Raw genomic sequence first — 288,358 nt, 5'->3', positions numbered from 1 at the left:
TCTCCCTCATTTCCAGTTGTGACCACATGGAATATAGGAGCTTGCCTGCCCATGGGGCCTGCTTCCTGTCCACCAGGAGCCAGAGACCCAGGGTCTCATTGCCAGCATCATAGCCTGGAATAGAGGGTCTGCTCAGCTCTCCTTCCTAAGTGCTGGGGCCACATCTGTCAGTGCTGGTGATGAGGTTCATGCGGTACTAGCAGGAGAGCAGCCTGGGTGTGGGCTGGGCAGGGCTGCCATGAAGAGCATCATGGTTTGGGGGCAAGGAGCTGTTTCCAGGTGACTCCACTGGGCAGAGGACAAAACCCATCTTTAATGGTCAGTTCTTGGATGGAGTAAGGTAAGCCTTTTTCTTATTATGATTATTAAAATTTTTTTTATTGTGGTAAAATATGTCACATAAAACTTTCCATTTTAACTATTTTGAAATGTATAATTCAGTGACATTAATTACATTCACAATGTTTTGCAACTATCCTCATGCTGTTTCCAAAACTTTTTTATCACCCCAAACAGAAGCCCTGTCCCCATTAAGCAACAACTCACCATTCTCTCCTACTCCCAGTCCCACAACCACAATTCTACTTTCTGTCTCTATGATTTTGACTACTGTAAGTACCTCATAATACTAGTGGGTATGTGTCCTGTTTTTTCTAATTTATTTATTTTTGGCCGCGTTGGGTCTTCGTTGCTGCACGCGGGCTTTTTCTAGTTGCAGCAAGTGGGGGCTGCTCTTTGTTGTGGTGCGCAGGCTTCTCTTGTTGCAGAGCACAGTCTCTAGGTACGCGGGCTCAGTAGTTGTGGCACAGTTGTGGCTTAGTTGCTCCTTGGCATGTGGGATCCTCCTCCTGGACCAGGGATCAAACCCGTGTCCCCTGCGTTGGCCGGCGGATTCTTAACCACTGTGCCACCAGGGAAGTCCCAGTATTTGTTCTTTCTTGACTAGCTTATTTTACTCGGCATCATGTTTTCAAGTTTCATTCATGTTGTGGCATGTGCCAGAATCTCCCTCCTTTTTAAGTGAGATTATCCCTTCATCTGTTGATGGAGGCAAGTCTTTCCCTTACATTTCTATCCACTGTGCACTTAAAAAAAAAAAAAAAAGAATAACACTTTTGAAAGAATCAAAGAGGGCACCCAGCCCATATGACCCTCTCACAGCACTGGTCTGGCTTGCCCGGCCACCAAAGATACCACTGGTCACCGACACTCTTCAGTAACGCTTCTGAGAACAGCAGCTAACAGTAAGAATAACATACGCGTTTCAGTCAATTACACATAAGCATGGATTTAATATTTTGGTCCTTGGAAGTGATCAGACTGGGCTGTATGTTCCATGAGGGTAAGGTCCACGATTGTTTGATCTCCATTCTGTACCCAGGGCTCACTCTGACCTGCCTAGCATGTAGTACAGTAATACTAAATGAGTATTTTCTGAATATGGAATGAGACAGCTGGTCCACAGGGCTGGAGTGGATTGCTGCCCTGGAGTAATAATACTGCTAGTACTGTTTGTTGAGCACCGACATGTACCTGGTGCTTAACGCTCACTCTTCCTCCCAACAGCCCTGCAAAGGTAAGCATCATCATGCCCGTTTTACAGACAAGGAAGTTGAGGTTAAGTATTTAACCCAAGGGAGTACAGGGCAGAGCCAGGTGCCAGTTGGAATCTGTGTTCCTGGAAGGGTGTGAAGAGGAAGTAAACAGTTCACTAGGTCATCTTTTAAAATCTTTACAACAATACCTATGGAGAGAGGTACTGATACTATTGCCATTTTACAGACAAAAAAACTGAGGCCTGAAAAGCAGCTAGCAAGTGCCAGGGCCAATATTAGAACCTGACCAGTCTGGCCTTACTGCCCACTGCCTCTGCCCCACTGGACTGGCCCTGTTTCTCACTCCGTTCTGCTGGAGTCACTCAACGAGCTGAAATGTCAAGCATTGCTGGGGCTTCGGCTTCCCTCCGAAAGCAACTGGAAGGCTGAAGTGAGTCTGTGGGAATTTTGCCACCTCATCTGGCTAATTAAGTGTGATTTGCGGGCTCCTGGATGATGTGGATGTGAATCATAATAAACACGGGCTCATTCAAACTTAGTAACCCCACTAGTCATGCATCTATGTTTAGAAGGGATTTGGGAGCTGCATGAGTTGGGGCTGGGGCATTCCTGGAGGACCCCGTGTCTGTTTTTTGCTGCCTTCCTCATAGGACAAGCACTTATCAACCAGAAGAGAACAATTTGCGGATCAGTTTAAATAAATAAATTTTATAATAACAAACAAACCATTGTGTACAAGATAAATTTTGCATGAATTTTAAAAAGAAAACATAATATTTTTAAAAATTGCCCCTTGCAAGAGGCAGCATTAGGTAACAACCTCAGCATGCCCAAGGTGGAGGGGCATTCTGTGGCCAGGAGACTTTTGCAGAAGGGTTTGAGAATTAATTCGCTGCATTGTATACCACCATGCCAGTGCGTCTGGCCGCCAGCTCCTGCCTCTCCTCTGTTGGCCTGCTCTGCTCACTGAGCAAGCAGGCTCTAGTCTGATGGTCAGGGTCAGGCACGCCTGGTACCTGCCCTTGGGGTAGAGGTGGTGTGTGTGGTTATCTGCTGTGTTGTTCCCTGTTGTAATCTACCAGGTAGACAGAAAAGGACATGGAACTTCTAACGTGGTGCATGAGGCACCATCACACTTTATGTTGTAGGGTCTATCAACTCAGAGAATCAGAACTCTGATTCTTTCCATGCCCATGAGATGAACATTTCAGGGAAGATCAGAAAGAGTTTCCCCATGGCCTTTATTGCTCATCAAATGCTGTGTGCAAACACTCCTTTCCACACTGCTTCCATCTCTCTGCCTGATGATGGGACTCCTCAGTCATCTTAACCTGGGAGATGGATGGTGTAGAGCAGGCATCTGCAAACTATGGCAAAGGACCGTGAGCCTGTTTTTGTATGACCTGTGAGCTAAGAATAATTTTTACGTTTTTAGTGGTTGAAAAAAATCAAAAGAATAATTCATTTCGTATGGAATTTAAGCAAAATTCAAAATTTGTATAAATGTATACAAAATTCAAATTTCTGTGTCCATATATAAACTTATAAATACATAACTTTATATAACATATATAACTGTAAAATAAATAAATAAATAAATAGCCACACCTATTCATTTACATATTTCTTATGGCTGTCTTTGAGCTACACCAGCAGAGCTGCATGGCCCACAAAGCTGAAAATGGTTACTACTTGGCCCTTTACAGGAAAACTTTGCCAACTTTTGGGTGTCTTTTTTTTTTTTTGGCTGCATTGGGTCTTCGCTGCTGCACACGGGGAGTGGGGGCGCTGCTCTTCATTGCGGTGCACGGGCTTCTCATTGCAGTGGCTTCTCTTGTTGTGGAGCATGGGCTTCAGTAGTTGTGGCTCATGGGCTTAGTCGCTCCGCAGCATCTGGGATCTTCTCCGACCAGGGATCGAACCCTCCCCTGCATTGGCAGGCAGATTCTTAACCACTGCGCCACCAAGGGAGTCCCCTTCTGGGTGTTTTGCTCAGAGCCCACAGGGATCCTGTAGGGGGATAGTCACAATGACCCAGGAGCAATGTCTAGGGCAAGCTGTCTCTCCTCCCTCAGTAGAGTGTGCGTGCTGCTCACAAATTCAGCTACCCATGACATTGGTGGCTTCTCCCCCAGTGGGGAAGGCCGAACATGACCTCACCTTTCCCAAGTCTACAGGTTCTAGGTAGCTAGCTCTCCCGGGACTCTCCTGGATATCTTGCACCCAAACTCAGAGTCTTATATGGTGCATGGAAGAATGGTCTTGTTCCCCATGCAACACATATTTTTTAGTCTGGCACCAAAGATTCTGATTTTAAAAAATAAGACAATTTCCCTAACTGACCACTTAATTTTTAATTTGGAAAAACATGCTAAAAATATACTTCTGGTTATCCTAAGTGAAAATATGCCTGGTTAGGTGTAAATCTTCTAAATATGATTTACATGGGGAAAAAAAAGAAGAGAAAGAAAAAAAGGATGCAGGTGTTGAATGAATTCACAATTGTTTGTTTGTTTGTTTTAAAATAACTTCCAGCAGAGAGTTACTGAACCGAGTAAATCTTAGGGAAGGGGGTGTGGATTCGAAGGAGGGGTGTGGGCTTTGTGACATTCTCCTGTGTCTGAGCCGTGAAAGTTATTCAGCCTCCCAGAGCCTGAGTCTCTCCATAAATATTTAATATAGTGAAAACATAGCCTCCCTTGTAAGATTGCTGTGAGGATTTGGAAGGTCAAGTTCCTGGCATGTAGTAGGTACACAACCCATGTTAATTTCTCCTGTTCCTTGCCTTGTGCAGACCACCTTAGAGTATGATACCGAGTGTTAACTCACAAAGTCAAAGAAGTCATTTTTTTTAATGTGAAAAATTTCTCATTTTTTGTTTGCTTCATTGTCTTGAAAAACCTTTATTCCATGGCTGTGGCCATTTGAATACAGGAAAATAAAAATCATAATTTTATAGACTATTAGACCCACACAAGAAGCCAGTATAGACAGTCTGGTGGTAAAAACCACTCATATCTTAAAACCCCTCTTCTCTAATTTGTACTATACTTTTCCCCTGCAAGTCACCCAGAAAAATGAGTGGGCACAATGGTACAATGGTACAATGAAGAAATGCTTGAGGGGTGTGTCTTTGTAGCTGGTATGGTCTGACTAGCCTGGAAGATGGGGAGGGGAAGCCAGAACACGAAACTGCAGGCCTGGAAGAACCAAGGCCTTGTCTTGTCCAACAACCTTGTTCTGTAGGTGAGGAAACCGAGACCAAACAGCTTATTAATGGCAAGGCCAGAACCCTAAGCAGGTGGCCCAGTGCCCTGTCTTATGTTACTACCAGTCTCCTGGCAGTCTTGGGGATGCTAATACTGTATCTAATGCTGATACTAATACTGTGGGACCTCCCTTATAATGCAAGTACCTGGGATCCAGGGCTTTGAACACAGAGGCAAATGGCAGGGACTTCAGACTTCAGCACGCTAGAACTGGCTGCACCTCAGTTGGCACAAGTGCAGGGCACCCAGAGGCAAGGCCAGCTAGCCAGACATCATCTGAGACAGGCCAAAGTCCTGGAGGTCAGCTGGCGAGTGGGACGGGGAGTTTAAAGTTCACCTGGTGCCTTTCAGCTTCACTCCCCACCTGCCACTACTGGGAACAGGACTCAAGAGCAAGGTGAGGTCTGCAGTGAATCCTGTGGGTGTCCCACCCCAGACCCCCTTTACAGGCCTGCGCACCCATCCCCCAGCTGCTGAGGGTGTGGTTGCTGATATCTCCCAGTTTCCTCTTTCTATGCAGAACTGGGCCAAGCTAAATGGGAGCTGCCACGGAGGTGCTGCAGCCCGTACCCCCAGACTTTGACCAACGACAAAATGGGAGGACAAAAGACCAGCCCTTTGCATCAAGTGGAGAGAGGGTACAACTCTGTGGTGCAATTCCTGCATGAGAGCCCCCATGGGATCAGGCTGAAGCTGACTCCAGCTGAGACTCCAGCTTTGCTCCTTCCCTGCCCCATCCCGATTCCTCCACTCCCTTCCTCCTGAGTGCACCCTTCAATCAATCCCTTGTGTGAATCTTCACATCTCAAGCTCTGCTTCCAGGGACCCCAGTCCTAGACAAGATCCCTCCTAGAAGGCCTTAATACGGTCCATTTATTGTGAGTGGTGCTGAATACATTTTGACCCAGTAATGGTTCTTGTCCTTGGCCGATTCCCCGCACCTCTGGCCCCAGCTCTCTCCTTTCTCTGGGTAGGTTCTGTCTTCAGTCCCTGCTCCCGACAGCAGAGGCATCTGAATGCAGCTGTTACTTGGCCATGTGGAGTTGTGACAGCTTTGGGGGCAGCATTATACAGGAGCAATATCCTTCTTGCTTATTGAATCTCAGAATTCATTTCACACCAAAGGCAACAAACAAACCGACAATACAAGGCAGCTCCATGGTTATGACTGGAGGAGATGAATTGCATTGTTCATCCTCTAAAGTTGTGTTCTGTTCCTTATCAGCCTTATCTGAAACCTCGGGCTCAGAGTAGAGATGTTTCTCCGGCCGGAGTGGAAAGTTTGGTCTGCTTTGTTATGTGTCGGAGATGATAGACTCGGGATGGGAAAGATAGAAGACCTCCCCAGCCCGCTCCCTGCCAACAATCTCCATCAAGCCTTTGGCCCTCAGATAGGTTTCAATATCCTGTGCAGCTGACTTCTGACCCACATCAGGAATCCAGCCTTTATATACCCACTGCCCAGAGAAGCCCTCTATCACCTTCTGCAGAGGGAGGGACCCCCAAAGAGCCCCTGAGTAGAGAAAGCAGAATGGCCTCTGAGAAGCAGGTGCCTGCTGTGGTTAAAATATGTAGAATATATGCATGAACATTTGTCGATAAATATTAGCCACGGTCACTGGGGATGCTGGGGTTGTCGCTGCCATTGATTTCTTTATCTTATGGAGGGTGTTTTCTCAGTTTTCTATGATGTAGCACTTGTATAATAAAGAAAAGTTTTCAAAACAGGTACAGAACAATTCCATTTTTAATATAAATAACTACTCACAGACACATATACATGTGTAAAAATAGACTGGAAGTATATTCACCAAAATGCTGGCAGGGCTTATTTTTGGGTAGTAGGAAGATGAGTTCTCTTTTCCTTCTTTTTTGTGTGTCCTCATTTCTAATACTTCTACAATGGATAGATAGTATCCATGTTCAAGCAAGAATATAAGGATGATGCTCTGCAGCAAATTGTCCTTTCTGAGCAGTGTTAACCCCCACGGGGTCATGGTGACAACCTGGAGCTGGCACTGTGGGATGTGCCTCTCAGGCTGGGTGAGACACAATTTGGAACTCAGTGATTCAAGCCCCTTCCAGGGCCAAAAGAGAAGAGTGTTTCAGGGCAGAGAAGAGAGTTGATTGGGCTGTCCACTCAGGGGTAGCTCTTTATTTTATTTTTTGGCTGCGCCACACAGCTTGTGGGATCTTAGTTCCCTGACCAGGGATTGAACCTGCATCCTTGGCAGTGAAAGTGCAGAGTCCTAACCACTGATTCGCCAGCGAAGTCCCCCAGGGGTTAGCTCTTATAAGAGGGAGACCAGCAGAATCTGTTCCCAACTGTTGTCCCCATGTGCTCCCGCCAGTGCCCATCCCGTTGTAGGTCCCCCAGATGGCCTTCCTATGACCCATTCTTCACCTGCTTCAGGCTATGGCTCCAGGTCAACCACTCCATTTTAATGTCCTTTGTGCCTTTATGTGGGGTCTTTTATTGTGTGTGAGGGAAAGGGGAGGACAGGATGAGGTGGGAGATAATCTTTATGTTCTTAAAGCTGTTTTATTTTTTTAATCTTTTATTAAAGTATAGTTGATTTACAATGTTGTGTTAATTTCTGCTGTACAGCAAAGTGATTCAGTTATACATATATCTATATTCTTTTTTATATTCGTTTCCATTATGGTTTGTCACAGGATACTGAATATAGTTTCCTGTGCTATACAGTAGGACCTTGTTGTTTATCCATTCTATATATACTAATTTGCATCTGCTAACTCCAAACTCCCACTCCATCCCTCCCTCACCCCTTTACCCCTTGGCAACCACAAGTCTGTTCTCTACGTCTGTGAGTCTGTTTCTATTTCGTAGATAAGTTTACTTGTGTCATATTTTAGATTCTACATATAAGTGATATCATATGGTATTTGTCTTTCTCTTTCTGACATTTATTTTTGATGATTTAAAAAATTTTTTATTTTATTTATTTTTTTATACAGCAGGTTCTTATTAGTTATCCATTTAATACATATTAGAGTATATATGTCAATCCCAATCTCCCAATTCATCACACCACCACCACCACCCCCCAACGCTTTCCCCCTTGGTGTCCATACGATTGTTCTCTGCACCTGTGTCTCAATTTCTGCCCTGCAAACCGGTTCAACTGTACCATTTTTCTAGGTTCCACATATATGCTTTAATATACGATATCTGTTTTTCTCTTTCTGACTTACTTCACTCTTTATAACAGTCTCTAGATTCATCCACATCTCTACAAATGACCCAATTTCGTTCCTTTTTACGGCTGAGTGATATTCCATTGTGTATATGTACCACATCTTCTTTATCCATTCATCTGTAGATGGGCATTTAGGTTGCTTCCATAACCTGGCTATTGTAAATATTGCCGCAATGAATGTTGGGGTGCATGTGTCTTTTTGAATTATGGTTTTCTCTGGGATTGCTGGCTCATATGGTAATTCTATTTTTAGGTTTTTAAGGAAACTCCATACTGTTCTCCATAGTGGCTGTATCAATTTACATTCCCACCAGCAGTGCAAAAGGGTTCCCTTTTCTCCACACCCTCTCCTGCATTTGTTGTTTGTAGATTTTCTGATGATGCCCTTTCTAACTGGTGTGAGGTGATACCTCATTGTAGTTTTGATTTGCATTTCCCTAATAATTAGTGATGTTGAGCAGCCTTTCATGTGCTTCCTGGCCATCTGTATGTCTTCTTTGGAGATTTGTCTATTTAGGTCTTCTACCCATTTTTGGATTGGGTTGTTTGTTTTTTCAATATTGAGCTGCATGAGCCATTTATATATTTTTGAGGTTAATCCTTTGTCCGTTGATTCATTTTCAAATATTTTCTCCCATTCTGAGGGTTGTCTTTTCGTCTTGTTTGTAGTTTTCTTTGCTGTGCAAAAACTTTTAAGTTTCATGAGATCTCATTTGTTTATTTTTGTTTTTATTTCCATTACTCTAGGCAGTTGATCAAAAAAGATCTTGCTGTGATTTATGTCAAAGAGTGTTCTTCCTATGTTTTACTCTAAGGGTTTTATAGTGTCCGATCTTACATTTAGGTCTCGAATCCATTTTGAGTTTATTTTTGTGTATCGTGTTCAGGAGTGTTCTAATTTCATTCTTTTACATGTAGTTGTCCAGTTTTTCCAGCACCACTTATTGAAGAGACTGTCTTTTCTCCATTGTATATCTTTGCCTCCTTTGTCATAGATTAGTTGACCATAGGTGCGTGGGTTTATCTCTGGGCTTTCTATCCTGTTCCATTGATGTATATTTCTGTTTTTGTGTCAGTACCATATTGTCTTGATTACTGTAGCTTTGTAGTATAGTCTGAAGTCTGGGACCCTGATTCCTCCAGCTCCGTTTTTTTCCCTCAAGACCACTTTGCTATTCAGGGTCTTTTGTGTCTCCATACAAATTTTAAGATTTTTTGTTCTAGTTCTATAAAAAATGCCTTTGGTAATTTGATAGGGATTGCATTGAATCTGTACATTGCTTTGGGTGGTATAGTCATTTTCACAATATTGATTCTTCCAATCCAAGGACATTGTATATCTCTCCATCTGTTGGTATCATCTTTAATTTCTTTCATCAGTGTCTTATAGTCTTCTGCATACAGGTCTTTTGTCTCCTTAGTTAGGTTATTCCTAGGTATTTTATTCTTTTTGTTGCAATGGTAAATGGGAGTGTTTCCATAATTTCTCTTTCAGAGTTTTCATCATTAGTGTATAGGAATGCAAGAGATTTCTGTGCATTAGTATTGTATCCTGCAACTTTACCAAATTCATTGATTAGCTCTAGTAGTTCTCTGGTGGCATCTTTAGGATTCTCTATGTATAGTATCATGTCATCTGCAAACAGTGACAGTTTTACTTCTTCTTTTCCAGTTTGTATTCCTTTTATTTCTTTTTCTTCTCTGACTGCCATGGCTAGGACTTCCAAAACTATGTTGAATAATAGTGGTGAGAGTGGACAATCCTTGTCTTGTTCCTGATCTTAGAGGAAATGTTTTCAGTTTTTCACCATTGAGAATAATGTTTGCTGTGGGTTTGTCATATATGGCCTTTATTATGTTGAGGTAGGTTCCTGCTATGCCAACTTTATGGAGAATTTTTATCATAAATGGGTGTTGAATTTTGTCAAAAGCTTTTTCTGCATCTATTGTGATGATCATATGATATTTCTTCTTCAGTTTGTTAATATGGTGTATCACATTGATTGATTTGCATATATTGAAGAATCCTTGCATCCCTGGGATAAATCCCACTTGATCATGGTGTATGATCCTTTTAATGTGTTGTTTGATTCTGTTTGCTAGCATTTTGTTGAGAATTTTTGCATCTATATTCATCAGTGACATTGGTCTGTAATTTTCTTTTTTTGTAGTATCTTTGTCTGGTTTTGGTATCAAGGTGATGGTGGCCTCATAGAATCAGTTTGGGAGTGGTCCTTCCTCTGCAATTTTTTGGAAGAGTTTGAGAGGAAGGGTGTTACCTCTTCTCTAAATGTTTGATAGAATTCACCTGTGAAGCCATCTGGTCCTGGACTTTTGTTTCTTGGAAGATTTTTAATCACAGTTTCAATTTCATTACTTGTGATTGGCCTGTTCATATTTTCTATTTCTTCCTGGTTCAGTCTTGGGAGGTTATACCTTTCTAAGAATTTGTCCATTTCTTCCAGGTTGTCCATTTTATTGGCATAGAGTTGCTTGTAGTAATCTCTTAGGATGCTTTGTATTTCTGCGGTGTCTGTTGTAACTTCTCCTTTTCCATTTCTAATGTTAATGATTTGAGTCCTCTCCCTCTTTTTCTTGATGAGTCAGCTAATGGTTTATCAATTTTGTTTATCTTCTCAAAGAACCAGCTTTTAGTTTTATTGATCCTTGCTATTGTTTTCTTTGTTTCTATTTCATTTATTTCTGCTCTGATCTGTATGTTTTCTTTCCTTCTACTAATTTTGGGTTTTGTTTGTTCTTTCTCTAGTTCCTTTAGGTGTAAGGTTAGATTGTTTATTTGAGATGTTTGTTGTTTCTTGAGGCAGGATTTTATTGCTATAAACTTCCCTCTTACAACTGCTTTTGCTGCATCCCATAGGTTTTGGGTTGACATGTTTTCATTGTCATTTGTTTCTAGGTATTTTTTGATTTCCTCTTTGATTTCCTCAGTGATCTCTTGGTTATTTAGTAATATATTGTTTAGCCTCCATGTGTTTGTGTTTTTTACGTTTTTTTCTCTGTAATTCATTTCTAATCTCAGAGCCTTGTGGTCAGAAAAGATGCCTGATATGATTTCAATTTTCTTAAACTTACTGAGGCTTGACTTGTGACCCAAGATGTGATCAATCCTGGAGAATGTTCCATGTGCACTTGGGAAGAAAGTGTAATCCGCTGTTTTTGGATGGAATGTCCTATAAATATCAATTAAATCTATCTGGTCTATTGTGTCATTTAAAGCTTGTGTTTCCTTATTAATTTTCTGTTTGGATGATCTGTCCATTGGTTTAAGTGAGGTGTTAAAGTCCCCCACTATTATTGTGTTACTGTCGATTTCCTCTTTTATAGCTGTTAGCAGTTGCCTTATGTATTGAGATGCTCCCATGTTGGGTGCATATATATTTATAATTGTTATATCTTCTTCTTGGATTGATCCCTTGATCATTCTGTAGTGTCCTTCCTTGTCTCTTGTAACATTCTTTATTTGAAAGTCTATTTTATCTGATATGAGTATTGCTACTCCAGCTTTCTTTTGATTTCCATTTGCATGGAATATCTTTTTCCATCCCCTCACTTTCAGTCTGTATGTGTCCCTAGGTCTGAAGTGGGTCTCTTGTAGACAGCATATATATGGGTCTTGTTTTTGTATCCATTCAGCGAGCCTGTGTCTTTCGGTTGGAGCGTTTAATCCATTCACGTTTAAGGTAATTATCGATATGTATGTTTTCTTAATTGTTTTGGGTTTGTTTTTATAGGTCCTTTTCTTCTCTTGTGTTTCCCACTTAGAGAAGTTCCTTTAGCATTTGTTGTAGAGCTGGTTTGGTGGGGCTGAATTCTCTCAGGTTTTACTTGTCTATAAAGCTTTTGATTTCTCCATTTAATCTGAATGAGGTCCTTGCCAGGTAGAGTAATCTTTGTTGTAGGTTCTTCCCTTTCATGACTTTAAATATGTCATGCCACTCCCTTCTGGCTTGTAGAGTTTCTGCTGAGAAATCAGCTGTTAACCTTTTGGGAGTTCCCTTGTATGTTATTTGTCAGTTTTACCTTGCTGCTTTAAATAATTTTTCTTTGTCTTTGATTATTGCCAATTTGATTACTATGTGTCTTGGCATGTTTCTCCTTGGGTTTATCCTGTATGGGACTCTCGACACTTCCTGGACTTGGGTGGCTATTTCCTTTCCCATGTTAGGGAAGTTTTCGACTATAATCTCTTCAATATTTTCTCGGTTCCTTTCTCTCTATATTCTCCTTCTGGGACCCCTATAATGTGAATGTTGTTGCATTTAATGTTGTCCCAGAGGTCTCTTAGGCTGTCTTCATTTCTTTTCATTCTTTGTTCTTTACTCTGTTCCACAGCAGCGAATTCTACCATCTTGTCTTCCAGGTCACTTATCCGTTTTTCTGCCTCAGTTATTCTGGTATTGATTCCTTCTAGTGTAGTTTTCATTTCAGTTATTGTATTGTTCATCTCTGTTTGTTTGTTCTTTAATTCTTCTAGATCTTTGTTAAACATTTCTTGAATCTTCTCCATCTTTGCCTCCATTCTTTTTCTGAGGTCCTGGATCATCTTCACTATCATTATTCTGAATTCTTTTTCTGGAAGGTTGCCTATCTCCACTTCATTTAGTTTTTTTTCTGGGGTTTTATCTTGTTCCTTCATCTGGTACATAGCCCTCTGCCTTTTCATCTTGTCTATCTTTCTGTGAATGTGGTTTTTTGTTCCACAGGCTGCAGGATTGTAGTTCTTCTTGCTTCTGCTCTCTGCCCTCTGGTGGATTAGGCTATCTCCTGACTTATTGCACTTAGTATGATAATCTCTAGGTCCATACAGATGGCATTATTTCATTCTTTTTTATGACTGAGTAATATTCCATTGTATAAATGTACCACATCTTCTTTATCCATTCCTCTGTTGATGGACATTTAGGTTGTTTCCATGTCTTGGCTAGTGTGAATAGTGCTCCTATGAACATTGGGGGGCATGTATCTTTTCAAATTAGAATTTTCTCTGGATATACGCCCAGGAATGGGATTGCTGGATTATATGGCAACTCTATTTTTAGTTTTTTGAGGCACCTCCATACCATTTTCCCTAGTGGCTGTACCAACTTACATTCCCACCAACAGTGTAAGAGTGCTCCCTCTTCTCCATCCCCTCTCCAGCATTTGTTATTTGTAGACTTTTTAATGATGGCCATTCTGGCCAGTGTGAGGTGGTACCTCACTGTGGTTTTGATTTGCACTTCTCTAATAATTAGCCATGTTGAGCATCTTTTCATGTGCCTGTTGGCCATCTGTATGTCTTCTTTGGAGAAATTTCTATTTAGATATTCTGCCCATTTTTCAATTGGGTTATTTGTGGGGTTTTTTTTTGTTGAGTTGTTTGCATATTTTGGAAATTAAGTCCTGTCGGTCACATCGTTTGCAAATATTTTCTCCCATTCTGTAGGTTGTCTTTTCATTTTGTTTATGGTTTCGTTTGCTGTGCAAAATTAAAGCTAGTCACATCTCCTCTCCTGTTATTGTTTTCCCTTCTACTTCTCCCTCTCTAATTCAAAAGAACAATTAATAACAATAGTACTTTTGATGATGATAATAATAATTATTATTATTATTTCCAGTGTAGTCCTCCTCTAGAGGTTGCAGAATTATCTAGGAACACAGGAGGTGATTTAGGGTATAATGTTAAGAAACTCAGCATCTTTCGTACTAGGAGAACCAAAGAACATGGCATTTAACTCAAAACAGGGTACTCCTATGATCATAAAATATTCTGAAATAAGATTCCAAATTATTACAATGATAAAAATCACAATTCTAGATCATTACACAGTGTGAATCATGATTTAAGTCCAGAGTGGCTAAGTGTACAAGGCCAAGAGCTAGGCTGCAATTCACAAGTATATCCTCTGGGATAGAACAACACGGAGCCTTGGACTGCTGGGAAAACAGCAGGGACTCAGAGACACTGTAGCACAGCCACTGGGAGGGGTTGGGGAGCTCTTCTAGGTTCCGAACAAGGTTCACACCTGCAGTCCAGGGTCAGACCAGGGTGGGGTAGACAGCTATGCGGTCAGCAATCTTTCCCCACCCCCTCCCTGCCTGCTGACCCTCAGGAAGTCTGATAAAACTTCCCAGGAGCCCAGGAAGGATTCTGGTCACAGAGTAAAGTGGGGCCTGCTGGGTACCCTCAAGGTAAGTTATTTTCTCAAGTGCCAAAAAAGCTTTCTAGGAGACAATTTGTATGAAGAGTCAAAATGAGGCCTTAGGATGTTATCAAGATGCCAATTATTTTGACTTTCATCACTGCCCCTGTGAAAGCACAAAAAATAATGGGTCCTCGGAGGCACACTAACTCACCCCGGTACTTTAAGGAGACAGTTCTGGGAATACTCAGGCAGTAAGAACACCAGGAAAATGCTCAGGGTGAGGGGAGGAGAGAGGCCTTTAATTGTCCTGGGTGAGCAGCAGCCATGCTACCAGCCCTCAGAGAACTACAGTAAATCCCCATCATCCTCAAAATATGCTTGGACCCTGGCCTTTCCCAAGGCATGGCAGAAATTACCACGCCTCAGCACCTGTGTGGGGGATGCCAAGGCTGGGCTGCAGACTGTGCGATCCTGGTAGCTGGAGGTGAGGAGGGAGAGATGGCAGCTTCTCAGGAAGAAGGTAGAGGAGAAGCAGAGGGCTGTGAATGGTAAGGGGCCTGCTGGTAGCAGAGACCCTGGCTTTGGAGAGAACAGCAGGAGCTGACCAGTGATGGAGCTGCCAGGTGGGGCATTAGGAAAAATCGCATAAATTTAAGAAATTACTCAGAGCTGATGGGAGGTTGCAGGCCCAGAGAAGAGGGAGGTTCTTGAAGATTTCTGAGAGCTGGAGACTGCTAGGAATGCTTGTCCTTAGGGTAAGACCCAGGGAAGGTGAAGATCTAGAGAACAAGAACCCCAAAGAACTGAGAGTTGGCAAGGAGGAGCTGGGGGACCTCGGGGTCTACTGATGCCTAGTGTGAGCACACTGCACGGCACAGTTTTGCACTAAAACCAAAGACCCAGAAGGGAAGAGCCAGAGAGAGTGGTATCTGGTAAATACCTGAGTTCCGGTTTCCGGTTTGTTCCCAGGCGGTCCCCACGTGCTTAAGTGGTTTGGCACTCCCAGCCCAGAAGGAGCCAAGTGTTGCACTGGGAGAGATGTCCCAGGAGATGCAAAGCAAAGGCATTGTCTGAAGGAGAGACTGCCCTGGTTTGGGGGCTGGGGGAAACAGAAGGTCTACAGCAGGAGACCAGACAGAAGACGGGACGCTGATGACCCGAACAGGTGCTGTGGAGCACCCAGGATGAGGTGAGAGGTGTACAGCATAGCAGCCACACCACAGTGACCTGGGTGGGTCTGGGCCATTGCCCTCTGTCATCTTCATCCTCTCTTAGTGACTTTTTCTCCCAGTGTTCCCAGGGAAAGGCTGAGCCATGCACTCAGTGTCTTTATATTGCTCTTAACTCTCCCAATCCTCGTAGCTTTAAACCTTTTAACCTAGCTGAGAAATGGATGATTCTTCCCCAGTGAAAGTAGAGAATTGGAACAGTGAAGACCAGCCCTCTTCTCGCCCCTGTTGTCAATGAACGAGTCATTTCTGTGCGGTGGGGGAGGGGCTAGGCCAGGTGAGAGGGGACGCCTGCTCTGACCTTCTCTCCATTCCTTTCCATTTTTTTTTGGCACGTGGGCCTCTCACTGTTGTGGCCTCTCCCGTTGTGGAGCACAGGCTCCGGACACGCAGGCTCAGCGGCCGTGGCTCACAGGCCCAGCAGCTCCGCGGCATGTGGGATCTTCCCAGACCTGTGCACAAACCCGTGTCCCCTGCATCAGCAGGCGGACTCTCAATCACTGCGCCACCAGGGAAGCCCTCTTTCTTTCATTTTAACTCCTTCCATCCTTCTCCCTTGATGACTCCTAGATCATGGAGATCCAGAGTGTATTTTTGTCTAAATCTCCCCAGTTGAGTTCTTTTGGGACCCACTCTACCCAAACATTGGAATGGCCACCAGGCTGATGACCTCCATCACTCAGGAGACTTAAAGAATGAACTGTAATCTGGGAATTGCACACGTAGGCGCACACAGGCTACAGTGGCACACTTCCTGTCCCGTCAAAGAAGTACTGATTTAGTACTTTAGTAAACTGCATTTTGGAAGTGTTTCACTACTGAGATGATGCAAATCAAACTGACTAGGAGCACAGACCCTGAAGCTGAGCCTGCCAGCGTCTTACTTCCTTTACCCAGTGGATGGTGCCAACTTAAAGAGACCAACAGGACACAGGCTCCATCCTCACTTTGCAGTCTCCTGCTTAGAGCTCTGGCTCTTAGAAAGCAGCCAAAGTCAGCATAGTGAACTACGGTCATCCAACGTGTGTGTGTGTGTGTGTGTAGCACGATTGATCGATAGATCTAAATACGTTTTAGGTGTGTGTGTGTGTAAAAATACATAGAAAGTTTTATCAAGTGCCTGAGTGTCTCATTTAAAAAATTGATGCTCTCTGGCTCCTTTGCATTTGTGACTACACAGAATCTGACAGTGACAGGGGTGGGTCAACAGAGGATCAGACTCTGAGTGGCTAGCTCCTAATTCACCTAGAAAGGGCAGTTTCTGGTGATGAAAAAATAAGAGTCAGGGAGGCAGAAGACCCAGGTTTGGTTTCAGCTCTGCTTTTTTGTGTAGCTGTGTGATTGTAGGCAAAATGCTGAACCTGAGCCTCAATTTTCATCTTGGAAAAATCAGGGTGACTGTGTGTGTATGTGTGTGTGTTATCCTAGGAATTCTTAATATGCCTTCCAGAATTACAAATGCTATGACTATATTAAAATTGACCAAGTTTAGGAAAGTTATTGATTTTCCCCTGCTAGTTACCACAGGGTTAGAGAAGAGAGCAGTTCACAACCTACCTTGCTTTGGGGTATAAGAAGGTTTACAGTGACGCGTGAGGCTAGCGGATTTGCATTATACTGAACTTCTCCAATGCCTGGATCAGGAGATAGAGGAAGACTGCCACCCTCACGCTTTCCTCTCTAAGAGGCTGGCTTCTGCTAGAGATATCCTGGACCCCTAAGAGACAGGAACAACTGAAGCTACAGGGCAATGACCCAGACTCTCCTCCAGACAGATTCCTGTGAAAAAACGGTCCCATTTCTTTGATATAATAGAGACATCTTGAGATAAAAGGAGGCTACATACTTTGAAGGTTCTCTTCCACTAGTACACAGTGGTTCTCAAATTTGAATCCCATCAGAATTTGTCACAGGGCTTGTTAAAGCAGATTGCTGGGCCCCACCCCAGAGTTTCTGCATCTGTAGGTCCTGGGCAGGGCCCCAGTTCTGCATCTCTAACAAGTTCCCGGGTGTTACTGATGTTGCTGTTCCAGGGACACCACTTTGAGAACTATCAAGAACGATAACTAGTATTCACTAGAACAGTATGCTCTAGAACAGTTATCAAGTATTCACTCAAAAGTGGGGAGGAGATGGAACAAGAGAAAGTAGCTTAAATTTTTTTTAAGGTGTTAATTAGTCTGTAAGAGTTTACCTTGAAAAAATCTTAATGCCGAAATAGCTCAGGCTTTAAAACCAGCTTTTGAAATGTGTTCGTATACTAAAGGTTACACATATGAATAGGAAATCTACATGCCTTTTAAAATGGGTCATTTTCATGAAAGACACCTGGCTCAGAGGAACTACCGATTTCACCATTTTGGCACTTAACTTGGTGTTTTGCAGGGCCTGAGGGAAATGCGTAAAAAGATAAATCACATAAAACCCTGTATGCCGCTGTGACGGGTGTCAGTGAGGCTGAGGGGTGGGGGTGGCCGCGTGGTGAGAGGCAAAAACACTGCCATTAGGGTCAGTAGTATGGTTTCCATCTCCCGCCTCTCCCAGACAGGTAAGGGAGACAGAGTTAGCCCTTCTCTCACTTTCTGAAGATTCCCTTCCTCACGTTTCAGGGAATCATCTTGTAATTCTTGGATTCCTTTTCCGAATCAAATAAAGACCCATACGCATCTCTGGAGGAAAATGTCTGTATTAAAAGCCAAAAAAACACATAAGTACAAGAAGAAACGCCCATCTGGCCACGTCACTGGATAGACCGACTTGGAAAAAGGTTAATAAAGTTCATTTTCAGCGGTAACAATATATCAGTGTTAAATCATTCCCATGCCTCCTCCCCCTTTTAAATAAATTAAAAAACAACAAACTTCAAATACTATGTTCAGATACAAAGAGCTTCCCTTACTACAGCAATAGCAATTTGATTTTTTTTACTAAAACTTTCATTTAAAACAGTTATTAAATATATAAAACAAATACACAGGATTTGGTCATTTTCTGCCATGGGCACGTGGGTGCGGGGAGGAAGGAGGGCAGGGGGACGCAAAGAGGGGAAAGGGCCCCATTTCCCTCCTCTCCGTCTTCCAAGCTGCGGATCTCACCCTACAGGGCAAGGGCTTGCATCTGCTTTTCGGAGCCAGAAGCGCGGCACAAACCTGGCTTTTCCCACACGCTGGGGCCTCTTCCGTGGACCCCTCCCCGGAAGAACTAACGGTCACTACTGCACGAAGCACACCGGCCGAGTCTCCCGGCGGGAAAGGCACCGAGAGCGCGGACATAGGGAGGACAAGGGGAGGAGTGGGGCGGGTCACTTGGTCGCCGCCCCCGAGGTGACGGCCGCGGCTGCGGCAGCGGCTGCGGCGGCGGCGGCGGCGGCGGTGGTGGTCCCAGCGGGTACGGCGGCGGGGGCGGCGGCGGCGGCGGCGGTCCGGCGCTGCTCCATGCCGTTGGGCAGGAAGCCGGCGATGATGGGCACCGGCCAGATGAGGGCGGCCACGCTCCACACGACGATGACCAGGGTCATGAAGCAGGCCACCAGCGTGGACTCGATGGGCTTTCGGTTCAGCCGCCAGCCCGGCTCGCCCTGCAGCTCCTCCAGGCTGAAGTCCAGGCAGCAGAAATGCAGCGGCTCTCCCTGCAGCCACAGCGGCCCGGGGGGCTCGGCTGCGGGGTAGGCGGGCAGCGCGGTGGGCGTCCCGGCGGTGGCGCCGGCGGGCCGGAGGCGGCCGGGGCGGCGGCCGCGCACCCAGCCGCAGCCCACGCAGAGGCGCAGGTCCTGCTGCGCGCCGCCCGCCGCCAGCCCTAGGTGCTCGATAAGTAGCGGCGGCCCGACTCGGTGGAAGGCGGCGGCGAAGAAGGCGCGGCCATGCGCGTTGGTGGAGAAGAGGAGCAGGTCGCACTGGAAGCCCCGCGGGCGGCCCCAACGCACGAGCAGCGAGCTCAGCATCTGTCGCTGCACGCTGATGTTGCACGGCGCCGCCGCCTCCTCCTCCGGGCCGGGGCGCTCGGGGGCCCCGGGCGCAGCCGAGGCCAGCAGCCGCGGGGCGGCAGGCTCGTCCGCAGACGACGCGTTGACCGAGGCGTTGAGGGGCGCCCCGAGGAGGCCCGGCGCGTCCGCGGCCCCGCCGCGGGCGGGCGGCAGCGGGCAGGCGGCGGCCAGCAGCGCGGCGAGCAGGGGCAGCATGGCCTGTGGCGGGCGCCTACGCGCGCAGGGCAGGCGGTGGCTGCATGGCGCGCGGGAGACGAGCCGGCGAGCGGACGGCGGGACCGCGGGGACTGGCGGCGGGCGGAGTGAAGACGCGTCGGGCCCCCCTCAGCCCACGGGGGCGGCGCGGAGGCGGTGGCGGCGGCTCGCTTGGCGCGTTTCCCTCCCGGCCCGTTGGTGTCTGGGGTTCCCCGCCGCCCCCGACGCGGGAGCCCTCGGACGGCCAGGCGCTTCTGCTGGGCCCTGCGCTAGCCGGGAGCAGGATTCCCCGACTCGGCTCCGCCTCCCGCGCGCCTCGCCCCATCCCGCCCCGCCCTCCGCCCGCTAGGCTCGGAGACTCCGGGGAGGGCGGGGTTGCACGCGCCACGGCGGGAGCGGGGGCGTGGTCGGGCGGGCCGGGAGGGGTGTAGGCAGCGTGCGGGGGTGGGACTCCGAGGCCTGCGCGTGGGCCTGGACGGTCGCTTCTGTGGCTGTTTTCCGATAGTTTGGGGTGGGGTGGCTTGGCCCGGCTCGCGAAGCTTGCGGACGCGCCCTGGCGGCCCCGCCACACCGCCGGAGTCCAACTCCAAGCGGCGAAGGCACTTTGAGGGAATGGCGTCCTCGGAGGGAGGCTTTTGTCACGCCTGAGGCGGGCCTGAGATGTCTCACCTTAGTGCTCACCTGGACCTCGCTCCTTTTACAGAAGGTAAAACTGAGGCGGAGATAGGGGGAAAGACTTCCCCAGGCCACCCCAAGAGCCAGAACCAGAACTCCTGGCCACGAGTGACTCTTAGGTCCGGAGAGTTTGGCGGGTTTTTAATGTACCTCCAACACAATAGATCCACTTGGTATTCTCACAGCAAGCAAACCCCAAAATTCCAAGAACTCTATGGAGTTGGGGTTGAGAGGGTCGGGTGGGAATGTGAGCCCCATAACCTTGCAGCTCTGGGGTTTCCTGATAGGGACTTTCACTTCCAGGAAACAGCTCCTCATGTGCAAGGCCCTGTCTGGCAAGTCCAATGAGCACGTATTTATGAAAGATTTGTATGTAGAGTCTGTTCAAGGGAAGATTCATCTCCGTTAGGATATTAAGTGGAGGAAGGCCTGTCGAGAATAACGTGCCAAGATCAGATTTATATTTTAAAAAACACTTTCCTAGCAGTTTGGCCTTTTACACTTGGTAAGAAAAATTCACTGATGCTGCTCCAAGAGAATACCCCTGTGGTTTGAAGCCAGTGTGCTCCGTGAGCACCAGCTATTCCTGAGTCTGAGAGGGAAGGGGTGGAGAGAGCAGACACAGGCCATCACCAAAATGGCACTCCGTCTAAACCAGCTCCGTTTCCTGAACAGAACTACATTGCTAGGCTTGGTGGCTGATTACATTTCTGGCAGAGTTATCCATTGTTTCTAACAGTAAGTCAAACCAGGTTGAGGAAGATGTAAAAACAGCTCCAAAATATAGGTCGCAAACCTAACTGCCTTCTTTCCACTTGGGCAAGTTATTATTCTGACTTGGCCTTGGCTTCCCAATCTGAACAGTGGGGCCAGTGGTACCTGCCTTGCGGGGTTGCTGTGATCAGTGCACTCAACCCAGTGTCTGTCCATCTGTTCACAGAGGTGCTCATGCGTTGGCTGATGAGATGTAGTTCCTATCAGTCTAGCCCGAGCTGGCTGTCTGGAATGACCCTTGGTTTCTACAGAAATGATGAATTTCCTTGAGGGGATGGGACTCCCTTTTGTTTAAGCCTTCGTCACTTTTCTGCTGGGAAGCAAACTACCAGAGAGAACAATGTGAATTTTCGTGCTTTTATTAAAAGTTAGTTTTCCCTTCAGACTTGCATGTCAGGAACAGAATTTATTGTCTGATATGGCAGAGCTGTTTTAATCTGAGCCATGTGGCTGGTGAACAGCCCAAGAACAGGGGCCTCAGGTAATCTTCAGGGCTGAGAGAGGCCCAGTCTTCAAGGGGTGGGTTTTGAGTCCACTGTCTTTGACAGTAAGTGATGCTCTCTAGGGTTTCAGCCAGAGGTGGGAGCTTCCTGGCTTTGAGCAGCAGGGAGGCAGCAGCAAAGGAAGAAGACACAGAGCCACTTGGGGAGCCAAATAGTTCGCTGCAAAGCTGTGCCACCGTTGCCCTGCGTCCTAGGAACCTGAATTCTGCCCACTTTTCCAGCACGTGTAGGACTCCAAAACCTTACCCTCGTTCAGAGGGACAACCACAGTTCTAGATTGATTTGCTGTCTTTAGGGGCAATTGGAATTTGGGAAGATAAGATAAAATTACGTTGTTTTCGGTCTTGTTTACTTCTGTGTTACCAGCAATGGCAGAAGCACTTGAGCACAGGGTCTCGAGAGGCTGTGTTTGTTGATTGGACAAATTTGCCTGTTTGCTAATAGCTCTGACCAGCCACCATTTATTTAGTACTTTCCACATGCCAGGTGTTTTACACACATCATCTCTACTCTTTTCAACAATCCTATGGATGTGATACCTATTTTACAGTGAAAAAACTGAGGCTCAAAGAGCGTGAGTAACCCACCTGAGGCCCCACAGCAACTGGTGGCAAAACCGGAATATCAGTCCAGTCTCCACTGACTCGAAAGTTTTTGTGCCTTTCAAAGAACTAGTTGTGTCTTGTCTTACTGAGGTTGGGTTCCAAAGTCTGTGCATAAGTTAAAAGAATATATGGTGTAATTCTAATTTCATTTTGATACAAACTTTTGGTCGAGTTTCTTTTTAAAGATATATATATAACCAGCATATTATAACAGCATTAGACAAAGATTGGAAAACAGTGGAGGAAACCATTAGAATCCCGGATGCCTGATTCTTTACTTCTCTGCATCTGCATCATTATTCTTTTCTGCAATCTTTGTATTCTCTAAATATGCAACTAATACTTAAAAAAAAAAAAATTGAAGTCCCACTACCTTTTACAGCCATTATCACTTTGTGTTCTTCCCTTCAGCCCAGAGGGGATCTGGGGTCCAGCCAGGAGCATAGGGCACTCAACATGCAGTTGCTGGTTAAGAATTCTGCCCAAGCTACAGGCGGAGACCTGGTTAAGTTGTCTGGCTCCTGGTCCCTTCTCTGATCCATCTCCTACCGCTTTCCCTTTCCCTCACCGGCTCTGTTCCAGGCATACTGCCTTCCTCCTTGCTATTCCTGGAACACAGCAAGCAAATCCAGACGCAGAGCCTTTGCCCATGCTGTTTCCTCTGCCTAGGATGCCATTCTTTCTGATAGCTATCTTGCTTGCTCCCTCCCTTCCCACAGATCTCTGTTAAGATGTCAGCTTCCCCAGAGAGGCCTTTCCGGACCATTCCTGTAAAACAGCACCCATTCCCAGCATCCCCATCCCTCTCCAACCTCTTGTGCATTGTTCCGTGTCTTCCTGGTACTTATCGTCAGCCGTCACACCGTAGGTTTTTCTTCTTTGTTTAATGTCTATCCCTTCTTTGGAATGCTTGCTGCCTCAAAGCAGGGCTTTATCTGTTTTGTTCAATGGAACAGTGCGTGGCATATAGTAGGGGTTCAATAACTAGCTGATGAATGAGTGAGTGAATTTAATAGACTGGGCCAACGCAGCAGGCAGGGTGTCGGGGAGCGGTCAGGGAATTGAGATGGACAGAGCCACGCCAGTTCCACAGCAACAAGACTCACGTAGCCCCTACCAGCCTGCAGGCCGGGAGCCCCTCACCTGGCCCTGCCCTGCCCGGGACTGGTGGAGGAGCCAGGTCCCATGGGGAACCACCTGGCACGACAGAGTTTGGCCTGGAAGACTGAATTGATCTCGCAAACCCTGACACCCAGCAGCACTGAGGGACATGAGTCAGGGCAAGCTGAATGACTAGGAAGAACATCCCAGATGAGCCCAGACTTCCCTTCTATCTAAGGAAGAAAGGCAAACGAGACTCCTTCCATCTCCTCAAGTCCTATCATTTTTATCACATGAATGGAAGACTTGGATAAATCTCTGTTTTGTCTATAAAATACAAATAGCAAGTTCTTCTACATGGACTGTATTGTTAGAAAACAATCATGAGGACTTCAAAGAAAATAATTAGTAATGATACCCAGTTGTTTCATTCTTTTCATTTCCTGTGTCCTTCCCCGGTGTTAGCTAATTTTTCCTTATGCTGCCTACTGAAGTTATAATTAACAGAAAGATCTCCCTGGGTTATTTGAATTCCTTTCATCTAACGACCTCAGAGTGCCACAGGTACAGTAATTTGTTAGATATGATTACCACACGCTGTAGACTGAGAAGTAAGCAAGAACTACAAAAGAATCGTAAAAATAGGACAGAGGAAAGAGGGGCTTAGAAACCAGTGGTTCAGCTATACCAGAGTCACTGGTGAAGGCTGTGGTAGTTGGGTTGGCATGTGTTTTGGTGGGGGGGCACTAGGAAATAGGGGAAGAATTCTTTTCATTCCAGTCCCCCTGCGAAATCCCATTCCTCAGATGGGAAACTTGACTGCAGGAGCTGCTGAAGAGCTGGGCCTTTGTACCAGGCACTGGGGGAGGGCTGGGGGCCCCCAGTGTTCAGGTGATTCGAGCCTGACCAGTCCTGTGCCCTCTGCTTCCAGGCTGCTTCGTGACCTCACCGGGTGGCTCAGCCAGATCTCCAGGGTGTGGATGTTTATTCTTCCTGATCACTGTGGTCAGAAGGGAGATTTCCCTCTGCATACTTCTGGCAACAATTATAGCCCACACAATTCATTTGGCAATTAATCGTGGGCTGCCTTGGGACAAGGCTGCTGTGGCCAGCTCAAGCTGTTACTAAGACAATTCAGCCTGGTGCATTCATTGTTTGCTTATGGATATCCTCTGTGCATGGTGGGCAGGGCCACTGCTGGTATTTCTTTTCTGTCCAGAGACCCAGACATCATGCTGGGCTTCTGGTAAGATCTCAGCGAAGACTTTTTGAGGCAATAAGAAGCTTGTGCTGTTATAGGAAGATGGAGAGTATCTAAGAGAGAATGTGAGGAAGAAAATGGTGCCCAGGTGATAACATATGTGAAATAATTTGAAGGGGAGAGAAATCCTGCCAAGTGAGACCCTCTTTTGGGTTTGGCCTAGCATTGGTACCTTCACCAGATGATAACTGTCCCTTGACAGACACTTACTGTGCTCCAGGCACTGTGTCAACCACTTGAAATGCATCCCCGCCGTAGTCTCCTGAGAAAGAGATTACTGTGACCATTTTACAGATGAGGTAAACGGAGCCTCGAGGGATTAAGTCACTTATGCAGAATCACAGTGGTGGAACCAAAATCCAAACCTCATCTGACAACGGTGTTCTTAATCACAGCCCTGCTAAATGGTCTCTGCCATCACCGACAGCCTTGTGAGTTGGAGGTTATTGTCCTGTTTTAATGATGAGGAAGCAGGTGCAGGATGTCTGGGGCAGTTGGCAAAGGATGGGTCATCTGCATCTCTTTAGCATTCCAATTATATCTAGCCTACACTCAGTCCCAGTTCATAAATTCCACCAATACTGAAATTCTGGAGGATGTTTTCCCAATCTGGTGCATCCTTATGGATGGAGCCCTGGATTCCCCATGCCTGTTGCTCTACCTCCAGGGCCATCAGGGCTCCTGGTACTCAGTAAGTGCTGGTCAGGAACCTGGGATTCAGCAGGGACTGCTCAGCTGCGCAGACATCCAGCCTGGAGCTCCTGAGATACCTGAGAGCTTTCAGGTATGACGTTGATGGATTCTAAGATAATGTATTCACAAGTTACTTGGTGAAATATTCAAGAGGTATTGACTAAACCCCATTGATGGGGATAGCAGAATAGTTTCTGTGAAAAAACCACCATTAAATACTTATTTCCAGGGTGAGCATCTGTCAGGCAAACTGACTGAAATTATCTTTTAAAAACTTTTTTTTTTTTTGGTAATATGGTGATGTGCATTTCTAAAACTTTGGTGCTGCTTAAAGTAATTTCTTTTGGAAAGACAACCCTTAAAGCAAATGATATTTTGTTGTTTTTTTTTTTTTTTTGCGGTACGCGGGCCTCTCACTGTTGTGGCCTCTACAGTTGCGGAGCACAGGCTCCGGACGTGCAGGCTCAGCGGCCATGGCTCACGGGCCCAGCCTCTCCGCGGCATGTGGGATCTTCCCGAACCAGGGCACGAACCCGTGTCCCCTGCATCGGCAGGCAGACTCTCAACCACTGCGCCACCAGGGAAGCCCTATTTTGTTGTTCTTGTATCCACCTTATAAAAAATTAAAATGTCATTTAACATTTATAAGTGTAAATTCTGAGAATTTCAGTATGGCAAATATGGGAGACAGAGCTGGGTCATCAGAGCCAAGGCAGCTGAAATGTTCCCCATCAAGCAGTAACCAGCGTCATAAAAATTTACTTCGTGCTGCTTTAAAACAGCACCAAACACTCCCTTCAAGTGAAATCGTTGGTGTTCCGTTTCCAGAGGTAGGGAGGAGACGGAGGAAGCAAGAGCCCATTTGGAGAGAGCCAGGAACATTGGAACACATTTGTCAAAATCTTTCATGCCTTCTCACTGCGCCCCCTTCCTGCTGGATCTACTGGCCCCACATGCAGGGGGACATCTGCCACTTGCCTGGGCATGTCCTGTCACTCAGGGGTCCTGCCTGGCATTGCCTTCGTGTTGAGTTGGCCTCTTGGTCTACCCATTCTTTCTCTACGAAAGTCCCCAGATTTGGGGATTTGAGAGAGTTGTGACTATGAACATGGCCTTCGGAGCTGGGTAGACCTAGACTGGATGCACTACTTTACTGTGTCTCGGTTTTCTTGTCTGTGAAATGGGCCTAAGAGCTGCTCTCTTCTAAGGGTTAAATGGGATTCTTATTGCAAAACAGCATTCAGTGAGAGTGACTAGCACTTTGGATTCCAGAAACATGGGCACGCAGCTCTTCCTCTCTCCTTACACTGCTGTGGAAATGGATGTATTTGCACCTGCAGGGGTTCATCATTGTATGTGGAAAATAAAGAAAGAGGGATGGCTCCTGGCTTAAAAGAAGCTAGTGTACATTCCTGTCTACCCGGAGCCATCCCTAGTAATCAAGCACACTCGGATTCCTGTGGCCATGAGAGTTGGAAGGGATCGCAGAGGCCACCTAGTCCAAGCTCCTCGTTTTATAAATGGGGAAACCAAGGCCCAGAGATGGCTGCTGGCCTCACCAAAGATCACAGTCTGGTTGGCAGCAAAACCGGGGCTGGAAGCCACAACCCATGGCCAACTGGCCATCAAACATGGCACCTCTCTAAGTACAGTCTGTTGCAGTGCTTTTACAGCTGCACTTTAAAAATGAGGTCCAGTTGCAAAGTGAGAGCAAAGAGCCTTTCTAATTTACTTAGAGAAGAAGAGGAAAATAATGGGCTTTATAATTGCCAGAATCACACTCCTAACTCTATTTACACGATGGAGGATTGATTGCATGGGCTGAAAGTGTCAGCACACTTGGCCAGCTTCCATTCTGATGCAATTAAGCCTTTCTCCTTCCAGCTCTGCTGAGAACCTGGGTCAGGCCCCAGGAGACCCCGATGTGAGTGGAAGCCCAGGCTGAACCAACCCCACCCTTAAGTCCTGAAGGAGTCCATGGGAATAGGCAGGAACTTGGAGCCCACTGTCCCAAGTGAGGCCATCAGGTCATTCTTCTTCCTGGTACCCGGGCTGTTGGCCAAACTCCTGCAGTCCTTTGCATGGTATGAGAATCCCCAGGTGACTGCCTGCTTGAAGCTATGTACCAGGGTCACCCAGAGCTGGCTGTGCCCTGTCCTCACCATCCAGGCTGTCCCCCTCAATGGCAGTCTTCATTTTGATGGTGCCTCAGTTTGCTTTGCCCTGTGCACTTTGGAGATGTGAGCTGTGAGCCCCTCCATGGGAGAACCCAGTGCTACCCTGGAACTGGGCCTGTGGTTCCAGCCCTGTCCACCCTAGCCCAGCAGGTATCGCCCTCTCTGGCTGGCTGCTGACTAAGCAGTGGAGCACACAGGTGGTAGGGATCAGTTTTCTCTTAAAGCCAAAGTCCTGTGGAAATCTAATGAGTGAAGCTCAGAGATTTCCCACGCTGCCCACTTGCGACTCGCTTTTCAGTGACAGTAATGGAAAGGAAACACATTTGGCTTCCCATAGGCAGACAGTCTCACAATGTCCCATGCTCCACCAGGGCCCGACCATCTCACTGTCACAGAGACTGATACCTGCAGTCACCTACAGTCCCCTGAGCAGGCATCTCCCAGAGGGGACCCATTAGGGTTCTGAACTGACCCCTGTGGCTTACACCTTTCTTAAATCCAGTTCACTTTAGTCTCTTGTTCATCAATGATCTGGCATCTTGTTTTAAGCCTCAAAATGGCAGATCACTTTTATCTTGTAGGCTAGCTTGGATTGGCTGGAAGTCATTACCTGAGTGCTGTGTTCAGAAGGATTCTGAGGCTGAATCTTGGCTCAAGGGGGAAATACTGTGATGGACTAACAGTAGCTGCCAGGGTATGAAGGAATACAGATAGTGAATATCTGGTTTTGTCTGCCTGTTTCTTCAGGAAAGGACCTTCCTTTCTCTTGGGTATCTGCTGCTCCCTAAATCCATATGGTCTTGGTGGTGCTACCAGTTAGAGTACCTGGACCCTGGTTTCAGTGATGAACATGTGACCCAGGCCTAACCAATCATAGTGCCCCAGCCACCTAACCCTAATGATTTGCCCCGGGAGCATGTGACCCAAGCCAGCCAATCAGAGACCATCCTTGGGATTTGATACATGAAGCTGGAGGAGAGAAGGCATCTCTTTCCTCTGGCATGTCTGGCTGGGATGAAGGAATACTGGAGTTGTCTGCAGCTCTGCCCACTCCTTCCTCCACCCCCTGCCCATTTCTCCTCTCCCTGCACACAGAAAGCCTGTTTACAGTAGGAAGGAATAACCAATAGCAGTTTCTGAGAGATGCCGGAAGGCTTGTTGTTATCATTTGTGACCCTTGATCTAGCAGGACTTGAAGCCTGCACTGCCCCTGTTCTGACCAGATTGTGAGCTTAAAAGCACAGTTGTGAAACTGGAAGCAGGCTAGAGTTGCGTGTCTGACACATGCAACCAAATACATGCAGCAGCTATCTGTCAGCCCTCTTGTTATCACTCAAAACACCCTCAGCTTTAGCACTGCTTTAATCTTACTGGGAAGCCCCTCTACTCCCTTTTCTCACAGCCCCCAGAATGCCATCTCTACTCTTTGAACCCCTCTAATTCTCTCAAAGAAAGAACACACTTTTTTCTCTCCTTAATCATATTCATAAATGAGCACCACTCCCTCCCCTGCTCAATCTCAGGGGAAATTTCTGTTCTCTATATAATTAGCATTTGAACTGAATCGCTCAGCATTTGTGAATCTGTGTTCCAAGGTCATAATCGTGAATAAAGAGAAAGTTTGTAGCTCCAAGACATTTATCATGTTGTTTATGATGGTGAAAAATTGGAAACCAACAAAATGCCCCCCAGTAAGGGGATGGCTAGGAAATAGAGAAATGTTCTCCTTATGAAAGAGTACGCAGCCGTGACAATTCTCTTTACGAGAGTTTTCTGCTGAGTGTGGCATTGAGACCATCATGCAGACTTTAGCTCCTCTCATGGTGTCCAGAGTGTAGAACCCCCAGAACTTTGGTTATTTGCATAACCTTCACCGATGCTTTGTGCAGTTTAGGGAGAGAGCACATTGCATAAGGCTCGTGATACCACCGACAATGTCTTGAGATACTCCCTGTTATGGGGGTCTCACTCTCTCTTCCTTTTTCCCACATAGCACCCAGCCTCACTGTCTTCACTCTCCTCTCCCCTAGATTTCCTCAGGGGACCTCAGAAGTCCTTCCCTTCTATTGTAAAGAGCAATCCAGTTCTTCCCTGGATCCTACCTCCCAATCTTTCCTGGGACTCCCCTGACCTGAGCCATGCAGGGAACCAGACCCTTCCTTCTTACAAGGCCATTGAGCCCTGGATTTTGCTACTGGAGCATGTTCTGGAGCTTCCCGATTTCCACCAAAATTGGCTTTCCAGACTGTAACTGCTCCTGAATCCCCTGGAGGGCCCACCCTAGTGGTTCTGATGCAGCAATGCAGGGTGGGGCCTGAGAATCTGCATCTCTAACAAGACCCCTGACGATTTCCAGGTGATGCTGAGGCTGCTGGTCTGCGGACACACTTTGAGAACCACTGACTTGGAGCATTTCTTTTGAACACATAGAATACTCTCCCTAAGAGGAATTTTGTGAACAGTGTTTGCTCCATCTTGTCACATATTATTAGAGTACTATTCCTGGAGATAGAAAACGTTACATAAAAATGTTTATGCCAGGGGCATCTGCTTCCCAGTTTTCTCCAGAGAAGCAGAGAAGGGGATCCCAGACTGCCCATCATCTGGATTTGCTTAACTAAAGAGATCCAGATCTTTCCATGGTTTGGAAAGATGATTTCCAGCGACTAACCAGGGCAACTTCCATGGTATCCAGGCCAGAGAAGGTGCCAGGATGGGGAGCAGTGTTGGGAGCAGGACTGGGCCAGCAGAGGTTGGAGTCCGGCCCCAGAAGCCAGGTCAGGGACCAGTCAACTCACTGGCAGCTCTACTCAATCACCACTGTACCAAGCGCATGTCAGAGATGACCAGGGACACAGCTGTCTGCTGGTGGAGGAAGGGGAGCCAGGCCAAGTCAGCACGTGAAAATATGAAGTCACCCCAGACTCATGGTGGGCACTGACGGAAAAGCCACGGGAGGTGGGGAAGCCCCAGGGCACCTGGTTCTAGTCCTGCCCTGGTGTTGGCTGGTGAGCCTTCCATCTTGAGCACATCACGTCACCTTCTTCAGTTCCAGTGTCTCATTGGTAAAACGAGGGGCCTGCACCAGATGATGTCCTTGGCTCCTTAAGATTCCACAGTCAAATGTGTCCTCAGGGCTGGCACTTCTCCTCTTCATTGGGACTGTCTTCCTTTTGTGGGGTAAGGGGGATAAAGGGCCAGCTCGGATGTTGCGAGAACTTGGGCCAGTTAGGACGCCTTGATGCGTGCGGCAGCCTCTTTGGTTATGAGGGGTCGTCAGGCTGTGAGAGATCCAACACGCTGTCTCAGTCCCTGGGGTGCTCCTTTTACTCTGACAAGTGGAAGCGGGATGTTGGGGAGCACAGGTGTGGAGATGGGTTGCATACTGGGCTTCCAGATGTGGGGAGTGCCCAGCACAGCTGGACCACATTTGGTCCCCACTGGCTGCTGGGATCTGAAGGACAGGAGGAAAAGCATCGATAGCTCTTGCAGGGCCTCTCTGGACAGCAGCCCTGATGGCTTAAAATGGATGTGGATTGTGAAGGGAAGGGAGGCACTCCACTGGGGCAGGGGCACCGAGGACAGTATTGTCGTCTGAGTGCAGGAGTGTGGCTCCTCCCTGCAGCCAGCCGTGGGACGTGGCATTGCCCACTAGGGTACTGCTGGGGATTTGCGGGGCATTTATATAGTTTCCCCAGGTTCTATAGTCAGACTGTTCCCAGGACTCGAAGAGCTCTCATCTGCCAACAGGAGCTCCTGGTGGCCTTGCCAGCCTCAGGCAGGGCCCTTCTCTGGCCCGATGGGGCTGCCCCTGTAACTTTGGGACAGACCTAGGCTCAGGGTGTTTCCCCTGCTTTCTCCCTTCCCGTGTCCCTCTTTCCAGGTGCCTGGGGATTCTCTTAGCTGACAGCCAGCTGAGCACTTCACACTTCATTGAAAAGTCACCACAATAATTACCAGATCATTAACAAGGGATTTTGAAAAGGCACTTCAAAGCGTCTCTCCCAGAATTGCAAAGACAGGTGTAACAGTCTATCTGGGCAGAGAAGAATGGTTTAAAGGGATGTTGGGGACTGAGGGTAAAAATAATTAAAGTGGGCTGAGCAGCGGCAGGAGTGGGCAACCTTCTTATCTGAGCATGGTAACAACCCAGGCAGCAGTGAGGAGGCCTCACAGTTTTAGACAAAACACAAAACGTACAGACTTTGTTTCTCCTCTTACACTTTAATAAGGAATTTGACATAAATCCTAGGTCTTCCTTAGAACGCCTGGTACCTGTTTCGACAAGGTTCGTGTACAAGAAACATAAATTTTCCTGCACCACGGGCTTCATTATTAATTTTACTCATTACAGTTAATGAAAAATCAAATGTCCAAATGGCTGGGGACGAGGTGGGCAGATAAGCTCTCCTTATATCAAAAGTCCCACAGGAAGGAAGATAAATGGTTATGTCTCAAATAGGTGGACGATTAGGTATGCCTGCTTAAGCTACCCCCTTTACTGAAACTTTAGATCAAGTTGTTGCCTCCTGACAAATCTGCATACTGTTTGGATGGAGATACAACCCTTCCCTACCTGGGAACCTTGTTTCCAGAGATCCTTGCCCAATTGCAAGTGATACCCAGGTGGCAACAGACTCAAGTACAGATCATCACCTTTCTTTGATGGTCCAAGTCAGTGGGCTTCAGCCCTGGCTGCATATCAAAATCCTAGTAACACAGGTGTTGGGACTCACACAAGACGTGTGGAATCAAAATCCCTGGGGCTGAAAACCTGGCATCCATATTTTTAAACACCTCTCAAGGTGATTCTTGTGTAATTTTTAGAGTACTGGTATTTGGGAACTAACCACAGGAGCTGAAAATACTTTTTGTGAGGTTTTTTTTTTTCTCCTTTTCATATTCAAAGCTACTTTAGAGCACAACTGCTTTAAAATGTCACCTGAGGGTCTTCAGCCTCCTTGAGAGGGCTGATTTGCATGAAGTATTTTCTAGATGCCAGGCAGAAAATGTAAGCTAAGCATAGGAGTGTTTGGGCTCGTGGTGACCATCTTTAGCATCAGGGAAGCATCTGTCTGGCACCTTGCAGGCTGGCGAGGCAAAGTGTGAAGTTCATGGTATTTCTTATTTGGAGAATAGCAAACTCTACCTAGGACATCATGCTATCTGGGTATGACTTGCTAAAATGCAACTGTGTCCGTCTGTGCATGAGATCATGCGTGCTGTGTGGGCCTAAATGTGCAGGTCCAAACTCCATGCCCTGTCCCAGATTCTCTGCCTAACTCTTGGACAGTGATCATGAAGCCTGAGACAACCGTGGTGGGAAAGGGAGGTCCTGGGTGGTCCCAGAGGGAATGAGGGTGATGGAAGATGCTGGGTAGACCTGGGGGGACAAGTAGATGGGAGGGGCTGGCTGTCTCCAGAGGGGATGGATGAGAGTGATGGGTGGGGTGCCATGCTTAGGAGGAAGGTGTCAGCAGCTAGATCGGAATCCACAGTTTGGGAGACCCGCTGTAACTAACAGATCAGTCTGCCCCTCCCCGAATCCTTAAATGTGCAGGCATCAACTTGTCATTTTGGATTTTATTAAGTTTTATTAAAATCACCTTGGAAATCTGCCCTATTTATCATAGACACCCTGATGTCTCTGAAACACCTCTGGGCATTGGGGCATTCACATTTCTCCTGCTCACCTCTGGCCCCGATTCCTGTTGGATTCCCAGTCTCTATTATGTGCTCTTGTTTTCCCCGTAGGATATCACCCCACCTCCCTCAGCCCTGATCTCTTCTTACCCTCAAAGTCCCATCAGCTCAAAGCTTTGGGAGGACCGACTTCCAGGCCCAGATCAGCAGAGTCCAGCCACATCACAAGGATACCCTTGCCCTTAGCCTGGTCGGGACCCTTTACACTCATGCTGCTCCTCGTGTTATAAAAGCAAAGTGTCCCATTCCTGGCCCATTGCCCCTCTCATCTAGCATCTCCTCACCCCTTAGAGACCTCTGACCCCCCACTTACCAGGGCAACGCTGCCAGCTGGGAAGGAAGAGTAGAAAGATAGATTGAGGGAGGCAGAGGGAATGACCCTCCTGTATATCTTAATTTCAGCATTAAAATCAAATAGCCAGAGATCAGATTCTGTAGACAGAAGCCAATTACACACAAATTTTGGCAAATCATATGCAAATAACACATGTGTCTGCCCTGGATTACATCTGCTTAGATGTGTTTTTCAGGAGCAGACAAGGAGAGATCACGGGGAAAGAGTGTTCGGGATGTGGGGGCAAAGAAGCAAGAGAGGGAATGATGGATTCTTAAACCCAACCACATGCCAGGAAATTTTACTTATGTCATTTACTCAGCTAGCCCTTCTTGAGTGGCTGTTGTGCGCTTTGTATATTGGCCACATTTCTCCCTATCATTTAAAAGTGGCTGCCATTGCCCCAAACACCATGTCATCACACAGTGAGGGCCAAAAACAGGAAAAGAAAGGGGAAAGATATCCTCACGCCTTTCTGTCTTTCATTTTTCAGAGAAGACAATTGCTTCTCAAAGCTACCCAATAATCTTCCCAAGGCCACAGAGCTGGGAATATAGTGGAGCAGCAATTTCAGTGTGGACAGTTTGACTCTAGATTGTCCAACAGAAACATAATGCAAGCCACATATGCAGTTTTACTCTTTTAGTAGCTACATTTAAAAAGTAGGTGAAATTAATATATTTTATTTAACCCAATGTATCCAGAAGATTATTTCAACATGTCAACAGAAAAATTACTAATGATATATTTTACATTTTTTATACTAAGTCTTTGAAATCTAATATATCTTTTATACTTAGAGTACATCTCAATTCAGTCACCATATTGGAAATACTTGATCTGTATTTTATATTTCATAAAATTTATATATAGATACACATACTCAAGTTGTTCCAAATAGACTTAAAGTTTCCCAGTTACTGAATCAAGTAGTGGTTTTTGCATTCACATTTAAATAAATTAAAGTTAAATAAAATTTACAATTTGGTTGCTCAGTGTTTCTAGCCACAGTTCAAGTGCTCAGAAGCCACATGTGCGGTGCCTACTGTATCGAATAGCATCGTCTAGAGTCTGCACACTTAAGCTCATTTTGATCAAATTCCCTGTACCTAAGTACATAGTGATGTGTTAGTAAGTGTCCACCTATATTTAAGTGATGCACAAACTCTCCAGCTAGAAGACTGGAGACCTGCCTTGTGTTCTTGCCCTGGTTCCAATCAGCTGTGTGACCTCAGGTGAGTTACTCTATTTCTCTGGCCTTTGTTTACTCATTTGTTAATGAGGTGGTGTGTCTCAAATGTCTCTTCGAGCTCTCAAATTATGTATTTTTTCTCTTTTTTAAAAGAGAAAGGAATGAGGTCATTATTAAAGCCATGGGCACCAGGGTGCACACGTACACACACACACACACACACACACACACACACACACATTCTCCTCAAAGTAATATATTACAATCTGTGTTGCCAGTCTCCAGTATCTGCTGAAATGCTGTGGGCAAGCATGGCTCCCGGGGTGTTCTCTTCCTCCCCTCCAGCACTGAGGGACTTTCTCCAGAATGCCCATGATAAAGAAACATTGAGGCATTGTCTGGCCTCCAAATTCCAGGAAATATTGCTAGTTTGTTCCCTTTTATACACTGCCTTTTAAGGAAGAAAAATCCTATACATGGAAGGAATTCTGCGTTGGTTTCTGCAATGATTTTGAGTCACTGGCTTCCTGGAACAGGCTGTGTTCTTTTTTTTTTTTTTGCAGTACGCGGGCCTCTCACTGTTGTGGCCTCTCCCGTTGCGGAGCACAGGCTCCGGACACGCAGGCTCAGTGGCCATGGCTCACGGGCCTAGCCACTCCGTGGCATGTGGGATCTTCCTAGACTGGGGCACGAACCTGTGTCCCCTGCATCGGCAGGCGGACTCTCAGCCACTGCGCCACCAGGGAAGCCCGGCTGTGTTCTTTTAATATATATAAACGAAAGGGCCTTGGCTCTCCCATACTCCCCTGTGTTACAGTTTGTATTGTGTGCACCTGACTTGTTAGAATGGGCCTTTGGGTTTATTGGTTTTTATAAAAGCTTTTATAAAAGTTTTTTATAAAAGCTCGACTATATTTTAGGTACAGAGCCATGAAAGGATGGTCAGGGGATTCGAGTCAAACCAGAGAGTAACTACTGAGTCTGAAGGCCCAGAAATCCACATAATAATTGGATTTGACCAGAACTTGCCTTCCAAATGGAGGACATGGATGTGCCAGGGGGATAAAAACTTAACGGCCATGTAGGAAGGTTGCAGTTCTGAAAAATAATTGCCCCAGACTGGTGACATTTTACTACTTAGAGTCTCATTTCCTTGGGTCTTGTAAGGTGGGCAAAGTGGAACTAGCCTCCTCACCCCAAAATGAGAGATTGTAGCCTGGGTTTGAATTTGGGAGAAGAGAATAATAAGAAACTGAATGAGAGAAGAGGGCAGGAGGGGGCAGGAGGAACTAAAATGACACTAAAGGAAGATGCTAAAAGTTGTCAGCCATTTTATGTGAAGCTAATGCCATACTGGAATTTATACAGACCAGCAAAGACATAAAAAAATCTGTCACCAGTTTATTCTCTGCTTAAAGAAAGACAGGCTAAAAAGAATCAGGAGTATGGGGTTTAGTTTCTTCATTTCTTTAACCAGCGTAAGAATCAGAAGGAAGGTTATAACTCACTTATTTGCTCATCTTTTCATCCATTCATTGTGGTAGGTAACTTTGAAAGATGGTCACCATCAATTCTTGCCACTCCGTTCATCATGTCCTTCCATCAAGAGCTGAGTTTGTTTTCCCCTCCAGGTGATTCTGGGCTGGCCTGTGACTTGCTCTGACCAGTGGAATGTGCTGGAAGTGTTGCTATGCCCTTGGGAGGCTGCGCTGTGCCGTAAAGGAGCTCAGGCTAGATTACTGGCTGATGAGAGGCCACGCAGAGAGGGAGAGGCCAGGAGGAGGAACCTGAGGTGCCAGAGGTGAATGAAGCCTTCCCACCCAGCCCACCTACTGTTGGAATGCAGGTGAGTGACCTCAGTCAATGCCAGATGGACCGGAAAAACGGCCCAGCTTTGAACACTGCCCAAATTCAGCACCAACAGAGTCATGAAATTGTTGTGGTTTTAAGCCACTATGTTTTGGGATAGTTTGTCATCCAGCCATAGATAACTGAATATATATGTTTTTGGCAGCTGTATTTAAGGAGTTCCTTTTTTTAGTTTTCTAAAATAGATTTTTGATCATAAATATGAGTTGAAATTTGTTAAATGACTTTTTCTGCCTCTATTAAAATGGTCATGTGGTTACTTTTCTCCTTTAGTCCATTAATCTTTAATCTGCTCTGCATTTTTGGTAGTTTTTTTGCAGAGGTATTGCACATCATCTTTCATTAAATTTATCCTAAATATTGTATGTTTTTTGGTGCTATTATAAGTGGTACCTTAAAAATTTTTATATTCTAATTGTTTGTGACAGTATAAAAATAACACTGATTTTTCTATATATTAACATTGTATTCTGTGACTTTGCTAAACTCATCTATTAGTTTTAGTAATTTTTAAAAAGATTCCTTAGGATTTTCTATATACACAATCATATTGTCTACAAATAGAGATGGTTTCACTTCTTCCTGTCCCATATTTCTACTTTTTATTTATTTTTCTTGCTTTATTGAACTTGCTATGACCTCTAGGACTATGGTGAATAGAAATGTTAAGAGTGAACATCCTTGCCTTATTCCTATTCTTAGGGGGAAAGCGCTCACTCTTTCATATTTAAGTATGATGTTATCTTTAGGTTTTATATAGATATCTTTTATCAGGTTGAGAAAGTTGTCTTCTATTAATAATTTGCTGAAAATTTTTATTATGAATGGATGTTGAATTTTGTTAAACACTTTTCTTCGTAAATTAAATGATCACATTTACTGTTCTTTATTCTGATTTTTTAATGGGTTGAACTACAATGTGGTTTGCAGCCCCTAACATGGTCCCCAGTAATCCCCTTCTCCTGGTATTCATGCCTTTTTGTAATTTCCTCTACTTGAGAATGACCTGGACTTAGTGACTCACTTACAATGAATGTAATACAGCAGAAGTAGTGGCTTGTCACTTTTGAGATTAGGTTATAAAAAGACTGTGGCTTCCATCATGGGTGACTTCCCTCACTCACTTGCTCCAAGGAAAGCCAGCTGCCATGTTGTGAGCCACCCTCTGGAGAGAGAGGTCCACATGGCATGGAACAGAGGGAAGCCTCTGGCCATTAGCCAGAGAAGAACTGAGGGCTTCAGTCCCAACAGCCCATAAGGAACTGAATCTTGCCAAGAACCACATGAGTCATCATGAAGCAGATCCTCCCTCAGTCAGGTCTTCAGTTGAGATGACTATCCAGGCTGACCCCTTGACTACAGCCTCATGAGAGACCCTGTACCTGAAAACCCAGTTAAATAGCACCAGGATTCCTCACCCACAGAAACAGTGAGATAATAAATGTTCATTGCTTTAGTATGCTGCATTTTGGGAGTGATTTCTTTATGTAGCAATAGATAACTAATGTATACATTGATTACTTTTTGAAGGTAAAATAAGTCTTGCATTCTTGGAATAAACCTCACTTCGTCATGAAACGTTATCCTCTTAAACATTGTTAAATTTGATTTACTAATTTTATTTTATTTATTTATTTTTTTGCTGTACATGGGCCTCTCACTGTTGTGGCCTCTCCCGTTGCGGAGCACAGGCTCCGGATGCGCAGGCTCAGCGGCCATGGCTCACGGGCCCAGCCGCTCCGCGGCATGTGGGATCCTCCCAGTCCAGGGCACAAACCCGTATCCCCTGCATTGGCAGGCGGACTCTCAACCACTGCGCCACTAGGGAAGCCCGATTTACTAATATTTTGTTAAGGATTTTTGTGTCTAGGTTCATAAGGGATATTGGTTTGTATTTCTTTTGTAATGTGTTTGTCAGGTTTTGATATTAGAGATAAGCTAGCCTCATAAAATGAAATCCCTCCTCCTCTATTTTTTGAAAGAGGTTATATGATGTTCATATTGTTTCTTCCTTAAATTTTTGATAGAATTCACCAGTGAGCCTGGAGTGTTCTTGTAATGAACTTTTTTTTTCTTAATTATAAATTCAGTTGTCTTACAGATAGGACTATTCAGATTTTGTTTCTTCTTAGGTCACATTTTCCCCTTCTCCAGCTTTAAATATTAAAAGAAAAAATATACGGGTTGACTATCAAAAGAAAGGCAATTATGTTGTAATAAGAACTCCTAAGGCTGCTTTGCGTAGCAGGATTGTACAACATAAAAGGAACACGTTGCCTGGAAATGTATTGATGATGGGAAAAGACAGCATGGATGAGAGTTATGTTGGAGCAGAAGAGTGAAAAAGTATTAGGAGTTTTAGGTGTTAGCGAGTAGAGAGCAGGAGACTTTAATGAGTTGCTATGGCCTAAATCAGATTCCCTGATATCTCTGAAAGAAACATGCCTTAAGATTAAAATTCTTGTCTGCACCAAGCTTAAGAGTAACACCCGTTTGGGACAACAATATGGATGCTTGGAACACACAAGAGGAGGGATATTCAAAGCTTTGTAAGCATTACTTTTCCATTGCTCTGATGTCACTGAACTTCATTAAAATAATGTGTACTTTGTTACCATTACTTCATAACAAATTACGCCAAAACTCCGTGGCATACAACAACCAGTTATTATTATGCTCGTGGATTCTTTGGGTCAGGAATTTGAACAAGACATAGTAGGAACAGGAGTTGTCTCTGCTCCGTGCTGTCTTAAAGCCCCAGCTCTCTCCAGCTCTCTTTTTTTCTCTACCCACTATGCCTTCCAGGCCCAGTCATCTGAAAGTCTTTTACTTTCCTTAACACACTCTGCATTTTCTCTTACTGAGGTCCTTCCTGCATACATGCTCTTCCCAGTACAGAATGCTCTTCTCATATCTCCTTGTCCAATTAATTCCCAGTCTTCTTTGGGGACCATTTAGATGCTACCTCCTGTGACCCTCTGCACCTGCTTTAAGTGCCCTTCCTCCAGGCTCCCATAATCCTCAGTACTTCCCCATTGTAAAGCTCATCACACATTATTTATTTCCTGATTCTAATATCCAACTCCTCAACCAGGATGCTAGCTCCATGAAGCCAGAGACAGCCTCTATGCTGTTCAAGTGCTTTCCCTAGCATGCGGCACAAGGTTGGATATTTACTTGTTGACTGCATTAATGGGCAAGGCAGGCATTGTTGTTCCCATTCACAGAAGTGAAAACATGGTGGGGGAGAGTAAGAACCAGGCCCAGTCATGGTCAGTTCATGACATAGCTGAGTCTAAGTGCAGGTCACACCACCACCCAACACTCTCGTGCAGCCTGGAAACAGAAAATTTGCAACAAGCCCCCGCAGCGGTGGTCCTTGGTACTCTACCAGCTGTGTCCACTGTCTTTCCAGCCTGGACATGCCAGGCAGCTGGATCCATGGAGGGAAAAGTCCTGGTTATTAACTTATTTTTATTTATTTGCTTGTGAACCACCCAGTGAGAGATGGTGCTTTTGACTTGTCTTGGTAAGACACAGCCAGAGAGATGCAAGTTCTATTCCCATGATTAAGACTTCTCCACAACTAAAATATTGATCTTAATTAAGAAATAATGCAGGGCTTCCCTGGTGGCCCAGTGGTTAAGAATCCACCTGCTAGTGCAGGGGACACGGGTTCGAGCCCTGCCCGCGAAGATCCCACATGCCGTGGAGCAACTAAGCCCGTGTGCCACAACTACTGAGCCTGCGCTCTAGAGCCCGTGAGCCACAACTAGTGAAGCCCGCATGCCTAGAGCCTGTGCTCCGCAACAAGAGAAGCCACGACAATGAGAAGCCCATGCACCACAATGAAGAGTAGCCCCCACTCACCGCAACTAGAGAAAGCCCGCGTGCAGCAATGAAGACCCAACACAGCCGAAAAAAATAAAAACAAATAAATTAATTTTTAAAAAAGAGAAATAATGCATAAGGAGGATGCTGGGAACAGTGGCCATAGGCTATGGAGACAAGAGGCTTTTGTGAGAAGAGGAGAAAATGGAAGTTCCATCTGCTCTCATTGCCAGCGTTTTTCTTTCCCACTTAGAATAGTGACAAATAGTTTTCTTTTTCTTTTTTCCATTTGGGAGAAAAGTACCCGGAAAGTACTTAACTCAAGGGAAAAACAAGCCCCAAAGCCAGACAACTAGATCACCCTGTCTCTTAACAACTGCTACTAATGGGTGTAGAATCAATACCATCGAACCCCCAGACTTCCCAGAGCAGACACTTCCAAATGCCCAGCTCGGAGGCAGGAGGAACTAAGAGGTGGGGCAGGGCTGGACCAGCCAGAGCTGGGCCCAAGAGATGGTAACCAAACAACAGGCCCACACTCTGAACCAGGGCAACCAAGGGCATGTGGCTGGATGGCAAGCAGAATTCAGGACTGCAGCATCTCAAGGCAGGGTAAGAGAGGTCCCAAGGCAGAGAGCTCAGGAGCTAGATAAACAGGAGGAAAGAGCACCTGGTTACTGGAGGTAAGAAAGCCAGACAGTCATGGGAATTTCTGCATTCTGTGGCAATGACAACAACGAAATAACCTTGATACAGAAGCCAGACCCCAGCCCACAGAGGAGCTTCCCATACACTTCCTTTTAAGGATGAAACCATTTTAATACTCAATAAATAACACACAGGAACACTTAACAAAAGAGCTATACAAGTGTCCGCTAAGCATATGTAAAAGGTCTCCAATGTTTTAGTGATCAGGGAAATAACAACTGAAACCACGGTGAAAAACCATTTCACGCCACTAGGATGGCCAACCTCAGAATGACACCACCTCTTGGTGAGGATGTGGAACAACTGCCTGTAGGAATGCAAAATAGTATAACCACTTCGGAAACTTGACAAGTTCTTGTAAAGTTAAACAAATATACATCTACGCTTTGACTCCGTAGTTTCATTCTTACTCTTCTTACCCAAGAAAATGAAAACACATGTCCTCAAAACGATTTGTATATGAACGTTCGTAAGCAACTTTATTTATAAATAGCCTCAAACTGAAAACAACCCAAATGCCCATCAGATTGAGAATGATGAAAATGATCATTCCAGGATGATGAAAATGTTCCATATCTTGCTTGTGGTGGTGGTTCCAAGGATGTAGGGAGTTGTCAAAACCTATCAAGCTGAACACCTAAGATCATTGCACCTTGCTGTGTGCTAATTATATCTCAGTTTTTAAAAGAAAAGCCATAGGCAAATTGGAATCTTTAGGTCTAGAATGACAAACACAAAGGTCATATGCTATTGCTTCTGATTCTGCTCCCATGGCAGACATGATTAATTGATTTCAGCATTCTGTGCCCTTGAACTTCAGTGGGGCTTCAGAATACATCACAGTGTAGCTCTTCAAGCAGCCAGTGTTAGTCCACCAGTCTGTTAGAGGTCAAAGCTAGTGCAACTTATTCTTGCTACTGTGATCTCAACTTGTTTCTCTAGTTTGGTGAGGCCTGGGGAAATTCAAGTTTTCTATGAAAATAATCCATTTCAGAAAAGTTTTAAAGTGACTCAAAATCCCACTCTCCTATTACCATCACTAATACCATTGAAGTTATTTCCTTGTATTATGTTGTCCTAGGTAGGCTTATTTAACATACAAGTGCAGGTCCTGTTTCTCACTATTCTAAGAATTTTTCTAGGATACTAATAGTTGTCATAACTTCTTTTTATTTTTTAAATGGTGGCATAATTCTCTGAGCAGCTGCACTATCATTTACTGACCCTGCCCCTATGGTGCTCTGTTTTCACTCATTCCAGAAATATAGTTTTGTTGGGTTTATAAATCTAGTTGACAGTTATTTCTGTCAGCACTTTGAAGACTTGATTCCACTATCTTCTGGCTTCTATATTTGAGAAGTCAGATATTGATTTTTATATTTTTGTAGATAATCTATCTTTTCTTTCAGGCTTCTTTTAAGATCTTGTCTTTGTCTTTGGCATTCTGTCTTTTCACTACGATGTCTGGATGTGGCCTTTTTTATTGTTTATCCCATTTAGGATTTTTTGGGAACTTTCTAAATATGAGGATTCACATCTTCACCAAATTCTGCAAAAATTCTCAGCTACTATTTCTTTGACTATTGCCTCTTCCCCCATTCTCTCCGTTATCTGCTTTTCTAACCCTGATTGAATGTATGTTGAAATTTCTCACTCCATCTTGTCATTTTCTTAACCAAAGTTTTCCATATTTCTGCCTCTCTGAGCTGCGTTCTGTGTAATTTCTTCAGATTTATATTTGAGTTCACTGTTTCTTTTTTCAGCTCTTTTTTGCTTTTCAACTCATAGATATTTTAATTCTTATTATAGCCTTCATTTCTAGAAGAAGTCTTTTTGGTTCTTTTGTAGTACATTTGCTGCTCATTTGTATAGTTTTTTCTTTTAAATTCTCTGTTATTTACATAATCATATTAAAATAATATTTTCAATTTGATAATTCTCATACCTAATCTTTGTGAGTAACATTTTTTCCTTGCTGTCTCTTACTCATCACAGTGGCTTGTTTATTGCGGCATTTTCTGGTTTTATATTGTGAGCTCATATATGATGGAACTTTGCCTGCAGGAGTTTTATGAGGCCTGGGTTGAAGGTACATGCTTGCCTCTGTCAGGAGTTTTAGGCACTAAAGACCTGGGTCCCTCTAAATTAAATTCTTACCTTGGGATTTTTTTGGTATATTTCAGTGTATGAATCTATATGAGTGTTGGCCAGTGACCTTGAAATCTCAGGGGAAGCTTTTTTTTCTCCTCCAACAGAATTGGTCCTAAGTCATTGTTTCTTGTAATCAGCCTCTGATAGGCAGTATTTCTTCTACTTCACCCCTTTTCTCAGGGTGTAACCCCCTCTGAGTCCCGGATTGATGCCAGGTTTTGCTGCTCTGTGTCTGTATCACTACTCACATCTAAGGCTTGTTCTCTTTTCCCATCCACCCCTCACCCCAGTTAGCTTCTATGTGAGGAAATTCTAGGTCTCTTTTCTCTAAAGATGACCTCAGGCTGGGAAGTGCTTTTTGATTTTTATTTACCTTCAAAGGCTGGTATTCCTGCTGATTTTCTAAATCACAGATGATTCCCTTACTTTACTTTCTTGCAGACTATTTCATTGCTATAAAGGAGATTGTGTGTGTGTGTATCGTGTTAAGATATTTTGTTGCTAGAAGATCTCAGGATGCTCAAATTATTTGCTACTCTTCTTCAGTCATTCTGTTCTCTTTACATTGACTTATCTTTGTTCATAATACCTATTCTCTTCTTTCTAATTGCATTAATATCTTTCTATTTTTCCTTTGCATTGTCATGATTATAAGTTCTTTTATGATAGCAATTTGATTTTGAGCCTTTTATTTCTTACTGTTTGTAAATTTTAAAAAAAATTATTATTTTATTTTTGGCTGCTTTGGGTCTTCATTGCTATGCACAGGCTTTCTCTAGTTGCGGTGTGCGGGCTTCTCATTGCAGTGGCCTCTCTTGTTGCGGAGCACGGGCTCTAGGTGAGCAGGAGTCAGTAGTTGTGGCACGTGGGCTCAGTAGTTGTTGCTCGTGAACTCTAGAGCACAGCCTCAGTAGTTGTGGCGCACGGGCTTAGTTGCTCTGCAGCATGTGGTATCTTCCCGGACCAGGGCTTAAACCCGTGTTCCCTGCACTGGCAGGCGGATTCTTAACCACTGCGCCACCAGGGAAGTCCCTGTAATATTTTTATTAATTCTTTTATGATATTGTATTTGTCCTCGATTTGTTTTCTTAATTCTGAAAAATCTGGTTTAACTGTGGTCTGTTGATTTTATGAACTCACCTTTCAGTTCTTGTTCTGTTGAATTTGTGAGAAGAAGCACTCATGTTCTGTTTTTTGAGTTGTTTTCTTTTAGAATATGTTCTTCACTTATCTTTGGCAGGCTTTGTCCTTTTCTTTCCTTTTGTTTATTGGGGTATTTTTTCCTAGTTTGAATGTGGACTGCTATATCCACACAGAGTATATTCTGTGAGAAACTTCGCTACAAGTATTTCTTGTTCTGTCTACTTTTCTGTAACATGAGAGCGTGGGGTAGGGGTGAATATTCTCCTAATTCACTGCGGAGTCCTAAAGCCCTTGCTTTCATCTGAGAAAGTACCACCCTTCTCCCCTCAGTGGCTGTTTCCACTACTCTTACTCTCCCACCCAGCCCCCCACCCAAATAGAAGAGGAAAAGAAAATGTCACATTCTCTCCAGAATAGGTCTATAAGTAGAATTCTCAGGATCCTGTTGACTCACCAGAGTTACATGTAGGAGGTAGGCTGCACTCCACCGTATTCTGAGTTATTTTTCTCCCCTTTGTCACTGCTTCTTGAATTCTTATGTCATTAGGTTATGCCTTTGTCTGGCTCCTACTAGTAAAATTTTCTGGTTTGTTTATTTTTGCTTAGTGTTTTTGTCATTTCCTTAGGAGTTAGAGAAGAAAGCCTCTCTGATCCTATTTCACTTTGCCAAATCAGCTCAGGCTCATCTGTTTTCTATCTTCCATAATTCTCTCAAACTTCCTGTTAGCTGTAACAGACATTATTGTCTTCCAGCATTTTTATAGTTTCATTCCTTAAACACACACACAGCCACACATACTCTGCTTGGGGAGCAGCCATGTATAAAGGACGTGTTTTGACTGAGGTGCCTGTTTACTTAGGGCAGCTCACCAGCTTTTGGCTCATGTGGACTTTTCTGTGCCAACTTGAGAAAGGCTTCCTGTGAACTAAGGCAGTACTCTTAAGCAATTACTGCACTTCTGTACCCCACAATTGGCTAATGTCAAGTACACGAGTTAGATTCATCAGGGCTTCTCAAACAGAGAAATGTCAGTTATCGGTGTTGGTGCATGAGGACATTTTTCTGGGGAAAGAGGCCTCAGCTTTCATCAGACAACCTCTCTAAGCCTCTGATTCCTCATCTGTAAAATGGGGATTATAATAAAGGTACCCACTGCAGAGGTTCATTATGAGGATTCCTCGTTATGAGGAATTCTTATTTAATCTTATTTATTTAAGTAAAGCATTCGGCATAAGGCCTAGAATGTAGTGAGTACTATTATTATTCTCAAAGGAGCCCATGTCCCCCAGATTTTAACAACCACTGAAATAGAAGATTTTCCTTCTAGTTTTCCACTGCTATATAACAAAATGCTCTAACATCTGGTGGATTAAACAACAATTTCTTATCACTTGCTATTTTGTGGGTTGACTTGGACTCAGCTGAGCAGTTCCCACTTGGGGTCTCTCAGACAGTTGCCATCAGACGTTGGCTAGAGTCATCAACAGGCTCGACTGGGTTGGCCATCAAGATGGCTCGCCCTCATGGCTGGTAGTTGATTCTGGAGGCTGGCTGAGAGCTCAGCTGTGGCATGCAGAGCGCCTACACATGGCTTCTCCTTGTGACTTGGGGGCTTCACACAGCATGGGAGCTGGGTCCTAAGGGCAAGAATCCCAAAAGTAGACTACCCAAGAGACCCAGTCATGGAAACCTCAAGGCTCCTTATGACCTAAGGGAGTGAATACTGGGAGATGTGAGTCCTGAGAGGCTTGGTTCACTGGTGGAGGGGGAGGGACATTTTGGGGAAACGAGCTACCACAGTTAAAGGTCTCTTCTAGCTCTAATATTCCACAGTTACATTGTCATAAACTGTTCTCTTTTCTCATTTCATGCTTATAAGCAACCTTTTGAACTCCCATTTTAAAGATGAGGAGACACAGACAGGGTAAGTAACTTGGCCAGGGTCCCTTAACTCCAAGTCCAGTACTGTTTGCCCTAGTGGCTGGTAAACACGAACTGGAGTGCTGCCATCTATTGAAACCCTGCCCACATTCCTAGCATGAGGCTGGGTGAGGCTGGGTACCCAGAAGAGGCTGAACTTGTGCTTACTAATGAAGCAAAGGTCTTTTCTTTGAGAACTCACCGAAAGAAGGGGTTGCTCAAGTCTGTTTCCCTGGGGTGGTTCACAGGACTTGAGAAGTGCAAACACATTTTCCTTTACTGACTATATGTAAGACAGGCAAAAATCTCTCCTTGAACAGCCGTCTTCGGGAAGAGAAATGTAAACCAAAGCACGCTGCAGCCACTGCCCAGCCTCTGTCCTTTGCCGCAGACCTGGATGGGCATCCATGCTGTGCTGGGATGTTGTGTATCTGTGACTGTGTGGTCACAGAAGAGGATCTTGACAGCTGAGCAGGCCCAGAATTAATCTTTTCCACCATCAAACTATAGATCAGCTCCAACCCATCCTGTCTGGGCATGTAGCTGCCCACACCAAAACAGGCAGCGTCAATTAAACACCCTTAAAATACCCTTCCCCAGAGGAACTAGTGAGAACAAAGTGACATGGTGGTTGAAGTTATGGCTGAAAAGTGTTTTCCTCTGACATACTTCCTCCCCCAGGGCATCGCGGGAGTTTGCCCAGCCTACCTGCCCAGGAGGGAGAGGAAATACCAGAGGCTCTGAGGGTCCCCTCTTAGTCTCTCCCTAACAACTGCTGTTCTGCCCAGCACTTCACAGTTTATAAATTCTCTCACATGCCTCTTTGCAGAGATCTTGTGAGCTGGGTTTTACAGGAAAGGAAAAGCAGGTGGAAAGAAGGAAGGGAACTGGCTCAAGGAAATGTACAGGCAGACCTCCTTTTATTGTAATTTGCTTTATTGCGTTTCGCAGATACTGTGTTTTTTCACAAATTGAAGATTCGTGGCAACTGTGCATCGAGCAAGCCTGTCGGCGTCATTTTCCCAACGGCATTTGCTAGCTTCATGTTTCTCTGTCTCATTTTGGTAATTGTCACAACATTTCAAACTTTTTCACTGTTATTATATTTGTCATAGTGATCTGTGATCAGTAGTCTTTATGTTACTACTATGGCTTGCTGAAGGCTCAGATGATGGTTAAGGATTTTTAGCAATAAAGTATTCTTTAATTAAGGTATGTACATTGTTCTTTTAGACAGTGCTATTGGACACTTAATAGACTACAGTATAGTGTAAGCATAACTTTCCTGTGCACTGGGAAACCAAACAATTCTTGTGACTGCCTTATTGTGATATTCGTTTTATTGCTGTGGTCTAGAATCCAACCCACAGTATCTCCAGGGTCTGCCTGTAGTCAGTGAAGATCATAGTCAGAACCTGAATGATTGTCTTTGGACACCAAATGCCAGCCCCTTCTGCTCCCCTGCGGCCCCCCCTGTCCCACAATTACAGTGGGAGCGTTACCTGCCCCCCACGCCTCTTGGGGACCACAGTGAGCTACTCAGCCTTCCCCTCCCACCCGCCCTTGGTGTCTGCCGGTCTCCTCCGTGGAGCCACTTTGAGAACAGGACTACCCCAACCAGGTCACTGCAGCTCCTGGTTTTCAGTTCAGTATGTAACACAGCACAAGTTGCAGCCATGAAACTTAATTTTTTTTCTTCCCAACCTTGAGTCTTTCAAAAACAGTCCCAGCTAAATATAATAAGGATGCCCTTTGGCACATCTTGCCAATCTTATGAATGAATCATAGAGCTCACTGAAGATGCCCAGGGACACAGTACCTGCCATATAGTAAAAATACCTGCTGTGCTGGAAGGTGGCACAGATGGTTCTTAATGAGCTCATCCTGCTCCTCCAGAGCCGTGCAGTGGTGTGCACAAGTGAGCCTGGCAGGGGACAGGGTTACGCTGGGCTTCCTCTGGGCCCCCAGTTGGCTTATCAGCCCAGTGGAGTTCCCAGAGTCTTCCCACAAGCACACAGTGCTGGCCAGGCAGAGCTGGCCCCATTCCACGCAGAGTCTGCCTCCTTTGACCACCCCTGAGGCACTGTCTTTGGTTGGGTTCCCCAGAAACAGAGCCTGAGGCAGGGGTTTACTGGGGGACTACTCCCAGGTAAAACCTGTAAGGGAGTGAGGGAATCAGGATAGGGCAAAGAGGAGGCTAGGCAAACGTGTAGGTCAAGCTGAAGTCTAGTCTCAGCCTAATCCCACGGGGAGCTCGGAGGCATGAGTTTTTCCACCTGGAGGTAAGGCCTTTGGCCCTTGGACACGCAGACCGTTCACCGCTGTCTGGCAGCTGCTTCTGCGGGAGGGCAGAACCTCCTAGGCTTTTTCGGGTGAGGATGATTCCCTGGAGAAGGGAATCCATTAGTCACTGACACCCGCAGCAGCTGGGGGCTGGGTGTGCTGGCCAGGAAAAGAGGAGCTCAGTGGGACGCCAACTGTACCTACTCCAGGCACCATTTCTCACCTGTTGGGAAAACCAAAATGATCAAGCATCGGAAGGTAAGTCACTTGCTCATAGCAAAACATTATTTTCTATTTGTCCCAAGGGTGGGAGGAAGCCAAATACAGCATCAATTCATTTATCTTTCATCTTGCATTACATCTGATTTTCCACATGCAGGGCAATCCCTGTGGCTGAGGAAGAAGTAAAAGTATAAACACTACTGAGTCTTTCTTAAACATTCTAACCTCCTATACGACCAGGGAATGCCATAGTTTTCATCTCACTTCCTCAGTTCTTTCACTCTGAAATAAATTCCCTGCTGAGATGCACGTGGTATGGGATACAGCAATGATGGAGTAAAGCATTCAGTAAGTCTACTGATGATGTTGCTGGAAGAAACATGGTGACCATGGAGGGCAAATTCAAATCCAGAGTGGGCCCTTACTACCTGAGGACAGCCCATTGCCCAGTTCAAGATGGAAGGGATTATAAACAACCTGCCACTGGGTACCTGAGGTAGGTACCATATCAGATACCCAGCAATGGTCTTTGCTGCTGGCAAACTGGGGAAACAGGAGTGGCAGTACCAGATCATCTTGGTGAGGGGGAGTCCCTATTGTTTTTAATTTTGGAATGCAAGAGAAGCTCTAGGGACTCCCTCCTTCTTACTATAATTGTCTTTAGTCCAAGGTCAAAGAGTCAGTGTGGGGATTCTTCCTCTTGCTGAACTGGGAAATGAGTCATTATGTGCTAGGATATAAGTGTGTAAGATATCAGGAGGCTGACTGAAGTGGACTAGTACCAGAGTGTAGTCCTGGGTCCCTCAGAGCAGATGTCCAATGCTCCTCAAATGGTCTGATGATTTCCCTGTCCCCAGAACGTAGTTACCCTGGGAAATGGCCACTGGTCCGTTTGGGAGAGTGGTGATGTCATGGAGTAAGGGCAGCCTGGAGAAACTTTGATTTCCCCATGAAAGTAACTTCTTTAGGTGATACCATTACAGGGCTCAAGTAAGGTGGGGAGAGCCTTTTCAAACTGGGGAGGAAGGGACATTTTCTGGCAAGTGGATTAGTGGGACTTCGTACCTCTCTTACTAAGCCATTCAGTGCCACTGGAAGAAGCCAGTTTATCCCAGGTTAGGAATAAGAAGTTATGTACATACTTGTGACATCATCACATTATCCAGAAATTCTGGGTCTTCTAAATAACTCAGATCTGGGAACTGCTCTGGTGGCTCGAGTTAAGCTCCAGTTGGCCAAACTAGAGGTTTGGGGTTATAAGGTCAAGTGGCACCACAGTTAGCTGCCATCCTATTTTAGTCCTAAGGACCCCATGATCACTTGGCTACTCCAAAAAACTCTGTGGTCAGACTATGCGAGTGCTGATTGCAATCTGCTGATTGCCGTGACCCCGAAGCACCTTCTGGAAGCTAGGCCACCTCTTGGCCTCAGCCACCTCTGTATCCCTTCACCCCCTGCTGATATCAGGGAACCCATTTTAATGCAGTCTCTCCCACTAGCACATCCAAACTACAGATAAGAGCTACAATAGTGCCTTTCAAACATTCCCATTCGTTCCTTATTAATGTAATTCTCAATACTTTGGCAAAGAGAGTGTCTTCAGGGCCCTTTCAGGGGACATGTCTAGGGAATGACATGTTCCCTGACATATTATATGAACAGATCTCATATACTTAGTCCAACATTTATGGCTCCCTCCTCTACATCAGGGCTTCATAACCTTGGGTCTACATTTTAATCATCTGAGGAGCTTTGACAAAATACTGGTGCCCAGGCCCCATCCACAGATATATATATATATATATATATATATATTTTTTTTTTTTTTTTTTTTTTTTTTTTTTTTTTTTGGGCTGCTTTGGGTCTTCATTGCTGGGGGCAGGCTTTCTCTAGTTGCGGTGAGCGGGGGCTACTCTTGGTTGCGGTGCGCAGGCTTCTCATTGCGGTGGCTTCTCGTTGTGGAGCACAGGCTCTAGGCGCACGGGCTTCAGTAGTTGCAGCATGCGAGCTCATTAGTTGTGGCTTGTGGGCTGTAGAGTGCAGGCTCAGTAGTTGTGGCACATGGGCTTAGTTGTTCTGTGGCATGTGGGAATCTTCCAGGACCAGGGCTCGAACCCATGTTCCCTGCATTGTCAAGCGGATTCTTAACCACTGCACTACCAGGGAAATCCCCATCCACAGATATTCTGATTTAATTGGTCTTCAGTGCAACCCTAGCATCAGTAGTTTGAAAAGCCCCTCAGATGATTCTAATGTGCAGCCATGCTTGAGAGCTGCCGTTCTACATTAGGCCGTGAAATTTCTGGAACTCTGTTTTATGTTGGCTGCCATTGAATTCAGGGTTAAGTCCACCAATCAATTAGAGAGAGTAATTAGAATAGTAATCACCTGCTCAAGACAGTCCATTAAACATGGACTCTGGTCAGAGCACTCCAGTTGACAAATGCAGGTCTATCTATGTTATGTTCTTGCCTCCCTGGCCCAGCATCTTCAGAATCAATCCCTACACACGCCTCCATGCTTCTTTCTGACACAAATTAGCAGGTTCTTGCACATCTTTGAATACAGATGCCTTTTCTTCCCAAGTTTGACTTTATATTTGGCCTCCTGTGACTGCTGGGTTCTGATCTCCTGATAGGTCTCAGGGCAATGAGTGGTGATGGCCGGGGGTGAGGGGAACTTGGAGGGATTTAGAGTTACCGGGCCAAGTAACTCCTGTGGGTGAGGCATTCCAGGCCCTCAAGCAGGCAGGGAAGTCAGGGGATACTGTTCTAACAAAAGCAGAATGGAGGGGCTTAGTGCTCCTCTTGGTGAGCTGTCCAGTGTACTGGGGGCAGCCAGTTTACCACCCGTCCGGCCCTGAATTTCTCATACTTTTCATACCATTTGATGGCAGCACCATTAGATCACCCTGAGCTTTGCCTTCAATGTGCTCTTCAAGGCAGCCACAGGAAAACACTGTTTTCAGGAGTCATGCCTTGGACTGCCTGGTCCCCTTCCTTATTGCCAGCTGGCCCTTAAGCGCCATCCCTTCCAACTAAGTCAGATAACCAAGCCCACATTCCTTCCCAATGTTTTGTAGCTGGGACTGACTTCTAGTCCCAATTTCTGGATAAGTCAGGTGTCTGATGGCAAGACTGACTCTAAGCAGGAAAGGCATTTATCAAAAACACATTGCCGGGGCTTCCCTGGTGGCGCAGTGGTTGAGAGTCCACCTGCCGATGCAGGGGACACGGGTTCGTGCCCCGGTCCAGGAAGATCCCACATGCCGCAGAGCGGCTGGGCCCGTGAGCCACGGCCGCTGAGCCTGCGCATCTGGAGCCTGTGCTCCTCAACGGGAGAGGCCACAACAGTGAGAGGCCCGCGAACTGCAAAAAACAAAAAACAAAAAAAACCACACATTGCCATAGCTCGTAGAAGTGTTGGGAGGGTGGAGAATCATGCTCACAGGTAAGCTCCCAGAATCCCACTGCAGACCTGACCTGATGAGGACACTGCTGCCTCTGGCACTAGAGGAACACTCCCCCTACCTCCAGCCCACCCCTCTGAGGCTGCTTTTTCCCCAGGAAGTGACTTTGTACCCGCTGCTGACCCTGAAAGCTAGATGCCTCTGCCACCACCCTGCAGCAGGTTCTGAATAGAGCCGCCTTTGTTGAGTTGCTCATTTCTGAAATTGTATCTCACACAGGTGAGAGTTGACATATAGGTCGTGTGCCTGTGTCCCAGCAGCAAAGGAGGTTGGGGAACTGATTTTTCTGGGTTCTGCTCTCCATAAGCAGAATTTGTAAGGCTGGTATATGCGATTTATCCTAAGGAATTGGCTTATGTGATTGTGGGGGTGGGCCTGAAACCCTCAGGGCAGCCCGGAAGGCTGGAAGCTTCCAGGCAGGAGTTGATGCAGCCATCTTGACGCAGGAGTTTTTGTTCCTCAGGGAAACTTCAGTTTTCCTCTTAACACTTTCAACTGATTAGATGAGGCTCTCCAACATTATCTACGATAATCTCCTTTACTTAATGTCAACTGAGCAACACCTAGATGGAGTGTTGGATTGAATAACTGGGCTCTATAGCCTAGTACCCATAAAAAGTTAACACATAAAAATACCCATCACAGATGGTTATTTTTCGGAGTTAGCAACGGTGTTCAAAAGGTCCTGGGAACCCAGAAGACATGGCGGATGTTTACGATGCACCCCAAACTCACCACTAAAGAGGAGATGATGAGGATGATGGTGGTGATGACGACGCCTACAACAATTTGTTGAGCTCCTACCATGCAGCAAATGCCTAGTCTATTACTATCTCATTTAATCCTCACAGTAATTCCATAAAGTGGTGGTAATTATCTCCATGTTATCAATAAAGAATCTGAGGCTCAGAAAGGTTAGTTCATGGGCACAGTGCACGTGGAAGAGAGAGGAGCAAGAGATGCTCTGCTGGATTCCAGATCTCCGCCCACTCCACACACCGCCTCTCCAATTGTCCTAAGAAGGCACTTTGGTAATTTAACTAATTCTCAACATTTGTGCTAAGGAGGGGACAAAGGAAGTCAGTAAAAGCAGTGATTCTCCAACTTTAAGGCACATAAGGATCACCTGGAGAGGTTGTTAAAGCACAGATTTTTTTGTTTGTTTGTTTGCAGTACACCTGCCTCTCACTGTTGTGGCCTCTCCCGTTGCTGAGCACAGGCTCCGGGCGCGCAGGCTCAGCGGCCATGGCTCACGGTCCCAGCCACTCCGCGGCATGTGGGATAGTCCCAGACCGGGGCACGAACCCGTGTCCCCTGCATCGGCAGGCGGACTCTCAACCACTGCGCCACCAGGGAAGCCCTAAAGCACAGATTTTTGGGCCCTATCAGCTGTGATTCTGATCTCGTGGGTCAGAGGTGGAGCCTGAGAGTCTGCATTTTTTAACAAATTCCCAGATGATGCTGATGGTGCTGGTGTGGGATCAGACTTTAGGTAGCATGAGGTAAAGAAATCCACATGTATTACGAGCATCTCTCCCCAGTAAAACCTTAAGAGCGACATCTGTAAATAGCAGACAGCTGATTAGAGTGGGCGCTGTTCTCTCTAGCCTGGGGCTGACAGTGCAATGATCAGAAGTCAACGGGGTGATCATGGAGGAGGAGCAGCAGCAAAGGGCAGCTTGCTAATCTCTTTGTCAAAGAGGAGCCACTGTCAGAGAACTGGGTTTCAGTTTCGTGAGCTCTTCTGCAAGCCTGCAAACACCCCGATCCCGGGCTCTGAGGGAGCCCTGGTAGGAGGATTTGACTCAGCATCATTTTCCCCACTGAGGAAACTCTAGGCAGAAGTTCAGCTCTTGGAAGAGAAGAGAGGATGGGCTTGGCATGGGTCGGGGCCATGGCCAGCTCACTCGTACCGGGTATCCAGCCATTGAAGTTCTACCCAGGCCCACGCTGACTACGTGTGAGGAGACCCCACTGCTGTCTCCTGGCAGCTTACTGGAGTGGGGATTTAGGACACGGTCCTGAGAGGTACCAGGAGAGGAATGAGCATTCAGAAAATGGGAGAAGAGTTCCAGTTCAATCATTTAAGCTATAAAACATCTGAGTCTCAGTTTTGTCACTTGCAAAATGGGAAAATACAAGGATCTACCTTACAGAGAAAGGTTTCAGTGCATGGTTGTAAAATTTTATATGGCTTTGACTCTTTCCCTGCCTCATTTCCTTTTTTATTTTATATCCTTTTTTATTTTATGTGACTGATGCTACAACCGAGCACAAACTGTTCTCAATTTGGAAGGAAGAACAGTCACTTCCAGATTCTTTAAGGGTTTGGATAATCTGGACTTGATCAAATACCTGGGTGAACATGAGACAAGATAATGAGAAGGGTTTCTTAGCTTAGGCCTCTGGAAAGCAGAGCCAGAAGCAAAGACTAAAACATTGACATTAATTGGTTGTTTTGTTTTTTTCTTTTTTAATCAATATTTTTTAATTGAAGTATAGTTGATTTACATTGTTGTGTGAATCTCTGCTGCACGGCAAAGTGATTCAGTTATACATATATCTACATTTTTATATTATTTTCCATTATGGTTTATCATAGGATATTGAATATAGTTCTCTGTGCTATACAGTAGGACCTTGTTTATCCATTCCATATATAAAAGGTTACATCTGCTAACCCCAACCTCCCACTCCATCCCTCCCCCAATCCCCTCCCCCTTGGCAACCACCAGTCTGTTCTGTATGTGATTCTGTTTCATAGATAGGTTCATCTGTGTCATATTTCAGATTCCACATATAAGTAATATCATATGGTATTTGTCTTTCTCTGTTTGACTGACTTCATTTAGTATGATAATCTCTAGTTGCATCCATTTTGCTGCAAATGGCATTATTTTGTTGGGTTTTTTTATGGCTGAGCAGTATTCCGTTGTATCTTCTTTATCCATTCATCTGTCGATGGACATTTAGGTTGTTTCCATGTCTTGGCTATTGTGAATAGTGCTTCTATGAACATAGGGGTGCATGTATCTTTTTGAATTATAGTTTTGTCTGGATATATGCCCAGGAGTGAGATTGCTGGATCATATGGTAATGCTATTTTTAGTTTTCTGAGGAACCTCCATACTGTTTTCCACAGTGGCTGCACTAACTTAGATTTCCACCAACAGAGTAGGAGGGTTCCCTTTTCTCCACACCCTCTCCAGCATTTGTTATTTGTAGACTTTTTAATGATGGCCATTTTGACTGGTGTGAGATGGTACCTCATTGTAGTTTTGGTTTGTATTTTTCTAATAATTAGCGATGTTAAGCATCTTTTCATGTGCCTATTGGCCATCTGTATTTCTTCTTTGGAGAAATGTCTATTTAGGTCTCATGTAAATCAATGAAGCTAGAACACACCCTCTCACCATACACAAAAATAAGCTCAAAATGGCTTAAACGTAAGACATGACACCATAAAACTCCTAGAAGAGAGCATAGGCAAAACATTTTCTGACATAAATCGTACCAATGTTTTCTTAGGTCAGTCTCCCAAGGCAATAGAAATAAAAACAAAAATAAACAAATGGGACCTAATCAAACTTACAAGCTTTTGCACAGCAAAGGGAACCATAAACAAAACAAAAGGACAACCTACAGAATGGGAAAAAAATATTTACAAATGATGCGACTGACAAGGGCTTAATTTCCAAAATATACAAACAGCTCATACAACTCAACAACAAAAAAACAACCCAATCAAAAAATGGACATTAATTGTTTGAGAAGTGTCTAGCCCAGGGTGGTGAGAGTGGGGAAAAAGAGAAGGGGGGCAGGGATAAGGAAAGATGCAAAACAACATGATGCAACGTGTTACCACCCTGGGTACCACTTCACAACAGGCTGAGAAGGAAGAAGCAGGTAACTTAGCAGGTATGTTTATCCAGCACATGGGACTCCTCCACAATAATTGCAAGGGAGAGCTAGTCTTTTATGGTAGTCCATGGAAGAGAGAAAGGAGGGCACACTTTGTGCTGCCATTGATGAATGCCAAAGGGGGAAAGCCTTTGCCTCCCTCCATCTCTTGTTGTGTCTTGCAAGTATGGGCACCTTGAACTTTAGCTGGAAACTAATTGATGTTCTCTGGCCCCTTTCCTAGGGATGATGGTAGATTCTCTGATTCCATTCCAATCTCCCCATCCATGATATCTGTAGCCAATTTCCCCACTAAGTTATCCAAGAAGCAAGCAACTTCACCAAGGCAAGCATTGTCCTTGTTCCCCTCAGAGGTAGGTCCAGCCTCAATATGAGGAAAATGTCTGCCTGCCTTGAGCATGACTATCATACCCCTGGTATAATTGTGGCAAGATGAATTTGACTTTTTCTGTCCCTGCAAGTGTTGCCAAAGTGGCTATAAATGGCCTCCCTCTCAGCCACCTGCAGGGGTGGTACCAGCTCAGATTAAAAGTCTTCTTGATTCCAGTTCACTCTGACACAGTGGCTGATGCATAGGAGATGCACAAGGTGCATATCTGCCCCCTTCAACACTCCTCTTATTTATGATTATGTTGGCATTGATCCTATTAAATAACTATTTTCCCCCATCACCTCTTTCTTTTACATTTTCTCCCTCCCCTCTTCTTTTATTTCTGACCTCATCTTTGTAGTTTAATCTCTTCTTTGTGGTTTTGTATATCCTTTGTAATTATGAAGTGGAAGGGCTCTTTGGTGATAATTTCTTGAGAAATTCGTACCAGAGAAGAACAAGAAATTTAAAGTCTTCTCTCATCTCAACAAAGAGCTGTGGTTCTGTTTACGTCAGTAGAGGTGCAATTCAGAAGTACTAAACAGCCCAGATTAATGCTCCAAACAGCTTCTGTGTGGGTGGGCAAGGCAATTAAAAACTAGACATGTTCAAGTTTTTAGCGCATGTCTAGGTGATCAAAATGCTGTCAACACATCCAAAGAGGAGTCTGCCAGCTTTTGTTGGAACAACACAATTCTCATGTCCACAAAGGAAACTCTCATCTTTTCTTCAAGTTCAGTGTCAAACTGGAGAGGAGTATTAATGGGAGCGGGGGGAATGGGGATGGAGCAGAGACAGCAGGTGGCTTTGTGTTTAAAGGACAGCCAAGGAGACACCCATTAAAATCGGGATAATGCTACAGAACTTTAAAAAACCAATCTCTAAACTTCTAGATGAAAAAAGAGATGAGTTGCTTTAGGATGTCTCTAAAGGTCGCTTTCAAAAAGTTTGAAGGGCCCTTCAGCACACGCTGGGTTTGCAGCTTGGAATGGCTCATTGTCATTGCCCTTAAGTTTTTGTTGATTCTCTTTAGTGTAACAGGAATGTTGCCATGAGCTTCATGTATACCATCTCACTCTTCACAATAATAGGCATTATAATCTCCATTTTGCAGATGACAAGACTGGGTCTCACACAAGTTAAGAAGCAGAGCAAAAGTTACCCAGTTTCCAATAGTGAATAGTTGTTCTATTCACTATTGAAAGTGGGGTAATGAAATTTCCAAGTATGATTGTTGAATGGTCTATTTCTCCCTTCAATTCAGTTAGTTTTTGCTTCAAGTATTTTAGGGTTCTCTTGTTAGGTGCATATATAACTAAAATTGTTATATCTTCCTGATGGAATGACCCTTTTATCATTATAAAAAATTCATATTTAACTCTAGTAACGTTTCTGTTGTAAAGTCTATTTTGTCTGACATTTGCATAGCCACTCCAGCTCTCTTATAGTTGCTGTTTGCATGGTATATCTCTTTCCATTCTTTTACTTTCAATTTACTTACATCTTTGAGTACATAACTCAAAGCCCATTGAGTACTAACTCCAAAGCTTATTGCTCTCTACTCTCTGAGAGGACAGTTCAGATTCAGAGTAGTCCTATTTTAGTCTACTACCACTACATTTTGTAAGTGACTCAAGTTTCATTCTGCTTTGTTCTCTCATTAGAATACATCCGTTATGGTATAGATTAAAATTCTCTTTTATAGAAAGGCTTTCTGAAGAAGTTTTTTAAAATAAAAAAAAGTCACTTGAAAGCCAACAAAAACGTTATTTATTAAACTTATATATCTAAAAGGAGCTTTAATCAATGAAAACTAGGAGTTGGATTAGAAAACATCAAAAGGATGGAAGAAAGACACTGTAATTTCTGTCTGATGTACTCTGGTAATTTTTCATTTTCTCCATACCTAGTTGTTTGACCATCTGGAGATGTATGACTAATAGAAGACATTCCTACTTGCACGACCAACTGGGACCCATCATTAAACTGAACCCACACAGCTCCACTAGTTAACTGTGTAGCCCAACCAACATTTTTCACAAAAACAGACTTGAAAAGTTGTGCTGATTTAGGGAGACAATCTTTTAGACTACTAGGAGAGCTGTTAGTTCCAGAAGCTGCACCTGCAAGGCCAAGTCCTTCATTTGTAACCTTAGAAGGATTGAGTATTGGTGCCTGTTTTGGAGAAGCAGCACTATTTATGATCATTCTATTCAGAGATGGTGTCTCTCTCATTGGGTAGTTTGGATCCACAGAAGGAGGAGGTGTTAAGGCCTTAGGTGAACTAGTACTACTAGGTTTTCTTCCTAAGATTATTGGGGAAAAGGAAGCACTTCCACTTTTCTCTTCCTCTTCTGAAATTATGGATTTAAGAGGTAATAAAGGGTGTTGAGTAAGCCAATACTTCTATGGAAAACAGAGCAGTGTCTGGCACATAGAAGGTGCTCAGTACGTTTTAACTAGAGTTAGCAGAGCTTAGGTGTTAAGGGCCTTAACACCACAGATCCTCAGTTTCCTAACCTGTAAACTGGGGATGACAATACCAATCTCCAAAGGGATATTGTGAGAACCAGTGCAATACCATGAATAATGCAATTAACGGAGGGCCTAGCTGTTCCTGTTTATTATCATCAGGCTCTTTGAGTCAATAGAGGAAAAGAATGAGATGTTCAAATGAGAGGCAAAGCTGACCTGCAGAGTCAGCTGAGTTTGGATGCCCATGTGGTGTCACAGAGGCCTCTAGTAAATGCAATTACCCTTTGGAGCCATGAAGACCAGGACAGTGCTGGTAGCAGCTAGTGTTAATTGACGATCAATGACCAGGCACTTCTCTAAGTGCTTCTGTAAGGTATATGACCTATTATAATATGCCTATTTTATGATGAGTAAACTGAAACAAGCCTAACTGTGTGATGTGTAAGCTGAAATATAGTGATGGGAAGTAGGCTACTAATGTGACACACTAATAGTGGTGGAGCCAGGATTTGAACCCAGGCAGTATGGCTGCAGAGGTTAGGCCCTTAACAACTAAGCTCTGCTAACTCTAGTTAAAACGTATTGAGCACCTTCTATGTGCCAGACACTGTTCTGTTTTCCATAGAATTATTGGCTTACCCAACACCCTTTCCTACCTCTTTCTAAAATATCTTCCTACACTGCAAAGACTGGAAAGCTAGGCATTTTCCAGACCCCCTAAAAGCTTGTCTCCAGTTGTTCTCCTATGAGACTTTGATTTACAACTGAGTTACTTGAGCAGAGAAGCAGGATCCAAGGCTCAATTTTCCTGGCACAGGTTGGTCTAGAGGTGGCATGGTTCTTAAGTCAGCAACTGTAGAGTTCGCTTCCTGATCCTGCAGTTTCCTAATTAAGCAGAGGAACAGTTCTTTTTTTTTTTTTTTTTTTGCGGTACGCGGGCCTCTCACTGTTGTGGCCTCTCCCGTTGCGGAGCACAGGCTCCGGACGCGCAGGCTCAGCGGCCATGGCTCACGGGCCCAGCCTCTCCGCGGCATGTGGGATCTTCCCAGACCGGGGCACGAACCCATGTCCCCTGCATCGGCAGGCGGACTCTCAACCACTGAGCCACCAGGGAAGCCCAGGAACAGTTCTCTTGGTGGCCCAGTTTGGCACTGTGGTTTTGGCAGTTGTTCCTGGAAGCTCAGTCCAGAGCCAGTTTCCTCAGCCCCTATAATGATTCTGTAAGTTTTCTATTCTCCCTTATAAATTTCTTAGCTAGAACAGATACTGTTGCCTGCAACCAAGGGTCCTCATTAACACCCTTGGATTCCCTCACCCTGGGGTTAGTCGATTTCTTCAAGAGCAAATTGAAACTCCAAGAAGTTAAAAGATTTGTCAAAGTCATACAGTAAGCCAGGAACTAAGATTTAGTTCTGTCAGACTCCAAAGCCTGGGATTCAACCACTATATTTCGCTGTTTTGGTTTTTTTGTTTGTTTGTTTTTTTCCATTTTTCTGCTAGGCTCAAATATAATCACAACCTGTCATTTTTGAGATATCCTTATTATCAGAGGCAGCTATGTTCCTTTCTTCCTCTCTCAGTCTTCTTGGAATGTGGTTCTGAATATCTGGCAGTTCCAGCAGCATTACCTTTTTTTTTTTTTTTTTTTTTGCATTACGCGGGCCTCTCACCGCTGTGGCCTCTCCTGCTACGGAGCACAGGCTCCGGACGCGCAGTCCCAGCGGCCACGGCTCACGGGCCCAGCCACTCCGCGGCACGTGGGATCCTCGCGGACCGGGGCACGAACCCGTGTCCCCTGCACCGGCAGGCGGACTCCCAACCACTGCGCCACCAGGGAAGCCCAGCATTACCTTTTAATGACTTATCCCCATTGTCATGTGTTGAGCTGGGCCTCATGCTGGGCATTCCACATCATCCTGCAACAATCCCAGAGATGGATAACATAATCCTCATCTTAAAAAGCAGAGAAGAGATCCTGAGGGCTGTTGATTGAAGATCGTAGCTGGTTAGTTAAGGTCATGCTAGCTGTTGGAACAAACCTAACAATATACAGCGGCTCAAACATGATAGGAATTTATTTTTCATTCACCCAAAGCCTAAAACAAATGTTTCTGATTGCTCCCCTCCAAGTGGTGATTTAGGGACCCAGGCCGTCTCCGTCCTACGGTTTTGTCACTTTCGACGGGTGGCTTCCTCTAAGTCAAGGCAGTAGATGGAGAAAGGGCATGGGTGACCCCATGTGGGAGGGTTTTATGGACCAGGCCTGAAAGTGATGCTTTGTCACTTCTGCTCACTTTCTATTAGCAAAGACTCAACCAAAAGGCCACACGATCTCAGGGGAGGCTGGGAAAAGTCTATGTAAGGAACACTTGGAAATGTAGGCTGGCCACATGCCCATGGAGAAGTGGAAATGGGACTGGTGATCGTTAACCAGCGCCACACAGCAGCCTCAGCGGGGCCAGTGCCAGCCCTACTCTCCTCCCTGCTGCCCAGTCATCTTTGTCAACAGTGGTGGTGCAGAGGGAAGGAGATTGGACTGGAGACGGGAGTCCTAGTGCTCAACTCTGTCGCTGGCTACATGACTCTGGGTAAGTCATGTCATTGTTCTCGACCTCACTGTCCAACTCAGTAAAATGAAGGGGTTGGGCTCGCTATGTCTACCACTCTAGCCAGCGCTAACATTGACTTTGACTATGCTAATTGCTTTAATTATGCTTTTGTCTAGAAAAGATGTTTTTAAAACATCTTTTTAAAACATTTATTCTTTCTTCAAAAGGCAGATCACCTGGAAGCCCAATATAGGACAGATAAAAGGAGAGCTGCTCCTGCTGGAGGCAGGAGAGGGGCTGGGAGCCCTGTGTTCTTGGCTGCCTGCTCCCTCTTTCCTGCAGTGGCCCCTGGAGGGTCTCTGTGGACCTTAAGTCTCCAAGAAGCATAGTCTGGAAACCAGTTGTCGAAACCATAGTGGTCCCTCCACATGTGCATGCTAGGTCTCTGAATAGCACAGGTAACCCCTAGATTCATTCTTTCACTGCTCCATCCAATCTTACTGAGTTCCTATTTTGAGAGGAAGGAGAGTACAGTGGTTAGTCATGTGGTATCCGAACCTGGGTTTCAATTTTGAATCTGCCACTTAATAGCCAAAGGATTAGATTTTGAACAAGTTCCTTAACTTCTCTCCACCTCAGTTTCCTCAGCTACGAGACATGCAAAATATGCATCTCATATGCTTGCTCAACCCTCTTCCTTGTACTATCTTTCACCTTAGCACTTATCACCTTGTACTATGTCAAGTAATTTACTTATTTATCTTGTTTCTTGTCTGTCTTCTCCACTCAAATATCCACTCCTTGAGGTGGTGACTTTTGTCTGTTTTGTTCTCTGATGTATCCTCAGCACCTATGACCAAGCCTAGCTCAATAACCATTGCTCAATAAATATTGTTAAATGTTGTTAATTTCCTTAAAGCACTCAGAACGGGGACAGGTACATTATAAGCATTTAGTAAATGTTGACTGTTAGTATTTTTATTGAGTACTATTGATGAGGATACAGTGTTGAAAAGAATCAGATAGCACTCCAGCCTTCATGAACTTTACAGTTCAGAGGGGAGACATATAAAATAAAGAAGCAAAAATAAATATCTATTATATGTTACACATATTTAAATTTTGACAATTGTTATGAAAGTTTAGGGAGCCATGAAAGGATGTAACAGAAAAATATCATTTGGTTTTGGTTTTTTGGAGGTGGACAGGGGTCCAAGCTGGCTTCTTTGCGATAAACCATTTAAGCTGAGACCTGACAGGTGAACATGAGTGGGCCAGGCACAGGGACAGTGTTCCAGGCACGGGGACAGGTATGTGAGGCCTCAATGCTGTATGGAACTTGGAGTTTCTGGGATCTGAAGGCAGACCAGTGGGGCTGGTGCCCAGTTAGTGAGGGGAACAGGGATAGGAAAGTCCGCTGGAGAGGCAGGGATTGGAGGGGACAGGATATACAGAACCTCGGCATCCCCAGCAGGGTGGCGTCTTGGCTCAACAAACAGTGGGTCCCACAGGCAAGTGATGTATTTAAACAACAGAGGAGGGACATGGTCACGTTCACAAGATCCCTCTGGTTGCTGAGTGGGGAGGGAGCTGCAGGGGGAGGAGGGAAGCGGGACACAGAGGCTACACTTCACCTCTGCACCACATTCCATGGGTCAGCATTCTTTTTCTGCCATTTGTTTTCCCACAAGTTTTGAATTACTTAGGCAAACTCTTTCTTCTGTTTACTGATCAAGTTCTAGTGCTTGATCTTGAAACTGCAGGTCCTTCTAACTGCTGGGGAAAGAATTCTCATTGCACTAAGAAAGAAAGATATTGCCTCCTTTCCTGCAGCTTAGGCAAACCTCCTTTGCCTTAGCAAAGCTGATACTATTCTACATCTTAAAACTGTCTTTGCAAATGCTGTTTCTGACAAGGTCTTCTCTAAGATGCCTGGATTTTGGAGATGGTTGCTCTGCCCTATAAGTACCTTTTTTTTTTTTTTAACATCTTTATTGGAGTATAATTGCTTTACAATGGTGTGTTAGTTTCTGCTTTATAACAAAGTGAATCTGTTATACATATACATATGTTCCCATATCTCTTCCCTCTTGCGTCTCCCTCCCTCTCACCCTCCATATCCCACCCCTCTAGGTGGCCACAAAGCACCAAGCTGATCTCCCTGTGCTATGCGGCTGCTTCCCACTAGCTATCTATTTTACATTTGGTAGTGTATATATGTCCATGCCTTTTAACCTCTAAGATGTCTCTTGTCTTAATTGAGAACTCTGATAATAATATTTAAAATGGCATCTTTATCCTCTAAAAGTGATAAGTACTTGCGAGGTTTCCTTCTCAAGCCTGGAGGAGAACATGAACCCTCCCTTCTTCTTTCTTTATAAAAAAATTACCTTTTTGTATTTCTTTTTTAAACAGAGTTTGCTAGCTTTGGCTCACTGAAATTTACCCTGGAGACTCATAGGGAGCTTTTGCAAAGTCAGGTGACAGATGCTGCAGGTTTGGATTGCGGGGGAGGGCAGTGGGGATGAGAGAGCTGGGAATTGGACAGAATTGAGAAAGATTCTGGAGGGAGAATTGACAGGACTTGGGAAAAGACTGAACTGAGTGTGGGAGGAACTTTGACAGATGACTCCCAGGTTCCTTGCATGAACCACCCGGAGGATTGTCCGTGAAAAGAAATGAGAGGGTAGAATGTCCCTCGGAAATCTGTTTACTCCACAATTAATGATGTCAAGAGGTCCTTTGTGCAAAATTTCCCTCCTCAGAGGCCCCAGAGTGAAAACTTAAAGGTCATTGACTGTGTCTGAACAGTATTAGAGGAAATGGGGGTGGGGTGGGTCACGGGGGTTCTTGGTGACTCAGCAGGTGGATTTTCCTCCATAGACATCTCTGATGATGTACTGGGACGTGAATGGGAGCAGAGCTCCACCCTGAGCCCCCAAAGAGGTGGCATTTCTGCTTGAACTCCTCTCAGCTCTGCCCTCTGGGCACTGAGAGCTTAGGGGGTTGGGGGAAGACATCTCACGAGTCGGGGAAAGTCTGACCCTGGATTGTTCTGTGGGAAGTAAGGACAGGGCTGAATGGCTGAGGAGATGTGCGGGGAATTGAATTCCCTGTGAGTGATTAAATGTACAAATGCAGGCAGCTGGACCACATGTAAAAATAGAACTCTGACCCACAATCTGCTGCCACCAGCTCAGGAAGCCAACCCACAAGGCTCCTAACATTCTGCCCAAAATGACTGGGACATTACAATCAATAACTGCCAGCTTCCCTAATGTGTGTCTTCCTTCCAACTTAGGACCAATCACAGAAGGCCAAATATGCTCCCCTAACCAATCACATAGGACGCCCGGCTTCTAGTTAGCCCACCTCCAGCTCCCTCTGCCCACAGCCTCCAATCAGGACACACCTGAAACCTTCCCTTTCTCCACTACACAGCTTTCCCACTCCCCCGCCTGCCTTTGAGTCTCTGCCAAAGGCAAGTGCTGACTCCCTTGCTATATAGCAAGCTCTGAATAAATAGCCTTTGTTCTCATTTGGGTAGTCTTCACTTATTTCCGCACCTGGCACCTTCCAGGACTTCATCGAAGCTACCTTGCTGGGGACGTGGGGAGGGGGAAAGCAGACACGGACCTTGACATCTCTGTATTTCTCAGTGTTGGGGCAGAAGGCTGCTTCTTCATCAGAGGTGATGTTGGCAACATCTGGCAATTAAATCTGACACCTTACAATGTAGCTGAGGAGTATGACTGAGTAGGAGGAGGGCCGTCTGCTGGGGCAGACCCTCTGAGAAACAGCAGTTTAAAAGGGGTGTGTGTGCAACGTGTGCACATGTTTTCCTGAAATCGTTTAGCTCCTTTACAGGAAGAAAGCCCACAATGGCCACCAGCATAGCCTTAGAGTTTAGAGCTGTACAAGTGGCCCACATGGTGTGTTCTCCTTCCCAAAGAATATGTACAGAGTATGTGCACCTCTGACTGCAACTGGGTCTGAACCCTGGCTTTATCACTCTCCAGCTGTGTGATCTTGGACAAGTTACTTCCCCCTCCCCCCTCCCCAGGGTCTCAACGTCCTCCTGTGTTTATTTCATGGGCGTTTCCATGCTGCCATGCTGGTTTAAGTGTGGTCTACATACCACCTGCATTTGAATCCCCTGGGGTATTTGTTAAGCATACAGGTTTCTGGGCCCCACCGCAGACCTAATGAATCAGAATCTCTGGCAGTGGTCTGGATATCTATCAGAGTAGCCAACTCTTCAAGTGATTTTTCCACTCAGTAAAGTGTGGAAACCTCAGGGTTACTGCATCTTAGGTACTTGTGAGGTTACAATGATGATCAAGAGCTGATGCTCCTCCAAGGCAAAGCACATTGCAATAAACCCAGAAATGGAGGAACCAACAGCTGTGGGAAAAGGGATGGATCCCAATCTGGGAAATTTGAGAAGGCTGCATGAAGGAAGTGGTTTCCAGTCTAAGCCTTGAGGGAGAAGTAGAATTTCATCCTGCGGACATGGAGCCCCACCTGAGGTGCTGGTGGTAGGGAAGAGGAAAACCTTCTCCCTCCAGAGGAGAGAGGCATAGACTCAACACTGCCTGGAGGTCACTTATTACAGTGGCACAGGCCCATTCTAAAGCCCCGTTAGATGCCACCTGCCTATGGGGTAGATAGTACTGTCCCTGTTTTATGCATGGGGGACCAGAGGGCCAGCGAAGACCTGGGACTTACCCAAGGATGTGCGGCTAGGAAGGAGGATGCCAGAGGTTTGCCTATGGAGTTAGAGAATCTGCAGGAAGAAGGGGGTTTCTGTGGAGCATTTGAGGAGCAGGGAGCTCCCGCTGATCGTTTTTTTTGGAAAAAGGTTGTGGTGCTGATTTGTCACTATGGGAAACCTGGCCTCAAGGCAGGGGTAGGCTGGTGTATGTTTAACTGGTCACCAGCTCTGGGGAGAGCAGGGGCCCTGAGTTGTAGCGTTTGCTGTTTGCTGTGGTGTAATCACTCCCACCACGGCCCATTTCAAGCTGTTGACATGATGCCACTGAATAAAGTCGGGAAGAGATGCACCCAATGGGCTCTCGAGCCAGAAGAGTGGCTCCAGCACCCTCTGTCTAGGGCATGAATGAAGGGGAAGTGTGAGCCAGACTCACCCATCGAGAATGAAGTAATGCCGTGGGCTGGTTTGTGGACTGACTGTGGCCTTCGGCTGGTTTAGAATGCCCCTTAGTCTCTTTGATGGGCTGTGCCATCTTTATTGCTTCTTGGGCATGCCTTTGCTGAAACATTTGCAGTTGAGGAACCCTGGCTTTGAGGGAGGCGGGGAGCTGAACGCTGCTCTTCTCTCTCAGAAGGGAATGCATCCAAGATCTTTACAATGTTGCCTTTGAAAAACAACCGGTCTCAACATGGTCGAAGGGGAACTGTGGGCGCATGGAAGAGCCAGAGGAGAAAGAATGAGGGTGTCCTGGCCTTTGGGACACTGGGAGGAGAGGTGCTAGGAAGACAGTGAGAAATGAAGGGGACCTCTCAACCGAGCTGGGCTTCGTGGGGCAGAGACAAAGCGGAGGGAAGGAGGGAAATTTACTTTCAACAGACCTATGCAGAACCATGGCAACCAGATAATTAAGAAGTTATTATAATTTCAGCATACATATAAATATTGTGCTTTATGATTTTTATTTGGAGTTAGGTATACGGAGGAGGCATGACAGATAATAGATGTCTTTTCTTGCCCAGGGCACTAAATGGATTCATCCAGCCCCACCCCACTGCCTCCTGACCCATATCTGCCTCCTCCAGCCCCTCACCCCACTCAAACATAGCCCATGTTGGTAGTGGGAGAGGGAAGGGGTGCCGTTTCTCCCCCTTGGAGAGTAAGCCAAGCTGTCCCTCTCTGAGGGCATCCTCAGTGACAAAGGGGGCCAAGCTGAAGCGGAACACACCTGACAAGGGCCATACCCACAATCTACGCAGAGAGCACCCCACCGGCAAAACCGAGGGAGCCAGAGAGAGGCCTGAGACCTCACCCAATGATGGGAGACCATCCTTGATCCTTGATTCTCTTAGGTCCCCAAGACCTGAGGACCCAGGAGAAGGCATTTGGTATTGTAATTATTATTCTCTGGTGGTATCTTAGGAAACTCAGGGCTGGAACAATGCCTGCTATGTGGCATCCACTCAGGCATCTACTAAGATTGTGGGTAGGTCTTGTAACCCACTCTGCGGAGGACAGATTGGACAAAAGAGGCAAGAAAAGAGGCTAGGAGAATGTGGCAATAAGTAATAAGCAATAAGTAATAAAGGGCAGGGTGTAATGATGAGGATGGGGGCACTTCACCTCTGTACCCTTCCTCCCAGAAACCCATAACCCCATCCAAGCACAAGGAAAAACAAGCCCAAACTGTGATTGAAGAACTATCACACATCAGGGGAACCTAAGGAGAAATGACAGCTAGATGTAATGTGCATCCTGGAGGGGATCCTGGGACAGAAAAAGGACTTTAAGGAAAAACGAATGAAATCTGGACAAAGTGTGAAGTTTAGTTCACAGTTGTGTACCAATGTTGGTTTTTTCGTTTGGCAAATGTACCATGGTAACCTAAGATATTAACATCAGGGGACACTGGGTGAGGAGTATTTAGGAACTCTTGCTGCTATCTTGGAACTTCTTCATAAATCTAAAACTGTTCTTTAATTAGATTATTTAAAAGGGGGTGAGGAGAGGAGGCATGGCTTCCTAGTGGGGCACTTGGGGACAGCTTTGTGGACAAGTTGTCGTCTGAGCTGTTGAAGAGCATGCAGGGATTGGGTGGGACAGGGTTTACAGGGGTGGAGCAGCCTGAGCACAGACCCAGGAAACCAAGGGGGCTCGGTGGTCAACGGGCACTGCCTGTCTTCCAAGCAGAGGTGGACAAACAGCACAATAATGTCAGCTAGTATTATTTGCTTTTGACTTAAGGATTCTCTAAATCAGGAGGCAATTAGACCACCCCAGGCTGAACGAGGGCACGTGTATTTTCGTCTGCGAGGAGTGTGGTCCATGGGGGACTCTAGTGACCAGGAGCTCTGCTACAGTCTCAGATGGGCCCGGGGCAGGGTCGAAGAGGGGTGTTGCAGTGGCTCCCTCTTCCCACTCCGACGAAAGACTAGTATGTTGGGTGTATACCAAAACCTGCATATGGATGTTTATAGCAGTTTTAATCATAATTGCTAAAACTTAGAAGCAACCAAGATGTCCTTCAGTAGGTGCATGGATAAATAAACTTTGGTACATCCAGACAATGGATGTATTGTATTATTCAGCGCTAAAAAGAAATGAGCTATCAAGCTATGAAAAGACACGGAGAAACCTTAAGTGCATGTTACTAAGTGAGAGAAGCCAATATGAAAAGGCCACATGCTGTAGGGTTCCAACTATATCACATTTTGGAAAAGGCAAAATTAAGGCAACAATAAAAAGCTCAGTGGTTCCCAGGAGTTGGAAGGAGGGCAGAGGCTAGCGGGATGAATAGGTGGAGCACAGAGAATTTTTAGAACAGTGAAACTACTCTGTGTGATACTATAATGGTGGATATATGTCATTATACTTTTGTCCAAACCCACAGAAGGCACAACACCAAGAGCAAGCCCTAAGGTAAACTGTGGACTTTGGGTGACTATGATAGGTCATCAGTTGTAACAAATGTACCACTCTGGTGGAGGATGTTGATAATGGGGGAGGCTACGTATAAGCGCGGGCAGAGAGCTTATGGGAAATCTCTGTACCTTCTCCCTTAATTTTGCTGTGAACCTAAAACTCCTCTAAAAAAAAATAGTCTTAAGAAAAGGAAACAGAGCCACAAAACAAAACACAATGAAACAAGTCTGTTGGGAGTGGAATAGGGGTCCAGAGGAGGCCACCCAGCTCCCTTTGAAGGCCCAAGCCCTGGTCTGCCTGGGAGGCTTTGCCTGAACTGAAGTCCATTCCAAGGCCCAGGGGAGTGTGGATCATCAGGGTCCCGGGAGCAGAGCACACATTACTTTAGACTTTTAGAGGAGCAGTTTGTGGGGGAGGAATCATTTGAGCTGGAGTTTCATTGACTTCACCAGGTAGCCTAAGTCCCACCCTGGCCTCTCCATTTTTTCCCAAGTCCTCCCTACATGGGAACATTTTGTTAAAGACACTTCCACACAGGCACCGCTCCTTGTTCATCATGTTTCTGCCACTCAGCTTGTCCCTGGGCCCCCTCCTGCCCTGGACACTGAGGTCAGAGTTCATGTGACGTGAGCATCACAGGGGAGGGCGTGATGGAGTTGACATACTACCGGGCCCCTAGGTGGGCAGTTCTCCTTCCACAAAATCAGAAAGATAAGATCTCGAAGGCCCCTCCCTGCCTTGGAAACCCTGTTCTACCCTTATGACAGCTGCTCTGGAAAAGGGAAAGGGACAGGGTGGGAATTTCTCGTTCTGTTCATTCCACCCTGATTCCCAAATAATTGGCTTGGAGGTACAGATGAGCTCCGGCCTCCAGGGCATCTGCCTTTGGAAAGGAACCAGGCAGCTGCTAAGGAACTGATGCTGCTTCAAAGAGTGGATGACTGTTTGTCCTCCAAAGCCTTGTCTGGATTGTCCCCGGTGCAGATGGCAGCTTCTGGTGTGGGACCCTAATTTGAAGAAGATCCTGTGACCTCTGGACCAATTAAATCATGTCTCAGGAGCTGGGAACAGCTGTGTGAGGAAAGTGCTTGTGATGGCTTTGGGTAACAGGTGAATTTTTTTCTCCCACCAGAAGTCATTTGAGTGAGGTATTGACTGTGGGTGTTGTGTAGTTCAGGAAAATTGGTCTCAGGAGAAGCAAGAAAAGTGACATTAGCAACCTGCCTTTTTCAACAGAGGCTCTAATGAGGCAGAGCTGGTTTTGGGGGAATAACTGCTTCCAATTATCAGGAAAGTTGCCTGGACCAGAAATAGGACAAGGTACCAGAGACATGCTACTTTGAGAGGGGCAGAGAGTTGGGGGGTTTAGGTTTTGAACCTCTACCCCCAATCAGGCCACTGGAACTACATTCAAAAGTGTCCCTTGAGACTATTTTGTGGTGATAGAACTGTTCTGTATCTTGATTGTGGTTGATGGTTACAGGATCATATGCCTCTGTCAAACCTGCCATAAAACTGTAAACTTCAAAGAGTCAATTCTACTCTATGTAGATTTTCCCCTATATTTAAACATACACAGTACACACATACACAGGGTCACTTAGGCTGGCTCTCCTCACCCAAACCCAGGTAGGCCTCTGTTGGTCAGATATTAACTCTAAGTCCTGCCTACAACTCCTGGGATCCTTGTATAATTTTTTAAAGGAGGGGAGAAGGAGGAGAAACGCCAATGCAGGATTATAAAAACTGGGAGGTCTCTGAAGCAGGGGCTTGCCACCTTGGCTGTCCCCAGCACCCCCTGGGAGCTCTGACAGCTCCAGGCCACACCTGACAAATGAAGTCAGAATCTCTGGAAATGGGACCCATCCTCAGGATTTAAAATTCCTTCCCCCCCCAACCCCCACCCCATGATAGTTTTGTGTGAACGGTTTGGGACACTAATGGCTCTAAAATCATGAGGAGTGGCTCGTATATTCCATCCTTCACTTACATCTTTGGAGTCAGTGTCCGAGGCCTACATCTGAGGCTCTGTGCTCTCCTGCCCCGCCCGCCCCCCCCGCCTGCCCTACAGGTTGCTGGATGCCCTTGGATTTCCATCTTGCTGCTATGCTGGGACATCAGTAGACTCCTTCCTCTCCCACTCAAGGATCGATTTGGAACTTTGGCCCTGGGTTCCCAATGCCTCCGGCCCCTGCCCTCCTCCCTCTCTCCCTGGGAATGTACATACATATCGTGTCCTCAGAGGAAGAACTTAGAACTGAACTCTGGTTCCAGCTCCCCATCTTGGGTGAGATTCCTGGAGGGTCCCAGGTTAGGGCAAATCACTCATCCTCTTTGAGCCTCAGGTTTCTCACCAGTAAGATGGGGAAGATGGCTGAGATGATATGAGCACTCACTTTGGAAACCCAAGCATTCAAGCCCTAGTTAACATTTTTACCAATGGCTCCCTGGAGGACAGGACTTTATATCCTACATTTCTTGGTTTCCAACAGGAGTCTCTGCAGTGTTCTCCCAGGGATGCCCGATCATCGTTTGCCAAATTAATTACTGTTAAACCTTGTTTTTCATGGGGAAAAGGACCAAGCTATTTTCAGGCTGGTGGGTTAAGTCAGAACTCCGTGCAGGCTTCCAAAACAGCTGTTGGTTCCTGCTGGGAGGTTTCTGAAGTGGCCCAGATTTCTAAGTGCCCCTGTCCTAAGGGAAAGGCTGTCACCATGCCTGCCCGCCCACTGTGAGGGAAGAGGATGAGCACTGCCCTCCTATGCGTTCTATTCTTTCCTGTACAGCATGGACAGGGAATGAGGCTCTCCCCTCTGGAGGGGAAAGTTGAGGGACACAGTGGGAAGTGGTGTTGTATTTTGAAGCTTTTCCAGAATTGATTGTTTCGAGGACACTTTTTTAAAGGGTCCCTTCTTGAATGCTGGCAAAGTGGCCAGACTGCCAGAAAAAGATATGATATGGACAGTGTCCCTCTGCCCTCATTAGATTTCCCCACCCACTTCAGAGCCCAGGGAGGCTGCACATCCCACCCCAGGGTCCAGGGTTCCCACTCAGGGTGTCAAGTCTGGACTGTGTTCTACGCTTGGCAGACCAGGGTGGTAGGGGTCGGTGGGGGGGTGGGTACTTGAAACAACAGAAATTGATTCTCTCTCAGTTCTGGAGGCTGAAAGTCCAAAATCAAGGTGACCCATCCTCCCTCTGACAGCTCCAGGGAAAAATACTTCCTTGATTCTTCCTAGCTTCTGGTGGCTACTGACAATCCTTGATTCTCTTTGGTTTGTAGCTGCATCACTGCAATCTCTGCCCCATCGCTACATGGCCTTCTTCCTGGTGTGTCTTCAAATGACCCTCTTAGAAAGGTCATTGGATTTAGTTAGTCATTGGATTTAGGGCCCTCTCTAATCCAGTATGACTTCATCTTAACCAATTATAACCTAGACCCTATTTCCAAGGAAGGTTTGAGTAGAGCTGAATTTTAGGGGGACACTGTTTAACCCAGTACAGTATCCCTGGGGCCTACGTAACCTTATATATCTTCTGTGTGAGGGGTTTTGTTTTGGGAAATCTGAGCAGGGTGAGCTCAGCACCACAGTAGTGAAGACAGGCACTGTGGTGTGAAAGAAGGGCCAGGGCTTGGATCTGAAGACTTGGGTCAACTTCCTGTGGACCTGAGCAAGTCACTACCCTCAGAGCATGAGGCTACCTGCAGACCCACAGCTTAATAGGATTAAGTTCTAAGACTGTGTGCATTAAAATTAACCCTCCAACATTCACAGAAAGATAGACAAGATGAAAAGGCAGTGGGCTATGTACCAGATGAAGGAACAAGATAAAACCCCAGAAAAACAACTAAATGAAGTGGAGACCTTTTTCTGGAAGGGGCAACCTTCCAGAAAAAGAATTCAGAATAATGATAGTGAAGATGATCCAGAACCTTGGAAAAAGAATGGAGTCAAAGATCAAGAAGATGCACGAAATGTTTAACAAAGATCTAGAAGAATTAAAGAACAAACAGAGATGAACAATACAATAACTGAAATGAAACCTACACTAGAAGGAATCAATAGCAGAATAACTGAGGCAGAACGGATAAGGGGCATGGAACACAGAATGGTGGAATTCACGGCTGCGGAACAGAGTAAAGAAAAAAGAATGAAAAGAAATGAAGACAGCCTAAGAGACCTCTGGGGCAACATTAAATGCAACAACATTCACATTATAGGGGTCCCAGAAGGAGAAGAGAGAGAGAAAGGACCTGAGAAAATATTTGGAGAGATTATAGTCAAAAACTTCCCTAACATGGGAAAGGAAATAGCCACCCAAGTCCAGGAAGTGCAGAGAGTCCCATACGGGATAAACCTAGGAGAAACACACCAAGACACATAGTAATCAAATTGGCAAAAATTAAAGACAAAGAAAAATTATTGAAAGCAGCAAGGGAAAAACAAAACATAACATACAAAGGAATCCCCATAAGGTTATCAGCTGATTTTTCAGTGGAAACTCTGCAGCCCAGAAAGGAGTGGCAGGATATACTTAAAGTGATGAAAGGGAAGAACCTACAACCAAGATTACTCTACCCAGCAAGGATCTCATTCAGATTCGACAGAGAAATCAAAAGCTTTACAGACAAGCAAAAGCTAAGAGAATTCCACACCACCAAACCAGCTCTAAAACAAATGCTAAAGGAACTTCTCTAAGTGGGAAACACAAGAAAAGAAAAGGACCTACAAAAACAAACCCAGGGCTTCCCTGGTGGTGCAGTGGTTGACAGTCCGCCTGCCGACGCAGCGGACACGGGTTCGTGCCCCGGTCCGGGAGGATCCCACATGCCACGGAGCCGCTGGGACGGTGAGCCATGGCCGCTGAGCCTGTGCGTCCGGAGCCTGTGCTCCGCAGCGGGAGAGGCCACAACAGTGAGAGGCCCGCGTACCGAAAAAAAAAAAAACAGAAAAAACAAAAAAAACAAACCCAAAACAATTAAGAAAATGGAAACAGGAACGTACATATCGATAATTACCTTAAACATCAATGGATTAAATGCTCCAACCAAAAGACACAGCCTTGCTGAATGGATACAAAAACAAGACCTATATATATGCTGTCTACAAGAGACCCACTTCAGACCTAGGGACACATACAGACTGAAAGTGAGGGGATGGAAAAATATATTCCATGCAAATGGAAATCAAAAGAAAACTGGAGTAGCAATACTCAGATAAAATAGACTTTAAAATAAAGAATGTTACAAGAGACAAGGAAGGACACTACATAATGATCGAGGGATCAATCTAAGAAGAAGATATAACAATTATAAATATATATGCACCCAACATGGGAGCACCTCAGTACATAAGGCAACTGCTAACAGCTCTAAAAGAGGAAATCGAAAGTAACGCAATAATAGTGAGGGACTTTAACACCTCACTTACACCAATGGACAGATCATCCAAAGAGAAAAATAATAAGGAAACACAAGCTTTACATGGCACAATAGGCCAGATAGATTTAATTGATGTTTATAGGACATTCCATCCCAAAACAGCAGATTACACTTTCTTCTCAAGTGCACATGGAACATTCTCCAAGATAGATCACATCTTGGGTCACAAATTAAGCCTCAGTAAATTTAAGAAAATTGAAATCATATCAAGCATCTTTTCTGACCACAAGGCTCTGAGATTAGAAATCAACTACAGGGGAAAAAATGTAAAAATCACAAACACATGGAGGCTAAACAGTACGTTACTAAATAACTAAGAGATCACTGAAGAAATCAAAGAGGAAACCAAAAAACACCTAGAGACAAATGATAATGAAAACACGATGATCAAAAACCTATGGGATGCAGCAAAAGCCATTCTAAGAGGGAAGTTTATAGCTATACAAGCCTACCTCAAGAAACAAGAAAAATCTGAAATAAACTATTTAACCTTACACCTAAAGGAACTAGAGAAAGAAGAACAAACAAAACCCAAAGTTAGCAGAAGGAAAGAAATCATAAAGACCAGAGCAGAAATAAATGAAATAGAAACAAAGAGCACAATAGCAAAGATCAATGAAACTAAAAGCTGGTTCTTTGAGAAGATAAACAAAATTGATAAACCATTAGCCAGACTCATCAAGAACAAGAGGGAGAGGACTCAATTCAATAAAATTAGAAATGGAAAAGGAGAAGTTACAACAGACACCACAGAAATCCAAAGCATCCTAAGAGACTACTACAAGCAACTCTATGCCAATAAAATGGACAACCTGGAAGAAATGGACAAATTCTTAGAAAAGTATAAACTCCCAAGACTGAACCAGGAAGAAATAGAAAATATGAAAAGACCAATCACAAGTAATGAAATTGAAACTATGATTAAAAATCTTCCAACAAACAAAAGTCCAGGACCAGATGGCTTCACAGGTGAATTCTATCAAACATGTAGAGAAGAGCTAACACCCTTCCTCTCAAACTCTTCCAAAAATTACAAAGGAAGGACCACTTTCAAGCTGATTCTATGAGGCCACCATCACCCTGCTACCAAAACCAGACAAAGGTACTACAAAAAAAAATAACAGACCAGTATCACTGATGAATATAGATGCAAAAATCCTCAATGAAATACTAGCAAACAGAATCCAACAACACATTAAAAGGATCATACACCATGATCAAGTGGGATTTATCCCAGGGATGCAAGGATTCTTCAATATACGCAAATCAATCAATGTGATACACCATATTAACAAACTGAAGAAGAAAAACCATATGATCATCTCAATAGATGCAGAAAAAGCTTTTGACAAAATTCAACACCCATTTATGATAAAAACTCTCCAGAAAGTGGGCATGGAGGGAACCTACCTCAACATAATAAAGGCCATATACGACAAACCCACAGCAAACATTATTCTCACTAGTGAAAAACTGAAAGCATTTCCTCTAAGATCAGGAATAAGACAAGAATGTCCACTATCACCACTATTTTTCAACATAGTTTTGGAAGTCCTAGCCATGGCAATCAGAGAAGAAAAAGAAATAAAAGGAATACAAATTGGAAAAGAAGAAGTAAAATTGTCACTGTTTGCAGATGACATGATACTATACATAGAGAATCCTAAAGATGCCACCAGAAAACTCCTGGAGCTAATCTATGAATTTGGTAAAGTTGCAGGATACAATATTAATGCACAGAAATCTCTTGCATTCCTATACACTAATGATGAAATATCTGAAAGAGAAATTAAGGAAACACTCCCATTTAACATTGCAACAAAAAGAATAAAATACCTAGGAATAAACCTAGCTGGGGAGAAAAAAGACCTGCGTGCAGAAAACTATAAGACACTGATGAAAGAAATTAAAGATGATACCAACAGATGGAGAGATATACCATGTTCTTGGATTGGAAGAATCAATATTGTGAAAATTACTGTACCACCCAAAGCAATGTACAGATTCAATGCAATCCCTATCTAATTACCAATGGCATTTTTTACAGAACTAGAACAAAAAATCTTAAAATTTATATGGAGACACAAAAGACCCTGAATAGCCAAAGCGGTCTTGAGGGAAAAAAATAGAGGTGGAGGAATCAGGCTCCCAGACTTCAGACTATACTACAAAGCTGCAGTAATCAAGACAATATGGTACTGGCACAAAAACAGAAATTTAATCAATGGAACAGTATAGAAGACCCAGAGATAAACCCACGCACCTATGGTCAACTAATCTATGACTAAGAAGGCGAGGATATACAAAGGAGAAAAGACAGTCTCTTCAATAAGTGGTGCTTGGAAAACTGGACAGCTACATGTAAAAGAATGAAATTAGAACACTCCCGAACACCATACACCAAAATAAACTCAAAATGCATTAGAGACCTAAATGTAAGACCAGACACTGTAAAACTCTTAGAGGAAAACGTAGGAAGAACACTCTTTGACATAAGTCACAGCAAGATCTTTTTTGATCTACCTCCTAGAGTAGTGGAAATAAAAACAAAAATAAACAAATGGGACCTAATGAAACTTAAAAGGTTTTGCACAGCAAAGGAAATCATAAATAAGACGAAAAGACAACCCTCAGAATGGGAGAAAAAATTTGCAAACGAATCAACAGACAAAGGATTAATCTCCAAAATATATAAACAGTTCATGCAGCTCAATATTAAAAAAACAATCAACCCAATCCAAAAATGGGCAGAAGACCTAAGTAGACATTTCTCCAAAGAAGACATACAGATGGCCAAGAAGTACATGAAAAGCTGCTCAACATCATTAATTATTAGAGAAATGCAAATTAAAACTACAATGAGGTATCACCTCACACCAGTTAGAAAGGGCATCATCAGAAAATCTACAAAGAACAAATGCTGGAGAGGGTGTGGAGAAAAAAAAGGAACCCTCTTGCACTGTTGGTGGGAATGTAAATTGGTACAGCCACTATGGAGAACAGTATGGAGGTTCCTTAACAAACTAAAAATAGAATTACCATATGACCCAGTAATCCCACTACTGGACATATACCCAGAGAAAACCATAATTGAAAAAGACACATGCACCCCGATGTTCTTCGCAGCGCTATTTACAATAGCCAGGTCTGGAAGCAACCTAAATTCCCATCGACAGACGAACAGATAAAGAAGATGTGGTACATATATACAACGGAATATTACTCAGCCATAAAAAGGAACAAAATTGGATCCTTTGTAGAGACGTGGATGGATCAAGAGACTGTCATATAGAGTGAAGTAAGTCAGAAAGAGAAAAACAAATATCGTATATTAACGCATATATGTGGAATCTAGAAAAATGGTACAGACGAACCGGTTTGCAGGGCAGAAAGTGAGACAGAGATGTAGCGAACAAACGTATGGACACCAAGGGGGAAAGCATTGGGGTTTGGTGGTGGTGGTGGGATGCATTGGGAGATTGGGATTTACATGTATACACTGATGTGTATAAAATGGGTTACTAATAAGAACCTGCTGTATAAAAAAATAAATTAAATAAAATTCAAAAAAATAAAATAAAATTAGCCCTCTGCTCTCTGCAGAATATTCCTGCCCAGGAAGATGAAGTTACAAATAATTGTTTTATTTGTCCTGTGAACTTACTGAAAATCCATTTATCTGAATTCTTATTTATCACTCAACTAGGCTTCGTCAGGGTAAATAGCCCCTTTCGCCGAACAGTGGATCGCTCAGCTGGTTTTAGCAAATGCCTGTTTACTCTTAAGGTTCATTCAAAAACTTCCTTTCTTTTTCCCAACCCTCAACTCTTGTATCAGGAACTTAGTCCAATTCCAATCAGCTCCCCACAGTTGAAGATCCACCTTAAACCAGACCCTCAAATCCTATAAATAGGGTACCCTTGACCTCCCCACTTGCTGCAGAGCAATAAAATGAGCTTTGCGGCCCCACAGGCTATCCAGGTGGTATTTTGCCTGGAGTTGGCAGCTGGCATATCTCTGAGTATCAATCTCCTATATTTTATATTTATATTGTATATAGCAAATGCATATTCTTATATAGAAATATATTTTTACATTATATATTTTTATATTATAAAATGTCTATAAAATGGGGATAACAATTCCCTACTTTACCCACCACACAGACTTGTGGGTTCCCTGCTCACCCCCACCCCTGCACCAAAGAAGAAAATGGAGACTGGCAAAAATTCTCATCAGCAAGGACGTACTCCAAGACTGAAAGGAACAGTTGCCCCCTTGGGAGCTTTGGAGTCTTTTAAATGTGATGTGTCAGTAAAAGAATTCTGTAAGTCGTAGGCTGCTGTTAGATATTTTTGTCCCTCTACCCACAAACGGAAGCTTTTGAACCAAATAACAGAATCTAGTGAGGTAAAGTTGGCGACTTGTTGTAAAATTGGTCCCTGAATCAAGAGTTTCCTAGCTTTTGTTAATTAGAAGTAGACACACACGCGCGCGCACACATACACACACACACACACCCCACCGGGCTCAGGATTAGCCTGGGGGATGTCAGGCACCCATGTGGAATGAGGGACAGTGCTGGGTGGTCTCCTTCCACCAACCCACCCACAGCATCTTACATGTCCACGCTGGTTGGGAGTCACGGGGGAATTACTGTGCAGTAAGCCAAGATGTTGATACTTAATAAGTGGTACTTACTGAAAGTTTAGTTACCAAAACTGAATTTAAATAGTTTTCTAATAGGCATTTTATGTAAAATGAAGAAAAATGTGCTGTTTTGAAGTTGTGCAGAATTCCCCTTTGTTTGGGAACATACCATAATGGCCTCTCTGAGTGTGTCTATTATGGACTGTGGTTCTAGGGGTGGGGCTTTTGCAGATCAGGTATTTGCCAGCTGGGTGGCACGTCTGTAGTTTAGCCAAGTGAAGATCAAAATGAAGATCCATATTTCACTTTCCCCAATTGTCCCTACAGTGTCATTTGGACCTGACTCTGAGTCAGGACCCAATCAAGATTTGAACGTGGCATTTGGTTGCTATGCCTGTTTAGTTTTCGTTCATCTAGAATGGTTCCCCCAATTGTTTTCCCTTATCATATCAACTTTTGGAGAAGATAATCGGTTTCTTTATAAAAGGTTCCATCTTCTGGATGTTGTCAACTTGTTTCTTCGTGGTGTCATTTCACTTATCTCTCTTTCATGCAAAGTGGGAGTTAAGGCTCATTTGATTAATTTTTAGCAAGAATATGTCACAGATTTTTAAAAATATTTTTTCAAGTAATGAAACCAATTCAAAGTTATTATGGAAAAATTTAAAGAAAAAATAAATAAAGGCAGCCCATAGTCCTGCCTTTCCAAAATAAATATGTTTTGGTGCATTTCTTGCCAGTCTTTTGTTGTCTGCATGTGTATAAAGAGAAACAATGAGAGAAAATATATAAATATCCTTTTTAAGAACAAAATTAAGCTCAGATTCTCTGTGTGGGGAAGTATGTGTGTATGTGTGTGATCAACCCATCATTTGATCAGTTGTCCTGTTGTTGGGCCTTAAGGTCATTTCCAGTTTTTGTCCTTTACATGTATGACAAACATCCTTGCATTCACATCCTTATCTATCTTCTTCTAAAATGGAACTACTAGGCTAGTACTATGTACACCTTGGTACACATTAACAAGGTGCCATAGTTGATTAATTTATACATCTGCCAGCCATTACTCGCCTGCCCATTTTATTACAACTTCACCAAACCAGAATTTTCTTTAAAAATATTTTGATAGATGAAGACATAATGGTATCTAATTTTAGTTTTCATACCATATTATTTAAGGAAGCTGAGCATATTTCCATACACTCATTAGCCCATCGTGGGGTTTTTTTAGTATAATTTTATCCATAATTTCTTGATTGCACAGTCCTTTATATTAAGAATAATCCTTTCTTATATATGTTGCTCTTATCAAGTTGGAAAATGAAAGGCCGCTCATAGCCTCAGATTTCACTCATAGCCACTCTTTCCTTGGGATCACGCTGGAGTCTAGGGCCTGTTGAGAGGGTAGGAGCTTGGTATAGAGAAAGCCCTTGGCACAGGGCCTGGCACACAGTAGGCACTCAGCAAAGGTTGGGAGCATACTGGTGATCCCAATAAGCCCCCGGGACACATCCCCTCCTGTGACCCTGTCGTAAACCACCAGGATGAAGCTCAGAACTCCTCCCAACCTTGCCTCCCCATTCCCACTTCATTCCCTTCTCTCCATCTGCTCCTCGTGAGTCCAGACCTGCTTGGATTTGCCTCTTGATTTTCCCTTTGTTGAACTACAAACCATAATCCCCAGTTGACAAGGGCCTGATTTGCAGAAGCCCCACCCCCAGAATCAGGTTCAGAATACCTGGTTCAGAGGACTGAACCTCTGAAAGCTGCAGAAGGTGAGGGCTGGGGTGGGTGCAGAGGGAGACTGGACAAACCTAGTCCAGGCTGGCCTAAGGCATGAGGACATCCTGGGCAGCCTAATAATTTGGTGCCCCATCACGCCAATATACTTTTTAAATTCTCTAATGGGAAGTAAATAGAAAATAATTTTCTGTTTTAAAAAATAGCGTGCAGAGACAGCTCTCTCCTTCTATGTTCCCAGCACGGCTTCTCTAAACCCTTGCTCTGGTTTCCATTGTGATCACCAGCAACTGTCTATCTCTTCCAACCAGACTGTGAGTGCCTGGAAGGTGGGGACTTTCCCTCTTTGTCTCAGAGTCCCCAGCACCTGGGGCAGTGTCTGGCACATAGAAGGTCCTGGAATGAATTGCTGACTCTCCTTCTGTAAAAGGCTGCAGTAGACACGTGGGCTCAAAGGGAAGAGCAAGAAACCCACACATTGCTGATCTCAGGCCCCTTTGGACACCGGAGCTCAGCCCTTATGACTTGGAGCCCCTATGCCTGGGCCCTGGAGGGAAGCCCAGGATGCCCTCTCCTCCCCTCAGTTCTTCTGGGAACTGCATCCTGAGACACATTTGGCTCTTCTTGTCCTGGATTAACTTTAAAATGCAGCAATTCCTCTTGGAGGAAGAGATGGAGACCGAGAGGGAGAGCAAGCTGGAAGTGATCTGAATGAGGGTGGGGGCTAAGTGGACCACGATGCTGCCCTGGACAGCAAGGGTAGGAAATCAGATCAGAAGCCAAGAAGCTGTTGGCAAAAGGGTTGGGGTTAGCAAAAAGGGTGTCATAAAATACCTGTTCTAAAGAGAAGTCACTGGGGCTGAAAGGCTGTGGCCTCACCACTCTAATCCTGTTCCCAGGTCTCTGCTGCTTCTCCCCTGTGAGAAGCCTGGCCTCACACTTCTATGCTGACCACATCAACCTAGGCAAATAATAATAGTTGCCATTTGTGAACGTCCTTTGTGAACTCTGCTTCACATATGCTTTCTCCTTTAATGTAGACCTCACCGCTTCTCATCTGCTCTTTGATGTATGATGACACCTATCCTCACTTCCTTTTGTAGTTATAATAAAAATCAGTATAACATTAAAAAGCACTAGGGACTTCCCTGGTGGTGCAGTGGTTAATCATCTGCCTGCCAGTTCAGGGGACACGGATTCGAGCCCTGGTCGGGGAAGATCCCACATGCCGCAGAGCAACTAAGCCCGTGTGCCACAGCTACTAAGCCTGTGCTCTAGGGCCCGCGAGCTGCAACTACTGAGCCCGCGTGCTACAACTACTGAAGCCCGCGCGCCTAGAGTCTGTGCTCCACAACAAGAGAAGCCACCTCAATGAGAAGCCCGCACACCACAACAAAAAGTAGCCCCCGCTTGACACAGCTAGAGAAAGCCCGTGCTCAGCAACAAAGACCCAATGCAGCCAAAAATAAATAAATAAGTAAATATATATATAAAAAATAAAATAAGCCTAATTTTTTTTTTTTTTTGCGGCACGCGGGCCTCTCACTGTGTGGCCTCTCCCGTTGCGGAGCACAGGCTCCGGACGCGCAGGCTCAACAGCCATGGCTCACGGGCCCAGCCGCTCCGCGGCATGTGGGATCTTCCCAGACCGGGGCACGAACCCGTGTCCCCTGCATCGGCAGGAGGACTCTCAACCACTGCGCCACCAGGGAAGCCCCAGCACTAAATTTTTATAACGAAAAAAAAACCCCTATAGATATGATGCTAACACCCCCTCTTGGAACAGAGCTTGGCTGCACTAGGTTCCCAGTTATAACTGATAGGTTTGATCTTACAGGATAAATCACTGGGTTCAGGCATCGCATAGATAAGCCATGCCCTGCACCACCACCCCACTCCTATCCTCCAACTGCTCCCTCTCCCCAAGCCTGTCACATCAGAACTCAAAGCTTATGTTTGCATTAATATATCATTTACATAAAGTTCACCCATTTGAAGTGTACACTTTGAAGAGTTTGAGTAACTGTATACAGTCATGTAACTACCATCACAACACAGACCAGAACCATCCCCTAACCCTAAGAAATCCTTCCTGCCCCTGTGCAGTTGCTCCCCGCCCCCCACCAGCCTCATGCAACCACTGGTCTGCTCTCTGTCATTATAGTTTAGCCTTCTCTAGAATTACACATAAATGCTCTCATGTAATATATTGCCTTTTGTGTTTGACTTCTTTCACTTTAGCATAAAGTTTTTGAGATTGATCTGTGTTGTTCCATGTATTGCTATTTTGTTCCTTTTTTTAATATAAATTTATTTACTTTTGCCTGCATTGGGTCTTTCGTTGCTGCGCGCAGGCTTTCTCTAGTTGTGACGAGTGGGGCTACTGTTTGTTGTGGTGCACGGGCTTCTCATTGTGGTGGCTTCTCTTGTTGAAGAGCACGGGCTCTAGGTGCACAAGCTTCAGTAGTTGTGGCACGTGGGCTCAGTAGTTGTGGCTCACAGGCTCTAGAGTGCAGGCTCAGTAGTTGCGGTGCTCGGGCTTAGTTGTTCTGCGGCATGTGGGATCTTCCCTGACCAGGGCTGGAACCCATGTCCCCTGCGTTGGCAGGCGGATTCTTAACCACTGTACCACCAGGGAAGCCCGTATTTTGTTCCTTTTTATTGCTGAGTAGTATGCCACTGTATGCATATTCTACAATTTGTTTATCCGTCCACCATTTGTTGCTTCCAGTTTTGGGTGATTATGACTAAAGCTACTATGAACATTCACACACACATCTTTGTGTGGACGTATGTTTTCATTTGTCATAGGTAAATATCTAGGAGTGGAATGGCAGAATCATATAGTAAGTTTATGTTTAACTTTAAAAGATACTGCCATACTGTTTTCCGGAGTGACTGCACCACGTTGCATTCCTATCCGTAATGTGCAAGAGTTCCAATCGTTCCACATCCTTGTCAGCACTTGGTATTGTCAGTTTTTGTTGTTATTTTGTGTGTTTTAGCCATTCTAGTAGTTGCATTGTGGTGTATTGTTGTGGTTTTACTTTGCATTTCCCTGATGACTAATGATGCTGAGTATCTTTTCATGTGTTTATTGGCCATTTGTGTATCTTCATTGGTGAAATGTCTGTTCACATCTTTTTCCTATATTTGTATTGTGTTGTTTGTCCTTTTATTATTGAATTGTACAATGCCTAATTTTTTAAAAATTTATTTTATTCGAGTATAGTTGATTTACAATGTGTTAATTTCTGCTGCACAGCAAAGTGATTCAGCTATACATATACATACATCTTTTTCATATTCTTTTCCATTATGGTTTATCACAGGATATTGAATATAGTTCCCTGTGCTGTACAGTAGGACCCTGTTGTTTATCCATTCTATACATAATAGTTTGCATCTGCTAACCCCAAACTCCCAATCCATCCCTCCCCCACTCCCCCTTCCTTGGCAACCACAAGTCTGTTCTCTATGTCTGTGAGTCTGTTTTGTAGGTAAGTTCATCTGTGTCATATTTTAGATTCCACATATAAGTGATATCATATGGTATTTGTCCTTCTCTTTCTGACTTCACTTAGTATGATAATCTCTAGGTCCATCCATGTTGCTGCAAATGGCATTATTTCATTTTTTTATGTAAAATGCCAAATTTTTAATAGCTAAATGTTCCCTATGACCCAGTCTGAGGCACGGAAGTCTGATTTCTGTCTCAACTGCTTTATCTCACTTAGAGAGACAGATTTAATAATAGTAAAATACAGAATGTGCCTCCATCCAAGTCATGTTGACCACCGAAAAGTTATTTTAATCCATTGCACCTTTTAAAACTGAACAAGCATTTGTCCTCTGAACCCTAAACATGGTTAATATGACTTTTACTTCCTTTTTTCAGGAACATAAACATGTAACAATGCTTGTGTAAGAAAACACCCACACTTTAGCTGACACCTGCTTTTCTCTTCTTATGTCAACTAAAGTTAAATAATCACCAACAGAACTTGGAGAAATCTATTCCAGAGATACATCCCTTAGCTTCTTGATACTCTGATGGGTCATTGCTCTGAGTAAGAAAATCCTTACATCAGGAAATTTATGCCTTGGCTCAAATTCTTGGAGTTTCTGATTTTTACATAAAGTCCTAACCATGCCAGGGGGAACCCTTACATACAGTTCGTCCATGTGTCTGTGCTTCATTCAATTCTCTCCCATGGTGGGACACAGAATAAATCTAGTAAGTTTGATAATTTAATAATGGTTACCATTGTAGATGGCTTACTGTGTGCCTGGTCCTTGGAACTTGGAGTCCATAATCTCATCTGATACTAAGGTAAACCCTGAGAAATGGTGGCTGTTATTATCCCCACTTATAGGTGTGGAAGCTAAAGGTTACAGAGGAGAAGTAACTAACCTGCCCGAGATCTCATTAGCCAGCAGAAGCTGGGCCAGGTTCAAACATTGGATCCAGTGCTACTAACCACCCTTCTGCACTGCCTCTCATTCTGTGTATCAGGATTACCTCATCTGTTCATCCAGAATACAGCGGTGCTTGCACGGTGGCCCCTGTGCTGGCCACATGGGTGGGCTTTCCCCCTTTATTCGCCCTCACTCTATTTGACCAGTTGGAAGGCTAACACTGCATTTCCTAGACTTCTGGATGTGAATGAGGTTGTGCCAATGAGATGCAAGGTTAGGAAATGTTACAGGTTAAATTGTGTTCCCCCGAAAAGATATGTTAAAGTCCTAACCTCCGGTGCCTGTGAATATGACCTTATTTGGAAATGGAGTCTTTGCAGACATAATCAAGTTAAGATGAGGTCATTAGGGTGTGTCGCTATCCAATATGACTGGTGTCCTTGTAAGAAGAAGAAAATGCCACGTGAAGACAGAGACACACGGAGAACTCCATGCGACGACAGAGGCGGAGATGGGAGTGATGCAGCTTTAAGCCAAGGAACACGGCCACCACCAGGGGCTAGGAAGAGGCAAGGAAGGATTGTACCTAGAGCTTTAGAGGGGGCATGGCCCCGCCCACACCTTGATCTCAGATGTCTAGCCTCCAGAGCTATGAGAGAATAAATTTCTGGTTTTAGGCCACCCAGTTCGTGATACTCTGTTACCAGCCCGAGCTGACTAACACCGGAAGGTAGAGCAAGGCAGAGGCTGCTGGCAGGCAAGCTGGAGGCCGGGGGCATGAGCAGTTTCAGGGGCCAACTCTCCGCCCACTGCCATCACAGCTTGTGGCCAGAGACAGTCACAGCAGGTCCTGGCTCTGGATCTTGGCTTTGAGGCTGGACCTTGAAGGCTGTGCTGCAGTGGTGGTCCCTGGCTCCACTTCTCCAGCCCTTCCAACAACTTTTGTAAGTGCTCAATTCCCTGGATTAAATCCTTTTCTGCTCTATTTCCTGTACTGAACTCTGATTGACACACATTCCTAATGCTGCTAAATATTGGATAGACTTAAAAGTGGAGAAGATTCCCGTGTGGAAATCAGGGCAAGCTATACTAGAAACGCAGCTGCAGGGGGGGTGGGCTTCAAGCCTGCCTTGGTCCGCAGGTCTCTCTCTAATGTCCAGGTGACGCACTTTTCCGTTTTCCAACAGCCTGAATTCCTCTCGCAGAGCTGACATCCTCAGTGGGTTTCACCTCCCTTGGGTTGGCAACCTTTGCTGGATTGTTCTATTGTCAACTTGTTTACACTGGGAACTCTGTTTTCCAAAATTGCCTTCCTGGTGTGGTTCTGAGTTTGATTTGGCCACAGCTGAAGTTCTGCAAGACCCAAGAAGCAGAATTGCTGCAGCAAAACCCTGAAGGTTGTTATTGGTGGGAGGCACTGAAAGAGAGTTTGTCACACCCTCCTTGCTCTGTTTCCCCTTCTGACTGCCAGGTGCCTGACCAGTAATGGCCCAGGGTCACTGTTGGATGCTTCACTGTCACCTCCCAGGGACAGTAGCCACTGCTCTTCGGTTAGCACTTAGGATGGCTAATCCCTTCTTTGAATATCCTGTTTCTCCTTGTCCCAGAGCTAGGGGCACCGTCTGCTCAGAGTTCCTGCATTTTCTCCTTTTTTCAGGCTTTTTCTTTTCTTTTTTGGAATCAGGATGCAATAGGGTAGATTTCCTTCCAAGCCTCCATCTCTCTCCTGTTTGATTCACACGATTCAGGTAGTTTTCTTTGATGCTTGTCCTATTTTGAGGTTGGGTGATGGGGGAGGGAAGGACAAGGAAGGATTTAAGGGTCATTTCTTGTAGCAGGATCCAGTGGGGACTGTTATGGGGCTAACCGATGCGTGTACATCTCAAAATGTCAGAAACCACAGGCAGATTGGAGGGTTGAGAAAACTCTCAGTGAGAACCATCAAGCTGCTCATTCTGTCTGTCTTGATAAATGCCCTTTTTATTAGGGGATGAGGGTGTTATGGTGATGGGAGAGGGCTGAATGGGGAAGGGTTTGGTGTTTTGGTTTTATGTGATTATCTATAGGCAGGGACATAACTTGTATGAACCACTGTAAAAGTTTTCTTCTCTGAGCTGTACTGAAGTCATGTCCTCCTAACACTGTGGACACCATAAGGGAGGAGAATGCCCTTTTCTATGATTCCCAGACCAGATCAGTTCCTACCTTCTTGGCATTGCCCAAAGACCAACAAGGAACCCACAGCTACTAAAGAGGGCAGGGAACAGCCGGGGCAGGTGACCCAGTGGCTGGGAACGGACGTATTTTATTGGTCATCTTTCCATCCATTTCTTTGGGCTCTAGAATTTGCACATGTTGGAGTGAAGTGTGTGGATGCAGTTCTGAACTCGTCATAACGTTCTGATGGGTACAGACTGCTTTCACTTGCAAAAAAGACACAGAGCCTGGCTGGAAAAAATCACGTGTCAGACTTGAGTCATCTGTCCTTAAGGAAATTCTTGGACTGTGGAAATCCTTTTCTGATATTCTGGCCGACCCCACATTTACTCACACATGGGAGAGCCTGGGGAGATCCTCTCAATAGCTATCATAACACTTCTGTCTCCACCTGAAATCTCGGGACCACCCAGACCTTCTCACCTTTGGCTTCCATGGCTCAGGGAAGCAGTCATATTGCCACAAGCTCCGGGGAGACTCAGGCTTGCTTCATGCACACTGCTCTTGACTGCTGGCATTAGCCTTGCAGACAGAGGCCCTAATTATACCAGTCACTCTGCCCGATAGACCTGGAGTATCCCCGTGATTAATGGGAGAGATTCACTCAAAACACAAGATATCTCATTTCCTAGTGGGTGTACAAGCAGAGTACTGCGGAAACGTAGCCTCCACTACTCCAGCTGAAATGTCTCAGCAGATTTCCTTCTATTCCCAAGCAATTGGAAACAGCAGGAGTGTCTCCTTAGAATCCAAAATCATATTCAGGAAGAGGTGGGGGAGGTAGTCATTAGAGGTCCCAGGTGGTTTTTTAACAAAAGTCACTTCATATAAGTTCACTATAGAAAAGTTGGAAATTATAGAAAAATATGTAAAAGAAACCAAAAGTCACGCACAGTCCCACCAGCCACAGATAACTCTGGTTGGCATTTTTGGGTATCTATTTCCATCTGTTTTGATGCATACATAGAGTAGTAGCTCACACAAAATACTCTGTTTTTTAATTTTTTTTCTTTTACTTTAGCATACCATCCAAATTATTAAATACTGCCAGTCAACACATATAGAGCATTAGCTGTGCGCTGGGACCAATTTTCCACACTCCGTACTCTACTGATAATACCTCACTTAATCCTCTCAGGTACTAGAAAGAAAGCTACTTTTATGAAAGCTACTTTTATCTCCACCACTCTACAGATGAGGAAATTGAGGTGAGGAGGTGTTAAAACAACTTGCCCAAGGTCATTAGTTAATACACAGTAGAGTTAGGATTCAAACCCTGGCAGCCTGGCCACAAACCTGTGCTCTTAGCTGCCACCGTGCCGTGCTCTGGTTTCCAGTGCTGGCTCCCCAGCAAATGAGCTGTTGACCTTGGTAGGCCTCTGGTCCTTCTTGTCACAGCTTGTGTAGGCCTGGCACCAAGGCATGCTGTGCAAACGTTTTCTGAGCACCTACCGTGTGTAAGGTGCTGTGGCTGCAAATTTAACAAACACAGGGTCCTGTTCTCAAGAGTGTCAAAAGGTCATAAGGAGACAAACACCGTTTCCTTAAAGCATGGCACAGCCAGGGAATTCATGGAAAGACCTCCAGGGGGTGTCCTTCAGGCAACAGCGAGAGCAGGACCTGCAGTTTGCGGTGACCCTGAAAGTGGCCAGCAGCCCAGCTTTCAGCACCTGAAAGAGGGGGATTGCTCTAAACAGTTGTGGATCCTCGTAGGGTTGACCTGGCCAGGACCGGGGCAGTAATGCTGCTTGGAATCAGGTGGTGAAAGAGCCGTGTGTCCAGGAAGTGCATTTGTTGCCATGGTGTCCAAATAGCAGGAGGGACCAGAGAGAGAGGAGCCTCTGTGCCGTCTGCCCTGTCCCCAGGAAGGTACTTATGGGGGGAGGATGAGCCCAGGAAAGAATTAGGGACCAATTCCAGCCCCAGGAGGACAAGAGGAGGACGACGTTCCTGGCCACGGCCTGGTCTCCTACAGGCTAGACTCTTGGAAGCCTGAGCTTTGAGTGACAAGGATGCTCAGGGCAGCCGACGCCACACTGCCAGCCTTGGCCAGGACCACTCGTCCTCAGAGCTTGCAACCTAGTGACAAGCTGGGCTGCCACTCCTGTGTTCTCCCTCTTTCATCTGTCCTACTGTGTGGATGAGAGGAAATGGGAGATGCTTTGAATAGTGAAAGCAGCAGGCCAGGGTAAGGCGTCTATAGGTGTGCTTATGCCTGCAGAAAACTAGGTCCTTGTCATTAACCCATGTCTCATGAAAATTGAACCTGTCCCCCTCCAGGCTGGTGACTGGGCTGTGCCCCTCTTGTCAAAGAAGTGTCAGTGTCTGGGAAGCATGGACAGGCCGTATTTTCCTGCTAGAGAGTCCTGACTGCAGCCCCCAGGCATGTCCTCCGGGCAGGCACTGAGTCGAGACTTTTCTGTGCACTATCGCACAGAAACCACACAGCATGAGGCAGGTTCTAGGATTTCTCTTGTGTGGACAAGGAAATGAGCCTTGGGGAAGCCAGTGCCACACCGGGGCCACATTGGGGCGATGCTGCTACTGAGTGACAAGAGTTTGGATTCAAACCCAGAGGCATCTAATCACAAACTGCTCGCTTGGTCTTGTGTGACTGCATCCATTTGTGTGACACTTGAAGCTCACTTTGGCCTAGAAATAAACTAACAATTTAAAGCCTTTGGGCTCATTTGGTGTCAGTTTATTTAGGCAAAGTGTTACTGGGTCAGGGAACCAGAGAAGTGGCGGGTAGGTTCTGTCTTTATCCGTCTCAGAGCCCAGGTGTCCAGGTTCCAGTCCACACTCCAACCCCGCCGAGGACTCCAAGGAGAGCTGGGAGGGGCGGCACGGTTGCCTGCTCACTCCTGTATCCACAGCAACTAGACCAGCATCTGCCCCACACCCAGGGCTCCATCCACACGCTGGATGAAGAGGGGGTGAGGCTCAGGACGCCGAGGCTGAAGGCAGACTCCTATCCATCAGGGAAGCTCTTTCTCACCTGTCTCAACCAGCCTCCTTACCTCCCCACACACCCCCTGTTCTGGCGGAGGTCATCTGCACCCCACCCCGTCCCACCTCTCACTTTTGCTTATGACAAAAGTATGCCCTCCTACCAGGCGTACACCACTCCCGTCTCCAAGGCCCAGATCCACCTTCCTCCCTCCTGCACAGAACTCCCCACTAGCCAGTGGCTTCCTCCCTGTCTCAACTCCTGGCACACCTGTCTGAGCTATGAAAGCCTGGGGGCCCCTCCAGAAGGTCCCCCATCCTGCTCTCCTTCCCCTCTGTCTCCCACTTGCCATTTCATCCTCACCATTTGTGTGTGTGCTGGAGTGGGGGGATGCAGTAAGGAACTGTTGCATCACAGCTGTTGTATTGTTACAGGAGGTAGGAAATTATAAAGACATTACGTTTCTAGAATGATGCTTGCAGAATAATGTTTGTAGAATAATATTAGCACTAAGCATATTTCAGTCCCAGCTTCTTCTTTTGTTTTTAAGACGCTGAAATTCCAAGTCTAATTCTTCCGTGCCCATTAAAAAATTGAACCTTCCTGTGGGCTTTTATCACCACCATCCCCCACTTTCATCAGGAGCTTACAGGAGCCGTGTACTCACACTCCCACCACACAGGTAGCAGTCCAAACACACAGCAGGCCCTGATTCTGGACAAAGAGACTTCTGCCAAGGCTGGGGGAAGAAAATCGAATCCCATTCATTCATACTTTCATGTTTGCTGAGTATCCCCTATGTTCCAGGCACTGCCTTGGGGACACAGTAGTGACTAACATTCCAGTGCAGGGAGCCAGGAGTAGGCAGATAGCACTTTCTAGGGAGGGAAGGAGGTGCTATGGAGAAAGTAAAGCAGAAAACTGAACGAGTGGTGGGAGCCCAGCGTGGGCTGCAGGCAGAGGGATCAGCAAGCAAGAGCGAAGGCCCCGGGGTGGGAGCGTGCATGGCAAGCCAGGCCCGCAGGAAGACAGAGGAGTGGACCATGGCAGTGGACCAGGGAGAGAGTCAGGTGCCGAGGTCGGGGCAGGGGTTAGGTCGTAGGACCTTGCAGATGACTTCACATGGCTTTGTGCTGTGCCCAGGTCAGCTGGAGAACCTTTGGAGGATCTTGACTTGTTTTTTTACTTCTGTGTTAAAGAATCACTCTGCCTGCTGAGTGGTGAACAGACTTGGGGGCTGGGGCAAACGTGGATGCAGGAAAACCAGTTTGGAGGCTGATGGGGGTCTAGGGGCTGGATTCTAGGTACACTTTCAAAGACAAGCTGATGGGGTTTCCTGATGTCTTGGATGTGAGTGTTAGGGGAAAAAGAAGTTTGATGAAGTTGACTTTATATGGAAACCATTTTCAAAGTGCTCGTGTGCATATTATTAGGGTCTTTGATGACCCCTGGAAGGTGGGCAGGACTTCTCTTTACAGGTGGAGAGTCTGAGGGCCAGAGACAGAAGGGGCTTGTCCCATGTCACAGGTGTTGTTTCTTAGACCCAGGCCATTGGCTGCTCCTGAGGCATTTAATCTCGTTTCGTGCTTTATGTTCTGAGAGAGCCTGAGCAGGAGGGCTGTGCAGGCCGGGAGAGGGTGAGCTGGGCTCCAAGAGGGGGTCTGCACAGAGGCCAGTGTGAAAGGAGTTGGGGCACCACAGGCGGGGCCTGGGGTTATGGTCGGAGGCTGTCTCTGCACCCTCCACCCTGCAGAGCAAACGTCCTTCACCCTCAGTAGAAAGACTGGGAAGGTGGCACCCTTGGCTCTGCTGGCTCCCCTCTGGCACTAGACTGCAGAGTCGATTCTACTTATTACCACCCCGAGCTTCCACTCCAGCACCTTCCATGGTGGTCACAGCATGATTTGTTGGTGACACAGAGGTCCCACTAGCCTCAGAACAGTTGGGGAAACCCAGACCCTTTGCAGTAATTCAGGGAGGAAATGGGATAAATGGGAGGGTGACCCTGTGCTGCCAAAAGGCTCAAGACATCTTGTCACCCGGTTCCTCAGTGGGGTCCCAGCTGGAACAGAATCTAGCCCTTGAGGTTCAAGAGACTTCAATGCTGGGACTGTTATTACAGAGTTTGGGCAGGTTAAGGAAACCCAGAGACCAGCCGCAATGGGGGCTGTTGTTACCACCGGACCTAAAAAGGAGGAGGAAAGGTATTCCTGGAGGCCCGAGGGCTGGAGCATGAAGGAAGGACTGCCCCGAGGGAGCAGTGGTCATGGGGCCACGGTCAGGGCAGGAGCAGGGCCAACAGGGCAGAACCTCCCCGGCTCTCCTCCCCGAGGAAGGTCTCGCATTGGCCAACCCCGCCAGAATCCAGAAGGCGAGGGAACCCCTGGTGCTGCCGTCCTCAGGATCAGCCTTGGGGTACACAGGGCAGGGCCAAGAACAGAAGAAGGGAGAGGCAGAGGGAGAATAACAAACACACCAGAGATGCCTCAAACCTGGGGGAAATGTGTGCTTAAACACAGCGTTGATCGTTCATTACTGCTTTCCCTGAACCTGTGCTGAAGTTACCACTGGAGAAAATCAAGTTCTCGGGAAAGAATATTCTGGTAGGAATAGTGATTAGGTACTAAAATCCAGAGACTGAAATCTTGACTCCTGGGGACTTTCCAAAACAGACTTAAAAAATCACTGGCTTCAGATGTCAGAGAGCTTTCAGAAGGCAGAGGAATAGACCTAAGCCCCAGGAAGTCATTTCTAGCTCTAGTGTTAACGTATGTGATCCAGTATTTTCCAAAGTGGCCTATATAATTTTGATATAATGGAAACATAAGTCATTTTCCAGGCAGAGTCTATACTAGCAGATAGGCTACTACTATGTAACCCTTTTCAGGGCAGACACATCTGGATAATTGGGATGGTGTAGATGGGTCTTAAAGTCCTCATAAATTCTAGATAATTAGGATGCTTTGGAACCAAAAGGAATTTGTTGTAAACTGGGACTAAACATGTTGCCTTCTTAGTGTGAAAATTTTTTTTAATTAAGACTTTTTTTTATTCCTCTTTTTCCTCAACTAAAATCTAGGTTTCCACAGGCGACCAGCTGACCTTTTGATCTGAGCAGAATTTGCTACTGCTTATAAAGTCAAAGATCAATGCTTATCAAAAATCGTCAGCCTGGAAATCTCTTTAATTTCCTGAGCTGTGTAGGCGGCTTTTCTGATAACATGCACTCATTCTGATGCTACATTTTGGAGGCGGTCTGCATCTGAAAAGCACACTACAATCTGCTTTCCCCCCCAACACCCAGGCACATTGGTTGGCAATTCCCATCAGTCCTTTCTAGCTGCTCCATGGGGCCAAGGCTGGGTCACAAAGCTCTCAATTCACTCCACCTATCCAGAGAGAGGGAGATGGGAGCGCAGACCTGCAGGAGGGCCTCCACACTTCACTGAGATACACCCTCTTTAGGTCCCTGTCTCCTTCGCCTTCTCTCTGTGGCTGCTTCATGGTGTTTCTGTCCATTTTTGCCCTTTTTTTCCCCTTTCTCCTCTGGTAGGGATTTTTGGGAAAGGATCTTAAATTGTAAGGGTTCGCACTCCCACTCCTTTAAATCATCTCTAGATCACTTATAATACCTAATACAATGTAAATGCTATGTAAACAGTTATAAATACAATGTAAATGCTATGTAAATAGTTGCCAGTGCACATCAAATGCAAGTTATGCTCTTTGGAACTTTGTGGAATCTTTTAAAAAATATATTTTCGGGCTTCCCTGGTGGCGCAGTGGTTGGGAGTCCGCCTGCCGATGCAGGGGACATGGGTTCGTGTCCCGGTCCGGGAAGATCCCACATGCCGCGGCAGCGGCTGGGCCCGTGAGCCATGGCCGCTGAGCCTGCGCGTCCGGAGCCTGTGCTCCACAACGGGAGAGGCCACAGCAGTGAGAGGCCCGCGTATCGCAAAAAAAAAAAAAAAAAAAAAAAAAAATATATATTTTCTAGGGGACTTCCCTGGTTGGTCCAGTGGTTGGGACTCCCCTCTTCCGCTGCAGGGGGCAAGGGTTCAATCCCCGGTCAGGGAATTAGGATCCTGCATGCCGTGCAGTGTGGCCAAAATTTTTTAGATAAAATAAAATAAAATAAATCTGCTACCGCTGGTTGGTTGAATCTGCAGGTGTGGAAGGCGGACTGTAATTCTTCTGAAAGAAAGAAGGCAACCTTCACTGACAGTGCATACATTCCTCCAGCTGATAGGGGCACTGCATTCGATTACTGTCAGTACCCTAGAAATTTAAAAGGAAAAATTTGTATTTCTAGATATAATTAAACAGTTGTGATTTCCACTTTATTATCTTTCTTTTCTTTTATCATGCCATTTATTTAGTTCAATATAGCAAGAAAAAAGATGAAAAAGGAACTCCAAGCCTATGTAAAAGCTTGTGCTGATGAATTAAACCAAAGCACCTCATTCATTCGTTCATCCAATCATTCATTCAATGATATTAACAAGGAATACTTTTTGAGTATTTACTCTGTGCCAAACTTTATGCTAAGAACTTTAGATGATTACCTCATTCAATCTATATAATTACTCTATGGGATAACTGCTAATATTATCACTATTTCATAAGTAAGAAATTTTCAAGAAATATGCCAGGTCCTATGCTAAATGGGGAGGAACAGAAAAACTAACATATTTTCTTGGCATCAAGGATTTAGGACCACGGAGGCAGAGACAAATGCATAAACAAAAACATAAAATAAAACATTATAGGAGCCACCATGACCAGCTGTTAGGGTCCAGCTGGGCACGCAGGAGGGAATGGTCCCTTCTCCTTAGTGTTATTCAGCTGGCTGTAAGTCCTGAGGCTTTCCAATGGGTTGGGAAAAAAATGGGCCTAGCACCAGCATCTCAACACACCTTGTTTTTCAGCCAAAGCTCTTGGCCACCTCCCCCTTTTCCCAATCACCTACTGCTTGCAGGTTCCCCTCCACCCTGTTGACTGTGTTATCCCCCAGACCTTGGGTATGCTCACCCCCAGCCCTAGAAAAGAAAAGCCCAATACTTTCTGTGATAACCATGTTGTGATGTAAAAAGTATACTCTGTTAACTGTAGGTACCCTAAGCCCTCTTAGGAAGCCAGCCTGGAAGATACCATGATCAACTTTGAGGGCAAAGCAGGGAGGTTACAAGGTGAAAAGTCAAAAGTAATGCTTAAAGATGAGAGAGTAAGAGGAATTTGCTGTGCTCCTGAGAGGAAGAAGGAAAAAGAAATGAGGCAGAGAGAAGGCCAGAGCTACCCAGAGGTGGGTCCCTAGGGGGTAAGTAAAAGTAGCAGAAACAGGTGGTCCATGCTGGTGGCCCAAGGAAACTTCTAAGAATGAGGACGCCTAGTGGCCAGTGTAGTTGTAATCCCTTTCTTCCCATCCCCACCGCAACACACACACACACACACACACACACACACACACACACACACACCACAAGGTAGAGAGGTCTACCACATTCAGGAATACCTTGACACCTTTGGAGGAAAACAAAGGGCTGAGTCTTGTGTGAGGGTGAATGCACTGTGGCATACAGACAGGGAGCTAGGTGCAGGGGCAGATCCAAAGTTCATGGAATCTGAAGCTCATACAGTTTGGTGAGATTGCCCTTAAAGAAAAATAATATAAAAATATACAACCTTTTGCAAATTTTACCAAAACATATGACCACGTGAACACTTTGCTAGGGCCTCCCACAAGGGAACAGCCCTGGAATTTAAGCTTCATTAGCTTTCTTATAAATCTTTCACTGGAAGACGTGACCACAGGAGAGCCAGACCCCATCTGAAAATCCTCAGAAAATTTTTGAGGAGGCTTTGGGCTCCATAGTCCACACAGTGGGGGAGTTTGAGTCAAGCTGATCTAGATCTCAGGGGGGTTGGCTGGTTATGACTGACAGCTGGGTTATAATCACTTTCCTAGTCTCCAGAACAAACTACAATCTCAGAGGAGGAGAGACCACGGTGAAGGAGGGACTAAAGGCAGCTGCGTCGGAACCTGGAAGGGTAAGTCTGAGAGCTTGCATTTCTGGAGGGGATGGGAGGGAGGATGACCACAGGCCTGCAGAGTGAGGCGAGCCGGCTGTTTAAAAGCTCTTCAAGTCTTATTAGAAAATTGCAATGGAGAGATCCCCTGCCCTCTCCTCCATCCCAGGGTACACAGTAAGGTCTGTCCTCCACTCTGATAACCCTCATTTTGGAGCTTAGAAAGAAGCTAATCAGAAGACACACATTGTACAAGCTACTTCAAGTGCAATTTAGAATTCAGCGTGACGAAGGGAGTCATCGGGTGTGTGATTATAAAGAAACATTCCAACATAATTAAGGCATGAAGGTGCAGGGGTGGGCGGGTGGACAGGGATGGTCAGAAGAAACAGGGCACAGCTCACCACCACTCTCAGTAGTTCCCAGCTCTGCACACCAACCAATGAGGAAACACAGCTTCCCTGTGTTCCTGCATATCCAGTAGCATCGCCAATAATCCTCACAACCCTCTCAGTGGCGTGTATTAGTTTTCTCTTGCTGCCGTAACAAATTACCATAAATTTAATGTCTTAAAATAATACATTTATTTTCTTATAGTTCCATAGGTCAGAAGCCTGAGATGAGTCTCACTGGGCTTAAATCAAGGATTGATGTCAGCGGAGCTGCATTCCTTGCTGGAGGCTCTGGGGAGAAATCATTCTCGTTTCCAGCTTCTAGAAGCTGTCTACACTCCTTGGTCCCCTTCCATCTTCAAAGCCAGCAAGTCTTTCTCACATCTCATTACTGTGACATTGACTCTCCTGCCTCCCTCTTTCACATGTAAGAATCCTTGTGATTACACTGGCCTCACCCAGATAATCCAAAATAATCTCTTTATTTTAAAGTCCAGGTGATTAGCAACCTTACTTCTCTTTTCCCAAATAATGTAACATATTCACAGGTTCCAGGGATTAGGGAATTAGTATATGGACCTCTTTGGGGCCATTATTCTGCTTATCACAATAGGAAATATTATTATCTCCTATTTTCCAGGTGAGGAAAATGAGGCACAGAGAGGTCCTGTGGCTTGCTCAACATCACAGAGCCGGTGAGCAGTAAAGTTGGGATTCACCCAGGCCCATCTGATGCCAGAGCCTGTATTCTTAACCTTTAAACTGTACTCCTTTCATATAGTCATTGTTCAATACTTTATTGAATTTTATTTGACACTTCCATTGATAGAAGCGTTTGAGTAAGGCAAAGGCTCTGGGGGCAGGAACTGCTGGTGGTATGGACATGCAGGTGTGAGAGAGGCATACTGTATACCCCATAACAGTGCCAAGTGGGGGACCATCTGCCTGTGTTAGGTCACAAGAGACCGGGGTTCACATCTCAGCTCTGTCACTTGTATCTATGTGCCTTCCAGCCAATTGCTGGATCTCCTGAGTTTCCTCTGCAAATGATAATAACAGAACAGAACCCACTGTACAGGCTTGTTATAGTAATAGTAACTAGAACAGCATGTATGAAGCTCCCGGCTGTGCCTAGAGCACAGGTGGTGTTCCAGGAATGCTGCTGTTACTACCTCTCTCTCCTTGGCCCCTCTCCCCAAGGAACCTTAACTTCTCACAGGTAGGTACTAACAGAGGAAATGGTGGCTGAGATTTCTGGATTCTGAGGAAGCAGATCTGGGGAAGCTGAATCAGAACAGGTAGGAGGAGGACAAGGAGCTCTGCTTTTATCTGTCTTAGGTAGAGTCCACATTAGATCTAATTAGAGAAAAAGGGCTCTGTGGCTATAACACATTTTAAAAACACTGATGTCTCCCTCCCTCCCTCCCTTCCTTCCTTCTTTGTGTTTTCAGAAAAGTTTGGAAGAAGGAGAGGAGAAATAAAATGTCCATTAGATCGAGAGTTCCTGGTTGCAGGCAACAGAATCTGACTCTGACTAGCTTAGATGAAAGTTGGAATTTAGTGGAAGGGCATGGGGTGACACCAAATTGAAGACAAAGTTGAACATCTGGGTCTCGGGAAGACAGGAGCATGTAGACAGCAGGAAGGAATGGAGAGCCTCTTCAGGGCAGCAGTGCCCTGAGTGGAGCCCTTCCCGCTGGACCCCTGGGCTTGGCACTGGGTCCACTATCCATCTTCCTGGGAAGCAGAGTTACTGGACTAGCCTGGGACGCTTGCTGGCCCCATGTCTCAGTAGGCAGGGAACCTTGACTGCCTGTCCCACCAGAGCATCTCCAGAGGGCAAGATGGGGTTCCCCAAGAAGATACCAGCAAGCAAACAACTGTCACCTTTGACAAAGGTCACCTTTGCAAAGCAACCATCGGTCACCTTTGCTATGTTTGAAAATGTATCTTTCACCCCGACCTGCCTCCAGGACTCTCTTTCATTTCCTCATTCTTTCTATTTAAACTGCAAAATGTCATTTTTGTAGGTACTGCCACCCTCCCCCCCGCCAAAAAAAAAAACAACAAAACAGGAAAAAGAAAAGCTTCGTGCTTCTTGGACTTGGGGAGAAATACTTTGTTTTACCCTCAGTTGACTCAGGGTCAACTGAGTTTGGTTAATACGGGACTCTGAGCATAGTGGCCTTTTGCTGTGTCAGCATCAGTCGAAAAAGGACCACTATGTCACAAAAAACTCACCTGTTAAATCCTCATATTTTACAGTTGAGACACAGGTCGGAGATGCTCAGTGACCTGCTCAAGGTCACAAGGCAGTTTAGAGGCAGGATCTCTGCTGGTTCCTTCCATTAAACAACCTAGGCCTTTGGAGTGGCAGTGCCTCATCAAGAGGGAGCTTCCTCTTATCTGTCAGGCACAACGTTGCCCCATCATGGATGAGGATGTGAGTGGCGCCTCCTGGCATTTGCGGTACGATATGGCGCTGAAACCCAGCACCCAAGGATGGGCTCCTGGGCGATGGAGCACCGCTGGCTGTGTTTGAGGTGTCCAGAGTCAGATGCAGCTCCTTTGTCAGTCCGTGCCCCTGAGGGCTTAAAAAAGGAAAGAAAGAAAAAGAAAAGAGAAACGCTTCCAATCTCTGATTTTACAGAACAAGGCAAATTTCTCGTTTTGACAGAATCAAAACCCAAATCCGCCTTACCAAGAGACCAGAGGAAAAAACAAAGTTCAATAGATTTTTTCTTCTTAAACTGTTGGATCCCATTTGAAAGGAAATGGGTTTCTTTCTTTAAAAGAGAGAGACAAGAGAAATGAGAGTCTCTCCAGGATGGAGAATTCAGAAGTATGGTGTCCCTACGTGCCCGGAAACCAAGGGAGGGTCAGCAGTTTCAGGGTGTCGTTGACAGGTGATTTGACCAGGGGGTGTAGAACTGGAAGAGGGTAAGGTTTCTAGAAGAACTGGGGCGTCTCTTACTGTCCAGTGACTTCCAAATGGCATCCTTCAGTTTCAAGGAGGGCAGGGCAGGGTGAGCTACTCAAATCAAAGTTGGCACTACAGTGAGCCTCCAAGCCCCACCTCCAAATGCTGGGCCTAATTGTCTTGCTCTAAAGTAGATGGAATCTAAACCCAAACACCCCATTCTACCTTTATTGCATTTCTAGGCTGTCATTGCCCCCAGACTTTTCTTCCTGATGGGCCACTTGAGTGAAAAACAAAACAAAATAACCCAAGACCTTGCAGCAAAATGAAGCAAAACCTATCCTGTATTTCATCAGGAATAAAGTATTCTGTTGTTGATTTTTTAATGCAGACACTTTGCCTTAGTATGATTTATACCTCATTTTATCTTTCCGATACATTTAGCCATCAGTGGGTGGGAAGTTTTCAGAGCCCTGCTCAAATGTCATCTTATCCAAGGGATTGGCCATCCTATCCCCAAGAGAATATTCCTTAGTACCTAGAAAAGCCCTGTCATATATTAGGTGTCCAGTAAATATTTGTTGAATGAAAAATTCTTTCACTCAGATGCGCCCAGACCCGGTTGTGCTGATGCCCACAATATTCATCGACTACCCTCCGAGGTAGATACAGTGGGCACAGTATGGGAGGGATAAAGGGAATAGTACCCCAGGCTGCCGCCCTGGAGGACTTGAATGTGTAATTTGGGAGGAAAAAAAAAAAAAAATGTACGTGTTATAGAAGTTAGTGAACTCGTAACAGAAACAGAGCAACAAGGAGGCAAATGGGGCCGTCCATCTGCAAGTGATTTCATTCATCCATCGAATGTCCTGAGTGCTGACTGAGGCTGGCTGCTCAGCTGAGTGCTGGGGCATGATGAATCCTGAGGTCCACCCTGCCCTCCCCGAGCCTTGAGTCTGGTGGGGTGAAGGGAGAGTGAGAAGAACGCCCAGAGACAGGGAAAATTTAGGTCTCAGGCTTTATAAGAAACTTATTTAATATTCTTTAATTACCTTAAAATCAATGTAGAAATTTGACTAAGAATTGAGGATTGAAAAATCTATTTTAAGTTCACGTAATTGATTTTGTGGGATCAACTTTTAGAGCTGGGCAGAGCTTGGAGATCCTCTAGCCCACCCCACCCCCTCATTTATTATCAAATGTGGAAAGCGAGGCTCAGATCAGCCAACGAATAGTTTTCCATATAAGAAAGAGGGTCCACATCCCTAGGGTGACAAAATCACAATCTCTATATGGTCATATATAGTGGAGAAAGCATGCAATATGATAGCGACTTTGTGGTTGTGAAATTTTACTTTTTAAATTTTATACATCATTAAAGCAGGATGTGAGATTTGTGTGTTTATCAAAATGAGAGTGTATGCCTGAGCCAGTCCTCTGCCAAAGTAACATTGTTGTGAAAGATAATGAAAGAGAGAGAAGCTGCCCAGATCAGAGGAAGCCATGGAGACCTAGTGACTGTATGTGCCATGATAAATGACTCATGGTTATGTAAGATGTTAACAACAGAGGGACCTAGGGGAAGAGCACACAGAATTTTCTGTACCATCTTTGCAAATCTTCACAATTATTTGAAAATAAAAAGCAATTTTTAAGAAGGAGAGCATGGTGTGGTAGATCGTATTTTCTAAAAGTGGATGCCACACGGCCTTCCAAAGTTTGCCACCTCCACGTCAAGAGGTAGAATCTATGTTCTCTCCTTTGAAGGGGCGCAGGTTACTTACCTTCTCTGTGCTTCTGCTGCCTCTGTAAAATGGGAAAACAGTGCTAGAATTGTTTTTACTATGAAATGGGAACACACACGTAAAGCACGTAGACAGAGCTTGGAAATGTTGGATGTCATTATTGTGGGGCACAAGTTAGGAACCCAGTTATCAGAGCTGGACTGGCAACCAAAGTAACTTAATACAGAATCCCGGGAATTCCTTAAACTCCTCCTGTTTCGGGGGAGAATCCTTGCCGAGGGTGGAGATGCCAAGTTTGCAGGTGGGCTCTGGGAGAGACGGGATGGAGAAGATAAAGGCAGAGACCAGGGATGGACGATGATGTGTAGTGCATTCACTCGGGGAAGGAGGAAACTTCCATAGTCTGTGTCGATCAGGGGTGGTATCAGAAGTGGGTTAGCTGTAGCTGTACCTTGAAGGCTGGCTCAGGTGCAAACGAGCAGAAAGGCAGGGAAGGGTAGCAGAGGTGGAACCAGGGCCTCAGCAGGGGCCTGCCTGGGCACACTTTTAATGTTATTTGTTACTTGCCTTTAGCTATCCTTCTTTCTCGATTTTTACCAATGTGAAATGGTGGAAAAGAACCTATACATTTCATCATTTTAAGGATAGTAGACTCTAGCCATGAACTCAAAGGTTCCTGCTGGCCTACAAGTACTCGTCAGCTAAGCCCTCTCCCTCCAAGGTCACATGTCCATCAAATGGCACAAATTGGAGCTTATACCCAAGACTGGCCACTTAGGACAGACACCATATCCATGTGCTGATGGTGATTGGACCAGAGGTGGCCCTGGGACACCAGCAGGACCAATCAGTCACCTCTCCTGGGATCATAAGCTCTCTGGGAGAGAGAGGGAACCCTTGTGGTGGTTTTAAGTCATGGCCACAAATTCTGTGATACTCCTGCCTTAGAATTGTAGCCCATGACTTTCCCCTTGAATTTGGGCAGGATCTTAACTGCTTGGAGCACAGAATACGATGTAAGTAACACTAGTTGACATGTGACTTCTGTCTTGTTTGTTGAAACACTTGCTCTTACAGCCTTGAACTACCAGACAGTAGAATAGAGGAGAGGAGAGGAAGGAGGGAAGGGGAGGGGAGGGGAGGGGAGGGGAGGGAATATGAGCCCTTAGTCATTTGAGTCATCCCACCCCTTGTGCTAGACATGGAGTGAAAAAGCACTTAGATGATACCAGCTCCCAGCCATTTGAGTCTCACCAGCTGTTATGGATTGAATGTTATCCCCCCAAATTCATATGTTGAAGCCCTAATCCCTAATGTGATGGTATTTGGAGATGGGGCCTTTGGGAGGTCATTAGTGTCAGATGAGGTCATGAAGGTGGTGGCCTCATGATGGGACTAGTGCCCTCACAAGAAGAGACACCAGAGAGCTGTCGCAAGCACGTGCTAAGAAAAGACCTTCTGATCACATAGAAGGCAGCTGTCTGCAAACCAGGAAGAAACCTGGACCAGAACCTGACTGTGCCAGTACCCTGATTTTGGACTTGCAGCCTCCAGACTGTAGGAAAATAAATTTCTGTTGTTTAAGTTACCCAATCTATGGTATCTTGTTATGGTAATCCAAGCACACTAAGATACCAGCTGAGACCCCAGACATAGTGGAGCAGAGAACAGCCAACCCTGCCATGCCCTGTCTGAATCCTTGGTCCATAGACTCCATAAGCATAAGAAACAGTTGTTTTATACCACTAAGCTTTGGAGTGACTTTTTAATATAGCAATATCTATTAACTGGATGATGGTTCCTATTAACTGGAACATTGTCCTTCCAGAGCCTTGAGCTGGGGACTGTGGAAGCTTTGAGTTGCCAAAGGCAATATCAGCTAACAAAGGGACAGAGAGAAGGAGCTGGCCTGAGAAATAAGCTGGCACAGAGCTGGCAACGAAGAGGAGGAAAGGTCCAGCCCTCCTTGATGATACCACTGAAACCCCTGGATCAAGCTGTGTCAATCTCCTCTTGAACTTTTCAGTTATATGAGCCAATATATATTTTTTAAAGTATTAATCCAGTTTGATTTGGTTTATATTCCCTCCAGTTATAACTGGAATAGAGATTAAAAGGATAAAAAAGGGAATTCCCTGGCAGTCCAGTGGTTAGGAATTCACACTTTCACTGCCATGGCCTGGGTTCAGTTCATTGTCAGGGAACTAAGATCCTGCAACTTGCATGTGGGGCAGCCAAAAAAAAAAGGAATGAAAAGGAAGACAAGAGAAATGGAGGAAGGCAGGAGGGGGTCAGGTGGGAAGGGGACAAGACCAGACCTGTTCTGTTTTCCATTTAAATGTAAGTGGTATCTGCAGCAGACACTGTAGGTTGCCCATTTACCATCCATTCCCCACCTTCCACCTTATTAACAGAACCAATCCAGGTTGTCCAATATTCCTTACCACTGATTGGCTCAGGAGTGGGCATGTGATGAAGTTCCTCCAATGAGATGTGAGGGGAGGTCTCTGGGAGGAGCCTTTGGGAAAGGCTTCCTTCTCTCCAGGAGGCGAGACAGACCCTCTTGCCTTCTCACCGCAGGAGTTGGGAAGTACACCTGGAGGGGCCACAGCTACCTTGCAGAGAAGGAACCTGGGTCTTAGATGGCATTGAGCTGCTGATTGTACCTTGCCTCAGGCGCACTCTCTTCTGCCTTTTGTGTGAAATAACAAATGACAATCCGGTTTGAACTGCGGTTTTCTGCTACTTGCAGCCCTGATATTGCAGAGACTGAGGGAGGCCGACTCACCACCATCTTACTTTACTGAGGAAGGAACCAAGGCCTAGAGGGACATCTGTGTGTCCAGGTGTCAAAACTAACTGATGGCAGTGAGAGACAAGAGCCTCACCTCCCTTCTAACCTAGGCCTCATCCCATGGTAAGACAGGTTCTAGAATCTTCCATGTTGCCTTGCCCCACCCCCCCACCCCCAGCCCTGAGCCTTCTGTAGTCAGCTGTGTATGCAGAAGCTCATCTGATTTGAATCCAGCAGGCTATATTCCACCTAATTAAGCAATTAAGAGCAGGAAGGCTACATCTCCAGAGCCTACCTGCTTTTCATGATGAGCCTTTATAAGCCCTGACTGGTTGTTGTGATGGATGCCAGGGGCCGCGGAGACCTCTGGAAGCCGAGTCTTGCTGGGCTGGCCTGGGGGCTGTGGCCCTGACTTTTTATGGAATCTAAAGTCTGCCTTTGGATAGTTACCTCCGTGTGATTGTGGGATTAATGTCACCTGGGCCAGAGGTCTGCTGTTTTCTGCTTAAGGGAGGAAAAACAAAACCCTTTGGAGAGGCTCAACGACTGCAAACTTGGAAATTGCCCTAAAAATTAGTGAGCCAGTGTGGTGAGGCCAGAGCACAGCCAGCAGCGTGCTGAACAAGTGTGCTCGTGGGTGAGGTAGAGAGGAGCCTCATAGAAAATGTGTTGATCTTCCTGCTTTCCTCACACACAGGCACAAGGGTGTGCAAATTCACTGAGAAGCAGGCAGCGGTGGGCTTCTGATATGACACCCTCTGTCCTGGGCGCCCGCTATCAGGAAAAATTCAAGCCAGAAAATTCAGGAAGAAGATAGCTTGGGAAAAGCCGGGTCCAAATAGAAGCCACCTTCATCTTGGACACCTCAGCCATTGCTCTCATTACTCAAGGGCCTGCCCTGCAGCTCAAATTCATAGGCAGTAATGTTTCAGCACCAAGGCAAACATCCTTCTCTCAGAAGAACCCCCTCAAAGAGACTGATGCTACAGGTAGAGGTGCCATCTGCCACATGTCTGCCACTCAGCCAGACAGTGAGCTGCTGATAAGTGGGTGGGAGGCACCCCCAGCCGATGTTCTAGAACAGCGTTTTCCCTTAAGTCCAGTGTGGTGGGGGGCGGGGGGCGGATGATGTCCTCAGGCAGGTGCTCTGTGGCTGGTCTTGGGGGTTGTGTGTCTTTGTGGCCCCGGGTCCTGTTTCCCTGAGTGGCTCTGTGGGACGAGTGGTGAGTGTTGGGGGTGGGGGCGGCAGAGTGTAAGTTGTCCTGCACAAGCGGGTTGTGTGTGTGTGTGTGTGTGTGTGTGTGTGCGTGCGTTTGCTCGCTTACACAGGGACCTATAGGGATTTGGGTATCCCCGGATATGGGAAATGCCTGGTGCTTTGCAGGCAGAGCTCTAGACCAGGAGTGTAGTCATGTTAATAAAAATAGAATGTGAGTTAGATATTAACTTTCAATTTTCTAGTAGCTACATTAGAAAAAAAGAAAAGAAAATCTATTTCCAAAATATATTTTATTTAACCCAGCATATCCAAAATTATCATTTCAACATACATTCAATATAAAAATATATAAATGGGATATCTTATGGTCTTTTTTCTCTTATGAAGTCTTCAAAATCTGGTGTGTATTTTACACTTACAGCAATATCTCAGTTTGGACCAGCCCCACGTCAAGTGTTCAATAGTCACGTGTGGCTCATGGCTGCTGCCCTGGACAGTGTGGGTCTGGAGACTTGAATCTGAGTCCCTGCTCGGTTTCTTTCTAGCTCTGTGGCCCTGAGAAAATTATTTATGTGTTCTGAGCCGCTATGTAGCCATCTGTGTAATGCCATTGATAGTCCATCTCGTGGCAGTCGTTCAGGTAGCGTGCTATGTGTTGCTGGGTATCTAGGGTCCAAATCAGTGCTGCGGGGCTGGCTTGTACGGTGGTGTGCCAGAGCTGGACCATACATGCTCACAAGAGCCAATGGTTAAATATTCAGGAATTTTGTAAACTGATGGTAAACTACTGGTCTCTTGAAATCAGCCATGGTGGGAGAATGTTTACACCATGGAAATGAGCAAATGCTTACAAATCGATCCCTGCCACTCCAGAGAGCTGGTTGTTAAACATTTACTTGCACGCCATGGACTTGGGTATATTTATATGTGATTGCAGGGGTGAGTGTGGTCTGGGGGCTGCTTCCTTGGCTGTTTTTTCTCGCTGAGGCCTCATCATCTCCCATTAGGTGCTCCTGTCTTGTGGCAGCCCCTTCCAGATTACTCTTTCCCACTATGAGAGGCAGCATTGAGGAGTGGTTAAGCCAGCAGAATCTGGAGCAGACCCTGGATCCTCCATTTACTCATTTTGTAACTGTGGACAGGTTAACTTCTCTGTGCCTTTGTTTCCCTCATCTGTAAAAATAATAGCAGCTGAGAAATAGGGTTAAATACCATCCCCGTAGGGCTTCCCTGGTGGCTCAGTGGTTGAGAGTCGGCCTGCCGATGCAGGGGACACGGGTTCGTGCCCCGGTCCGGGAGGATCCCACATGCCGTGGAGCGGCTGGGCCCGTGAGCCATGGCCGCTGAGCCTGCGTGCCTGGAGCCTGTGCTCCGCAACGGGAGAGGCCGCCGCGGCAGTGAGAGGCCCGCGTACTACAAAAAGAAAAAGAAAAAATAAACCATCCCCGTAAAGTGATAGAACAGTGCCTGGCATACAGTATGTGCTCATGAACGTTGCCTGTTCTATGTTGATGATTCGCAGCTGATGTCTGCAGCTCCTCCTGGCCTGCAGGCTCTAACTGTCGGTCTCTGTGGAACAGTCATGAAGGGGCAGTGTTTATGGCAGGGACATCCAGAGGACGAGCTGGTGTGATGGTGGGGTAGGTAACACCACAGTCAGGTTGGACCTGGGGTTGTCTTTCCTTCCATTTTCCTTTCATCTTCTCTTTCTCGTCCTGTCATGAGAATTGACCGCCTACTGTGTGTGAATTCTGTGGGGAGGGGATGGGCACACAAAACTGAGAAAGCTGATCCCTGCCCTCAACGAGCTTACAAAAGCTCTTTGGGGTCTTCACTAATTTTTAAGAGTATAAATGGGTTCTGAGATGGAAAAGTTTGAGAACTGTTGGACTGCGGGTATAACGAAAAGACTACTAAATGTGGGGGCCAAAGGGGTTGGCAGGTTTGAGCTCTAGCACCTATTACTGTGTTTCTAATCCCTTGACTTCTTCTGGCCTCAGTTTCTTCCTCTGTAAAATGGGAGTGATAATGTGGATCGATATCCCAGCCACCTCCAGGGTGCTGTGAAAGTGCATTTAAAGACTCTAAAGGCCTGGAGGGGGGAGGGGTTGCTGTAGGCACAAGCTGGGTCCTTGGGGACTATGTTCTAAAGCTGACATTTTACTATCTAGGGGATCTGGCTGACCCCCCTGAAGTGACGAGAAGCCCAGAGAGTACCCAACAGGCTATCCCAAGCCCTGTCATCTGGCTTTCTGGAATACCAGGGATTCTCTGGGGTAATTCCCACACCAATGCATAAAAAGCAAAACCAACACATTTAGGTGACTTTGGAAACATTGCTGGAAAATGCAGGCAGGGAGTTCCCTGGTGGCCTAGTGGTTAGGATTCTGGGCTTTCACTGCCTTGGCCCAGGTTTAATCCCCTGTTGGGGATCTGAGATCCAGCGAGCCAAGTGGCATGGCAAAAAAAAAAAAAAAAAAAAAAAAGGGGGAAGGGATTTGGAACTTGAAATTTCCAGATTTCTACCACCCTTCTTTGACTGGAATTGACAGCCTCAACTGTGTCACCTACCAAGACCAGTCTCAAATGGAGGGCTGTTAAGACTCCAGAATAGCCCAAAGGGGACATTGCCCCACCCTACCCTGCTCCAGACCTTCTTCCATCAACCCTGGCTTCCTCCAGGATCCAGTGCTTTTTTCCTCCCCAAAAGATGCTGTCATGATTGTTCCTACCCATAAGAACCCCTAGGTTGTCTCCCACCAGAACCCCTATCTCCTACCTCATTCCCCCAGAGACCCCAGCCCTAACCTTGGCCAATGACTAGGTGGAATGAGGAGACTCCATAAGAGCTGAAGAGCTTTTCCCAAAGAAGAGCTTCAAAGGTTCCTGGGATGTTTAAATATGTCAATATTAATAGAGATGTTTTAAGTAGAAGAAAATGCCAAAATTGCAGCTGGTCAAAATGCTAAAAAACACTCCATGTCAAGCTCAGCAACCAGCAGGGTAGAGAGGACAGGTTCTCCTTAGCATTGCTCTGGCCAATTAACTCCAGTCCCTCTATTCCCCTCACAGAGGAGGAAGCCTTCCCAGCACCTCTTCCTTGCCCCTGCCCGTTAAGGAAGACAATTAGCATCTGAGCAGAGGTCTCCAAATGACATCCTGTCAGTTTTCTGTCTAGTTCAATACCATTTCCAACAGTGACTTTCAAAACAGAAATGATTTTTTTGTCATTTACTTACAATTTTTAATTTTTTTTTTTTTTTTTTTTTGCGGTATGTGGGCCTCTCACTGTTGTGGTCCCATTGCGGAGCACGGGCTCCAGACGCGCAGGCCCAGCAGCCATGGCCCACGGGACCAGCCGCTCCGCGGCACGTGGGACCCTCCCGGACCAGGGCACGAACCCATGTCCCCTGCATCGGCAGGCCGACTCTCAACCACTGCGCCACCAGGGAAGCCCTACAATTTTTAATATTTTAAATCTGTTTTACATAGTTGTGTGATTATATTCTAAAAACAATTTAATATAATAAACACTTTTTTTGGTTTTATTAAACACGTCTTCTTTTTGTTTTTTTTCTTTTCCAAAATGGAAATGTTTTTTTAAGTGTACAAAGGTAATGCATCGTTTAAGAAAAAGTTTAGGGGAATTCCCTGGCTGTCCAGTGGTTAGGACCCAGCGCTTTCGCTGCTGTGGTCCAGGTTCGATCCCTGGCTGGGGAATTAAGATCTGCAAGCCGTGCCACGCGGCCAAAAAAAAAGAAAAAAGAAAAAGTTTAAAATAGGGAAAATAAAAAAAACCACTCATAATCCCCTCCTCCCAACTCTAACACAAGCAATACCATCATATTGGTGCTTTTTCCTTGCAGTCTCTGTCCCTATAAATACATTTTATTTGAACGTTGTGATGCTTGTCTTGGCTTGGTTCCCCAGAAAGCAGAGTCTGAGACAAAGGTTTCTGTGCAAATATTTCACTGAGGAGCATGATTTCAGGGAGGAGGAATGAGAAATGGGGAGCGAAGCTGGCAAGAATGTGTTATGGAACTGGCCACAGCTGAGTGCACCTGGGTGCTGGATCCAAGATCATCTGAGGAGTCATAGGAAGACCTTGCATGGGTGGGGGGAGAAAGAGAGAAGCATTTTCCATTGGCTCCCAACCCCCGTCGGTCAAAGGCTTTCCCCATGGGGTAAGTCACCCACATTTCTGAGGTGCCCTTGCATGGGTGCTGAGTGGGTTTCCCCTAAGTCCCAGGCGATGGCATTGACAGAGAAGCCCCAGGGTGAGCAGCATAAGCATGGGACACATAATGTCAGGTTGCAGCTGTGAGAAGCTGGCCGGAGTTGACCCAGAACTGGTCACCCCAGCGTGGGCAGGACTAAGAGAGAGGCAGGGCCAAGCAGATCTGAAGAGGTGCCCAATACAGTCTTGGCGATGCCCACCTAATTTTATCCTTGCTTTCCCCACTGAACTTTATATATTTTCCATATCGATCAATAGTTCTCAAAAATTTTTAATTGAAATATAGTTGATTTACAATGTTTCAGGTGTACAACAAAGCGATTCAATTATACATACATATATATATATTCTTTTTCAGGTTATTTTCCATTACAGGTTATTACAAGATATTGAGTGTAGTTCCCTATGCTATACAGTAGGTCCTTGTTGTTCATCTATTTTATATATTGTAGTGTGTATCTTTTAATCACAAATTCCTAATTTATCCGTCCCCCACTTCCCCTTTGGCACCTGTAAGTTTGTTTTCTATGTCTGTGAGTCTGTTTGTTTTGTAAGTAAGTTCATTTATATTACATTTTAGATTCTCTATATAAGTGATGTCATATAGTATTTGTCTTTCTCTGTCTGACTTACTTTACTTAGTATGATCATCTCTAGGTCCATCCATGTTGCTGCAAATGGCATTAATTCGTTCTTTTTTTATAGCTGAGCAAGAGTCCATTGTATACATGTACCACATCCTTTTTAACCATTCAATTGTTAATGGACATTTTGGTTGCTTCATGTCTTGGCTATTATAAATAGTGCTGCTCTGAACATTGGGGTGCATTATCTTTTGGAATTAGAGTTTTCATCTTTTCTGGATATTTGTTCAGGAATAGGATTGTTGGATCATATGGTAACTTTATTTTTAGCTTTTTAAGGAACCTCCATACTGTTCTCCATAGTGGCTGCACCAATTTACATTCCCACCAACAGTGTAGGAGGATTCCTTTTTCCCCACATCCTCTCCAGCGTTTATTATTTGTAGACTTTTTGATGATGGCCATCCTGACTGGTGTGAGGTGATACTTCACTGTAGTTTTGATTTGCATTTCTCTAATGATTAGTGATGTTGAGCATCTTTTCATGTGCCTTTTGGCCTTCTGTATGTCTTCTATGGAGAAATATCTATTTAGGTCTTCTGCCCATTTTTTGATTGGGCTGTTTGGTTTTTTTGATATTGAACTATATGAACTGTTTGTATATTTTGGAAATCAATCCCTGTTGGTCACATCATTTGCAAATATTTTCTCCCATTCCATAGGTTATCTTCGTTCTCATAATTTTTAATGGCTGCTTTCCAAGTAGAGGGAAAAGTTTAAATTTTATATATAATCGATTTCTATATATTGTGTTATTTGCAAAACAGTGACAAGCTGGCCCACTGAGGTGACCTAAGAAGGGTCATTTTATACCTTTGTGGCATAGAGGGAGGTGTCATTCCTCAACCCAAGTGAGTGGAGGGAAGGCATTGATCTCCTTACTAAATACTTCTGTTTCTGTTTCAAATTCAAAACTTTTGGAATACATTGATGATTGGAAATCAGGAGAAAAGAACCCTACTGACTTCAGTGTTCTCAATAAAACTCTATCCCTTTTCTTCCTTCCCAGCAGTAATACTTTTAGGACTGCTAGAGAACTCTGGATAAAGATGGGTTTAGGACTCCATTTGTCTCTTGGCACTCATCCATTCGGCAAATACTTATTGAGCACTTGCCATATGTCAGGTATGGCACCAGACACTGGGGACCCAGAGACCATGGACTATCTCTGTCCTCAGGGCATCAGGTGATACAGGCTTGTAAACAGTCAAATGTTATGACAATGCTATGCTAATAAGCACAAGACACAGCAGGGAAAGAATAGGTCTGACATTTCCTTCATTCACTGACTGTATTTCTTATTTATTGCTGGGCAATAAACTGCCCCAATACTTAGCTACCTAAAACAATAATAACTATTATCACACAGTTTTGGTGGGTCAGGAATTTAGGAACAGTTTAGCTGAGTGGTTTTGGCTCAAGGTCTCTCATGATGTTGAAGTCAGGATGCCAGCCAGGGCTGCAGTCATCTGAAAGCTTGACCAGGACTCAGGGATCTGCATCCAATATGGTTCCCTCACATGGCTCTTAGCAAGAGGTTTTAGTTTCTTGCCATGTAAACCTGGACTGCTTGAGTGTCTGTGATGTGGCTGCCCCACAGCAAGTGATCCTACAAAAGGAAGTTGAAGCCACAGTGTCTTTCATGAGCTAGCCTCAGAAATCGCACACCATCACTTCCACTATATTATATTGGTCCCACAGGACGACACTATTCAGTACAGGAGGGGACTACCTAAAGAGTCAACATTAGGAAGTGGGGATTATTGGGGGCCACCTTGGGGGCCACTACCACGTTGGTTCATTGATTCATTTGATTCCCAGTTATTAAGCATCTGCCAGGAGTCTGGCACTATGCTCAGGACTGGGGATGCCAACATGGTTGGCAATAATTGAGTTCAGAGACCAATTCTTTGTTTAATTTTATATCTCCAGTGCCTGGAACACAAAGTCTCGGTAAAGGCTTATTTGTCAAAAGGAAGCAAAATGAAGTGGTTAGGAGCTGGACTTATGGAGCCAGTATGCCTAGGTTCAAATCTGGCCTCCTCCTCCCCACACTGATGGTTTTCCAACAAATCATGTTGGTTTATGTTGCTTACAACCAAGAATGCTAATGATATGCTCATTAGTTTTCCCACCAATCTCCTTTTATAGTTCAGACTCCACACAGGATCCCACATTACATTTAATTGTCATGTCTCCTTTAATCTGGGACAGTTTCTCAGTCTTGCCTTGTCTTTTATGACCTTGCCACTTCTGAAGAGTACTGAGTATGCATTTTGTAGAATGTCCCTCAGTTTGGGTTTGTCTGAGATTTTCTCGTGATTAGATTGAGGTAATGCATTTTGGACAAAAGCACCAGAAGTGATATTATGAATCATATAAGGGATACGTGATATCAACATGTCTTATTACTGGTGCTGTTGACTTTCATCACTTGGTTAAGGTGGTAGGTATCTGCACAGTTTCTATTTTTACCTTTGTAATTAATAATTATCTTGAGCTACTTTGAAACTCTGCAAATATCTTCTTTTTTCGTTCTTTTACCCATTGATTTGGCATCCATTGATAATGCCTTTGGACAACAATTATTCCATGTTGTTTGCCTATTCCTGATTTCCTATCTCTATCATTCATTCTACATTTATTAATCGGAATTTTACTTTAAAGAAGAATTATCCCTTCTCCTTCTTATTTACTTATTCAGGAATTTATTTATAACAGTATGGACTCATGGATTTTTTTCCCTATGGTTTATAATCCATTACTATGGTTATTTATCGCTCAAATTATCTCAGATTTGGCCATTGGGAACCCTCAAGCTGGCTCCTGTGTGTATAGGAGAAATTATTTTTAGTTTTAATTTTTTATTATAAAAGTTATATATGCCTGGGTGGAGGGTACATGAGACCTCTCTGTACTATTTTTGCAATTTCTTGTAAATATATAATTATTTCAAAAAGAAAGTTAGAAAAGTAATGTATGCTCATTATAAAAAATCAGGAAATACAGAAAAGTATAAAAATTATCTCATCTCTTAGACTTAATCACTGTCTGTATTCAGGTATGTTTCTCTCCATTCTTTCATTTTAAATGCTATCATAACACAATTGTGGCAGCTCTGAGCACTGACATTCTAGTTTTATAATGGAGAGAATGCCAGCCAGGGAGACAGGGATTACTAAAACAGTAATACCACCAGCCCAACATCCATGTGTCTGCCACATGCCCCCAGCCCTCCCGGTGCTGGACCACATCTAATCCCTCCCCCGCCAGGATATGAGGTGGGGTGCTGTGTGCAGTACCCATCAGACAGGGTACTGGAGGGTCTCAATGTATTGATTCAGGTAGAAAAGAGTATCAAGTTTAGTTAGTAGAAACAGAAGGAGTTAAAGCTAGTAAATTCTGGAGAATGTACACAGGTCAGGCTGACTTGAGAGAAGAAGAGAGAGATTAAGATGATTAGAGGGAGAGAAAAGAGGAGAAAAGCAGAAAATGTTGAATTTTTACATTCTTGCTTCCAGAAAACAGAGAGCAGCCAAGAACTCAGTGGGTGTTTAACCAAGCAGACTTAAGGTCTTGGTCAAGGATGAACTTCTCGCGTCCACTCTAGGTTGCCCTGACAACCTTCTCCTTCTGGTATTGACATAATGATGAGAAAGAAGGGAAAACAGGCAAATGAAGAAAATAGTCATTAGAGGCAGAACCAGCTGTGGTCTGGCTTGCTTCATCTTGCAGGGAGGTCTGGGGAGGAGTCCAGGAGGGGCAGAGGGCTCTTGGGCTGGTGTTTCAGACAGAGGCATGAGGACTAGAGGGAGAGATGGGGTTTCCTGTACAGGGATGGACTTGAACTCATGTGCTAGAGACACCTGAAGCTCCTCTCAGAAGTTTTAGTGAAGCCATTCAGTTTAAATTAAATCTCACTGGTTGCATATCCTCCTTGCTTCCCTGGCTCTTCAGATTAGTCAAGGTTGCTTAGAAGGAAACTCCAGAACCCAGGTTCAGGGAATGGCAGCCACCCACTCTACCGGCAGGGCTCAGAGTCACCACATTAACCTGGGACTTAGAGCCCTTTCTCCTTTTCCATCACCCAGAAGGGTTGGGACCATCAGAGGAGAGAGAAAGAATGGAAGAGGGTATCAACAGTAGTTATTACTCTCTTCTCTTTTCAGGTAGGGAAACTGAGGCTGAGACAGTAACTCGCCTACGGTCACAAAACTGAGAAATGTCCAGGATTCAAACCCAGGTCAGATCAAGTCAAGGTTTTGCTGGGTAATTACCTCACTCTGTGATACAGGGCAGTGGTTCCCAAACTCTATCGTGTATCAGAATCTCCTGGAGGGCTTGTTAAAACACAGAAGGCTGAGCCCCACCCCAGAGTTTCTGATTTGGTAGATCTGGGACGTGGCTTGGGAATTTGTATTTCTGACAAGTTTCCAGAAGATATTGATGCTGCTGGTCCAGGAACCACACTTTGAGAACTACTGACGTAAAGCAAGCCATTTAAGCCTTGGACCTTGAGTATAGTCTTTGTAAAACAAGGAGTACCTTTTTCAGAGGTGCTTTAGCCATGGGGATACGAAGGTTGAGGGAGTTTTACTTTTAGCAAAGTAGCTCCTTGGATCTCTTTACATATTAGGGTTCCATGTGAGAGGTTATTGGAAAGGAGGTTTCTGCTATTAAACATAAAACCAAGAGTTTAAAACCAACTAGTGACCTAAAAGATGTCAAATACTGTTTGTTCCTGTTATCTCTTGCTATGGCTTAAAACAACAACAATTTTATTACATGATTTTGTGGGTCAGGAATCTGGGCAGATCTATCCCTATGGTGTCCACCACAGTTACTCAGGGCTACTCAAGCTGGTGTCCGGGCTGGTCTGGAGGGTCCAAGATGGCTTCACTCACATGGCTGGAGCCTTGTCAGGGTGGTTGGAAGGCTGTTGACTGGAACCTCTACCATGGCCTCTCCAGCAGGATGGTCTCAGGGTAATTGGATTTCATGGCAGCTCAGGGACCAGAGCAAGTGTTCCAAGAGACAGAAAGCAGAAAGCACCAGTCTTTTAAGGCCCAGGCCTGGAAACCAGCACAGCGTCACTTTGCCATCTGCCATTTGTCAGCATAATCACCAGAGGTCCCTGTCCCCAGATTCAGGGGAGGGCACATACACTGCCTTCTCAGTGGGCGGAATGTTTTGTGGCTGTCTCTTTGAACTCAAGCTTCATCCACACCTGAACCTTATGTCGATGATAAGCTTCTGATCCTCAAGCCAGATGTGGTAAAGGGATGAGACTTGGGGGTGGGGGGGGTTAGTATATTTTGCATGTGGGCTAAATGTAAATAACTTGAGCAGAGGGTGGGTTGTAATAAGACCTAGAACACCTCCATCCTGCTGGAGGAAGCCAAGTCGGCCCCATGGAGAAGCTCATATAGAGAGAAACCTGGCCCTGCACCTTTCTCCCAACAGCCCAGCTGAGCTCCCAGCCCATAGGCAGCGCTAACTTGCCAGCCATGGGAGTGAGCCAGCTGGGAAGGTTTGGTCCTTCAGCTCCAGTCAAGCTTAGCTGATGGTGCATAGAGTGACATGACACTAAATAGGGCTGTGTGATGGTTCATGTTGTGTGTCAGTGCCCGGATGCCCGGATGTTTGGTCAAACATTATTCTGGATGTTTCTCTGAAGGTGTTTTTCAGATGAGAGTAACGTTTAAATCAGTGGACTTCGAATACATTAGATTGCCCTCCGTAATGGGGTGGGCTTCATCCAATCAGTAGAAGGTCTGAATAGAACAAAGACTGACCTCCCCTGAGCAAGAAGGAATTCTTTTTAAGATTTATTATTTATTTATTTAATTTTTGGCTGTGTCGTGTCTTAGTTGCAGCACGCAGGATCCTCGCTGAGGCATGCAGGATCTTTTGTTGCAGCACGTGGGCTCTTCACTGTGGTGTGAGGGCTTCTCTCTAGTTGTGGCGTGAGGGTTTTTTCTCTTCTCTAGTTGTGGCGCACAGGCTCCAGGGCGCGTGGGCTCTGTAATTTGCGGCACGCGGGCTCTAGTTGAGGCGTGCGAGCTCAGTAGTTGTGGCACGTAGGCTTAGTTGCCCCACGGCATGTGGGATCTTAGTTCACTGACCAGAAATTGAACCCGCATCCCCTGCCTTGTAAGGTGGATTCTTTACCACTGGACCACCAGGGAAATCCACGAGAAGGAATTCCGCAGCAGATCTTGAGGTCTTTGACTCTAACTGCAACTCTGCCATCTATGGAATACTAGTTTTTGATGAATGTTAATAAGTCCTCAGCTATTTAAAAAAATGTTTCCATGGTCAATTATGTTTGGGAAAACTATTTATCAAACAATGCTTAAAAGGTCTCTGTGTTGCAGAACTTCTAATTAGGCTGTGGATCAGTTTCTCTATAGCACATGTGGAGCCTTGGAAAGGGCTGATCTGGGGTTATTGCGAGCTTCCTGACAGTGAATCTTTATTCTGTTTTGTAAGTGGGTCACCCTGGTCGGCTTCCACTCTTTTAGAGGGTCTCATTTATAGGAGAAAAGGGGTCTCCTTCTTGGGTAAAAGGAAAGCGATGCATCGCTTTGTTCTCTTCCATCAGAGCCGCACTGTGGGTCCACGAGTGAAGACTTTCCAGCCTGAGAGCTGCTGCTCCATCAGAGCCCTCCCCCAGCTCCTGAGGCTTCCCCTTTCTGCGAGGGAGTTTGGACCACTCTATCAGATATTCTAGAGCAGAACCGATGAATTATTTATGCGCTTTCTGCTGGCAAAGATGCTAATGAGATGCTACTGCATACATTAGTGTAATACCTGGAGATTCTTTTTGCTCAGGACCACTGTCTCTGCCCTCTATTGGCTGTGGTGGTGGGTAGGGTATGGGGTGGCAAAGAAGCCAAGGAACTGAAGACTCGCCAGCCAGCAATTCATGACTAGGGAGGACAGAGGCCTATCCATCTTCCTAGGTCCCATGTTGGGGACTTGAAGAATGAACATCCCGGAGCTGTTTTCCACTCACACAAGCAGGACAGAGCTCAAATCACCTCCTCCAGGATGCCTTTCCTGACTTATCCCTACCCACTGTGCACTCTCCTTCCTCTCCAGGCTGAGAGATGTGTCCCTCCTCCGTGTGCTGCAGTCCCTGTGCTGACCAGCATCATAGATGATGGCAGGGCTCCACTGTCTGTGTCCACCATTACACCCTGAGCTCCTGAGAGCGTGTGTTCAGTGCCTTTTTTCTCTTCCTCTCCAGGACCGAAGGTGGCGCTCAGTACGTACAGGATGTTCAGATGTTGTTTGATGAGTTGAATTGAATTGTTCATATGTGATTAGTTCAATTCAGAAGGAAATATGGTTATTTTGATAGGGATTGGTCTTTGCCTTTGGAGCTGCTGAGCAAATTTAATATGTAAACAAGACTCAGGTGGAGAGATGTTAAACACTCAAAAAAATATCTTTTCCAAGTACTTTGGCAGCTTCCATTTGATGAACAGTTGGTTGATTTCAAATGATTTAGTTGTGTTTATTCAAGTAAGTTCAATAGGACCAATCTCTATTTGGCAAAATTCTGTTAACTCTTACTGTCTTTTACTGTATGGCCTTAGAAGTAATTCATTTTCATTTCATCTCCCTTCCTTCCTTCCTTCCTTCCTTCCTTCCTTCCTTCCTTCCTTCCTTCCTTCCTTCCTTCCTTCCTTCTTTCCTTCCTTCCTTCCCACTCATTCAGATGAGAGTTTGCTCCCCCAATTAAGAGAATAAGTATTAGGAAGTAAATCTGTGGTCATGTATCTTGTCTGTTTTCTGCATTGCTTTCATGTTTCAACTGACACTGTCACACCAAAGCTATTGGTTAGCTCTTTACCGCTTACAGTGCAGTACATGGGCTGGCAGTATCGGCATCTCCTGGGAGCCTGCTAGAAATGCAGAACCTCAGGCACACCCCAGACTTTCTGATCCTTGGGTGATTCATATGCATGTACATGTTTGAGAACAGAGGTTTAACTAACCTGGACAATGTCCCTGTTTCATACCTTGGAGATGATGTGGGGACTGAACCAAAAGAAGAGGATTGAATATATACCTCTTTGCAATTTATCAGCACTAAGTGGCCTACACCTTTATGCGATCTACACACTGGAAAGGTTTCCCTACCTGTCCCACGCACACTTCCTGTAAGAAGCAGCACCGCTGCCCCTAAGGGACTGCCATTAACCACTTTATATGCGTTCTCTCTCTCAATCCTTACAACAAATCTATGAGGTAGGCACCACCTCTGTCTCTTTACAGATGAAGAGCCTAAAGACTAGAGAGGAGAAACAGCTTGCTTGCCACCACCCAGCTTGGCACAGTACCGGGCCTGTAACAAGGGTTCTGTAATTGAAGGCTTTCAGCATCCTTCTCCTCTTTTTGGGGACAGGGTGTCCAGATTTAAATGGCTGCAGAATAGTTCAGTTGACTCATAAACTGCACTGAGGTGTCATCTCCTGTTTTCAACCCTTTGCAGACTCTAGAATGGCATCGCTACCCTGGGCCAAGAGCCAGGGATAGTATCGTATTGCCTGCCCCATCCCAAGGCTCCCACTTCCTCTTCCATGTACTTCTCCTCAATCTCCTCCTCATTCTCTCCTTCCTCCAACTTCTCCTCTTTCTCTTTCTTGTCTTCCTCTTCTTCCTGTTCTCGCTCCTCTTCCTTTCCTTTTTTTTTTAGATTTTTAAAATTGAAGTATAGTTGATTTACAATGTATTAATTTCTGCTGTCCAGCAAAGTGATTCAGTTATACATATATATACATTATTTTTTATATTCTTTTTCATTATGGTTCATCTCAGGATATTGAATATAGTTCCCTGTGCTATACAGTAGGACCTTGTTGTTTATCCATTTTATATGTAATAGTTTACATATGCTAACCCCAAACTCCCACTCCATCCCACCCCCACCCCTCTCCCCCTTGGCAACCACAAGTCTGTTCTCTATGTCTGAGAGTCTGTTTCTGTTTCATAGATAGATGTTTCCCTTTTTTCTCTTCTTTCTCCTCCCGTGGTCAAGTACTTGAACACAGTGCAGCTCCTCTTTCTTCCATCCCCCTCTTTCCCTCCTTTCGCTCTGGGCTCCAGGTAGAGAATTCAGATGATGATGATGATGGTGACAGTGATGACGGTGATGATTTTATCGTTGTTATTGTTTGGCTATGCAGGATTTTCGGTCCCTTTTCCCCCTTTATTCTTTTCATCTTCTACCCTGGTGGGAAGGAGGTCATTCAGCATAAGAACATGAACTGCTATGAAAAACAACCAACATTAGGAAGAGAAAGCCTGGTTTGTCTTAAAGATCTGGAAATTCTGTGGGTGAGGAGGAGGGACGTGATGGGTAATAAGGACCGCAGGGAGTGAGGAGGGAGAGAAAAGAGAAGAGACTAGAAAGAAGGAACTCCAGGGTGCTCCTCAGACAGTCTGGTTGTTCTGCAAGGGGATGAGTAGGAAAAGCACAGACTATTTGGCGCCATCCTCTCTACTTGGGGTGTGTTCGTCACCAGCCACTGGGAAGCCACTGTCAGGTTAAGGGTATGCCGGCAAGTCCTTCCAGCCACTGCAGGACATTACGGGGCAGTTACATCATTGTTACTGCTAATACCAGCCCACCACTTCCTACACTCCCTCTGCATGCCTGGCACTTGTTAAATTCTTTCCATACACGACTCCTACATCTCACAGATTGGGCAGAGTAGGAAACTGAGGCCTGTGCTTTCTCTATTTATCTGCTGTACAGTTTGGACTGTAACACAGTAAACTAGATTGTTGGGACTGACACACAACTTGCTGTCCTCTGTGTACAAAACTATGCTGCTGATCAAGGATCAGAGGAGTGTGATCATTGACTTAATTAATTTATTGTGTACTTGGGAAGAGGAGACATATACACATAAATTCAAGGGCTAATTACCTCTACAAGAATACAAGAGATGCCAGAGATGGTCTGACTAAACACCAAATTAATGGCAGGGATATAGGACCTATAAGATCTTACTAACATTTATTTATTAAAATTGCAGATATCACCAAAAGATGGACAAGATACATTTTATACATTTGCAAATAAATATAAATAACCCATAACCCACTCTTAGACTAAAAATAACAAATTCTGAATATCTTCAGGTCAAATGTCACTCAGTACTGTTTTATACATTCAGTATTTCTTCAAATAGGATTATCTTTTTCTAGAAGTAATCACAAAGCCTAAGGAGATTTGCAGCAGTGGAAAGGATTTTTTTCTCCCCTGTAATGAACAGTTCAAAAGCTTAATCCCAAGGTCTGTCTCTGTGTCCAAGGATAATTGTGGTGTGAGTCACTCCAAGTGGGTTTTTTCCTACACACTCAAGAACCGCAAGGCATGGCAGCAGGGTGGGGGAGACATAAAATTTTAAAAGTCAACAAAAGAGGTCACTTTCAGCAAACTTTGTATCCTGGAAGGGATGCCAAAAATGGGTACTCTTTTATATCAGGCACCTAGGAAAATATGTACTGATTTTGCTCCAGGCCACTCAAGGCCAAGACTGCTCTTCAGAAAGGCATCTACTCCCATTTTCTTGATTCCTGATCTCTTGGACACTGGCTTTGCAAAGATCATTATGAGTCTTTTGACCCACCAGTGCTAGGCTTAACTTTCAGGTCAGCAAGAACTATTAAAGAAAAAATTATCCATGACACTAGTTAAAATAGTGAGGCAGACTTTATTCCGGGAGACTTTTACTATAGGTGTAGGGACTACTGCAATGGGGTTTTGCAGTAGGGGAGAAAGATTAGGCTTAGCTCTGAATATAACAAAGAAAAGTGGGAATTTATAGCCAAGGAGCAGAGTGAGGGTCAGTGGATGGAAAATTACCAATAGGAAACATCAAGGGTAAGGGGAGAGTCTGGCTAAGCCAACCTAACAGGATGCTTGCTGAAGGCAGGCCAGGGTGATCAGACATCACTTGGGGGTTGGTGGAGGAAGAGGAACCCCGGGCAGGGGGAGTCTGGCTAAACTGACTTAGCAGGATTCTTGCTATGATTGGGCCATGCAAAGATAGACACAGAAGTGCAAAAGTTGAGACCTAGTTTGGAAGAGGATTCTGAGACAGCTGGCTTCAGGTCGGGCTTGATCTGGCAGATCCTTCTGTAGCACCAGGACCCAATTCCTCTCTTAGCCTTCTGCCTTCATTCTTAGCAGACTCATCCATCTCGTTCTGGGATGGCTGCTGCAATTACTGAGATTTTTCTTTCCACACAGCAGCAAAAAGAATCTGGGTTCTAGTGTTCCCAGCAGAAGTCCTATGCTTTCAACTAGTTAGTCCAGCTTAGATAATGTGCCTGCCTCAACCGTCTTTGTGGTCAGGGGATGGAATAACTGGACCGGATTAAGCCAGACCTCAGACCTGGGGTATGAAGGGTAGAGTCAAGTTCACAAGACTAAATGGCTCAGAGTTGGGGTGAGGGGTGGCTTTTTAAAGGGAAGTCCAGAAGCATTGATCAGAAAAGGGGGAGGAGTAGGTAAGGGGAAAAATCATAGATGATAAGCCTATCTACACCTTCAGTGGCTTGATTATCACAGCTGGGGCATTTTTATTGAAAAACAGGCCATACAGTAGCAAGAATCTTGGGGTTGGCCTTCATAATGGAAAACTGCAAGTTGTTCCCAGAAGATCTGAATCAATGTCTGAAATGTGACAGCTCAGATAAGAATTTACATGGCTGCCTCAGTACTTATTTTTTTGAAAGGTCGCAAAAGCATGGAAATAAATGTCAAGTTGGAATTATTTATTACTCTTGTACCTCGAGGTCATTTCTAGTGAGTTTGCTTTACCTAGTGAGGTAAGCAGGGAAAAAGCTTGTTTTTACACTAAGGGAAGAAATGAATGAAGAAATGGAGACTCCTATTCCTGGAAATTCCTGACACACAGGCTTTTGTATTAATCAAAGAGAGTGCAGAGCAAGGTGCAAGAGGTAAGGAAAATGAACAAAGGGTAGAGAAGTAAAGTTTCAGTGATTCAAATAAAACTCAAAGCTGTTAAGGGAGTCTGCAAAGAACTCAGGAAATTGGTCATTACAATTTTTTAAATAGTACTTGAATGAATCCAGAATGTCTAAACCTTGGTAGGGTCCAACAGAGTAGGTGGGGCAAGGCGAGGTGGGAAGGGGGTGAGGACGTGGCGTGGGAGGGACCAGAAAGAGACCAACTGATAAGGTGGTTGGGAAGAGAAGAAACAGTGAGAGAGGGAGGGGTTAGGGGGGGAGAAGAGGAAGCAGCAGGGAGAGGCGGAGGTGGACGAAGAAGGATAAGGAGAAGAAGAAGAAGAAGAAGAAGAAGAGAAACTTGGAGGATCAGACACCATAATATGAAAGGCACACAGGTGGGAGGAAAGGCAGGGGCACCCAGGCAGAGAGAACTAGAGAAGCAATTTGAAGATGAGAGTCTCCCTGAGGTCAGAGAAGCGTGTTTTCTTCATCCTTGTCCACCCATTTCCTGATGCAGGGCCTGGCTCTTATGCTCTTATAGTGAAAACCAAGGCAGAAGAAGCACGCAGAGAAGGATGCCGGGAAGCTGGAGGGGGAGACACAGGGATGGGAGGTATGCAGTAGTTCAGGCTAAAGATCGAATGCCGGCTCTTAAAGGAGTAAACATGAGTAAATACGTTGGAAGGAAAGTAAAATTTTCAAGTCTCCACGCTATAGAAGCCTCTTACAATATGGGGGGAAAAGGTAGTATAATTTCTGAAACAAGATTGAGCCTAGAGTTTAAAAAAACAAGTATTTTTCATTTTTTAATCACAAAAGTAATACATGTCTGTTGTTAAAAACTTCAGTGTTTTAATACAGAGAGTAAAATGTGAAAGTCCACCTCTGGGAGCTGGGCATCCTGCCCCCTCTCACTTTTTCAGGCTTCCCTCTTTCAGTTATTCCTTCTATGTCCGACACTGATTCCTCCTTTGACTTTACCATCTCCACTCCCTTACAAACATGTTCATGCATTTCCTATTCCTTTAAAAAAAATGCACCAAGAAGGGCTCTGCCTTCAATTCTGTGGCATGTCTGCCCCATATACAAATCATGAATTAAATCAGGAGGGACATTCTACAAAATACCTGACTGGAACTCTTCAGAAGTGTCAAGGTCATGCAAATAAAGATGGAGGAGCTGTCCCAGATTGGAGGAGACAAAGAAGAATTGTATCTCAATACAGGGTATACCCTGGACTGGATCCTAGACTGGGTATTAGAAGGAAGCTCTCCTGATGTGATAAAGAGTGCGTTAGTTGTCTGTTGCTGAGAAAAATTATCCCAAAGCATAGCAGCTTAAACCTACAAACATGTTCTATCTCATGCAGCTTCTGAGAGTGACTTAACTGGGATTCCTCCTCAGGGTCTCTCCTGCTGTTTCAGTGAAGTTGTTGCCTGGGGCAGCAGTCTTAGAGCTGACCGGACTGGAGGAACTGTTTCCAAGCCCACTGACCTGGCTGCTGGCAGATGACCTCAGTTCCTCACCATGTAGCTCTCTGTTTTTATTTTGGCCGTGCCACTCCACACAGCATGCTGGATCTTAGTTCCCCGACCAGAGATCGAACCCATGCCCCCTACAGTGGAAGCATGGAGTCTTAACCACCGGACCGCCACGGAAGTCCCTAGCTCTCTTTATAGCCTTGCTCATGACATACTCCCTCGTACCCCATCACCTGAGTGAGTGATGCAACAAACACACACACCAAGATGGGAGCTGCAGTGTCTTTTACAACCTAATGTGGAAAGTTTAGGTACATAGAGTTGTTTCTGCTGTATTCTATTGGTCACACTAACCCAGTCCAGTATAACATGGGAGGGGATACACATTGGTGTGAAGACCAGGAGGTGGGGTTATCAGTGGTACTGGTGGTATCTTGGAGGTGGGATACCACAAAGAGTATTTACCAAAAACTTAAAGCAAGCATCATACGTTAAGGTAGAGCATTAGAAGCAACCCCAATCCAAGTGAGGGACCAATGGAGTAAGACAAGGATGTCCACTATCACGGCTATTCGCAGTGCTTACTCAAGTGTGAAAGAAGGCTCTCCTTCTCTTTAAGGATTATTTGTGGTATCTGGCATGTTTGACCCTGACCTGTTCTTCAAGTTGAGTCCTGGCCAAAGGAGACAAATAATGTTTGGGTGAGACTCTGGAGAGCTAGGCTCCTTTGATGAGACGGTGCCATGTAAAGAAACTTTCTGAAGAATTAGAATGTTAATAACATACAATGCCCTATAAAGATGAAATCAAACAAATGGTGATGGACATCACTCTATTTAATAAAAAGTCTTCTTAATCTTTTCTGTATACAAAGTCATAGAAGCTGAATAGTATACAAATTACCACACACTCGGTGGCTTAAAACAATACACACTTATTTCCTTATAGTTCTGGATGTCAGAAATCCAAAATCAGTTTTACTGGGCCAAAATCAAGGTGTCAATAGAAGTCCACTCCCTTCTGGGAGGTTCTAGGAAAGGATCTGTTTTCTTTCCTTTTTTTTAATCGTGGTAAAGTAATCATAAAATTTACCGTCTCGGGACTTCCCTGGTGGCGCGGTGGATAAGAATCTGCCTGCCAATGCAGGGGACATGGGTTCGATCCCTGGTCAGGGAAGATCCCACATGCCGCGGAGCAGCAAAGCCCGTGCACCACAACAACTGAGCCTGTGCTCTAGAGCCTGCGAGCCACAACTACTGAGCCCATGTGCCACAACTACTGAAGCCCGCATGCTTAGAGCCCACGCTCCACAACAAGAGAAGCCAGCGCAAGGAGAAGCCCGTGCACCGCAACCAAGAGTAGCCCCCACTCGCCACAACTAGAGAAAGCCTGTGCACAGCAACAAAAACCCAACACAGCCAAAAATAAATAAATTAAAAAAATTTAAAATTACCATCTCAACCATTTTTAAATGTACAGCTCAGTGGCATTACGTACATCCACATGGCTGTGCATTCACCATCATTCATCTCTGGACCTTTTCATCTTCCCAGACTGAAACTTTGTACTTGTTAAACAATGACTCCCCATTCCCCCTCCTCCTAGCCCCTGAGCAACCACAATTCTACTTTCTGTCTCTATGACTTTGGCTACTCTAGGTACCTCATACAAGAGGAATCATATAATACTTGTCCTTTTGTGACTGTTTCACTTAGCATGTCTTCAAGGTTTGTCCATGTTGTAGCATGTGTCAGAGTTTCCTTCCTTTTAAGGCTGAATAATATTCCACTGTATTTATGTACCATGTTTTGTTTATCCAGTCATCCCTTGATGGACACTTGGGTTGCTTCCACCTTTTGATTATTGTGAACAATGCCTCTATGACATGGGTGTGCAAGTATCTCTTTAAGATCCTGTTTTCAGTTTTTTTGGGTATCTACCCAGAAGTGGAATTGCTGGATCATATGGGGAAATCTATATTCTTGTCTTTTTCATCTTCTAGAGCTGCATTCCTTGCTTTCCTTTGCTCGTGGTCCTCCCTTCATCTTCTAAACCATCAGCACAGCATCTTGTTCAGTGGTCACATTGCCTCTTCTTCTGTCTCAAATTTCCCTCTGCCTCTCTCTGTCATTGCATTTAGGACCTACCAGGATAACCCAGGATAATCTCATCTCAAGATTTTTAATTTAATCACGTTGCAAAGTATCTTTTGCCATATAAAATAATATTCACAGGTTCCAGGGATTAGGACCTAGATATCTTTGGGGACCATTATTCAGCCTACCACACAAGCTAATAGAAAAAGCAAAAGTAACATAGAAAACTATCATGAAGAGAAAGAAAGCCCCATAGAACCCCACTGTCCCTAGAGATCATCACAGGAAATAAATAGTATGAGACATATTTTTCTAGATTTCTTTCCATGCATATACTAACACATGTACCTCATTTATTTCCTTTCTCTTTTAAAAAATCAAAAATGGGTAACATTTTACACAGCCCAGCAACTTGTCTCTTTCATTTAATAATGTATCTCTGTAGCAAGCTCTTTAAGAGTGAAAGAAATTTACTTTCATGTTATGTCTTCTTTGATGTAAAAATAGCAACTTTCCAGTAAAGCAAGTGAACTTTTAGAAAAATTCTATTTGAAATAATCTCCTAGAAATGTAAATGTTAACTTTAATTCATAAGAGGAAAGAGGTATTTTTAACCAAAATAAGGGTAGAGGCTACTTCGAATTTAGTGTTTTGGGTAAATTAGAGAAAGGGCACCCTAGTTATATGTGCATACAGCATGAAGTCCTTGAAGATTGAATTACTTTGTGTGGTATGTTGATATGAGAGTCAGTGCTTCCATGGTGTCAATTTAAATTAAGCATCTGGTTTCAGGGGTGGAGAGATCAGGAGACCTGGATGGGAATCCTGACTCTGCCATCAACTAGCTGTGTGACCTCAGGCAAGCTGTAGCCAATCTCTGGGCCTCAGTGTCCTCGTCTTCGAAATGAGAGAATTGGCCTGGAAGTTGTCTCAACTAATGGTCTTTCATTCTGCACTTTGGGAAGGGCACTGTTTTAGCAGGTTAGAGACCCAGTTTTGAATACCAAATATTTACAGTCAGCCCTCTGTATCCGTGGGTTCTACATCAGTGGATTCAATCAACCACAGATGGGAAATATTCCCCCCCCCCAAATTCTAGAAAGTTCCAAAAAGCAAAACTTGAATTTCCTGTACACTGGCAACTATTTACATAGCATTTACATTGTAATAGGTATTATAACCTAGAGATGGTTTAAAGTGTACAAGAGGATATGCATAGGTTATATGCAAATATTACACCATTTTAAGAAGGGACTTGAACATCCTTGGATTTTGATATCCTCGAGGGGTCCTGGACCCAGGACCAGGATCTGGGATCCTGGTATCCCCCTGGGATACCTTGGGATGACTGTACTAATTTGCTGTGATCTTGAGCTAGACAGCTCTATTGGGCCTCAGTTTATTCATCTGAAAAATGAGCCGGCTGGACTAGAGTATTCTCAAGATCCTTTCTAACTCTCACATTCTAAGACAGTGAGTCTCAAACTTCAGTGTGCCTAAGAATGCCCTAGAGGTTTGTTAAAATGCAGAGTCCAATTCAGCACGACTGGGGTGGGGCCTGAGATTCTATATTTCTAGTAAATTCCCAAGTGAGGCTGATGCTGGTCTGAAGTGTACACTGAATAACAAAGTATTTGGATTTCGAACTGTCAGGAAACTTTGTTAAAGACTTGGAAATTGGTGAGAGATTAGTGTGTGGGTGGAGTACTGGTCTGGGGATTATCTGGTGCTGTGGGGTATGCACATTTGCTTGTCTTCTATTGTCCAGCTCTGTAAAAGCTAAGATATAAACTATAGATGTAGAATACAGAATAATGGGATGAACTTTGTTTGATAGAGGTACAAGTGATTTCAGCCCTGTAGAAAAAGATAGCTCTCAAACATTACTTTTTCTAGTCCTACATGATATCAACCAGTTTTGCACAAGTAGCAAATTTCTTTCAGTATTCCTGATTGCCCATATATATGTGTTCTTCTAAATCTCCTTTAAACAGGTTTTACATTTTTTAAAATTATACTTTAACACCACTGTTCCTTTGCAATTCATTCATTGATTCATTCATTTATTTATTTATAGCAAGAAATACTTGCCAGGGATGGGGAGGTTACAGGGTGGAATACATAAACTCTTATAGGAAAGTGGGTGGTCAGGCATCATGCTTTCCTGACTCCCAGCCCAAGTATCAGGTGAGGAAAGCACACTTTACCTCCAACTTTGGCCAGGTAATTCCCCTCCCACAGCTAGACCACGGATATGGTGGAAGATGGCTTAACCATCATGTGGTCCATTAAGGATCAAGAGGTTGAGAGAGGAGGAGGAGGCTGTAACTACGATGTACTTCGAACCGTGGCCTCGGGGTTCCTCCAGTGGTCTTTACACCACGTGCCGCCTAGGGACACTAAACTGATAGCTTTCACACCCCTGCTACAACTGTGAGGAATTTTATCCTTGGGTGTCCAGAGTTTTGCAGCCGCTAGACGCAGGGTGGAGGTCTGGGCCCAAGGGCGGGGCTTGGGGCCAGGGGGCGGTGCCAGTGACCGAAGAGCGGAACCCGCGACAGCCGCCCAGCGGCCCCGGCCTCAAGGAATGCCGGGAGTCGGGACCAGGCCGCGCTCTTACTCTTTCGGCTCCGCCCCCGCCTGTCTGTGTCTGCAGTGGCCGCCATCGATAAAGTTGTTGTTCTGCCAACATGGCGGCGCCCGTGGTGACTGGCCGGGCCGTGTTCGCCTAAGGTGGGAACCGAGGCGTAAGGAGCCGCAGGCCAGAGCCTGTGAGCAGGTAAACCCCTGACCCGGGCTCATAGGGGCAAGATACGAGGCCTGATCTCCCCTTTACCCGGATTGGTAGATTTCGACTTGCCGGGAGCCGGAAGGGAAAGTGCGGGCTGTGTTTGGTGGTCTCGGAGCTGTGCAGTTTCCCAACTGGAAAAGTTTCTGAGATTAAGATCTTCAGATTCTTTGAGCCACCGACTCTGTTGATAGCTCTGGACCCTTTCCCAGAAAAACGCATATGTACGTATAGTTTTGTACTCAATTCCCTCTCTCCACCGCTCCACTACCCCGGCTGGTCCCTGGATCTTTGCTCCCGGGGCTGAGGCTTTAGACTCGAAGGATATCCATTGGCCCACGTCCTCTCTGTGACCCACAGATCGTTGTCACAGCATGTTAGGGCTCTAAGGTCATCAGAGAGCATCTGGATTTACCCCTTTATCTTAAGGAGAAGCTGATTTTCCAGGTAGGAAGTAATTTCCCTGAGGTCACATAGAGAATTAGTTGGGGTTTTTTTTGTTTGTTTTTGCACATAGCTCCTTTAAGATTAATTTCCCAGGTACATTCTCGGACACTTTCTTTTGGACGCACACTAATGCCCTCGTGTGCTTCTCTGTGTTCTGTTTCTTTGCCCGTTTTTTCCTACTCTGCTAGGTTTCTCTGTCTGTATATGATTGTCATTTGGGGTCCAGTTCTCAGGCCCCTCCCTCTATGGTCACAGGCCGCTACCCCCACCATTCTCAAAAAACTTAAGCTTAAGCCCTAAGTGAGGTTGAGATCAGGGCTGACTCTTAAAGAGGAGTGGAGTAATGGGGATTGATACTTTGGAAGGATGTGGAAGAAGAGACAAGATTCCAAACATCTAGGCAAGGAGCTGGCTGTGACAGAGCTAAGGAAGAAAAGGGCCAAGTTGATCATAGCACGAGATATGAATCACACCTTTCACATTCATGGTAGGGGCATGGTCCTCTAATAAAATGGCTGCTCCTTATCAGGAAGAGGCAGTGTCCATCAGGGCTTTGGTGGTGGAGTGTCCCAGAGCAGGGCCTGGGATGTAAAGAAAGGGAACTGGACTGAGCTCCAGGGCTGCAGTAAATCATAGCCCTGAGTGCACTTATGGCTGAGTTCCCCTAACATAAAGGGTGTGGACTTTTCTTAAAGGGTCTTGACACATATATTACCAGATTGCTCCCCAGGGAGTTGGAATCAGTTTGCATTTCACCAGGAGTGTATAAAAGTGCACATTTCTTTTTATAACAGGTTTTTACCAATCTGATAAGCAAAATATTTCCTTGTTTTAATTTGCATTTCTTTGATTAGTTGTAAAGTCATTCTTTTTCAGGTATTTGCTAGCCAATTTGTATTTCCTCTTTTCTCCGTCCCCAATTTTTAAAATTAGGTTGTTACTCTTTCTCTTCTCATATGTGAACTCTTTATAGAGAAGGGTAATCTTTTGTTGTAGTTTTGGCAGTTTTCTCTCAGCTTGTTTGCTTTCTGATTTTGTTCGTGGTGGTTTTGATATGCAGGTATTTTACATTTTTTAGAGAGTTTTGTTAATATTTTCCTTTATGAAATCTTCCATTGCTTTTATGCTTAGGACAGAACATCCTGCACCTTTTACAGAATTAGTACATACTCATCTATGTTTTTTCTTGTTTTATGGTATTTTTTAAAATTCTTTAATCTATGTGGGATTTACTCTGCTTTTTGGTTTGAGGTGGGGCTCTAATTTGAATCGGCCCCCCATTCACTGAATAGTCTATCACTTTCTAATCTATTTGTGCTTTTTGCTTTATGAACTTTAAGTTCTTTAAAATACCCAGATCCATTTCAGAATTCTCTACTCTATACCATTGGTTTATGTACAGGAAAGGTTATTAGCGAGCCAGGTATTATGTAAACATTTTTAGAAAGCTTACTGTTATGTAGACAGGGAATGTTGTTATACTTTTTTTATAATTTGGTGCATAGTATAAGTAAGTTATAGAGACAGGATTAGAATTTTAAGTGAAATTAAGATTCCTTCCTTCATATTGTTCATATTGGTGATCTGTCTGCACTCTTTGGTATTTCTTTTTTCACAATGGCTAACCAGCATCGAAACAAAAATTTTGAGAGGATCAAGAATTAATGCCAGCTTAGAAGTAGAGACACAGATGTAGAGAACAAACGTATGGACACCAAGGGGGGAAAGCAGGGGGTGGGGGGAGGTGATGAACTGGGAGATTGGGATTGACATATATACACTAATATGTATAAAACAGATAACTAATAAGAACCTGCGGTATAAAAAATAATAATAAAATAAAATTCAAATCAAAACAAAACAAAAAATTAATGCCAGCTCAGAGTGCCAGTTTCTTCCTTCATTTCTCTCTGGTTTTGAAAGGTCTGTTTTTGTCTGTTTCTGCACTATAGCTAATGCTGTTATGCAGGAAGGCAGAAATTTTAGGCTATTTAGTCATAAATCTTAAATATTTGATGAACTGTCACCTTAGGCTTTAACACAGTGATAAAACATGAAACTTCTATGAGGTCATTTCTGGAATTCACTTTGGAGGAAACCAATGAAACATTAAAGTTGAATTTTGATTCGCAGCTAGATGTCTTAGTGGGCCCCAACCTGTGGGTTGTATTCCAGAAAACCATAACACTCATCACTGTTCCACATGTTATATACATATTTGTTTGTTTCTTATCTGCTTTTCTCTACTAGTATATAAGTGCCATGAAAGAAGGGACTTTGTTTTTGTTCACTGCTCTATCCCCAGTGCCTAGAATAGTGTGTGGACCTAGTGACACTCAATAAATATTTAGTAGGTGAATGAAGAACTAAATGAATGAGCAGTCTTCTAAATAATGGTTATTTCCTGGCTCAGCCTACTGAGTATACTTAGCTTGTAGTATGTATGAAGAACGCTAATCTTAGCTCAGAGTCTCCGATCTTCCTGGGAGACCTGTGTTCAGATCTCTTCTGATACTTGAGCCTAAGGCCAAGCCCAGATGTGCTTAGAGCTCTTCTGAAGCCTGGACAATGGGAATTAAAGCCTCCTGTACAGACCCTAGGCTGGCCTAAAGGCGAGGGCCGGAGGTGGCTCTGCTGCTTCCCAAGCAAGCAAGCTGTGAGGTTGCAGCAGGAGCTGGCCCAGGTGGTGGTCTCCTTTTGTTCCTATGGGGCTTTTGTATCTTGCTGTTTGGGAGCATCGAACACGTTTAATATTTTCCAATTAAGAAGTTTGTGTTTAGCTCAATTGTACTTCTGAAGTATTCTTTTCAGGGGAAGAAGTCATCAGAATAAGAGGAAAGCATGTGGACAGGCGGGGAGCGCTGGCTGTGCTGAACGGAAGGATGAGCTCGGGGAGGTTCCGGGCGGCTCACACGTGTGCTTTCTGCCCTCTCTTTCAGGGCCTTCCCTCCTTTTGAAGAATGGCTCCTTCTTGGCAGAGGCTGGGTTTATATGCCTCTCTTCTGAAAAGGCAGCTAAATGATGGTCCAGATGTCATCAAATGGGGAAGGAGAGTGATTCCAGGATGTTCCAGAGGTATTTACAGTGCCACGGGAAAGTGGACCAAAGAGTATACGCTGCAGACAAGAAAGGATGTGGAGAAATGGTGGCATCAACGAATAAAAGAACAGGCCTCCAAAATTTCAGAAGCTGATGTGAGTATTCTTTTATATATATATATATATATATATATATATATATATATCTTTTTTTTTTTTTTGGTTGCACCAGGTCTTAGTTGCAGCAGGTAGGCTCCTTAGTTGTGGCATGCGAGCTCTTAGTTGCTGCATGTATGTGGGATCTAGTTCCCTGAACAGGGATCGAACCCGGGCCCCCTGCACTGGGAACTTGAAGTCTTATCCACTGCGCCACCAAGGAAGTCCCATGAGTATTCTAAGAGACGCTGAAAGTGTAGAGAAGAGGGACTAAGAGCTTGGACTGGGGTGAGACTGCCTGAATTCAAATAAGTTATTGAGTATGTGACATTGAGCCAAATTTCTGAATCTCTCTGGGCTTCAACTTTTTTTATCTAAAATGGGCATTGTTAATAGTAGTGCTCACCTGCTTCCCAGGATGCTTGTGAGGGGTACCTGGGATGAGACCGACTTGGTGCTTGGAGGAGTTTCAGTGTGGTGCACATACAAATAAGGTGCATGCAAATGGTGCCACACTGGGCATTCTGGAGCAGCATTTACTGGGGAAGCTCATCAAGACAGGAGCCACAGCAGATGTCAGGTCCTCTGTGGTCCACTGCATGGTGGGGCAGCACACAGGGATCCAGCAGGGTCAGATAGGAGACGCTAGGAGAGGCACCTGGGCCCCTCGGCTGTGGAACTTTTAAGCTCCTGCATATTCTGAGAAGTACCTCCCTCTCCCCTCCCATGACGCTGGCCTCCAGCCCTATTCTGCCATCATGGCTTGGGAGGTACCAGCCCTTCCCAGATGTGATCTGGGACTGGGGTCCAACCTCATGGTTGCAGCTATATAAGTTAGGGGACCCTTGGCTTTTGGTCTGTCTGCACCAGCTCAGCGCTCTACCTGAATTAATTGTCTTAAGCACTTGGCTGTAGCCACTTTCCATGGAGTTCTCTGCTGGAGGCCAGCTCCTTCTCTGGGAGGCCAACCTGCTGGGGATCAGTCTTGCATGCATTAACCCTTACCTCTCGATATTGGTCAAAATGACAAATGGAAGATGTGATTTGTTGAATGAAATGTTGAATCTGATCAGAGCACAGTACTATAAAATAGAGTTTTACTCTTAAATTCTGACCATCCTTTCATAATAGTTACCAGTAAAATAATGCTGACCCTTTATGTTTAATTAAAGAGATTAGGCCAAAGGCAAGCAGTTGAGTAGATATATATCTGCACAAGATGACACTGCTTGAATCGCCTTTCCTGATTCTCCACTCTTATCAGACTCATTCTTTCTATGAGATTGATCATTATGAACAATGAGGGTGGGTAGCTATTTGTATTAAACTGAAGGATGGTTTTCGGCATTAGTTACAAAGAAAATCTGGTATTTAAAGAGATGTAGTGTGTAACACGTGAAATGATAAAAAGCAAGGTTTAAATATATTGCATAATTATACAATAACAGCTTGACTTTTACCTCATTAGGAAGTGAAAATTCTTTGTGGCAACATGACCTGACTAATGTAACTAAATGTATTTTGGAAGCAGACCTTAGGGAGCAGTTTAATTCTCAATGAGGAGCATAAAATTAGCTTTTTTTCTTTTGGTTTAAATTTAGTCACTTCCAGACATTTTGAAGTTGTAGCTTTTTCTTCTTGTGACGTTGCATCCTTAAGCGTATGGTTGTGTAAAAACTTAAATGGATCAAAATAAACTGTGTTTCACTAGTTGGGTAAATAGCTTGAGGGACATTTTGGGTGATCCCCTGGTGGCATTCTATGAGGGTTTGAATCAGGGAACGGCAAAGTGGAGAGAGCACTGGATCGGGAGCCTGAGCAGTAATACTGGCTCTGCCCCCAAATCAGTGCGATCTCATCAGCATCGTTTAACCTCTTTGATCCTCAGATTCTTTGCATTGTTTATCTCACAGGATTGCTTTGAAAATCAAATGAGAAAATATGACTGAACCCATTTTATAAACTGAAAGAGGATAAAAGTGTGTGGTGTGTCTTTGTCAGGAATGAGAATATGACTAGATGCTGGTGGATTTTGAAGAATCTATAATCAACCTCCCTCTGGTATTAGCTACATTTGAAATCCACCTGAATGAGCTTCTAGATGCTGAATATTTTGCCATCATCATCATAATCATTGTTATAAAAAGAACTTCCATTTAATGAGCATTTTACTATGTCAGCCACCATCTTTCCATTGATTATCTCATTTAAATCCTGAATCAACCCTGGGGGTGAGTAATATTATCCTCATTTTGGGGGTAAGAAAACAGGCTCAGAGGGAGGTTTGGTAACTTGTTGAGATGCACAACTCACTTGTGGCAGAGCCCAGGACTCAAACCCAGACACGTTTGATTTCTAAACTCATGCTTTCACCAGGAACCTTCTTTTGCCTTGCCTTTGATTTACAGATTGTAAACTGAGGCCAGAAAGACAAAGGAATTTGCCTAAGGTCTCACAGCTAGTGTCAAAGCTCGACCAGATCCCAGGCTGCAGGCTCCTATTGAGTGGTCCTTCCCCCTCCATCCTCTAGACTCAGCGACAGCTTCAGAGCATGATCTATAAAGAGGCAGAAGTTATCTTTCTCCTGATGTTAGAAGCTGACAAAAATAATAGGACCCACTTATAAATACCGTCCTTTTTCTATCGCTTCCAATCTTAATTTCTTTTAAAGGCTTAAATTCTTACACTTTTATATAATTATGAAAATTTCCCTTTCAATCAGATTCCTACTCAATTATACTATAAACTCCCATAATTCCTTCTTTCCACTCCCAGAGATAGAACTCATTTCATTGTCACAGAGGAAAATGACTTAATTCACACAGAAAAGCAAAAGGCAGGGGCAGGCAATAAGCTGAATACCTTTTCTGCAATAAATAAAAATATTCGTGAATAGTAAAGAGTTTTGCTAGCAATACTTTTCTTTTAAAAAAAATTTATTTATTTATTTATTTTTGGCTGTGTTGGGTCTTCATTGCTGCATGCGGACTTTCTCTAGTTGCTTCGAGCAGGGGCTACTCTTCGTTGGGGTGCGCGGGCCGCTTATCGAGGTGGCTTCTCTTGTTGCGGAGGTGGGCTTTAGGCGCGTGGGCTTCAGTAGTTGTGGTGCACGGGCTCAGTAGTTGTGGCTCACGGGCTCTAGAGCGCAAGCTTAGTAGTTGTGGCGCGTGGGCTTAGTTGTTCTGTGGCATGTGGGATCTTCCCGGACCAGGGCTCTAACCTGTGTCCCCTGCATTGGCAGGTGGATTCTTAACCACTGTGCTACCAGGGAAGCCCAATACTTTTCTATATATATTCTGTAAACTCAGTTTTGTAGTTCTGCTTAGCTAGTATGTAATGAATCCCTTGATTTTGCTATAAATTTAATCTTTGTTGGATAGACATACAAAATGGATATGTTAATGAAGAAGCTATATGTGGAAAATGTTTGGGGCAACATTGTTAAATAAACATTTTAAAATATATGTCACTATAATAAAAACAAAATGATTATAATAAAAAATAGGTTTAATGTAAAAACTTTAAAATGAAAACTAGAAATAGTTTATATCAAGGGATTTTATTGTTTTTTTCAGGTCCCAAAGAACTCTGTAACAGCTGTTTTCCCATGTCCCTAAAAATTCCCAAAGGAAAGGCCAGTAGGCCAAATCCATTGCAATGAGTAATGTTTGAATCGAGGTGGGTAGTCTGCTTATTTCCGATTCTGCACCAAGTATCAGAACGAGGTCTTGTACTTCCTTTGAGGGATTTGTTTACAAGCTGAGAGGATTGTCTGTCACTTGCCTTCTTAAAGAAGGAAAGTCCTGAGTCCTCACTAACTCCTGAATCTCAAGTCCTCTCTCATGCTCCTGAGGTTTTCCTAAGAGTTATGGATCCACATTAAAGTGCATGATCAACGTGGGGCTTTCCATCCGTTTCTAGAAATCAACAGCAGCTGTCACTTCAGTATTCCAGATTTCCAAGTTTATGTATTATCCAAACTTCTTATTTATTCACTTTTCCCTTCTCTTCCTTCAGGCACCTTTACTTACCACTCAGTTGGTAAGTTCCAGAAGATGGGCAGTACAGAGAAAAGTGCCACTCTGGTCTGTTTTGCCACCCTTTAGTGGCCCTGCTAAAGATTTGTTTAACTTCTTTGCTGAAGGAAGTGTAAAGCAAGGGGTCGAATGAGATTTGGAAAGAATCTGATTTCTGGTTTCTTCTGTTCCCCTGATTACAGTTGGCTGTCAATTATCAGTCATGCAAATACTTACCAAAAAATACCTCCCCAGTCCACACACATACCCAAAAGAGTGGTTATGAATATTCTGTCTTGCATTTGTTTTCATTCATTTTGAAGAAGCAAAGCCTTAAAGAACTCTAGTAGAGCTCACGGAAGGGAGTAAGGACAGAAAGAGAAAAATAGAAGGTGGCACAAAAGTAATGATAACATCAGACAGTCCAGACCCTTAGTGACTAAACAGAAGCAGTTACCTGTTCTCTTGCTTTCTTCAGAGGCACCCCTTCTCCCCCATGGGAGGATTTAAGGTTGGAGAGGGGGAACATTCCTGTCACCTGGACAGGATTGGTGAAGTGTGCTGGGAAAAGTGCCCTTCAGTAATAAGTGCTCTGCAGAGGCCTGTTACCAGGCTTCAGAGCACAAAGGCCGACAAACATTTATCCAACATTTATTAAACTGGGAGGTGGGCGGCCAGGAAGGTGGGGTTGGGGGGGAGGGATGATTAAAACATGGTCCTTGCCCTTGAACAATAGGTCCCCAGTAAGGAATCAATTAAATGATACCACCTTTCCTGTGGAGCCTTGTCCCCTCATGTGCACAAACTCGTGACAGCATTCACCATTTTACTGTGGAAGAACTAAGGTGCCAAAAGTCAGTGTTCCAGTGAGGACCTCCTGCCCTGTGTTCATTCTGTTCCAACGCATTTACCTTTTTTCTGTTTCTCGTGATGAAGCTGCGTCTTTGGAAGTTGGAGAGTTATGTAACCCTGGCCTGAGGCTGCCTGTAGATCACCGCCTGGGAAATAGCTAAAATTTTCTCATTACCTTACCATTTCAACTTTTTCTGTTGAAAGATAAGCTCACAATACAGCAGAGAAACCCGGGACCTGAACCGGTGCCTGAGGACCCTGCTCGTACTGTTCAATCCAAGTCTGCATGCAGCTACAGGGAATTTAGGGAGGGGCTCCATTTTTAGACATGTCACATCTCTGTGATTCACTATTGTTTCCTTGAATTATATGGACATATGTGTCAGAGCTTCATTTGGAAAAACATATAGTTCTTTAAGACCTAGATAGCTGTCCTAAAAGAGAAGCTTTTAAAAGAGAAAAAGACAGATTTAAAAATACATATGGGTAATAGGACTTTGAGGTTGTTTGGCATTATTTTGGACATTCTTTAGGTTAAGCCAGGGCTTTGAAGTTTGGTATTAGGCATTTTTGTCAGTTTACCTTATGGGAACAGTTTTTTAAAAAGAAAACTTTTAAAAATGTTAAATTATTACCTTGAGTAAAATGCCAAAATATTATGTGCATGCAGGTTTCCCCGTGAATGCTTAATAAATACTCATTGTCATTTTTTTGTCATTCTTTCCTAGAAATCAAAGCCCAAGTTTTACGTGCTTTCCATGTTCCCTTATCCTTCCGGCAAGCTGCACATGGGCCACGTGCGTGTATACACCATCAGCGACACCATTGCACGCTTCCAGAAGATGAGAGGGATGCAGGTAAGGCAAGATGCCTGCTGGAATAGCACTTTCCTGCCTGACTCAGGACAATAAGAATGTAGGACAAAGGAAGAAAACCAATCTTAGTTAAGATTAGGACAGCTTTGAAGATAAACGTGAAAAGCTCAGGGTTTCCTCTCATGAATTGGAGGACATAATAAAGCATCCAGATTAATTGAGGGGCAGCCGTGTGTTGGATGTTGTGCTAGGGAGGGAGGTGGGGTGTGGATGCAGTGGAAGGAGGTTACAGATGTGGGTACCACATGATATCTCCTCAGGAGGAGTTCACAGTACAGTGGGGCTGACACGCATAAATAGACAAACATTGAACAGGGGAATGAATCCAATAGTAGAAATGAGGAACAGGGTTCCCTCTGTTCCTCAGTTTCAGTTGCTCTCTTTAAGATGATAAGCTATCTTGGAGGGGGGCGGGTATCCTCCAGGCTCTCTTGAACTTAATTTCTTGTTAATTTTCATAGCCCATATTTAAGTCAGATCATCCCCAAAATAACTGCCAAATATGGTGAAAACTTGTCCAGCCATTTCTAAGTGGTAATGGCAAAAAAGAAGCAAATCTCTGTAATGGTCAACAGTGTGAAAGCCTGTGAGTAGGAAGTGGGACCACAAGAGATTTTTCTCCTTGTATTTGATATTTTCTGTATTCTCTAATGAGCATGTATTTATTTTATGATGGAAAAAGTAAAATTTTCCTAACAAAAAAATATGTGGGGAGTAACAGCTCTGCGGGAGTTGGGGAAGGCTCCGCTAAAGAGGGAGCATCTGTCCTTGAAGGACAAGGCGAAATTTCTTGGGAGAGGAGGAGACGAACCCTTGCACGTCTGATGTTGGTAGACGCCTTCACCCCACTGCCAATTACCCCAGAGCCTGCGCTGTACTCTTTACCAACACGTCATCTGTAAGATGAGGTGGCAATGATCATAGCAGCTTCTTTAACACCTTACAGAGAGAGGCAGGATCAAAGAGGGGCTGAGAGCATGGACCATTGAACCAGATGGCCAGCATTTGAATGCTAGCCCTTAACACTTAGTAGCTGTTCGACTTTTGACTAATTACTAAATTAACGTCTCTAATACCTAGTTTTCTCTCATCTGTAAAATGGGGATAAAATAGTACCTGCCCATTGGACTGTTACAGGGATTGAAAGAGGATGACTATGAAGCACTTAGCACATAGCTGGCACATAAGTACGTAACCAGTAAATATTAGCATCGCCAGTGGAGGGCTGGAGCCTGCTTGTCCCAGTTCCTGAGAGCTGTGGGCATGTCTGCCCAACTTCATGTTAATTATTTGTCACCTTAGTAGCATGAACTCCACCATGGTGGGAGTATTTACATCATGGAAATTAGCAAAGCCTACAAATCAGGGCTTTTTCTGCCAGAGAGTTGATTGTTAAACATTTACTGGCACTGCCACTGGCTGTTGCTATTATTAACCTCTCAGGGTCTATATAAAGGGTATCTGCCCCCTCCCAGTCCTTTATCAAGATTTTCTTTTAGAAAGGTACATGAATCCATTGTCATAATTGGTTTGAAAATTTGTGCTGAACTGACATTGGCAGCAAGAAGTATTCCTAAAAAGGAAGTCAGGGTACAGTGTCTCTTTGTCACTTGTAGAGTTAATGACTTTTACTGTCAGATTCAGAGATTTGCCTTCTACAAGGGATGTCTCCCTGGGCTATGCGAGGTATTATTTTTCCCAGATACTGCTTTCCATCACTTCTGCAATGTTTATTAGAAAGAGGTGGTGCAGAATAAATTGACTCTTGTCATGAAGTATAATATCTGTGTTTCTTCAACTAGATTTATCTTTTTTTTTTTTTTTTTTTTACTTAGGCCAACTTATTTTGGAAAATTAGTGAGTACAGGCCAGTTGCTGAAGATTAAACTTTTACAGCAAAACTGTACATTTATGGTACATTAGCGGATAAGTGGTTGAGGTGGTGTAGGTGGGACTCTAATTCCCTTGGGTGGATGAGACGTTACAGAGAAGGGTCAAGGCAGAACCCCAGGCCCAGAGATAGTGGGACCCTTGTAGGCAGCTTAGGCCCAAAAGACAAAATGGAGTCCCTTACAGTAACTGAAGCCCAAGGTCACGCTGGACCCAGGGACTGAGCAACCCAGGTTTGAACCCCATTGTACCACTTTCTCACTGAGTGACCCTGCACAAGTCATTTAATGTCTGTGAATCCCACTCTCCTTGTCTTTAAAATAGGGATAATAATATAATAATAATTATTTTCCCCTCCTGGGTCATTGTGTGGGTTAAACGAGATAGTACATGTGTCTGGCACATAATGGTCCCTTAATAAGTGGTAGCCCTGATTATTATTTATACTGATCTGACTTACTCTGGGAAGTCATTTAATAAATGAAATGAAATCTAATTCATTTAATAAATGAATCTGCTCTCTTCTGCTTGGGGCCTGCTGCATGGAGTTGCCTTCTGAGAAGCAACTAGACTGCAAATCATACCCTGCTATTTGTATTATCTATCCTGTGACTCGGTTGGTTCCTGAAACCACTCTTTGTTTTTTGGTTTATGGTATCTTAGTCATTGTGACCAGCAGGCACCTAGGGTTCCCTCTGTTCCTCAGTTTCAGTTGCTCTCTTTAAGATGATAAGCTATCTTGGAGGGGGGCGGGTATCCTCCAGGCTCTCTTGAACTTAATTTCTTGTTAATTTTCATAGCCCATATTTAAGTCAGATCATCCCCCAAATAACTGTCAAATATGGTGAAAACTTGTCCAGCCATTTCTAAGTGGTAATGGCAAAAAAGAAGCAAATCTCTGTAATGGTCAACAGTGTGAAAGCCTGTTGAGCTTCCTGTTGTTTTAAAATCCTTCTTTCGCAATGTCAGGACTAGTCCCAGGGATTGGGATTCAGGTCAGGTTCAGTGATCCTTACTCTAAGGAGGGAAGGAATATCTGCTCTGCAATAGCAAGGTCTGACATGTGTATTGATTAATTCATTCGGTACATAGTCCTTGGGCACCAGCTTTTCCAAACACCGGCCTTTCTACTGTATTATATAGTAGTATTGGAGTCTTAGGTTCAAAATCAGTCAGTAGGCCTAGGAAAAATTCAGTAAGCTTGCCCTTTTCTATAATGTGTTAATTTGTTGGTAGATTTGCTTAATTCTTTTTTTTTTTAAGATTTATTTATTTATTTGGTTGTGCTGGGTCTTAGTTGCAGCAGGTGAGCTCCTTAGTTGTGGCAGCTAGTCTCCTTAGTTGTGGCTCACCGGCTCTTTAGTTGTAGCACGTGGTCTCCTTAGTTGTGGCAGGTGGGCTTCTTAGTTGCAGCTCGCCAGCTCCTTAGTTGCAGCACGTGGGCTCCTTAGTTGTGGCATGCGAACTCTTAGTTGCAGCATGCATGTGGGATCTAGTTCCCTGACCAGGGACTGAACCCAGGTCCCCTGTATTGGGAGCACGGAGTCTTATCCACTACACCACCTGGGAAGTCCCTGATTTGCTTAATTCTTTTTTTATTATTACTATTATTTTAAAAAATTAATTTATTTATTTTTGGCTGCACTGGGACTTTGTTGTTGCACGCGGGCTTTCTCTAGTTGCAGAGAGTGGGGTCTACTCTTTGTTGCGGTGCACGGGCTTCTCATTGCGGTGGTTTCTCTTGTTGCAGAGCACAGCCTCCAGGCATGCGGGCTTCAGTAGTTGTGGTTCGCGGGCTCTAGAGCACAGACTCAGTAGTTGTGGTACATGGGCTTTGTTGTTCCACGGCATGTGGGATCTTCCCAGACTGGGGATCGAACCCGTGTCCCCTGCATTGGCAGGAGGATTCTTAACCACTGCGCCACCAGGGAAGCCCCCTGATTTGCTTAATTCTTGAATGGAGATATGGAAGTCATTCTAAGGCACATAAGAACAGTAGATGAGAAGTAAAAAGTGGAGTGACCTTTGCACCAAGTCTGCTCTCTTCAAGGCCACCAGTGACCTCCCTGGATGTGTCTCTGTCATCCTGTCTCATCTCAGTGGCCTGTAATACAGTAGACCATTTCCCACTCTGTGAAAGACTGTGCTCTTGGCATGAGACCCACTCTCCAGGTTTTTTTGCTGCAACTTGGTTTCTTCCTCCCAGTTTACTCCACAAGGTTTTCCTGCTCCGCTCCATCTTTGCATACTCTTATCAGGTTGGAAAGTTCTGCTTTAAAGGCAGACCTCAGAGATTGTGTGGGCTTTGTTCCAGACCACTGCAATAAAGTGGATATCGCAATAAAGTGAGTCACAGGAATTTTTTGGTCCCAGTGCATATAAAAGTAATGTTTACATTATATTGTGGTTTGTTGTGTGCGATAGCATTATGTCTTTAAAAAAATGTACACACCTTATTAAAAAATAATGCTGTTGGAAAAATGGTGCCAATAGACTTGCTCAACGAAGGGTTGCCACAAACCTTCAATTTGTAAAAAGCACAGTATCTATGAAGTACAGTAAAGCAGAGTGCAGTGCAGTAAGGTTATTCCTGTATTCCTAGTTTGCTCAGAATTTTTATCATGAATGGGTATTGAGTTTTGTTATATGCCTTTTCTGCATCTATTGAGACAATACATGGTTTTTCTCCTTTAATCTGTTAATGTGATGTATTATGTTGATTGATTTTTTAAAAATATTAAACCAACGTTGTGTTCCTAGGACAAATTTCATTTGGTCATGATGTACTTTTTAGAATGTATATATTGCTGTATTCATTTGTCAATATCCCTATGTGCCTGAAAGACACTGACCTGTAATTTACTTTTCTTGTAATATCTTTGTATTTAATATCAGGCTTATGCTAGCCTCATAAAACAAGCTAGGAAGTGTTCCCTTCTTCCCACTTTCTGAATGTGTTGTGTATTATTAGTGTTATTTCTTTCTTTATTGTTCAGTAACATTCACCAGTGATGGTATCTTGACCTAGAGCTTTCTTTGTGGGAAGTTTTTAAATTACAGTTCTATTTCTTTAATGGATATAAGGCTATTCAGATCTTCTGATTTTTTTTTTTTTCTGTGTCAGTTTTAATTTGTGTTTTTCGAGGGATTTGTCTACCCTACCTCAGATTCTGTTCTAGACTGCCTTCTCTTTTTTTTCTCTATCCACTTTCCCTAGGTAGGCTCTATCCTCTTTAGTTTAAATATGATACTTTAAAAAATTATAAACATTTCCAACACAGGAGTACAGAGAACATTATTCTAAATACTCAGACCCGCCATCCTGATATAATAGATATTACCATTTAATCTTGTTAATCTCAGCTTTTTTTCTTCTATGTTGCAGATACAGTTGAGCCTCTCCACAATCAGATTCCAGTCCTTCAGTTAAAAAAAAAACTAGTGTCTATCCTTTGCCTTCATGTTTTCATGCTTTTATTCTATGTATTGTTTATGGATACATACACACTTGTGTATAGTATTGTGTATTTTGAGTCAGTTCAAAATACACAATAGTTTATAGTTCATCCATTATAAGTGCTTATAGTTCATCCATTAAGTGCTGTATCATTATGACAATATTTAATTATCTATTTTCACATTGATAGAGTTTTAGGTTGTTTTAGATTTTTGTTCCAATGAACATCCTTGCACCTGACTGTTAGCCTGTGGGAGAAGTGGCATTGCTGGGTCATAGAGTGTACACTCCTCAGCATAAATATGTCTTGCCAAATTGCTTTCCAAAATGTTGGTGCCAATGTATATTCCTACCAGAAATAAATGGCATTTCGTATAGCCCTACATCCCTGACAATACTTACTAATGTTAGGCTTTTAAATCTTTGTTAATTTGATATATGGGAAATGGCATCTAATTGTGTTTTCAGTTTACATTTTCCTGAGTTCTGTCCTAGTGAAGCTATTTTTTATCTATTTAAGTTTCCTCTTCTCTGATTGGCTTGCTCACATTATTTGCCAAGTTCCTCTTGGGTTGTTTGTCTTTTTCATATTGTTCTTACCGTTCATATAGTTCTTTTTTTTTTTGGGAGGGGGGTCTCAGTTGCTGTTCTCAGGCTTTCTCTAGTTGAGGTGAGCAGGGGCTACTCTTCATTGCTGTGTGCGGGCTTCTCATTGTGGTGGCTTCTCTTGCTGCAGAGCACGGGCTCTAGGCTCACAGGCTTCAGTGGTTGCAGCACGTGGGCTTCAGTAGTTGTGGCGCACGGGCTGTAGGGCGTACAGGCTCTAGGGCACGTGGGCTTCAGTAGTTGTGGCTCGTGGGCTTAGTTGCTCTGCGGCGTGTGGGATCTTCCCGGACCAGGGATCGATCCCGTGTCCCCTGCATTGGCAGGTGGATTCTTAACCACTGCGCCACCAGGTAAGTCCCTCATATAGTTCTTTATATGGTCTGGATTATTGATTCTTTGTTAGTTAAATACAGTGCAAATGTCTTCTCCCAGCCTGTGGTTTGTCCTTGTATTTTGTGAGCCCGCCAGACCACAGATTGTAATTTGGGTTTGAGAATGGACAAGAATGATGATTTGGAAAGTTCAAGGTTGCTTTTACTTTGGTTTCCTCCTGTAGCAGCAAAGGAGAGAAATAAGACAAGAGTGTAAGCAGATCATTGGGGTCCCCCATGTTCTTGTTGTAGTCAGTGGAGATGTGCCTGAGGCCATGATCATCACAGTTCTCTTGGGGAAACCTAAAGTCACAAAGCTGGCCAGGCCTTGGGCATACAAGTAAATTACATGTGGACTTGGCAAGTGGAGAGGGAGGTGGTTTGGGGGTGATGAGTTGATCAGGAATCTGTGACTTTAGTCAGTGGCAGTGGCCTCCCACCCGCCTCCTACCTCACAGATTTGTTGCAGGGTTCATGTGCAATGATCAATGAGAAAACTCTAAAAACCATAATGCAATTTTCCAGTGTAACCCAATTAATAATAGCAGTAATACGGTAGTCCTGAGGTTTGGATGTTTAAGCGGGGACCACTTGAAGCCAGAGATAAATTATTCTCTTTCAGGAGTCAGAAAAGACCACAGTGCCATTTGGTTTCTTAAACCCATACAATGTCTGATGACATATTTAAAGTTTAGCACCATATGGTGATTTTGTTGTGTTTTCATATGTTGTGTGCGCAGATGGTTAGAAAATAAAATTACCCACTTCCCACCTCAGCTGGTCTCCTCAGCACCTTCTGGGCCAGAAGCGGGGCAATTAAAGCATCAAGCTGCCAAGTCCCCCTCACAGAGTTGGACCTTGAGTAATTTGTCTCAGGCAAAACACCGCAGGGCACTGCCCAAGTAGTGTTTTCCGCTTGGGCCTTTTTGCTATTTCCTGTGGAGGAGGAAGGAAATTGAGGCTATGTGTCTGGCAGCTGCATGATCATAATGCAGTTACCCACAAATATCAGGAAGTGAGGGGAGTTCTTAGCAAGTGAACCATAATATACGTTTCATCAGCTTTCAGTTGGCCAGTCAGTCAACAAATGTTTATGAAGTGCCCAGAGAATGCATCGCATGGCATTTAGTTTTCAGATTTTCTAATCTCTGGAGCATCTGAAAGTAGAGAGTAGATTTCCAGGGCTTATCCTCTCAGATGTAATTTGAAAGGGACATTGAGTTGCTAGTCCAGTATTTTGATTGGAAACTGCCTGATTTATCTGCCTCACATTCCCAGAGGTCTTCTGTTTTGGGTCTAGTTGCTGTCATTTAGATTCTTTACCCTGAAGTATTTGCTTCATTTTGATCCCCAACCTGTAATAATAGTGAGTTATTAAACTTGCTAAACAAAATTAAATGTTGTGTTTCTCATTTCTTGGAAATAAAGTGTTGAATCTACTCCACAGAAACCACAGCACTCTCTGAAAATAGCAATTTTTTTCAGAAGCAGTAACCATGGTTGCTCTTAATTAGAAGCTGAATTGGTTTCAAATATAAAGTTTTGTTTTATGATGAAAGGGAGAGAAAGCTGGTCATTCCTGGGGAATTGGTACTTCTCTCTCATTGGGAGGGCAGACAATCAGCTGCCCCAGCTTCCTTCCCTTCTTAACCTCCAAAGTCTTCTTAACTCTCCTTCATCTTCCTTCCCATGCTGGAGGAAGAACTGTACTTTTGCCTGTTCATTTCTTCCTTCTTAAAAAAAGTATTTTTAAATTGTACGTAAAATTCCATATTCTCCCCTTTAAAAAGGAGAGATACAACATAGATAAGGCTACAGTCCCCTTTGACTACCCACTCCCCCCAGGCCCTTCTAGACAGTGATCCCTATCATTTTCCAGGGTATATCCCTCCAGAGCCTCATCTGTACATTGTCACCTGTAACTGTGTTCTCCTGTATCCCTTCTAGTCTGCTTGCCATCCATCCTGCCTGCCAACCCTGAGATGCCCATAGCTTTGCCCAGATGGAGGCAAGAGGTCCTGTTGGGTAAGCCATGGTCATGTGACTGGGTCCACACCGGAGGCTGTCCTAGCTTGAGCTTCTAGGTCTCGCTTCCTGGCCAGCTCTGTCTAACTTGACAGGGCTCTGATCCCTGTGTTTGCCCCTCATCAGTAGCTGGCCCTCACTCCCCTTTGATATCTCGAGTCATGGTAAATTTTGCAGTCCTGTAGTGTTCCTGTGCTGGTCTTTGACTAGTTTGCTGTCAGATGGATCTCCTGCTTTGCTTGGTATGGTGGAAGGGCAGAACTCTGCAGGCCACATTTCCCAAGCTCTGGTGTCAGCTGGCCTCTGGCTGGTTTTGGACAGGAAGAATTCTGGCAAGATTGTAGGGGAGGAGGAAGGAAGAAGCCAAGGAATTTCTCTCTCTCTGACCTGGTTAGTATCTCCTTCATTATTCCAGTTCCGTTTGGCCAGACCTGCCTCTTTCAGCTTCTGCAACTGATCTCAGCCTTTGGGTTCAGTTATCTCTGCTTCCTCCCTTTGTTCCTTCAGTCTAGAAGTGGGGGCAGTGTCCCACTCGTCCTAATTTCTGGGTTGTTTCCCTGTCCTCTTGGCTTCTCACTCAATTTAAAATACTTAGAGCATTTGTTAGAAGAACAGCTGGAAATGATGGTTTTTTACACCCTGGGAGTTTATTTTATGATTTCCAAGTTATACCTGCCAGGACTTCTTGATTCCCTTTCTGCTGAAAGCACTCATCCAAGAAGAGGTTAACACCTAGGGGATTGAGAGGGCTCAGGTGGCCCTAAAATATAAATCCAGATGTTGGTGGGCGGGTTGTTGTTGTTGTTGTTTTTAGGATAAATTGTCTAGTTGGCATATGTGAACTGTAGGTTTAGTTACTTGTGGAACTATGGAAGGATTAAACCAAGTTATGGTGATAGAAAAGAATAGAAATTTTAGAAGCCAAAAGGAGAGTTTAGAGTTCCTCCAGTGAATGTTTTTGATACTCTTGCCCATAGAGAAATCACAGACAAGAAAGTGGGCATTATATATCCAGAATGGGGGTATTTGATCTGGATGATGTAGAGCAGCGGTCCCCAACCTTTTTGGCACCAGGGACCGGTTTTGTGGAAGACAGTTTTTCCACGGACCACGGGTTGGGGGGGATAGTTTCGGGATGATTCAAGCACATTACTTTATTGTGCACTTTATTTCAATTATTATTACATTGTAATATAGAATGAAATAATTATACAACTCACCATAATGCAGAATCAGTGGGAGCCCTGAGCTTGTTTTCACTTGCCACTCACTGATAGGGTTTTGATATGAGTCTGCAAGTAATTGATTTATTATGGTCCCTGTGCAGTCAAACCTCTCTGCTAATAATCTGTATTTGCACCCACTCCCCAGTGCTAGCATCACTGCCTCATCTCCACCTCAGATCATCAGGCATTAATTTCTCATAAGGAGAGTGCAACCTAGATCCCTCGCATGCACAGTTCACAGTAGGGTTCGCGCTCCTATGAGAATCTAATGCTGCCACTGATCTGACAGGAGGCGGAGCTCAGGCAGTAATGCGAGTGAAGGGGAGCTGCTGTACATACAGATGAAGCTTCGCTCGCTCGCCCGCCTGCCCGCCGCTCACCTCCTGTTGTCCGGCCCAGTTCCTAGCAGGCCATGGACCTGTACCAGTCCATGGCCCAGGGGTTGGGGGCCCCTGATGTAGAAGAGACCAAGAGGTGAACGAGGTGGGCAAAGACAGCACTGACACGGTGTCTTTTAAATAAATAGGCTATAACAATTTGACCAGCAACTAGAATCTGCTGCCCAGGGGAAAGGGACAGGCTTTGGTATTTTGTAATCTTGTTATAGGTCTTTATTTTGTTCCTCCTGGACAGTAGTGAGTCATCTTATGGCACAAGAGTGAGTTCTGCCCTTGGTCACTGGATGTCTGGGAAACCCAAGGTGTAGAATTGATTAGACCCTTTCCTGTTTCGTAGAAACTTGGTTCACAGGGACATTGAATCCAGTGGTCCAGCCCATGGTGGAAAGAACTGTCCTGACTCCCCACAGTCTGTATTCCAGGTCAGACATTTGTTTTTTGTTAATTTTAGGTAAGACTGTGAAATATTAAGAAGCTTTAAGATTTTTCTAACTTTCTTTTCTTAATAGATCTTTATTGGAGTATAATTGCTTCACAATACTGTGTTAGTTTCTGTTGCACAACAGAGGGACTCAGCCATATGCATACACATGTCCCTGTATGCCCTCCCTCTTGAGCCTCCCTCCCATCCTCCCTATCCTACCCCTCTAGGTCATCGCAAAGCACCGAGCCAGTCTCCCTGTGCTACGCTGCTGTTTCCCACCAGCCAACTGTTTTACATTCAGTAGTGTATATGTCCAGTCACTGCTACTCTCACTTTGCCCCAGCTTTGCCCTCCCACCCCATGTTCTCAAGTCCATTTTCTATGTCTATTTCTTTATTCCTGCCCTGCAGCTAGGTTCATCAGTACTATTTTTTTTTTAAGATTCCATATATATGTGTTAGCATATGGTATTTGTTTTTCTCTTTCTGACTTATTTCACTCTGTATGACAGTCTCTAGGTCCATCCACCTCACTACAAATAATTCAATTTCATTTCTTTTCATGGCTGAGTAATATTCCATTGTATATATGTGCCACATCTTCTTTATCCATTCATCTGTCGATGGACATTTAGGTTGCTTCCATGTTCTGGCTATTGTAAATAGTGCTGCAGTGAACATTGTGGTACATGCCTCTTTTTGAATTATGGTTTTCTCAGAGTATATGCCCAGTAGTGGGATTGTGAGTCATATGGTAGTGCTATTTTTAGTTTTTTAAGGAACCTTCATACTGTTTTCCATAGTGGTTATATCAATTTACATTCTCACCAACAGTGCAGGAGGGTTCCCTTTTCATCACACCTTTTTCAGCATTTATTGTTTCTAACTTTTTTGATAATGGTCATTCTGACCACCGTGAGGTGATAACCTCATTGTAGTTTTGATTTGCATTTCTCTAATGATTAGTGATATTGAGCAGCTTTTCATGTGCCTCTTGACCATCTGTATATCTTCCTTGGTGATGTCTACTTAGGTCTTCTGCCCATTTTTTAACTGGATTGTTTGTTTTTTCTGATATTGAGCTCCATGAGCTCTTTGTATATTTTGGAGATTAATCCTTTATCTGTTGTTTCATTTGCAAATATTTTCTCCCATTTTGAGGGTTGTCTTTTTGTCTTGTTTATGGTTTCCTTTGCTGTGCAAAAGCTTTTAAGTTTAATTAAGTCCAATTTGTTTATTTTTGTTTTTATTTCCATTACTCTAGGGGGTGGGTCCAAGAAGATCTTGGTGTGGTTTATGTCAAAAAGTGTTTTTCCTATGTTTTCCTCTAAGAGTTTTATAGTGTCTGGCCTTACATTTAAGTCTTTAATCTATTTGGAATTTATTTTTGTGTATGGTGTTAGGTAGTGTTCTAATTTCATTCTTTGACATGTAGCTGTCCAGTTTTCCCAGCACTACTCATTGAAGAGGCCGTCTTTTCTCCATTGTATGTCCTTGCCTCCTTTGTCATAGATTAGTTGACCATAGGTGCGTGGGTTTATCTCTGGGCTTTCTATCTTGGTCCATTGATCAACGTTTCTGTTTTTGTGCCAGTACCATATTGTCTTAATTACTGTAGCTTTTTAGTATAGTCAGAAGTCAGGGAGTCTGATTCCTCCAGCTCTGTTTTTTTCCCTCAAGACTGCTTTGGCTATTCGGGGTCTTTTGTGTCTCCATACAAATTTTAAGATATTTTGTTCTACTTCTGTAAAAAATGCCATTGGTAATTTGATAGATTGAATCTGTAGATTGCTTTGGGTAGTATAGTCATTTTCACAATGTTGATTCTTCCAATCCAAGAACATGGTATATCTCTCCATTTGTTGGTATCATCTTTAATTTCTTTCATCAGTGTCTTTTAGTTTTCTGCATACAGGTCTTTTGTCTCTCTAGGTAGGTTTATTCCTAGTTATTTTGTTCTTTTTGTTGCAGTGGTAAATGGGAGTGTTTCCTTAATTTCTCTTTCCGATTTTTCATCATTAGTGTATAGGAAGGCAAGAGATTTCTGTGCATTAATTTTGTATCCTGCAACTTTACTAAATTCATAGAGTAGCTCTAGTAGTTCTCTGGTGGCATCTTTAGGATTCTTTATGTATAGTACCATGTCACCTGCAAGCAGTGACAGTTTTACTTCTTTTCCAATTTGTATTCCTTGACTTCTAAAACTATGTTGAATAACAGTGGTGAGAGTGGATATCCTTGTCTTGTTCCTGATCTTAGAGGAAATGCTTTCCGTTTTTCACCATTGAGAATGATGTGTGCTGTGGGTTTGTCGTATATGGCCTTTATTATGTTGAGGTAGGTTCCCTCCATGCCCACTTTCTGGAGAGTTTTTATCACAAATGGGTGTTGAATTTTGTCAAAAGCTTTTTCTGCATCTGTTGAGGTGATCATATGGGGTTTTTTTCTTCAGTTTCTTAATATGGTGTATCACATTGCTTGATTTGCGTATATTGAAGAATCCTTGCATCCCTGGGATAAATCCCACTTGATCATGGTGTATGATCCTTTTAATGTGTTGTTGGATTCTGTTTGCTAGTATTTTGTTGAGGATTTTTGCATCTATATTCATCAGTGATATTGGTCTGTAATTTTCATTTTTTGTAGTATCTTTGTCTGGTTTTGGTATCAGGGTAATGGTGGCCTCATAGAATGAGTGTGGGAGTATTCCTTCCTCTGCAGTTTTTTGGAAGAGTTTGAGAAGGATGGTTGTTAGTCCTTCTCTAAATGTTTGATAGCATTCACCTGTGAAGCCATCTGGTCCTGGATTTTTGTTTGCTAGAAGATTGTTAATCACAGTTTCAGTTTCATTACTTGTGATTGGTCTGTTCATATTTTCTATTTCTTCCTGGTTCAGTCCTGGGAGGTTATACCTTTCTAAGAATTTGTCCATTTCTTCCAGGTTGTCCATTTTATTGGCATAGAGTTGCTTGTAGTAGCCTCTTAGGATGCTTTATATTTCTGTGGTGTCTGTTGTAACTTCTCCTTTTCCACTTCTAATTTTATTGATTTGAGTCCTCTCCCTCTTTTTCTTGATGAGTCTGGCTAATGGTTTATCAATTTTGATTATCTTCTCAAAGAACCAGCTTTTAGTTTTATTGATCTTTGCTATTGTGTTCTTTGTTTCTATTTCATTTATTTCTGCTCTGATCTTTACGATTTCTTTCCTTCTGCTATCTTTGGGTTTTGTTTGTTCTTCTTTCTCTAGTTCCTTTAGGTGTAAGGTTAGATTGTTTATTTGAGATTCTTCTTGTTTCTTGAGGCAGGCTTGTATAGCTATAAACTTCCCTCTTAGAACTGCTTTTGCTGCATCCCACAGGTTTTGGATCATCGTGTTTTCATTGTCATTTGTCCCTAGGTATTTTTTGATTTCCTCTTTGATCTTTTTTTTTTGTTTTTGCGGTACGCGGGCCTCTCACTGTTGTGGCCTCTCCCGTTGCGGAGCACAGGCTCCGGACGCGCAGGCTCAGCGGCCATGGCTCACGGGCCCAGCCGCTCTGCGGCATGTGGGATCTTCCCGGACCGGGCCACGATACCGTGTCCCCTGCATCGGCAGGCGGACTCTCAACCACTGCGCCACCAGGGAAGCCCCTCCTCTTTGATTTGTTCAGTGATCTCTTGGTTATTTAGCAACTTATTGTTTAGCCTCCATGTGTTTGTGGTTTTTACATTTTTTCCCCTGTAATTCATTTCTAATCTCAGAGCCTTGTGGTCAGTAAAGATGCTTGATATGATTTCAGTTTTCTTAAAAATTTACTGAGGCTTGATTTGTGACCCTAGATGTGATCTGTCCTGTAGAATGTTCCATGTGCACTTGAGAAGAAAGTGTAATCTGCTGTTTTTGCATGGAATGTCCTATAAATATCAGTTAAATCTATCTGGTCTATTGTGTCATTTAAAGCTTCTGTTTCCTTATTAATTTTCTGTTTGGATGATCTGTCCATTGGTGTAAGTGAGGTGTTAAAGTCCCCCACTATTATTGTGTTACTGTCAATTTCCTCTTTTATAGCTGTTAGCAGTTGCCTTATGTATTGTGGTGCCCTTATGTGGGTGCATATATATTTATAATTGTTATATCTTCTTCTTAGATTGATCCCTTGATCATTATGTAGTGTCCTTCCTTGTGTCTTGTAACATTCTTTATTTTAAAGCCTATTTTATCTGATATGAGTATTGCTACTTCAGCTTTCTTTTGATTTCCATTTGCATGGAATATCTTTTTCCATCCCCTCACTTTCAGTCTGTATGTGTCCCTAGGTCTGAAGTGGGTCTCTTGTAGACAGCATATATATGGGTCTTGTTTTTGTATCCATTCAGCCAGTCTATGTCTTTTGGTTGGAGCATTTAATCTATTCACGTTTAAGGTAATTATCGATGTGTATGTTCCTATGACCATTTTCTTAATTGTTCTGGGTTTGTTTTTATAGGTCCTTTTCTTCTCTTGTGTTTCCTGCTTAGAGTAGTTTCTTTAGCATTTGTTGTAGAGCTGGTTTGGTGGTGCTGAATTCTCTTAGCTTTTGCTTGTCTGAAAAGCTTTTGATTTCTCCATCAAATCTGAATGAGATCCTTGCTGGGTAGAGTAATCTTGGTTGTAGGTTTTTCTCTTCCATCAGTTTAAGTATATCCTGCCACTCCCTTATGGCCAGCAGAGCTTCCGCTGAAAATCAGCTGATAACCTTATGGGGATTACTTTGTAACGTTGTTTTTTGTTTTTCCCTTGCTGCTTTTTTTTTTTTTTGCGGTACGCGGGCCTACTCACTGTTGTGGCCTCTCCCATTGCAAAGCACAGGCTCCGGACGCGCAGGCTCAGCGGCCATGGCTCATGGGCCCAGCCGCTCTGCGGCATGTGGGCTCTTCCTGGACCAGGGCACGAACCCGTGTCCTCTGCATTGGCAGGCAGACTCCCAACCACTGCGCCACCAGGGAAGCCCTCCCTTGCTGCTTTTAATATTTTATCTTTGAATTTAATTTTTGTTAGTTTGATTAATATGTGTCTTGGTGTGTTTTTCCTAGGGTTTATCCTGTATGGGAGACTCTGTGCTTTCTGGACTTGGGTGACTATTTCCTTTCCCATGTTAGGGAAGTTTTCAACTATAATCTCTTCAAATATTTTCTCAGACCATTTCTTTTTCTCTTCTTCTTCTGGGACCCCTATAATTCGAATGTTGGTGTTTTTAGTGTTGTCCCAGAGGTCTCTGAGTTTGTCTTCAATTCTTTTCATTCTTTTTTCTTTATTCTGATCTTATTTTCACCATTTTGTCCTCCAGCTCACTTATTTGTTCTGTTTCAGTTATTGTGTTTTTGATTCCTTCTAGTGTATTTTCCATTTCTGTTATTGTGTTGTTCATCTTTGTTTGTTTGTTCCTTAGTTCTTCTAGATCTTTGTTAAACATTTCTTGTATTTTCTCCATCAGTGCCTCCATTCTATTTCTGAGATTCTGGATCATCTTTACTATCATTACTCTGAATTCTTTTTCAGGTAGATTGCCTATTTCCTCTTCATTTATTTGGTCTTGTAGGTTTTTACCTTGCTCCTTCATCTGTGACATATTTTTTTGCCATCTCATTTTTTTTTTTTTTTTTTTTTTTTTTTTTTTTTTATGAGTGGGATTGTGTTCCTGTCTTACTGCTTGTTTGGCCTGAGGCTTCCAGCCCTGGAGTTTGTAGGCTATTGGGTAGAGCTGGGTCTTGGTGCTGAGATGAGGAACTCCGTGAGACCTCACTTGGATGAATATTCCATGGTTTCTGAGGTTCTCTGTTAGTCCAGTGGTTCAGACTCAGACCTCCCACCACAGGATCTTTGGCCTGACCCCAGGCTCGTGAACTAAGTTCCCACAAGCCGCCTGGGGTGGCAAAAACAAATAAATAAAATGAAAAAAAAGAACAATAACAAAGTAAAAAATAAAATAGCCTAGGAAACTAACAGATATGTTAGGAAAAATATAAAAATAAAATTATAGATGCATCAACAACTTGAAGGTACATCAGTACCACAATAGTAAAAAAAGTGGAGGAGGGAAAAGAAAAAAAAAGTGGAGGCGGGGAAGGCCTTTGCTGTGGAGGGCGGGGCCTAAGCAAAGGCAAGGTTTGGGTAGTGGGTGGGGCCGATGCTCAGGACCCGTGGGGCTGGGAAAGGCCCTGGGGGCTGTGGGGGGGTGCAACTTAGGCTCAAGGAACAGAAGGGGCCCAGGTGTGCCCCCCACCTCTGGTCTCAGATGGTAGGGGACCTCACCTGGGAGCCCAGCAGGCTTCCTGGGCTCGAGTGGGTGGGGCAAACGCCCTCTTCTCCTCTCCTCTGGTCTGGGAGGGCCCCTCCTGCCTGCTTCTACTGATCTCCCTAGCCTCCCTCCTATGCCCCCAAGGACCGACGCAGCCTGGAGCGGGGTTTGGAGGACAGGTACCGGCTTGGGAGCTCAGCAGGCTCCCCTGCCCAAGTGGGCCAGGCGATCCCGCTCTGCTCCTCTCCCACGCTTCCCAGAGAGTCCCTCCTGCCTGCCTCTCCTGATCTCACCAGCCTCAGGGGCGTCAATCCTGTCTGACCTCCACTTCTTCTCTGCCCTCAGCCCCCCTACGTCCTACCGGTTCACTTTGGGGTTCCTCCTGTCTCCTTGGGCATCAGAGTCCCCCACCAGCAGCAGGCAGGTGCCCTAGTTATGGGGAGGCGCTAACTCTGCGTCTTCCCACACCACCCTCTTGACTCTTCCTTCCCTAACTATATTTTCATAGACAGCTTGGGGTAACATGTGAACTAAGAATATCTTTTCATGTTAATTTCATCTGAAAACAAAAATAGAAATGAATAAGTATATTACATAAATCCAGACTGATTTTTTGACTGTCTCTGTATTGACTTTATTTAAAAACATGGATGGTAACCTAACAATGTTAATAGGCAGAAACATTGAACTGGTGCCATTTTGGCAGTTCCAATGAAGAAACCAAGTGATAATTAAGTTTTCCTCTTTCTTGTGGAACATGGTTATACAACAGTTACATTATTCTGCCAGCGAAGTAGCCCTAGGAGAATTAAAGCATCGCTGGAAGCTGTACTCTAGTGTTATCCATGGAAGTATTTCAGAACTTTCTACTAATCAAGCACAAATCCCCAACATGGGATTATTATTATTTTTAGCTCTTGAAAATTAAAAAGAAAAATCTGTGAAGGAAATGTTTTTCATCTATGGGTTAAGCAGTACTCAAGAGAAAGCTATATTCTAAAGGGTGAGTGTTTTAGTCAGGATTCTTGGCTACCAGGGACTGAAACCCAACTCAGACCAGTTTAAGCAAAAAAGGAGGTTTTGTGTGTTTTTATAAATCCTGGTGTAACTCACAGAACCAAAGGAAATGTTGTAGGAATGGGGCCCACTAGGAATTGGGCCCGTGTCCTGGGAGCACATCAGTATCCCTAGTCTCTGCCTCCCATTTCTGCATCTGTCCACATGCCAGCAGTATTTTCTTAGACATCTCCACCAGGTGCTCCCTCTGTGGCCAGAGGGGTGGGTTTTGTGATTTGCCGTCTGCAGCAGGACCGTATGAAGTAGGAGGAGGAGCATTTTGCCAGAAGGGGAGGGTGCTGTTTGGAAAGATGAAACGCTTTGGGTAGGACACATTTAGCAAGAGGAAAAGAGACCTCAGGTCTGAAAGATCAACTGGATTGGGTTATGTTTTGACAACTTCCTAAAACTACATAGACTAGATATTCCTAGGGAATGTTAGAATATTTTTAAAAGACATGTATACACACACACACGTACTTAACATATTTTGTACAGATGTCCATGATACGTTAAATGAAAAAAAAGGTCATAAAATAGTGTATGACAGGTTCTATTTCCATAAAAACAAACCATCCAGCTCCTATATATATATATATATATATATATGTGTGTGTGTGTGTGTGTGTGTGTGTGTGTGTGTGTATCTTTGTTTGAGTGAAGAGAAAGTTGTGGAAGGATACAAAGGCTGACATTGTTGGTTACATCAAGGAGTTGAGAATAGGAGTTGGGGCTGGGGGAGATGATCAGCTTTGCCTTTATATATCATGTATTGTGTCATTTCACTTGTTAAAATAAGCTTGTGTTATGCTCGTAATTTGAGAAACATCCAATGAAGGAAAAAGAAGAGGAGCCTATTCCGACTGACCTCAGGAGCGTGGATGCAGGGATTGAATGTGATAGCTTGGGAGTCATGTCATTTTTTTTTGTGGCTGTGCCGCATGGCTTGCGGGATCTTAGTTCCCTGACCATGGATTGAATCCGGGCTCTTGGCAGTGAGAGCGCGGAGTCCTAACCGCTGGACTGTGAGGGAGTTCCGCGGGAGTCATGTTATCTTAGGCTGGCAGGCCAGGGCATTCCACTCTTCCCAGATTTCCAGGACTGGGAAGCACGGCAGAGGATGTTGCAAACCAGACTGGAGCAGCAGCAAACTGGAGAGATCCACAGCACTGTTATTCACCAAGTCTGTATCCCGTACAGAAAGCAGACCTGAGTGGATCAGACCTACCACCACCCCTGATATAGCAAAATCTACTGGGCAGGGCCCTTCCTACCCAGCACACAGATGGCTGCTTCTGCTCATGGACTGCCCCTGCTCCAGTCAGCCATGGCAAGAACAGCTGGGCTACTTTCAAATGAAGCACCTGATCTGAGCCACTAATTATGCGCGAAAGAACTGATGCGCCCCTTTCATGGAAAAGAAGGCCAAACGTCTGGCCCTTTGAGCCTCATGGTCTGTTCGGCTTGGTTAAGAACTTCCAATGCCTGGCACCAACCTGCTACAGAGGCTCTTATCATAAGTAACACACCCTTAGGATTGTACATGGTTGAGGATGTGTGTGAGGTCAAGGGGTCTCCCTGTCTGTTGTCACAGAACCACCATAATGAATGTGGCCAAAGAGACATGGGCGGAGGTCCTGACGAGGGAATCGGTGATGTGCGATGTTGTGAGGTGCTGAAGATCAAACAGACAACGGCAGCTGCCACTGCAGCCAGCCCTGCCATTTACTGGGTGCCTGTACTGTGCTGGGTGCACCACATACATCTTAGTGTGTAATTATCAACGATTTGGGTGGCTGCTTTCAGTCACAGTTGATAGTTGGGACTCAGGGTAAGTGATGTGCCTCAGGTCCCACTGCCAGTAAATGGCAGGTTTGGGTTAGGACATTTCCCCCCAAACCACACAGCCTCCCGAGGAGCGAGCCTTTATTGCATTTCCCACTCACTAGCCAAAGGAGTTAGAGCAGCTCTGATTTTAGATGCATGGTCTTCATTCTTGAGATGGAATTGTTCCATCAGAGCTAAAACCTAATTAAAAAATAATAATGTGCAGAATGGAAGGACGATGTAAGGCAAGTGGCTTCTGCCACTGGGAGGGCCATGCCTGTTCTCTTACTGCCACCTGCTAAGAGGGACTAGGGAGAGAACGGATCTGGGCACTGGGATTGGAGTGTGAATCCAGTTCGGGAAACTAAATTGTAGGTGCTTATGGACCTGAGGCAGAGGTGGCCATGGGTGATACTCATTTGCATCTCAGAGAGTCTTTGAATAAGACAGAAAGATGGAAGAAAACTCTAGGTGCACAATGAAAAAAAAACAACACACAGAAATAATATGATCCCAATTGTTAAAAATTGGATATAGGGCTTCCCTGGTGGCGCAGTGGTTGAGAGTCCGCCTGCCGATGCAGGGGACACGGGTTCGTGCCCCGGTCTGGGAGGATCCCACATGCCGCGGAGCGGCTGGGCCCGTGAGCCATGGCCGCTGAGCCTGCGCGTCCGGAGCCTGTCCTCCGCAACGGGAGAGGCCACAACAGTGAGAGGCCCGCGTAACGCATAAAAAAAAAAAAAAAAAAAAAAAAAAAAAAAAAAAAAAAAAAAAAAAAAAAAAAAAATTGGATATAAATTTACCAAATGACAGTTATGTATGGCTATATGGTAGAATTAAGGGGATTTTATTTTCTTCTGAATATTTTTCTCTATGTATCAAGACTATTTGTAGTGAACATACATTATTTCAATAATCAGGGGAAAAAGTTATTTATAAAAGAAAATGCGACCTGTTTCTTTAGTGGAAAATGTTCCATCATGATATGGGCGGGTGATAAGGTAGTGCCAGTAAGTGTGTCTGAGTGTCCATCACTATCCAAGATGTATGTGAACAGAAGCTCAGGTTCTCTGCATGATTACAAACTAACAAACACAAACAAACAAACAAACTCAGCTTGTGGCAGTTGACAGATCAGGAGCTTGATAGGAAGTAAGAAGGCCAGCTGTAAAGGGCTGTTTTCTGGAAATACTGGAGCCTCCTCAGGCCATCCTCAGCCACAGGCAAGCTTCAGAAATATGGCTCTGGGAGAAGCTGTGGTTATGGCTTTGTGGCTGAAAATCAGCATTAGAGAAGGGTAGGAGTCTGAGTTTTCAAAGCAGGTGTCCTTCCTGGCAGTGGGTGGAGAGCCCAGCCTTCTGAGTCTGTCCCTTGATGCCACAGCTTGTGTTTCAAGCCATTGTTCCCATTCATGGCATGTAAGTTAGGTTGAGAGAACTTCCTATTGAAGCTGCCAGCTGAGCTGTGACTGGTCATCCATTTGCAGAAATGAGTGCCTATCCTGGTCTGAAGTAATTGCTTCTGGTGTGACCTAGCTGGGCTGCTTACTCTTGTTGGTCCATCGTTGCTTGGACTGTCAAATAAAGGAGTGGGGATGGAGGATATATTTCAAAAGCTTCTTCGAGCTCTGAGATCTTAGGATCCCCTGTTCTTTGGAAAATGGAAATATCTTATAGGAGGTGATTCAGAGTGGCTTATTGTACACTTCAAAAGTGGCTAGTGTGACTGAGGAACTAAATTTTAATTAATTTTAACTAATTTAAGTTCAAATTTATATAACCACATGTGGCTAGGGGCTACCCTATTGGACAGCACAACTCCTTAACTGGAAAATCTAACACGAGGTGAGCATTTTAAATGTCTATATATATTTTTATATATACCTCTTTTTGAAATTAAAAGAAACTTTTTATAATTTCAGAAAACCGCTTTGGGTTCATTACACACAATACAGACAAGAAGAAGAAGAAAGTAAAAAATAGTCACGAAAATACCTACTCAGAGATAACTGCTATTGGCACCTTGGTGTATAACCTTCTAAATTCTCTTCTGTGCTTACGTCTTAGATAGCCAGCTGGCTTTCAAAAGCATAGTTTGAAATCATCCAGGAAAGGGATAAGACGTGTTAGAAAGAGAGAATGCCTGCTCATTGCCCAGAAGAGAATGCTGATAAAGATTTTAGCAATCTGCCACGGCTGATGTTTCTTTTCTGGGTGCTAGGTTATCAATCCCATGGGATGGGATGCATTTGGATTGCCTGCCGAAAATGCTGCGATCGAGAGGAATCTACATCCAGAAAGTTGGACACAGAGGTATGTGTTTACAGGCATATTCAAGCACTTGTATACAGAACCCTTAAACAATTTTTTTAACCTGTGCACAAGAAATAGAAAGTAAAGCAAACAAAACATTGCAGCCTGCCAAGCAATAAACAGGATTGTCTGTATTTGGTGTTTGCCTTTTTGCACACTGTATTCTTATCTAGGAAATAACAAAGAGGGTTTGGATGTCATTCATGTGTTCATTTTGATGCTTTATTTAGTTATTCTTCCTTTGAGTATTTGCGTTTGGAAGGAAAAAGGAGAAGGAAAGGGTGACATTTGTTAAATTTCTACAGTGCTCTTCATCTTCGTGACTGTAGTTTGAGCCATATACAAATTCCACATTATAATTTTCTCTGCAAATTCTGTTAATTTTTTGCCTTCACCATTCTGAAGGAAGAGGAACTTAGATATTCAACGAGGAAATATATGGCCAATTTATTCTGGGTGTGGCTTTCTCCAAGGAGGACATACTCTCAGTACCCACTGTGCCTCAGGCTTCCATGTACTTGTGGGCCAGCAGTGCCCATCCCTCTCCCTCCTGATAAAGCCTTGAGGGCCTTATACCAGAACCCAGCAGAATGTTCTGGGCTCACTCCAGCCCCTTTCACAAAGCCTTTCCTCACCCTACCCGGTTCAAAGTCTATCCTCATTGTCTTTCACCTCCCTTTGCTTTATCTTGCCCAAGGCTACATTGTAAAAAGAAATATCTTCTGCACCATCTATTTGTCTTTTTTCTTCCTAATCCCTAGTTTCCACTTTTCCAATTATGGTTAATTCTAGAGTAACAGGAATGATGAAAAAAGGAGGAAATAATGATTTAAATAAAATGGGTCAAATATGGTATAAATTTGATGTAAGCTAGGCTAGGGATTGGCAAATTCCATAGGCCAAATTTGGCCCTGCCTGATTTTGTAAATAAAGTTTTATTGGAACACAAGCCACACCCATTTGTTTATATATTGGTCATGGCTGCTTTCATGATACAATGGCAGAACTGAGTAGTTGTGACAGAGACCATATGGCTCACAGAGCTGAAAACATTTACCATCTGGTCCTTTACAGAAAGTTTGCCAACTCCTCCAAGGAGGAGTAGTATGCTCCTCCAACTAGAGCATAGCAGTAAAGAAGATGGCCCCTGAATCAGGCCACATAGGTACAAATCCTGCCTTTCCTTCTTCCTAGCCATTCACCGTGAGCAAATTACTTAACCTCTCTCCGCCTCAGTTTATTTATCTGTAAAGGAGGGATAGTCATAGTTCCTACCTCTTATGAATGGATAAAGATTAAGCACTGTCTTAGTCAGCTGCTATAACAAAAATACCATAGTCTGGGTGGCTTATAAACAACAGAAATGTATTTCTCTCAGTTCTATAGGCTGGGAAGTCCGAGATCAAGGCACTTGCAGATTTGGTGTCTGGTGAGGACCTGCTTCTTGGTTCATAGACAGCTGTCTTCTCTCTGTGTCTTGACATGGTAGAAGGGGCAAGGTTGCTCTCTGGAGTCTCTTTTATAAAGGCACTAATCTGGTTACCTCTCATAGTACCTTTGGTTTACCTCAAAATACCATTACGTTGGAGATTAGGTTTTAACATAACAATTTGAGGGAGACACAAACATTCAGTCTGTTGCAAGCAGTTTTCTGCAAAATGCTTAACACGAGGCTTGGAATTAAAATAAGCTATTGTTAGCTAATCAGAGATCTAGAGAACTAGAGATCTAGAGAACCTAGAGAACTTCTTCATGGTTTTCCATATTTTCAGTCTGTTTGTACTGAAAGGGGACACAGTAGAAATTAATTAGTCCTTTTTCTTTAAAAAGAAAAAAGAGGACCTAGAGATCATCATATTAACTGAAGTCAGACAGAGGAAGACAAGTATCTTATGATATCACTTACGTGGAGAATCTAAAAAAATGATACAAATGAACTTACTTACAAAACAGAAATAGACTCACAGACATAGTAAACAAATTTATGGTTACCAAAGGGGATAGTGGGGAGGGGCAGGGGGGAATAAATTAGGAGTTTGGGATTAACATATACATATTACTGTATAGAAAACAGGCAAACAACAAGGACCTATTGTACAGCACAGGGAACTATACTCTGTCTTGTAATAACCTATAATGGAAAATAATCTGAAAAATATATTTATATGTATATATGTATAACTGAATCACTTTACTATATATCTGAAACTAACACAGCACTGTAAATTAACTATATTTCAATAAAAAAGGTTAAAATTTTTTTAATTTAAAAAATTTAAATAGAAAAAATTAAATATTTCATATTATATTAAAGTTGATTAATTTACTTCTCTCCTCTTTTCCAATTGTTGGAGAGTTTTCGGTTTTAGGTTTTGATTGACAAAGCACTGTATGGCTCCTCTTGGATTCCCGCAATTTGTATGTTAAGATTTTTCTTTTCAGTCGCTTTTAAATTTGTAAATGCTTGGCTTAAATTTGTGCAGAATACAGGCATATGGATGGGCCAGGAGTGCACAAATCAGAAGGGTTGCCTTCCTGAATGGCCTGGGAAAGGGTTAGTCCCTAGGACCAAAGACTATCATGGTTTTTAGTGGATTTTGCAAGGGTCTAAAGAATAGATGTCTTCTACTAGGCAGATATTTTCACGGATTCTTTTTTTTTTTTTTTTTTTTTTTTTTTTTTTTTTTTTTTTGCGGTACGCGGCCCTCTCACTGTTTTGGCCTCTCCCGTTGCGGAGCACAGGCTCCGGATGTGCAGGCTCTGTGGCCATGGCTCACGGGCCAAGCCGCCCCGCGGCATGTGGGATCTTCCCGGACCGGGGCACGAACCCGTGTCCCCTGCATCGGCAGGCAGACTCTCAACCACTGCGCCACCAGGGAAGCCCTTCACGGATTCTTAGTAGTTAATTTCTTCGCCAGGGCGAAACAACACTTAAAGCCCTTTGGAATAATCTAGACTTTTCCAGTTTCCTTTTCACATTCTCAAAGTGTAGTTTGTTTATGGCTTTTCCTGTTTCTAAAATCCAAACTCTTTTCCCTTTGTTTCACAGTAATATTAGACACATGAGGAAACAACTTGATCGACTGGGCCTGTGTTTCAGCTGGGATAGAGTAAGTCACCTTTTTCCTGGAAGGTCTTTATTTTAACCAAGGTCCTGATTGAATGGGGGATTGTGCACATTTACTTTATCTTCCTTCTCTTCAGGTTGGGAGGAAGGAGGAAAAGAAGGGTGGCAGAAAGCAGGAGGGAAGGATTAGCACTCCACAAATAAAAAAGTATCCCCAGTGGATAATTTGCCTGCAAACAAGTAATTTTCTGTGGGATTAAGCTAAGAGAGTTAACTTCTTATTTAACTTCACAGTTGGCTATTATTTATGTGTGGCAAAATCTTTGCACAAGGATTTCTCGTGTTCTCAGCAATAGTTTAAAAAGACTATTGGAATCTATGTAAAAGTGATTAAATATCAACCCATGGGGTCCCTTTAGGTGATTAGGTGTAGGTTGATGGATCATTTATCTCTTTTGTCCCATGTTTGGAATTGAGGCTTATAACAAAAAGCCTTTTGGTATAAAATGTTTTCAAACTGTGTATTAAACCACTGGAGAATTCCAGACCTGGGTGGAGTTCAGTGAAGACCACCTGGGTGTTAGGAACACCCACACTAAATACGGCTGAGCCCTTTAAAGCTCTGGCCAAAGACCACCCCATAGACATTGATGAGTGGTCTGTTAGGTAAGATGAACTCTTGCTTGTCCTCTCCACGAATCAATGTCGTGATCTCTCTTAGCATCCCACTAACTCCACAAAATGCTTTTCATCGCTGGGTCTGTCAAGTTCAAGTTCATATCCTTTTACTCATGCGAAGCACCTGGAACAAACCTAAATGCAATCACCTTCTCCTCCTCCCCCATAATTTCTTAAATGATTGCAATTTGATGAGTACAGTAAAAAAGTGAAAATCAAACACGTTTATAAACAGTCCCTGCTTTTTTCTTTTTTTCTATTTTTTCTTTTTTAGCTTCTTTAGATAAGGTCATGGGTTGAATCAAGTTCTTATTGTAGCACTGATGCCATTTTTATCACTAACTTGCAAGGTCACCGGGGTTTCATTTGGTAGAGGTGTGAAAAAGTCCTGGTGCCTGAGTCAAGTTGTCCTAAGGAGCCAGTGGGGAAGTGCTGATGAAGAATGAACTGCATTCTAATGTGGAGAGAACTGAGTAATGCCCTCAGCTCTCCAGAGATGCGTTGGTAAATTCCTTGAGAGTAGAGATGGGCTTGTTAACCCTCTAGGATGAGAACTAGCCTAGTCCTACGCAGGAACAGCAACCATAAATAGTTCAAAAATTAATGGATTGTTTTCCTGATTATCATAGAAGATTAGAAAATGCAGAAAAGTATAAGGAAGAACATAATGTGGTTAATTTAACGTCCTTGTATGGTTCCTTGTAGTCTTTTATTCTGGAATATTATATAATTTACTTTTGCAAAATAGAATTCATAATTTGTGTTTTTTATTTTGCTTTTTTTTACCTGCTATTCATGAACATTTTCCCAGTTTATTAAATATTCTTTGGAAAAAGTGACTTTTTATAGCTGTGTAGTTTGCCATCTTATGAATGTATCATAATTTATGTAACCTACCCCTTATTATCATGTGTTTAGATAGATTCTAATGTTCCTCTGTTATAAATATAGGTTCTCAATCACTCTTGTAAAAATCTGAAGTCCAGAAAGCTGTAAAAACGAAAAGTTTTTCCATAACTCATTTGACTGCAAAATCTGACCTGAACTGATGTTTATCTCACTTAGAATGAATATTCATATATTTTACTCTAGGAATAGTGATGTAATTGATTACTAGGTGCTCTCCCAGACCTAGTTAGGTAAATATACTGTTACCTTTTCATATCCAAAAAGGTCTTAGTTCTGAAGCACCACAGTCGGACCACAAGCATTTCAGATAAGGGATTTTGAACCTGTTAGTGCAGGATTGTAGATAAATATCACCACCCCTTCTATCAGTGTCTAATAGTTACTGAACAATTCCCATGGGCCAGGCACCCATAATTCTCTCTTCAGATCTCTAGAAAGCTCTAAAATGTGGGTGATTTTATTGACATCGTTTTATTGCTGGTCACCCAAGTGGCAGGGCTGGGCTAATCCACTGGCCACTTTATGACTGCTGTGCTCACCCCCCGCACTTGGAGCAGATACTTTAGTACACATATTTTATTTCCTTAATATGACTTCTCAAAAAACCATGAGCAAGTTTAAAGCTTACAGTACTTGAATTTAAAGATACTTAAAGGTATAATTTGCTTATGTTACTTTGCTATTGCCAAATTATCCTCCATAAAGGTTATACATATTTACACTCCCAAGTTATTATATAGTTGTTTTCACCTGTACTTCTTTTGTTATTAGTGATGAGTTTTTCCGTGCTTTTAATGAATGTTTGAATTTGGGGAGGGAGTGTGTGTGAATAATTTAATCATGTCTTTTGCCCATATAGTTAGAGGGTGTTTGTCCTTTTCTTAATGATTTTCATTTTGTTACAAATATTCTCCCTCAATTTATCATTTGCCTTGCATTTTGTTTGTAGTGGGATTATTGTTAGCACACAAATATGTATTTGGAAAGGCCTTTCAGATAAATACATTTTTATTCTCAATCTTTTGTTTAAGTTTTGCATTTAACTCAACTGGAATTATTTTAGTATATGATATAAGATAAGGAATTCCTCCTTTTTCTGTATAACCAATTGTTTTTGTCTTTGATTTTCAAACATTCTTTTCCTCATTGATTTAAAAGGCTAACTTTATTATAACCATCTTCTTTTACACTGTTATTATACACTAAGTTCTGTTTCTGTTCATTTGATCCATTTATTACTATGTCATTGCTAAGCTATTTTTAGTTACAGTTGCTTTATAATTGGCTCTAATATCAGGTAACAGAAGTTTCTTCTTACTGTCTGATACTGACAGTGCCATCCCTACTATCTTGTGTTTCTGTTTCCTTGATATATTTTGCCCATTTGAAAAAAATTTTATCCTTTATTTGTTGAATTCTTTTGGTGCATCACTTGGTGGATACAATTAATTTAAAAAAATTAAAAGATGGACAAAGCATATGGGGGAAACCTTTTAGCTAATCTAAAGTCTTTTTCTGTAACAGGGAAGTGTAAGCTATTTGTATTTATTTTTATAACTAGTATAGCAATTCTTTATTGTGCTAAAAGATAGCTGTAAGGGTCTTAAACCACGTGTTTAGTATCAACATAAAAAATAAAACAGAACATATATTTTTGCCTCCCAGGTGTCAATAAGATAAGGAGATTAGCTGGCAGCATTGGGTCTTCATTGCTGCACGCAGGCTTTCTCTGTTGCAGCGAGCAGGGGCTACTCTTTGTTGCGGTGAGTGGGCTTCTCATTGTGGTGGTTTCTCTTGTTGCGGAGAATGGGCTCTAGGTGCATGGGCTTCAGTAGTTGCAGCACGTGGGCTCAGTAGTTGTGGCTCGTGGGCTGTAGAGCGCAGGCTCGATAGTTGTGGCACGTGGACTTAGTTGCTCCGCGGCATGTGGGATATTCCTGGACCAGGGACCGAACCCATGTCCCTTGCATTGGCAGGTGGATTCTTAACCACTCTGCTACCAGGGAAGTCCCACACTTTCCACTTTCTAAATCTATTTTCCAGAGGTTTTTTTGGGTATGTTCTGAGATTTTAGGCCTAATTTCTTCTTCTTCTTTTTTTTTAATTAATTAACTTATTTTTTTATTTCTGGCTGTGTTGGGTCTTCATTTCTGTGCGAGGGCTTTCTCTAGTTGCGGCAAGCGGGGGCCACTCTTCATCGCGGTGCACGGGCCTCTCACTATCGCAGCCTCTCTTGTTGCGGAGCACAGGCTCCAAACGCGCAGGCTCAGTAGTTGTGGTGCACGGGCCTAGTTGCTCCGCAGCATGTGGGATCTTCCCAGACCGGGGCACGAACCCGTGTCCCCTGCATTGGCAGGCAGATTCTCAACTACTGTGCCCCCAGGGAAGCCCCCTAATTTCTTCCTATTGAAATTTTTCTTATCATGTGTCATTCCTTAAACATAGATCTTTGCTTTTGGTTTTAGAATCATTTTCATAGCAAATTACTTAAACTGAATGCTTCTTAACTAGTTTCAGTGCTCATCATAGACCTTATAGAGCATGACCTTATAGAGCGTGATTGCCCATTTTCACAATTTAGATTCATGAAAGAAAATGTTTAGATATTTTAGCTCTTGCTTTGAATCTTCCAATATTACATGTTATTTTCATAATGGAGAATGACTTTTCATTGCTTTCACCTATGACCAGCAACTTACTGGGATATGGAATTCTTTTTTCTTTCAAATCTCTTTAGTAGACCTTGATCCTTGATTTACTGTCTTAAAAAAAATACAAATTATAGACTTACAGGAAGTTGCCAAGATAGTATAGACAGATCCTACGGACCCTTCACCCAGCTTCTTCCAATGATAACATTTTATACAACTACAATATAATATCAAAACCAGGAAATTAACATTGGCACACTACTATTAACTAGAGTACAAATTTTATTCGGATTTCACCAGTTTTTATATGTACACACTGTGTGTGTGTGTGTGTGTGTGTGTGTGTGTGTGTGTGTAGGAGTAGTAGTAGTAGCTCTGTACAATTTAATCACATGTGTAGATTTATGGAATGACCACCATCTGGCCCATTGGCCTCTGATGGAGAAGTCTGAGGCCAGCCCAGATCATCTCTTTGTAATACAGTGATCTTTCTACCCTCGTTTTGTTGCTTGTCAGACTCCTGTTTCTGCCTTTTCCATTTAAAATTTTCATCAAAGTGTAGCTCAGTGTCCATCCTTTCATTTTAATTTTGCCTGGTGCTTGGTGACCACTTTTGATCTGCAGTGTAGGTATTTCCTCCTGTTGGTTTTCTACACTCTCTTTCTCAAGAACACTGACTTTGAGTGTTTGCTCTATTCACTGTCCTCCATTGTTTTCACCATCTTTCTCATGATTTTGGTCCCTTTGTTCTTCTCTACCTTTTGGGAGAACTCATGTTTGCTTTCCACGTCACTGATTCAGTTTCTATTGAGCCAGAGCTGCTTTATATGGTTTCTAATGCAGATAGTGATGCTGTTGTATTTTTAGATTGATTCTTAGTGTTCCTCATCTCATTCAGTTCCCATTTTCTTCCTTAAGCCTCTTGGCCAACTGCTTTTTTTCTTCTTATTTTGCTATCTTATCTCATTTCATAGACTGTGTATGTTCAAAAATTTTCTTGAGAATACAAGGTGATGCTCTTGAAAAATTATTTTTGCTTCTTGTAATAAATCTTTTTACAAGTTTGAAATGCTGTGCTCTCCTTGTTTGTTTCAGAAGCTTTTCATAGACACCTTGTGGATTTTTCCCCCATTTCCTGAGTGAAGTGGACTAGTGTATCAGTTTAGTGATCCATCAGCATGAGGGGAGCAGAGTGGAAGCTCTGTTATACTCTCTGCCTCATTCATTTCTGTCTGGGTTCGGGGAACCCATAGCTCCTGGGGCATCTTTCTCTTTGCTCTGATCTTTACCCGGGTGTGAGTTGTGGTATCACAGATGCCCCTGTGACACCCTGACTGCTTCAAATGCTTCTGAGGCACCACAGACAGGCGTGTCCAGTTGGTGGGCTTTTTACCTGCTCTGTAGCCCACTCTCCCCTCTGGATTTGCCGTTTCAAGTAAGGGGTGCCAGAGCCCTGCTTCTCAAGAACCCAGTCTGTCCTTAAGAGGGGGAGATGTTATTTGGCTTACGGTATTTTTCTTCAACCTAGTCCCATCTGCCAAAATTCCTTGTCATTTCTGGCATGTCAGTGGCACCTCTGTTATTTCCTGTATTGGTGCAGTCCCCTCGGCCCCCATCTTTATATTCTCTTGGTCATTTTTTTTTTTTTTTTTTTTTTGCTGTACGCGGGCCTCTCACTGTTGTGGCCTCTCCCACCGCGGAGCAACAAGGCTCCGGACGCGCAGGCTCAGCGGCCATGGCTCACGGGCGCAGCCGCTCCGCGGCATGTGGGATCTTCCCGGACCCGGGCACGAACCCACAACCCTGCATTGGCAGGCGGACTCTCAACCACTGCGCCACCAGGGAAGCCCTCTCTTGGTCATTTTAATGGGAGTAATGGAAACAAGTTTAGATAATGTGTTCTTGACGCCATTTTTCCCAGAAATCCACCAGTGTTTTTTAATGAAACCTTTACAATCTGATTGGTCATATAGAGCAGCAGAGTGAGGAGGTACAGGAATAGTTTATTTAATTGACAAGGCAGATCTGTACCCTTTGCAAATAACAATCCTAAAGTCCCATAAAAACTGGATAATTAAGCAGATGGGTATCTGACAGTTAACAGAATATTTAAAAAATACGATGGCTCAGAAATGTTATCTTCCTCCCCGAGGTGGAGAAAGCTAACTTGGAAACGTGGGTCATGGACTCATTCTTCCTGTCTTTGCCTGGATGGGAATCCCTGTAGGAATGGTCCAGCTCGGGAGCTGCATTCTCATCTTTCTTACAGAAAATGCTTAATTCTCTGAATTAAAAGGAAAAAAGTATACATTTCTTGAATTAATGGTGAGCCAGAATGATAATCAAATGATGTCTTTTAGCTCAGCACTGTGTTTCACTTTTTCAGATATTATTCCGCAAATAGCTTGTATCATCTCGATTTGGAAAGTAAGAAACTGAAAGCTGAATTTTAATAGTTGAACATCTACTAAGGGAAGAGTGAAGAGGAGATAAAATTCCAAACTGTGCGGTGAGAGAGATCAGACATGTTTTTCTGTGGAGCACTTACTTTGTGGAATAATTGGCAGCCTTTCTGGAGAGGGTGTGACCCTGCGTTCTGCTCTCATGGGTTCAGATTATGGCCTTGGTGATCATGCACTGGTCCTAGGAGATGGCCCCGTGAGTTCCTTGTGACAGTGACATAGTTAGCTTCTAAGTTGTGTGGTATGGCTCACTGAGGCAAGTGTGTCTGTGACTTTGATCTCTACCATCTCACCAGTGCTCTGGTGCCTGAGCTGGTTCTGGCCAGGCCTTGGCTGTGTTTTGATTGGCATAGACTCTGGGGCTTGATTTTTATCAGGAGTCATCTGGATAATTATGTGGGGAGCAGTTCCCTAGGAGTTCCCTTCAAAACCAGACAAGCATACGAAAGGAAAAAAACATCCAAACCAGATAGGATTCAAAGTAATGCCTGTGGAATCTGCGAGAGCAGGGCTTTATTAGCTGTTTATGGTGCTTGCTGAGCAATCCCCAAACACTCATACTCCAATGTAAAATCAAAACAAAACAGGAACATAGGACTGGGCATAAATGATGTTTGGATTAACTTTTCTTGTCTCCTTTACTAGAGTAATCAAGAGTTGACTCTGCTGAGTTTCTTTACTATGGAGATCTTATGAAATTTTATTTGCACTCATTTTCACTGGATTTTAAATTCCTGTGTTTGATTTCCTTCCTGTGTTTCTCCATTCTGCCTTCTCTACATGTTGGTGCCCGGTAATAAGACTGATGGCTTTGCCCATCGGTCCCCTTGGGTCCAGGCAAACACAGGAATTACTGCCCCCAAGACAGTCATCCATTGAAACGAACTCAGTGCGCCCCCCACCATGTTCCCCAAAGGCTGAGTGGGCTAACGTGGATGTGTAGTGTGGTTATCCTGGAGCAGTGGAAGAGGCACATTGGAACTGGGCTCCATCAGAATTTTTACTGGGACAGGCTTTTATGATGTCGAGCTTTTTCAAGTTTTATCCATCAATGCTGCACAGCCTACATAAATTAAGGGGGCTGCTGAGGCATTTGTGGCATCTCCACCATGTGCAGATGGTGCTTTGCTTCTATTTGCATCTCTTTGCTTCTATTTCTCTCTCTTTCTCCCCGTCTTTCTTCCCTTTCACTGTCCTCTTTCCATTCCCTTATTCTCATCCATTTTCCTTGACTCACCTTCCTTCCTTCCCTCCTTCCTTCCCTCCTTCCTTCCTTCTTCACAATTCCATTATCACACCTAAAACAATTAATGATAATACCATAAAATCCTGGAATACCAGTCCTTTTGCAGATTTCACTGGTTGTCTTATCAGTATTTCTTATTCCGTGGGTTTGTTTGCCTGTACTTCTGCTGGTCTTTGTTTAGCCTTTTCTTCCCCACCCTCATGTCATAATCATGGTTTGGAACCAGTACTCTCTTTTCATCCAAAACACACGCCCTTTGGACCATACCTGCATGAGTTCATTTTCAAAGACAGCATAATTTGTATGATTACAAAATGAAAATTATTATTGCTTCAAGACCCTTACTACCTCTGAATTTTATTTACATAGAAGACTAGACATTCGAAAGGAAAGATTAAACTCCAAGAAATAATGAGGGTTCCAGGATAATAGAAAGATATATTTTTAACGGTTTTTATTTTAAAAGAATTTAAAGAATAGCCTAAAACAAAAAGAATTTAGGGCAAGTGATTGCCTGAAAACCTGGTTGGGAAGATTCCCATTGTGAGAGCTCGGGGTTGTGGTTGCCTTGACAACGTGTAACGGGCCCTCGAAGTGTTTGACTCTCTGAGTCCTCTTTCAAGTCCTTACAGAGGTGAAGCAGTTGGTCTGGTAGATCTCTGACTCTAGATTACTTTCTGTCTCTCAGAATCAGAAAACTAACCTTTTTCCAGAGGTTTTTCTTTTGGTTGGGAGGGAAGAGGTAATACCTTTGTTTTAACTGAAATGAATTGGCAGCATATCTCTAGTGCTTTCATTTCAGGGAAGGTTGGTGCTGGTGCATAAGGGTTAGTGTTCAGAATTATCATCGTCTCGAGGCTGAGAACTGTGTCTCATCATGAATACCTAGCACACAGGCAGCTGACCTCATGCACAGCTGTGACAGCTCAGTCCTTACCAGCCTAAAACATGGAGGGAAGGTTTTCATTGCCTCAGACAGGATAGTGTTCTTGGACTCCTCAGCCCTAACTAAAGAAGGAGGTCTCCTGGGGCCGCTCAGCAAATGTGGCTATGCAAGGAAGTAGTTTGTTTTATCCTCATCCATCCACCTCACTCATGTGGTGGTCATGAGTCCTATCAAGGATGTACACTCTGGCTAATGGGAATAGAATTTACCAATTTAATACTTGTTAAATGCTTCTAGGAGATTGGATCTTGGATGCTCATTCCAGAGGCTTGAGTTTTAGTGATGGGCTTTGCCATTCACACATGGTGGGCATGATCTATTGCTCCCTCTTTCCCCATGGCTGAATCAGGTCTCCAGGTCAGTTTTGCACAATAGCCAGTACAACCTTTGACAGAACAGGTGCTTGTAGGTGTACGATGCAAGGTGCTCTAAGCATGTGGTTCAAGTTCAGAAGGTCTTGAAGATGAAGTTGTTACTCCGTGAAAATAACAAGGATCATTTATTTATTTATTTTATTTATTAATTTTTTTTTGCGGTACGTGGGCCTCTCACTGTTGTGGCCTGTCCCGTTGGGGAGCACAGGCCTCGGACGCGCAGGCTTAGCAACCGTGGCTCACAGGCCCAGCCGCTCCGCGGCATGTGGGATCTTCCCAGACCGGGGTACGAACCCGTGTCCCCTGCATCGGCAGGCGGCCTCTCAACCACTGCGCCACCAGGGAAGCCCACAAGGATAATTTATGTGTGTGCTTATACCAGTGGTTCTCAAACATTGGCGAGCATCAGAATCACCAAGAGGGCCTATTAAACCACAGATTTCTGGGCCCCACCCCAAGAGTTTCTGATGCAGTAGGTCTGTGGTTTTGTTTTTCTATTCAGAAAAAAAGGATCTTAGGAATGATCGTGCTCCCAAACCTTATTAGGTAGGAATCATAAGAAGACCTACCATCAATTTTTTCTGACATGTGGTAGCGCATAAATGAATAATAAAAGCAAAATTTTAAGAAATAGTCAATGTTTTTGCAAATACAAGATTATTTTTATAACTTCTTTCACTGTGAAATATTAAACATGGATAGAGTAGAGCAAAAGCATGTATGTAAAGCTTAACGCATTATTGGAATGTACAGCTACCACCTAGGTTAAGAAATAGAACTTTGCAGCACCCAGCAGTTCTCTGTGTGCCCTTTTCCAATCACAACTCCATCTCTCCCCACTACCACTATCATAGGGAACCTCTGTTCTGGCATTTATGATAATCACTGCCTTGTTTTCAGTTTTACCACCTGCATATGGTTTTCATAGTTACATAAATGAACTCAGATAGTATGTGTTCTTTTGCATCTAGCTTCTTTAACTCAACATTACGATCAGAGAATATTCTCTGTATGATTTTCTGGAGGAAAAACATTCCTGTGTGTCTCCTGTACTCTCAGTACTCTACTACTGCACCTTTACTTCTGACACCAGATGTGTGTTCTACAACTTAACTCAATTCTGATACTATCTACATGGAGATGGTGTCAGATCCCACAAGTTAAAGGCTTAGCCCTACAGGACTTTCCCCGTCCCCCACTTCTTATGCTAATTACAAGTCCAGGTTGTTACCTATGCTTCTGACCAACTGGCTGTAAGTCAGAGGTTCCCACAACCCTTCCTTGATTAATTTGCTAGCAAGAATTCATGAACTTCACAGAATTCAGGAAAGCGGTCTACTTACTAGATTAATGATTTATTACAAAGGACATCAAAGGATACAGATGAACAGCCAGATGAAGAAGTATATAGGATGAGGTCCAGGAGGGTCTCAAGCACAGAATCTTCTGTCCCAGTGGAACTGGGATGGGCCACCCTTCCTGCACGTTATCATCCAGAGGCCCATCAAATCTTACTGTTCAGGAGTTTTCATAGAGCAGGAATGGACTCCCTGACTCTCCGTTTGAACTCCTCTGACACTGTCCCATCAGGGATAGGGAGGGGCACCTCATTACTGCTGGTTGGGGTAGAAGTCAAGACCCCACCCCTGTGGTCTCCACTGACACCACCAAGGGTTTTTTTTTCCTATGTTAACTTGCATTTTATTTTATTTTTATTGAAGTATAGTGGATTTATAATGTTGTGTTAGTTTCTGCTGTACAGCAAAGTGACTCAATTATACATATTTACATTATTTTTTTATATATATTCTTTTCCATTACAGTTTATCATAGGGTATTCAGTATAGTTCTTTGTGCTCTACAGTAGGACCTTGTTGTTTATCCATTCTGTATATAAAAGCTTAGCGGCCAGTACGGGTAGGAGAGTCCCGGTTTTCCACTCAACCTCCTGTGATGCCACAGTGACACAGAGAGAGATTGGGCTGCCTTGTTATTGCCTCCCAAGGTTGTAAGTCTAGACTCTCCACTGAGCCCTTGCTGGCGAGGGTAGGACTGTCATTTTTTTTCTGTGGTGTTGACTAAGGTAGATCAATTATTGTCTAAATTTTCTCTCTTGCTCGGCTGTCCCTTTCCTGGTACTCTGGCTAAAGAGAGCAGGCTGTTCTTATTTTTTCTTCTTCTTTTTAATTTTTTGTCTGTACTCCTTGGCATTTCTGGATTACTGGCTTCATTAACTCCAATTTGGGGACTTATGAGAAAATCCGTGGAACTCACCACTGTGTCACTCCTCAGGTGCTGAGGTCTCTAATTAGTCTACCTTCTCTTTTCAATTTATTGGAGTCTATGTTTGTTTTATACATATATATAATATTCGAGGTTTTTGGTTGTACTTAGTGGAAAGAACAAGGAAAAGTACATATATTCCATCTTCCCAGAAGAAGACGGCATATATAGTTTCAAATCCCTCCTTCTTCTTGTGAGATTCTGACCTGTACTTCCCTGCCCGTAATCTTTCCCTTAAACATCATTGGACTAAAAGATCTTCAAAATAATTTTCTATACTATTTTCTAAGTTTATAGTTTTATTTCTTAGTCTGTGTCACATAGGAAATCTTTTAAGCTGTGATGGGTTTCTACTACTCGTTGCTTATGGCGCTTGCAGGCAGCAGAACAGCTCACTTTGGGCACTGCTGTCACTTTTGCATCCTGGGAATTGATGAATTGATATTTCCTCTTCCTCTGGATCCATGTCCGTGTCTAACAAATAGCCTTCACATTATTCAGGAAACCTAGAGAACTCACATCTCAAAAATATCTTTCAGATGACTCTGCCCTGTTGATCCTGAAACTTTCAAGTATGTTGCAGATAAAATTAATGTTCTTTTCCTTCCAGAAAAATGGAACAGTTGTAGAGAGCTGGTTTGGCACGGGTAGTTGAAATACTGGCATCTGCCTAAATAGACCGATAACAAACTGCAACTCAAACCCATTCCTCTCATCTGTAGTTTAATGGAGGGTTTTCTGGACAGTTTAATGGACAGTTCCCAACTGTCTAGTTAGAAAAGCTGTCTGTATTGTTTGACTGCCTTGATGAAATTCTTGTCAGCTGGCAAAGAACAGTTACCAGGAAATTAGGCAAATTGTTGCTTCTTGTCCGATTATGGATAGTTTACAGAATCTTGTGCAGTTTGTAGCAGGAGGCAGCTTTCAGGTTACCATAAAAATGACAATGCTAAAAAAATAATGGCCAAGGGACTTGCCTGGTGGTACCGTGGTAAAGAATCCGCCTTCCAATGCAGGGACACGGGTTCAATCCCTGGTTGGGGAACTAAGATCCCACATGCCTCGGGGCAATTAAGCCCGCATACCACAACTACTGAGCTTGCACGCTTCAACTAGAGAGCACACGTGCTGCAACTGTAGAGCCCACACGCTCTGGAGCCTGCATGCCACAACTAGAGAGAAGCCCATGTGCTGCAAACGAAAGACCCCTCATGCCTCAACAAAGATCCTGCCTGCTGCAACTGAGACCCAATGACGCCAAAAATAATAAAGAAATAAATTAAATTAAATTAAAAAAAAACAGTGGTCAAGAAAATAGCAAAAGAGGAGCTTACTGATGAGTCTGATTTCAGTTCAGAAAGTGTGAGTTGTCTTCAGAACTGCAAAGACCATGATTTCCCTTCACTTAATATTCATTCTCTAAATTGGCTTCAAGAACACGTAGAACATGAACCTTTCAAATTACTTGAAAATTTAGCTGTAGCCCTAGATTTGAAAAACAAGACCTTTAAGAATAAAATACATGCTCTATAAAAGCAGAGTGTCTAGCATTTGTCATTTTCAATTTTCATTAAATGCTCATTTTCAGTCTAAAGTTAGTCCTGAGATGAAGAAACATAATTATGTAAAAATGAGTTCTTAGACAAATGCTTAGGTTCATGATTAATTAATTACCCTGATATTAACACCTGTTCCCTCAGTTCTGCAGAAAGGAGGAGAACAGGGAAGGTAAACGAGGCCAGAGGGAGAAACTCAGCCAAGATGGAATTAAACAGATAGTTGAAGGAAGAGGGATGAGAAGATAAAGCCAAGATGAAGCGGACAGTGAGGCTGAAGAAGCCTGGGCAGTGGCAGTCAGGGGGGGTAACAAATAGTTTAGGAGGGAGGAAGCAGTGGCCGTGTAGTCTAGAACAGGGACCCCTGGCTAGGACTGTAGATGACAAAGAGTTGTTGGGAAAGATGCAAATGCAATGGAATAAAGCAGAACTGGAGAGGTGGGAGGGATGGGTCTAGGGCCTGGAATGCCTATGGGAGGTAAGGTGGGTGATGGATTGCCTCTCTTTTCTGTCAGAGACAAATGGGTGTGAATGGGATAGGAATGGGGCTGACAGTTCAGAGAAACTGCTTAAGGGAGGAGAGACTGTGAAAAGGCTTAATGTATAGGTAGGTGGCCTGAATCTTCGTGCCCCCTGACCTAATGCCCATATGTTGTTGGTACTCAATAAATCTCTGTGGAATAATTCAGTGAGTAAATGAGGAAACAGAGCCCTGAGTTGGATGGAAATTCCCTTCTTTTTATTCTCTGTACTTCCATTTTCTATCATGATAGCCAATTATTGAGTCTCTCAGGATAAGGACTCGGTAAGGTAGACTCTTGGTGAGTGTTTTCTCATTGGTGGATTAAATGGGGAGAAACACAGAATTCTGAACCAGTGTTATACTGGGGAGCTGAGAAACTGATCTCAAGTATGTCTCCTTTTGAAAAGCCATTTGTTTTTGATGTTATAGAAGTTGCTAATGGAGGTAAACGTGGTTCTTCGTTTGCCTTTAGAGTTTCAAAGGTTTTGCAGACAGGTTTCTTAGAACACTGGGTTCACTGTGAATTGGAGTGACATTTCTCATGTGAACCCCTACTTGACAACATTTAATGTGAATAAGCCAGACTAGTTCCAAGAACAAAGGCCTTCTATTGATACTTTTTTAGAAAACCTGTTATATTTAAGAAAACTTGCAAGGGCTCTGTCTCAAAGCTTTAATTTGTTTTTTAAATATAGTGACACTTGACATCCTGAATTTTGTTGTATTTGTTGCTTTAATGAAGATTTATTGAGCAGCTGCTATGCATAAATACTGGGCCAGACAGTGTTGGAAAGGCAGGCTGACCCTCTCCAGATTCCTTGATCCTCACAACAGTGTCGCAGTTTCCAGATGAGGAAAGTGAGGCCCAGAGAGATGAGTCATTTGTCCAGGGTTACCAGTGAGTCCACAGCAGACCCACAGACTGAGTCCAGTGCTCAGACCCTGGTCTTCAGCCTGCCTGCCCTTCACTCCTTCCATCCACTGACCTTCACCTGCCTCCAGGAGCTGACAGCCTGTTTAGAAAGGTGAACAAAATTTGGGGACTTAAATAAAAGGGTCAAAAAGTTTGGGTCCTAAAAGATGGAGATGTACTTGGCATTTAAGACTCAGCCAGGCAGGAGATTGTGACCAAGATGGCAGAGTAGGACGTGCTCTCACTCCCTCTTGTGAGAACACCAAAATCACAACTAGCTGCTGGACAGTCATCGACAGGAAGACACTGTAACTCACCAAAAAAGATACCCCACATCCAAAGACAAAGGAGAAGCCACAATGAATCGGTGGGAGGGGCACAATCACACTAAAATCAAATCCCATAACTGCTGGGTGGGTGACTCACAGACTGGAGAACACTTATACCACAGAAGTCAACCCACTGGAGTGAAGATCCTGAGCCCCACGTCAGGCTTCCCAACCTGGGAGTCTGGTAACGGGAGGAGGAATTCCTAGAGAATCAGACTTTGAAGGCTAGTGGGATTTGATTGCAAGACTTCGACAGGACTAGGGGAAAGAGACTCAACTCTTGAAGGGCACACAGAAAGTAGTGTGCGCATCGGGACTCAGGGGAAGGAGCAGTGACCCAGGGGAGAACCAGACCTACCTGCTAGGGTTGGAGGGTCTCCTGAAGAGGCGGGGCGTGGCTATGGCTCACCGTGGAGACAAGGACACAAGCAGCAGAAGTTCTGGGAAGTACTCCTTGGTGTGAGCCCTCCCAGAGTCTGCCATTAGCCCCACCAAAGAGACCAGGTAAGCTCCAGTGTTGGGTCGCCTCAGGCCAAACAAGCAACAGGGAGGGAACCCAGTCCCACCCATCAGCAGACAAGTGAATTAAAGTTTTACTGAGCTCAGCCCACGAAAGCAACAGCCAGCTCTACCCACCACCAGTCCCTCCCATCAGGAAACTTGCACAAGCCTCTTAGATAGCCGCATCCACCAGAGGGTGGACAGCAGAAGCAAGAAGAACTACAGTCCTGCAGCCTGTGGAACAAAATGCACATTCACAGAAAGATAGACAAGATGAAAAGGCAGAGGGCTATGTACCAGATGAAGGACCAAGATCAAACCCCAGGTAAACACTCCTTGGTGTGAGCCCTCCCAGAATAAACCTACCTAGAAATAGAAAATATGAAAAGACCAATCACAAGTAATGAAATTGAAACTATGATTAAAAATCTTCCAACAAACAAAAGTCCAGGACCAGATGGCTTCACAGGTGAATGCTATCAAACATTTAGAGAAGGACTAACAACCATCCTTCTCAAACTCTTCCAAAAAACTGCAGAGGAAGGAACACTCCCACACTCATTCTATGAGGCCACCATCACCCTGATACCAAAACCAGACAAAGATACTACAAAAAATGAAAATTACAGACCAATATCACTGATGAATATAGATGCAAAAATCCTCAACAAAATACTAGCAAACAGAATCCAACAGCACATTAAGAGGATCATACACCATGATCAAGTGGGATTTATCCCAGGGATGCAAGGATTCTTCAGTATACGCAAACCAGTCACTGTGATACACCATATTAACAAACTGAAGAATAAAAACCATATGATCATCTCAATAGATGCAGAAAAAGCTTTTGACAAAATTCAACACCCATTTATGATAAAAACTCTCCAGAAAGTGGGCATGGACAACATAATAAAGGCCATATACGACAAACCCACAGCACACATCATTCTCAGTTGTGAAAAACGGAAAGCATTTCCTCTAAGATCAGGAACAAGACAAGGATATCCACTCTCACCACTGTTATTCAACATAGTTTTGGAAGTCCTAGCCATGGCAATCAGAGAAGAAAAAGAAATAAAAGGAATACAAATTGGAAAAGAAGTAAAACTGTCACTGTTTGCAGATGACATGATACTATACATAGAGAATAGTAAAGATGCCACCAGAAAACTGCTACAGCTAATCAGTGAATTTGGTAAAGTTGCAGGATACAAAATTAATGCACAGAAATCTCTTGCATTCCTATACACTAATGATGAAAAATCTGAAAGAGAAATTAAGGGAATACTCCCATTTACCATTGCAACAAAAAGAATAAAATACCTAGGAGTAAACCTACCTAGGGAGACAAAAGACCTGTATGCAGAAAACTATAAGACACTGATGAAAGAAATTAAAGATGATACCAACAGATGGAGAGATATACCATGTTCTTGGATTGGAGGAATCAATATTGTAAAAATGACTGTACTACCCAAAGCAATCTACAGATTCCATGCAATCCCTATCAAATTACCAATGGCATTTTTTACGGAACTAGAACAAAAACTCTTAAAATTTCTCTGGAGACACAAAAGACCCTGAATAGCCAAAGCAGTCTTGGGGGAAAAAAAGGGAGCTGGAGGAATCAGGCTCCCTGACTTCAGACTATACTAAAAAGCTACAGTAATCAAGACAATATGGTACTGGCACAAAAACAGAAGCATAGATCAATGGAACAAGATAGAAAGCGCAGAGATAAACCCACACACCTGTGGTCAACTAATCTATGACAAAGGAGGCAAGGATATACAATGGAGAAAAGACAGTCTCTTCAATAAGTGGTGCTGGGAAAACTGGACAGCTACATGTAAAAGAATGAAATTAGAACACTCCCGACCACCATACACCAAAATAAACTCAAAATGGATTAGAGACCTAATGTAAGACCGGACACTATAAAACTCTTAGAGGAAAACATAGGAAGAACACTCTTTGACATAAATCACAGCAAGATCTTTTTTGATCCACCTCCTACAGTAATGGAAATAAAAACGAAAATAAACAAATGTGACCTAATGAAACTTCAAAGCTTTTGCACAGCAAAGGAAACCATAAGCAAGAGGAAAAGACAACCCTCAGAATGGGAGAAAATATTTGCAAACGAATCAACGGACAAACGATTAATCTCCAAAATATAGAAACAGCTCATTCAGCTCAATATTAAAAAAACAAACAACCGAATCCAAAAATGAGCAGAAGACCTAAATAGCCATTTCTCCAAAGAAGACATACAGATGGCCAAGAAGCACATGAAAAGCTGCTCAGCATCACTAATTATTAGAGAAATGCAAATGAAAACTACAATGAGGTATCACCTCGCACCAGTTAGAATGGGCATCATCAGAAAATCTACAAACAGCAAATGCTGGAGAGGGTGTGGAGAAAAGGGAACCCTCTTGCACTGTCGGTGGGAATGTAAATTGATACAGCCACTATGGAGAACAGTACGGAGGTTCCTTAAAAAACTAAAAATTGAATTACTATATGATCCAGGAATCCCACTACTGGGCATATAACCAGAGAAAACCATAATTCAAAAAGATTCATGAGGGGCTTCCCTGGTGATGCAGTGGTTGAGAGTCCGCCTGCTGATGTAGGGGACACGGGTTCGTGCCCCGGTCCGGGAAGATCCCACATGCCGCGGAGTGGCTGGGCCCGTGAGCCATGGCTGCTGAGCCTGCGTGTCCAGAGCCTGTGCTCTGCAACGGGAGAGCCCACAACAGTGAGAGGCCCACGTACCGCAAAGAAAAAAAAAAAAGACACATGCACCCCAGTGTTCACTGCAGCACTATTTACAATAGCCAGGTCATGGAAGCAACCTACATGCCCATCGACAGACGAATGGATAAAGAAGATGTGGTACGTATACACAATGGAATATTACTCAGCCATAAAAAGGAACGAAATTGCGTCATTTGTTGAGACGTGGATGGATCTAGAGACTGTCATACAGAGTGAACTAAATCAGAGGAAAACAAATATCGTATATTAACGCATATATATGGAACCTAGAAAAATGGTGCAGATGGACCAGTTTGCAGGACAGGGATTGAGGCACAGATGTAGAGGACAAATGTATGGACACCAAGGCGGAAAAGTGGTGGGGGGGTGGGGGTTTTGGTGGGATGAATTGGGAGATTGGGATTGACATGTATACACTGATGTGTATAAAATTGATGACTAATAAGAACCTGCTGTATAAGAAAAAGTAAAATTAAATTTAAAAATTAGAAAAAAAAAAAAAAAAGAAGACTCAGCCAGGCAAGAGCATGGAGCACTAGGCCTCCCTTTCATTCCGTGGTGGCCTGGACAGCAGACTGATTCCACCCCACCATGGTGGGGAAGGGAGTGGGTGATCCTTAGATACCCCTGGGGCCCCTGGCATCACCATTCTCCTCTCATTTATGTGCTAAGCCTTTGCCAAGTACATTACCGACATTTTCTCATTTAATCTTTGTGTCTATCCCAGGATTTGGTCCAATTATTGGCTCCTTTTACAAATGTATTAGTTATTTATTTGCTGCATAACAAATTGCCCCAGAACTTAGTAGCCTAAAACAATAAGTATATATTATTTCATCATTTCTGTGGGATAGGAATCCAGGCATGGCTTAGTTGTGTCCTCTGGCACGGGGTCCCTCATAAGGCTGCCATCAAGGCCAAGGCTGAGGTCTCATTTGAAGGCTCGCCTTTGGTGGGATCTGCTTCCAAGCTCACTCATGTGGTTTTTAGCTGCTGGACTGAGGGCTGGTTCCTTGCATTTGCTGGCAGAAGCCTACCTTAGTTCCTTGCCACATGAGCCTCCATAGGGCAGCTCACAGCATGGCAGTTGGCTTTTTTCAGAGCAAGAGAGAGTGAGAAAGAGACAGAGAACAACGGCCAAGACAGATCCACAGTCCCTTTGTAACCCAATCTTGGAAGTGACATCCCATTACTTGCTATATTCTATTTGTTAGAAGCAAGTGTCTAGGGCTCAGCCCACACTCAAAGGAAGGGGATAACATAAGGGTGAGAATACCAGGAGGCAGGGATCATTGAGGTCCCTCTTAGAGGCCACTTGCCACAACTTATGGGGAAAATGAGGTACAGATATGGACAAGTCACTTGCTTTGTATCACATGGCCCCTAGGTGGGATCTGAGCCCTAACCTCCTGATTCCAGGACACTGCATGCCCTGCCCCCACCCCACTCTTGCTCATTACTCGCAGGCAAAGGTGTCTCCCTGGCCCTTTACACCCTTATAATAGCAACTTAGAAGGTGGGTAGGCCATCCTAGGCCTCTTACCCAGAGACTGTGGACAGTGAGCCCTCCTCCCCTGTTATATTTCCCCCGTGGTTCTGCATTTAGGCCAGATCCTTCCCTTTGGAGCCTGGGTTGTTGGAATTGGTTATATGGATACATACTAAGGTTGTCTGGGGGCCTTAGAGGTGGCCATGTGGATGCCCCTTTATGACCCCAGGACATTTGTCTGTAGATGGACCATCTCTAGTTCCTTTAAACTCTTCTGTGTGAGTCTCGGGGTGTGTATTCCAAGTATGGTGGAAAGCTCCTCACCAGGGCAAGGGTCGCATTGCTGTAGACCTAGCTCTTTGGTTTTCTTCTTCCTTTGAATCTAAAGGTTTTCTAGGACTGTAAAACCATCGATGAATTCCCAGAGTAATACACAATCACTATACAGCATCAGTGAAGTTCAGAAAACTTTATAATTTTAAGAAAATCACCCACAATCATCAGTGTCATCCTGAGGCAACCCAATGTTTGTTTATATGTTGGCATTTTTTCTAGTATTCTTATCATTTTTCCCTTATATAATTGAAACCATAAAACATACTCCATTTTGTATCAACTGTCATGTTCCCATGTCATTAAAAATTATATATAGTTTTTATGTAAATCAAGGATATAACATTTTAAATATTTCATTTATTCTAGCTTTAGTGCAAGTTGTACAAATATTCAATAGAAAGACAGCGATGTGAACATTTATAACACAAGTTTAACTACATGTAGTATGTGTTTGGTTCATGTGGCTTTCCGTGTTTGAAAAGATCTAACGTGAAAGTCTTACAAAAGTGGGGCTGACATTGAGGGGAAGAAATCATTCGGGGTCGTACGTCATCAAGTCACTCAGACACATGTTTGGATCCTAATTTTGCCGCCTACTGGCTATGTGATCTTAAACAAGTTACTTAGAGACTCAGTTTTCTGAAAGGTAAAATGATTTATTCATTCAGCAGCCGTTTTATTAAACATCCATTGTACCAGGTACTGTTCTAAGCTCTTGGAATATATCAGTGGGAGGAAAAAAGACAAAATTTTTTTTGCCCTCACTGCGCAGCTTCTGGGATCTTAGTTCCCAGGCCAGGGATTGAACCTGGGCCATGGCAGTGAAAGTGCCAAGTCCTAACCACTGGACCGCCAGAAAACTGCCCAACAAAAATTCTATCTTTAATGAAGGAAGCTTACAATTGACTGGGGGTGGGAGGAGGGGAGACAAAGATAGGCAATAAACATAATAAATAAATAAATAATATAGTATGTTAGGAGGTCATAAACGCTACAGAAATTAAAAAGTGGAACAAGGTAAGGGGTGGGGGACAGGATGGCCAGGGGTTAATTGCAATTTTAAGCAGGGATGTCAAGTCCACACTTGATAACCGTAATAACTGACTGCTTGCATCATAATAAGAACTAAGGGAGATGTTTCTAAACTGCCAAAATGGGACCCAGTACTAGGCAGTGCCTGGTAAATGTTTGCTATTATTACTGCTGTTGTTATTCCTAAAAGAAGATTCACTGCAGTATTCCTTTATCTAAGAGTGCTCCAACCTGTTCCTCCTGCTTGATTTACCCAGACCTCCTTGGAGCACGCATTTGAGTCAGTCTGGGCACAGCCTGGCTGTACTTTCCAAGGTTCTGTTTCACTGCCTGGTGCCTCTCTGAGCCCAGAGACCTGGGTTCCTGTCTTGATTCCGTCACCCAAAAGCTGGGCAGTGTTAGGCAGGCCACCCCCTCCTCACCGAGGTGCCGTTTCCTCGTATGTAAAGCAGCATTCATGGCACCGCTTTGCAGCGCCACCGTGGGACGCGGGACGGGAGAGGAGAGGAGGGGAGAGCTGGAGGAGAAGTTTGGGAGCGCAGAGCCGTGTACAGATGTGTCCTGTTATTTGCTAATCAAGACTCAAAGCCAGGGCTGTGCTGAGCAGTCTGCCTCCACTCTCTATGCCCCCTCCTGCCTGAGGATCCTGTAGGAGCCTCTAAGTGAGGAATTAGTCATCTTCCCCCCACCTCTTCCTGTGAAGCCCCAAGGGAAGGCCACGCCACTCTTGTTGGTTTTCTGCAGCTTCTCTTCTAGAACCAAGTCTCCTCTGGGAAGAGGGATGAGCTGTCAGACAGTCTTGTATTTTTAAACAGCTGATCATTGAGCACAGTAGTTACCTAATCAAGTTTCTGTGTCTGTTGGATGGAGGTGGTTATTTCTTGTTGTTTTCTTATGTTTATTTTGTGAAGACAGACAGTGACGATTGACTGTAAGGGCAAAGAGAATCTGTGTTGGGGCAGGCCTGAGGCGCACAGGAAGGATTTGAATCCAGGACAGTCTCCTGGAGAGACCCTTCTTAGCACGGTGCACTGGGGGCCCTTGTTAGAAATCTCATATGGAGTAAATTGTGCCCTTAGCTCCTGTCGAAGCCCAGTTCATTAAGTTCCATGAAGACCCAAGGGCAGGACAGGGGACCCTGTCACTTAATGCAGTATTTGGGAGGGAGATGTATTGGGAAGAACCTCTCTGCAATGGTTCTCAACCCTGGCAGCACATGAAATTTCTGGGGGTGAGGTGAGAACCAGGCACCAGTAACCTTTAAAGCTCCATTTCAAGGTGCAACCAAGTTTGAGAGCCAGTGCTAAGTTTAGAGGACTTCGTGCGGGGGTGGCCATACATGTCCTATTCCGGCAGATGTTTCTGGTGAGCCTCCCTCTCCCTTCTTCCAACACAGCAGGTGCGCAGAGCTGTGGACTGGAACCTTGAACCATCACCAGTGAGGAACATCTGATGCAGGATATATATTTACTCCTAAGCTCTGCAGTATGAATCCTGAGGCAGGTTTCTCCAGCCTTTAAGCTGTGCTATGCTTTCAGAACCCCTCCCCTTCAGAATTAGAGAACCTAGGAAGGAATGAAAGGCAAGGCTATTACCATACATTTCCTTTTGATCCGTTGCAGTAAAGAGCAGGTGATAGAAATGCACAGAAAAGGTATGTGAGTACCCCCCTCTCTCCTCTGTTTACAAGATTGGTTGTTTTGGAGGCAGAAGGCTCTGTTGAGACTGAGGAGAGGGGAGACAATGCTGGAAACTGTGATGCATGGTGGTGGCTCACCTTTCTTACTGTGTTTATTTTCCCCATGTACATGGCCACCGAATGACTGACTTGATAAAATGTTGCCTCAGGTTTTGGTTTGTTTCATTTTCTTCAATCCTGATAGCTGACCTAAACATTGTGAGGTTGCAATGCAAATTACATGCACGATGGCTTTGAGTGGTTCTGTGGTCTGGGACCAATCACTGTCAAAAGTGCAGTGGGACCAAGAAACAAAAACCCAACTAAATCCTGCCAGAGCAGAAAGGTGGGGATAGGAAGCGACCTTGCTGGCTCTCCCTGCAGTGGGCATTGCCACCAGAGGTGACTGGGAGCAACCTGATGTGGATTTCTCGGTCTGGGTCATGTGTTTTGGTCTTCGCCTCATAAGCACTATCTCTTTTTAGTCAGAAAGCCAACATTTGGTAAGGGATGGTGATGGCAAGCTCTTCTGACCCCAGTCCATTCCTCTGCCTTTTGCCCTGTCCCAGTAGCCCAAGGAGGGCATCAGCCACCTCTGAGAGGGGTGTGGTGGTGGAGCCAGCCTCACTCCTCTCGTCACACACTCTGAGTCAAGCAAGGGAAGTGGCACCATCGATCCTTCATATGTGCCCAGCGTGTGCTTTACACACATCATCACATTTGTCCTTACAGCCCCTCTGACAGACCTCATCACCCCTCTCTTCTAGACAGGGAAACTCAGCTGTGGCTACAAGGCTAATGATGATGCAAGGACTTGAACCCAGTCAGATGGCTGCAAAGTGGCTTTTCCTTCCCTTGGATCTCTCTCTCTTTTCCTGGAGCAAGGAGTGTCAGCCTGAGGAGACCTCAGTGAGGTACACTGCAGTCAGTCACCTTCACAGATCAAATGCTGTTTTCTCTCAGGGACAATCTGGTGGACGTCTGCACCTCGGCCTTCTTGTGGCCATTGCCGAGCACTGTGTGCAGGCAGTCCTGGCAAGGCTGGCTTGGTTATTAATCCGTACAGTCACTGAGGTGTGGGTAGCAGGCCTCAAAGGTTCACGTTTTGATCCTTACTTGTGTTCTGGGATGTGTCACCTTCTCTGTTGGGCCCTGGGTTTGGCTGTGAATGTGCAAAATATTTCTAATGCTAAAACATTTCTAATGCTAAAAGTGTGGAGGAATGAGTCTAGTTGAGATTCCAGATGCATAAATTTGGTCTCTTGGCAGCTAGATTGCACTTTCTAGAGCTCAGGGGGTTATAAAAGTTGACATCTTTATGTAGATCTATGTGCAGCGTGGCCGAATTGCAGTTGCTTTTGGAGCTATAACTTTGAATTACCTGACTTTTTGTTTTAAAAAGAAGGATGCATTCACGTAGGTGTTGGCTTATTTGGAAAGCAGGGCAAGGAAGGCACAGGAATGAAAAGGGATTTTGGAAAACAGAGAACAGCCCTCGTTTGACTCCTCTGGTGGTCTCACTGAGAAGTCTTACCAAGATGGTGCCGTCCCACAGCTTGAGGACAAGAATCCCCAGCCCGCAGAAGTAGGGCTCCCCTTTGGAGGACAGGCAGGGCTGGGCCTAGACATTTGGGTACTGTGGGCTGGATTCCAAAGGATGATCTTTAAACATTTTGTTCAACAACTCTTTCATGGGCGGGGATAAACTGATGTTGTGTCAAGAAAAACTGTATGCCTCTCTAACTTCAAAATAGGAAATTTATTACATGAATTTATTACAGGAGATTTTCCAGGTCAGACAGCTACTCGGAGGTATATTGAATGATTTAAAATTTAGTTCATAAAGTCAGTCACTCCTTCTCAGTGAGTAGCATTATGTGTGCCTAACAGTTTCAGACCTGTGTCTCCTGGCACCCAACTTGCCAGATCTCCCCTCTGGTTGGTCTCAGCGTTGGTGGAAGGGCCGGTGGCTGCATCGTGCAGCATTCCCACCTGCGTTGCATGATGTGCTCAGCGGAGATGGGGTCACACCAGCTGGAGAGGGAAACCTAAGTTAATTTACTCCCGTTTCCACTCTTCCCAAGGGCGTTTTATCGCTTTTATGGACTGCCCTCCAGAGTTGCTTGGCTCATTCCCCTTAATCTATGGTTACAGATTCAGACTAAAAAAGATTGAAATCCTTCGAGTAGGGTTTCTTCCTTTGGCATTATTGGCATTTGGGGCTGGAAAATTTTTTGTTCTAGGGGCTGTCTTGTGCATTGTAGGGTTTTAGCAGCATCCCTGACTTCCACCCACTAGGTGCGATTGACAGCTGCCCCCACCCTCGCCCCCATCACAGTTGTCACAGACAGCAATGTTTCCAGTCATACCTGGGGAGCAAAAGTTTCCCCATTGAGAATCCCTGCTTTAGGAAAAGGAAGGAAGGGGTCTTAACATCTTTGTGGGTGCTGAAACCCCAGAAGACCTTTGTCTACAGGGCTGGGTTTTAAATTAGTTCCCAAAGCGTGAAAAGGGAGTCTCAATTTCTAGCCAGTTGACTACAGTGAAGCTTTTAAGCAGTTTAATTTCAGAAAGATATGTTTGATGCTTTTTACTAAGATGAGGCATTAGAAGACTAGAAAAATAGCTGTTTGGGGTTTTTTTTGTTTTTTTTTAATCAGCAAATCAAGGGAGGTTCCAGAAAGGCTCTTTGACTTTTTCAGGAAATACTTTTCCGAGCAGGGTCTCTGACCTACCATGCTTATGGTTCTTGTGAGACTGGACTCCTGCTCTGGCATTTCTTCATGGAGTGCGCAGTACTGAGGGTCGTGGCTGGGCCTTGTGTGCAGCAGATGGGAATAAATGGGCAGGAGCGAGGTTCCTGTCCCCAGGACGTCACCTCCAACAGGAGCCTCCAACACTTCAGCAGGAGGGACGGTGCAAGTGAGGTAAACATGAGTTGAAACAGTTCTGTTGGGTTTGGAATGACGGTTCTGGAGCCGTGGTTTTCGAGGTGTACTCTTTTAGCAGCTGATGTTACTTTTTCTTCAAATGACATGTGCAAAAACACAATATAAATAAAAAATGTCAGACCCAAGTTTGAAGGCAGAGTGAAAGAGGGGACCTGTACCCCACACACCTCGTCTCACCTTGGAGCTGACACTTCCAAAGACAATGCACTTTGCATCACCCGTCTGACTGAAAGTGGGCTAATGTGTGGTTGGATAATCTTGTTTTTTTTCTCCCCCTGACTGGATCTATCATCCTTTTTCTATTTTAGATAAAAGTAGTTTTCAAAACTACAAACCTAAGTGAAGATTATCATGCTGTTCCATTGCTGTGTAAATTTACTCTCAATCTATGGAAGCAGATTCAGGGCTGAGAAAATATATATGTATGTACATACATACATATACATATTCATTAGGAGTATTTTGATATTTTGTTTTGAAAAACTTAAATATATAGAAAAATAGAGAAAAGAGCCCAACCCCTAGATTTAACAGTTGTCATTATTTTGTCATATTTGCTTCACCTATTTCTTTAAACCTCTACTGGATAAGAATTTTAAAGAACATACCTACCTTAACAAGGTCTGGGAATATTTCCACCACATTCCCCTTACCCCCACCCCATTCCCTATTCCAGTTCATCTTGCAGACCTGTGTAATTTTTTTTTTTTTTTTTTTGTGGTACACGGGCCTCTCACCGTTGTGGCCTCTCCCATTGTGGAGCACAGGCTCCGGACGCGCAGGCTCAGCGACCATGGCTCACGGGCCTAGCCGCTCCGCGGCATGTGGGATCTTCCCGGACCGGGGCACGAACCCGTGTCCCCTGCATCGGCAGGCGGACTCCCAACGACTGCGCCACCAGGGAAGCCCTGATAATGCTTTTTAATGGGCCTTCCTAAGTAGACTACAGCATGATTCACATAATGGGATAAATGGAATATAATGAGTCTAAAAGAGCTACCAGTCCCCAGTTATATATAGAAGCACAGGTTTGTTTTCCAGTGAGGATCATACCAAAGCAGGCAAATATTCTTCTTGAATTTTGTGATTGCTTCTAAAATGAACTACGTTTATGAATTAGCTTCTTGGCCCCCCAAATATGTTTATGCTGACAAAAATGGGAGTACCCAATTTTGTACAATGTAATTCAGCTATTACTTGCATACGTGGTGGGTGGTGCTGTGCAAAAGACTTATGTCGAGTTTCTCATCATTAAACATGCCCTGGGAAAGGTGAGGGTGGGTTTCGATAACATCTCTCTTCCCAGAATAAATTGCTTCTTCCCTTACTTTGTAAATTGGTAAAAATATTATAGGTTGATAAATATTTCTGCAGTGTGATTGCTTTTCAAAATTGAATTGCAAAGCTGATGCATACGTTGGGAGAGGGGATATTTACAATGGGCCTATACCTGATTTTCCCCTCTTTGGCAGGAAATAACCACGTGTTACCAGATTACTACAAATGGACTCAGTATCTCTTTATTAAACTCTATGAAGCTGGACTGGCCTATCAGAAAGAGGTAAGTTAAAGTTAGCTCTGCTTTTAAGATTCTGTAAACCTTCTCCATCTTCTTAGAAGACATCATTGTTAAATAAGGAATAAAATAAACCCTGTTTGCACAGTAGCAGTGAAATGAACACAACCTCACATTCATGAAATCAATCACAGCGGGCCCAGAGAGTAACTACTGTCTGGCTTAGTTTGGTGCCTCCAGGACAGGGCTTGAGCTTCTTTCACCCTTGAATTCCCAGCACATAACAATGTCTGTAATGAAGTCAAGGAGGAGGCTTAGGAGGAACACGTTTCTCAAATCCTAGCTACCTCTCGTAGATGTGTGCCGGCAGGTGACAACCTTTAGGAATCATGGTTTCTCATCTGCTGATGGGTGATAATATCTTCCTTGCCGGGTCTTGGGGAGAGAAAGGTAATATTTAAAGAACAGCAAGCACAGTGCCCACACCTAGTGGCCTCCAAGAAATGGAATGCTTCTTAAACAGGAGGTCAGTAATAGTAGATAAGCCTTAGATGGCGGGAGTTTGAGAGAAAGAGTATCATCACATGGCCTAGAACTGCACCGTCCAGTATGATGATAGCCATTAGCAGCATGTGGGTTGTTGAAATTTAAATTTAAAGTAATTAAGATTAAATAATATTAAAAATTCAGGTCCTCAGTCATACTAGCCACATTCACGTGCTGGTAGCTAGTGTTGGACAGCAAAGATATAAAACATTCCCATCATAACAGAATATGCTTCCACATAAGAAAAGTACCACATAGCACTGGTCTAGAAAATTCAGAAGTAACCAAGTAGAAAACTCATTGTACCATTATACTTTAGGTGTTTTCCTTTGACCAGAGGGATTTAATGACATAGAATTATATTTACTTTTCTGTGGGTCACATCACATTGCTTCGTCTTGCAAAGAATAGTACTTATAATATCATTATTTTTTAAATGTAAAACATTTTACAATCAGTATAGAGACTCATATAGAAGGCTCAGTTTAGAATATGAGAATAACACAAAATGTCTTAAACCTTGACAACATAAAAAATAACATAGCTAACAAAAATCAGGAGGTGAGGTCTTCCCTGGTGGCGCAGTGGTTGAGAATCTGCCTGCTAATGCAGGGGACACGGGTTCGAGCCCTGGTCTGGGAGGATCCCACATGCCGCGGAGCAACTGGGCCCGTGAGCCACAACTACTGAGCCTGCGCGTCTGGAGCCTGTGCTCCGCAACAAGAGAGGCCGCGACAGTGAGAGGCCCGCGTGCTGCAATGAAGAGTGGCGCCCGCTTGCCACAACTAGAGAAAGCCCTCGCACAGAACACGAAGACCCAACACAGTGAAATATATAAAATAAATTAATAAACTCCTACCCCCAACATCTAAAAAAAAAAAAAATTAGGTGAAATTGGGGAAGAGAAGTAGAAGCAAGTGTGAGATGATCCCTACATCTTTCATAACAAGGAGTCATAGATGGAGAATTAGAGATTTATGTCTATATTTTTTTTTAAGTTGAAAGGTAGCTATTAAAGCTAAGGTTAACAAAGGTAGCAAAAACTAGAATAGGGGTCGGGTGGGAGGAAGGCTGTATGACTGTGCTGAATATCTCATATTATATGGTAGAGGGTCAGCAGAACTGTCGAAAGATAGTATATCAGGGACTTCCCTGGTGGTGCAGTGGTTAAGAATCCGCCTGCCAATGCAGGGGACATGGGTTTGATCCCTGGTCCAGGAAGATCCCACATGCCGTGGAGCAACTAAACCCATGTGCCACAACTACTGAGCCTGCACTCTATAGCCCACATGCCACAACTGTTGAGCTTGTGTGCCGCAACTACTAAAGCCCATGTGCCTAGAGCCTGTGCTCCACAACAAGAGAAGCCACCACAAGGAGAAGCCCGCACACCGCAACAGAGAGTAGCCCCCGCTCACCACAACTAGAGAAGCCTGCACGCAGCAACGAAGACCTAATGCAGCCAAAAAAAATAAACAAAATTAAATCTTATTTAAAAAAAAAAAAAAAAAGAATATGCCTGCCAATGCAGGGGACATGGGTTTGATCCCTGGTCTGGGAAGATCCCACATGCAGTGGAGCAGCTAAGCCTCTGTGCCACAATTACTGAGCCTGTGCTCTAGAGCCCATGAGCCACAACTACTGAGCCTATGTGCCACAACTACTGAAGCCCGTGTGCCTAGAGCCCATGCTCTGTAACGAGAGAAGCCGCCACAGGTAGAAAAAGCCCGCACTCAACAATGAAGACCCAACGCAGCCAAAAATAATAATTATAATAAAAAAATAAAGATAGTATATCATACTTGAGGTAGTACAATTTTATTACTTAAAGGTATAATAGTAAATACCGGAAGAACTAATTAACAGAATCTGCTAAAAGTGGAGAAGTATTTTAATAACCATTGCAGATAATTATGAATATTCTCCTTTGATACTACACCAAAACTCAACAAGTGGTGGGTTCTTAAAAGTCAGTTGCAATGTTGAATCTAAATATCAATGAACTTTTTGTACTCTATTAAAATGTGTTGGCCTATTTTACACTTTGAATGAACGTTGTACCCATGCATTATTATTATAATGAAAATAGTTTTGACCTGCAGACCCCTTGCAGGGGTCTCAGGGACCCCAGAGGTTTATGGACCACACTGTGAGAACCACTGTACAGCATATACAATCCCTAACCCACTCTCATCTTTAAATTAAGGATATTAAAATATTGGTTGTTTAAAATATTATGTTGTTATGTTTGTTTTTTTTAAAGAGACTGTTCCGTCCCCATTAACATCTGGGATAAATTGAGAGTGAGAACTTTGTGGAACTGAGTCATACTGTAGAGCCTCCTGGGTCAATTTAATTTCTTAACACACCATAGCTGTTCCTATGCTCAGAGCCCCGTTAGGTGAGGAGTGGTGAGAGACGAGTACCTGTACAAAGTGCTGACTGCAACAGACCTTTTGTGTTGTTAAAGCATTATTTTCAGAAGTTAAAAATATGACTCCCATACAAATATAAAATGAACATGTGTCAAGGATTTTATTCAACTCATTAATTAGTGAGAGAACCATTTGTATGTTAAGACTGGTTCAAATGAGATTTCAAGGAAGGGTGGTTTATAGGGTCACAGGTGTGCTGAAATGAATTTACTAATAGAATCAAAACTGCTTAATGTCTGTCCTACAAGGCATAAACCTAATTCTGGGGACAATCTTTTCTGTGAGACAGAAATCATTGGCATTGTCTTTGCATGGGAGCCCTTTGCATCGCTCTCAGACATAAAGCGTTTGCGTAGCTCTGAGTTTTCTGCAAGTTAACCTCTTCTTTTCACCTAGCAGGGCTCTAAAATAACTTAAACAATAGTGAATAGGGAGTCAAACAAAGGTACACATCCCTAGAAAATCAGATAATCCCTGGGGGATGTGGGTCTGCTAGCCAATCCCAGCCTACACTGAAGGAGCAATCCCTTTTGCCTGTTTCTAAGTTTTGGATAATTTTTCTTAGCAGCATTATTCAATATCCAAAAGCAAAAGGGTAGGAAGAGAATTGGTGGGAAAATCATCAGATTTCCACTCTGATCAACAGGTTCGGTGCTGATCTAGCAGCCTGGCAGACACCTTCCCAGAAGAGCCTCCCTTGCTCAGGTGGATTATAATTATACCCAAAGGGGGTTTCTACACTGGAATCACCCATGGGTCCAGGCAGAGGGAGTAAGAGATCATGAGCTACATTGTGTATTCCAAGTGATAGCAGGAAGGACAAACAAAAATTGAAGTTATAAGACATGAAAAAGCCACAGCAAAGCAAAGGGCGTCCTGCAGGTAAAACACAGGAAAGAGTGAACAGTTCTTTGAAGAGTGTAAGCAGTCGTACACAGCATCAATTAGATTAGCCAGTGTTACCTATCCTCAGTTGCATAGTTACTATTTATAGGCATGGGGTATGAAATGATGTGACATGTTAATGTAATAGTGTAAACATTTCTTGCATGGAGCCCTTGGTTGTGTAATATCCCTTTACAAGACACTTGATTTTTTTGTATCTATTTATTGTATAGTTAAGCTGACTTCTTGAATATATTGAATGTTTATTATAACATTTCTTCATAGGACACTTGCTTCTCTGTCTCCACACCCCGGGTTTGTTCATGCTGCTTCAGTTCTAAGCACATCAAACCCAAGTAGGAAGCTTAATCTCATCACTATTGGGTTGGATCCAAAGCCAGTCACAGACAGCATCTTCGGAACTGAGTAACTTTTCTGATGATGGAAGGGGTTTCTGGGGCCCCCCATTGCACAAGGATGACCATGCTACTGGCTCCAGATGTCTCTCTTCTCCCCAGTTGTTTCCAAGTCAGTGTGACACTCTGCCCCCCAGCCTCACAATCTGCATACCCCTGGGGAATTTGGTCCAGTTTTCCCTCTGACTACTTCTCTCATGGGAACAGACTGTATTCCTTTCCTGTTGCTGCTGCCGTAACAAATTACCACCAACTGGGTCGCTTAAAACAGCACAGATTCATTGTCTTACATGTCCATGAAATAGGTCTCACTGGGATAAAAATCAAGATGTTGGCAGAGCTGCCTTCACTCTGAAGGCGCTAGAGGAGAATCTCTTTCCCTGCCTTGTCCAGCTTCTGGAGGCTGCTTCTGTCATTGACTTTGGACTGCTCTCCAACTTCAAAGCCAGAGCGTAGCATCTTGAAATCTCTCTGACCTGTGCTTCCATCATCACCTCTCCTTCTCAGACTCTGAATCTTCTGCCTTCCTCTTTCTTTTTTTTTTGCCTTCCTCTTTCTCTTATAAGAGCTTTTGTCATTACTTTGGGCCCATCTGGTTAATCCAGGTTAATCTCCCCATCTCGAAATCCTTCATTAATCATATCTTCAAAGACCCTTTTGCCACGTAGGTAACATATTCACTGGTTGCAAGTGACATGGGCATCTGGATTCTGGATGACATAGGATGTGGACATCTTTGGGGTGCAATTGTTCTGCCCACCACCCTCTTTTCCCAACTTCATAGGGTGTTACAAGGGTAAAACAGATGAATGCTTGTGGAGAGCCTGGGATGGTGCCTGGCACAGAGTATGTGCTTAATAAGTGCCTGTCTGTGCGTGCCTGCAGGTACCTGGAGTCATTATGATATTTATTTATTTATTTATTTATTAAAGAAGGTGTGGGGGTAGGAGTTTATTAATTTATTTATTTTTGCTGTGTGGGGTCTTCGTTTCTGTGCGAGGACTTTCTCTAGTTATGGCAAGCGGGAGCCACTCTTCATCGTGATGCGCGGGCCTCTCACTATCACGGCCTCTCTCGTTGCGGAGCACAGGCTCCAGATGCGCAGGCTCAGCAGTTGTGGCTCACGGACCTAGTTGCTCCGCAGCATGTGGGATCTTCCCAGACCAGGGCTCGAACCCATGTCCCCTGCATCAGCAGGCAGATTCTCAACCACTGCGCCACCAGGGAAGCCCCATTATGATATTTAAATTGGAAAAATAGAAAGTTAAAAAAAATCCTGAAGGGACTTCCCTGGTGGTGCAGTGGTTAAGAATCCACCCGTGAGCCACAACTACTGAGCCCGTGTGCCACAACTACTGAAGCCTGCGTGCCTAGAGCCCATGCTCCACAACAAGAGAAGCCACCGCAGTGAGAAGCCCGCGCACTGCAATGAAGAGTAGCCCCTGCTCACCACAACTAGAGAAAGCCCGCATGCAGCAGTGAAGACCCAATGCAGACAAAAAAAAAAAAAAAAAAATCCTGAAGCTTCCTGGCTAATTCTAAGGCAGGCTGCCCATGGGAAGGTATCACAGAAAAACAATGTAGATTATTTCACGGATTTTCATTTAGAAAGATAATGTTCTTATTGCTAACTAAAACTTGCTAACATTGACTTAAATGTTTTTGGTGTATTAATGTTTAAAAGTCACTATTAAATGACATGATCTTAAGAAAAAAATCATAAATAGAATGCAAACATGCACAATTGGTACATTGTTTGAAGATCAGAGTTAGCTCTAATCCAAAGTATTTTTTCCAGGTAGATCTCCTTTTATTGGATAGCCATTTTCAAATTGGCTTTAGAACGTAAAACATATTGGGACTTCCCTGGTGGCCCAGTGGTTAAGAATCCACTTTCCAATGCAGGGGACGCAGGTTTGATCCCTGGTCTGGGAACTAAGATCCCACACGCCATGGGGCAATTAAGCCCTGCGCGCCACAACTAGAGAGCTTGTGCACCACAACGAAGAGCCTGCGCGCTCCAACGAAAGATCCCGCGTGCGGCAACTAAGACCCAACACAGCCAAAAATTAATTAATTAATTAATTAACAATTTTTTAAATTAATAAAAATAAAAACATATCGATATCAGTTAACATTCTATTCCTGGGGTTTATTTCAAAATATAAACTTGAAATTAACATTAGAAAGTTAATTTACTTTAGAAAGACTGCATATAGCATACTTTGTAAAGCATATTTGGCAAAAAATAACTCACATATTAATACTTTTCCTCTAATGGCATTGTCATAACTTACTTTTTTAGAAAGAAGATAGCCTTACTTCTTAAATTCAGTTCTGCTACAAGCTGTATAAATGGACATTTAGGGAAAGTATTTTAGCAGAGCATTACAAAACAGAACCAGAGTCTTTAAATCTTGTTCTTAACAAGCACTGTCCATCAGAATGTTTATTTTCCGTGCAAAAGGGAATCTCTTCTTGCTCTCACAGAACAAAATATTTTCAGCCAAAAATATGAATATAGAGACCTCTTCTTGGGAGAACATTAATTTCACCTCTTTGGTTTAAAAATAAATTATTCTGTGGATGTAGCTAGTAGAAAAAATGATGCTGTGTTCTACTTGGACATCCTAGAGACCTGTGGAGTGCCACCTAATTTGTGAGTTTGTCTTTGGTTGTCTTTATGATTTCAGTGGCAGCTGCTTATAGTGCTAATTCGCCTACCTAAGCTACTTAAAGAAACATGGTGGACAGACAGGCAGCCTTTCTCAGCCTGCCCCCTGGTGGCTTTGGAAGGTGGTGGCAGGTAACAAATAAACTGGCCTTGGGAACCTGCCACCCCCCATTCTGGACTGAGTCCAAATTCAGGCCCATTCTAGATGGAATGGAGCAAAATCAATTTTGAGAATTAGATCCTTTAATAAGATCTATATGGCGTTCCTTAATTAAATAAGCTTTTGTCGAGAAAAAAAGCTAATAGACCCTGAGGAAATCAATACCCTAAAACATATATTTTACCAGCCTTCTGGAACGTGAAGCTACATGACAGCATACTCAAAAAACATCTTCATTAATATAAAAGAAGAGCTTGAGGAGAAAGAAGCAAGGGAAATGATGGAGAGCAGCCAAAGGCCTGAAGAGTGATGCCTTGGCCAGTAGACAAAAGCATACTAATGGAGGATGTGCTCTAGTTGGGACTGGCACCCTGTGAAATGGGTGAGGGCCAGGGACGCAAGGGGAAGGAGGATCCAGGGGAAGAGGAGGATGAGATGAGAAAGGATGAGGTTTGGAATAGGAAGCCTGCTGGGCAACAGGCACCACAGCTGCTGTGTTGCGGAGAGGAGAGCTGATAAACTCAGGATGAAATTGCCTTGAGAATCCCCAATGGACCCTGTAGTCACCCACACCTCCAAGAGCATAACAGCCAAGAAGGGGAGGGGGAGGAGGCAAAAATGATGCAGCACCCACAGTCACTGTACAAAACTGACCCTGTGAACATGGCTGATTCTTGTTTAGAATCGTGTTGTTTAGAATTGTGATGTGCATTTATTAAATGCTTTCTGAAAGCTTCCCACAAATCACTCAAACAAACAGACAAAAAATGTTAATCTTAGTGTTTAACCCTTGATCAACCGGGGAAGTTCTCTTATTTGGGATGGCTCATTCTGTGATGTTGCCAGATAACTTGTGTGAGGGAAGCAGTGGGCAAAATCGACTAGAGTCCAGTGTTTTTGCAAGTGTTTTAATGATTTCAGTATTGATTTAAAGTTGATTTCAAAGTACAGAGATAGGCTGTATTTTACTAAGATGACTAGTTCACTCTAAGGAGCATGGAGTTGGCTTCAGGAGGTGATAGAGACCAGCACCAACCAGCGCAGTGACTACAGTCAGTGAAGTTGTCCAGAAACTATATTCTATGTAGCAAGACTGTGCTTGCTTAAAAATCAGGGCATCTATCAAAGTAAGTGTTCAAAATGTGAAAACCCAAGAATGCCAGATGAGAGAAGACAGACTGTGGCTTGAGGGGAAGCTGTAGGATAGAGACCATTACATAAGAGAGGAGACCTGGAGAAAGGTATTTGGGAAGCAACTCCAGGGCTTCAAGAGGCCACAGGTGCTGTGTACCCTGGACCCCACAGGCCCTACATTTTGACCACCCATGGTTTTACCGCCAGCAGAAAGGCTGAGTCTGAACCCTGAAACTCTGTGCTTGAGGTAGATTGCAGTCCTGAGAAGAAAAGAGAGTGGGTTCTTACAAGGATGCATCTTTGATTCAATACTTTATTTCCTTTTGTGTTTTTCCTCTTCTCCACCCCCAAGACTTTCATTGCGGGAAAAATTGCTTTTGTGTTTTGCTTTTATTTGTCTTTCGTTCATTACCAGGGTTTTATTGCTTTTTGTGACCTGGAGTCTGAGAGATGCCAGGCCATGTGGGAATGTTGATAGGAAAATAAAGTCCTATTTGTTTTTGCAATCTGCAGTGCTGAGTGTTTGCTTCTTCCGTGTCACCTGCAGGGGGCAGGAGACAGAGGTGAAGGCATATAGGGCTTTTTTCCCTCCCTTTCGTACTTTATACCATTTTAGTTGTACATGGGGTATTTGGCGGGGGGGGGGGGGGGGGGGGGGGGGGGGTCGGGGAGCTTTGAAGGAGCTGTCCTTGTTACCAAACAATACTTGGCTCTTTCTTTTTATCTTTTATTTTAAGTGGTGTCCTTCCCCCTAACCCCTAATATGGGCAATGATAATAGATAAGTCAGTCACCCTTGGTTTATTCACCTCAGGTTTTTAGGTCTAAGGTAATTTGTCCTATATTTTGTCTATATTTATGGATTCAAGGATTTGGGGGGCCCTTAGAATCAGGGGAGAAAATCATTCAATGCATGTCTTTCCCACTCCGACTCTAGGCTTCACAGGCTTAAGTTTTTCAGTGGATGTACTACTTTTTAGTTGTAAAATCACAACCCATAGATGGGTTAGCCCCTCCTGCACTCCTACTTTTTATATAATTTTTAGATATGTCTGAATCAGTCAGGGTCCCAGCAGGAAAAAGAGGGCCTACCCGAAAGCAGTCACTGAAGAAAATGTGATGAAAATACTGTCTCTGGGACTTCCCTGGAGGTCCAGTGGTTAAGACTTCGCCTTCCAAAGCAGGGAGTGCAGGTTCGATCCCTGGTCAGGGAGCTAAGATCCCACATGGCTCGCGGCCAAAAAACCAGAACATAAAACAGAAGCAATATTGTAACAAATTCAATAAAGACTTTAAAATAAAATGGTCCACATCAAAAACAAAAAAGAAAAAGACTGTTTCTGTGCAGAGTTCAGGGAAACCCACAAGGGATGGTCAAGCACCTGGCACTGGGAACAGAAGGAAGCTTTTGCCCACCCCAGGCAGCAGGGGCGACATCGGGAGCCATTACTGGAACTGGGAGAGCAGTAGCTGGAGCAGTAGGAGAGGCCTGCCCCAACGGGGGCGGTGGCCCAACTGGAAGAAGCCAGGGTGCCTCTCATTGGTTGAACCCAGCCAGAGGGCAAGGGTCCTGGTTAATGTAGGCACAGGGGACAGCTTCCTGGGGTACAGAACAGGGTAGAAAGAGGATTTGGACGGGCAAATTGACAACATTCAGCACAATCTCTTATTAAAATTGCTTATTAAAAAACAATGTGTACTTTACTGCCTAAACATGTCTCTGTACTCATTGCCTTCTTTGTACTCAGTTGTACCTAAATGTCATAAAGGAGTGAATGTAGATGGCGGAGGTATTTTAAATGAAAATAGAAACGAATTAGAACTCTATGGAGAGAAACTTCATCATGGTTAAGACTACAGGTTCTATCAGCCAAAGAAATCTATGGAGATAGGTCTCAGAATATTGTTACCTTTTGTGGGGGGGGGGCAGATGTTGATTGGGAGAAGGCATGACAGAATTTTCTGGGTTGCTGGGAATGTTCTATGTCTTGGTATGAGTGATGGTAGAAATTGATTGAGCTGTACACTTAAGATTTATCCACATTACTCTATGTATGTTATACCTTAATTTAAACAGAAGTTTTAAAAAATTGCAAAAATGTTTACAGTTCCTAGAGACCTGAGTTCCTACCTTGCTATCTCTGCCACTTACTGACTGTGTGACCTTAGGCAAGTTATTTAATCTCTCTGTTCCTTAAGTTCCTCCTCTGCAATATGGGGAGAATAATATTCTTACTTCAAAATGTTGTCGTGAGGATTAGAAGAGCCAACCTTAGGAAAGCACTTAGCACAGCATCTGGTACATGGTAATCTCTCGGTAAGTGTTAGCTATTTACATTAAAATAAATACATTTTTTCCCCTAAAATAACCCAATTTTACTAAGTTCTACGTACCATTTTTTCTTCTTTTCCTCTGTTTACTAAAATTTCCAATCTGCAAGTCCATCCTTTCATACAAGCAGATTCCAAACTTGAGTTAGACACATGCTTAGAGCCTCCCTTCCCAAACCTATTCTAATAAAATGAAAGCACAGAGGCAGTCCACATTCTTTTTTTACAGCTTGCTAGTGGCTTCCTTGCCAATTGATGCTCCAAGGAGGTGCCCTCAAGTCTCAGAGCAGAGATACTGCCTTTGCAGACCCTCTCACATGTAAGGAACCTCAATATGATCCTATTCAGTATACTTACCAGATTGCATCATTTTGTTTCATGAATTATAACAGGCCTTGGTTAACTGGGACCCAGTGGATCAAACAGTGCTTGCCAATGAGCAGGTGGATGAACATGGCTGTTCGTGGCGTTCTGGAGCAAAGGTGGAACAGAAGTACCTCAGCCAGTGGTTTATTAAGACAACTGCTTATGCAAAGGTGAGTGTCAGCCTGGAGGCTCCCCAGTAATGCGTACATGTTGGTAGGCAACACCAAGGTCTTCTCGGTATTGGAGAGCCTCACTGTTGGGGGTGAACTCTAGTTAGAGCTGTTAGAGCCATTGGTGTGCAGACAGGAAGCACATGAACCTCAGGGTCACTCACGTAGAGGTTGATGGATTTGGGTCTTTCAGTTGGAAATCAAGAATAGCACCCGGGGGTCATTGTAGGCCATTGTTTGCTGACCTTTCAACATATCATTGTACTGCCATAGAGGCCAGAAAACATTCATCTTCATCTGCAATTATATCAACAATAAAGCTAGAAAGGAAGAAAGTATCTTCACCTGTGCAGTTCTAGTAAGACCTCCGGAAAGACAGAAGGACATTTCAGAGGGTCCAGAGAAGACCATCTAAAAGGAGTGAAGAGATGGCCAGTCTCCATGAGGGAAGGCCAGGGTGAAAGTGAACTAAGCCAGGAACCAAAGCTTTGGACTTTAACTCTTGTTGTGTCTCTGATTAATAGTGTAAACTGATGCAAGTCCCTGCACCTCAGTTTCCTCATCAGTAAAAGGAGAGGGTGCGACCAAGTGGTCTTTAAGGTGCCTCTGGCTTTTTATGTTTTCAGGAATCAAGGCAAACCCAACCATTGAAAGGGGGAGCTTGCTTACTAAATCACCAATAGCCTTGGCAAAATAACTTGTTCTGGGTATGCCAGAACCATTCTGTGCAAGGTATTCTTTGAGCCTACCATGTTTCGGGATATGGAATTGAGTGATCACTCCCTGAAACTCCAGAGAAAAGTGGTTAGAGCAAATCAGGGGCATTTCCCATGGCAATTTGATAATCTCTATATTAGCATAAGACAGGAAGTAAGCAGGATCTGAAAAGGTAAAGGTATCATGAAGGGCTACTGATGGTATGTCATGGTAGTTCTTACCCTGGGGTAGTCACCATACAAAGGATAGTTGTACCTTTCCATAGTAGCCCGTGGGTTGCTCCATCACAGAGAGGGTACTGGACTGAAATGGACTTTGGGTCAGATCCAATACTGCACTTCTTATATGCAAAGAAAGCACAAGTTATAAATAACCTCTGATCACTACAAAACTTTGCCGAATTAGAACTGTAGTACACCAGCTCACCATACCAATGCCATATGGTTATATGACCTCTAGTTCTCTCATTCAAAAGACATGTCTTAAAAATGAGACTGCTTTCCCTTTTTAATTTATTCAGAATGTAGCATATGGATTTGGAAAACTACTAATTAGAACTTGTTAACATAATGCCTTACTCCTTTTAAGCACACTAGTAGTATTGAGAGGCTGAATAATAATAAGGAAGCTGAGGGCATTGCTCTCTATAACGTCCCAGGCAGTGAGAGCCCCTACTTGCTGACAGTTGGGGTCGACTGCATTACTGGGAGGCATGCCAGGTCACCTCGCGGACCTGTCAGATGACTCTGTAATAGGCACTGGTGGAAAGGCCACCTAATTGTCCTCTGCCTCTAATTGGGAATGTAATAATCTGAGTGGCATTATTCTTTAAACTGTCAGCTGTGAATTTTCAGCTCTTCAGCAGAAATGGTTAGTTACCATGGTGACTTGCATGGTTCTTGCTGAACTCCAGTGAAGAATTATTGAAAAAGCTGAGTTTGGAGGTCAACACTTGGTTTGCCCTGAAAATCAGGAGAAGAGGGGGTGGCATGGGAGGTAGGGGTGGGCAGAAATCCATGTTCACTGCAGGTCCTTGGCTGAGGGCTGCACGTGCACAAAGCAAGACTTCATAAGGCCTAATAGAAAATGATTACTATGAGATTGAGAGGAGAACAGAGATACCAGGGGGCTGCACAGTGCTCTGAAACCTTGGAGTTATGGCTCAGCCAAAAGTACGCAGTTGAGACCTCAGAAAGGCTATATATTACAAGTGTGGATGACACCCTAGGACCAAGGACAAAATTAAAATAGACTCATCTTAATTAAAAATAAAAGTAAGCCTGACAGTTTCAAAAGGCACTTTCAGAACAAAACTCAACACCTTTAAAAGGAAACAACATAATCCAGACTTTCTGCAAGGTTGGTTTCATCTGCAATGTCTAACATATAATAAAAAAAAATTACTAGACTTGCAAAGAATTAGGAATTGTGACTCATAATAAAGGGGAGGAAAATGGAGTCAGCCCAATAGAAATAGATCCTGAGATAATGGAACTTAAAGGAAAAGATGAGTGGACAAGGGAATTTCTGAAGAGAAATGGAAACTATTTTTTTTTTTAAAAACTGGAAATCTAGAACAGAAAAGTGCAACTTCTAAAATGGAAAATTTATTGTTTGAGCTGCAGAGGGATGAGTAAGGGTTAAGTAGGCCATAAAGCTATAGGGAAACCCCCATCCCACCACATAGAGAACATAACAAGTGGTAGCCCTAAAACAGAAACGGATATAAGTTTTGAAGCTGAAATAATGACAGTATACCTGAAACTAAGAGAGCCAAGAGGAGAAACTCAAGATAGGGCTGGAGAATCTGAATAGGTGGTTAGGGGCCAGATCAGGCAATGCCTTTTAGGTCTTAAGAAATATGTACTTTATCATGGGGTCCCTGAGAAGCCATTAAAGGATTCTAAAGAAGGGAATGACATGGTCAGATTTGTGCTTTTATAAATTCACTGTGGAAAGGGCAAGTGTGGGTGCAGAGAGACTAGTTAGGAGGTTATTGCAATGGTCCAGGCATGCATAGCTTAGACTTAGATGGTAGTGGAAAGAGATGGGTAGGTTAGAAAAATATTCAGATGGTGAAATCTGTAGAACTTGGTGATAATGAATGAGAGTGTGTAGGAGATGATGTCATCAAGAAAGACCCTGACTTGGACACAAAGTGAATGATTAAGCTACTCACTGGGATAGGGAGTCCTGGAAGAGACATAGTCCTGACCCTTTTGAGTTTGCAGTGGCCATGAGTCATTTGAGTAGAGATGTAGAAATAAATGATGCTTGGATAAATGGGTCCAAAACTTCAAAGAAGATCAAATGAGATAGGACATCTACTTTAAAACCTGGTATAACAGTAATGGTGTTGAGTTAGTGATGAGGTCCTATTTAGATAAGGATGAGATATTGAGTCAACAATGCTTTTAGCTGCAAGTAAATAAAAACTCAAGCAGTAGCTTAACAGATGGGAGGTTACTTCCCACACAAGAAGTCCCAGTTGCTGGGACCAAATTGGGAGAGGACTCTGAGTTGGCATTTCTGTGATTCTCATGACCTTTCCTTCCTACCTATTACTCATGGTTGCAAGATGGCTGCTGCAGATCAGACATCACACTTCCATTCAAGACAGAAAGAAGCAAAAGAGGCAGTGTGAGTGACTAGAATGCAAGAACTTTCCCACAAACCCAAAGCCAATTTCCACTGATGTTCTGTTAGCCCCGGTTGTGTCATGTGACTACACCCAGCTTCAAGGAAAACTAGGAAAGCAGGCTCAGGCTTTTTAGCTTCTATAGTCAAGATGGTTGGGGGAAGGGGATGGGGAATGGGTGCTGGGATGGCCGGTGAGCTGTGCCTGCCACAGTTATCTTTAGAGCTCTGTAGTTACATCTAGTTTTGCAGCTCTGAGGGCTGCCTCTGTGATGTACAGCTGGTGGTCTGCTTGGAAGCATGGCTGTGAAGGAGCCCTCCTTTCATTCACTTAACTTCCAAATTATAAAGACGATGCCTGATGTAAAAATTACAGGGAACCCTGAAATATAAAAATCCTTTATTAAGGCTGTTCTGTGACGTATTTGATTTTCCTCCCTTTACCCCCCCCACCAAGTCTTCCTAGGATTGTTTGCTTTATGAAACGTTAAAAGTGATTTCAGCCACTCGTTCTGTGAAAAAGAAAACTGGCAGTAGGAGTATCTGAAGAAAATGAATTAGTCTTGGCAGAGATGTGTGGGAGGATTCTTGTGGGCAGCACCACGAGGTGAGAGGAAGGGGAGGAGGGCGGATTGGAGACTCACATACAGAAAGCAAGAGGGATTCAAAGCCGGATGGAACGAACACTTCAGTTCCTGACAACAGGGTGACAATTGGAAGGCGAGACAAATAGACAGCTTCCCGTTTGAACTTTTCTGATAGATTTGTGGTTTGGGTTTCTGTGCAGCTTCCTTCAGCCCCCAGAGGCTGACTTCTCGCAGGCCCTCAGCTGCCGGGACACTATATGTGGACTCCTCTTTGGCCTTAAGATGGACATAATCGTGCCCTGATGGTGCTTAGTCAGTGCCCACACCAAATTGGTGCTTATGTTTTCTAAGTTTCCAGGAGTTACCTGGCAACTGCTAGAATGTGAACCAAGCCTGTGATCACCTCCCACTTCCGATCTGCTTGCCCCTGATCTGATCAGTTCTCAGCCTTCCACTTACACCATCTTATTGAACCTTCACGTTATTCTTTGGAGGGTAGATACACCTGTTATCCCTGTTTTACTGATGAGGAAACTAAGGCTCACACTGGTCATAAGTAACAGCACTGGGATTCAAATCCAGGTGCTTGAGCTCTTCACTGGCAGTATGTGCCACTTCTCAGGTAGCCTGAATTCATTCTTTCTCTCCCCAGCTGTATTCTTGACTAGGTGCTAAGAATACAGGTGAGAAAAGCTGAGGTCCCTGCTCTTTGGGAGCTTGGAGGCTAGTGCAGGAGACAGTCGCAGACATGAGAGGTCACAGCTGTTGGGATCAACATCACATTGCAGGAGAGTGCAGGGGAGGAGAGGAAGAGCCCCAGCTCTACCGAGTGGTCTGAGGAGGTATCACAAGATGGTGATGAAAGATGGGAAGTGCAGAATATCTGTAAGGGAGCGTTTTGTTGCCTCCCAGACATGCAGGAAACTTCACGCTTCACAAGTATTTCCAAGTAGAATTTCTGCTGGCAAGAAGCAGATGGGCAACAGTGAGCCCTTATGAAATCAGGGAGGATGGGAGGTAATAAACCACCCATTTCCCTGCCCCCTCTGCGCCTCTCATCTTGGTTTCATGTTGCACTTGTGGGTAAAGTAGAGATGCCTTTACCAGAACGCACTGGTCTTGTTGGACACTGCAAAGAGTGGAACTCTGGAGTTGGAGAGCCAAGGAGGTGAGGGAAGGGAATGAGGCTCATGACAGGAGCTCCTTGGGGAGGTGGAGGAGGAGGCTGGAGCAGGACAGCCCCGGAGGAGCAGCGGTACAAAGGTATAGTCCCCTGGGTGCCCCTGGCTGCTTAAGAGTCCCCTGCACTCTGAAATGGGGACCCTTGGGCACCCTTGTTCTAATCCCGAGGCCTTGAGTTCCCTGTGAAAGCATTTGGCTGTCTGCTGGAAAGTGGGCTGTCGCCTGGCTTTCTGCTTCTACCCTCAGGTCCTCTCCCAGCCCCAGAACAGAGAGAGTGCCAGGAAGCACCTCCTCGTAACAGCATGCAAGTCCTCCTGTGCTCTCAGAAAACTTTGCAAAGGGATTGATCAGTGAGGTTTGACGACTTGACCCCACCTTGTCCCCCGAAAAAGACCCTTGGCCCTAGTGTCGCCTGCTGTGTGTTCAGCCTGGCCCTTCGCACGGTGGGCATGTGCACAGATTAGATGTTGGCCAAGGAAGCAAAGTTTCTGAGAACCAAGAGGAGCAAGTGAGAAACGTTTAACGAACTGTCAGCTTCTCTGCAGGGCGGTTGGGATAAAAAGCCGTGAGGATCCAGACCAGGGCCAGATTTAACAGCGCTAATGCTGAGGTGTATCCACTGTGAGGGTTAGGGTTAAGCCCAGTGGCTTTAACACTGTTACTGCGTTCACCCGCACTGTGCCCCTCTGTGGCCAGTCAGGGCTGAGCGTGGCCTTATTCCTCCCTCCTTGTAAAAAGCAGTTTATCAGCTCCTGCGTGGTAGCGGGGGCAGAGCGCATACAGCTCTGGACCCCGGGACTCAGACCAGTGCTCAGACGCATTCTCGGAGCCAGCTTCCTGCCCGAGTTCTCCCCCAGGCCCTGGCTGTCTCTTCTTTTGGAAGCAGCAGACTCTGCTCCCATCCCCAGGATCTGGTTTTGACTCCCTGTCTCACAGAGCTAATTAATTGTTAAATTCTGTTCCTTCTTACATAATACTTCCTTCTGTTCTCTGTGTAACCTGCCTCTCCAGGATCTTTTCTCTCCTAAACCATGAGCCGAACTCTACTCTTCACCTTCCGTCCTGTCCTCTCAGTCCTCCTCAGGGTGATCGTTGTCTGGTGCTAAGGGGCGCAGTGAAGTCCTTCTGGGGGCGCGGGTGGGAGGGGGACAGAGGCAAAAGGAAAGTAGGTGATTTGAGGCTGACAGTCCCCGGCACTTTGCAGGCGAGCAAGATACTGCCTGGGGTGTATCAGGAGACTTGTACGCCAGCCTCCCTTCTGGCCCGCAGCCCCGGCCAAGGGGACAGGCTCTTTAATGTCAGCTGGGGCTGAAGGTGAGCCTGTTGGGAGAAGGCCGCCGGCTGGCTCTGAGCAGGCCTTAGGGATAACTTCTGCCTGGAAGAGCTCACCAGAGTTGGTGCAGGGCTGGGTTCCAGCTCTGGATTTGGAAACCATGGTATTTCATGACAGAACAGGCAATGAGATTTCCTGTCCCCTAAATGCAGTGCCTTCCTGCCTGTCTTGGGAATGTCCCCCACCAATGCCTAATCACATCTGTATGTGGCCTCTATTAGGTCAGGTCTCTAGGGCCACCTTATTTCCTCACCCCAGAGTTCTTGCCCACACCCTGTCCCTCCCATCAGGGAACTGAAGACAGCCCTGCTTGCACACCCACTCCAGAGTGTGTGAGAATGAACGAGAACTTCTGAAGGAAGGAGACACACAGTCTCCAGCTTGGCACACATACTCTGCAAGCCGGAAGGTTTCCTTTTTTGTTTGTTTGTTTCAAGATGGAATGATTGCAAGGGGAAAATGGGAGAAATACATTAATAATATATTTCTTATTGTGTATTGACAATGAAATAAATTATAAATTTGATTAGGAAAAAAAATGAACAAAGTAAACATTATGTCTTGCTCTTAAACCCTTAGTAGCCTTTCTGAGCTCCCAGCCAGGTCCTTTAGGAGCGTAAAGGCCACCTTCTTTCTCAAGGTGTTAGCCTGGACTCCGTGGGAGGTAAAAGATTGATTAGCACCTTGTTGGGGGCAGTCCCTGGTTGTGCTCAGGAGCGCTAGTGAGTGTCACCAACGAACTCCTTTAACTTAGGGAGTCATCTGAATTTTAACACTAGAAGAAACCTGAGAGAACATTGTGCAGGCTCCCCGACATTAGGCTCAGTCTCCTGTGCTTTCTAATCCCTGTCCTGATCTGAAAAACATAAAAGCCGACAAAAAAAAAACCCTCATGGGGCTTCCCTGGTGGCACAGTGGTTGAGAGTCCGCCTGCTGATGCAGGGGACATGGGTTCGTGCCCCGGTCCGGGAAGATCCCACATGCCGCGGAGCGGCTGGGCCCGTGAGCCATGGCCGCTGAGCCTGTGCATCCTGAGCCTGTGCTCCGCAACGGGAGAGGCCACAACAGAGAGAGGCCCACGTACTGCCAAAAAAAAAAAAAAAAAAACCCTCGTGCCTGCCTTTACTGCTGCCGGAAATTACAAAGTCAATATGGTGTCTAAAAACGAAGGGGTAAGTTGTTGCTTTATTTTAAGTAGGCCACATCCTGCCCTCCTCCTGCTCCCCAGGGGGGCCGATGGCCAGCTTGAGATGTCCCTGAAAATTACCGCCTGATCCCATTCCTCATTTTATAACTCAGGCCCCCAAGGCTAGGAAAGCCAGGACCCAACCTGAGTCTCCCAAGCCCTAGGCCTGTGTTTCGTCCACCTGCTCTTGAGCACTAGTTCCCAAGCAACCAAGTATTTCGGACAACCACATGCAGAGGGCAGACAGTCGGAGGGTGAGTGTTGCAGGAAGCCAGCTAATGCAAGTTAGGAAATGTTATAGGTACAGGGAGAGGGCACAAATGGCCAGATAACGGAAAGTACAGTGATTAGAGGTTTTCTAGTTTGTTCTTGATGGAGTTGGCTTGTTGACCTCAGAGCTGGAGCAGTGTCATGTTTTATGTCATTATTCTCTAATCCAGTGCCCTTTCCTTACCCCAGGGCATTCTAAACCCAGCTGCCTGGAGAACAGTGAGACTGATCCAGTGGCTTCCACTGCTATTAAGGAAGCGAACAGACATTAGCAGATACATACATATCCATATTATATTGTTCCGCTTTGTTTTTCAAAATGTATTTTCTTATAGAAAGCGACAATTTTCCACAGTATCTTTCCATTTCTCTATTTATTTTGCTTACTATTCCAGGGTGGCTGATTCTGAGTGTCAGAATTGCTTAAAAAAGAGATTTAATCCTTTCTAGAGCTGTAGTAAGTTGTGAACTCTGGTAAAATGCAAACTCTAGTCATTTAAAAACAGTATATTAGCAGCATAATTTTAACTGTGTAAAAGCATATGCACAAGTACACACACTCATACTATGTTTTATCAGTTCTAACACACGATTGGTTTTAAATTTTATGCTCCACTGAGAATGAAAAATGCTCAATCAAAGACACCATTGATTGTAAGACGTGTCTCAATTTCAGAATTTGTGGGGAAAATATGCATCTCAGTATCACTGGAAGATGGGATATAAATAGGATGGAAGGATATAGAACAAATATTAGTAGTGATCTCCCTGGATGCTTAAGTTGATTTTGGGTAACTGTAATTTTTTTCCCCATCCTTTTCTGTCTTTTCCAGATTTTCCATAATGATTATTGTTATTTTGATAATCATAAAACAAAACAGCCTGATAGCAGGGTTATGTCAGCATTTATTTACACATCTTCTTTAGACCTGAGTGTCTTGGAAAGGGATGGTCTTATGTTCTTGCAAGTTTTAAATTTATAAGCAAGCTTCCAAATCGAAGGCATTTGAGCAGAATGTCCCCTGGGACTGCTGTCCCCATTTTGTTTTTCTTAATTAGACCAATAAAAGCTCTTGGTGTTGCTCCCAAAACTCCCCCTTCTCGGAACAAAAGCACCTTTTCAGGCAAGCGTAGCCTAGTGCCACAGATTGGGCTGAGTACCATGTTCTGTCTGCAGGATAGTGATTTAATTTCTCCCTCCCCCTAAGGGGTACAGTTACAGCCTCTCTCTTGTACTGTGGAGACAGGGGCAGTGAGGTGATGTGGGTGGCCTCTGGGAATCAGAAGCTGTCTCATCAGACAGGTGGCTCTGTCACTGAGAGAGTTTGTCCTCTGTCATCTGCACTCTTAGGTTTTGGTGGTGACATTTCAGAACCTATAGTCACCATCTCTTAGAAGTTAGTGGAATTTAAATCATTTTGCTGCTGAAAAAGTGGGTTACCTAAGACAGAGGGAAAAAACAAAAAGGCTGGTGTGTGGCCTGAGTTGATACATGAGTAAGTTGATATATGAGTTGATACATGGCTGCCACTGTAGCTTCCTGGTTTCCTTCACCACATCCTTTCCCACAGAGCATGCACACCAGGACATCCATGCTGGTCATACCCAGAAAGCACTTCCTTCTTTCCAGGTATTTGGAAGCTATTTAATAGCATTTGGTTTGTTCCTCCTTTTCACATGGCTCTGAGATACACCCTTGATGTAAGCATGGGCTGCTTGGTGCCTCTTTTCCTTTTTCCTCTGCAGTCCCATGACCCATACATTGTTGGCAAGTCATACATCATTTGCAGGGTGCCTTGCTTAGAACTGATTATTTCCCTTCTGGGTTAATAGCACCTTCACTGGAATTGAGACCCTTGGATAGCACAACTGAATTTGTAAATAAATGTTTTACATTGAGATGTCACAACAAATGGATTTTGCTAGAAATGCATATTATTTTGCAGAAGAGAGATTAAAGTAGAACCATCAGAGAGAGAGAGGTAAGCAAGGTAAACATCATGCCAGAGCTTTTTAATGTGTTTATAATCTTCATGCACAACTTCATGCCAGAGCCAAAGCAGAAGAGGGAGACTAGAACGTGAGAGAGTTTATTCCTCTAGAATATTCCAGAGGGGACATCTAGATTTTTTAAACATCTTACTGCCTCCAGAATTGACTTTCCTTTATTACAACTCAAATATATACTGTGTCTTTGGAGTAATTGCACTGAAATGATTCCAGAAACAAAAAGAATAAAGAAATCTTGGCAACAATAATAAGTTTTAGAAAAAATACAGACAAATTATCGTTCAAAAATAATTGCTGGGCTTCCCTGGTGGCGCAGTGGTTGAGAGTCCACCTGCCGACGCAGGGGACACGGGTCCGTGCCCCGGTCCGGGAAGATCCCACATGCTGCGGAGCGGCTGCGCCTGCGAGCCATGGCCGCTGAGCCTGCACGTCCGGAGCCTGTGCTCCACAACAGGAGAGGCCACAACAGTGAGAGGACCGCGTACCGCAAAAAAAAAAAAAAATTGCTAATCAAATCATACTGATTCAGAAGAAGGCTAAGTGTTAAGCTTTTTAAAAATTGTCCATTTTAATTAAATCTCATTAAATCCTGTCTCAAATCTGTAACCAGCTCTCAAGGTTGCAGTTTCTCGACTTTCCCCTTAGTAGCTAATAAATCCACTTGTTTTAAAAGGTCTATATTTCTCAGTTTGCCTAAACTTTTTTTTTTTTTTTTTTAACCAAGGTCTTTAAAATGTGTCATGTTTTTAAAACCACGTCTTCTAGAATTCTTATTTACGGTCCTGTTGCACCTTGTTCTTCATGCTTTAGCTCACATCCTGTCTTCTCTTGGGAAGTATGGATTTATTCCTGGCATTATTTCTGCTTCTTTGAAGAAACAGTCAGATTAGCCATGTTATATCTAATCCTCTTTTTATCCCCAGCTTTGTAGTTTTCATCTTCCTCTTTCTTATTCCTGATTCTATTTTTTTTTTTTTTTTTTTTTTTTTTTTTTCTTTTTTGCAGTACGCGGGCCTCTCACTGTTGTGGCCTCTCCCGTTGCGGAGCACAGGCTCCAGATGCGAGGGCTCAGTGGCCATGGCTCACGGGCCCAGCCACTCCGCGGCATGTGGGATCTTCCCGGACCGGGGCACGAACCCGTGTCCCCTGCATCGGCAGGCAGACTCTCAACCACTGCGCCACCAGGGAAGCCCTCCTGATTCTATTTTGTATTACTAAAGCCTTTTCAGTTGGATGTTTGCTTCAGCCCATCTCCTGGTGGTACATGCTCTTAAACACAGGCTCACACTGAGACTCATTCCTGTACAGTGTTGTTTCAACTTCTGAAGGCATCTTCATTCACGTGCTGTACCTATGGACCAACAGTGGCCGTCTTTTCAGACTTATCCTAGTGAAATGATTATAATAGGTCCCCCCAATCCTAACCATAGTACTTCTATATATGCTAAATAATAACTACAGGGAAACTTTACAATTTGACTTCAGTTGAGTATTAAATACAATAATTATTTGTAAAAGTTGAATGAGGAGCCCATTCACGTTGTTCATTTCTAGGTTTTGCATATGGAAGAAGTTGTGTCTTTTTTTAATTTACAGAAAGATGCCTGAAAACTGAGCATGATGGCCCCAGAAAAATCAGATCTGGTGAATTCATTATTTGGGGTCTGCTGTTGACTTGGTCGAGTGAGCCATTTTTTCATTAATTAAGTGGAAGGAGTTGAATAATTAATGGTTTCCAAGTTGTGCCCAAGCCTTGGGAGTTGATGTAGAGGGGTTAGAGGAGAGAGCAGGGCATCTCCTAGAATAGTTCAGCTTTCAACTCTTAGATATTGGGTTCCCTCAGATTTTATTTGAAAAGGGATTTCATAGCACTTTAATAAAGAGTCTCAAAACCTGGTACTTCCCCAAGTTTTTGGATTCTATGAGCCAGTAAGATTTCTATAAATTGAGGTTGGCCAGAGTGGGTAAGGGAGGCACTGCCAACTGGCAAACGTAAGGACTTGAGATGAATACCATCTACTGTCACTGTAATTGCAAAACACCACAAAAAGTATATAATCTCAACAAAAACCCCAAACAAACAAACAAACAAATGAAAACAGTTCTTTGCATTGAACAACTGTAGCACTGTAAATGCTCACCAGGCTCTTCTTGTTCTGGTGGAGACTTGGTGGGGCTGGCCCTGGGCTTAGCGGGGCTTGTTGGAAGCTGTTGGGCAGGTGCTTTCTGGAGCCCTGTTCTTCAAAATTCAGTCGTGAATAATGAGTTTATTTTATAGTGGGGACTAAAAAGGGCTTGCTGGGTTATTCTCAAGAGTTTGGTTTCATTTTTTCTTTTTCATTTCTTTTGATTTTTAAAAAATATTCATAGATTTGGTAAGGTTTTAAGCAGGTGGACTTATTTCCCTGCCACAATTAGCATATCAAAACATTCACATTTCATTCTATTTGAATCTTTTGTCCTCATCGAGATCTGAATATTTTAAGCAAAGCACCTCCATAGGAAGTATTCCAGCTTTGACAGTTCAATCTAGAAGCAAAACACAATGAGAGGGTTTGTAAACTGTGGCTTAGTAATGCAGGGGAAGGGGAGGGGCGTAAAGTGTGTCAGAAATGGACCCCATCAGCTCCGAATTTTCTGTGGCAGGAAAGGATGGAGTGGGAGTTGGGGCTAACCTTCAGATCATATAACGTGGGTTTTATCTGATGGAAAGACATCAGATCCCGTGATACCACTCATAGGTTTGCTTGGAAGTTAAATGGAATCTCACTAATCCTTGGAGAGGAAAAGCCGAGGGTCATTCTGAGTTCATAATGCCCTAGTTACGTGCTTGTTGGCATTTAAGACCCCTTAAATCGCTGCATAAATTGAAAAGCTTTCTACAATATATAATTGTATCAGAAGATTGAGTAATAGTTTATTAGCATTATGTTTTATTTTTCTAATATTAATTAATATATTCAAGATTTTACACTTTTGCTACAATGATATCAGACAGTATAGTTTCAGCTAATATAGATACACATCAGGATGTTGAATCTTTTTTTTTTTTTTTTGTGGTACGCGGGCCTCTCGCTGTTGTGGCCTCTCCCATTGCAGAGCACAGGCTCCGGACGCGCAGGCTCAGCGGCCATGGCTCACGGGCCTAGCCGCTCCGCGGCATGTGGGATCCTCCCAGACTGGGGCACGGACCCACGTCCCCTGCATCGGCAGGCAGACTCCCAACCACTGCGCCACCAGGGAAGCCCAGGATGTTGAAACTTTTTAAATCCATTATTAGTTAGGAAACTTGGTTGAAACAACCTAAAGTTACTCTCGTTAACTTAAGCCAAAAAGGAATTGGTCAGGAGAGGATCAGGTTCCTCACAGTTGGATGGGAAGGCAGGAGACCCAGGCCTAGGCAGGAATCGGGGAGAACAAGGGCACAGCTGAAATCTTGTCCTAGGAATGGTCTGGTTAAGTCATTGCTGCCATTGGTACCAGCATCTCCAGCCTCTCAGTTCTGGTGTGGCATTTAAACCAGTTGACCCTGTGCATCTAGGTCCCCCCTCAATGTTCCAATTGTACTGAGCCTATGATTGGTTACACTATTTGTTTAGCTTCCACAGAGGAGGAGATTGGGATGGGAAAAGCACCCTCTTTCTAGCTTCCATAGTTGGTGGTGGGGCCCTGCCACTCACTCCATCTTGCAATTCCCCTCCCTACCCCTGCCCCCAAGAAAGAAGAGACTTCAGGTGCTGGGCAGCTTAAACAATAGAAGTTCACTATGCAACTGGGGAGAAAGGTTCTGAAGAAGATGCATTGTAGTTAAATGAGGCCTGAGGAATGAGTTTTTAGCTTCACTCCAATTAGCTAAGTGATGTTGGGCATCTTGCTAAGCCTCTGGGAGCCTTTGTGTCCTTATCTGAAGAAAGGGAATTTTGATCACAACCCAAGCCCTATGACTCTATAACCAGAGTCTTCTTTCCAGGAAAAAAAATATATATATAAGTAGGATAATAGAAGCAGGCAGATCTCTAATAAGTGTCTCTTTTAACTTAGAGAATGATAAGCCAAAACTATCTGAAATATGGATGTGGGAAAGCAGGATTTAAGGACCTCTGCTGGAGAGTAGTCATTGCATAGTAGAGTATAGGAATGCATATGAACTTAGGAGTCAGCTACACCTTGCTGCCAGTGCTTTTTCACTGTTCCACCCCATACTTTTGGAGTGACTTAGAGGAAATTTCTGAGACTTGTTTTCTCATCTGTGAGGTGGAGATAATACTTCTTGACTTGTCCTGTTGTGAAGATTAAATGAGGCAACATACATAAAAGTGCCTGCTACACAGGAAGTATTCTACAAAGGTTACTACTCCCCTCCCTAGATGCCTGGGGATCTGGTTTTGTAGTACTGCTTGCTCTCTGAGACTCTCCCTTGAGTGGAGGGAATTAAATGGGAATTTGATGAGCATTTGCCCAGTTCAAGACATAGTCCTAGGCTCTAGGTCAGGCCCCTTGTGGGGTTTAAAGAAAAACAAGATAGTTTGCACTTGAATCATAGAGATCACAGGCCAACATTTCTCTATGCCATACTCTGGGAACAATGTGGGATAAGAGTTGTGACCTATGTAATACCAAACTTAGTAAGGTTTTGTTTTGACATTTTTATTATAAAATGAAATGCAGATAACCATATAACAAATATATAGCTTTTGAATTATTTTAAAGCAGCCGCCCTTGTAGGTCAAGATAGTGGATCTTGCCAGAGCACTCCAGAAGCCCTCTACATGCCTCATCTCAACATAAGTGCCTCCCTGGCCCCAAAGTAGCTACTATCCTCACTTTTAGATAGTAGTCACGTCCTCACATCTCTCTATAGTTTTAGCACCTAAATGTGCCTCCCTAGAGAGTATAGTTTATTCCTACCTTCACTTTTTAAATTTGATGTCTTTCAAGTACTTTAATCTACAGGTTTCCATCCTTATCCCTTTCTTTTTCTTACAATTTATCAGTTGAAGGACCTGGGCTGTTTGGCCCATAGTTTCCTGGGTTTTGCTGATTGAACACTCATGGGGCAGTTCAACATGTCCCTGTGTTCTCTGGATTTCCTGGCACCTTTTATTACACGAAACACAATGTCTTCTACAAGGGAGCTCAGTGGCCATATTATAATTGAAGTGGATAGGAGCATGGAAACTTTGGTACATGATTCATTCATAATTGAGATACCACATGCCATCTTCTAATGTCCATAGCAGCTGGTTTCTTTTGAAAGAATTTCTAGGAAAGCCTTATTTTAGATGAAGTTTACATTGCAGTTCTTACCAACTGACTCATTTTTATCTCTCATGCATCTTTAGGATAGTATATCAAAGATCGAATCCCGGAAATCCCATTAACCTCTGGGTTATGCTAAAATTAGTTGTTCGACTTTTCAAGTCTGTGCTGTCAGTAACAGAAACTCTATGTTTCTAATATTTGTTTTGTAACATTCTTAAAATGTTACATGTATGTGTAGCTCTGCAATTTCATGTTCCATTTATGTCGGCCAGGAAGGGAAAATATGGAGAAACTATGGTTTATCTGAAAGATTTTGGGAATAAGCTCTTTCAATCAAGTAAATATTCTCCTTAGCTGAGTGTGTTTATAGGTACCTTTACGTATATAGTTAGTTTCCAAGGAATTCGTATCCAACTAAATATATATAAACTACATATGGAATATAATTCAGCTTTTCTTCAGTGAATCATGATCTTATGCTGCCTTACGGCCACCCCTATGAGTGATATTTTTTAAAATATTTATTTATTTGGCTGCACCGGGTCTTGGTTGCAGCACCTGGGATCTTCATTGCAGCATGTGGGATCTTTTAGTTGCAGCATGCTGGATCTGGTTCCCTGACCAGGGATCGAACCCAGGCCCCCTGCATTGGGGGCACAGAGTCTTAACTGCTGAAGCACCAAGGAAGTCCTTATGAGTGATTTTTAAACACCCCAAAAGTCACATTTAGAAATAAACCTGTATCAAATAAATAAATAAATCTGTATCAATTTTTTTTTTTGGACTTTTGTAACTTTCTCTTAAAGCACAGAGTTTGCAGGCTTAAAATCATGGAATTGAGGTCCCTGAGGGAGGGAAAGAGAGGGACACCAATGAAACTGAAAGGCCACCAAGGGGCCCACTGAAGAGCCAGGTTCCTGTTGGCTGTGCCGCAGGAGGACAAGGCCACCTGTCCATGGTCAGCAGTGTGTCCCCTGGGACAGGTCTATTGAAACCAGAGCCTTGGCTGACCCAGGTTATTAGAGGTAGGCCTCCTCGTCATTATCAGGGAAAAGAGAAGGGGAAAGGGTTGGTTTCTACATTAACCTTGGCAGGAGGCCCATTTCTCTTTTTTTTTTTTCACTTATTCAAAATACCTATTATATATCAGAAACTATAGGTGCTGAGTTTACACTGGTGAACAGAACTCTCAGGGAGCTTATAATGCAGAGAAGGAGCCAGACCGTCAACAAGCAGTCAAACAGACTAGAGAAGAGATGGACCATTAGGGATGTGGGAAGAGCAAGGAGAATGATAGGGGCACCTCTTTAGATGGGGAGACTCAGCAGCCACTGTATAGAGGGTGAGGAAATGGTGTTTCAAGGCAAGAACATAGCATGTGCCAAGACCATGAGGCAGGCTTGGTATTTTTGAGAAACTGAAAGAAGGCCACTTTTTTTTTTTAACTTTACAATAAATTTTATTGACATTTTTATTCTTTATACAAAAGGAACTACTTATACACTGTGTGATTGTTGCTTTAATTTTTTATTGAATTTTATTTTATTTATTTTCTTATACAGCAGGTTCCTATTAGTTATCCATTTTATACACATTAGTGTATACACGTCAATCCCAATCTCTCAATTCATCACACCACCACCACCACCCACCACCACTGCTTTCCCCCCCTTGTCCATACGTTTGTTCTCTACATCTGTGTCTCAGTTTCTGCCCTGCAAACTGATTCATCCGTAAATAGTGCTGCAGTGAACATTGGGGTGCATGTGTCTTCAAATTTGAATTATGGTTTTCTCTGGGTATATGCCCAGTAGTGGGATTACTGGGTCATAAGGCAATTCTATTTTTAGTTTTTTAAGGAACCTCCATACTGTTCTCCGTAGTGGCTGTACCAATTTACATTCCCACCAACAGTGCAAGAGGGTTCCCTTTTCTCCACACCCTCTCCAGCATTTGTTCTTTGTAGATTTTCTGATGAGGCCCATTCTAACCGGTGTGAGGTGATACCTCATTGTAGTTTGGATTTGCACTTCTTTAATAATTAGCGATGTTGAGCAGCTTTTCATGCGCTTCCTGGCCATCTGTATGTCTTCTTTGCAGAAATGTCTATTTAGGTCTTCTGCCCATTTTTGGATTGGGTTGTTTGATTTTTTTAATATTGAGCTGCATGAGCTGTTTATATATTTTGGAGATTAATCCTTTGTCCGTTAATCTGTTTGCAAATATTTTCTCCCATTTTGAGGGTTGTCTTTTCGTCTTGTTTATGGTTTGCTTTGCTGTGCAAAAGCTTCTAAGTTTCATTAGGTCCCATTTGTTTAATTTTGTTTTTATTTCCATTACTGTAGGAGGTGGATCAAAAAAGACCTTGCTGTGATTTATGTCAAACACTGTTCTTCCTATGTTTTCCTCTAAGAGTTGTATAGTGCCTGGTCTTACATTTAGGTCTCTAATCCATTTTGAGTTTATTTTTGTGTGTGGTGTTAGGGAGTATTCTAATTTCATTCTTTTACATCTAGCTGTCCAGTTTTCCCACACCACTTATTGAAGAGACTGTCTTTTCTCCATTGTATATCCTTGCCTCCTTTGTCATAGATTAGTTGACCATAGGTGTGTGGGTTTATCTCTGGGCTTTCTATCCTGTTCCATTGATCTATATTTCTGTTTTTGTGCCAGTACCATATTGTCTTGATTACTGCAGCTTTGTAGTATAGCCTGAAGTCAGGGAGTCTGATTCCTCCAGCTACGTTTTTTTCCCTTAAGACTGCTTTGGCTATTCGGGGTCTTTTGTGTCTCCGTACAAATTTTAAGATTTTTTGTTCTAGTTCTGTAAAAAATGCCATTGGTAATTTGATAAGGATTGCATTGAATCTGTAGATTGCTTTGGGTAGTATAGTCATTTTCACAATATTGATTCTTCCAATCCAAGGACATGGTATATCTCTCCATCTGTTGGTATCATCTTTAATTTCTTTCAACAGTATCTTATAGTTTTCTGCATACAGGTCTTTTGTCTCCCTAGGTAGGTTTTTTCCTAGGTATTTTATTCTTTTTGTTGTAGTGGTAAATGGGAGTGTTTCCTTAATTTCTCTTTCAGATTTTTCATCTTTAGTGTATAGGAATGCAAGAGATTTCTGTGCATTAATTTTGTATCCTGCAACTTTACCAAATTCATTGATTAGCTCTAGTAGTTTTCTGGTGGCATCTTTAGAATTCTCTACGTATAGTATCATGTCATCTGCAAACAGTGACAGTTTTACTTCTTCTTTTCCAATTTGTATTCCTTTTCTTCTCTGATTGCCGTGGCTAGGACTTCCAAAACTATGCTCAATTATAGTGGCAAGAGTGGACGTCCTTGTCTTGTTCCTGATCTTAGAGGAAATGCTTTCAGTTTTTCACCATTGAGAATGATGTTTACTGTGGGCTTGTCGTATATGGCCTTTATTATGTTGAGGTAGGTTCCCTCTATGCCTACTTTCTGGAGAGGTTTTATCCTAAATGGGTGTTGAATTTTGTCAAAAGCTTTTTCTGCATCTATTGAGATGATCGTATGGTTTTGGGGGTTTTTTGTTGTTGTTGTTGTTTTTTGCGGTACATGGGCCTCTCACCACTGTGGCCTCTCCCGTTGAGGAGCACAGGTTCCGGATGCGCAGGCTTAGTGGCCATGGCTCACAGGCCTAGCCGCTCCGCGGCATGTGGGATCTTCCCGGACCGGGGCACGAACCCGTGTCCCCTGCATCAGCAGGCAGACTCTCAACCACTGCGCCACCAGGGATGCACAATCATATGGTTTTTATTCTTCAATTTCTTAATTTGGTGTATCACATTGATTGATTTGCGTATATTGAAGAATCCTTGCATCCCTGGGATAAATCCCACTTGATCATGGTGTATGATCCTTTTAATGTGTTGTTGGATTCTGTTTGCTAGTATTTTGCTGAGGATTTTTGCATCTATATTCATCAGTGACATTGGTCTGTAATTTTCTTTCTTTGTAGTATCTTTGTCTGGTTTTGGTATCAGGGTGATGGTGGCCTCATAGAATCAGTTTGGGAGTGGTCCTTCCTCTGCAATTTTTTGGAAGAGTTTGAGAGGATGGGTGTTAGCTCTTCTCTAAATGTTTGATACGATTCACCTGTGAAGCCATCTGGTCCTGGACTTTTGTTTGTTGGAAGATTTTTAATCACAGTTTCAATTTCGTTACTTGTGATTGGTCTGTTCGTATTTTCTGTTTCTTCCTGGTTCAGTCTTAGAAGGTTATACCTTTCTAAAAATTTGTCCATTTCTTCCAGGTTGTCCATTTTATTGGCATAGGGTTGCTTGTAGTAGTCTCTTCAGATGTTTTGTATTTCTGCGGTGTCTGTTGTAACTTCTCCTTTTTCATTTCTAATTTTATTGATTTCAGTCCTCTCTCTCTTGTTGAGTCTGGCTAATGGTTTATCAATTTTGATTATCTTCTCAAAGAACCAGCTTTTAGTTTTATTGATCTTTGCTATTGTGTTCTTTGTTTCTATTTCATTTATTTCTGCTCTGATCATTATGATTTCTTTCCTTCTGCTACCTTTGGGTTTTGTTTGTTCTTCTTTCTCTAGTTCCTTTAGGTGTAAGGTTAGATTGTTTATTTGAGATTTTTCTTGTTTCTTGAGGTAGGCTTGTATATAGCTATAAACTTCCCTCTTAGAACTGCTTTTGCTGTATCCCATAGGTTTTGGATTGTTGTGTTTTCATTGTCATTTGTCTCTAGGTGTTTTTTGATTTCCTCTTTGATTTGTTCAGTGATCTCTTGGTTATTTAGTAATGTACTGTTTAGCCTCCATGTGTTTATGTTTTTACATTTTTTCCCCCTGTAATTGATTTCTAATCTCATAGCGTTGTGTTCAGAAAAGATGCTTGATATGATTTCAATTTTCTTAAATTTACTGAGGCTTGATTTGTGACCCAAGATGTGATCTATCCTGGAGAATGTTCCGTGTACACTTGAGAAGAAAGTGTAAACTGCTGTTTTTGGATGGAATGTCCTATAAATATCAATTAAATCTATCTGGTCTATTGTGTCATTAAAGCTTGTGTTTCCTTATTAATTTTCTGTTTGGATGATCTGTCCATTGGTGTAAGTGAGGTGTTAAAGTCCCCCACTATTATTGTGTTACTGTCAATTTCCTCTTTTATAGCTGTTAGCAGTTGGCTTATGTATTAAGGTACTCCTATGTTGGGTGCATATGTACTTATAATTGTTATATCTCCTTCTTGGATTGATCCCTTGATCATTATGTAATGTCCTTCCTTGTCTCTTGTAACATTCTTTATTTTATCTGATATGAGTATTGCTACTCCAGCTTTCTTTTGATTTCCATTTGCATGGAGTATCTATTTCCATCCCCTCACTTTCAGTCTGAATGTTTCCCTTGGTCTGAAGTGGGTCTCTTGTAGACAGCATATATATGGGTCTTGTTTTTGTATCCATTCAGCAAGCCTGTGTCTTTTGGTTCGAGCATTTAATCCATTCACGTTTAAGGTAATTATCGATATGTATTTTCATATTTCCATTTTCTTAATTGTTTTGGGTTTGTTTTTATAGGTTCTTTTCTTCTCTTGTGTTTTCCACTTAAAGAAGTTCCTTTAGCATTTGTTGTAGAGCTGGTTTGGTGGTGTGGAATTCTCTTAGCTTTTGCTTGTCTGTAAAGCTTTTGATTTCTCTGTCTAATCTGAATGAGACCCTTGCTGGGTAGAGTAATCTTGGTTATAGTTTCTTCCCTTTCATCACTTTAAGTATATCCTGCCACTCCTTTCTGGGCTGCAGCGTTTCCACTGAAAAATCAGCTGATAACCTTATGGGGATTCCTTTGTATGTTATGTTTTGTTTTTCCCTTGCTGCTTTCAATAATTTTTCTTTGTCTTTAATTTTTGCCAGTTTGATTACTATGTGTCTCGGCGTGTTTCTCCTTGGGTTTATCCTGTATGGGACTCTCTGCACTTCCTGGACTTAGATGGCTATTTCCTTTCCCATGTTAGGGAAGGTTTCGACTATAATCTCTTCACATATTTTCTCTGGTCCTTTCTCTCTCTATTCTCCTTTTGGGACCTCCATAATGTGAATGTTGTTATGTTAAATGTTGTCCCAGAGGTCTCTTAGGCTGTCTTCATTTCTTTTGATCCTTTTTTCTTTATTCTGTTCCACAGCAGTGAATTCCACCATTCTGTGTTCCATGTCCCTTATCCGTTCTTCTGCCTCAGTTATTCTGCTATCAATTCCTTCTAGTGTATTTTTCATTTCAGTTATTGTGTTGTTCATCTCTATTTGTTTGTTCTTTAATTCTTCCAGATCTTTGTTAAACTTTTCTTGCATCTTCTCAATCTTTGCCTCCATTTTTTTTGCGAGGTCCTGGATCATGTTCACTATCATTATTGTGAATTCTTTTTCTGGAAGGTTTCCTATCTCCACTTCATTTAGTTGTTTTTCTGGGGTTTTATCTTGTTCCTTCATCTGGTACATAACCCTCTGCCTTTTCATCTTGTCTGTCTTTCTGTGAATGTGGTTTTTGTTCCACAGGCTGCAGGATTTTAGTTCTTCTTGCTTCTGCTCTCTGCCCTCTGGTGGATGAGGCTATCTAAGAGGCTTGTGCAAGTTTCCTGATGGGAGGGACTGGTGGTGGGTAGAGCTGGCTGTTGCTTTGGTGGGCTGAGCTCCGTAAAACTTAAATTCACTTGTCTGCTGATGGATGGGGCTGGGTTCCCTCCCTGTTGGTTGTTTAGCCTGAGGCGACCCAACACTGAAGCCTACCCGGTCTCTTTGGTGGGGCTAATGGCAGACCCTGGGAGGGCTCATGCCAACGAGTACTTCCCAGAACTTCTGCTGCCAGTGTCTCCACGGTGAGCCACAGTCATCCCCTGCCTGTGAGACCCTCCAACACTAGCAGGTAGGTCTGGTTCAGTCTTTTATGGGGTCACTGCTCCTTCCGCTTGGTCCCAATGAGCACAGTACTTTGTGTGTTCCCTCCAAGAGTGGAGTCTCTTTTTCCCTCAGTCCTGTCAAAGTCCTGCAATCGAATCCCACTAGCATTCAAAGTCTGATTCTCTAGGAATTCTCCTTCCGTTGCCAGACCCACAGATTGGGAAGCCTGACATGGGGCTCAGAACCTTCACTCCAGTGGGTGGACTTCTGTGGTATAAGTGTTCTCTGTTTGTGAGTCACCCACCCAGCAGTTATGGAATTTGATTTTATTGTGATTGTGCCCCTCCTACCATCTCACTGTGGCTTCTCCTTTGTGTTTGGATGTGGGGTATCATTTTTGGTGAGTTCCAGTGTCTTCCCATCGATGATTTTTCAGCAGTTCGTTGTAATTCTGGTGTTCTTGCAGGAGGGAGTGAGAGCACGTCCTTCTACTCCACCATCTTGAACCAATCTCGTTGCTCTGACTTTTTTTTTTTGAGGTATAGTTGATTTACAATATTATGTTAGTTTCAGGTATATAATGTAGTGACTGAAAATGTTTATAGATTATACTCCATTCATAGTTATTATAAGATACTGGCTATATTCCTTGGGCAGTACAATATATCCTTGTAGCTTATTTATTTTATACATAATAGTTTGTACCAAAAGAAAGCCACTTTTTTTTTTTTTTTTTTTTAAGAAAGCCACTTTAATTGAAGTAATGAACAGTCAGGAACCTGAAGCAGGACTTTTACCACCTTCTCAAAAGTCAGTTTTCACTCAGGCAAATACTGAAACATAATGGTCCTTTTGGGCAACTTTACTTGACCCATAAAGCATTTTGTATATCCTATGGAAAGCCATCTCACAGGCACAGATGTTGGAATATATGTATGGCATTGACACATGTTGATCTGCTTGTTGTACTTAAAACTAGCAACTCTGGTTTTCCTTGATCCTGCCCTGGGAGATTGGGCAGTACGGTTTCATCAACATCATGAATTGGCTTAAGCATAGGTCATGCTGAATTATGAAGTTTCAAAACTTACCTAAAATATTTCTGAATCTTTGTCATCAGCTATTTGGTTTTTGTAGATCTCCTTTCCAAATGACCAGGTAGACTATAAAATACCCACGGTTTCTAATTAATGACATTTCCTCATAAAAAACGTTTTTATCTTTCGTGATTAATGGTCCGGAAATGGGAGAACCCTAGAATCATTTTGTTGCAGATGACCTATAAACATGAGCTGGGTAGTTGGGTCTCTGCATGAGGATTATGCCAAGTGTCACACAGCTAGGTTCCTATTGGTAGCAAAAAGGAAGGGGACCTGCCTTTACTGAGCCTTAGTGTGACGTTGCGTTAAAAGGACAGCTTGAGCTCTTCACTGAGGCTTTCCAGTGCTCTCCTTTTCCAATTTTGCACACATGTCTGGTTTCTATTTTAATATTAGTGTAACTCTTTTCCCTCTTTCCTTTGCTTTTCTCTCAAGATTGACAGCCCCATGGCAGGAAGGCTCACCCTGTTATTGACTGGTCACTGCACCCTACTGTGGGCTGGGCAGGCACTCTTTAGTTGCTTCTTTTCCCTTCCTTTCTTTTCTTTTTGGAGCTTTTCTTTCCTCACCCACCCACTTCCTGTGACTTTCCTTCTCCTCTGTGGTTCACCCCCCAAATTTTTTATATCTCTCCCTACTTTTCACTCTGTTACTTTTCTTCCCTACCCTCCCACTATTTTTCTTTTCCCTTGATTCATTTCCACGACCCGTGTCCCATCTTCTCTGATGCTAATAGCATTTGGCATTGCAGGTTTGATCAGTTACCCAACGAATAGCTGCAGGCTCCATGTGTGTATTATTTAAACTTCATTTTAGGGACTCTGGCACATCCTGCTTTGTGTATGCCCAAGTCTCCAATGCCTAGATGATGTCCTTGTGTTTAGTGTTAATACATTCCTGGGAATAAACAAATGAATGAACACATTGCTGGTCAACTTGATGGTGTCCATAATCCACAATTTCTGCCTCAGAAGAAATTTCTGGATCTTGAAACTTGCAGGCTCTCCCGAATAAATGAGAATGGATGGATAGATAGATGACAAGTGTAGAAAATGCTCTGTGTTGTTTTATCACACGATAGAGTAAGTCTCTGACCTGTAGGCAAAAGAATGCAGTTAGTAAGGTCTGGGTTTTAGTCCTGGCTTGTCCTTTCCTGCAGGCTTGCATGAGAAAGCTATACGCTTTTTCAGTGTGGGTTCATTACTCTGAAAGTGAGCTACCTTACCCAGAGTGTGTGAGAAGAGATGTGTGTAAAAGCACTTTATGAATTACAAAACACTACACGAATAAAGCATTGTTATGTTGCCTGTATTTGTCATAATACAATTAGGAATTTAAAATTGGACTCTTATTATAAATATATGATTTACTTTTAAACTTATTTGTTGAAAGAATGTATCTCATCTTCAAATAAAGGGATGGCATGAGCTTGAGACCATAGAGAATAGTTTATTGAAAAGCCTCCCTTTTGTAGGATTTTAGGATTAAAATTAGACGATGAAAATAAATGTGTGCTTTTAATAGTAAATGTTACACAAATCAATGTGGCAAGCGGGGGCCACTCTTCATCGCGGTGCGCGGGCCTCTCACTGTCGCGGGCCTCACAGGCTCCAGACGCGCAGAGCTCAGTATTTGTAGCTCACGGGCCCAGCTGCTCCGTGGCACGTGGGATCTTCCCAGACCAGGGCTTGAACCCGTGTCCCCTGCATTGGCAGGCAGACTCTCAACCACTGCGCCACCAGGGAAGCCCTAATTTTTATTTTTTAAATAAACTTTTAATGTTCTATATATGATACAGTTGAGTTGTAGAATAGCCATACCTGTGAATGACTTATCTTAGGGTTTAAAAATTCATAAACTTGAACTTCTTTTGTTTCGGTCCCAGACTGTGGAGGAGAATGCACTAACCACATCCATCAAAGATGTTAATCATGGTCTCTCCTTGTTAATTTTCTTCTCTCTCTGAAACCTTGGCCCACTCAAAATAGAGAAGTGAGTGAAACCCATCTCACTAAATTGAGTCATGATGAGTGCATCTGTATGACCTTTGCTGGGCCTCTCTGATTGACAAGTGAAGAAGAAAAGGGCTAAATCCTGAACCTCCTTCAGTGTCCCCAGTTCTCCCACCTTAGCGATCCCCAGATCACTTGTTTTGTCTTAAGTAAGCTGTGTGCTTCTACCTCTCCGTTCTCCTTTCATTCCTACAGCCCATGCAGGACGCGCTGGCAGACCTTCCGGAATGGTACGGAATAAAAGGCATGCAGGCCCACTGGATCGGGGACTGTGTGGGCTGCCATTTGGACTTCACATTAAAGGTGATCGAGCAAGAGCATCTCCAGCAATTAATGCTCAGAAACCCCCTTCTGCATTTTTAGAACTCTTTGAAGAGACCAGCAACTTGAGACTGCAACAGTGCTATCCAGTAGAAAGATACTGAGAGTCACATATGTAATTTCAAATTTTCTAGTAGCCACATTTTTTAAAGTACAAAGAAACAGGTGAAATTAATTTTAATAATATTTTATTTAACTCATTACATCCAGAATTTTCATTTCAAGATGTGATCACATTGTAGGCCTTTGCTTCTTCACCAGGGTGAGGGATGCGGGTCTCTGAGCCACCTGGCTACTGTATGTGGAATGTCTTCTGTATTCTCTCCCTTGCCCAATATTTTATCGTGAAAGTGTTTCCACCTCCATTCCTGGACCTACCTGAAAATGAGACATCTCCGGAGAGAACACTCTCAGTCCTGCAGGTACAGGGCCATGTGGCTGTGCCTCTGAGGCCCCACGCCTGGCTCCATAGGTGACATCTAATTGGCACTCAGTCCATAGTGTGGACTTTTAGTTCTGGGCCCCAAGCGCTTCGCACATCATTGGCACTTTGTGAGCATATTTGAATGTGTGAACAAAGGGGGATCTGGCCTCTCTGTGTCCTCTGTGTCTGTCACATAGTTGGCATTCAGTTGGTGCCTAATGTTTGACTCTTCCTTGAAAGGCATTTAACCAGCCCTAGGAGCACTCATTCTTGAGCTCAGCTCAGGGTGTCCTTTCTTTCCTGTTCAAAATGGAATTAGCCTCAGTGTCTTTTTCTGGTTAGAAATGTTGATGCCTTTATTTGTAACTTAAATCCTGGAGGAAAGTGTAGCTCCTTTCTCAGGACGAATAACATTGACGGTTATTATTGATTTGTGAACAAAGGAGCCGAGAACCGGGGAAGGCATCCTTCTGAGCATGCTTTGACCCCCTTTGATTTGGAGCCCCCAAGTACGCCTGGTTGTGGGCACTGGGGAGGCCTCCTGAAAGAGGAGCTGTGACCCTCTTCTCTCTTGCCCTTTCTGCCCCTGCCAGGGACCACCTCAGGTCCCCACATCCCTGTGGCTGTGGTCAGAAGCTGTCACCATATCTGGGATTGGGGAGGGGTGGGAGGAAGGGATATGGCTGGGGAGCACAGCAGCCCAGAGGGAGGACTGAGGAAATGACTCTGCTTCCCCCCCTGCCAGGTTGATGGGCAAGTCACAGGAGAAAAGCTGAGCGCCTACACGGCCACCCCCGAGGCCGTTTACGGCACTGCCCACGTGGCCATCTCTCCCAGCCACAGACTCTTACATGGGCACAGCTCTCTGAAGGAAGCCTTTCGGAAGGCTCTCATCCCTGGCAAAGGTGAGTTGGCAAGTTAAGGTTAAGACGGGGGCATTATGCCTTATGTTTCACAGAGTTCACGGTCCTTTCACATATGTCATCTTGTGTGATCTGTTATTCTCCTTGGCCTAACTTTTCATGTTTTGATTTTAAAACATGAGGATCAAAAAGAACTTTGAAAATGTTAAGTTACTTTGAGTTACTAGTTTGTCCGCTTCTTAAGTTTTTGTTTGAAAGCTCAACTCTTTCCCTTTAAATATAATCTAGATTTAAAGCTCTTTTCTGATAGGAATAGAATCTGGTACTTAACTTATAATTTTATCATCAAATAAAACTATACTGACAGGGACAGGAAGGAAGCCAATGACAATTAAAGGAAACATTTCAATAACTTAATTTTAGTATCTTTAAGAATTCACACAGTGATCTGAGCAGACAAGCCGAGTCCTGCTCAATACAGGTCTTAAATGAGTGGATCAAGCTGACCTAGAATTGGCATAGCAGGTGTTGGTCAGTGAGGATTGGGAAGTGCCTATGCGTTAGTCAGTATTCCAGGGTTGCAAGCAACAGAATCCATCTCTGGCTAACCCAGGGGAGGAGGGGAACATACTAGAAAGCTGTGGGGAAGAACCAGTCTGGAAGAGGACTTGGACCAGACAGCCATGGGGGTTTGGGCAGTAGGAGCTAATAGTCTCTTGCGTACCACTGACTGAGTGAATCTGCTCTCACCTCGCCCTCAGTGCTTGGGGCACTTGGTTTGAGATTCCTGTTGCAGAGAAGGGTGTTCACTTGGTATAACTGAGGACCTGGCCTTTTTGTTGGCCAAGGGAAGGCCAGGCACCTTCCTTGATAGACCAACAAGACTGTCATCAGTGAGGAAGGGGTAGCTTTCTGAAACTCAGAGGCTCTTCCCAGAGGAAGGGGATATGATCCTGGGCAGGCGAAAAGAAATCACCTGTCATTTAGAAGTAAGTCTCCAGAGAAATGTAAAGTTTCTGTAAAAATCTCAGCCTCCTTCACTTTTCATAGACTATAAACTTCAACCCAAAAGCACAACATCTGAATTATTGGAGGTCTATTTAAGTTATTTGATTAATAAAATTTTTTGAATGGTGGCATAAAGTTTTTTTTTTTAATTGCTATTCTTAAAATAGTCAGAATGAAAGATTTCCTGATCACATTGGAAAGAGAAACAATGTCATCCCAGCTTATCTCTGCTTAGGACTTCTAATTGTTTACTTAACAGCATCAATATTCAGATCAGTTAATACTTACTGAGAGCCTGCTACATACTGAGCACTTGGGGATGCATAGATGGCCGTTCACAGTCCTGTCTTTGGGGGGCGGAGGCGGGGTCATAGCAGAGGAGACCCAGATGCATATGTAATTCACTGGCACAGGACAGATACCACTTGGTTTCATCTCTTTTGTTGTTGTATATTGAAATGGAGAAAAGACTCTTAAGATTTCAGTGTGTGCTTATAAAGTCCAGTAGCTATCTCTCTCAGTTTTATTTTCCACGTATTCAAAGGAAAGATTGGATTGTTTTCGACTGTTTAGTTTAAAGGGAAAACTTGTTGTTTTTACTTTCATGAGCATTTTGAGATTCCTTGAGGGCTATGTTGGTTGAATAATATCTAAAATTGAAAAACTGAAAAATATAAACATCTGGCCTTAGATTTTTTTCCCATGGTTAATTTGGGGACACAAATTAAAATGAAGTAATAGCAATAGAGGATTAACTAGCCAATAAGTTACAAAAGATGGAGTTCCTGACATGAAAGACACTACATAAATCCAAAACATTTTCATATGTAAGAAATTAAGAAATAATTTTAGCATATGCAGAGAGCAGTGTTTTCATGATCATTTGGATATCAGCAGATCTGACTTGGCCTGGTTATTTCCTTTTGGTGCTGAATGGCTCGTTCACTTTGTTCTCCCCTCTTTTTAGTAATCTCTGAAATAATTACAAATGGAACACTACACTTGGCTCTAAATTTTCTGATTCTAATTTTCAGAATGGAAATATTCTTTTTGCAGATGTCAATTTATTCAAAGTCTCTAGATTAATTTGCATGTCAAGTCTCTGGATGTTGACATGTAGAATCAGTTATTTACGGCCAGTACAGTGCTAGAGTGTAATGCAGTTTTCCCAATGAATTAAAATTACCATATGAATATGGATTTATACCTCCTTTGGCCTTTGAGGTCACATTTTAAACCTGAACATCTTATCACTAGTGTCATTTACCATTGCCATGTGGCTCAAATCAGGCACGCAGCTTGGTTTTCCCTCAAATGTCCAGTTTTGAGGATAGCTAATGTTAGAGCAGTAACTGCTGCAAGTCATGGCAGCCCACAGTTGTGACTGAATATATCACTTGCACAAGTTTAAATTCTCAAACATGAGTTCCTGCAGTTGCTAAGTTGATTTCTGCATATTGTCTCCTGAGTTGGCACAAGATGATCAAGGTTCTGATCCCAGATCCATCCTATGACTTAAGGATGGTCATTTCACCTTTGTAAGTTGAGTTTTCTCTGCAGCGCAGGTGATGAGGCTATCGGGCAAGGTGGGGTGGAGCACTTGGTGGGAACAGAAGGAGCCCTGAGGGGTCTGAGGAGGAGGGTGATACATGTGGACAGGGTGATGCTTGAGTCGCAGAGTAGAGGCAGGAGAGCTGGCTTACCCCATTAGTTAGGGTGAGAGATGGTGAAGACCCTAGAACAGTGGCCATCAGAATGGAGGGGCGAGAACAGCTCTGAGAAGTATTTGGAAGGCTCCTGGGACAACTCCCTCATTTCTGGCCTGGCCGACTGGGTTGCTGATGTTACTGACTAAATGTACGGTTTTTGCTCAGCATACTATAATTGGCACAGATTCCTTTAAGAGAGCAAAAATTAAGGTCCTTCTCTATACAGTTCTTGAAATTGAGTGTATTTCCATAATCATTGGCATTGCCTCCTTTTCTCAGCTGACCGCCTCTGATTTAAGTCATGTTATGTAAGCTGTGACTTGATAGGAACTAGAAACCATAAAAAGCATCAATAGGGAAATATCATCAGAGTTCTAGAAGCAGTTCTGACATTTCCTGGAGTCTTTTCTTACATTCCTACTATTAAAATATGCAAACCCTGGGGCTTTGGAACCACACATTTCAGCTGTGAGTCACCAGTGGTCTACACAATGTATTTTTTGCCAAAAGGGTAAATGAGGTCTCCCTACTGGGTGACGTAGAAACCCTGTTGTTATTGACACATTAGAGAGAAGCCTCAGAGCACTGAATAATTTATTGCTCCCTATTGTCTTGCCATTGATTCAGCATGGGGGTGGGACAAAGGGTAAGGAACAGAATCCTGTGGCTAATAGTTTATTCTCAATCAAACTGCTCCTACTAGCATCCTTTCAGCACATGTTAATAGATACTGTGTGGAGGAAAGCTTCCATGCTCAGGTAACCTGGAATAAAGCAAAAATCAATAGGTTTCTTTGCTTCTGGACTTTTTAGTGCCTTCGCTGTGCTAACGTGCACTGTGACTGTCTACGAGGGGACGTCATGCAGCTCTCCTCACGCTTACTTGACCAGAGGACCCTGTTTCCACAGAGCATCCCTGGGACCTAGCTGCAAGCAGCACTGCTTTGCTGAGTTATGAACAGAGACTTTGGTCTGTTTTTCCGTGGGGCGTGAAAGACCTGCCTTTTTTGCAGTGGGGGCCCTGAGAGCAGAGGGCAGCTTCTTGACTGGAATGTTTCCTTTGTAATTACTAACTATTAAGTTAGTAATCCTTTGTATCTTCTAAAGCATTTAGCTATGACTTAACCCCTGTATGAACTGCTTCAGTTACTTGGGATTTCTCCTTGGCTTCCTGCTTCATGTCACCAGCACATGACTAATGAGAAATGTGGAGAATGCTAGGCCTGGCCAAGAACTTTTTTCTAATTGAAAAACTGTCATAATAGACCTTTTATGTGGGCAAATGGAGAAAAATTCAGCCCTTTAATGCAAGTACTCTACTTTTTTTTCATATTTTTCTTGTAATGACTTTATTGAGATATAATTCACATATCATAAAATTCACCCATTTAAAATGTGCAATTCAATGGTTTTTAGTATATCTACAGAGTTTTACAACCATCACCCCTGTCAATTTTAGGACATTTTTATCATCCCCCAAAGAAATCCCATACCCTCTAGCAGTCACCCCCATTCCTCCTATTTCCCCCAGCCCCAGGCAGCCACTAATCTACTTCCTTTCTACATAAACTTTCCTGTTCTGGACATTTCATATAAATGGACTCATATGATATTTGTTCTTTTGTGACTGGCTTCTTTCGTATAGTATAATGTTTTCAAGGTTCATCCATGTTGTAGTCAGTACTTCATTCCTTTTTATTTCAGAATATTCCATTGTATATACCAGATTTTATTTATCCATTCATCAGTTGATGGACATTTTGTTTCTTTCCACTTTCCAGCTAGCTGCTATGAACATTCGTTCAGATTTGGGCCAACCCAATATCTAGGAGTAGAGTTGTTGGGTCTTATGGTAACTCTATTTTTAACTGGTTGAGGAACAATCAGACTTTTTTAAAACAGCTGCTCTATTTTACATTCCCAGCAGCAGTACATGGGGGTTCCAGTTTCTCCACATCTTTGTCTACACTTGTTATTGTCTGTCTTTTTTATTATGGCCATGCTGGTGAGTGTGAAGCATTATCTCATTGTGGTTTTGATTTGCATTTACCTGATGGCTAATGGTATTGAGCATCTTTTCACATGCTTATTGGCCATTTACATATCTTCTTTAGAGAAACATCTGCCCATTTTTTAATTTAGTTGTCTTTATTATTAAATTGTAATAATTTTTTATGCTAGATACAAGTTTCTTATCAGATATATGATTTACAAAAATGTTCTCCAGTTCTGTGGGTTTTCTTTTCACTTCCTTGATGGTGTCCTTTGAAACACAGAAGTTTTAAATTTTGTTAAAGTCCAATTTATCTACTTTTTCTTTTGTTTTTGATTTTGGTATCATATCTAAGAAACCATTGCCTAATCAAAGATCACAAAGATTTATACCTATGTTTCTTCTAAGAGTTTTATGGTTTTAGATCTTATATTTAGGTCTTTAATTCATTTTTAAATTAAGTATAATTTTTATATATAGCAAAGATAGGAGTTCAACTTTGTTCTTTTTTATGTGTCATAAATCTTTTAAATTCGTGTTCCCGCACACACTTATCTTAAAAATCAGACTGCTTCTATCTTTATTTTTTGGTTTTTACTTAATGTGATATCAGAAAATATTTCTTTGTTTTTAGGCAGGCTTCCCAATTGTTTTTTTAATCCATACATAATATTCTGTCAACTCAAGTGTATCATAATATCCTAAATCTTCCCTATCATGTTGAACATTTGGCCTTTTTCATGTTTGGGCTATTATGGAGACAGCTCTTTGCCTCTGCAGAATTACTTCCTTAGGAAACATCCCCAGGAGTGTGATTTTTTTGGGTCAAAGTTTATGAACCCTTTTCTAGTTCTGTTTACAAGTTGCTTTAATTGGTTTCTGAAAGGGCTATATCAGTTTAGAGTGCTGTATTCAATGATACGTGAATTTCAGTGCAACTTCACAAACAGTGATGGTACCCTTCTAAAAGTTTTTCTTATCAGGTGAAAAATAATAATACTTCAAAATTACTTTAATTTCCATCTCTCTTTATAAAAATTAATTTGTGTTTTTAAAAATCTAGGTGATATATGTATATTATGTGAAATTTCAGAGGGTACTAACAACAGCAATGACAGTAGCCTCCTTACCCAACCACTTTTAATTTGGGGGGGAATTTGTTACTTAGGGTATAAGTTTGATGGCTGTGACAGAGTCCTAGAAAAACAGTGACTAAAAGGACAGAAGTTTATTTCTTGCCCACGTGACATGTAGAGTGGGTATAACAAGTCTGCTTTGTGGGGTGGTTGGGGCCAAGGCTCTTTCTGCCTTCCTGCTCTGCCCCTCTAGGACGTTGCCCTTATCTGTGTGTTCCAGATTGTTCTACACTTCATCTGCGTCGCAGTAAGAAGGTGGTGGGGGAAGAAGGGCAGCTCCTTCCCTTTGAGAGCTTGACCTGCAAGTTTGCTTCTACACTTAACCCCATGGCCATACCCAGTGCAAGTGAAGCTGAGCAGTGCTGCCATTAGCTACGCAGTCATGTGTCCAACTAAACATTCTATTGCTGAATCAGAAGGAGAGACAGATATGGTGTCAACTGGCAGTCTGTTCCACCGCCGTTTCTCTGGTATAGACCGCCACATGTCTGTATGATATGCCTACACTGCTGTCTCTCCATTCACCAGTTCTAGACATTACCTAGTGACTTTTATTCTCACTCCACCACGCCTCACTGTCCATCCTCCTAATAACATACCATAATTGCAGAATTTGCAAATGTATACCTGTTCTTTGAGAAGGGACCATATGGAATCAGAAATCTGGCTGTCCACTTTGAGGGTGTCAGCACTTCAGCAGCTCCAGCAGCAGGTGCCTTCCAGTCATGGTACCAGGGTGCTGGTTGAACCTCATCCCTGGAGACCCATTTGCATTGCATTTTCACTCTGTCCCCACCATAACCCTGTCCTGTGCTTCCTGACACCCAAGGTGAAGGAAGATCAGAGCTGGCTTAGATGTTTACAGAGCCTATCTTTACCTCTCTGAAAAATAAATCCTAATTCCTAGGCTTTTTTTTTTTTAAGGTTTTTCTGATGTGGACCATTTTTAAAGTCTTTATTGAATTTGTTACAATATTGCTTCTGTTTTATGTTTTGGTTTTTTGGCTGTGAGGCATGTGAGATCTTAGCTCCCCATCCAGGGATTGAACCCACACCCCCTGTGTTGGAAGGCGAAGTCTTAACCACTGGACCACCAGAGAAGTCCCCTAGGCTTATTTTAACTTTGGGGTTTGTAGAACATATTTTAGATAAATCTATATAAAGTCTTAAAACATAGCGGGTATAAATAGTAATAGTTCATAAATTATAACTGTAGTTAATTGCTTATGTTGCAAAAGTACAAATGAACTCACTAATTGTTTACCACCTCTCATCCCTTCTTCCTTTGGGACTTTATTGGGGTCTTCATGCTTCCAGTCCTACATATATTCAGTGAAGATTCATGTATGTATGGTTTATCTCACTGCTGCAGTAGTTGTAATAAGCTTCATTTAAGATGACACACTGTTTGGATAATTCCAAATTAAGTGTTTTATTATGACCACATAAATATTGGTCACCTGAGCCAAATATACTATGATTACATTTTCCTTTTTATATAACTTTCTGTTTTTCCTGAAGTTCATGGTGTCCTCATTTTTTTAATTTGCTTTGTGTTCTTTGAATTTCTGACTGTCTTCCCACATCCTCCCAGAAGCTCTTTAAAACTCCTCTCAAGTTTTCTACATATTCCAGCCTGTCAGATAATCTATCCATCCCCTTTTTTTCCTGAAGATGCTTCCTGGGGCTCTCTGTCCTGCTTAAATCTGACCTGGTCATCCTCCAGGCTTCTGCATATCTGTCATCCTGGGACTTCTCTCTGTCTCTGCTCTGCAAATGTCCCTACCCTCTTTTCTTTGTTGGATCCTCTGTTTCCTAGATCCCATGTCTGTCTCTTTCTTGATTTACCCCTTCCTTTTGCTGGACCACAACCTCTGGTATCTCCTTAGAAATGGTACATGGGAAGGAACTGTTTTGTCCTTGTGTGTGTGGAAATCTCCTCTCTGTTCAGTCATTTTCTCCTTTTCTATCCACTTCCATCTTCAAGTGTTATAGTTTAAAATTTCAGGTATCTTTTAGTTTCACCATAGATAGATTGTTGTGCTTCTCATTCTTCTGTATACTTGAGGTACTTTTCAAAAGGAAAAGTGGGTGGTGGGAACATCTTTACTCCACCATCTGGAAAGTAGAACTGCCATTTTCATGTCTTTGGTTAGGAGTGCGAATGAATATTTTCATTTTTTTGTTTAATCTTTTGATTCTCCACTAGTGTGAACTATCTGTTAATACCTTCAAAGAACAAATTCTATAATAATTAGCACAAAAACACAGAAATTCTAAGGCTTATTTTTCTCACTTGTCTCCTCTGAGATTCAGATGGTGTTAGAGTCCCAGCAGACTGGCGTCCACAGTTGTTTGCTCTCATTTTCAGATTGCCTCACGCCCGTGACAGCTGTGAACATGCTCACCCAGCAGGAAGTCCCTGTTGTCATCTTGGCCAAAGCTGACTTTGAGGGCTCTCTGGATGCAAAAATAGGTAAGTAGCCATTAAAATGTAATCAGGATAATGTACTTAGCAGGTTTAAGATCAAAATCCTAGCCTGGAAGAGCTGACTATATATTCCATGATCTGTTTTGCCTCTTTGTAAAAATGAATGTCCCTTCATTTCATCATCTCTTATTTAAGCATCATATTTGGAAAACATATCAAGTATATTGCATCTTGCTAGTTGCTGCTGAGAATAATGAAAAATGTCTGGCCCATGGATTTTGCCAGTAGAGCTAGTTGGTGAGACTTGCCTATGCAATGTGGGGAACCATACCACTCAGATGAAAATCCAATTTCAGAATTCATAGAACCAACAGCAACTGCTGAGATGGGCGTTCAAAGCACACATGATCGATGTGGGCTGGGTTTTTGGTGAAGGCTTTGTGGAGGAGGTGAACTTCAGCTATGCAAGAAAGGGATCGTGAAATAGCAGTAAAATCGAAGTCATATTTAGAGCTGTAAATTGGATTTCCTTGGCGGCCTTACTCATTCCTAAGAGTTCTAACCTATCATCACCGAACAGGAAGTCTGGGATTGAACCAAGGTGTGAGACCTAATCATATACCCCATCCAAGACCTGCCCTCAGGGTAGACCCGAGCAATCGCTACAGCTTTCCTACTGTAGATTCCAGCCAGTCTCCAATGTGCCAGAACCTGCGGAGGAAGTTATTTCCACACTCTGTATCTCCTAGCACACAGAAGAAATAGCATTGCTTATTGAAATCATGGTTTTGCTCACAATTCTCAGATCCTTTTATGGCAAACTGATTTGAAGAAACATCAACACAGAAAACAGATATTAAGCCACTCAAGTCATTCTCCTCTGACAATTTAAACCTAGAAAGTATGTTCCTTAAAGGAAATAATTCCTATTACTTTAATGCATTTTATAATTAGTAAAAGTCATTAATACAACCAGCGAAGATAAACAATAAAGGAAGCTCTTGTTGATGTGGCTTTTTTCCCTTTTTTTGTTGTTGTTGTTGTTTTAAAATATGTATTTATTTATTTTGGCTGCGCTGGGTCTTAGTTGCGGCACGAGGGATCTTTTAATTGCGTCATGCAGACTTCTTAGTTGCCGCATGCAGACTCTTAGTTGTGGCATGCAAACTCTTAGTTTCATCATGCATGCAGGGCCTAGTTCCCCACCAGGGATCGAACCTGGGCCCCCTGCACTGGAATCGCAGAGTCCTACCCACTGGACCACCAGGGAAGTCTCCCCTTTTGGTATTTTGAGTCAAAGTACTAGCAGAATATTGAGAGTTCTGAAGGGTAAGGGAAAAGAAAAGGAAAATCTGATTTTCTTGGGTATGCATGGAAAATCATTTTTCCTGTTGTCTTGATATCCCACACTTCTGTAATTAATGTTTTGTGAATTATTGGCTCTTGGCCTTCCAGGAAGAACAGAAACAAAAGTAAACAAGAGTTAAAGTGGTGTTTTCACCATCTCACCTGCATGTTACAAATAGTTCACATTCTACTGAGCCCCACATGACCAACACAGTGGTCCAGAGTGGTCTTTATGTGATCAAATAAATTCTGTGGTTACAATGTCTCCATTCGAAGATTGCTCCTAGTTACTACAGACCACAAACTTTTGGAATGCAGTAAATGACTTTTTTCCCTTCTTGACCATGAACACTTTTCAGCAACTTTTATTGCTTGCCATTTGTCCTCACCCTTCAGTATCCTTCAAGTCCACTCTGAGAGTTTGTTTGCTTCATTAGATGCTTTTGGTCCATAATCTCAGCTGGAACACTGCAGAACTTTCCATCATACCATGGAGTTTTCCATCTTACCAAGGAGCTTTAGAATGTGTGTCCCAAACATTAAATCACCCTTTTAGGGCAGCATTCCAGAGAGGTTGTTCATGGACATCTGACGTAAGCATTTTGTATATTACCCTTAGTTTTATCTCTCTCAGTTGCTGCGTGATGTGTAGTGTCCACAAGGATGTCAGCAGTCTTGACAGTTGACCCTACAGCAGTTCTCAACCAGGGGTGATTTGCAGCAGGCAACATTTGGCAATTTTAGAAACATTTCTACTGGTAGAGACCAGGGATGCTCTTCAACATCCTACAGCACACAGAACAGGCCCCCCAGCAAAGTTCAGAATGTCAGTAGGACCCAGGTTGAGAAACCCTGGCCTACAGAACCAACAACTAAAAAGCCTGTTTGTATTAATAGCTGAAGCTGAAACAGCATGCCTTGGCCCTCTGGATGAGTGATTTACTTACATTCAACTCCATCTCCTCAAGGGCATATGTGGGTTGAAGAAGAAATGTCTGTTCAGAACGTACTGTTGCCTCTGGGAACAAAGCATAGTTTGAAGAAACACATTGGCTAGCTTTCCACTTACTGACCAAGCGGATTTTTCTGGGGCGCTAAGAGCTGCTGGAGGAGTCAGCCCTGCTTCTCAAGAGAACTCACTGCCCTGTGTCACTCAAAAGAGACACTTCCCCAGATGCTTGTGATTTACTATTTAAGTGACAGAAGCACCCAAAATTGTATATTTTAGAATTACAACTATTTTTTAAAAGAAACTAAGCAATGGAAAAAGACTTACAGGAAGTAGTGTCAATATGGTAAACTATTGTGTTAGGGTAGTGAGTTTCTCCAAGACTGTTCTCCATTTTCCCAATGAATATGAGGTGGTTTTATAATTTCTGTGACTAAAATCTTTTAGAGTCTCCCTTCAGAAGCTAACGCTGAGTGTCAGTGCTGTCAATTATTTTGTGACTTGGCCATTTGCAAAGGAGACGTTCTGTGTTTCTTCCCCTAAACAGGAATTCCCAGCACCAGCTTAGAGGACACTGTCTTAGCCCAAACCCTGGGCCTGTCGTACTCTGAAGTCATTGAAACCATGCCAGATGGCACGGAGAGACTGAGCAGCTCTGCGGAGGTCGGTGCTCGTGGAGGTGGCCGAAGAACTTACTTATAAACTCAGGGCCTTGACAAGAGCTTGATGACACATTTTCCTTTGGGTGCAAGTTACGACCTATCATTTCATTCATACCCACACTAACAGTCTTGCAGCCTCGTTTCTTAATCTATGAAAACAAAATAATATTCTTTTTCAAGATCTAAAAGCTTATCAGCTCCAAGTTGAACCTGATCCTAGGATAGTGTGGTTATCGAAGCAACTAAACTTTATTTTGTGAATCTTCTGCTTAAGAAAAATGACCTCTTCCAGGGAAACTGATTCCTTGGGACAGGTGACCAAAATTGGCTGTTCCTTTTAGAGATCTCTGTTCTCCCCAGATTACTGACTTATTCCCACCTAAAGTTTGACTCATTTTTAGAAATCAGCAGAGAAGTTCTGAGTCATGTTTATTTGGTCAAGGTTGTCTCTTGCTAGGTGGTAAGTCTGGCAGGATTTGAGCTCAGCCTTGATACCGAACTAGGCCAGAAATTATGATGGGAGAAGTAGGGTGAGGTGGGGCAGGGGGAAGTGGGAAATGGCTTAGACAGTGATTCTCAAACTTGAGCACACACCAGTATCACCTGGTGGCCTTGTTAGAACACAGATTCCCTGGCCCCCATCTGGAGATTCTGCTTCACAGTCCCTGATGCAACTGAAGAATTTGCATTTCTAACAAGTTTCCAGGTGATGCCACTACTGCTGCTGATCCAGGGACCACATTTTGAGAATCCCTGGGTTAGAACTTTGCCACCCAAAGTCTGGTCCCAGGACCAGCAGCGTTGGCATCACTTGTTAGAAGTGTAGACTCTCAGACCCCACCTGGTCTAGTGAGAACCCCATGTGATTTGTGTGCACATTCAAGTTTGAGAGTTCTGGTTTAGAGCACTCTTTCTTAAACTTGGCTGCCCTTTGAGAACACCTGGAACGTTTTGAAAAGTACTGATGCTTGAGTCCCACCCCAGATATTCTGATTTAATGGTTGAGGGAGTGGAGAGGACATGGATCGGACATCAGGAGAATTCAGTGCTCCCCGGGTGATTCTAATGTGCAGTAGAGCCTGGGAACTCCTGGCTTAACACAGTGATTGCAACCCGGCCATGTCTCAGAATCACCTGGGAGATGCTTACTGGCCCCACCTGGGTGATCCTGATTCCATTAGACCTGAAGATCCAGGTTTTTCAGGTTTGGGACTACCTGGTTATAGGATATCATGTATATAAAAAATAAGGGAATAGCCAGGTTTTTTTTCCTGTGTAAGGAGTGGCAATGTTTTCTGACCTCATGTTTGTGCCTTCACTTCATAAATTATATCCCCAGACATGAGTCATGTTTTAAGATACTGAACCTTAAACCCTTCTTAAGATTGTGTGAGCAGGCTTCTTAGATGTAGAGCAGAGCCAAGCCAAGGTGCCAGAAAGGAGACCCGGATAACCCTCTGCAGGGTGAGAAAGAGGACAGTCATGGCCAAAATTAGTGTTATGAATTAGCCAGAAAAATGCCCCCTCCTTAGTATAGGACTGAGCATTAATTATGCTCCCTGGCTTCTTTCAGATAGCTTCAGGTGGTCTGTTGAATCTTCTGGTGGCCCTAGACTGAATATCTAGACTGGAGGAATTCTTTCAATGGATGGAAGGAGAATGGATGGTGAAAGCTTCCATGAGCTTCTGGGATGTGAAAACAGTAATGCATTGAGAAGATAGACTTTCAAGAGAGCTTGTGATCACCTGCACCATAATTACATGATAGTGGGAGCGTAGGACAAAGAAAGTGCTCTCCCAGAGTATAAGTGGTTCCTTGGTAGAGAGCTCGGTCTTCAGGACACTTCAGACGCTTAATGGAAAAGGCTGCTTTTGATAAACATAGCTGTACTTTCCTATTCTTTATGCCCCGTGGCTGTAAGCTCATTAAGGATAGGGGCAGATCAGATTTATCTTTGTGCTCCCAACGCCTAGCACAAGCCTGGCACCTAGTAGGTTTGCGGTACACCTGCACTGAACCAATTCCAAGGTTCCCACGATCCCCTCGTTGGCAAGCCATGCTGGCCTGATTCTTATCATTAGTTCGGTTCTCTCAAAAGTGTCCGGTGAACAGAGAATTCCTCTTTTCTGCTATGAGTGTCCTGCCCTGCTGTCTCTCACATGGGAGCATTTAAATACAAAAGGGGTGGTCCTTCAAGCTGAGGCCTCAGTTTGTTCCCCTGCTTGCCCGAATTCCTTCGGCTCTAGGATAATATGGAACTTTTCTTTTCTGGCAACCCCTGTCTCAAGAGGGGATTAGTCATTAAAATAAATGTGCAGTTTTTTACTGGCAGCTGAATGCTGATATTTGCCTCTCTCTGTAGGTGCCACAGGGCTCTGGTGATAAAGAGAGCCCCAAACCAGAGCCCACAGTACTCTCAGGGGCCCCCCCAAAACTGTTAATTTCTTTAACATCAGAAGAAAAAAGTGAACTCTTAAGGTCAAAAATTATATTCATCTTTATTCACCACTGTCATAAAATATAAGTTTTAATACTGTAAGGAGGAAGGTGCCCACAAAGGCAACAGAGAGTCACAATGTGGCCCTGCACAGACCACACAAAAAATGGCAATCCAGGGTGGTGGCATCAGGGTGGCAGCTCATTCTTACCAAGGGAGGAACGCGATCTCTCTCCTTCCCCTCTCAGTTCACAGGTATGAACCGGCCGGATGCATTTCTAGCCCTGACTCACAAAGCCCGGAGGAAGAGAGTGGGCGGAGAGGTGACAAGTGATAAACTGAAGGACTGGCTGATCTCTCGGCAGCGGTACTGGGGCACGCCCATCCCCATGGTCCACTGCCCGGCCTGTGGTCCTGTGCCCGTGCCTCTGGAGGACTTGCCTGTGACCTTGCCCAGCATCACCTCTTTCACTGGCAAGGGAGGCTCCCCACTGGCCTCGGCTTCGGAGTGGGTGAATTGCTCCTGCCCTAGGTAAGAAACCCCATTCCCCAGCTGTGACCATGTCTGGTCCCAGACTTCCACTTGGCTGGAAAGAATAACATAGGTCTTAGGTCTTTTGCTGTCTTTGAGAGAAGGGGCTGGAATCTGGGGCCCAGCCCCTGTGATGAGCACCCCGTCCTCTCTTCGGAGCCGGTAGAAGCAGCAATGTCAATTCATATCTTTCCCAGAAACAGCTGATCCAACTGATGGAAAAGCTACACATTTTCATGATAGCTTTGGAAGAGACCACTTTCCTCCATTTTATATTCCAAAGAGCTTCTCATAGATGAGAGAAAATGCCTTACCGTTTTCCCACATAGTGACTGTGATAACAGTGGGGATTTTATCACAAGTAGCAGAGTAGTAGTAGCTACGAGGACAAGTATGCTCAGGGGGTCTCATTCTTTAATATACTGAAACATACCATATCTCATTTCTTCTCATTTTGACAGTAGGATTATGTTTTCCTGTTAATTCACTGGCATGTCTCACATGTGATTTTTATGATACCATTCCAGCTGATTAAACAAATAACAGATACCAAGCTGTAATATTTCCCTTCTTCCTTCTACGGAAAAGCCATTTTTCTCTGCCTTATAGATCATGATGGGGTTGTTTTAAAATAACGTAGTCCTCTTCTTAGCATCTCTAGGTCAGTAATTAGGTAACCATGTAGTGCAAGTGCATGGCTCAGAGTGGGGAGTCAGACAGTAATGGCTTCAAGTTCTGGCCCTGCCTCTTCCCTAGCTCTGTGGTCTTGGGAAAGTCACTTAACCTCTCTGAGCTGTGATTCCCTTATCGGGAGCTAAAATAACCCCCTTGAAGGGATTTCAGAAGATGAGAATTAATGCATGTAACACTGCAGAGTGACACCTAGCAGACACTCTGTAACTGGAAATGTTAGTGCCATCCTGCCCGGGCCTGTCAACAGTCCGCCCAGGTCCTCACCCATGCGGTTCTGAGGTTTGAGATGGGGCTTGCAGTCAGGAGCATAGGAAGCTCTGGGCCATTTTAGGGTATCACCCTCTTTGTTGATAAGCAGTGACAAAGGGTTTCCCTGCTGGAGACATCAGCAGCCTTCAGCCCGCCAGTTGTGGCAGCCCAGGGCCTTGATGGTGGGGATAAGTTTTCCTACCTTGGCTGCAGATTCCTGAAGGGCAGAGCCCAGGGCTTGGGCTTGGTCACGTCTCCCTGATGACTCTAATGAGCACGCAGGGCTGAGAGCCACTGAGCCCATGTGGCCAAGCGGGACAGCATGGTGGTAAGGACCACAGGCATGAGTCCAGCAAAGGTGGATTCCTTACCCTTGAGCTCTAAGACCTTGAGCAGATTTCTTAACCTCGCGGAACTCTAGTTACTCAACTTCAAAATGGGGACATGAGTAGTGTCTACCTCATAATCCCCAGGGTTACTAGGGATTAAATGAGATAATGCCCATGAAGCATTTGGCTTAGTGTCTGCCACCCAGTGTTAGTATTATTACTATTGGAGCTAATAATGGTAATAACGTTGTTACCATCACCATCATCTGTCCATCCCACTTACCAAGTAGCCTCTTCCATGTAATCCAGCTTTTAGTGTCAGCAGGAAAACATGTTGGTTGTCTTCAAGTCCAACATAACCTTTAAAAAGAAAATCAGCATGGCAAGTTTTAGTCAGATATTAGTCCTATTATCAGTTGAATCCTGCATTTTCTTCCTAACTTGTATGGGTGCCCTAATGGTGAGGAAGAAGAAGTAACAGTTACCTTCTAATTATTTCCCAAAATAGTATGTGTTCTGGTTGATTGCCTTCCAAATAAAAAGACCTGGATTTTATTTATTTAATTTTTAAATTATTTTATTATTTTTTGCGGGCGGTGCGTTGGGTCTTTGTTGTTGCATGCGGGCTTTCTCTAGTTGCAGTGCATGGAGGCTACTCTGTGTTGTGGTGCACAGGCTTCTCATTGCGGTGGCTTCTCCTGTTGCGGAGTATGGGCTCCAGGCGTGTGGGCTTCAGTAGTTGTGGCTCACAGGCTCTAGAGCTCAGGCTCAGTAGTTGCGGCGCACGGGCTTAGTTCCTCCCCGGCATGTGGGATACTCCTGGACCAGGGCTCAAACCCATGTTCCCTGCTTTGGCAGGCAGATTCTTAAGCACTGCACCACCAGGGAAGTCCCCTGGCTTTCATTTAGAGATGCACTGTAGGAAACAGGATTAGGGTTCCCTTGGGGCTATCTCCGATAAGCTCCTACCCCAGGGACCACCTCGCTTCCCAGTGGGAGGCCCCCTGACTGAAATGAGGAGGCCCCTGGGAGCCCAGAGCCCTGCCAGATCTGGGCTCCTGTGCTCTCTGCTGAGCCACTTCTATTTAATAAGCAGAAGATGGGGAGTGGCTGTTTCCTCCAATATTATTCGGAAAGCCAGTATGAACTGCATCACAGATGCAACATATAAAGGCAACCCTTCTTTTATTTTTAAATTAAAAACAGTCTCAAGCCCTTGCATGCTAAATTAGCAGAGGTTTCATCAGTTCCTCTTGGGGTTCCTCATCCCCCTCCTCAAATTCTCCAAGAACTCCCGAGGACCCATGCTGCCAAAAGGGCAGCATTTGGAGAGGTGGTTGGTCCCACTTCCATGCCTCAGAAGGGAGAGCCTGGAGTCTGAGCCCTGTTCTCCTGCTGTGGCTTCTCACGGCCACAAAGGGTCCCTGCTAATAGCTGTCGGTAGCTGGCTCACCCCATCCACTGCTGTTCCAGGCCTCTGGGGGGTCTTCAAGGAAGCCAAGCACCCTCCTTGGCCAGGCTTGGCTCAGGGTACTCTCTCTTGGCTTCCCAGAAATTGTGGCTTTTGGCTTCAGTCCCACAGGGCCATCACCCTACCAACATGTTTCAAAATTGGTTCAGCAGTTGGGTGCTTGTGGAACCTTAGTCCTCCCCAGGCATCTGCATGCCTAGGATGAGGATTGCTTTTTCTTTTCAACCCTTTACACACCAAGCATCTCACTTCATTCACTTTCTTGAACAGTGGGGCTATCTTCACCCTTCTATAAGGAAGCTTCCTTTAGGCAGTGGTGTGTTGGTAAGTGTGTACTAAATAGCTCTCTGGAGGGGAGCTTCTGATTTGTAGTGTTAGCCCATTTCTGTGGTATAGGTACTTTCACCAAGGGCTAATTTCAGACTACCAACTTGGCATCATTTGTCCCAGAGTTGGGAAGTGATCCCAACAGTTAGTCCTCACAAGCTGGTATGAGGTGGCTCCAGCATACCTCTGCCTTTGGGCTCCCAAGGTGATTTATCTTCCTAAGGTCACCTCTTGTGGATTTCTGCTCCCCTTACCCAAGAGACAGAGATAGAAAAAAACCCCAAGTTCATTTTTCAGCACAGTATCTCACTATATTTGGTTTTCAGGTTTTCTTCATAAACTGATTTGCCTCATAAGCATCATAGAGGAGGCATTGGCTGAAGGCAGTCTTGATATGCCTAAAAGAGACAAGATTCCTGTTAGATATTCTACCATGTTAAATTCAGAGAAGTACAGAATAGGGCTTTTAATTGTTGAAGATTTAAATGTTTATTTTGTAAGTTTCTTTAAAACATCATGTACTCTGCAGTACAAAGAGAGTCCACACTGTGAATTATCTTTTCATGATGGAGCATTGTTCTTATGACATTTTAAATTCATAATGATTGTCATAGCTTTCTCAAAAGCTGGTGGAAAATGCATTAATATTTAAAAAGAAACCAATCGATGAACTTCATTTATTTCTTAGGTGCAAGGGAGCAGCCACGAGAGAGACAGATACGATGGATACCTTTGTTGATTCTGCTTGGTACTACTTCAGATATACCGACCCTCAGAATACTCAGAGGTAAAGAAAGCCCTGCTGAATTCTTGAGCATGTGTCGGTCTGGGTCTTCCAAGAAGCAAACACCAAGATGGAATTCGATGGGCAAGTGATTTATGGGGGCAAGTGCCTCTAGGGAATAAGGAGGTGAGGGGGCAAGTGATTTATGGGGGCAAGTGCCTCTAGGGAATAAGGAGGTGAGGGGGCAAGTGATTTATGGGGGCAAGTGCCTCTAGGGAATAAGGAGGTGAGGGAGCAGGAGTTGGCAGGGCGAGCCCTTGACCGTGATGCTGGTCTGACACCTGTGAAAGGAGAGGGCGGAGGTAGGAGGATGGCGTAGGAAGAGCCTCAGACCGCAGTGCAGCTTGAGAAAGTCTCGAGCAGGCTGACGGGAAGCCTCAAGCAAAGCTTGTCCATTAGAGAGTCTCAAGTCAGGAGGAAACGCCTGCTGTGGTCCGCTCCCTATAGGAGGGCATGGATTGTGTGAACACCCAGTGGCTCCAAAGACAGAAGAGCTAGAAGCTGTTGATCAATTGTGCTCTTTGAAACAGGCTCTTGTAGGGACTGTGTTTGATTATTAAATTAGATTCTTCACAGCCAAGTAAGTCCCAGGTACAAGAAAAATGAAAAGCAGAAAAAGGAAGGAAGTGCTAATACCCTCGTTGGCCCTGTGGTGAACTGCATTTATGCAGTTGTAAAGGTGTAATGTTACTTACTTAACTGAAAATAATGATGTAACTATTCAGGGAGGATAGGAGGGTAGGGAGTGTGAGAGAGCTGAGAAGCATGACTTCTTAGCACATATAGTCGCTAGATAATTTCCAAAATTGACAAACGAACAAAGAGCATAAACATTTTTTAATAATTGCCAGAAAAAACATCTGAAAGAATTAAAAGTGGCTAAGTGACAGGTGAGGGGTGGGAGGGAGGTTAGTGAAGGAATGGGGCTGGAGACCACTGTTTTAATTATAAACCTTTTGGTACTATTTGATTTTTTTCAGCTATGTGCATGTGCTTCTTTGACAAAAATAAATAAATAAGGGAAAGAGAGCAGTAGGTAGATAGGTAAAGAAGGAAATGAGAACAAAAGAAAACTGGTACAAAGCGCAGGAAAACCACAGACACAAGCTGGCTTCAAAGACCTTGCCAGCTTGCTCTTGTCCGTGGGAGAACAATTATACTGAAACCCCATAGTCCACGTATGAAAATGCCCCCATTTTCTTCGTTGGTTGTAAGATAATGTATTTCCAGGGAGACAGGCCCTCCTGCCTGCCCTGCAGTCCTGCGGATCTGTGATTTGAGTTGAGGCTGTGCAGAATGAGCAGGATCCGGAGTAAATAGCAGCCGACAGAGGCAAGAAAGGATACAGGGCGACTGCTGTGGCTGGGAACCACCGGGGCAGCCCCGGCTAACCCACAGAGGGGCCCCTCTTCTGGGTCTTCCTTCTAGAAGGGACTTTTGGTGACTTCCAGTTAGGAAGAGCTGCCTTAGAATGCAAGGGAAATCAGGCTCTCCACCTCTCAGAATGCTTCAAGGGAAAACCTTCTTACAGATGGGACTTCAATTTAATGATGGGACCCTTAACTGGTGAGAGGTATGTCCTGAGACCTTCACAGCCCCCAGTTTGGGAATGCCACGTATCACATCATTTCCTTTGTAAAATGCTGCTGTTTATTTCCATGCTGGCTTGCATTCTCACTAGGTGGTTTCCAGGAAAGATCATAGATCCCAGCTATAGCTACCTTCAACATCTCACTGCTCAATTTATTTCAAACTTACTTTCAGGCCGAGTACCATTCTTGACTTCCCTTGCTTTTCTGTCACCTGCATGAGCAGTTAGATTTCTCTGGGGAAGCATTTTTCACAAAGAAACATTATTTAAAATTTTATCAGAATTCTGGCATAGTAACTGGAGGAGAGAAAAACAAGCTGCCTTAAGATGCAAACACATGGTGTTTGGCCAGGCCCACCTGCTGAGTTCCAGGGAAAAAAGTACCTTGAGGTGTGGGGAAGAGAATTCACATATATGTGAAACCATGGAGTGTATACACACACACATACACAGAGTGTACACACACACAGAGTGTACACACACACGGAGTGTATACACACACACACACACACACACACACACACACAGAAAATAAAGTGAGTGGCATTTCTTTTCCTCCCTAGCATCCATTAGGACTAGGGAATGATGCCTCCACTGAGGAAGCCTTTCTTTTAGGACCTCTCTTGACTAAAAAGTATCTATTAGGTGACAGAATTAGGGTGTTCCATGTTAATTACTCCAAGTATGCTCAGTGCATTTAGGAAGCATATGCAGGCTCTTGCTGACTATCTGCATTTTGAGGCTGCTTTAAAAATAAGATTGAATTTCTGTTTTATTTATTTATTTTTTGGTTTATAAAATGTAATTTTATGTTACTCTGCTGTTACATAGGGCATAACATTTTCACAAGGCATTTTTGGGACTACAGTCGATGATTATTAGCAACATACAATAGTGGTCCAACTCTCTAACAATCACCAGACAAACTGGACACCCTCTCACATGTGCACAAATCTGCATGGGAAAGTACTAATTTTAGACTTGGACTTGTGTACTTTATTTCCCCTTTCTAGTGTATTAAGAAATGACATGCGTGTCATTTCTTAATGCACTAGAAAGGCAAATGAATTTCTGTCTTCAAATGAACTTTTAGTGTCTGCATGAGAGTCTCCATTGTACATGCCATATTGCCCTCTATTGGTAAGAACTCAAAAATCTTGATTGTCTATGGTAATAAAAATTAAAATAAATCCAGATAGTCAAATATGCATTGTACAGAAATACCCTTTTTGCTGGTATGTTTTCCTTTTGTCCTCATTATATATGAAAATCACATTTGTTAAAATATGTCAATAATGGCTTCTGAAACAGTTTTTATAAATTTCATAAATTAACACTGCTCTGACATTTTTCTCCTTTGTTATATAAGCTTCTCTCATTATATTTTAATAAGAAAATCACTGTTTTTCTCTGACATAATTTATTTCAGGGAATATGCAAATTATGATTGGTCTAATTTATGCAATTGTGACAAAGCAGGGTTTTTTTATAAATGACCATCTCTCTTCCTCCCAGCCCTTTCAGCACAGCGTTGGCAGATTACTGGATGCCTGTGGATTTGTACATTGGAGGGAAAGAACATGCTGTCATGCACTTGTTCTATGCAAGATTCTTTAGTCATTTTTGCCATGATCAAAAAATGGTCAAGCACAGGTGAGCATTTTTACTGCTTTGCAAAAGAATTCAGTTCCTTGAACAGCAACTGAAGGCAGGTGTTGGTTCTTCTGAAGCAAGGTAAGTATATGTGGCAGAAGAACTCTGTTTTTCAAGCATACTTTAGAGGTCATTGTCAGCCTTAACCACTGGAAGTCCATTTATGTTGCTTAGTCAGTTCTAGGCCGTGGTGTTTGCCTGCTTGCATAGGATCTTCCCTTCAGCTTTTCTCTGTTGAACTGAGTTAAGTAGTTGAGATTTTCGCTTGTGAGGCAGAGAAGAGCGGTTCATAATGTCACACAGCTTTTTATAGCTTCTCATGTGAGGTCATGTTTATCATATGGTCCCTTGGTGTAAGCTATGTTTCCAAGCTTGACTGAATCCTGTCTCAATATGTCATTCTGATAAAATGGATTAAAAGCTAGGGATCACATTGTAAATCCATTGATAAATTCTTTTCTTGTTGGTCTATAATATATTCCCCATCATGTTCAGAAAGATGTGTGTGTGTGCTTTTTTCCCATGAAATGTATCATATATATGTATATATAATATATATATATTATATAATATGTATTTAATGTATTATACAATTTAAAAAATAAAATTAACATCCATGCACCCCCTCCTTAGATTAGGATATAGAGTATTACAGGTCCTTAGATTACCCAGGGTGCCCTCACTAATCAGATCATCCCCCTTCCTACACCACCCACCCCTCCCCCATACAATCCCTATCCTGAATCTTGAATTATTCATTTTCTTGCTTTTCTTAAATGTATTACTTCTTTATATATATATATATATTTTTTTTTAAATTATTTATTTATTTATTTTTGGCTGTGTTGGGTCTTCGTTTCTGTGCGAGGGCTTTCTCTAGTTGCGGCGAGCGGGGGCCACTCTTCATCGCGGTGCGCAGGCCTCTCACTGTCGTGGCCTCTCTTGTTGCGGAGCACAGCCTCCAGATGCGCAGGCTCAGTAGTTGTGGCTCACGGGTCTAGTTGCTCCGCGGCATGTGGGATCTTCCCAGACCAGGGCTCAAACCCATGTCCCCTGCATTAGCAGGCAGATTCTCAACCACTGCGCCACCAGGGAAGCCCATACTTCTTTATATATTTTTAAGCAGTATGTGTTGTTTAGTTTTCTGTGTTTGAACTTTGTATAAGTAGAATCATATTTCATGTATTCTCTCTTGCTTCTCTTGCTCAGCATTTTTGGGGATTCATCCATGTTCCTGCATGGAGTTATGTTTCATTCGTGATTCACTGCTATCTGGTATTCCATTACATGGAATGGAATTTCTAATACAGAGCTCAGTTTATGTCTATACCACCATTAATGGTCCTTGGGCTGTTTTGTGTAATTAAGAACAAAACTGCCGTAAGCATCCCGGTACGTTTCCTGACATACGCGTGTTAGCAGTTCTCTAGGATGTGTACCTGGAGTAGGATTAGGGTAACCACATGTTCAGCTTCACTAAGAAATGCCAGACCGTTTCCCAAGTTGGTTATATAAACCTATACTGGCACCAACAGAGGTGAGGGTCCTATCACTCAAGATCTTCATCATTACAACATATAGTACAGCCATCGCTGTGTATCTGCAGGGGATGGGTTCCAGGACCCACCACAGATACCAAAATCTGTAGATGCACAATTCTCATAGTAGGCCCTCCTTATCCATGGGTTCCACATCCTTGGATTCAACCAACCTTGGACCATAATCACAGAGGGCTAACTGTATTATCTAACTTAAAATTTTGTCAAACTGGTGGTTATATAATGGATCACTTTGTGAGTTAAACTTGAATTTAAAGACACTGCTTACTTAATGAAGTTTAGCATATTTTTATTATGTTTATGGACTTCTTTGTTTCCTCTTCTGTTAAATCCCTATTTGTGTCCTTTGCCCTTATTTCTTCTGGGTTGTCTTTTATCAATTGTAGGAGTTCTATACATATTCTGGATGCTAATCCTTTATCAGCTATATGTATTGCAATATTCTTTCCCAGTTTTTGGCTTGTCTTATTTTTATGGTGTCTTTTGATGAACAGAAACTCTTTTTTTTTTCTTTAATGATTGTTGTGCTCTTTATTTTTTTTTTATGTCACACATGGATTTCATATATCTTTTTATATCTTTATTGGAGTATAACTGCTTTACAATGTTGTTAGTTTCTTCTGTACAACAAAGTGAATCAGCTATATGTATACATATATCCCCGTATGCCCTCCCTCTTGAGCCTCCCTTCCACCCTCCCTCTCCTACCCCTCTAGGTCGTCACAGAGCATCGAGCTGATTTCCCTGTGCTATGCAGCAGTTTCCCACTAGCCATGCGTTTTACATTTGGTAGTGTATATATGACAGTGCTACTCTCTCACTTCATCCCAGCTCCCACCCCGCCCCCCACCCCGTGGTCCTCAAGTCCGTTCTCTACATCTGTGTCTTTATTCCTGCCCTGCCACTAATGATGAATAGAAACTCTTAATTTAATGTAGTACATTTTAATAATCTTTTCCTTTATGGCTATTGCTTTTAGTGTCTCAGTACCTTTAATGGAACAGTCCATCCATTTCCCCACTGATCTGCAGTGCCCTCTCCATTACAAATCCAGTTTTCATATATATGCAAGGGCCTATTTATAGGGTCTTTATTTTGTCCATTAGTCTATTTGTTTTTTGACTATAATTGGACCTTTGTTCTTCCATATAAATTTCAGATTTAGCTTGTCAAATTCCATAGAGATTATCTATTGGGAGTTCAACAGTAATTGCATTGGATCAACATGCTTACTAATATCTTTTCTCACTCTTCCTACTTGCATCTCTGACTTTAACATCTGAAATCATTTCCCTTTTATCTGAAATACATACTTTCCCTTATATTGAAATATATCTCATGTTTTTTAGTGAAGGTCCATCTATTATTATTTATCTAAAAATACATTTATTTCAACCTCATTTCTTAGAGTTTGCCAGCTCAATAACACAGTTAAAACATTTTATACACGTTTTATATCTTATCTGACTTTTTCACTTGTTTTTCATCAGGACAATGATTCAGGCTCTCTTGTCTTCCATACTGCCTGGAGCATAGTTCCTGGGATTTTTTTTCAGTTTTTGCTGTGTTTTGTTTTTTTAATACAACAACCTTTAGAATATTTTTTAGTTGCAGAGAAGAAAAGGGGGGAAAAATCTGGTTATTTCCTTGTCCAGATAACTTCATGTTAACAATTTAAAAATTAAGTAATGAAAAAGTAATACGTCTAAGGTTAAAATTTAAAAATTTAACAGCACAGAAAGTGAACATTGAAATCTCCCTCCCTGCATCCCACCCTACCCATCTCCTCAACCTGTTAAATTTCTTTTGATTTCTTCCACAAAAATATTTTGCATATCTCCATATTTCTATTGATATACTCATTTTTAAATGTTACATATATATATATATGCCATTTATATTTTTTATATAATATATCTCAGTGGTCGTTCTACATCAGCATTTACAATTTATGCATAGTATTCTGTCATATGGATATACCATAATTTATTTAAGCAGTCACCTAATTTTCTAATTGCTATTAAAAAAAAAAAAAAGTCCAAAGATGCTCTTTATCTATATGCTTAGCAGGCATTTGGGATCATATCTGTAGGTTCAAGTCCTGACACTGGAGAATGCTGGGTCAAAGAATATGTATTTTTAAATTTTTGATCCTTAAAAAATATATTACTTTTAGAACCTCTGTAATGCAGACTAAAATCCAGTTTCATTAAAATGAAGTACCTTGAAAGCTCCCTCCCTTTTCACCCCATGCTCAGACCTGCTCCCTCATTCTGTGCATGCATACATGGATTAAAAGTCTACAGAAAGCTAATTTAGGATATAAATTAAATGCTTAAAATAATTTCTTCTCATTAGTCCCAGAGACCTTCATGTGTAAAAATTAACCCATCTGCATCAGAAGGACACTAAACACATGAACAGTGTTCACCTTCAGAGAAATAAGTGACAGTCATCCCTTGGTATCCATAGGGGATTAGTCCCAGGACCCCCGAAGATACCAGAATCTGAGGATGCTCAAATCCTTCATACCAAACGGTGTAGTATTTGCATATAACTTACACTCATTCTCCTGAATGTTTTAAGTCATTTCTAGATAACTTATAATACCTAATACAGTGTAAATGCTATGTAAATAGTTGCCTGGGTGCACCAAATTCAAGTTTTGCTTTTGGGAACTTTCTGGAATTTTTCCTTTTTTTGAATATTTTTGATCTACGGTTTGTTGAATCCACGAGTGTGGAACCCACAGATAAAGAGGGCTGACTGTCGTTAAAATGTTTGTAACTTGGATTATAGAATTTACCATTCTGCCTTGCATTTTCTCTACGGAAACTTCATTACCTCACTAGATAAAGATTACCCTGGAGGATGGAAACTGTGTTCTGTTACTATCACAGTCTCATGGACATTATATATTCTCAGTGAATATCTGTTTAAATAAGTTGAGGTTAACCCCTTGATATAAACAGATAAAAGTTTATGTTGTTCAAAGGAAATGTTCTTCTTGGGATAAGGAGAGTTGGATAGAGAGAGGTTTAGTTCAAAGGCCAAATACAACATAAGAAATATTTCCTTCTCATGTAGGTCTAGAAACAAAGACCATAAATGGCTTCTGGCTCCTTAACAGTAGGGCACATTTCTCAGCTTTGGAACAATTATTTGTAGAAGTAATGAATGAGTAAATAAATTATTCAAAGGCTCACTAATTTAAGGTGTAGGACAGGCCCTGGCTACTTTTCTGACTTCTTTACAGTGTTTTAAAACAATAGTCAAGGAGGAAAAATGTTTGTAGCATTCCGACATAATTTAAAATACAGTTTTGGATGTGACTTGTTTCTGTTCAGATAAATTTCTAATTTGCAAAGCCTCAAGGGACACCTGGTATGTGCCTTACCATCAACTTTAAGCGACAGCTGTATGGTATAAATGGAAATATACCTAGGCAATATATTTTTTTAATTCTTCACAAGATGGTATGTTCTATTCCATGCCCTCCCACCCCCCAAAAAGAGGGAGATTTATTTTAAGTACTTAGAAGGCTGACTTTTTTGAGGAAGGTGCAGAAAGTCATCTTATTTCTGTTTCTCAGCACAGTTGTCAGAATTACTCCTGTTACATTACATCAGGGCAACAATAGCCTCTGAAAACTATTTCTGAGTGTTACCTGTTTATCAGAGGTGTTTTGGTAAACCACTTGGCCTCAGATGAAATGAAAATCATCTACTTTCTGTGATGAGTAATTCAGAACTCTTTGATTAAACATGTTTTAAAGCCTCCAAACAATTTTATCAAGCTGGCCTAAGAGGAAATTTTGAAACCTGTCAACCTTATGTGTGTATTTCTCTCTGTTTATTAGCTATTTTTCCTGAAATGTGTATAAATTGGAATTTCATGTCCATTTCTGTATTCTTTTTTTTTTTTTTCAGTACGCGGGCCTCTCACGGTTGTGGCCTCTCCCGTTGCGGAGCACAAGCTCCGGACGCGCAGGCTCAGCGGCCATGGCCCACTGGCCCAGCCGCTCTGTGGCATGTGGGATCTTCCCAGACCGGGGCACGAACCCGCATCCCCTGCATCGGCAGGCAGACTCTCAACCACTGCCCCACCTGGGAAGCCCCATTTCTGTATTCTTTTTGATTAGCGTTGTCATTTCAGAAGGGATTTGAGATTACAGCTGTTCCACTTTTGTTTTCATTTCTCAGCCACGTGGCCACTGTCTCAGGTAGTAGCTCTGGACTGGGAGTCCAAAAAAACCTCTGTCCCATGATCACATGGGCCTGTAATTAGTGGTGTGGACAAGAGACCTAACCCCTTTGGTTCTCAGTGGCCTCATAGGTTAGGGATTCAGTCACCTCTGAGCCCTCTTTTCACTCTATGATTCTGGTTAAATGTCTTCAAATATCAATATAAAAGTAAAGGTTTATGTAGATTTAATAATCTTCCTAGTTCCCAAAAGAGCCCTGGCCCTTTCTTTCATCACTGATACATTTAGGTCTGCAGTTTGAACTTTCAGAAGGTCTCTTTACCCTTTATAAGAAACTGGCCTCTGGGTTGGGTATGCCATCACATGGGACACCAAGTGCCTTTATTTTGTGTCTGAAACACCAGGTTGATGATTAAGCTGGAATTGATGTCAACAGGAAATTTGCAAAAGGAGAAATACAAGTGACCAATAAACATACTATAAAATGTTTATCTCTCTAGCAGCAAAAGGAATACAAAATAAACAGTAGTGAGGTACTGTTTTCCGTATAGCATCCCAATGAGAACAGCTCTCATATACTGCAAGGCAATTGCGAACAGGCTTCATAAAAAGCATTTTGGCAGTATATAGTGCGAGCTTTAAAAATAGTCACACTTTTGGACACTATTTGCACTTCTAGAAATCTATCCTAAAGAAATAATCAGAAATGCAAACTTATACAGCAAAGTGTTCCTGTAAGTATTACTTCAAGTAGCTAAATACCCTGAACCTAACTGCCCCGAAATGCTGAGAAAGGGCAAAGTATACCCCATCTTAGGGAGGATTCTTGTACAAAGAATGTTGAATAACATGGAGAAATACATCTTAGTAATGAGAAGTGAAAAAAGCAAGACAGAAAATTGTAGATAGTTTGATTATCTCTGTCTTTATATGTACACACATACCAATACACATACACAAAGCAAGAGAAAAGGCTAGAAAAAATTATGTCAGCATGCTAACGCTATTTTTCTCTGGATGATGAGCTTATTGATGATTTTATTATTTTTTAATGGATTTTTTTCCAGATGTTATACAATGATTACGTAACTTTATAACAGAAAATAAAGCAAAGTCGTTTACAGTTTATATTCTGAAGCAGGGAAGTGCACTGGGCCTGCCAGTGTGAGTATGAGGTTGGCACCAGCCTTGGCTGCTGTCACCAGGATGCTGGAAGGCACAGAGGGGTACGCTCGGTGGGGGGTACGTGTCTCTGCTCATCTCCACTGAACTGGGGTCAGGAAGCCTTTTCTCCCCCTTTGTGAGAGACAGCTGTAACACGGAATCTTGTCAGTTTTTGTTCTTGCTCTTTCATACAACTCAGACACTAAATTCCCTGAATCGACTTTCTCCCTGCGGTTCGCAAACAACAAAGCGGGGGGTGGCGGGGGGGGGGGGGTTGTCGGAAGCTGCTGCTCCCGTGCTAACAGCCACCTGCTGACCATTGAGAGCTCAGCAGGCCCCCATCCATGGTCCGGGGAACTTTTTCTGATCACACCAGAAATGGGGCTATTGGGAAAAGGCAAAGGAAGAGAAGAAAAGCCTTACTTGAGTCTCGCCGTAATGCTAAGGCTTCCTTCCATGCCCCTGGCTAGCTGCTAGGAAATGGAAACTGTGATATTTTAAGATGAGCCATGTCTTGATACTTAGAAACGGGCTAATTATGTGAACATGATGGTCCTAGACTCAGGGCAGGGATGAAGAGCAAGGTGAACTTAGTCTGAAAAATCCCAGTTAGAAACTATTTTCAGAGATCCATGGCTTTCTGTTTTCTTCTTTTCAGATCTATAGTAGCCGCCTGACCAGGCAAGAGAGTGGGTAGCAGGCTCTCCAGGTCTTCTTAAGTAGGGAAATGTCATCTGCGGTGACTAGTTAGGGCTCTGATGGATCCTGAGATTCTTTTAGCCCATCTTGGTTAATGCATTCCTTTATGCAGTGAGTTTTACAAGGGTGCTTAAAATAGCCTATGTTCTGAAATTCCTTGTTAATCCTAAGAATTAGTGACCTTCCTCCCACCCTCCCTTCCTCACACCCACCCTCCCTTCCTTCCTTCTTTCCTTCCTTGAACAAAGGTGCCTTTCAATGACCAGCAGGTATTCATTGTAATTTCTGAATTAGTGCAGTCCAAACTATCAAGGAAACTGAAGATTCCATCCCTTTTCATCATTCTGATTGCATATAGCTGTGCTGTGGTACAAAAAAAGGTAATCCATCTCTAGGGGTGGTATTGAAGGAGTGAGAAGAAAGCTGGCTCAGCAAAGAGCACAAATTTGTATTCATGCAAGTGAAACCATCTAGGCCTTCCTCAAGGCAGATGCCCTGCAGAACGCCTCTACCTTTAATGGCTTCAGAGTCAGAAGGGGTTTGTTGGTGGTTTACAGTTGCAGACTTTTCACTTTCTTTTTCTTGTTTTTAATTTAATTTATTTTAAAAATCACAGAAGTCATGAATATGCATGTACCCTTAGCTTAAAACTTCCCAATTTTGCTGTTCAGGGAGACGCTGCTTTGGGAAAGATCCCTGGTGTTCTCCTTACTTGCTGCCAGTAATGATAAATCCTTCCTTCTCTTGAAAAATAACTAGCTAACTAGCTAAATAAATAAGTAAATAAATATCATAGAAGGACAAATGCATGTTTAAAAAAATTCAAACAAGATGAAAGTGCATTAATACTGTCCACCCCCCTGTTCCCCGGTTTGTGTATTTGTTGTCCAGTTTTCCCTTCAGAGGGAAGCTTGGAGGAGGGCTGTTGAGAAAGGCCCAGGAGCTAGAGTGGGTGGGAGCAGTGACCAGGGAGATGGTGGGCGGGTCCCTGGGACATAGCTTGGCTGGACAGGTGTCCCCGGGCTCCTTCAGAGGGGTCTGGGACCCAGGTACATGGCCTGGTCATGTTGGTCCCTTGCGGGCACCAGCAGCATGACCCACCCAAAGTGGAGGAGGGTGCCACCTACAAGAGAAAGTGCCGTTTGCACTCCTGACCTTGCTGGAAACGCCTCCTTTTACCTTCAAATGGAGGAAAGTAGAAGCTTGGGTGCCCAGGCGTGGCCATCATCTTAACCCAGTGGAGAAGTTGTTCCCAGACTTTAGAAACATTCACTCTTCACTTTCTTATAAAGCTCCCTGCTATACACAGTAATTATGATGCGTGAATAACTTGTTTGCTTATACAAGTTTGTTCCCAGGTACCATTTGTTGAATGAATGAATGGACAAATGGAAAATACATTAGTTACATTGTTATGAATCTGAGTAATGAACCTGGCAATGTGGTGTCATCTCTGCTCCAGCAGGACTAGGCTCCAAGTCTAGCAGGGCCCTTGATGTCCCCTTGTCCCCCATTCCCATGTACTGTGCTTCTCTATATCACACTTCATGCCTCCTCCTTGTGGTGGTGGCGATTTATGAGCATGTCTTGGGCCGCGCATTTTACTGTAAGCTCTTTGATTAATTTCAGAGGGCTCTGTACCCAGTTGTCGCTCAAATACAAATGTGACTCCTCTTTCTGGGCTAAACTACACCTGAGGATGGATGGAATAAGAACCAGCTTCCCAGAGCCCTTTGGCCCTGGAAGAGTGGAGGGAGAATCACTGGGGGGTGAGCAGGATTCCAGGACCTGGGAAGCGCCCCTCCCCACTGTGGAATTTCTCTCTCTCTCTCACTCTCATTCCCTGCTGATCTTCCCAAGGGCTTGAAATAGAAAGAGTTTGAAATCTTTGAGTGTGCCTCTGTCTGCAAAAAGGTTCTGGCCCCACCTGGAAGCCATAGCGTCGAGTGCTCACTCTTCATCCCCTTTCTTCCTTCATCTCTTGTCCCCTCCACATTGTCCCCCACTCTGCTGCTGGCAGATTTATTTATTCATTCATTTCAAACCAGTTTCATTAATTGAGCATCTACTATGAACTGGGTGCGGGGAGGGGTCTTCACGGCTCCTCCTCTTCCTCCTCCTCCCTCTCAGGAGGAAGACAGGCAGCAATGCAACTCACCTGAATACACAGTGACATGTAGTATCTGCCCGATGCCGTCACAGGCACAACACTGGACACACCGAGGAAAGAGCAACTAATTCTGACCAGGAGGGCCTGAGATGCCTTCACAGTGGAGGTGGCATTTGAGTCAAGCCTGGAAGGGGGAGTAGAGTTTTGACAAATGGGCAGTTTTGATAGCACTTCAGGGAACAGTGTGTGAGTGAGGACATGGAAACGCATATGGGCAACATGTAGAAAGAGCAAAGGAAGCGAAAAGGAAGGGATAGAAGTCCGATGGCCAAGCCGGCAGTTTGGACTTGATGTGGCAGGAGTTGATCTTCAGATCTGACTGGACTCTGTTCCTCCCCAGCTCTGAGTGGTCAGGCATTGGTTTGGTTCAGTGATAGCAGACAGGCTGGCTCCCTGAGGGCAGTAATTGATTTGCCCACCATGACATCCCTAATGCCTGGCTCAGTGATGGAATCATAGTCAGCACTCAATAAATACCTGCCGAATAAATAAATGATAGATTTCACGGGGTAACTCTGCTTTCTGAGGACGTGATACCAAGAATTCTGAGCCTCGACCTGAGTCCACCAGGAAGTGCTGCCATGGATCAGTGATGGGGCGGGAGGGGCACTGGGGCAGTCTTGCCATCCCTGCACTAGATGACACTTCCAGCCAGCCCTGCAGTGCTTCAGCCCTGGAAGAAGAAGGTAGCCCAGATGAGCCTCAGCTATCAAGTTGTGTTGTTGCTAACTTTTGGAAATTAAGATTTATTTGTGTAACTGGCAGGCCTTGTTTTGGGTGTGCTGCTGTTTGAGAAGGGTACGCCTGCCATTCTGGAGAAGGCCTCCAGTGTGGACGCTCCCCTGAGATCCCTCATTCTGAAAGGCTTAGAAGTGGTTTTGAAACAGGCAGAACTGATCTATGGTGTTAGCAGCCAGGCTGGTGGTGCCCATGGTGGGGAGATGTTGCCTAGAAGTGGGAGGAGGGGGCCTTCAGAAAGTAGGTCACATTCTGATCTTTGACCTGGGTACTGGTTACACAGGTGTGTTTATGTTGTGAAAATTCCTCAAGTTTCACCCGTAGGAATTATATGCTTTTCAGTATGTGTGCTTTACCTCATTTAAAAGTTTACTTTTGGGCTTCCCTGGTGGCGCAGTGGTTGAGAGTCCGCCTGCCGATGCAGGGGACACGGGTTCGTGCCCCGGTCCGGGAAGATCCCACATGCCACGGAGCGGCTGGACCCGTGAGCCATGGTCGCTGAGTCTGTGCGTCCAGAGCCTGTGCTCCGCAACGGGAGAGGCCACAACAGCGAGAGGCCCGCGTACTGCAAAAAAAAAAAAAAAAAAGTTTACTTTTAAAAAAGAGAGAGTTGTGGGCTTCCCTGGTGGCGCAGTGGTTGAGAGTCCGCCTGCCGATGCAGGGGACACGGGTTCGTGCCCCGGTCCGGGAAGATCCCACATGCTGCAGAGCAGCTGGGCCCGTGAGCCATGGCTGTTGAGCCTGTGCGTCCGGAGCCTGTGCTCCACAACGGGAAAGGTCGCAACAGTGAGAGGCCCACATACCGCAAAGAAAAACAAAAACAAAAACAAAAAAACAAAAGAAGAGAGAGTTGTAAAAGATGAGGTCTGAGGAGTGCAGCCTTAGGCGGAAAGGCTGGAGTTAGGGTCAAGATTCCAGCAGGTTGCAATTCTGTCCATTCCCAGAAGGGGGCAGCATTGTGCCACTTGATAACCTGCAAGACTGGAGAACAAGCTCCTTGTTTCTGACCCCGCCCCTTCTGGAGGCTTAATGCTACTGATTTTGATCATCCTACTGATCTTTTATCTTTGGGATCCAGATTATTCCCTCCCTCCTAACATCCCAAAGACATCTTTTTTCTTTCTCTTGCGAGTGACCAAAGCCATGTACTCAAAGTGAGAAAAGAGAGGAAAAACCTCAAAAACTGGTACAGGGACACTAGAGCCTAAGACAGTAACAGCAAATTCATCCTCCTGCCACTGAGCACAGCAGGGACAAGGTTGCAGTCTGTCTCTTTTGTGTTAGGCAGCAGCATGTAAAATTATTTGAGGGAGATTCTTGAAAGATAAGCTAGTGCTCAAAAACGTGCATCCTGGGCGTGTGAGAAATCAGTCCCGTCGAGCCACTGATGGCCACTGCGGGTTGGGGAGGCATCCCTTCTGTGTAGAACACTTGTGCAGTTTGCTTTGTAATCAGTCTCTTCATCTGCCCAATGAAACGTAGCCATACAATTTTCTCCTTCTGTTTTAAAACTGTGTTGTATTGTTTCTGTAATGAGGTTAAAATCCAGGTGCCACCTCAGACTGGATAGAAGGCAAAGATGGCTTCAGGAGCTGGCAGCCCCAAACATCCCATGTCTTCCTCCTCCCATCCCGCCATCTGTCTGTTCATTCGCATTTGTTCATCCATCCATCCATGTTTTGAACATGTTTAAAGAGCATGTTGTCTGTTGAGTACAGTGCTAAGCGCTGGGGATAGAGGGAAGGACAAGAGAATGCTCCTTGCCACGGTGGGGGTAGGGCGGGGGGCGGAGGGGTATTTATGTTGTAATCACAGGACAACCTGGTTATGCTCTTCCCGGCAGGGTGTGCTGGACGTGGCAGGGCACAAAGGAGGGTTCAGAGCTGCGTGAAGGGGACTGTGTGCAGGGTACAGGGACAGCCACCAGAGAAGGGGATGCCTGAGCTCAGTGGTAAAGGTTGGGTCCAGGTTTCCCCAGGAACCCAGGCTGAGGTGGGCATTCCTGCTGAATCCTAGGAAGCACGGCACATTCTGGGAATGGTCGAGTGTCCTTGTGACCTCTGTGAGGAGCAGGGGCATTTAGATGTGAGAGGAGAGGCCAGGAAGGTAGATGGGGCTGATGGTAAAGAGAACTGCATGCTTGGTCTGTGGGTACAATTCCCTGAGCTTCCTGAGGAAAATGCAGATCTGGGTCCTCGGGCATCAAAACCCCAGCCTACCCTGGATACGGCTCATGTGGCCCGAGGACACAAGGTTCCCGTGGAGTCTGTGCCAGTGTTCCTGAGAAACAGGGACCCCAGATACCATTGCTCCCCCTTCAAGGTGCTTCTGTATTAAAATGCATCATGAGATCCAAGTGCATTGTATTTTTAAATCATTTTTCATATCTTTCCATCACTCACATTTTCTGGGAATCTTGCTGGGATGTGGCACAAAAGGATGTCATTCTGCCAATGGTGACATTGCTGGTGGAATTTCTTGGAGGTGGAAGGAAGGCAGTTTTATGACTCAAAAGAGCTTATTATTAAGATAGATCTTAGAGCCGGAACAATGGGGTGACTATTTTTATGCGTATGCACATGTGAAATTTCTTCCAAATTAACACAGTACCATGCTGGATGGGCCCTGTGACACTGAATAATTTGAGGCTTCAAAAATACGTGTTACATTTCCATTTGATGTCAAATATATGGGTCTTTTCCATGTTGGAAAATACCCCCCCCACACACACATACCACCAAACTCACACATGCACACATGCATACATACCCACGCTCATAACAAGATTTTAAAATACGAAGGGCAGGAGTCCTTTTTTTCTAGCTGACCTTCATCTTTTTCCCAGTAAGCATCTTTGTTCCCCTCTGTCCCTCTGAATCCACTAGAAAGTTTCCTTTAAACTGCCTCTGTCCACACAGCTGCTGTGACAGGGGCTGCACAGTGTACAAATCAGAGGCCTGTCCAGAGGCCTTACCCTGTATCAGGGTTCGTCTACATGAGCCTCGAGTGTGAAATAAGATCCTGTTAAATTAACAAAGACAGCGCCCTCTACCTCCATCACTAGAGCTGGGTTTGTGGTCGGCTTGGCCTCTTTGAGGTTATTGGGTTTTTGAGCCTCTAAATAAAAGCCATTCCATGTAAGTGAGCTTGAAGCACCCGAGGGTTTGTACATCGATAGGCTCGTCATGCTGGGGGTGATATTGGTGGAAAACATCAATCTGTCCCCTCATTCAGTCGTTCCTACCTTCTGCTTTGTAAGAGTGAAATACGGCACATGCTCTCAGCAGAGGTTTCCACAAATACTTTGAGTTTGGGATAGCTCTTGCTCACATGCTTCAAAACTGAGTAACAATTTCAAATCTGAGACAAAGTAATTTCAGTAGGAGGGTCAACCCCTTCTTGTCCTCTTAAGAGAAAACATCTATAGTTCATTATTCAGCCAGTAAGGGTGTGACTAAAACAGCTTTTTTTTTTTTTTTGCGGTATGCTGGCCTCTCACTGCTGCGGCCCCTCCCATTGTGGAGCACAGGCTCAGCGGCCATGGCTCACAGGCCCAGCTGCTCCTTGGCATGTGGGATCTTCCCAGACCGGGGCACAAACCCGTGTCCCCTGCATCGGCAGGCAGACTCTCAACCACTGCGCCACCAGGGAAGCCCTAAAACAGCTTTTTAAAAAAAAAATAGGCACTATAAATAAATTGTAAGCCACCCATATGTAAAATGCTCGATAGATGTTTAAAAATGAAATAGATCTGGGGAATTCCGTGGCCGTCCACTGGTTAGGTCTCTGTGCTTTCACTGCTGGGGCCCCGGGTTCAATTCCTGGTTGCGGAAATAAGATCCTGAAAGCCTCTTGGAGCAGCCAAAAAAAAAAGGAAATAGATCTGTATGGACTGATAGTAACTGCCTCATCAGAGGGGAATAGGCCTGGGAAGGCGGGGGCAGGGGTGTTTGAATTCGAAGAGAAAGGGCATATTCATATATAATTTGTATGATTTTAAAAAGAATGTAAGCAGGCACTGTATAAAAGTTAAGGAAAGAGTAATCTTAACGAGCAAAACCCCAACCTGTCTACATCCTCCTGAGCCCTTCATTACTCCAGGCTCAGCGTAACTGACATTTGTACAGACCTTTAAAATTTACAAGTATCTTCATGCAGTCATTTCATTTAGTTCTCCCAACAGCCCTTTGAGGCAGGTTTTTTAAATCCCCATTTTACAGAGGAGCAGACTGATCTCAGAGTAAGTGACTTGTCTGGGCTCATAAAAGTCTTTGAGAAGCAGAACAGAGATTCAGATCCAGGCCTTCCAGATGTGAGGCCTGATGTTCTTTCCACTTTGCCACATTGGAAAGTAGTTAACTTCTTCTGATTTGACTTAATTTCCTTATCACTTATTTGTAAGGAGTCATTTGTTCAAGTTGGATTTACAAGTGGCATTGGTCAGCCAGTTTTCATGCAGGGCAGTTATGTCTGCTCATCAGCTGGTAAGGTTTGTACTGCTGTTTTCTGATTGCTTTGAATTCCTGCCCCACCAGTTTTCTTTTTTTGTTATCTGTCCTCAGAGAGCCTTTTCATAAACTGCTGGCCCAAGGCCTTGTCAAGGGGCAGACGTTCCGCCTACCATCTGGACAGTATCTACAGCGAGAGGAAGTCGATCTCACAGGTAAGAATGGCCCATCTAGTCCCATCCAGGTGCTCACAGAAAACCAAGCTGGCGAACGCTGCCAGGCCCTGGCTGGGCAGGAATCCAGGCAAGTGACCCTTTAGCCTCATGGTCTCAAAGCCTCAGCTGGCTCTGGGCTGGCGCCCTCTGAGGCTGAGGCTGGCTCCCCTCAGCCCCATCCCATCCAGCTCAAGTGTCAGTTCAGTTTCCGGAAGTGTTTTCTTTTGTATATAACATGGAGTCAACTCTGGCATCACCTCCTGTCCTAGCCTGTGTTTGACAGCCCATCTCAGGGACAGAGGCCCCAGACCCAAGAGACATTCTTGTAAGACTGGGGCATTCTCAGCACATCTCCCCACGTGGTCTAGAGGGGCATTTCAGAACGTCAGGGGCCACCAGTCTACTTGGGCCCCCTGGTGGAATTCCTCTCCCTGACCCCCTGGACTTCCCCTTCTCCCAGCTTTCCCGAGCCTTTTCCTACCACCCTGTGTTTTCACTCATCCTCAAAGATCTCTAGGTGGCATGATGAGGGTGTATCACGTGCACTCAGCATACAAATAAATGACGTGTCAGAAAATTGGGAGGTGGCTGTGAGAAACTCTGGCAGTTAAATTTAGATTAACTCATGCTTAATGGATGAAATTAGGTAAACCCAACAACCCCTTAAAAGGTAGTCAGGTTCCCAAGCCAAACACTAGAGAGAAGGTTTAGGTGGAAGCAGGCAATGGGATTACCTAGTTAAAGCAGTAATTCCTCAGGGTTTGGAAGGGTCACCATGGTCCTTGGGAGAAAAAGAAGCTGGAGAAGCAGAAATTGGCAGTGTTTCTCCAACACTTGCCAGAGGGAAAGGAGCTAAATCCAGGGGACACATAACTTTTAGCTGTTGGTGAAGGGCTCTCTGTGTCATGGGCAGGGCTGCTAAGTATGACTGTACAGTCTGTGCAGTGTACAAAGGCAACCGCCTGAGGGGTGAGCAGGGCCCGAGATCCAGCCACTCACCCAACTATACACCTCAGGGCCACATCTGCCAAGAGAGGGCACCTTTTTCTAACTTCTCAACTTCTCTGCCCAGAAAGATGCCTTTTTCCTAATTTTCACAACAGTGTTATAAAGGCTTGCTGCAGCCTGGACGGGGGTGTGGGGTAGAGGGGGCAGTGGTTCCCTGATCCTCACCACAGCTTAGATAAAACATCTTCCAGGACTTCAGTCTCCCTTTGCTCTGATGTCACGGGGTCAAGCATTGTTGTGAACATCTTTTTCCTTCCCACGCAGACTTGCCCCCAGGGGGAGAATATGGACGTGGATCAGCAAGGGCAGGCATCTGTCTACTTAGTGGGTGTGCCTCTCATGATATATGGAGTTGGCTTGTAGGTATATACGCTGGTCCCTTGGGGAGCGAGTTTGGTTGCTGTTAGAGGGAGTATTTAGCTGGAAGGAACAGAAATCCATGCAAAGGCAGGTTTCGCACAGGGATGTAGGGACATCGCCCAAACCCAGCTAAAGGAAGTACAACATGTAGGAAGCCGCCAGGCCACTCCTCTGTCCTCTTTCTTGAGCCTCCAGTTCCTCTCCCTGCCCCTCTCTGTTCTTCTGCCATGTTCTCCTTCCTCCCCCAGGCTTGGATTCTGCTCTCCCTAATTTCAGTTTCCAGAGTGACCTTTGGTAGCCGCAGAGCCACGTCTTGGCCCAGCTCCTTAGGACCTTCTGGTTCCAGTGCCCAACAGCATTGAGACAGAGTTTCTGTCTCTTAGTTCCAATTCCCGAGAAGGAAGCTTAGCCTTCTCAGATGTCCTTCCTGGTCCCAGCCACTGGAGCTTGGCAGCAAGGTCACCTCCTCCAAACATGGCCATGGAAGGCCTCCTCCATCAGCACCGTCTGGACCGATGATGTGTGGGTGGAAAGGAGACAAAGAACAGGGCTGCACAATGGGACACCGCGTTTACTGTGAGCCCAGCAAGCTAACTGCACGCATGGGCCTCGATGCTGCGAGATCATGTTCTGGTGACTTCAACACGGACGGGGGACCTAGCCCCCAGGTGAAGTGACCTCTCAGGTGCTTTGCTGCTCGGAGACCCTGACTGGTCATCTGCCCGTTTCCAAAGGAGACCCTGAATCCATAAAGAGAAGAGCAATATGCGAGTCTTCCTTATCCTTTTTCACTTTCCTTTTTGCATATAAGTAATTTACTTTTTTAAAAAAAGGGAAATTGGGCTTCCCTGGTGGCGCAGTGGTTGAGGGTCCGCCTGCCGATGCGGGGGACGTGGGTTCGTGCCCTGGTCTGGGAGGATCCCACGTGCCGTGGAGCGGCTGGGCCTGTGAGCCGTGGCCGCTGAGCCTGTGCATCCGGAGCCTATGCTCCGCAGCGGGAGAGGCCACAGCAGTGAGAGGCCCGCGTACCGCAAAAAAAAAAAAGGGAACTTACTTTGTGTTGTTTTGTGATTGAGAAAAAGGAAGGTTTGTTATGGGAGGTGGGCCTACTCATTTGAAAACAAAAACATTTTTATGACGTCTAGAGGGAGAGAACAAGTCATGTTAAATGAATTAGTGGAATTCTTTAAATTAACACTTGTAATTGCTCACCCAGTATTTTTTTACTGAATATACTGTCACAGAACCAATTCGGCATCACACATCCCCTACCGATGCAATTTTCTGGTGCCTAGGTTCTGTTCCTGTTCATGCAAACACGAGGGAGAAGTTAGAGGTGACTTGGGAGAAGATGAGCAAATCCAAGCACAATGGCGTGGACCCCAAGGCCGTTGTGGAGCAGTACGGCATTGACACCATCCGGCTCTACATCCTTTTCGCCGCCCCTCCTGAGAAGGATATCTTGTGGGATGTAAAAAGTAAGTCACCTTCCTCTTCCCAGCCTGCCTCCTCTGTGATCCGCCTCGGTGCCACAGGAATTCAAGGAAGGAAATGTCTTTGCTGAGTCAATAGTAGGGTTCTAGGAATCAGCTCTGTGAGGCAAGTAGCAGTTTGCCCAACATCCTGTGCCATTCCTAGGCCAGTTTTCTCAGATGTAATGAAATGAGCGTCCAGCCTTTGGGGGAGCTCGCTGTGACTACAGACTCCCAGTCCTCACCACAGCCCTGCTGACCCAGCCCCCAGGCCAGGGCCCCGGAGCCTGCCTTCAGTGAGTCTGTGGCGTTCTCATGCAGGTTCTACGAGGATCCCACTTTGAAAACGTTTCCTTGAGCCAGACTGGCGTTTGTGGTACTCCTGGGCCCACTGTGGTCCACAGAAGCCGGTTCCCTTTTGGTCTAACCTGAAAGGTTTTTTCTAGAATGGTGTCATTGCCTGTCACCAGTCCAGAAAACCCCGCATGGGGCCTGGTCCTGATGTTACCTGTGACCTCTTCAGTCACCCACAGTAGCCTTTAGAGGCCCCCGCAGGGGAGATTCGTCCCTCCAAAGTTGTTTAGACCTAAAACGGTGTGAGGTAGAATAATCTCAGGTATCTGGATATCCTAGAATAAGCTGTCCAACAGTAATCAGTAATTCAGTTTTCCTTCATGTGGTCTTATCCAAGTGTTATGGGGAAAAGAAATCAGATGCCTGGAATCACCGTTCAGTTCAACACACCATTTCTAGTGAGAAGTGTGGTCTGGAGCAGTGGTCACAGATGCCAGTCCTGGAACTAGAATCCCTGGGGACACTCAGGCCCAGGTTCTGGCTCCCCAGCCCTCCTTGTGAGACCAGCTCCAGGAATCTGTCTCTAACAAGCCTTCCAGAAGATCCTGCTGTGCATCCAGGCTCGAGAATGTCTAGTCCAGTGGCTAAAGTGTAAAAGACCTGAACTGGCCCTAATTTGGTTAGCCGTGTGACCCAGGGCCACCAGGTGAAGCTGTTCAACTTCTCCAGATCAGATGAACGGCTGATTTGATGAACACATCTGAAATATGTGATACACACGGATCTGGCGAGGACAGGGGTTGTGTTAAAACACCTCAGGCTATGTAGCACTGCAGCTCAGAGTGCGGTCTGTGGACCACTGCCGCCTCTGCATGTTACCTGTCCACGTGAGATGGGGCACCTGCACCAGTGTAAGTCAACCCTGTCTCCAAGCACACTGTTAGTTCCGAGGACACTTTTGTCACAGCAAGATTTCTTAACCAAGGAGGCAGTGCCCTGATGCACATCCTGGCCCAAGCTTCTAAGCTCGTTGTGGGCCAGTGACAGTTGGTGGAAACCCTTTGTGTAGCCCTGCCGTCCTGTACTCTGAATATTTGGAGATCTAAGAAATGATAGAGTCAGTCCTGGTCTGAGTTCCCAGACACTGGAAGCCAGGAAGGACCCTTCTCCGTGCCCTTGGAGAGATCCACCGGGCACAGTGAAGTGTCTCTTCATTCACAGGTGCTTTGTCACTTAGGTATAACCAAACCAATCATTCTCACATGTCTCTCTTTCTCTCCCTCATTCACTGACATTACACTCAGCTGACGCTCTCCCTGGGGTGCTGAGATGGCAGCAGCGTCTCTGGTCCTTGGCAACTCGATTTATCGAGGCCAGGGTTTCTGGGAAGGTTCCCAGGCCTCAGCTGTTGAGTAACGAGGAGAAAGCCGAGGGAAGGAAGCTGTGGGAGTACAAGAACTCCGTCATCTCTCAGGTCAGAAACCTTCCAGGGGACACTGGTTGATTCTGTAACTGAGCCCTCGTGATCTGTGTGGCTCACCCTGCCTTGGGGTGGGCACTCTGGGTCTTCCTCCTTTCTTATTATGGTGGCCGACTTGCCTTGATTAATTGATCTTACTGCTTTGGGTATTTCACCAAGGTGGAGCAACAGTGCAAACGTTGTCATGAACAGAGATGCTCTCAGGAAATGGCTCCCACTAATGGTGCCTCCCATTTATCCATCCCGGATCTCAAGAAGCTGCCCACTTTCCATGTTTCCATATTTAACACATCCAGGTAGAGAACCAAATTTAATATCATACTGATGACACACTGTATATGTTATAAAAACAGAAACAGAATTTTAGAGTTGAAAGGGGCTGGAAAAGACTCTCTTCTTTAGCCTCCTCATCATCCCATCTGTGGGCAGAGCTGAGACACAGAGAGGCTAAATGTCTTATGAAAGTCACACAACCAGTGAGGAACAGAGCAGAGTTCCCTGACACTCAGAATAGCGAGTACTTTCCCACTCAGGTACTTTGTTACACAATGTTCACGTGAGTTATTGTGGGTTAAATTTTACAGGTAAAATAATTGTTCACTTTATCTTCTTAGAGAATAGTATATTATTGTCTAAATCATTTTAAAAGATTCTTCATTGATAGAATCCCTTTAAATTGTTCAACTAGAGGTCTGCTATAATACCATGACATTCACCTTTTTTAAGAACTTTGTGAAAAAATGTCATATATCTTTGAAAGAAGGCCCCTAGGAAATCTGAAGCCATTTTTTAATGGGTACCAGATACCCCAAATTCTCCTTAGGCTGAATTTGTTTTTTTAAGTTGTGCAGATTCAAGCTTAGAAAGTTAGCCAAGGTCACTTCGCTGGACTCTGGCAACTGATTACATTGAAGGAGCAGGGCTTTTCCTCTGGTTTGTATAACCTGCAGTGGCCCTGGGTCCAGCATGGTCTCATTTATTGACACTTCTTCAGCTTTGTTTTCTCCTCTCTACTATAGTGCAGAGAAACAGAGCTCACGGAATTGAATTTAGTGATCAGAGTGATGCCTGAATGATCGTTTTCATACCCCATATTTTCTCTTTGGATTTGGCAAATTCTTCTCTTCTGTCAGATAATGGAATTGGGTTATTTCAACAAGTTGGAAACTCTGGACATCTTAAGGACGTGTTATTTTTCTATATCTTTGCCCATGGTCAAAATTGAAAAGCACACCAACAGGAAAAAGTTGACAAATCGTATTTGTGTTCTTGTGTTGACTCCGTGTTTGAAAATGTAAAACTAACCTTATCTCATATACCAATAATCTTCACTGTGAATTGAAGTCATGTAACCACAGAGAGGTGGCATCCTTTACCCCATCTCCTGTTTACTATCGTTTTGATGTTTGCTCATCAAATGGGTCCTGCCTCCTTTTCAGGTAATGATCAGTGTTTTCTTAGGCATCTACTATGGGAACCAACACTGTCCCAAATATGGGGGAAGAGTAACAGTCTTGAGTGGTGGAAACAACATTGACTTTGATTTTAAAAATCTTTGTGCTGAGGTTCCCTGGTGGCGCAGTGGTTGAGAGTCCACCTGCTGATGCAGGGGACACGGGTTTGTGCCCCGGTCCGGGAAGATCCCACATGCCACGGAGCGGCTGGGCCCGTGAGCCATGGCCGCTGAGCCTGTGCGTCTGGAGCCTGTTGCTCCATAGCGGGAGAGGCCACAACAGTGAGAGGCCCGCGTACAGCAAAAAAAAAAAAATCTTTGTGCTGACGAAACATTAAAGTGACTATTTAAGATAGTGAATACATTTATAAATATCTTTTATTGCATGCATTTAGTTTCACATTTTTTGGATAATTTAGTTTTTTTATGGAAAGCTTAAAGGAAATTTGAACAAAATGAATCATTCAACTTTTTACCAATAGGTGACTGCCCATTTCACAGAGGACTTCTCACTGAATTCTGCGATTTCTCAACTGATGGGACTCAGCAGTGCCCTCTTGGTAGGTGGCCCGTCTGTGCTCATTTGCTGGTAACCGATGAGGGAGCGTGGCTTCCAGTCACATGGTGAGGTGGCCTGCAGCTCCTTGAGGGCAGAGACTATGCCTTTCTGGACATTTTATCTCTGAAGTCTGGTGTATAGTAGGTGCCCCATAAAGTGAATGGGTGTGACTGAGTTAACTGATTAGCCACACCTCAGGAAGACGCTGAGTGTTTGCAGGAACTGTCGAAGAATGGGGAACCCTGAGCTCCCTGAGGGCCACAAGAGGACCCCTGTCCTGGAGGTTCCACATTGCAGAACCTTTGAGCTAGTCTCTATTTCCCACTGGTTCTGTGCACATAGGAAACATAGCTGAGTGGTTAAGAATTAGGACCGACCTGGATTCTAATCTGGTCTCCATCTCTTGGTTAACCGTGTACGCAGGGACAGATGACTCTCCCACTCTAACCCTTAGCTGCTTTATCTGTCAAATGGGGTAACAATACTGCCCTCAAAGGGTAGTAAAAACCAAATGCGTTAGCATCAGACCGCGGGCGTGGTTAAATGCTCAGTCAACAGTATATCTGCTCAGGAATTCCCTGGCGGTCCAGTGGTTAGGGCTCTGAGCTTCCATTGCAGGGGGCACGGGTTCGATCCCTGGTCCAGGAAACTAAAATCCTGCAAGCCGTGCAGCACGGCCAAAAAGACAAATAGTAATATATCTGCTGTTGCTGCTCCAGCTATTTTTAATACTATGATTAAATGGGGAAAGTTCTTTGCCCAGAGCAAAAATGATGTTGAAGAGGGTTTCTTCCTGCCTGTTTGTGTCTCTGGATTTCACATACATTCATGGCCTTTCTTACCCAGGCTTATCTTGTACACCTCAGTGTTCTTACATTGCTGTTCTTTTCTGTTCCTCAGCAAGCTTCTCAGAGAGTTGTTCTCCACAGCCCTGAGTTTGAGGATGCTCTCTGCGCCCTGATGGTGATGGCTGCTCCCATGGCCCCTCACATAACCTCGGAGCTCTGGGCAGGTAGGTCGAGACCTTGCTTGACCAGTTACTACTGAGCAGCATGTGCTCCAGCCTCTTGTTGAGCATTATTCAGCCGTGGGGTCCAGCGTTTGGCATCTGCACTTGGGACCTCTCTGTGGAAATGGGAATGAAGTGAGAAGGTGCTGTGCAGGAGGACTTGATGGTTATTCTGGGCCCCGTTCTCCAGACCTTGTGTTCAGAGGTCTCCTGTGACTTCTGTGGATGTTTCAAAGGAGCTTGCAGAAGCCAGGCAGCCTAGGGATGCTGTGTTTACATCATGCTTTTATCTGGGGGCCTCTGAGAAGTAGCATTCATTTCTTTTTCATAATTATTTTAGCTCTTCTCACCTGTTTATTCTTCTCAGTAGAACTCTGGCATAGTTCTGTTAAGTTCTCCCAAAATCTCCTTGAGATTGAGATTGGGTTAAACCTAGAATTAACTTGGGAAAGTTTCACATTTATACCGCATCTAGGCTTCCATTCCAAAACATGATCTGTCTCTCCATTCATTCAAGACTTCCCTCGTGCCTGGGCAAGTTTTGTAATTTTCTTCATGTAGGTCCCACACATTTCTTAAGATTATTCTCAAGTAATCTTGCCACATTTCATTTTATTTTTGTTATTGTGACTGGAATCTTTTTTCTTTAATAATTTTTGACTGGTAATATCTGGCATATAATTTTTAATATTAATGTACTTCCTTATTTTCTAACCAGATTCCCTACCAATCTCTCCTCCTTCACTTAATGGGTAGAATCCTCTTGGATTTTCCAGGAGTCTATGATCAGCAAATAAGGTTAAGTTTTCTCCTTTCTGATAGTAATGCCCTTGTGTCTGTTTACTTTCTTTAATATACTGCTTAGAAAACCGTATGTAATGTTAAAGAATACTGGCAACAGCCAATCTTGATTCATTTCCAGATTTAAATGGAACACTTCCCTGTTAGGTATGGTGTTGGCTGTTGGTTTAGAGTAGATATTCCCTGTCATGTTAAGGAAGCGGCCTTCTAACCTTGTTTACCAGAACTCATCTTAGGAATTGGGAGGTAGATTTTACGTAACATCCATTCTTCAATTGTTATGGTGTTGTATCCTTTGCTTTTAATTTTCCCCTTTGCCCTGTTGTCATGACCTACGTCCAATTAATTGATTGCCTAATAGCCTATTGCGGGATAAATTTACCTTAACCATGGGGTAGTAAACCTTTAACATACTGTTAAATTCTATTTGCTAGTGTTTTATTTAGAATTTTGCAATTATACGCCTAAGAGACCCCAGTTTTTTCTCAGTAGGCATTGTCAGGTTTGGGAATAAGGGTTTTGCTGACTTCACCAAGTGAATTGAGTTGCTTCTGTGCTTTAGAACAGACTATACAGGACAAGACGTTCACCCATTCTTTGCTGAATAGCCAGAATGCCCTAAAGGGTGGGTGTTATTAGGCCCTGCCAGGCTACTGCCATATCATATTAGATTATGTAGCCTTTCATTATCTCCTTAGGCAGGAAACATGCCTCTTTCATTTAGCATTGGTGATCACATTAAGTCTTTTAAATGGCACACTGTTAATTCTTTCCTAGTCTTCCCTTCTTTTAAAGCAAAACTTATCTAATTTATAATAAAAGTGTTTACTCTGACCCTAGAATATACAGATCTCTCCCTTTTATCATCTTTTTTTGTCCCACATTATCTGTCTGCCTCCTTCATTTCATTTCTCCCAGGAGGGACTGATGTAAATGGGGTTTTCAGAAACTCCCGCCTTGCATTGCCCCTCCAGTCTCTGTGTTTTAGGGCCAGGATTTGGGGGGGTGGCAGAGAGGGTCTGCTGTCTCCAGGGTCCTGTCCCTGCCCAGCAGGTCTTACCAGACAGGTGTACACTGTGGTGTTACCCTGTTAGTCTGTCCTTCAATTGTGTGACAACATCTCCAGCAGGACATACACTAAAGCAGTATGGTAGAAACTGGCCCATTTCAAACTTTGCTCCATGTTTTTTTCCACACACAATACCAGTGGGCTTTTGTGAGCTGTGTTATAATAAGGAGTGGGTCTAGACTGAGTCTTAGTTTTGCTAGCATGTCTCATTCAGCCATTCAGTAAACATTCATTGAGAATGTATTTTGTGCCTGGCTCTGTTCTAGGCATTGGTGGGAAAGCTGGGGAGGGCATTCTGAGCAGCGGGCATTGCAGTCTGTCTGTGTTCATTCACTTGAGAAGATCTTCCCTCAAGCTTTACAAATTCATGGCAACTAATTTTCTTTTTTTTAATTCAAAGAAACAAGGGGAAGCCTTTGTCTCCTGGCTCTGCACATGTGTATGTGTGTGGCTTCTCTGAATGAGCATCGGGGGCTGTAGCACAGTCAAGTGAGGAATCCTACACACCAGGCATATCACCCTGGTCATTAACTCACAGACAGGTCTCTGTCAGGTGCCTTCTGGAGAGAATGGGGCCACGACCCCTTCCTGCCTCTCCCAGCAGCGGATAAGGGCCAGTGTCACAAGGTGTTGAAAGTCCTTTGCAAACAGAAGTGCTGTGTTGTGACGGTCATTATTGTCATCCCACACTGTCAGTCACTCTTGTCTCAAGCGTTTGGGACAGTTTTTACACACATTTGGTTTATTCTGAAAAACATAGCTTTCATATAACTTCTGGTTTCATTCCTGCATCTTCGAAAGATAACCTCACAATGATTATAATGGAAATGTGGTCAGTGAGGGTGGGTTGTTCAGAAGTTACCATTTCTCAGAATTCTCCAGAGAAGCAGGTTTTCATAAAAGAGATCCTCCCCCAAGGGCAGCAGAATTGAGATCTGTCTTCTGGGGGGCAATTTGGGGTCTATGGGCAAAATGGCCATCGTGGCTCTGGATAAAAGGAAACCTTTAGAGAAGCCCAAAGTGCTTCTCTACCGATCACTTTAAGAATCAGTGGAGACCCGAGAAACAGAACCAGTGTCTTGGCAGTGTGCACACTTCAACAGGATGAGGAAATCTTCTTTTCCTTCCTGAAACTTTGGATCTGAGAAGGTCAATAGACCACACCTGAATTTACAAACTTATCTTTTGTTTACCACCATAGAATACTGTCCTATCTATGAGGGTGTTAGGGAAATTTTGCATATTTGGAGTTACTGATGCTGTTTCCACACAAAGGACACAAGGTTTCCTTTGTTGGTGGATAGTAAAAAAGCCAAAAATCACCAAACGGGGAGCTCCTTGGTGGTACTCTGGTTAAAGGTATCATTTTATCATCATCAAAAATGACCTTTCTAAGAATATACCAGCAATACAAATGAGCTGGTTTTATCTTATATGCAGAATAAGGGCAACTGCCTCAGGTCCCCCTCTTGGGCAGTTGGTGGGGGGAACTACAGCAGCTACGCAGGTATAAAGCAGGGGAGGAGCCTGACAGCAGCTAAAATACTCTAACATGCACTCTCTCACCAAAGCTCCATCAGGAGGCTTGTTGTCCATCTGTAAGATCCGCCCTCCCCCAAGTTGCTCTCCAGTCTACTGGCTACCACCACCAACTGGGTTCAGATAATACAGACTATCCCTTGGTAAATGCTTTTGGCAGTTTTAGGCATGGGTAAGTGTGCCTCCTCAGGATGACCCTCCTCCTCCCCTCTCCACAAGGAAATCATTCTAATGCACAGTGCCCAAGTTTCATTTCCATAGTCTTTTTCTTCATCCTTAGAGGGCACATTTTTTTTGGAAAATAATAGATCAGGGTTTGGCTGGGCATCTAGTCCAGTATTTAGCTCAAAATGCTATCCCCACAGTATTCAGGTTCACATAAATTCATCTCAATTCAGTTCAGACTCAAATCCACTGTTGGTATTAGTCATCATATTACTAATCACAGTCTTTTACTGAGCCTTGCTCAGGGTTTGTTAGGAAGCACCTGTCTATGCCTTTTTCCAGAGGCTCAATTCTGCACCTTCCTTGGAAGAGTCACATCCTTGCCAAAACTCCATCGTGGGTGGTGGAACAATTTAGCTTGTGCATGCCCCCCCAAGAAATACGTAGCTAATGATAAGAATGTATGGTGTCAAACTGGAGAGGGACAAAATGGTTCTAGTGACAAAATTATCTCTATCAGAGAGAAAAACTCTTCAGTGGGATTTTTTTCACAGCCTCCCATTCAGTGCTCTGAGGAGCTGCCTCGCAAATGTCCATTATTACTCTGCTCAGTCACACCCTAGGACAGCTCTAGCCCTCATTACTCATTTGTAATAATAATAATACCTTGCATTTAATGTACTGCTTATCATATGTATGATATGTCCTATAACATTTATGATATATTTATTTACATTTAATTATAATTTAATGTATGTATTTTATAATGTACTGCTTTATCATATATATATAGTACATTAAATTCACAATAATTTGATTCCTATCTGTGAAGTAAATAATTAACCGAGCAGCCTTGAGTTACTCAAATCTTGTACATTCTCAGAAGGGCCTACTTGTATGACTAGCCTTTGGCTGGCTCCTAGGAACTGAGGTCTTAGAATGTTCCCTATGCTACTAACTGATTAGGGCACTGTGCATGCTTGAGGTCTTGAACCACATTATACCAGCTTGTGTGGATAGTTCGTGTAAAAAATGTGATTTATGGTGAACACCTGCTTTCCTTCTGGAGGGTCTGAAGTTTCAGTAACTGCAGTTACCACTGCAATTACCCCAATAAAAACCCTGGACTCTTAGGCTCAAGCAGACTCCCCTGGAAGAAAACATTTTGCATGTGTTTCTGCAGTTCATTGCTGGGGGATTTAGTATGTCCTGTGTGACTCCACTGGGAGAGGACTCTTGGAAGCTTATACCTGGTATCCTCCAGCTTCTGCCTGATGTACCTTTTTCCTTTATTGATCCTGCTTTTTATCCCTTTGCTGTAATAAACTATAGCCTGACTATTAAAAAAAAAATGACCTTTCTAACAGGCAGCAGCTTGGATGGATCTCAAGGGCATTATGGTAAGTGAAAAAAAAGCCAATCTCGGGCTTCCCTGGTGGCGCGGTGGTTGAGAGTCCACCTGCCGATGCAGGGGACACGGATTCGTGCCCCGGTCCGGGAGGATCCCGTGTGCCGCAGAGCGGCTGGGCCCGTGAGCCGTGGCTGCTGGGCCTGCGCGTCCGGAGCCTGTGCTCCGCAACGGGAGAGGCCACAACAGTGAGAGGCCTGCGTACCGCAAAAAAAAAAAAAAAAAAAAAAAAAAAGCCAATCTCAAAAGGCTATATATTCTATGATCCCATTTATCACATTCTTGAAAAAAACAAAACTACAGAGATGAAGAACACATTAGTGGTTGCCCAGGGTAGGGTTAGGGACTGGGCAGAAGGGATGGTGGCCATAAAAGGGGAAAGGGAGCCTTGTGGTGATGGAACAGTTCTGTCTCTTGAGTGCAGTGGTGGTTATATGAAGCCACACGCACACACGTTAGTGCTTATAAAACTGGTGAAATCTTGGGCTTCCCTGGTGGCGCAGTGGTTGAGAGTACACCTGCCGATGCAGGGGACACAGGTTCATGGTCAGGTCCGGGAAAATCCCACATGCCGCGGAGCGGCTGGGCCCATGAGCCATGGCTGCTGAGTCTGTGCGTCCGGAGCCTGTGCTCCACAACGGGAGAGGCCACAAGAGTGAGAGGCCTGTGTACCACACAAAAAAAACAAAAACAAAAACAAACAAACAAAAACTGGTGAAATCTGAATGAGATCTGTGGATTGTACCAATGTCCATTTCCTGGTTTTGACATTGTGCTGTAGTTATGCCAGATGTTACCACTGGGGGAGGCTGGGGGAGGGGTCATAGGACCTCCTGTACATTTCTTTGCAACCTCCTATGAATCTATAATTATTTCAATTTCTTTTTGTTTGTTTGTTTTAAATTACCTTTCTAAACCCACAAGTCCTGAGTGTTGAGATTCTGGTTCTGGAATGTCATAGACGAGAGAGGAAGGAAGGGAAGAAGCAATTTATTTCTTGTTGTGGAAGGTTTTAATAGACACACACACACACACAACTGACCAGATGCAGCCATTCATCCCACTAGTGTGTGAGGCTCCCGTGTCTCCTGCATCGCTCTGCAGAGCAGCGTGAAGAAGCTCGTGGTGATGGGATGGGTCTGCCCTAAGTGCCCAAGGAGCGCTGCTCCTCGAGGGTGATCTCACAGCTACACAAGCCCCGCTTCCGAAGAAAAGTACATAGAGCCAGCTGCAGAAAATAGCTTCACCCTCCAGTGTACCTCTCTGGGCTTCTTAAAGCAAAAGCAGAATCTAGATTTTTCATTGAAAAGTACATCTATATGCATATTGTAAAACCTTCAGTTCTTACAAAGGGTGTGTCCTAAGTTCCCTCCCATCCTCACCCCTATGCTCAGTTGCTCTCCCCAAGCACCTCCACTGCCAGTTGGATAGTTGATTTGACAGAACTCCATGTATGTATGTGAAATGTTTCTCTCTTACCATATGGAGTGTATAGAATCGTTCTATATCAACACTTACAGGCTGACCCTGTTCTTTTTTTTTTTTTTTTTTTTTTTTTGTGGTACGCGGGCCTTTCACTGTTGTGGCCTCTCCCATTGTGGAGCACAGGCTCCGGACGCGCAGGCTCAGCGGCCATGGCTCACAGGCCCAGCTGCTCCGCAGCATGTGGGATCTTCCCGGACCGGGGCACGAACCTGCGTCCCCTGCATCGACGGGCGGACTCTCAACCACTGCGCCACCAGGGAAGCCCTGCCCTGTTCTTTTTTAACAGCTATATGGTGTCCTACCCAGTGAATATTCCATAGGTTATTAAACAGTCATCCACTGATGGGCATTTGAGTGATTTCTCCTCTTTTTCTGTTTTTTTGTGCTGCTTTGAGATGAGCCTCTTGTCCAAAATACAAGTTATTTAAAATGTGGTGATAAGATCTCCATTTCTATTTCTCTGGCCATTTTTACAGTTTCAACAGTGATTTATCTATCTTGGTTTTTGCCTCCGGCTTTTACCTCTTGTCATCTCCAAGTCTTCCATCAGTACTTTAATTGTGAGGGTCACAACAAGGTGACCCTTTGCCTCTCTTAAGTTTCTGAAGTAACTCTAATCTTGAAGTATAGTCTACCACCATAAACCCATTTTTCTTAGTAAAAATGGTGGTAAAATATTGTAGCTATATTGTTTTGCTGTACATATATGCTGTATTCATTAATTTCAACAAAACTGTAAATCTTGGGAATTCCCTGGCGGACCAGCAGTTAGGATTCCACGCTTTCCCTGCCAAGGGTGCAGGTTCAGTCCCTGGTTGGGGAAGTAAGATCACACAAGCCACGCAGTACAGCCAAGGAACAACAACAACAGCAACGACAACTGCAAATCTACAAATAATCTGGAAGTGTGGGAACACTTCTTGTAAGGGACGCTAAGATACTTGTAAGGGACAGTAAGACATCTGCTGATGTTCGGATGGTTTTATACATGAATGTGTATGCTGTGTCAGTGTTGTTATTTCAAAATAATGTCAACAGAACCCTTTCTGTGGGTAAAGGCTAATGTGAAGTAGCATCACTTCCTGTCCACTTCCTTGGAAGTGCCAGGGCTGGACGAGGCATGATGGGGATGAGACACCACAGAGTCCCCAGGTCCTCCTCTGTGTGTATATGAGGATGGGGGCGGGCTGGAGACAGGCCTGCCATCCACGGGCACCATGACCACCCAGCACTCACTCCGGGTGCCATGGTGGCATGGCAACCTCACCAGCTCTCAGAGCGGGAGAGGAGGCTTGTTTCAGTTATTTCACGGGAAGGTCAGCAACAACAGCTCTCCAGAGGAGGGGCAGGAAGGGGGTGGGCTGACAGTGACAGCTGGCCCTGCGTGGTGGCCTTGTGTGCCAGGGCCTTGCCACTTCCCAGCCTGTGTTCAGACTTTCTCCACAGGCTTCCCAAAGGCCAGCTCTTGACCTGACCTGTGTCATGTAAAGAAACCATTGTATTTGCCATGCAAATATTAGGTATTTTTACTACCCTAAAAAGAGCAGGAAGGCAAAAACACTACGTAGAACTGGGGGTGGTAAGTTTCTTTTCCTCCCTGCTGAGCAGGATGGCCCCACTCCCATCTATATGGAATTGCTGGCAGGGGCCCAGGCCGCTATAAATAAGCATCCTAATTGCTCCAGGAAGGCTGGACTTCCTCATTTTTTTTAAAGTGGAATTTGTAACAGCTTCTGCCCAGAACATTTGTGTCCAATGTCCTTTCATCTCCCAGGCATCCTGTACAACTGCCATGCGGAGATTTTGGAATGCTTCCCACTGCAGCTGGGTCACAGGACAAGGCATGCTGGCCCAGCCAGCTAAAATGAAGAAGTAATTATCTTCCTTCTGTGACCTCTGTCTTGCGATATGAGTCTTAATAGGATCCCTTCTGAGGAACAAGCAGGAAGCTCCTTTCTGCTTCTGCCAAAAGGCACATCTGTTAGAAATGGAGTAGGTTCATTAGAAGCATGGGAATCCCAGGACACAGGGGCCAGATGGGCCCCAGGAATACATCTTTTATGCTACTTGATTCTCAGACTTCCCTCAGGTTGACTAGCAGCACAGGGTTACAATAGGAGTGACAGACAGTAAAACATGTGAAGCTACAACAAATCTGTGATGCCTGCACAAGAACCAAGACAGAGGTCAACAGAACAAAATGGACCAGTGCTATTCAGAGTGGTCCGTAGACCTGAGGCTGGTCTAGGAACTGTCTGTAGGCCAAGATAAGGAGCTCAGTAGGTACATCACCTGTGTCACTAAGCACATATTCGTGTAAGACTGACCATTTTTTTGGTAGCAAGAATTTCTCAATGAAGGAAGCAGTGTGTTAATTCATATTCTGGCCCGTTCTTCAGCTCATCACAGACAGGCATTTTGAGTATCTTTGTAGTGAATAGTTCTGATACCATCCCTAATATAATATATTGTAAAAGAAAAATCACAAACCAATAGGGAAGAGAAGGTTTATTCAACAGATTGGATTTGGAGAATTGACCAAGTTTTTTTTGTTTGTTTGTTTGTTTTGCGGTACGCGGGCCTCCCACTGTTGTGGCCTCCCCTGTTGCGGAGCACAGTCTCCGGACGTGCAGGCTCATGGGCCCATGGCTCACGGGCCCAGCCGCTCCGCGGCATGTGGGATCTTCCCAGACCAGGGCACGAACCCGTGCCCCCTGCATCGGCAGGTGGACTCTCAACCACTGCGCCCCCAGGGAAGCCCTGACCAAGTTCTTTTTAAGAATGTTTTTTCACATGATATGCAAAATAAATTATGGATAAATGGGCAAGAAAATGAAACCTAAAAAAAAAAAACAGAAGAAAAATCTTGAACTGATGTTATAGCATGGAAAACTGTTTTTAAATATCTTTTCTAATTACAGAAGTAATAAGTATTCCTTGTAGAAAATCTATAAATTTTTTTTGAAGTTTATGTTTATTCTTATAGTTCTAGTTATTCCATTTCACTCTGTATAATATTCTGTTGAATAAATAGCTCAATTTATTTATCTAGTCGCCTACTAATGGTCATATGGGCTGTTTGAAGTTTTAATTATTTTTACTATTAAAATAACGTCAACAATGCTTCAGTGAATGCTCTGGTAGCTTTCTTCTTCCTAATACTACTAAAGGCCTAGATAGAGGCAGTACATGAGAATTCCATTGTTTCACTTCCTCACCAGCATTGGTATTGTTTCAGTGGTATTTTTTCATCATCATCAATAAATCTGTTTTTAATAGAAAGATCACCTATACTTCTGCCTCCCAGGGTTAATGCTTGCTGCTTTTCTGATGTATTTCCTTCTAAATTTTTATCTGTTTATTTAAATATTTACTAAAACTGTGGCCATACTGTATATACTATAGTGTGTCATCCTTTTCCATGAAATTGATTATTAGTTTAAAATGTAGGAAAAAAGAGAATCCAAAACTATATCTACAGCATGATCCTGGTGGTAGTTTGGTTTCATTTTGTGGAGTTGGTTTGTACATACAAGTATTCATTAAATATATTACATTAGTATCTTTCAAAATAAAAAGTTAAAAAGATGCTATCCATGTAAACATGATTTTCTTCTTTGTTTTTAGACTTTTTACAAATTTTCTGCAAGGAGCATGCATTACTTTTGTCATCAAAGAACATAAAATAAAACATTGTCATTCACAGCTAGTGTTCGGGACTGGCATTGGTGGGATTCATTCCCTCTGTCCCAGACTTGGCCTCAGACCATCCCCTGAGCTATGGGCCCATCCCTCAAATGCATCTGCTGGTCTCAAGACTAGTAATAAGGGGGAGGTATGTAAGGGCCACCCCACCTCCACCAGCCCTGGAAAAGCCATTCACAGCGTAAGGGCTATGCATCTACCACAGCACCGCCCCCAGCGTGGGCACACGGGCCACATGCACTTGCCCGCTTACCCAGGGCTTGCCTCTGGGAGGACCAGGAGGCAGCGGGGATACCACACAACAATTGCCCAGTGATCTGTTTTCTGCTCTGTGTATTTCCTGCCCATTTGGGGGCATCTCTTGTACTCATGAGATCAACAGAGGCTTGGAAATCAAACTTTCCCTGCTAGGAAGCCCCTGGTTGAAGTCCCAAAGCACTGACAGTTGGCCCTGAGCAGCTCTGGATGGTGAGCCTCCTCTGCTTTGGGAGCTGCAGCGTGAAGCACTCTGGGAAGAGAGACTGGAGAGGGTTTCATTCCTCCCTGCTTCCTCGGGTTTGACCCACCCTGAGCCAAGGACAGCTCTTTCCAATTTGGTAATGGGGGGAGCCCCTCCCGAGAAGAAGTTTAGCGGAAAGGTTGAGCGCCCTCAGAGTAGGTCCAGAAGGAGTGCCCGCTGTTCTCAGCATGTTGGCTCTGGTGATTATGAGTAAAAGTACTCTCAGGCCACAAGTATTCATGGGCCAGAAAGGAAGCAAATGCAGCTCATTACTTTGGGATCCACTCTCAGGAGCACAAAGGATTCCTTCACCAGCAGGACTGCAGAGAGACCGAGTAAAAGCAGCAGCCTTGCTTTTGCAAATGCACTTGAGAACAGTGTGTCCATCCATCGTTATGGCTCTGGGTGTTGTTTGAAAAAAAAAGAAAAAGCTACCTATAAACTGGGATGATGAGCCAGGCTGAAGGAAGTAGGGGGCACCTGGTAGGCTGTGGAAAGCCATGGTGTGGCCTCCTGGGGCCTCAGACGGCTCCAAGCCAGGCTGTGTCAGGGCAAACGCTTTATTAGTGCTCCCAAGGGCCTCGTACGTGCTCAGTGACTCTCTGTGCCTTGGCGTTGCAGGCCTGGCGCTGGTGCCAAGGAAGCTGTGTACTCACTACGCCTGGGACACCAGTGTGCTGCTTCAAGCCTGGCCAGCTGTGGACCCGCAGTTCCTCCAGCAGCCCGATGTTGTACAGATGGCGGTTCTGGTGAGTGTCTCCCGCAGCCCCCAGGGCCAAGGCGAACCGGCCACACACACACGGATGGGTTTGGAAATTTCTCGCCAGGCCTTTCTAGCCCACTCAGCTCTCCGCCCAACCCTCCAGCCTGTCTTCCTTTGCCAGCACCTTCAGTTTTGAAGTTACCACATACCAAAAGCTTGTGAGCATAAAACTTGTGGCCAGAAAGTGGAAAGTATCAACCTGTCCTGCATTATAGGTTCTAACTGTCTTCCTTTCCAACTGTGTTTCAATCTCTCTAAGTTTCATTCAGCTGCTCTGGGCTCTTGGAGGGGGTAGAGTGATGGTGAGGAGGTGGGCAAGGAACACCTCGTGCTGCAAAATATATTCCAGAAAGGCTACATGAAATTTATTTTTTGGTAAATTGCATCATTTTAAATACATAAAAGTAGTTGATTATAGAGCAAATAACTCTCCTATAGTTTATCCTTATGTAATTTTTATGTATTTAATTTGTTTAATCTGAGACCCATTATGAGGAATATCTCTTAAATATGCTGATGTGGCTGAAGAGGGAAAGAAAACAAGGGGTGAACCTTTTAGTCTGAACCACACATGGGCCAGCTAACTTACATCCCAAGTTTAATTTAAGTCTCACCACCCTAAAAGATAGGCTTAGCTGTTCCCATTTTTTTCAGCTGAGGACACAGGCTCAGAGAAGCTCGTCACCTTGCCCACGTTTATTTGTTTATTCCTCAGTCATTGTCAAGTTACCTATGCTATCAATACATCAGGCACAGTGCTAGGCTCTGGGGACACAAACTGAAATGCAAAAAACAGGGTCCCTGCCCTCACGGAGCTTAAAGCCTAGTGGGAAAGATAGGGGAAAAGAAGAAGGAAAGAGAAAAATAAACAAAATAATTGCAAACTGTGGAAAGTACCACAAAATAATCACCCAGGGGCTGAACAGGAGCCGGGCCTGCCAGGCCCCACCTGCTTTGTCTGCAAACCCTGGGCCCTGCGGGCAGATCCATGTTGGGAAAGACAGTTGCCCCTAGGAGACTGGGTCCTTCACAGATGCTCTGTCTCCATACCACCTCCCCGACACTTAGTTCCTCATTGCCTCCAATTCGCCCCCCCCCCATGGAGGGGAGGAGGGGGGCTGCCCTGCTAGGCTTCTTCCCAAAATCCTCAAAACCGAAACCAGCCTGTGGCACAGAGAGGCAATTTCTTTAACTTGAATAATGTTTCTAAGAAATAACTATCTGTGTACCCCTAAGAACTCATCCTCAGCGCAACTGAGAAATACCAACCTGAGACACTGAAGTTTTAATCTGTGAAAACGTCTTTCCATTTTAAATTACCACTGAAGAAAAGAAATTTAGTTTTGATAATTGGTAAAATAATTTCAGATTATCATTGAAATAAACATCCAAGATTTAAAATGTGTGGAGGACTCCCTGCAAGTACACCAAACTCAAGAACCTTTGGGTTGGGGCACTGTGCCACGTGGCAGGACTTCTGTCAAGGTCTGTGTTCTGTCTCCACGTGATCTCACTTGGTGCCATGGCCAGAAATAGAAGTTGCAACACAGAACGGTGTAACTCGGTGTAATTCAGTTCAGCCGTGCCCATGTGCTCTGAGCCCAGAGGCACTACATCGTCTTCATGGAGCCCAGCACCCAGGAGGGACAGTCTGGGGAGGCACACGCATTGTCATGCACACCGAGAGTTTGTGTAGCCTCCAGGTTAAGATGTAAGAGCTTGGAAGTTGGACCATCTCAGCTTTGCAAAATACTTAATTTCTCTAAGCCTCAGTTTCCTCAGAAAACACAGGGCCTGCCTTACCTGGTTGTTGAAAGAATTAGATGGGATAATGCCAGGAGGTACTTAGCCTGCTTCTGGACACACTAATGACAAAAGCCACTAACACGCAGTGAGTACCGACTAAGAACTTTCCAGATACTAACTCATTAACCCCGCACAACAGCCCTGTGAAGCAGACCCCGCCGTTTTCCCCATTTCACAGACAAGGCAGATACGTGCCTAACCCCATCTTACAAGTGAGGAAACAGTGGCAGAACAGGGTTTAATAACTCACTCAGTAAATATTAAATGCTGCTAGCATCAGCATCGCTGCCTCTGGCAGTTGGGGGATTGGAGGAGGCATCCAAGGAAGGGGATGTGGACCTTGGCTTTGAAAGAGGAGCAGCATTTCCCTAGTGGAGAAAGGAGCAAAGGCGGGGGAAGTCCTCACTGGACCATGAGCCATGGAGGGGGTGGAACAGAGGCAGAGGCAGGGCAGCACTGGAGAGAAGGCCAGACTCCATCCCGAGAGGTTGGGGGCTGGCAGGGAAGAGAGAGGGTCCATGGGGTCATCCCGTCTCCACCACTTGCTGGAAAGGGGCCTTGGGTAAGTGGCTTCACCTCCTATCCCTTAGCTTTGCCCTCTGTGAATCGGGGATGGAACGGCTGTGACCTACCTCACAGGCTTGTGGTGGGGATAAACAGGTTCACTCAGGTGGATTGTGGAGCACAGTGCCTGGCACAGAGTGAGAGCTCAGACAACGTGAGCTTTTATTGTCATTAGCCATTGCAGGGCTCCTGTCAGTGAGTAGTGGTGGATGGGGCGGGTGGATAGTGCTCGTGGCCAGGGGCCCTCCAGGCAGCTGTTGGAAAAGTCCAAGAGAACAATGCAGAGGCCCGGACCAAGGCTGAGCGATGAAGTGGCGGTGGCAAAGCTTGCAAGGCCACCAAATGGGGACTGGGAGACCTTTCTGAAGTCAAGCAGCCACTGTTTGAGGTGATGTCTTACTTGTCTCCCACCCAGTGATCTAGGCTAATGCAGCCCATAAAAATGCCACTAAGTTCTACAGAAATCTGAAAAGATGAGGTGGGTGATTAAGGGATCCTGGATAATGTGCTTGGGTTGAAACTTCAGAAGTTCTTCCTGGTAATTTTTCATAACACAGTGACTTTATTTTCCAAGTTAAAAACAGGAGCATTTGTGAAAAAAACGTAAGCGTTCTTACAGGAGCGATGGGATGGAGAAATATGAGTGAAGCGGGGTGGGGACCCAGCACAGCAGTTCAGAAGCTATTTGGGTCATGTGTCGCTTTCCTCGGTGGCAGTATCAGTTCATATTTGATGTGAAGTTTATCCTTATGAAACTAATATTCAGTGAATACCACTACGGCTAGAACTATACTGGCCCGTTTTAGGCAAGAGTTGTGTGTGATGTAGATCCAGCTTCCAGGTGGTCAAACTTGAGCGCCCCCTTCTGGAGCCAGTCATCAGGGAGGGAGGTTGCCTACACGCCCCAGAAATTAGTCCACGTGAGATCTAGGTAAATCCTCGGTGACACCCCCTGTAGCCAGATCTGAACTTGATTTGAGCTTCAGTAACACAATAATCCCTCTACCCCCGGATACAGCCTAAGCCATCTCATGCTGAGGATTTTTGACATAGTTTCCACCACAGCTGTGATGGGCAACACTCAGGAAATACAGGGTGGCGCCCTCTCCCTCTCCTTATCCAAAGCGTTCGGGCGTTAATCCTACCCATCTAAGTGTGCTTTGTTCTTCCGGGAAGCTGGGTGCTGCCTTTCTTTCTCTTTTCCCGTACTCCTTCCCCACACAGAGGCAGCAGTACCCTTGAGGGGCAGTGGGTATTGATGTCTGGCTGCCTGCCACTCTCAGGACTTTGCTCATTGTTTGTCTCGGCTTTTCACCTTCTCAGATCAACAACAAAGCCTGCGGCAAAATCCCTGTGCCCCAACAAGTTGCCCAGGACCAGGACAAAGTCCACGAACTGGTTCTCCAAAGTGAACTGGGTGTCAGGCTCTTACAGGGGCGAAGCATCAAGAAGGCCTTCCTCTCCCCCCGAACCGCCCTCATCAACTTCCTGGTGCAGGAATGACTAAAGGGATGCTGCGGCTACCACGAGGGCTTGAGGCACCTCCTCCAGGTCTGGGATGAAGGAAGGAGTCTGGGGCCCAGAGACAGGAAAAAAACAAATGTCTTTTTTATATATATACATAAATTTTATTTATTTATTTATTTATTTATTTATTTATTTATTTATTTATTTATTTATTTATTTATTTATGTCTGTGTTGGGCCTTCGTTGCAGTACGCGGGCTTCTCTTTGACGTGGCTTCTCTTGTTGTGGAGCGTGGGCTTTAGGCGTGCAGGCTTCAGTAGTTGTGGCATGCGGGCTCAGTAGTTGTGGCACACGGGCTTAGTTGCTCTGCGGCATGTGGAAATCTTCCTGGACCAGGGCTCAAACCCGTGTCCCCTGCATTGGCAGGCAGATTCTTAACCACTGTGCCACCAAGCCCCAAGCCCAATGTCTTGAATGTCTGCCTTTGCACTCTGACGGGCTGGCATCAACAGGGTGCCTCTGAGGTGTGGCCTGTGCAGGGGTGAAGGTGGGTGAAGGCAGAGGAGAAATATGAGTGAAGCGGGGTGGGGACCCAGTACCTTCCTCCACCATTGCAGGGTGGAGGAAGCATCTAGCCCCATAGGAAGCCACCAGAGATTCAGCTGG

The 288,358-nt window shown here is 44.0% G+C and overlaps 2 protein-coding genes and 1 long non-coding RNA gene across 4 annotated transcripts; 2 read left to right on the top strand and 1 right to left on the bottom strand.

Moving 5' to 3' along the window:
* Positions 1-18,089: 18,089 nt before the first annotated feature.
* TMEM158 (transmembrane protein 158) lies at positions 18,090-19,891 on the bottom strand. Its single transcript, XM_032650551.1, has one exon. It carries the CDS (start codon positions 19,596-19,598, stop codon positions 18,723-18,725), a length of 876 nt encoding a protein of 291 aa, XP_032506442.1. The 5' UTR covers positions 19,599-19,891; the 3' UTR covers positions 18,090-18,722.
* A 29,095-nt stretch (positions 19,892-48,986) lies between these two features.
* Positions 48,987-100,528, top strand: LOC116762326. Of its 2 annotated transcripts, XR_004352242.1 has the most exons (5): positions 48,987-49,240; positions 96,546-96,628; positions 97,205-97,426; positions 97,640-97,694; positions 98,451-100,528. It is a non-coding gene; the product is annotated as an uncharacterized LOC116762326 (long non-coding RNA). The 2 variants fall into 2 exon arrangements; XR_004352241.1 differs by lacking the exon at positions 48,987-49,240 and having other exon boundaries at positions 96,110-96,628.
* A 28,264-nt stretch (positions 100,529-128,792) lies between these two features.
* On the top strand, positions 128,793-287,868 carry LARS2 (leucyl-tRNA synthetase 2, mitochondrial). Its single transcript, XM_032649183.1, has 22 exons — positions 128,793-128,911; positions 132,307-132,561; positions 138,158-138,286; positions 160,061-160,152; positions 163,202-163,262; positions 166,450-166,471; positions 190,357-190,424; positions 201,352-201,495; positions 226,876-226,983; positions 228,171-228,330; positions 236,505-236,609; positions 239,408-239,523; positions 242,209-242,492; positions 246,250-246,348; positions 249,452-249,589; positions 264,686-264,786; positions 267,450-267,632; positions 269,225-269,394; positions 271,336-271,413; positions 272,313-272,424; positions 283,714-283,841; positions 287,549-287,868. The coding sequence occupies exons 2-22, from the start codon at positions 132,328-132,330 to the stop codon at positions 287,726-287,728; spliced, it is 2,712 nt and encodes a 903-aa protein (XP_032505074.1). The 5' UTR covers positions 128,793-128,911; positions 132,307-132,327; the 3' UTR covers positions 287,729-287,868.
* Positions 287,869-288,358: the final 490 nt, after the last annotated feature.

The sequence above is a fragment of the Phocoena sinus genome, chromosome 11 (assembly GCF_008692025.1).
Source record: "Phocoena sinus isolate mPhoSin1 chromosome 11, mPhoSin1.pri, whole genome shotgun sequence".
NCBI classification, from domain to species: domain Eukaryota; kingdom Metazoa; phylum Chordata; class Mammalia; order Artiodactyla; family Phocoenidae; genus Phocoena; species Phocoena sinus.
Note: the sequence above shows the minus strand (reverse complement) of the source record. Positions and strands in the feature narration are given on the sequence as shown.

Bases quoted from the DNA above. Each gene is read 5' to 3' on its own strand.
- TMEM158 (XM_032650551.1), bottom strand. From the start codon at position 19,598: ATGCTGCCCCTGCTCGCCGCGCTGCTGGCCGCCGCCTGCCCGCTGCCG.
- LARS2 (XM_032649183.1), top strand. From the start codon at position 132,328: ATGGCTCCTTCTTGGCAGAGGCTGGGTTTATATGCCTCTCTTCTGAAA. The intron at 249,590-264,685 runs GTGAGCATTTTT...ATCTGTCCTCAG, and splicing joins CAAAAAATGGTCAAGCACAG to AGAGCCTTTTCATAAACTGC. The intron at 272,425-283,713 runs GTAGGTCGAGAC...TTGGCGTTGCAG, and splicing joins AACCTCGGAGCTCTGGGCAG to GCCTGGCGCTGGTGCCAAGG.